This window comes from Phyllostomus hastatus, unplaced genomic scaffold (genome assembly GCF_019186645.2).
Source record: "Phyllostomus hastatus isolate PE091 unplaced genomic scaffold, TTU_PhHast_1.1 phas_contig_58, whole genome shotgun sequence".
Lineage (NCBI taxonomy): Eukaryota > Metazoa > Chordata > Mammalia > Chiroptera > Phyllostomidae > Phyllostomus > Phyllostomus hastatus.
Window position 1 is genome coordinate 32,326,264 of NW_025333916.1, and position 284,132 is coordinate 32,610,395.

The following is a 284,132-nucleotide window of genomic DNA, read 5'->3' on the forward strand; positions in this document are numbered from 1 at the left end:
GGAATTCTTTTGATGACAGACTGGGCCTCTGGGTGCCAGCCAGGTGGGACCCCAACACATGTTTGGCTGAGTCTGGCAGCCTTGCTACAGAAGGGCCCAGGGGTGCTATGGTGGGCTGGGATCTGTGATTTGGGGCAGGAGCAGGCACACAGATGTCTGCTGGTGGCAAATGTCCCCTGTGCCCTGGAGTCCCCAGGGAACAATCCAATCTTACACAACCCAAGAGGCTGGGGGGCTCAGGGGAGCCACTGTGAAGTCCACGGCGCAGCCTGACCAGGACTGTGCCTCCGCACATTCCTGGTGCCTGCGCTCAACGTGTTCCCGTGCACGTGCGCAGCCCTGGCCCTGACTGTGCCACATCCAGCCACAGAGGACTCTCACTGCACCGGCCCAGCCTGTGACGTTGGCTCTAACAATGCCCGATGTTCGCCCCGGTCCAGGAGCAGATGTGGCCCCCACACAAAAGCAAACTGTGGACATAAGAAAATGCACTCAGAAATGTCTAATCACTGTGCTGTACCTCTGAAACTAATAAAATATTTTATGTCAGCTGTAACTGAAAGATAAATTTCAGAAGAAAAGGAACTCAGGACAGGGGACAGGTGAATCAAACGGAGACATGATGGGACCTCTGTGATGGACACGGTGGGACCATCCATCACCCTATACACTGTGGGGACTACTGTGACAGACACTGGGGGACAATCTTTCTGGACTGTGGGGACCACCACCTGGAACATGGGGATGCCACTCTTGCAGCCCCTACCACCTTTGTAGGGGATGAAGCATTGTTTTTCCTCCTGGAGTTCAGCACCACTTCCTGTTCACGGTTCTGGCCGAGAGAGGGCGCAGATTCATCCAATCTTAACAACTCCTGTGCCCGACAGTTCATTCCAGTTATGTACTCACACCACTCTTGGGTAGCTGTTCTTGTTCCCCATTTAAAACCATTTCAGTTCAGTAATGTTCCACCATAATCTCACTTTATCCAGAAATCTTTTGGTACATCTGTGAAGCGATCAAATGCCACCACACTGTGTAAACATTTCAAACCTAGTAACATCCATTTTCACATCACCCTGGCAGGTGCTCACCCTGCTGGAGAGGTCACTGCTTCGATTCCCTGTCAGGGCACAGGCCTGGGTTGCAGGCCTGGTCCCCATTTGGTGGTGCTTGACAGGCAACCATGTATCTCTCACTCATTGATGTTTCTTTCCCTCTTTCTCTGTCCCTTCCCCCTCTCTAAAAAAGTAAATAAATAACATCTTTACAAAATAAAAGATGGTATCAAATTTACACTGAAGTCTGCTGATAGAAGGTAGCTGTGCCATGCAAACACAATGTGGCCTAATTCATTTTTTCTGTAGAAAACTTGTCTTACTCATCTTACAACCTAAATTGATTTACCTGAACATATTTATCTAGCTGTTGAAGGAGGTGAGGCTCAGAGCACGTTGGACACTAGAAAATATGGTGAAGATTAACGATTCTCCTGGAAAATCATTCACCTACTAAATGGCTGGGTGTATTCTCATTTTAAAGACAAAAACCAAGAGAAAAAGCATTAAGTAGTTTATCCAAGGACATGTGACAAATCAGTGGAGTAACAGGAACCAGAACGTGTACCAGATTTAATGGGAGAAGTCACGTGCTCAGATCAGTGGTGGCCATGGGGTGGAAAGACATTCTGAGCCCTTAAAGAGAGCTCGGGACCACCGTGAGCAGAGCCCCGGAGCTCGGAGCGAGCCGGGCAAAGGACCTGCCTCCATTTTAGGGAACTTACTAAAGCAGCTTTATCATCTCTGAAGTGGTTCTGAAGATTTAAACAGCATGTAAGCATAAGTGCGTAAGATTCAGTGGGCAGTAAGTACGCCCACTTACTCTAATGAGTAGCTCTAATGATTATACCCTACCATTAACTGAAGTTTTCTATAAGCTTAATGTTGTCAATAGTATGTCTTATTGCCACACAGACAAGCAAGCATGCGGGCAAGGAGACAGGACTTGCAACTAGATGGATCTCAGCCCTGCCACTGCCAAGGCCACTTACTCTCACACATTTGCACCTAAGTTAGCAGCAGCTCTGGAGCCAAACTGCCTGGGTCCGTGCTGGCTCCAACAGGACCACCAGGGTGACCCTGAGCAGGGAGTTTCTGCTGACCTCGCTGCCAGTCCCTTCACCTGTAAAATGATGGACAGAAGAGTTCACACAGCAGGCCTGAGACGGTGTCCTCTGAAAGGTCTGCCTAGGGAGCCGGCGCTTGGCTAGCATCTGGGATCCTGTGTTTCGGGAGGGTTCCCACCACCATTAACTAGTAAGAGTGGCTGACTGTTCCTAAACCATGTGCAGATAGTTTGGACTGAACACCTGCTTTCCTTCTGGGATTTTGGAATTTGCTGGGCTCGTGCCAGGCAGAGGGTGCCTACGTGACCAGCCCTCAGCAGAAACCCTGGATGCTACCTCTGTGGAGTGTCCCTGGTTGGCAACGTCTCACATGTTGTCACAGCTCGTTGCTGGGGACCACGTCCCCTGGGAGGGGCCGCGAGGGCTGCACCTGATCTCCTCACTCCACCCCGAGTGCCTTTCCTTTTGTGTCCTTTCCAGGTACTAAATCTTCACTAAGAGCACAGCTCTGTGCTGAGTCACCCAACCTCGGGTGGTCTCGGGGACCCTGGCCCCAGAGGATGGAAGCATTAACTTACAGCATAGGGCTGGGGTTGGGGTTGGGATTACTTGAGTGACATGCATAAAGTGACATGGGGTTGGGGTTGGGATTACTTGAGTGACATGCATAAAGCGTAGTAAAGGCTGATTCATATTAGCTTTATGAAAAACGGGGCCACGAGAGCCTTCCTACCTATTGATATGTGGCAAAATTTGAGGTAATCTATGTAAAAACATTTTGTAAGGTGTAAAAAATTATACACATAAGTGGCAGGTAGCTTTGAAATTGCAGGTTTCTTTTATTATATGTCATCAGTAATCAACAATATCTGTTTACTAAATACAGACACAAGCCAAAATCCAAACACTCACCAGGGAATCCAGTGGATACAGGAAACCCTTTTTCCCTTTGGTGGGAGAAATGTTTAAAACAATACAAAACCTCGATAGTATTACTACTTCCCAACTGTCATTTGTTAGGCAGTTCTATCCATCACCTGGCAGTAGGGAGTTCTATCCATTACATGATGACTCCCTAATGTGATTTTAGAAGAAAGAAAAATAATTTGTGGAAAAGACAGAAGTTATTTAGATAGTGATAACACCAGACAGGAAATTTCTTATAGTGAGGATCACTACTGTATTTCACTTTTTTAAAAAACAGTTTTACTCTAGAGCTAAGATATGAGGTTATACTCTCTGCTTAATAAAATGCTAACAGCTTAAAAAAAAACACTTCTGAGAAACAGCTTCCTTAGTAACTGCAGAGGACCAGGGAGGAAGCCCTATGTCTGCTGAGGGCTGCGGTCCCACTCAGGGGGTGGCAGGCTGGAGGGACACTCTGTGCATGTGGCCACGACACAGGTAACACAGGTAACAGGAAGAAGGGAGAAAGAAAACACTGGATAACCCAGAATGCCACAAAGACAGTCTGACCTTGAGTCCTTACAAGAAGTCTTATTTCATTCTTGTCTTACTCTTCTAATATGGCTTTCTCTACTTTCTTCAACTTTTTCATTTCCACAATTAGTTCCCAATATTTGAGATACAGCCACATGAGTCTCCCATTTTGGCGTTTGTTGGTGTTCCAGACCTCACCACAATAGGTATCATGCTTAAATATGTCGATCAAGCCAGCTGACATTTCTAGGTCTGCAGCAATGGGGTCGGTGGCTGCTCGGACCAGTAAGTTCTTCTCTATTTCCAGTCGCTTGCGGCGCGGGAGAACCAGGCTGCAGTAGATACTCTGTCTTTCTGAAAGAGCGCTTTCGAACTCTTTCAGCAGGAGCTGGGCCCTCCTCTGCCAGTCTTCCTCCTTTTCCAGGCAGCTCAGATACGCACTTCTCAAGGGCTGCAGCTGTCTCTTTTCCTGCATGACCTGAGCCCGTTCCTGTTCCAGAAGCTTCTTTTCTTCCATCAACTTGCGTCCCTGGGCGATCAGGGCTTCTCGATAACTAGTCGTTCTGTTTTGCTCCTTTTCAAGTTCCAAAGACAACTGAGCCACGGCACGCCGGTTTTCCGAGATCATGGCATGGTACTTGGCCTCCAGATCCCGCTGGAAAGCAGCCGTTCTCTGACGGTATGCTTCTCTCTCTTTTTCTATTTCCTTCTGGGCCTCTCTAGACCAAATCCAACCTGACATGAATAAATTGAGGGAGAAAAACACACATAATGAAAAGCTAGAGCTGAAGTTCTACAGTCTTAAAAAAATAAATACATAAAGCAGCTAAGACAGCAATTCAATACACTCTCAAGTCCTGAGAGGTACAAAAAAGATAACACTTTGTATGAAACTACATAATATACCAAGTTTTTAAATCAGATAAGGGCTCCCAAAGGACGAGTATGACAGGCTGCAGACAGAGTGCCCCATTCAGTCTTCTAATTTTCCACTGCTAAGAAAACCCCGCTGCTCTCTTTTGCTCTCAAACCTACCCTGGCCATAGCGCCCCACATATTGTTGGCAAGATTTCAAAATTAATATGGGTTACTTTTGAAAAAAATTAATATGGGTAGGCTTCAAATATTGTTGGCCAGGTTATAGTAAATGTCAAAATGTGTTCAGCTTTGCCTGGCCATCACCAGTGACCAGGTGAAGTCCCAGATGTTCGCCTGCTGAGACAGGGGTACCTGAAAGATGGAGTAAGAAGTTTGACGTCAAGAAGGGAAGGAATGCGGCAGGCGGAAAAATTGGAAAGAAATGAGCTGTGATCCATCCCTTCCGCCGAGAACATACTTCTAAGGAACCGCAGTTGTGTGGATGCAGGTAGACTTTTTACACCGGGACGAGTTACTCCAGCATTTTTACCTGCATGTTCCGAGTCAGTTCCGGCGCATCAGTCCTTTCAGCAGAACCTGCCTTAGGCACTTAACCTTTCATGGCTCAGGTGTGCCAAGCCAAAAAAAAAAAAAAAAAAAAAGGGCCCAAATGGAAGAACAGATCAAAGCTCCACAACAAATACAACTAAGCGACCAAGAGATAGCCAACCTATCAGATGCACAGTTCAAAGCACTGGTGATCAGGATGCTCACAGAACTGTTTGAATTTGGTTGCAAATTAGATGAAAAAATGAAGGCTACGATAAGAGAAATGAAGGAAAATGCATAGGGAACCAATAGTGATGGGAAGGAAACTGGAACTCAGATCAATGGTGTGGACCAGAAGGAAGAAAGGAACATCCAACCAGAAAAGAATGAAGAAACAAGAATTCAAAAAATTGAGGAGAGACTTAGGAACCTCCAGGACATCTTTAAACGTTTCAACATCCGAATCATAGGGGTACCAGAAGGAGAAGAGGAAGAGCAAGAAATGGAAAACTTATTTGAACAAATAATGAAGGAGAACTTTCACAATCTGGCAAAGGAGAGAGACTTCCAGGAAGTCCAGGAAGCTCAGAGAGTCCCAAAGAAGTTGAACCCAAGGAGGAACACACCAAGGCACATCATAATTACATTAGCCAAGATTAAAGATAAGGAGAGAATCCTAAAAGCAGCAAGAGAAAAGGAGACAGTTACCTACAAAGGAGTTCCCATCAGACTGTCAGCTGATTTCTCAAAAGAGACCTTACAGGCAAGAAGGGGCTGGAAAGAAGTATTCCAAGTCATGAAAGGCAAGAACCTATATCCACGATTACTCTATCTGGCAAAGCCTTCATTTAGAATGGAAGGGCAGATAAAGTGCTTCTCAGATAAGGTCAAATTAAAGGAATTCATCATCACCAAGCCCTTATTTTATGAAATGTTAAAGGGATTTATCTAAGAAAAAAAAAGATAAAAAATATGAACAGTAAAATGACAACAAACTCACAGTTATTAACTACCACACCTAAAACAAAAACTAAGCAAACAAGTAGAACAGGAACAGAAGCACAGAAATGGAGATCACATGGAGGGTCATCAACAGAGGAGTGGGAGGGGGAGAGAGGGGGAAAAGGTTCAGAGAATAAGTAGTATAAACGGTAGGTAGAAAATAGACGGGGAGATTAAGAATAGTATAGGAAACGTAGAAGCCAAAGAACATATATGTATGACCTATGGACAAGAACTAAAGCGGGGGTGGGGGATGTGGGTGGGAGGGGCTGTGCAGGGCAGAGGGGAATAAAGGGGGGTAAATGGGACAACTGTAATAGCATAATTAATAAGATATATCATTTAAAAAAAAGTTTGACATCAAGACACAGTGTCAATGAGCCAGAGGACGCGTGGGGAGCCTGGACTTCCCCCGCCACCCGGGAGTAAGGAAGCAGCACCACCCTTTTCCTATCAGAGCACTGCCCACGAAGCCAGTCACAGAAAAGGTCTGAATAAAAACCGCCTTTATAACAATAACACCCAAAATGCTCAGGTTTCCACTGAAAATTACTCTTCATACCAAGAATCAGGAAGACCTTATATTAACTAAAAAAAGGTAATCAGTAGGCGCCATTGCTTAGACAACAGAGGTCAGTGTTACCTGACAGTGTTTAAGGCGGCCATCATAATGAAAAGCAAAGAAATAGAAAGTTTCAGTGAAGAAACAGAAGACCAAAAAATGGATATCTTACAACTGAAAAATACACTAACTGAAATAAAAAATCAGGAAGCTGAAACGGGCGTGAAGAGAGAGTGCCCTGCTGAAGGGCTGAAATACCCGGTGTGTCCCTTATGGATAGAGATGTGGGAGTCCTTAGCAACCTGTCGGCAAACATAATTCCACAGTACGCCTGCAGAGAGAGCGATACAGCATGATCAAGTGGGCACTGTTACAAAACATGCCAGAGTGGTTCAACATTCAAAAATCAGTCAATGTAACCCAATATACCAACAGACTAAAGAACAATCAATCAACCAACCACATCAACTGATGCAGAAAACATTTCACAAAACCTAAGATTCATGATAAAAACATAGACAAACAGGAATCGAGGGAATTTCCTGGCCTTGACACATATGAAGAGCATCTGCGAAAAACCTATAGCTGCCATTGTACTTAATGGTGAAAAGGCTGCAAGCTTTTCCTGTAAGCTCAGGAACGATTCAACAGAGTCCTAAAAGTCTCAGCCAGTGAAGAAAGCAAGAAACGAAAACAAAAATCAAATAGATTGGAAATGAAGAAATAAAACCCAAATCTCAGATCTTATACAAAAATTAACTCAAAACGATCATCCCCTTTCTTTGTAAAACAGAAAACTAAAACTCTAGGAACTACGTCAGAGAATCATGAGGATCTAAGGCTGAGCAAAGAGTTCTCAGACTTGGCCTGAAAAGCATGAGCCATAAAAGGAAAAGTTGATTCAACTGGACTTCATCAAAACGGAAACGCTGGCTCTGTGAAATACTCCATGGAGAGAATGAAAAGACAAGCTGCAGACTGGGAGAAGACCTCTGCAAGCCAGAGGGCCAATAAAGTACTAGAATCTGGAATACGGTAAAAACTCAAAAGTCAGTGTTAAAAACTATCCAATTAGGAAATGGCTGAAAGACAGGAACAGACATTTCATGGAAGAGGATACAATAATGGCAAGTAAGTAGTGGAAATATACTCTACAGCACTAGCCATTAGGGAAATGCAAATTAAAATTCCCCGCGGGCTATCACTGCTAACCTACAAGAATGGGTGAAGCAGAAACAATAGTGACCACACCAAATGCTGGTGAGGAGGCCCAGAACCTGGATCACTCACACAGCGCTCCTGAGAACAAAATGGTACAGCCACTCTGGAAAACATGTTGGCGCTTTGTTAGAAAACTAAGCATCAAGCCCCACAGAGTATGACCAGACTTAGCTGTTTTTACATCACAGTGATCTGCACAGTGCCTGCTTCTCAGTCTAAATCCAGCCCTGAGGCATTGCCGTTGAGAAGTTTACCAGCCTGCCACCTTGCAAAGCACTACTTAACACTTGGAAGGACTATCTGTTGCCTGTGGCTAAGGTGGTGAACTTGGTGAGTGAATTGAAAGATTTACAATTACCATTACTAATGTAATAATTAGTTTTGACATTGGGAGAGGCCTTGGAGTGACTCATTTTCCGTTTGGTTTTGAGACTCATCTCCAGCTTTACAGAGACTTTCATAATAACCTTTACTTTTGAAGTTCTTGTCCTGGGACTTTGGAAATGATGCTTTCTATCCCTGAGAAGGGTTGAGGAATATTTTATGTTTTCTTCTTGGTGGACTTGCTTAGGTGATGTGATCAGAGAAGTCTTTTAACTGCATTCTTATAAGGATTCTCCCCGTAAAATGTGTAATTACATGGTTGAGAAATTATATTGCAAGATAGGGGTGTTAACTAGACCCCTAGCGTAGTCCAACTAAAGTGAAGGCAGATAAACAAGGTTGATAAACTCTGCTCTTGTCAGCCTCCACTTCCTCCCATAAACCCACCCCACTGAGAAATCCAGGCATATAAAAAGCAACCTATAGAAAGGGTCACTGTAAACAGAAGGCAGCTTTTGCTTTTCTTCCATTCTGTTATTCATTTTCTCATATTCTTAAGTGCCAACCCAGAACCGTGGGAAATGACAATATATAAAACCAACCCCTAAACATCAGAAACTTTATCATGTAGTGAGGGATATTAGCTAAGAGCTGGAATAATTACAATTGAACAGTGGCTGGTAATTTCCCCGAAGTGGTGCAAAGTTACTGCAAACCAGACAGAATTTTTAGGCTAAACAGGTTTCACGAATGAAGTCTTGCAAAGACTGATTTCTAAACATTAAACAGACATCCACAACACGTTTTCTTTAGGCCCTTTTTATTCTCCCCCCTCAGTCCTTGCAAGGGAACTGGAACCCGGGAACCCCCTGCAGAGTGGGGACGCCTTGAAAGGGAGATGAGAGTCATTAAAACCCACTCCACACAAAATGCTCCTAAATATCTTGTCTTATTTAACCCTCACAACACACCAAGGTGACTCTGATTTGCCACTCCCCATGGACAGGGAAACTGAGGCTCCGAGGGTAAAGTAATTTGCCCAAGACATACCATTTGGGATAAAACTCAGATGTACACTCGCATCTGTCAGGTCCCAAAGCCCAAGGTCTTTGGGCTCCACACTACCAGCCCAGAAAATGCCACTCTTAGGAAAACTGTGACTTACGAAAAGCAGCCAATCCCAGCATGGGAACCAACAGGGCATAATTCCATTTGCTTCCATCACCCCCATCGTCCCTGGAATTAGGCCGGATATTCCAATTTGGAGGGTCATTTAAGTTATTCATGAAGATATACCTTAAAGTAAATAATAAAACCATTAGCCATGCAAAAGGAATACAATACATCTATCACAATTTTATCATCTACGTGGCTCATAGGAATCCTTTTTCGCTTCCAAAAAAATTGTATTCAGACCACATGTGTGTTGCTCATCAATGAATCTTATGGGATCGAAAGAAGAAAATCACAAGATCTCAGATAAAAGCAGCTCACAGTATAGTGATGACAGACATCTCAATAACCGAAATAACAAGTAGGATGAGGAAAATTCTTTAGTATAAAAATGTTTAAAATTTTGGTGATACATTATGACATAGAAATAGGAAGGCGTCAAAACATTGGCTGCTTTAGGAAGGGTGAGAGGTATTGAGGGGCTGAGGCCCAGGGAGTGAAGGCTTCATCCCAGACTCTGGTCACGAACTCCAGCTTATAGATCTATCTTTCTGCCTGATGCTCCTAGTTTATCTCCATCACCAGCCTGCGGCCTCAAAAAGAGATTCAACTGATTTTTGAAAATCTTAATGGGTTTTTCGGTAAACACTTGCTTAACACCTAAAAACCTAAAATTCCAATTGGCAATAAAGATGTGCCAAAAAATATGGCTCAGGACTTCATGGTAAGGAGTTTGTGGTAACAATGGAATAAAAAAGTTATCTGAAAGTACTAAACTGCATGACTGGCAGAGGACATGTGGGAGGAGGCGTGGGGTTCACTCCCTCAGGGGCTGTGGCCTGAAGGAACATTGTAATTCTAATAAAAGCATTGTAGTCCTACAAAAAGACACAGGCTAGGCCTTATTTACTGGTAGCAAAAAATTGGCAACAGTCTAAATGTCAGTAAAATTTGAACGGTCCCTTACTCAAAATTGTCGCACACAATTGCACCCCCAAAAGATTTTAATCTGAAGTTATTTTAAAAGCGGGATTATGATCACATTACTTCTGACCATTGCTACTATTATTCCCACGCCACTTCTCCCACAAAAGATCTCAGACATCTCACAGCACAGAACGAAAACAGAAACACCATCTGGACCGCAGGTGACATCAGGCAAGTGGGTAAAGACCCCTAAGCACGGAACTGAACCGGACCTCGGCCAGGTCGTCAGTCCGCTCAACCGCGGGGGCTTCCACAGAAGGCATCCCGGCCCACCCCCGAACACAGTCAGGCCTCCAGCACACCGAGCTCGCCGACTCCGCGACCTACCCCCTTGATGGGAGCGCGGAACACTGGAACACAGAAGACAGCAGTCCGCGAGTCCTCTCCGCACAGGTGCGGTGCCTCCAAGCACCAGCCCCCTCCCCAAATCGCGGCGAGGTGCGCAGGCGCAGTTTCTCCTTAAGCTTTGAGGGCGCGGCGTGCTGCGCAGGCGCAGTGTCTTCTCTCCTGGACTCTGGGCGCGACGAGGTGCGCAGGCGCGGCCTGACCGAGGGGGCTGGTAGCAGTACACTGCAGAGGGTAGACATGTCGGGGGTTCGGGTTGTGTCGCAGCTGCTGCGCGCCAGGCGCTTGGCGCTGAACGGGGCGGTGAGTCGGCATCACGGGCGGGTCCGACCCGGGCTGGGCCGGGGTGGAGCGGGTGGGGGCCGAGGTGGGGGCAGAAGGTCCCCGCCAGACTTTTTCCGAAGCCTGTCGGGCCCCGTCCGGGTGAAGGTCACGATCCCACGAGTCTCCCCGGAACTCGCCTTCGTCCAGGTTGTGAGTGCACGGTCGGGCCGAGGTGACGGGCCTCTGCTCCTGGCACGTGAACATCAAGTGGAGGCGGGTAGCGGCCTGTAGGTGCCCGGGGCCTCGAAATCCGAAAACGTCAGAAGAATTGGGATGGAGGCAGAACCTTGACCGCGGAGGCCGGCAGGGTGGGCCACTCTCTCTACCGTCTGCGGGACCGTTCGGTCCGATCCCCGCAGCTCTGCGGTGGGGCGATGGGGCGATGGGGCGATGGGGCGGCCGGTGGCAGGGTGGGGTTCGAGCCTGTGGCCCCCGGCCCGGCTCTGTCCTTGCCGCCCAAGGCGGGGTGGGGAAACGCCTAACAGCCGCACCTCAGTTTGCCTCGCAACTGTTTGCAAACCCGGGCCCCTTTTCCAGAAAGCACAGATTGTGTGTCCACACTGAGGCCTAGCAAATAAGTTTAGGTCTTTTATTTTGGATTTTGCACTGTGTTCTTCGTGCACACTTTTAAAACTCAGGCGAAGATTTTCAGCGCAAAGACTGAAAACCCGCATTTGGGAGGAGACGCTGGGACATTTGTTTTCCTGCATTATCTGTGGAGGCCGAGGCAGGTGGAGGATTAGCTTTCCTGAGCCCTCCCTTCTGGGTTTGTCACATACACTCCCTACAAGTCCTTCTTCAGAATCGGTAATTTACGGTCTCTGTAAACACACTAAATTGTACAGGATTTAGTTATTTCGTTCTTTTAAATGAAGTCGTTCACCCACCTACTTAGTAATTTACAGCTTAAAAGTTCCAGTAGGAACCAAGGCATTCAACAGTATTGACACTGTACCTGCAGTTTTCTCCTTGAGAAGTATGCACTAAAAATTACGTTAAATGTGAGAGGGTTTAGTCAGCCGTCCCATCCCGCCAACAGTGGAAAGCATTTTAAATACTGTACCGGCTTTCCTGACCAGAGGGCCCCACCCCCGCCCCGCCACCTCCATTTTGGGCTCTAAGATGCAATTAGGTACGGAGTCCAAGTGAAGACTGGGGTTCCATGGGGTATTTTTAGTCCGTCAAACATGCACAAACCTCAAAGTGCTTCCTAGATGTTAAGTGAAGGGACAGATTGGTAACTGGTGGTGACTGGAAAAGGGCTGATAGGTCCGTCTTTCCTCAACGGGACTGGTGCCCAAACATTCCTTACACAACCTAAGACCCCCTCCACCCTTTGGGTGGGTGGGTGAAACTCCCTCACCCACCACACACCCTTTGTCAGTTTATGAAAAGCAAAGTTATCCTTTATCCAGGGAGAACTGGAATTCTGGCTTCTGGCTTGAGCTCCCAGCTGAAAGTGAGAGTAAGGTTCTGAGCACAAGAGGTCAGAGTGTGGAGACCTTTGCTACCAACATGGGTGGAAGTGATCTCTGTCGAATCAGCTATTAGCTGCCCGCTCTTTACCATCATTTTCTCCTTGGATCTTCTCCACTGTCCTGTGTTTAGGTCGTTGTTGTAAACATGGTGGCAAGATGGAGATAGTAAAATTGAACAAGGTGGGCCTGCAATAGATGGTCTTAGGTTTCTAAAATCTTTTTATCTTGATTCTGTCCTCAAGCGATATATTTATTGGCTGGCAGTTAAGATTGGCAAAAACAAAAGCATCAATTTGAAACAATAAAAAAAAGAGAAATTTATGGTGCTGAGAAAGTAGGTACTGAGGATAACTTGAATAAATGCCAGAGAGAATTTTTCTTTATCTCATTTTGTACAATTCTGTGGTGTTTCTAAGTCATTTTAATATTTATAACTGCTTTCAAGTTACAAAATTATCAAACCTGTTTTACCATTATTTTCTTTCCAATTGTCCTAATGCACTGACACAGTTTGCAACTGTTCCAAATAGTTTAATGGAAAGGAAAAAATAAAAGCAAGGATCTCAAATAGTTGTTGCTTGATTACTTCAGGTGGATTTATTATCATACTTGAAAGGCTTTTGCTTGGGGTGCTCTGTTCAGAAACCAGAAGTGGCTGTAGCAAGGTAGTTTTATTTACTTACAGCAAGTAAAAGAAAGGGGATTCAGGGTTAGTATCCAAAGCCCTGCCTCCCCAAAGGGAGGCTTAACCATTGCTTATACACACTATTTGATCAATTACATGTTGATTTCTTCAACATGTAATTTCTGCAACATGTAAATGCAGTTGCAGCATTTATCTGTTATCTGAGTTCTTTCCTCGCCCTATTTACTGCTGCATCTGCAAAATACTGTGCTATATTATACAACATTTAGCAAGAAGTAGCATCTAGAACTGCCCAGACCTTGAGACCTTGTCCAATCTAATTTCTTCGTATATATTGTTCTGAATGTTTTAATGGTGTGTCTAGAATTACGTTGTTTTGCTTCTTAGCATAAGTGCCAGTTGCATAGAGTTTTGTGTTGTGTGTGATGTTTTCCCTGGCTGACTTGAGTAACTGTGTTTCAGTTTTGATATATAACTTGGATATTCACCTAAATTTGGAGTTCCAGAGATTATTTTCCCCTCAGGGGTCCTTAGATAGTAGAGAAAATACAGGATCTGGAGCAGGCAGACCCAAATCCAGAGCTCAGGTACCCTGGGTAGACTCAGTTTCTCTGTGGAGTTAATGAGGATTCTGTGACGTAACGTGTGAAACCTTTGTGTGTGCTCATCTGAGCCAGGGCCCACAGCTTGCAGCCTGTATTATAATCTTGCCAGCTGTATTTCAAGCATCCTGTTTTAAAAATCTGTAAATTTTTAATGAAAATAATTACAGGTAGGTATAAAAAAAGAAAAAAGTCAATCAGTGCAGAAGGTCTTATAAATGAAAATAAGTAAGATCCCTTTTCCCCCCAGACCGGCCCCCCAACGAAGTCAGTTGTGAATTGTTTCTGGTATTGACCCCTGGTATTTACCTCCATGTCTCTAGCTGATATGCAGGTACATTTTTATCCATTTTAGACATGGAGTTTCGCTGGTAAGTAAGGATTTAGTTTACTTAAACCATTCTACTTCCTACATTCTCAGTCTTCCCGATACAGTTAAGCAACCACTTTCAGATCCTCTCTTGGCTAATACTATAGTCGTGTAGATTGTACTTAGGAATGAGTTTCTTGCTCGTGATTCATGGTGTGTTCTGTTAGGTGACGACTTCCCACTTTGCTAGATCGAGGATGTCAGCCTCTGTTCTTCCCCTTCACTCTCCCTTTTACCTCCTGATCCAGGCACCTGTGCTTTGATGCTATTAAAAGGAGTGAGTGTCTTTTAGTTAGTTGTACTTTAGGTAGATTTCCCGATTCTTCACGTTGCCCTTTTAGACAGTGTTTGATGGCTTCTCTTGAAAAAACATGAGATTAGTGAGGGACACAAAATTAGTTTTCTCTAAAGACAGAAACTGGGCTTTAGTTGGACTCTAAAAATTCGAAATTCGACAGTCATCCTCCCACCCCACTCCAGTCAGATTTAGTTACAAAGTTAGTGTCACTAAGGTGTGTGTCTGTTTACTCAGCGTGAATATCCAAACAGGAAATCACAGTTACCTAGGGAATCTCTCTGTTCTGTTTTAATTTGATATTGCAGAATGCACTGTTTTTATTGGTACTATAACCTATATTTATATTGAACTTTATAAAATTTTCAAGAATGGTTGTATTAAAATCCAGTAACTTCATTCTTCATTAAAATATGATTTTACCATTTAAAAAGTTAAATCGAAGCTGAGGAATATTTGTTCTTTTTAGTCCTTTTTAATTCATTTCCTGAAAGAAAACACTAAATTGCCTATGTTGATAAAAACAAGTGTGCTTAAAAATAAATTGGGCATTTTAAGAATATCATTCTTATCAGCCCAGCTCTTTAAAAATCCAAGTGACTACTTTGTAATTGGAGCTATTAAAGTAAACTCAAATATTTGTGCCAGTTATCATTCGGTCTCAGAATTAGAAGAAGCTTTAAAGGTAGGAGCCACCTCCGACTTTTCCTCACAGGAGGTCGAGTCACCGAGCCCTGGTCTCAGTCCTTTCATTTTGCGGGGACAGCCGTTTACAGCAGCTCAGTTAGAGTTCATACTGTGCTTTGCCAGGTTCTCTTCCCTATAATTCCCACTTGTTTATACCACAGGATATTTTTTTTAACCCACAGAATAAATAACATCTCTTCAAATTGCAGAATACCTGAAGGCATCTCTTACATCTCCCTTTGTCGTTGTTGAATGTACTTATTTCCTAAAGCTATTCTTTCTGTAATTTCTAAGACTCATTGGTTTATTTTATAGTCTACTAATATGCAGTCCTCAGAATGGAAAGACATATCCCCTAAGTTAATGGCCATTCTTAGTATATAAAGAATGTTGCCTCTCATGCTGGGCTGTGATTTCATTAGGACCAGTTTTCTCAGGTATGTGTTTATAGGGTGGGGCCATGAAGCTGAGACTTGGAGAACTGTGGAGGTTCTCTAGGGAAAGGCCAGGGACACGTGTCCGGGCAGAGGGGGTGGCTCTGTGGTGTAGACAGATGAGAGGCGGTATGGCTAATGCCTAGTGCAGACGTGGAGAGTGGTGAAGCGGGACTGTGAGCATCTCTGGGCTTGGAATCGTGATTCCTACAGTGAAGGGATGACGGCACTGGTGCCTAAGTGTCACAGCAAGCAGTAGAGCCTCTTCTAGAGCATTGATCTCCTGATACAAAGTCCCGTGCCTTTCCCAAGAACCACAAAGCCTCGCAGATGGGTGGAGCTCCAGTATGAAGAGGGTTATGATGGATTCAGTAAAAGTGTTTCCTGATTGAGTGCGGGCTTCGAACCAAAGCATCACAGTTTCGATTCCCAGTCATGGCACGTGCCTGGGTTGCAGGCCACGGCCCCCAGCAACTGCACATTGATGTTTTTCTCTCTCTCTCTCTCTTTCTCCCTCCCTCCCCTCTCTAAAAATAAATAAGAATAAAATCTTTTAAAAAAATATGTTATTGTACAAAATTTTAAAAAAAAGGTGTTTCCTTATTTGCAAAACTACTGCTTACCACTTAGACAACGTGGATGTCTTCCCATTGTCCACTTAAGTAACATAAATTAAGAAATTAATGTGAAAGTGTACCTGCCTGAGTTAGTAAGTATCCTGTTTGGAAACCAGCCTCACCTAGAAGGGCATTTCCTAGAGTGCCAAATCCCCTGTGGGCTTGCCTGGGTCCTTAGCACCTGCCCTACCCTTCCAAGTTCAGTGCAGACTCGTGGGTGAGGTTTCTAGGTGAGGGGGAGCCCCTGAGTACATTAGAAGGTTAACAGCTTAGTAGAGGAAATTTTCATTACAAGTTCCCAGTACCTTCAAGACACTTAATGCTCTTCATCTGTCTCCGCAGCGGCCGGCAGCAGTGCAGGCGGGACCCCGCGGTTTTCACTTCACTGTGGATGGGAATAAGAGGTCATCTGCTAAAGTTTCAGATGCAGTAAGTTCATGGTTTCTTGTTCCATTGTAAGTGATTTTCTTGGCTTAGAGAGGTAATGAGCTATACCAGTTTTTACTGTATTTGAGTAATATACAGCTCTTATTTAAAGGAAAAAATCTCATTCCAGTGTGTGCCCAGGTTATTTTTTTTTATTGTAGTTAATACTTAATGGAGTACAAATATAAACATAGATATTAGCACTTTTTCTTACAGTTGTCGTGTATCTATAAACCAGATTAAAATTTAAACAAGTAAAATAACAAAATCATCAAAGACAAATGATAGATGCACAGTGTGTACTGTGGTGGATGATAACACCCCGCCCCACACGGGACCATGTGGGCTCTGGTGTTCAGTGGGCTTGTTCACTCTCTGTTGAAGACTCTGAAATTTGCTTACAGGTTCTTTTCTCATAACTTCACAGTAGTTACTGAATACTAGTTGGCACCTTCTCAGTCAAAAATACGTGAGCCTGGAATAGAGTTGTGGTCCTTGGTCCTTCTGTCATCATGCACATGAACTGGAATACGCTTATCTGAAAGAAAACATTTAATTGTAACATGCTTGCTCATGGGAAGCGTGCAGATCACAGTGGAGAATTGTGATCTACACTAAATTCTAAGCTCAGATTCATACACACACCTATAAGTCTATATATAGGTACAAACAAAAAGAAGACAAAGAAGCATGATAATTTAAAAGGAAAGCCAACTTTAGAATTGGTGTTTTGATTGTGTTGGTGCTTTCCTTTGTGTCTATAGCTCCCTGCTTGGAGGTGTACCTTTATGTTTTCAGCATTCCAACTAATGTTGGTTTCCTAGCTCCACAGGGTCAGCTGGCTCTACGCGGTGTGGGTAGAGCTGGCTGGCCCCTTCACAGAGGGTGTGCCCGCCACATCTCAGGACTATAAGTTGGTGGTATTCAGCCTCACACAGGGCAGAGACCTTCTGGGTACTTGGCTTTTTTGTATTTCTTCTTTCATTCCCTTTAAGCCCTTTCACTGTAGCTACAGTCTCTGTGTTCAGCCTAGTTTAATGGGTGATTGACTGGTGAATTTTTCTTTTCCAGATTTCTACACAGTACCCAGTAGTGGATCATGAATTTGATGCAGTGGTGGTTGGCGCTGGAGGGGCAGGCTTGCGAGCTGCATTTGGCCTCTCTGAGGCAGGGTTTAACACGGCCTGTGTTACAAAGCTCTTCCCCACCAGGTCCCACACTGTGGCAGCCCAGGTAAGGAAAGGGGGCTCTCCCAGTGTTTTCGGCACCTGCGAGGCACAGTGCAGTGCAGCCTCTGCCTGAGCAGCCTCCTGCCACAGGCGGCCTTCCCGTCGAGTTCCTTGCACTCACTCGGCCCCACTCCCTTAGGGATCTCTGCCCACACTGCCCCCACTCCCACTGCCTGGGGCCACGTTGTCACTCTTTTTCTGCTCTAGTCACACTCAGGGCTTCTGTGACCATTTCACCTATCCCCCTTCCCCTCTTCTTGGTTTAATTTTCTTCACTGCACTTACCAGTCTGAAATGAGCTTGTCTGTGGGCCTGTTTTTGATCTGCTTTGAGTCTGGTGGTTACTGCTGCATCCCCATTAAATGTGGTGGCGATGAGCTTTGATGATGACATGAATGTGCAAGACAGAAAAACAGTGGCTCTGGATTTAGGGAAGAGGACAAGAGTAAGGTAAAAATTACTCACTCAGTGGTTTCATAATTTTGTTCTTTCATTCTGGCACTGTAGGTGTGTGCAGGTTGCATACAGGTAGTATTCCAAAATCATATTTGACTATCTTTTCTTTATAGAAACAACAGAGTGTGTGGTGCCTTTCCAGGGACCATAAAAGCCACTGTGCTCTGGAACAGTCTGCATTCAGTGTCCAGCAGTGTTCTTCAGGCTGCCCAGATACTTTGTTTTAAGCTATGTTTTGTGAGTTAAAGAATAAATACATACCTTCAGAGAATCCATTGTCTTAAAGGAAAAAGACAAACAAATAATTCTAAATAATATGAAATAAACGTGTTCGGGTACTGCAGTATTAATAAAATAAAAATAATAAGGAAAGGATAGCTTAACTTGCATGTTGGTTCTTGAGAAAAGACGTGGAGTTGGAAGGATGAGACAAGTGGGGGCCCGGGGGAGTCTGAAGAGTACTTCCAGGAATGCCTGGAGATGAGGCACCTGTGGCCCAGGTTCTTACAGACAGCAGCCACACAACAAATAGCATTCATGCATGCACCAGACCAAGTATTTCTGTGTTGTTTTATGCCAGACTTCTGTGGTCTCCTACTTCTCTGATACTTAACGTATTTTATCAGGGTTGTGCTGGGTTTGCAGTTGGAGGGGTTGGAGAAGGGAGGAAGAGAGTAACAAGGTTCCTCACTCTCTGCCAGTGACTCAGTTTGTCCTGACACATAACTTGGGAAACCGAGTCACAGCTACACTAAATGGGGAAGGAATTCCAACATGGGTGCGCTCAATTCAAAAGTTGCGATTGAATAACAATTGGAAAAGGGCGAGGTAAGTTAGGAAATGTGTTTTATGTAAAAAAGATTATCTAAAGAGCATGAAGAATCCAGTTTTAGGTTGGGAAGGAGACGGGCCACCTTCACATTTGTCTCTGAGCTGCATTTTCTGTGCCTCTGAGGGGGGGAGGCAGTGGGGAGATGGCGGGGACCATGCACAGCAGAAGGAAGTGGGGGTGCAGGGAGGTGACTCTGAGTTTGGGGGTTTATTACTTGGCAGTACTTCTCGTCTTCAACATACACCCACGAATGCCATCAAAAACGTTTTGTCGTAAAATCACCCAGATTTGTTGAGTACATTTTATGTGCTGGGTTTGGTGAGAAGTGTTGCACATGTAACCTCTCACTTCATTCTCCAGACAACTCTTCAAGGTGTTCAGCTTTATGTCCTGTTCACAGATACAGAGGCCGAGGGTTGCAGTAACTTGGCCCACGTCGTTAGCTTGGCAAGGGAAGGAGGCATGATTTAGAATCTGTCCTGAAATGCTACCTCACAAGTCCTTGACTTTCTCCAGTTCTGGTTCCTGGGGAGGGGCTGTGGGGCTCCTGTTTGTAGTTACTAAATTTGCTCTGTGTTTTTTTCCAGGGAGGAATCAATGCTGCTCTGGGGAACATGGAGGAGGACAACTGGAGGTGGCACTTCTATGACACTGTGAAGGGCTCTGACTGGCTGGGGGACCAGGATGCCATCCACTACATGACAGAGCAGGCCCCCGCCTCTGTGGTTGAGGTAACGTCCTCACAGTCTATTTTTAATGGTATTGATGCAAGTGTGGTTGACTGATGAGGGTGATGACAAGCCATGTAACAAGGGAAATCTTTTCTGCTATCAGCCATTCATTTAGTACGGAAATATTTCTCTTTCCTGACATGCCAACGGTTTTGTGGAATATGTTGGTGTTGGGTTTGTAGATTTAGGTTGAAGTTTCTCAGAGTAAATTAGCTGTGAGTGTCTTGATTCCTTTAAAGTACTAGGTGTGCCCTGGCTGGTGTGGCTCAGTGGATTGGGTGTGGGCCAGCAAATGGAAAGGTTGCTGGTTTGATTCCCAGTCAGGGCACATGCCGGGGTTGTGGGCCGGGTCCCCACTTGGCGGTGTGCAAGAGGCCAAGTTCCCGTTTGGGGGCTTGTAAGAGGCAATTGATTGATGTTTCTCTCCCTTTCTCCCTTCCTTTTCCCCTCCCTTCCCCTCTCTCTAAAAAATAAATACAATCTCAAAAAAAAAAGTACTAGGTGTTTGTTTTTATTTCACAGCTAGAGAATTACGGCATGCCATTTAGCAGAACCGAGGATGGGAAGATATATCAGCGGGCCTTTGGCGGACAAAGCCTCAAGTTTGGGAAAGGCGGGCAGGCCCATCGGTGCTGCTGCGTGGCTGACCGCACCGGCCACTCACTGCTACATACGTTGTATGGAAGGGTGAGGCTGCCCTGGGTGCCTGGGTGGTGGGACAAGCATGTCGCCATGAGCTGGAGGCAAGCCACCTGTGGATGTGTCAGAGTGTCAGCTTGAGGCGTAGTGCCTTAAAAAGCAACAGAACAACTTGGTAGGCCATGTGTAGTAATTGTGAATAAGAAATAATCTATTTTAGAAAACTAAATCGATAATCATTACATACCAGGTTTGAACTTTTGTAACCTCTCACACCAAAAGTATAGGAGCAGAGTGTGTATCTTAAGGCCCTTTCACCACCTCAGAGTTCATGAACTGATTTGTTTTAATACTTAACTGTCAAAATTGGACCAAGGCTTGGGGGCTACTCGTCACTGGATAATCAGGGCAAACTTGGACACAGCCAGAAAAGCAATATTCTGAGTATTATTGTTTCAGAATAATCAGTATTCTGAACTCTTGTTTACAAATGGTGCAGGTCATTGATATGCAAGTGTTAGGACACCAGTGACTTTTCTGGCCGAGGGTGTTGACAAATATGTGACAGGCCCTGCTCATCCCACAGAATTGTATGTCACGTGAGAAGCAGACTGTTGCATGGGAGACCCTTCTGTGAGCTGAGGGGACCATCAGATGCAGGGTGTGGGCCATTGTCCATTATTGAACATCCTGCTGCCAGAGAAATATGCTTATCTGGGTATCCAGTCCAGCAGCTTCCCACCATGTGTGACCATCACAAATGTGTCTGGTGTGCTGGGGCTGAGTGTTTTGTTTTATTTAAGTGGCTGCATGTGGTTATCAGCTCCTGTATGGTACAGCTCAGCCTAAGTCGAGACCTGTGGTTGGTGGGCCCCAGCTCCAGCATCAAGCCACTTGTGGCCCAAGAGAGCCTGGAAGACTTCTTAGGAAGTGTAGAAAGAAGGGATGTGTTAGCACATTCCCACTCGCTTCCTGGTGTCAGTCTCCTCCCGGCGAGCACTGACGTGTGGGCACCTCTTACGTTTTGTTCACAAGGTGAGAGGAGAGCCCTTTCATGTTGCTTCACGAAAGCAGCAGCGCTGCAGCGGTGTGATTCCGTGTCTGTGACTTGGTTCCAGCCTGGAACTCGCAGGGTCTGCCTGACGGTTTGTTACCCACCACATCAGGGTTTTAACCTGTTCACATGAACAGCATTGTCTTCAATGTTGGCTTAACACCCTACATGCAATCGAAAATGTGGGATCATTTAATTTTTTTAATGTTCTTTTTTTTTTTAGTCTCTGCGGTATGATACCAGCTATTTTGTAGAGTATTTTGCCTTGGATCTCCTGATGGAAAATGGGGAGTGTCGTGGTGTCATCGCACTGTGCATAGAAGACGGGTCCATACATCGCATAAGAGCAAAGAACACTGTGATTGCTACTGGGTAGGAATCTAATTTTTAATGTATTTCATTTCTCTGTGAAGCAGTTGAATTTCAGAGGTTTTTAATCTTGATAAAAGCAGAGGCATTTTGGACATGTGGTTCAGACACAGGCTGTCTCTTAGCCTGTGAGAGCCATCACTTTTGCCAGCCTCAGTTCCTCCTCTCTCAAGGGGGCGACAGTAGCACCCGCCTCTGAGGTGGGTAAGAAAGTGTCTCATCATCAGTGTGCAGTGGGGAGGACCCTTGAGGAAACTGAGGACTAGAGAGTCACAGAACACTGGGAATAACAACTCTATTGCTTTGATGGATACTGTTTTTGGTCAGATAAGTGCTCTTTGTTCACATGATGAAAATATGTAAATTCCATTTTATACCATCAGTCTGTTATTTTAATCCCTTAAAAAGGTGAATCCGTAAACATTTAAAACTTTCATTGTAAAAGTGATACATGCTTATCATAAGCGAAATCTCTCAGATATCACACAGGTAGTAGAGTACAAATGGGAGAACCTTCTCTGTCCTGGGCTCCCCTCCCACTTGTCCAGAGTAGTGTGTGTGCAGGGCAGCTCTGGCGGTGCCGCGTGGGCTGCTGTCCACTTGATGCCGTTAGGAGGTTCCGCCGGGGCGCCGTGTGGAACCACCCCCCTCTCTGAGCCGGCTTGTCTGTTTTCCAGAGGCTACGGGCGCACCTACTTCAGCTGCACGTCTGCCCACACCAGCACCGGCGATGGCACCGCCATGATCACCAGGGCCGGCCTCCCCTGCCAGGACTTGGAGTTCGTTCAGTTCCACCCCACAGGTAGAAAGGGGCTGCCGTTGTGGAACCAAAGCTCTGTGTCTTTTAAGCACTCAGTGCCTATGGAATGCTCCTCTGCAGTTCCTGTACAGACTTGCCTGTGTTCTCTTCTCTCAGGACCTAACTTGTTGTCACCTCCTTGTAGACTGTCCCTGCTTCACTCGGGGCGGTGGAGGTCCCAGCTTAGCTGAACCTTGCCCAGGCGTACTTAGTCGTAAAGCAGCGGTTGTTTCAGGGTCCTTTTCCCCGCTGGATTGTCAGCTCCGGAGGTGGGAGCAGGTCTCTCTCGTTTACTGCTGTGTTCTCAGCACCTGGCTCCTGGTTAGACCTCAGTCAGGTTTTACTGAGTGAATATCCTGAAAGCGAGGGAGAATACATGGGACCAGAAAAGTGGCACTGGTATATTTCAGTTTGTGGGGAGAACATCAGGCTGCCACAGTGACAGTGCCGTCAGGGTGTAGCTGTGACACACGCAGGACTCCCTGAGGTGCTGATGAGTGAGGGTGCCGGTCATGGTGGAGATGAGCTCCCCTTGGGTCATCGGGCATTACAAGTGTGGGATTCGGACCGTATGAGTGCGGTCTTGGCTAGGATGGCAGGTTTGAGAGATTCGCAGAGTAGTTATCCATAAGTGAATCTCAGAATCTGCCTCTTGGGAGATCAGTCTCATCCCAACCTTTCTTTCTAGGCGGATTTACTGGCCCATCAGCCCCGGAGACTCCACACACAGGAGCTGTGGCCACCGTGCTAAGAGCTAGACCTGTGTTTTCTCTTTGATCTTTGTCGGTGTGTTCTTTCTGACCCCTGGCAGGGATGGGAGATAAATAATATGTTGGGTGGTTTTATAATTACTGGTTTGAACCAGACTTTTGAATTCCCCTTATGATTTATTAAAGCTCCATTTCTCATGCATCCTATTCAGTGTGTGAGAAATAAACCACTGGAAAAAATGGTATTGAAAGTAGGAACACTGAAAAGCAAGTGAAATGTAAGAATTTGCATTCTTGTTTTAAAAGCAAGCTAACTCTTGTGGTGTGTGAATGAAAGTGTTAGCTGTCAAATTATGTTATATATCTGTCTTCTTGGTAAAACTGGAGCATGGCTTGGCATTCCTCATTTTCATTACATTGAGGACCAAGTTGAGGAGAAGGGAGCAGATCTCGTGTGTTTCCAGGAGTGAGTTTGGGCTCTGCCCTTCCCCGCTGTGGGATGTTGGGCAGCTACTGAGCTTTAATTGTCCTTTTCTGAAACTGGGGATAATATTGCTTGGAATCACTGTATATTAGAACCAAGTACAATGTTAAGTATTAACTATATATGATTACCGTTACTGGTATTTGGTTACTTTATATTATTTTTTATTTATTCATTTTATAGAGAGAGAGAAGGAAGAGAGAGAGAAACATTGATTTGTTTGTTCCACTGATTTGTGCATTCGTTGGTTGATTCTTGTATGTGCCCTGACCGAGGATTGAACCTGCAACCTTGGTGTATGGGGATGATGCTCTAACTGACTGAGCTACCTGGCCCAGGTGGTATTTGGTTACTTTAGATCAAACTTTCCAAGCTCTCTATATATCTCTCTCTCTGGTTTTTTTTTTTTTTTTGGTTTTTTTTTTGTTTTTTTACCTAAGTTAGTCACCACAATTTCTGGGTGCAAAAGGGTATTCAGAAATTAAAATAAAACCTGAGATATGCCCTGGCTGGCGTAGCTCCGTGGATTGAGCTCGGGCTGCGAACCAAAGTGTCGCAGGTTCGATTCCCAGTCAGGGCACATGCCTGGGTTGCAGGCTATGACTCCCAGCAATCACACACTGATGTTTCTCTCTCTCTCTTTCTCCCTCCATTCCCTCTCTGAAAATAAATAAATAAAATCTTTAAAAAAAAAACCCTGAGATATGTAACACATACTTAGTTGTTTTGAAAGGTTAAAATGCAGTGAAAAATCAGAGTACTCAGCAGGGCTGCATCGTTGTCTGCGGTAGCTGTCCTTCCTCCTCACTGCAGTCTTATCAGTGCCTTTGTTACAGAAACTTCCTACTTACTATTCTTTCACTTTCTTTCTGTCTTACTTACACTGTTGACTTTAATGTCCTTTCCATGCCCTTTACCATTTTCACCCCAAAAAATATTTGCACAGGTGTAGCATTGTCAGATTACACATATTTAATTAACTGGGTTCTTTGCAGGCATATACGGTGCCGGTTGTCTCATCACGGAAGGATGCCGTGGAGAAGGTGGAATTCTCATTAACAGTCAAGGCGAGAGGTTCATGGAGCGATATGCCCCAGTCGCAAAGGACCTGGCCTCCAGAGACGTCGTTTCTCGGTCCATGACTCTGGAAATCCGTGAAGGAAGGTCTGTGCGATTATCACCAAAGGTGTCTGAGTGCACGTGCATGCAGGCACAGCCTCCTTTCTCTTCGGTGGCTGTTGTTCACGTCTGTCTTTTAACATGGGCTGGTCTGGCTTCTGTGTGAGTTCAGCACCCACCCCCACTTCTGTGTAGGCAGGTGGGCCTTTGCCTATGCTACTTCTGGCTGTTGTCTGTTAGTTTAGGTCTCTCTAAAGAGTTACATTTTGAGAAGGTTAGCCAGTTTGATCTAAATCTTTCTCAAATCTTTGGAACGTATTTGTGTGAGTGTGTGGTAGAGACAGTGTTGGAGAGGTAAGATCGGAGACCCCCAGCTGGAAGGTAGTGTGTGAGCCTTTGCTGTTGTATTGTGTGTTAACCCCCGTTTTGGTACCTTCAGGGTGTGTGGGCTGTTTGTTCTTTGACAAGGCAGCTTTAGCCTCCTTACTATGCCTTACTGTGGTGGCATGTCAAATATCTGCCGGTATGCCTTTGGAGGTTTTACATTTTTATGTAAAAAAAATGAGAAGTCAAATGATTTTGGAGTATTTGGCATAAAAGGACTTTCTAATGCATTACTCCAGAAAAGTATAGTAAACTCTGAGGCCAGCGTGTCTGTCTGTGGTGGTCATGGCTGTGTCCAGCATCTGCAGTCCACCCTGGCACATAATCGGTGCTTAGAAAAGACAAGAAAACCGGGTTTTATTTAGTGTCAAAACTGGGGAGCCTCATGTGCTGTCATGATTTCATAGTGTCATGCTTTCTGTAACCGCTGTTCTTTGATTTATGTTGTACTGTCCTTTTTGACCAGAGGCTGTGGCCCGGAGAAAGATCACGTCTACCTGCAGTTGCACCACCTGCCCCCGGAGCAGCTGGCCATCCGCCTGCCTGGCATTTCGGAGACGGCCATGATCTTTGCGGGTGTGGACGTCACCAAGGAGCCGATCCCTGTCCTTCCCACTGTGCATTATAACATGGGCGGCATTCCCACCAACTACAAGGGGCAGGTGATTACACGGCAGGGAAGAGGATGGGGGTAGTGGGCCCACTTTGCAGTTGTCCCTTTAGGTCTTAGAGGAAAAGGCAGGTATCTTTCTCAAAAAAGTACTGTTCGGCTGAACTTTCTTGAAGTTGCTGTTAACTGGAGAGCAGAAGAAGCCCCTACTTATATTCCAGTTTTTACGTTCACTCCTTAGCAACAATTCTGAATATTTACCGGTCCCTCCTTAGTAAATAGTCATGAATATCATTTATACTTTTTTCCTTTATGATTTTAGGTTATTTTTTACAGTGTCCTTGTAAATTGTGTGTTCTTTACAATTAATATGTTTGGGTGTTTTGCAGTTCACAGAGAGCTTTGCAATCACTTTATTGTAGTTCCTTCTCAGGTGAGGTGATCAGAATTGTATTCTCACTTCGTAAATGAGTAATAAGTTGGAAGAATCGGAATTATAACTCAAGTCTTCCACCTCATAGTTGAGTGTTCCCATACCCTGCTGTGCTCCCTTCATCTGAATCCAGAATCAGAGGATGGGAGTAGAGGGGGTCAAGTCAGGTGATGGCTGAGGCTCCTGATGAGAATTAGTTGTGGGACTGAAATCACAGGTGCTGCCATTTGGGTCCTTTGACCTCAGCCCAGGGTCACTGAGTGTCCTGAGGCAGAGGGAGGAGGCTGGGCAGATAGGTCCAGAGGGTTCCCTGCAGACGAGAGAAGACCCTGTCCTTGCTCTGACCCACAGCATGGCTGCTGCCTGTGGGGAAGAGCCTGTGCGAACTGCACTCTTCCTCTTTACTCCCTTTCCTGCAGGTTCTGAGGCATGTGAACGGCCAGGACCAGGTCGTGCCCGGCCTGTACGCCTGTGGGGAGGCTGCCTGCGCTTCCGTGCATGGTGCCAACCGTCTTGGGGCAAACTCACTTTTGGACTTGGTCGTCTTTGGCCGGGCATGTGCCCTGAGTATCGCAGAGTCCTGTAGACCCGGTATGTTTTCTACAAGTAGCTGGCTGGAGTGTTTCAGGGGGCAAAAGGTTACAAAGTCAAGGTCTGTAATTGGAGATTTCCTTAATCATATAGTGGCAGTCTAGTTTTCCCCTGGAAGGGTGGAAACGAATTCAGAGGTTTACATGGTGGCACACTGGAGCCTGGACACAGGCTGCGGGGGGGTCTTAACAGTTAAAAGGGTGACATGTTTGATCAAAACTTTTTTTGCAGTTAATATGTTCTGTTTAGAAAAATCACTGTTAGGAAATTGTTATTTGGAGGGGAAGTTTATCACATATTACTTGCTTGATATACATTGCTTGCATTGAAATATTTTAAGTCATAGGTATAAGTGAATATATATTTTTTGGTACTTATAGAAAAGTGGTTTATAATTTAGGCCATTCTAAAAACAGAGTGTAACTAAAGGAGGAAGGGCTGATTGATTGCAGGTAAAGCAAAGGCTGGGGTCACGGCTCTCCCCGTTCGGTGATAGAATAGGTGTTAAGCAGTGATTTTCTTCTCGTGGTAATTTTAAATATTCACAGAGGAAAAAACACTGTGCTGAAAGTGCAAATCTACACATCGTACCACTGAGGCAGGTCAGGTAGTTGCTCTGACCTTCCACACCGTCCTCTCATCGGTTGCCTCGCCCCGTTGGTCCAGAACAGCAGTGTGAGGTGGAGACACTCTTCCGAGGCAAGGCTGGCAGGATCCCTGGGCCCCGACTCTGCATTACATTTCACCGGTGTTAACTGTTCAGTGTCAGTGTCACTGTTCTTGTCAAACAGAGATTTCTGTACAGATTTTAAATTGGTCAAAGTGATGCTATGAAAACAGTACAGTCTTGCTAACCACTAATTAAACATAACCCTTAGCATAGCAAGATGCTCTCCCCCCTTTTGTATCTGCAGGTATCAAGGTATACATAATAAAAAGGACAGTTACATGTTCAGAGTCACTTTGATGCTCTGTCCACAGCTCCAGGCTGAAACGCAGGGGCGGGACCTTGTCTTCAGTCCTTGTTGCAATGGCAGAAACTAAACCCGCCTTGTCCAACTCCAGATCTGGTGCTCATTTCACTGCCAGGGAGCCTGATACCAAATCTTCCAAAGCAAAGCAGAAAACTTTAGGTTCCCTTGCTTTGAAAATGAGAAAAAGGAACCTTCAGAAGTATACCTTATACTTCCATGTCTGAAGGGTCAGTGCATACTTAAAATGCTCTTAACTCAGCAATGAAAAGGAACAGACGACAAATACGTGCATCAACATGAATGAACCTCAGTGTGTTAGGCTCTGTGACCCAGGTTCAAAAGACTACATTTGACTGATTCTGTTTATATAACATTTTGAAAAAGGCAAAACCAGGGACTGAGATGGATCCGTGGTTGCCAGGGACTTTATCCTGCTTGAGGTGGGGCTTGTGCATCCCCCTATCCAAACTTGCAAAGCTCTGCACTAAAACTGGTATTGTGCCTTAATTATACTTTGAGTTTTGAAAGTTCAGAAAGAACAGGAGAAATGTTTGTACCACTGTTTCCCTCAAAATATGAATATTTTAAACATTAATGTGATTAAACCCTGTTCTGTGTCTTAATTATGGTAGTTATGGGAATCTGTGTGTGTATTAAAATGTGTAATGCTGTGTACCTGAAAAACAATCAATTTTACTAAATGATAATTTTTTTAAGATTTTATTTATTTACTTTTGGTGAGAGGCGGAGGCAGGGAGAAAGGGAGAGAAACAGCAATGTGTGAGAGATACATTGATCGGTTGTCTCTTACACGCCCCCAACTGGGGACCTGGCCCACAATGCAGGCATGTGCCCCGACCAGGAATTGAACCAGGGATCTTTTGGCTTGCAGGCCAGCACTCAATCCACTGAGCCACACCAGCCAAGGCTAAATGATAGTATCTTAAAACATTAAAAACAAAAGTAGATGGAACACCTGCCTGCCTAGAAGAGCTCAGAGACCACAGAGTGGCCAGTGTCCCTGCTTTATCTGTGGCCCTTTGTCTCCTGTGTTTCATATCTCCTACATGTATCACGTGCTGCATAAAATGCATTTAAAAAGATCCTTCCCCAAAAAGCCTTGTCCTCAAAATATTTATCTTTGTTGAAAGTCAAGAACAGCAAACCTTGAGGTGTAGTTAAGTGGGTATAAGGTTCAGGGTTAACAAGAGTTATAAACACAGCTAGCCAGGCCAGTGAGGGGGGAAGGAGGGGTTGGTTGATTTGCCGAGAATATGCCACTTTTTAAACCTAAAAAGTGGTTTCTTTAGTTCATTTAAAACTTACTTACTGGACACCTACTCTTTGCCAGAAATTTTGTCTTTATGTTTACTCTTTGACCCCAAGCCAACAGAAGGTTCCTCAGGTATAGGGTGGTCCAGATGGAGTTACAGGTGCGTTTTCAAACTCCCTAAAAGGTATAATACCTTTTGGTGTCATTCATTTCATCTGGGGTTTTTTTTGTTTTTGTTTTTGTTTTTGTTTTTGTTTTTGTTTTTTCAGTGTTTTTCAGAAGTTAAATTCTAGCTTTTCTTTTTTAGGAGATAAAGTTCCCCCTATTAAAGCAAATGCTGGAGAAGAATCTGTCACGAATCTTGACAAATTGAGATTTGCTGATGGAAGCATAAGAACATCAGAATTACGACTCAACATGCAGAAGGTAAGAACCTGGACACGCTCTGCAGTGAGCAGGCTGGTTGCATCAATAGCCCTGTTCTGGGGTTTGGTGTAAACAGCAGAAGAACATATTCCTTGCTGTATCAAATAGGAGTAAGAACGAAATTAAATAAGATAAAAGTGCATGTCTTTCTACATAGGAGGCTGGAGGTAGTGGCCAAGGGCAGGCAGTAGCAACTGCAGCAACAGAGACTCAGCCTTCTCTCGTGAGCTCGAGGATACTTGCCCGCGGGCTTCTTCCCTCACACCAGCTCTGCCCATCCTGTCTGTGTCACAGCCTAAAGGAGGAGGGGCAGTGGAAGGTCTGAGCTCAGTTCCTAGCTGGAAGCTTCCTTTTAGCAGTCTTCCTTTAAGCTCAGCACTTCCCTCTGTTGAGAAATTAATCCCATCATCACACCTAACTTCCTCTGGGAAATGCCTTTATACTGGGCCATTGATGCCTGTAAGCAAAGTCAGGAAGAGGGGAGCGTGGATCGTGCTTGGGAACTGTAATTTGTGCATCGATGGCTAGCAGAGTGTTTACTTTTTAGATCAGCATGTCTGGTGGAACAGTCTACGGGGGTGGAAACGTTCCATATCTTTGACCATATGTGACTGCGGAGCACGTGAAATGTAGCCAGTCTGACTAAGGAACTGAATTTTAAGTTTATTTAATTTCAATTTTAATGTAAATAGGTACATGCCGTTAGTGGCTACTGCGTTGGATAGTAGAGGTTTAGATCAATAAAAATAATACCTAAAATAGCTAGGAATCTATCAAACTGTTTTAATACAGGGATTCTTGGCCCGTGTATGAGATCTCTGTCCACCTGAAATTTGCAAGAATTTCTGTGTGGAGACATTTTCTGAAAAGAAGGCCCTTGCTTTAGTCACATTTTGAAAGAAATCTAGTGGCATATAACACAGTTAACACCAAAAAAAGAAGAAAGTAAGTTGCATACGGCCATGTAACTTCTGTCTGCAGGTGAGACTGGGCTTTAGGGAGGCTTCATGGCCTGGTAAGGAAAAAAAGTGTGAGGGAAAGAACAGAAGTATGCTTACAGAAAACCAGTTAAGTGATACTCTGTAGGACTTCTGTAGGGTACTGCTGGCAGGGCCAGCTAGGACTGATGTGACCGTTGTGTTATACAGGCAATGGGAGTGGCGAACCTGGTAGAGACTTTGACGTAGGAAGCACTAGAGGCATTCCCATCAAATACTGTGTGCCAAGGGCAATGTTCTAGATGCCAGAGTCGACACTGTGGAGTTTACATTTGAGAGGTGGATGGGTTTTTGTTTTGTTTTGTTTTTTCAGCTTATTCTAGCTGATACAGTAAGAAACAAAAAAGAAATTAGGTGTGTATTGAAAAGAATAGATAAAAGTTATCATTCCTTACAGATATGATTGCCTAAGAATTCCAAGCAATAAGCTGAAAAACTAATAAAAACAGTGCGGCAATGAAGTTAAGGTGTCTGGATAAAAGATTCATGTACAAAAATCAGTAGCTTTCCTTCTGCAGTAATCCATTCAGAAGTTAATATCTCATCCTCAGTGCAGCCAAAACATTTAAATGCCTCAAATAAACCTAACCTGTTCACCCTTTGTAAAAAGGGGGTGGAAAAACTATACTGCTGAAGAAGTGAAAAAATAACTACATTGTAAGACAGTTTTTTCATTTGCTCATCCTGAGATGAAAGACTGACATTAGAGAGGTGCATCGTTCTAAGGAAGTAGGTGATAAGCCTAAATAGAATTAAATTATAAAACTACATTAGTGCGATATTGGTAGAGGGAGAGACATCTAGTTAAGTAGAACAAAATCAAGTCCAGAAATTAGCCTCTCGGTTCATGCTGGGATTTAGCATATGATAAAGGAGTTTTTCAAGAGTGATGAAAAGCCATTTAGTAAATGATAGGAAACAAAGCAGATTCTACTTCTCCTCACGCTAAAATAACTTTCAAGTTTATTTCATATCACATTTCTTACGAGCATGAACAGTAAAACTCTGAAGGTATTTAATATATGAGAAGCTTCTACAGAATTACCAGCAGAGCAAGCAGGGAGGGTCCCCAGGCCTCTTCACAGCCTGCCACCTCAGTACCCATCACTTCATCTCAGCACTTCTGAGTTTGCATCGCCAAGGGGGCATCTGCTGGCTCTGGTGACATTTCACACCAGACCTTGTGAGGAGTGAGAAGGTGTCTTATAGCCCTCAAGGAGCTGCTGTCTCCTTGGGCACTTGAGGGTGGAGAGTTTATGCCCTTTCTGCCACCATGTATCAAAAGCTTTAATCAAAACTTTATCATGACATTTATTTATGATAAAAATTTAACAAAGTGGGCATAGAAGAACATATCTCAACAAAATGAAGGCCATAAATGACAAGGCCATGGCTTACATCATACTCAACAGTGAAAGGCTGGGGACTTTTCCTCTGACGTTAGGAACAGAGGAGCATGCTCACTCTTACCACTTGGATTCAGCACCTACTGGAAGTCCTATCAGAGCAGTCAGGCAAGAAAAAAGAACTAAAATGTATCCAAATTAGAAAAGAAGAAATAAAACTGTCACTGTTTGCAGATGACATGATACCATATGTAGAGAACTCTAAAGATTCCTCCTAAAAACTAGAACTAATAAGTCACTAAAGTTGCAGCATACACAATCAACATAGAAAAATCTGTAGCATTTCTATTTACTCGTAACGAACTCTCAGAAAGAAAAATTCAGAAAATGACCCCATTTACATTTTCATCAAAGTGAATAAAATACGTAGGAGTAAACGTAACCAAGGAGGTGATAAACCCCTATACTGAAAACTGTAACACGTGGATGAATAAAATTAGAGAAGACACAAATAAATGGAGAGAGGGTTTGTACTCATGGATAGTAAGAATTAATATTGTTAAAATGTCCGTACTACCCAAAGGAATCTGTAGCTTCAGTGCAATTCCATTCAAAATTCCAATGGCATTTTTCACATAAATCAAATAATCCTAAAATTTATATGGAACCCACAAACGACCCTGAATAGCCACAGTAATCTTGAAAAGGAAGAACAAACTGGAGATATCACACTATGATTTCAAATTATATTACAAAGCTATAGTAATCAAAGCATTAAGCATGGTGTTGGCATAAAAACAGATGTATAGAGTAGTGGGATAGAATAGATTAATAACCCATGCATATATGGTCAATGAATTTATGACAGAGGAGCCAAGCGTTCACAGTGGGCAAAGCACAGGTCCTTCAGTACATGGTGTTGGGAAAATTGGACAGCCACAGGCGAAAGAATGACACTGGATCACTGTCTCACACCACACACAAACATTGACTCAGAAATGAATTAAAGACTTGAATGTAAGACTTGAAACCGTAAAGCTCAAAGAAAACAGGGAGTGAGCTTCTTGACATCAATCTGAGCTATGATTTTTGGGATCTGACAGCAGAAGCAAATAAGCATAAACAAGTGGGACTACATCAAACTAAAAAGCTTCTGCACAGCAAAGGAAACCATCAACAAAATGAAAAGGTAACCTATAGAATGGAAGAAAGTAATTGCAAATCATATGTCTAATAAGGGACCAATATATGAATATATATAGAACTCACACAACTTAATAGCAAAAAAAAAATCTGATATAAAAATGGGCAGAAGATCCTAATAGACATTTTTTCAAAGAAGACATAGGAATGGTCAACAGGTACATGAAAGGATGCCTCACACTAGTAATCATCAGAGAGTCAAGGAAATGCAAGTCTAAACCACAATGCAGTGTTACCTCTCACCTGTCAGAGCGACTACCATCAAAAGATAAGAAATAATTGTTGGCAAGGATGTGGAGAAAAGGGCATCCTGACGCATGGTTGGTAGGAATATAAGTTGGTGCAGCTACTATAGAAAATAGTATGGAACTTTCTCAAAAAATTAAAATGGAGCTACTGTTGATTTAGCAATTCTACTTCTAGGTATTTATCCAAAGAAATAACACCGAGTTGAAGGGATACATGCCCCTTTGTTTTCATTGCAGCAGCATTTACAGTTTGCGAGGTCATGAAAATGTTGACAGATAAGTGGATAAAGATGAGGCACATATGTACAGCGGAATATTATTTAGCCATAAAAAAAGAAGAAAGTTCTGCCATGTACAACATGATGAACCTGGGAGGGTATTAGACTAGGTGAAATACGTCAGAGAAAGACAGTTACCATATACTCTTATATGTGGAACCTTAAAACACACAATAACGGAGTTCATAGGTACAGAGAACAGATTGGTGTTTGCCAGAGGTAGGGAGTGAGCAAAATGAGTGAAAGTGGTCACAGTGTACAAATTCCCAGTTAAAAATAACTAAGTCCTGGGGACATAATGTACATCATGGTGACTGTAGTTAATAATACTATATTGCATATTTGAAAGTTGCTGAAACTATCTCACAAATAAAAAAACAGTTTAAAATTCAGAGTAGTAAGCACGGTCTGGATTTCTTAGTTTTTCTGTTTAATTTACATAAATATTTTACAAAAAATGAAATGCACAAGAGGAAAATCAGAAGGTTCAGCAGTTTTTGGTATGGCTTCTTTGTGTGGATAAAAGTCTCCCAGTGACACTTTGTGTTACAGTCAATGCAGAATCATGCTGCAGTGTTCCGTGTGGGCAGCGTCTTACAGGAAGGCTGTGAGAAAATCAGCCAGCTCTATGGGGACCTGAAGCACGTGAAGACCTTTGACAGAGGTGAGCAGTCCCTAGGCCCCTGCACACGGTTGGGGTGCAGGGCGTCCTGTTCAGCGATGACTTAGCCCCATCCTGTCTGTCCCTCATGGGTGCCTTTTGTGTCCCCAGGAATGGTCTGGAACACTGACCTGGTAGAGACCTTGGAGCTGCAGAACCTGATGCTCTGCGCACTTCAGACCATTTATGGAGCAGAGGCCAGGAAGGAGTCCCGTGGTGCCCATGCCCGGGAAGACTACAAGGTGCGCTTTCGTGACACACTCGCGTGCACCCGGTGTCCTCCCCATGGGCTTCACTCGGTCCCTGACACACCTTGCAGCTTCTCCTCATTTTACTCCATTTTGATTAAAATGAGAAAAGTAAATTGAGAAACTTGCCTTTTCTTTCCTCCTGGTAACTTTTACACCTGTGTTCTCACTGTATTTGTACCACAGAACTTTTTTCTGGCTTTGGGTCAGCATCTCCTGCCGCCAACGCTGGCATCTCTAGGCAGAGCGCACTTTTCCTCACTAGGGTGAAGATTAGCCTGCAGCCTGTGTACTGTTGCCAGAAAATGCTACCTTAGGGATTGAAAATGATGAGTAAATCATCATTCTGGGCCTGTGATCATGGGTCCTCATCTTGGGGCCACTCATTTTTTAAAGAAGCTGATTTTTATATAGAGCACACTTGAGAGATTCTGCCAGAAAAGAGCACTCAGTTTATCAGAGCAAGAAGTCATGGACAGAGGAGCTTGGGGCAAATGCCACTTACGGATGAACAACATTGGCAAGCCCTGGGCCACTTCCCTCGGACAGGCAGAGTCCAGAACAATGGCGGGGTCCCTGATAGTCGTGCCAGTCTACCCGGCAGGGTGGGTGGGGAGTTGGCTAAGCAATAGTGTCTTGATTTACTGTGAAATTTTATTGACTCTCCACCCGTTGGGGCTGGACTAGATCCAGTGTTTACATGGGGTGATGGAAGAGATTGGTAAACACATTTGTTGTGTGTACAGAAGGACTAGAAGCTTCTCTCCGGGTTGGCAGCTCTTGTGGCTGCAATGGAGGCTTCTTTTCGTTCAGTCAAATAGCATGTAGAACCCACTCACCCTAGGAGAGCATGCCCCATCCTTACAGGCTTAGAGGAGACTGTGCTGTGGCTTGCTTGCCCCTAGCGAGGTAACAGGTCTCACCTGTACCCCCTTTCCCCCATGCACCCACTTGCCTCACTCCACAGAAATAGCAAGTAATTAGATCTTTTGGGGTTTTATTTGAAGAGGCTCTTGTATGGCTTATCTACCACCATGTGCAAGGTACCTTAATACCATCCAGTTTCTCTTGAAGAGATTTTGAAAATTTTAATTTACAGTCAACTCTCAGTTCCTGAACGTCTCCCATCTCAAAATAGTTTGGTTCTCAACCAAGTCATTCATGGAAAAAATGTCTCAGTTGTCAAATAAAACTTCGGTTCTCACCCCAACAACTCTTTCATGCTCATAACCTGTACGATCAGTCATGTGTCTTTTAGGTGACAAAGGAGAGAACATGCAAGTATGAGTGTGATTCAGTTTTTGAATAAATGGCTTCTTGAACAGCCTTCTGGAATCAATTAAGTTTGAGAACCAAGGTTCTACTGTAATTGCTAAGATTGAAGCATTTAAATAAAAAGGGCTGAAAGAAGTTGAAATCTCCCAGAGTACAGAGTAAAAAGATAAAGAGGAACTACTTGATAAACTTTTAAGTGCACAAAAGCACAGGAGGAACTCGGGACCCTCCCTGCCAGTGCAAACCCACTGCCTGGCTGTGTGGCTTGACCTCAAGGTCCTGACCTCATTAGCCCTTTGGCTGTGGTGGAAATGGGATGACTAACACTTAGGGATCTGGGATGGGCTAGTACAGAGTGAGGGGCTTACCAGTAACTATGGAGGCTGGTGGCTGGCATGTCATGGTTCTCCCTTCCCCTGCATCTGGTACTTAGTTGCACCCTGTTACATGCTATGTGTGCTTTTAGATGAGATGTACACAAGTGGTTTTTATTAGGAATAATAAAGGGGTAGATATGGGTTGGAAATGGGTTGGAAGGTCCTGGCTCTCTGAACAAAGTGTGCTTAGTGCAGTGGGACCTCTTTGTTGGGGGGATGTGGGGTTCATATCAGACCAGTCTCTCATGTATGATTTTAATGAGTTTGCCATGTTTTGTGGTTATATTGCTGTTAGAGTACTAAGGAATTTGGAATGTAATTATTAATGGTGTTTTCTGAAATAAACTTACTTTCTCGGCCTCAGGTGCGGGTTGATGAGTATGACTATTCCAAGCCCATCCAGGGGCAGCAGAAGAAGCCATTTGAGCAGCACTGGAGGAAGCACACCCTTTCCTATGTTGATATCCAGACTGGGAAGGTAGGTGGGGACTGTGGTTTGCTCATGTGTGCACAAAGACATGGCATTTGATGCACTGGGAGAAGCACCATGGATTTAAATCGACTGCTGATAAGTTTGAGACACCACTGAAAAAGACACTGTCAGCCAGGCTTCTGCCTGGAAACAGAATCCAGCTTGGGCGGGTGTACAGAAGGGCTGGCTTTCCACAGCTTTGGTGCTGAGCAGGGAGTAAGCACTCAAGGCCTGGTGGCGGGGCTAAAATGGTGATTCCTGACCCCATGGAGAGTGGGGGGTGGGGCAGGAAAATACTCCTTTACCCCTCCCCTCCCATTGGCTAGACCACCTGGAAGCAGTCTCGGGGAAGCCCAGAGGTGCTTGGAGCAAGCAGAGACAGGGTGGCGTGGGCAGGTCCTAGGAATGCCCCCTGAGATTGCAATGGAGGCTCCTGGTTTTACCCACTGGGCATTTTTGCCACATGCTAACATTTAGAAATAATTAAAATACAAAGCATTTACTCCTATGCATTTTTTAGCTTGTAAGGATAGTCTTGATTCTTTATCTGGGTATTTAGAACCAGCTGTATTCTGTGGTCATCACTTACTATAATTTAATCCAGTCAGTCAGTCATGGTCATACTTTTTCATGAAGGCTATTTTCTGGTTGTATAGGAAGATGTTGGACCTCCCTCTCTCAGTACAACCCTATTTTTAGTAATGTTTGGGGGTTTTGATGATTGTTAAAGAAATACATGCTCATGTTAGAAAGTACAGAAGGTACAAAAAGAATAAAGAAAATGAACAGTTATAAGTTCACCAATTAGAAATATCCTTTATTGTCATTTTGATATATTTCCTTTGTATATGTGTACATTCTTTTCCTTGTGTGTGTGTGTACAAATACTCAGTTACTAGTAGAAAAAAATGGAAGAAAACACAGTATAAAGCTATTTCAAGTATGACAGTACATACAGGGTTTTACCTACTTTTTAGACATTTTTGTGAAGCATCAAGAATTGTGTAGTCATTTTAGTTGCTGTGTTCTATTACACAGATTTACTGTAATTACGTGGCTAGTTCCCTGCTGTGCATTTAGATCATTTTTGAGTTTGTTGTTGAAAAATACACCCTGCATACCTTTGTTTTTCAGTGTCTGCATATTTGTCTATGAATCTATTTTTATAGTTAATTGTTCAAAAGAACATAAGACAGTTGTTGTTAGTACATCTTTGTGTCTCAACTTACCACTGACTCTTCTGTTTAAGGTCTCGCTGGAATACAGACCTGTGATCGACAGAACTTTAAATGAGTCTGACTGTGCCACAGTGCCCCCAGCCATTCGCTCCTACTGATGAGACTGGAGTTGACCTGCTTTTGTAATTATGTATAATAGCTCACGTGTTCAGAATGTAACTGTATGAAAAATCTCTGCTCTAGTGAATAAGGAGGGCCATCACAATAGAGGTCGTCTACCCAGTGGTCAGCAGCTTGCCAGTAATTAAAGCCAAAAGGGTTACGCTTGCCTTTATCCCTTGTCTCATTTTTGTGAAATAATGAAAGTTGGCAGGACTCCTAAATAAAACATGTTACAAACTGAGGTGGACGTAAATGGATTTCTTGCCTCCCCACTTCTTTCAGGTGTCACTGGTGATCACCAGTTCTTGTCTCAGTGTCAGCTTCTCTGGAATCCAACAAGGCAGTATGTTCATTCATATCAGATCCTATTTCTCAGTTTTAGAGATTGTCTTAAAATTCTTAAAGTTTGTAAATATGTTAAATATTTACATGATTTCAAAGTCTGTTGTATTCAGAGCTCACCTCCTTAATTGTCCCTGTGCCCTCTCTCTGCCCCCCAGATTATCACTTTATTTTTCTAGTGTTTTAAGAAGAAAAGAAAGCAAATAGATACTTGCATTATATAAACCATGTACCCTGGGGTTAGTTATTTCTCATCATCAATAGAGTTGCTCTCATTCCTTGGCACGGCTTCACAGCACTCCACTGCTGCATGGACCTTCTCCCCTAGTGTAGACATCTGTGTTGTTTCCAGGTTACAGATGCCACAATGAATAACTGTGTGTGAAATTTTCTTTGCCAGTTTCTTTGTGGTAGAGTCCTAGGTTTAGAATTGCTGGGTCACTTTTTGTCAGATGTTGCCAAATTGTCTTTCCCACCAGCAATGTGTGAGAGTCCTGCTTTGCAAGAAATGTGATAGCAAGCTTCTGGGTGTTAACACTCACATAATGAGAAATTTTATCTTAGTATAGCTTTTCTTCTATTTTTTTCATTGTCATTGTTACCACTTTTTTGAGGTATAATCGGCAGAAGATAAACATATTCACCAACCCCAAATACCTATCTCCCTGTCTCTCCCCACCAGTACACAGGGAACCACTGATCTGTTTCCCATTCTTATAGGTTAGTTTGCATTCTCTACATTTTTCAAGGTGCTCCCTTATTTTAAAGTTTTTTATTTATTGATTTTTAGGGAAAAAGAGAAACATAGATTTGTTCCATTTATTTAATGCATTCTGTTGGTTGCTTGTATATGCCCTGACCAGAGATCAAACCCTCAACCTTGGCATATTGAGACGACACTAACCAACTGAGCTACCCGGCCAGGGCTAGGCATTCTCTACATTTTATGTAAGTGGAAACATACAGCATGTGATATCTCCTTTGGTTTCTCTACTTGGTGTGGTAATTGAGATTCATCCATGCCTTTGAGCCAGTAGTACACAAGCAAGGAGACTGGTCTGTTTCATGGGTTGAGAGCTACATCCAGGGTGTCAAAACTCCTTGCCCTACTCCAAGCCATACTTCTACCACCAAAGAAAGCCCTCAGGCATAGTTGCAGGTTCTCAGGGCAAGGGGCAAGGAGCTGCACAGATGTGGTGAGTGCTCAGGGACAGCATCAAGTGTCTGCAACCCAACCACAAATCCAGCTGTGACAGTCACACAAAGAAGACTTATTTCAAGTGGCTCTGAGTCTACAGCTTGAGGAAACTAGAATCTAACAACAAATAGAGCCACTAAGAGGTCTTACATTTCAATCAGTAATCTCATTATTGGTAGTAGTGTTGATATTTATCTTTTGAAATTGGGTAGTATAAGTTAATAGGTAATTATGTTGCTTAAGATTGAAATGTTAAAACTTAAGATATTTTTTACAAAAGAGGAAACATTCAAAATCAGAAAGGTGAAGACCCTATAATATTGTATAAACTATTCTTTGTTCTTCTAAAATATTCACATTTCCTAGTGCTGGCCTAGTAGCAGTGGACACCCCGAACACCTGGATTGTGGCCTGTGCACCATATCCCACTGCAAGAGACCAGGCCTCCTCGGATTCCTGATTCCTGGGCTGGGGGAGGGAATGTGTAAGATGAACCTAAGTAGTTTTCTAATTGAGAGCCAGGAAACCGTCAGAGACCACTAGGACCATGTCAGAGGATGCATGAGAGTCAGCAAACAATAATGATCGCATCAGACTGAAACACTGAATGTAAAGTGTCTAATGTGTAATATTGAATGTCTAGCCCTGGCTGCGAGAGCTCATTTCAGTGGTTTAGAGTGTTGTCTTGATACACCAAGGTTGCAGGTTTGCTCTCTGGTCAGGGCACAGATAAGAAGCAACCAATGAATGCATGAATAAGTGGAACAACAAATTGATGGTGCTCTCTCTTTCTCCCTAAAATAAGTAAATAAATAAATTTGTAACTGAACATATATTTTAAAAAAAGAAAAACAGCCAAAACTAAACAAAAACATAACTGGTTACTCTTGGAAATAACTAGGGCACCAACTCCTGACACTGAAAATAGACATTTAAAGGAAAATAAACAATCATTCTTCCTTTTCTCTACAAATTGCAACTCAGGATAACCTAGTTGATTAGGGAAAGTTCTTTACAGAGGAATTCCTATAAATAAATAAGGAATAATAGGATTTGAAGACCACCATTTAGCAATCCCTCATACAGTGGTTCTGGAACTGGAGTGCCACAGTAATCTCATTGAGAGATTGTTAAGGAATTCATGTCCAAGGGCCACACTTTGAAAACCATCTGCATGGACTGATGTGATCCAACAAACACGGAGGAGGTAATTTTCACGAGAAAACAGGGAGAAAAACAACTGACTACTGCAGACAGCTTCATCCCAACCAGCAGATATAATGAGAAAGTATAAGGCAGAGTATTTTGTAAACTAAGTCAAAGTGTTAATACAGGATTTTGAGCAACATTCAGGTATTAGGACAATGAATTAAAAGCACGGGTACCCCTAAAGCACAATAAGATAGCAAAAGGGCCAATTAGGATTCAAAGAAATAACTGTCATGGTTTTCTTGTCTGTCTCCTTTTGAGCCAGAAACCTTCAGCCTATTTTCCTGAGTATTTGAAGACCAAGAAAACCACCAGCATGGGTAGCCTGAAAGTGTAAGTTTCTATGGGACTCCTCTAGTTGAGCCATGGGACAGAATATTTCAAACCGGAAATATTCTGGAAATATTCTGGACAGAATATTTCAAACCGGAAATATAAAATGTGTTCAGTTTTTAAATGAACCCACCTGTACTAGGGGAATTGACAAACTAGACAAGTAAAAAAATATGAGTCAAGGTATAAAGAAAATAGAATAATGTCCAAAGAGATTATGTGGATAATTTCTAATATGGATTAAAAGAACCAAAAGATAAGACATATAGTAAAACATTCAGACTTGTACCACCATAGCAATAACCATAACCACATGGTTATTCACATTTAAGTTCATCAAAATTAAATTTAAAATTCCATTCCCAAGCTACCTTGATCCATTTTCAAGTGCTTAGTAGCTGCACGTGGCAAGTAGCTACCACGTTGGAGAGCATACAGAAAACAATTATCTTTACAGAAAGTTCTGTTGGCCAGTGCTAATGTAGACACTTGCTAGTATCTAAGAAAACAGCATATACTTGACGAATTGACCATTACTCAGTAAGAAGCCTGACAAAAAGTGGTAGGGCATATATTTTCATACTGAATTCTGACAACAATATAGGGAAGGAAGGGGAAGGCTGGGTGTGGTGGGCTCTGTCCCCTAGAATTCTACACCAGAGTCTATAAAAGGGAAAGTGACCAAAAAAGGAAAATCACCCATTGTGCAAGAGTCATAGTGCAGCTGATGGATGAGAAGACATAGATAAGCTGTCAGGTAAGGTGCACACAAAATTCGTCTTCCATTTGTTTAACATATTTATAGAGAACTAATTGTACACCAAAGACAGGATAAACAAGAGAGTGGGTTGTGGAAAGTGTTAGGAATTCCAGCATCCAGATAGAACCAATGTTTTGAAAAATTCTCAGGATAATAAAAGAGCCATTTCCCAATTAGCTCAGAGAAATTAGACTAAAAGGAAAGACTGGCCTGAGACTTGATACATTGTGTGGTAACGTTAATGTACAGAAGAAAGCAGTGTTGTCTTTCAGTTTATTTCTTCCTCCATCCAGGAGCACCATCTAAATGGAAAGTTTAGAACAGACCTGGTTTGGAGGGAACTGAATCCCGAGATAGGCGAGGAGATAGTGGCAAGCACATCAATACTTTAAATGACTGAGTCAGCAGGATCAGAGGCAGGAGATGATCTGCCTCCTTCTCTTGGCAGAAGGTGGTCTCCATTGTTGCTGTGCATCTTTGTAATGCCGTGAGAGGACCCCAGGCAACGCCCCTCATCAATGGCAATGGCTTGAAGGCTTGGTTGGGCCCTAGCAGTGCAGCATGGGTGTGCCACCCACATGCAGTGCTCAGAGTGCTCTCAGAGGAAGCCTCACAGAGCCAGAGGATCCTTGGAGATGGGGGGTGCAGTGAAGGGAGGGACTGAGCCTGCCTGGTTTGTGAGTGCACCAGGCCAGTCTGGTGAATCCTTTCTAAATGCATTTGTACATGTATATGGATGTACATGGGGCAGGGGTGAATTTTCTACAAACCTTTATTTCCTACTAATTAATCTCCCATTTAAGAGTCAGCCTTGCCACTACTGAGGTAATGCAGAGAAAAACAGTAAATTGCCCGTTTGATCTTAGGCCAGCTGTGGTTTTCTTATCAGCAAAATGTGGACCTTGGAACAATACCTTACAAGCAGGTGCTGATACGAGGATTACACGAAGTAACACTTAAACACTAGGACAGATTCTAGCTCATCATAAGCATCCAGTGAGTGATTCTTACCTTGAATGACTCGTTCCCCACCCCAAGAACTAAACAGAAAATAGAATGGGGCCCTTTGGGGCCCCAGAGATGATGTTGGCTGGGCCAGTCCAGGGTGGAGAATTGGCCAAGGGTTCGTGGAAACCAGTGTCACTGTGGAGAGAGGGAAGCAGGGGCCCTCTGCAGCCGTCGAGGTGTTTCTTGCTGCACACTGTACTAGAAAACTTACAAATTGGGTTGGAAAATCGTAGTTACTAACTTTGTAGAGATCTAAAGAACAAAATAGGAGCCAGAGATGGGATATAAAGGCGGATTTCAAAAACTACAGATCAAAGAGCTGTGGAAAAATCTAGATAGGACTGTTAAGTGATGTGAATACTTTATGAGGAGAAAACTAGAAATCACTTAATTCACCGGGGCCTTAAGAAAAAAATCCGAATGGCTGAAAAGGCTTGAGGATGAGTACCGCAGGTGAATGCCATGGTCTTCGAATAATTTAACTTCTTTGTAGACCTTGTGGGAACTCTCCAGAATGCGGCCCGGTGTTAAGTGGGGCAGAGGGTAACAGTTGGGAGAATGATCGCTGGTCCTATCTGCAGCTGTGCCCAGAGCGCTGAATAATGGATTCGTGTCCACAGGGAGCAAAGTCTCAGGTGCCTCCAATAAAAGGCCATGTCCTTGGCTCCCGTTCCTCCCACATTCTGGTAAGAAATGCTTCCCAGCTCTGAGAATGAAACAAGTCAGCGATCATTGAAGCAGGAATTTAAAAACCTGCGAAGCTGGAAGTCTGCGAATGCCCAGGATAAAACTGCCTCCGGACCTGGGCGGGAGGGGCGAGCTGGAGGACAGGAGGGGGACCTGAGTGCCCTTAAGAAGAGACCTCGCTAAAAACGCTCACAGTCGCGCGACCGTCCAAATGAGGGCGGTGTCTCTCACTGGGAAACGGGGACAGCCTGGCCGGGCGCCTGAAGGATCCCAGGTCCGCAAGCACTGAGAGCCTCTGGTGAGGCCCGGGAAAGGCGCGCTGGTGACGCGACGTGAGGAAGCAGGCTGGGACAGGGGCTGGAAAAACCCCAGACACGTCAAGGGTGTGCCAAGCGCATTCTTCCCCCGGTCACATTGCCTATCACGACTCTCTCGATACTTGAATTAAACGTGCGGGGGTGGAACTCCTTCCGGCACTCGCAACTCTCACCCAAGCTCGGCCGAGCTGACGCGGGCGGTACCCGAAGCCGGAAGCGGCAGACAGCACGGAAGCGGGGACGCAAAGGGATTGGCCACGTCAGGCCCCGTGACCTTCTAGGAGACACATATTTCCGGTTGCTTCTGGAAGTGGACTGAGCTCCAGGCCACGCCCCCAGCAGAGGCGGAAGTGCAGTTACCTTAAGGCGTTTAGTGTCGCCACCGACTCCCCAGCCTAGTCTCACCCCTGGGCCCATGGCCGCCTACCCGTACCGCCCGGGCCCCGGGGCCGGCCCCGGCCCGGTCCCCGGCCCAGCCGTGGGCGCGGCGCTGCCGGACCAGAGCTTCCTGTGGAACGTCTTTCAGAGGTGAGGTTCAGGGTGCGAGCACTTACGGGAGTCCGCCGGCCTCTGTTCCTCCAACCCTCAATCCCTGGCCTTTCCCCAGCCTGCACTCCGTCCTCCCAGCAGCTTCTCCACAGCCTCCTGCTTAATTTTCCCCCTTCGCCTCTCCCCGGCCTCGCTCGCTCCCACCACCCTCCCACCCCGGCCTTTCCCTAGTCTTCACTCTGGCCTGTCCCCGGTCTCTCCCTTCTCCTACTCTTTCTCCGTCCTTCTGGCCTCCTTCTCCAACTTCCCCCCACAACCCAGCCATTCCGAGGCCTCCGCTCTGCTCACTCTCCTTCCTCCCCTCCTGTCCCTGGTCCTACCCCCTTTTATCTCCGGGTCTTCCCAAGCGCCGGACCTCTCTGGAGGTATGGAGCCTGCGGTAGACGCCTTGCCTCCACCCGTCTCCCTAACAGCCAAAAACCCTTGGTTGAGGGGCGGGCTCTTGCTGCTCCGGAAGATTCTCCTGGCAATGATAGTTTTAGATAAAGAGAAACAAGACTCTGCCCCAGCGCTATTAAAATGCTAGCAGCCAGGAAAGAAGCTGGGACGTGATCGCTGCCGGGACAGGTGATCTTTACCTGAGGCCCTTCTGTCGGTGGCTGTGGTTCCAGTGAATAAATGGCGGAAACTTGGGTGACGCATGGCCAAGGAATGACATGAATGAGAAAATCTTTTATTGTTTGTGACAAGAGAGAACCTGGTGCAGGTGGAACTCAGGTGAAGGGAGAAACGAAGGAAAAGGCCTGGGAACGAATTTGGACTTCGGCAGGTGGAGTGCTTAGGATGAGGGAGTAGCCCCAGGTGTTTCCCTTGTCCCCAGCAGAACAAAGCGAAAGCTCCATGGGAAGAAGCATGCCAGAATTAATGTTGCGTGGTCGGTGGGGTTAAATGTTTGTGCTTGCATAGTTTGCTTTTGGTGCACTTCTAATCACCAGGTGAACTGGTCTTGATTTTGTAGGGTTGATAAAGACAGGAGCGGCGTGATATCCGACAATGAGCTTCAGCAAGCACTGTCCAACGGTGAGTGGGACTTGGCCATCAGGACTTCTAAACTGCAAGCCCGACCCCCCTGTACATCTGATTATTGGCACGTGCTGGAGGCGGTTCCGACTTATTTTGCCAAGTGGCCCTGTGTGTGTTGTTAATAATGCTGCTCAGAGTGCCTTGCGGAACAACTGTGTGGATCAGTGTGGGGAACTGCTGTTTGAGTGGAGCAGATTGGAGGTGTAGGTTTTAGGGAGGAATAGAAGTTTAGATTTGTACAGCAGATATCCTTCTGGTATCTTGAAGATCATTGAATTTCTTAGGTAACTGATCTTTGTGACCCTCCTGGAGAGGGCCACCAAGGTCCCAGTGACCACCAAATTGGGGGGGCGGGTGGTCTTGTCAGTGGCAGAATTAGAAGCATTCAGCCAAGGAAGAGGGTTATAGTTCTTGTGAGCGGTGTGTTACCGGCTCTCCGTGGAGTTGAGTTTTTCCAGCGTCAATCCACGTGATTAATCTATGGAAGTACTGTTAGAGATCTTTTACTTTATTAAATGTCCTGACAGTGTTATCCTTTTTTTAATCCCTCAGAAGCACTGTCCTTTCTGATTCTTGCCTTCCCACTAGAAATACGCTAGAAAGGGGATTGATTTTAAGATGTTATAAAGATGTTGAAAGACTCATTTTTACTAGTTTTTATTAGTGGCAAGCAGTTTGATGCTGTAGAAAGACTGGACTAGGGAGTGGAACAGACCAAGGGCGCACACCCTGCCTCCCAGTGCGGAAGATGGTGCTAAAGAAGGCAGCGCCCCTCACTGTTAGCACAACCAGGAACTCAGTGTTAGTGTATTTTATTGCCTCATGATTTGGATGAAGCTGCAGATTTGTATTTACATTAGTGCATTTACGTGATAGAAGAAGGGTGGATACCACTGACTTTATTTCCAGTCTTTAACATGTGTAGGCCACAGATGTTGGTGTACAACTTCACGTATGTTTATATAGATTATTTTCAGAAAATTTAGAAATTCTATTACTTCCATCTTGACGATTGTGTGTTCTTGATTCTTCTCTGATCATTATTAACCCCTTTTTATTTTTGGTCTGTGTCCCCAGTGCTTGAGTTACATCAGGGCAAGTAGAAGACAGGGTTGCCAGAAAGATGAAGGATGTCCAGAGCACCTGGAATCCAGCAGGCTACAATCTGGCAAATCCTGGCTTAAAACTTTGTAAATGTTAACCAAAACAGGTGATTTCTGTGACCAAAATAGATGATTTCTTCACATCATATGTTAATTGGCGGATGTTAAAGATGTTGGCCAGGACGGTGAGAGTGCCCCTCGCTCACTGTCTTTTCTTAGAGCTCTTTTCCAGCGAGGGAGGACTGATTCGCAGTCCACTTGGACATCTTTCTGTCCGTTTGCTGTTCAGTTTGGAGAATGCTGCCCGGGTTTAGGGTTTGTGTGAAACCTGTTCAGTTGGGAGTGGTGGTCGCATACTCTGAATCTGTCCACCTTGGGTGGGCTCAGGGGGTCAGCCTCCCTAAATCAAACCCAGGTTCTACCAGTTCTAGGAATGTGACCTTGAGCAGGGGCTTGACCTTTCTGGGTCTGTGTCCCACAGTTACCGGGATGGTAAATTGAGGAAGTGCATGTAGAGTTCTGGTGAGGGATAAGGAATAGTGGTGTTACTGCCACTGTTACTGGTCAAAGGACCGCCTTGAGTCTTTGATGGATTTTCTTTCCCTCATGACAGTGGTGATGATAGTCACCATCTAGGGAGCACACACTACACGTGGGCAGCATGCTGGGCACTTCGCAAACCTTGTCCCACAGTCAGCATTGTTGTTGGAGCCCCGCAGGTGCGAGTGGGGGACCCTCTGTTCTGACCTAAGGGTTAGGCTCCTGTGTCTTCACTAGAGGTTACGCTTGTTGTTGGAGCATATGGCTCTTTGCTCTGTCAGAACATAGTCTTGAACTCCACTGCTACTAAATCTCAACCAGGAGCCTGCTTGACTGCGAATTTTCAACAGAATTGTCCAAAGGATGATCGTTCCCCCCTTCTAAGGTGCTTAGAAATCAATATCTGTATTAACCCAGTGTGTATCAGGACCCATCTCACAGTGGCCCCTCTAGAGTTGCTTTTCTTGAATTGCCCTGTGGGATTCCCTCAGCTTTTATTGGAACCATTAAACTAGCCCCATGAAGCAGTCATTTAACCTGACAAAGGTGGCCTTGTGGTCACTGTGCCCTCTGGGGCAGCCTAGAGAAATGGCCATGTCACTCCTCCCTGGGAACGTGGTGCTTCTTGTGTATTTATCAGCTGTGATGATTGAGCTGTCTTGTATTTTACAAACACAATCTTTTAGGCAATTAGGTTTTTCTCTTCAAATTACCTGCTAAAAATTTAGTTAAATTCGTGGTTCATTGGTAACAAGAATTTAGCGTTTAGGAGGTAAGCTTCATGGATGTAGCCTCAGACTCCTCACTTTCTTCCTACTTTTCTCCAACATAATTAAAATTTACTTTCATGACTGACTGACTGTCTTTGCAAACTGCTTTTTAAAAAAATATTGATTTTTTTAAAGAGAGAGACAGGAAGAGGGGTGGGGAGAGACAACCGTTGATTTGTTGTTCCGCTTATTTATGCATTCATTGGTTGCTTCTTGTACATGCCCTGACTTGGACCCACAACCATGGCGTATCCAGACAGCACTCTAACCAACTGAAATACCCAGACAGGGCTTCATAAACTTCTTTCTGCAGAAAGGCAGGTGATTAACGAGTACAGGTTTCTAGTCCTTTCACAACGTCGCAGAGTAGGTGACGGTATTACCACCACTGCACTTGCCCTTTGTCGCTCTCACATGATAAAGTCAGGATTCGAATCCGGAAGTGTGCTGCTGGTGCACCTCCACGTCGCTGCTCATGTTCTGCCTCAGGTTTGCTCCTCAGTCAGGCTCTCGCTGACCCTGGTGCTTTCCTATCTGTCTCTTCACTTGGTGGCCAGATGCTTCTGGTGCCCTGCCGTGTCCCCCCCCAGCCTCGGATCTCTGTTCCTTCTGTCCAGAGTGCCGCCTCTCCTGTTGGTAAGACGGACTCCTCCTACACCACCACCCCTTCAAGCCCCTTTCGTCTCACGTTGGTGTGTGCCGCCCCTCCCTTTGGACAGCATTTGTTTCTTTGATGTGCTCCTTTCTCTTCACCTTCTGTAACCATTGTTGTAGCTGTCTCCTCCTGAACAAGGGCCAAGCTGCTTACTGGATAGACAGTGTCGGCTCATCTTGCTCCTTGAATTCCTGTAGCTGATATGGTTGACATTGCCTTCAGTTCTGATTTTTCTCCCGGGAATAGGCTTCTGTTTTCACATTAGAACTAGGTTATTGGTCTGTTTTAGGAAATTATTTTTAGTAGTTTGTTGCTGGTGAGAAACTGGAGCTACAGAACAGCATGGTCTTTATCTTCAGTTAGACCTGTGGTTTGGAGTGCTCTCTGTTTGAAGTCGAGCTGAGACCATCTTGGAAAAGGGCTTTTGTAGGTCGCACACACAGAGTCCTTTGTAGGAAAACCTCCAGAAATGACTGCTCTCAGGACGTGTGTGGCCAGTGGGTCTGAAAAGAGAAGGGACTGTTCTTGTGCCTTCATTTTAAAATAACTTGTCACAAACTGTCTTGACTTTTAGGTACTTATTTTTTTTACTTTCACACTATTTTTTGGAATTAAGGGAAGTTGACTTTTGCTCAAGCCTCTTTTTTTGTGCTTTAAGGTTTGCCTTAACATAAGATATTGGTGTATTTTGAGGAGGCATTTTTAGCTATATCTTAAAAAGTAATAATTCATATATTCTTTTAAAGGCATTTTTCTCAAAATAGAGTTCCTCTGTTTTGGGGATCCTGTATTTGAAAGAATGATAGAAGTGAGACCATGCAAGCAGACAGTCCCTGCAGTTGCATCCCTGTCTGGCCCAGTGTTGTGGGTGATGGTCTTTGTTGCCCAGATGTAGCAGAGGCAGTGAGGTTCACCTGCAACCCCCTTCTGCCTGTGTGCAGGTGAGGGCTGACTCAGCAGGCTAGGTTACTCAGAGCCTACACATTTCCAGAAAGGGCCTGTTGGATGACTGGCTGCCTCTGGAATGTTCTGACTAATAAAGAGTGTTTCGCACACTGAGAGCCTTAAGCGCATTGTGCCCATTTGCCTGGCAAATGTTACAGAGTTTGGTGCTAGCGAGCACCTGTCTTCCCTCTGGGCATCGGGAGCTTCAGTGACTGATCCCCAAGAGAAGCCCTGGGCTCCCTGGCTCAGGGGAGCTTCTCTGGTTGACAGCAAACACTTCACATGTGTCATGAGCCTGTCGCTGGAGGATCAAGCTTGTCCTGGGTGACTACATATGGCACGCTCTGGAAGCTGTGGAAGCTGTGCCCGGTCTCCCCAGACTTGTCCCAGTGCCTTTCCCTCTGCTGGTTTTACTTTCTGTCCTTTTGCTGTACCACACTGACCGTGAGTGTTGTCCTAGCTGGTTACACAGCCTGTCACATCTGCTCTTCCCAGAAACTTGCCCACCAGAGTTTCAGATAGAAACAAGGAAAGTTGGGATTGGGTGACTTGACTTTGCTGATAGGTTACTGCACGAGCCTGGGCACGTCACAGCGTTCCTGGCCTCAGTATCTTTGGGTGTAAAAACATGACAGCTGAAGTTGAGATCCTGTTCCCCCTCCAGCCGAGCCCATCTCCACCAGGTGCCGCCCTGCCTGGTCCAGAACTGCAAGACAATGTCATATCTACCCGAATGGAGTTTACAGTGTTAGCTGTTAGGCACTTCATTGTTTTAATTTTCATCAATGTTACTACTGCAGTGGTTGGATCCAGCGTTTCATAGAACTCATTCCTAGAAGGGGCATTTATCAGATAAAGGGTATAGGCATTGTTGTGCTGTTGGTCAGTATTCAGTTAGCTTTTCAGAAAGGCCATATTTCCAGTCATGGCTGTTGGAGGCTCTAACTGAAGATGACTGGTGAAATGTGGGATTTTGCTGAATCTAAAGAGGCACCAAAGTCCTCGCATATCCATGTGTTGAATGGCGTCCAGGGCCTGCGGCACTTCCACCCCCTCCCCACAGGTTCCCCTGGCAGAAAAGCCAGAAAGGCTGGGTTCTGCGTCTGCTGCAGGAAAGCACGCAGAGATTGCCAGTGATGATGGGAAGTCTTCCCCCCAAAAAAGATTCTAAGTACTTAGGTATTTCAACTGTACGTATGCAAGGAGTTGTGAAGACTAAACCCGTCACCATCACTAAAGTCTTTGTCAACCAAAATTTAAATTTGTGGTTAATAGGACATAATTTCAAGAAAGAAAACTCTTTGGAGAGTAAAAAGATGATATATTGGGTTGGCCAAAAAGTTCGTTTGGTTTTTTTTCCCCCATTAGATGGCTCTTACAGCGCTTAGTTTTCTTTAATTTCATCTGAAACAATTTTGTTAGATTGTATTGTGACAGCTGTCACAACAGTGTGTATTCTGAAAACTTAGCAAAATTGGTGAATTTTTATGTAGCCATTTTAATATTGAAGATAGAAGAAAATAGCAACATTTTCAGGATATTATGCTTTATTATTTCAGGAAATGTAAAAACGCAACTGAAACAAAAAAAATTCGTGCAATGTGTGGAGAAAGTGCTGTGACTGATCAAATGTGTCTAAGTGGTTTGTGAAGTTTTGTGCTGGAGGTTTCTTGCTGGACAGTGCTCCATGGTCAGGTAGACCAGTTGAAGTTGATAGCAATCAAATTGAGACATTAATTGAGAACAATTAATTAGCTTTATACCATGCAGGAGGTAGCCAACATACTCAAAACATCCAAATCAATAAAGTGATTGGTGAAAATGAAAAAAATGGGTTTTTATTTTACAGAAAAAAAAAACAAGGACTTTTTTTGGCCAACCCAGTATTATCGCAGAGCAAACTGAGACGGGAGCAGATACAAATTCCTGAAATCAATTGTGTGCTTGGACTTGAAGTGGAAAAACGCTAAAGCCCCCTATGGTGACTGACCACCCTGCAGACTGCAGCTTGTCCCATAAGCGTGCCATTCCTGCAGTGTTGCTTCAGGTGTTAGCACTGTTTCCAAATTATGGGTGAAAAGTTGTGTACTCAATTTACAGGGGAAAGAGTAGTGTTTCCAGGTTTTTTGTTTTGGGATTTTTTGGAGGGGGGGGCTCTTTGAGATATAGTTGAGACAATACAGTGAACATATATTTCTACATAGAAGTCTGACAGGTAATCTTTTGCACCCCGGTTGGTTCTGGTGTTTCTGGACACGTCGGTTACTGGAAAGAGCAAATGGGAATGTTCGAAGTCACGGCTGGCCCAGGAAACCTGGGAGAGGCTCGCTGGGGGTGAAGGGCTTGTGGAAAAAAACACTTGTAGGATATGGCCTTTGCCTCCAGCAAGCGCTGTCGAACATGCCTTACTGGCATTACAGTGTGTGTTCTTACAGAAAACTGTTTTATAAACTGTTTAGGTTTTCAGGCTGACACTGGGGCGCATTTATTTATTTTTTAAATATTTTATTTACTTTTAGAGAGGGGACGGGAAGGAGAGAGAGAGGGAGAGAAACATCAATGTGTGGTTGCCTCTTACACCCCCTTCCCTGCACCTGGCCTGCAACCCAGGTGTGTGCCCTGACTGCAAATTGAACTGGTGACTCTTTTGTTCGTAGGCCAGCACTCAGTCTACTGAGCCACACCAGCCAGGGCCGGTGCATTTAATGCTTAATATAACCAAAATGTAAAGTGTGCACATTGCGGCATTTCGGCTTCACTGTGGGTTGTTAAGCCTTGATGTTAAGCCTGGGAACCAGGCCACAGGACTGAGAGTCAGTTAGTTGCCTGTTGGCTGTTACTGCCCCCCTGGTTTCTGTGGAGAGTCAGGTCCCATTTGGGTAACAGGAAGGACAAGTGGATGTCCGGGGCCTTCCCCCATGTTCCAGGTCCCTCCATCATTGACTCCGCCCAGACCCTTCAGTTCCCAGGCTCCTCCAGCACTGCTGGGTCCCCCAGGCCTGCCTCTCTGGTCTGCGCTATCTGTGCACTCCACACCTACCCGTCGGGGCCCTTGGTCCTCACCACAAGAGGGCCTGTGTGCCGCCTTACTTAATTAGTTCACTTGGACTGCTTTTAACACTTGTTCCACCAAGTCATTCGCTGACAGCCCAGGGTCGATATGCGCAGTCGGGGTGGACTGACCGCTCAAGCTCTGCCCCGTCAGCTCAGTTCGGCCCACACGCAATTCATCTCCTTGGTCACTTAGTCCGAATCAGGTGGCAGGAACACGAAGGAAGGAAGAGACTCCAGTGAGGGCCTGTGGTTCCTGGCTTCTGGTCAGTGGGGGGGTTATCTTCTGTGAACCTCAGTTCTATGCATGGAGCCACTAAGGAGGAGGAAAGGGCCAGCAGTGAGCCCTTGGTGAAGGGTCTATGCATGGGTGAAGCAGTGATACTCCTGTGTGTGGAATTTTCCTGTAACATAGTTTTGCTTTTATACTGGTTTCCAACAATACTGACTTTTCCTAATGCCTTTATATACACACTCCTGCCCAACTCCCCCCAAAGGTCTGTGAAGCCTGCACAAAGGTGCTGTCCAGCGGTGATATGTGGCAGGCTTGGGTGGGGACATGTGAGCCGTTGCTTTCTTGGGAGGACCAGCCTTTTTGGAGTAATGACCGTTGCAAGGTGTTCTGAAGGGGTTAGTCAGAAGGCACGAGCAGAGCAGATGGATTTAATGTAGCTACCTGGAGTGTGGGGCACTCAGGGAAAGCTCCCTGAGGAAGCATTTCACCTGAGGCCTAAAGCGGGAGTGGGAGTTGGGTGGAGGATGTGCACGTGTTTGGGGGGATACACGTGAGGGTTAGAAGCCTGGACAAGCCCTGAGTTGGGTGGGTGTGGACTTGGGAGGTGCTCCAGGGCCCAGTGTCCCTGAGTGTGAGGTGTGGCCCCAGCAGACTCTCCAGCACACCACAGCTCAAAGGGCAGGGGGTAGGTCCCCGTGTGCCACCCAGAACTGAAACAGTTGTATGCATAGAATGGAAAATGGGCTGTTTTTATAGAAACGAGGGGTAGGCAAAAATACTGTTTTTCCTCTACATTAAAGGCATTTTCTGCTCTCTCTTACTTGAGTTCCTCTTTGTTTCCAGGCACCTGGACTCCATTTAATCCTGTGACTGTCAGGTCAATCATATGTAAGTAAGGGTGCTGGCATCCTGCCTTACTCTCCCAGAGCTCTTGTTAGATGTGGGCCTTCGTCCTGCCCTTCTGTGCCCAGACGGATTCTTTCCTTTAGTCCTTGCCTGAGGATGGGTTTATTGATTGTAGAGAGGAAGGAAGGAAGAGAGTGAGAGAATCAGAGTAACACCTATTGGTTGCCTTCCATACACGCACTGACTGGGGATTGAACCCAAAAACTAGGTTTGTGTTCAGACCGGGGATCGAACCAGCAACCTTTTTGATAAACGGGATGATGCTCCAACCAACCGAGTCACCTGGCTAGGGCTGATTCTTTACTGTGAGTGTACATCTGATCTGCCCTTTCAGTTGCCCACCTGAAGGTTTCTTGTATACACTGGACTGCATGCTGCACGCACAGGCCTTACCCTGTGTGACCTCAGACTTGAGGAATCCCCTGGTTTTTATTACATGGAACTTCACTGAATGTAATGTGCTTCTGACCAGACCAGGAGCACTCATGCTCTACAGGCTTACATTAATCTCCTTAGCTGAAGAGACACCAAATGACTTATCATTTTCCTTATGGCATTGATTCAGACCCAGTTTTTATATACATGTATTTTAGCCATTTTGCAATTTTATGTAAATACAGGTTTAGGTTCTTTTGTATGTGGACCTGGAATTGGGCTGATTTTTTTTTTTTAATGAAAGGCAGGTCTTACTAAGGAAACATTAAAGCCAGTAGAGTCTCTCCTTGGCTGGTGTGGCTCAGTGGGTTGAGTGCCAGCCTGTGAACCAAAAGATTGCCAGTTCGATTCCCAGTGAGGGCACATGCCTAGATGTGGGCCAGGACCCTAGTTGGGGGCATTCAAGAGAGAACCCATCGATGTTTCTCTCAGACATCCATGTTTCTCTCCCTCTCTTTGACCCTCCCATCCCTGCTCTCTAAAAAACAAATAAAAACTTTTAAAAATAACAGTGAAGCCAGTACATTGCAGGGGTGCCCAATCTGTGACCTGTGGGCCGAATGCAGCCCAGAATGGCTATGATTGCGACCCAACACAAAATCGTAAATTTACTTAAACAGTATGAGATTTTCTGTTGATTACATGCTGCAATGTATTTAATGTGTGGCCCAAAACAACTTTTCTTCTTCCAGGGTGCCCCAGAGACACCAAAGGGTTGGACACCCCTGATGGAGTCTCTTTCTCATTGAAGTAGCCTCCTCTGGAGTGTGTCAGTCCTGGGGAGTGGAGGGGTCCCCGGGCTCTAGGCCCAGAACTAGGAGCTGGGAATAAGGGACACTTAGCTCTGGTGTCTTCCTGGCAACGCAAGACCGCCAGTGGTTGCGCTTCTGTAGAACCTGCTTCAGTGTGAAGTATTCTTTTTATTGTGACTCTAATAGTGTGTTTTGCTTGCACTTTCCTTTTCATGGGGATGGTATCTCTGCCCCTCCCCAGCAGAGGTAATCTTGCCCCTGACTCAGCCAATAAGCATGATTAGCAGCAACACTTGGGGATTCACTGGCTGAGCGCCATGCTGGGCTCAGAGGTACCCAGGTCTGCTGGATATGTGGGGAGGTGGCTGCTGGGGCTGTGTTTCTTGGTGAATAGCGTTGAGATTCCATTCACTGCCACCACTCACACTCCTTTTCCTCTTAGCAATGTTTGACCGCGAGAACAAGGCTGGCGTGAACTTCAATGAGTTCACAGGCGTCTGGAAGTACATCACAGACTGGCAAAACGTCTTCCGCACCTACGACAGGGACAATTCGGGGATGATTGACAAGAATGAGCTCAAGCAAGCCCTCTCAGGTTTTGGTAATTCATTTACCTTGATTGTGTAGCATGTTTCATTTTGGAACCTAGGTACCATTAAAGTGCTTTTTACTTTGTTTAACTTAACTGATTTTTTAACCCAGTCTATGTGAATTTTTTGTTTACATCGTAACAGATTTATATTTTGATGTTATTGGAGACACATGCAGTTTTGTTAATGCATTTTTTTCATCCAAAATGAGATAAGGGCTATGCAATCGTTTATCTTTTGTGAATTGGAATGACATCACAAGCACATTGAGAATGTGGCTTTGAAGCAATCTGCAGTGAATAAGTGGAAAAAAAACAGTGTAGGGCAGCTTATATTTCATGATACATCAAAATGCACGGGAAGATGACACAATACACATAAGAGATGATTCTCTAAGCTGCAGTGCACACTGTGGGCCTCGGGCAGGGCGTCAGAGTCAGTAAGAGCTCCCATTCTCAAGTGCATGTCAGCGTGTGTGCGTGCAGTGTGGTCAGGAGTGCACACATGGTACCTTTCCAGAGGGGCCAGCGGGCCTTCCGATACCAAGGAATGGGTCTGAGAGGAAGTTGTGATTTTTTTTTAAAAGAGGAAAAACCAAAATGTTGACGGACTTGTTCAAGGTTGAAGTTACACTGAGATTCTAATTTGGGTCAGTTTTATTCAGCCCTGTGTTCACTGGGCCCCCATGACAAAACCCCTTCTATGTTTTTCTTAAAAGGCTGCTTATAAATGCCTCTTAGAAAAAATAAGAAAAGTTAGATTATAATGTACTGTTTTCTGGGTATTTTAAGTTTTAATAGTATAAACTACGTTTCAGTTCTTGTGGTTGTTAATATGGTCTTGCCGTCTCCATTTTTCTCTGATCATGTGCTTTATGGCTGTCTTCTCTTTCCGTCAGTTTTTCTTTTCCTTGTCTTATGAACTCAGACATAGTATCTGTCAGGTGGAGGCCGTGGGATTGTACAGGAAGTCTGTGTGGTCAGTTTGTGCAGGACGTGGATCTCGGGTTCTCTGAGTTGGAACTCGGAACGCTACTGACCTTGTTCTTCCCTTAGGTAGGGGACCTGGTGGGGGTCCGAGGGGAGTCTGGGAGGGAAGGAGCCCGGGGCCTGGCCAGGATGGGAAGCACTTGGGAGGGAGGAGCCCAGATCCTGTGAATGATTTCCAGTCAAGTGACCTCAGGTGTCACGGGTCGCAGAACACAGCATTATCTAACCTCGAGAGGCCCAGGGCCCTCTTTTTTTACTTGGTGCTGTGAACACCGTGTCCTTGGAGCTCATGGTGGAAACGCCTGTGTGGAGCGTGATGACCTGGAACCCTTGGGCCTCCCAGTACCGGTCAGACCCAGCACTGCTGCAGCGATGGCGCAGCCGTGCAGGTCAGGCAGGGACGCTGCATGGTCAGGAGCTGGCAGGCCCCTCACACCTCAGTGCTGAGATGTTTCCTGTCGTGGCTTCCGACCTTTTTCTGGAAAAAGTAAATAATCTTTTGCAGTGTTTCTTCATTTATTCTAAAAAGTTTCTTCCTGTGATTGGTTCTTGATTTTCCAGGGCTTTTCTGAAGCCTTGTTTTCTGTGCAAGGAACATTGTCATCCTTTCCCTGTATTGATTATTTTGGAAGATTTTCATAGTATTAGGAAATGTGCCGCAAAAGCAAGACGTTCCGTTCAGTTTTGACCCCTAAGAACAGATATCTTGCCTCTGGTAAGCAAGGGCTAACTTCAGCCCAGCAGATGCATGAGGGGGTCTGGGGCATTGAGCCCTAAGGGGCCCTCTGACCTTTGTCAGCTCCGTGCTGTTGTCTCAGGCCAGCCCTGGCAGCGCTGTGTGACTGACTGGCACACGTGTTGGATTTGATAGTCCATTGGTTTTTAAACTTTTATTAATATGTGCTGTGTGCCACGCACAGAGACCTAGATGTGAGAAGGTGCATGAGGCACACCCTCACTGATGGCAGCCTGGTGGCCACAGGCCACAGCCCCTCAGGTGGAGTTGACTCAGGCAGTACAGGGCCTGGCGCAGCTCCACACCCAGCTCTCCTTTCTTCCACCTGGGCCCCGTCGGCTGCTGAGCCAGGGTGATGTTTATTATGAAAACTTGCTGAAATGTAATGAACCTCTATTTACTCATAACTCATTTTCAACTGTTTTTGCTGCATTCGCTTTGTCTCCTTTTTATTCAGAAGCAGAAAGGTGCTTATCTACAGGTTGGGGTATGACCCTGTGGCCAGCACGCCAGTTTTAAAGGGCAGCCAGTCCCAGCCAGGGCTCTAAACTGTGGGGGCCACAACAGAGGGCACCTCCTTTTATTATTGCTACTTGGATTTTTACTGAAAAGACCTGGTAGAGAAGTGGCTGCTCCCAGATTTTGGCCTCTCAGATAAATACTCTTCTTTCTATGGTTTTTCCACCATTTATTTTTCTGGTCTGATTTTCTTCGCTTTTGTTTTCCTGGCAATGGTATTGAGATCCAGGGTCACTGGAAGTTAGTGCCAGGGGCAATACAAGCTGCTTCCAGTTGTCTGTAGATTGTGGAGATACTGTGTCATCACTCCCTCGTCTGTCCTTTCCCATTCTGGGCAGGAGGCTATTGCACCCGTATGGGCATGGCCTCGTCCTGGTGTCCCAAGCCCAGCCCTCACCAGCCTGGGTCTCTGTCTTACCTGACCACAGGCACAGGTGCTGGTGTGAGGAGATGAGAATCATAGGGGCCAGGAGGAGTGACAACCATCCAGGACCTGCTGTCTCTTTCTAAGTCAGGCATCCTGTCTTCTACTGAGCTTGCAGGGAGGGGCACCTGAATTTAAGTCATAGAGACGTGCGAAGCACGCTGGCCACTCAAGAAGGTACCATCACGTTTGCATGTTTAAGTCTTTTTTAGTGAAGTGTTAAGTGTTCATACAGGTAATTAACTGTGACATTCACTCAGACAGTATGGTGTGCATTTCCTTGCAAAGACTGCAACAAGACTGAAAACCAGTAAAAATATTTTGGCACCTGGATCTTGTCTCCTGACTAAGTAAGGATACCTTGGTCACACAGGTAGTGGGATTCAGAGGGGAGGAAGGGGAAGGAAGCAGGTGTCTTCATTTAGTTGGCCCACAAGGTTGTCCCACACATGAGGGACTGCGTTCACACATCTTCAGACCCATCTTCCTGCTGGAGATCTTTTCAAGACACGCCTAGTAAATTGAAAATGGAATCAGTGACTCTTTGCCATAACATTTTTTGAACCTGTAGTGGTTCTGAACTTTGTGAGGCTCTCTTACTCCTTGCAATGTTTAATTTCCTAGTCAGTTCATTTCTGTGGGGGAGATATCTATCAATTAATCTGTTTCCTCCTTAGGTTTACATTTTGTTGAACCAGAAAATGTCAGTGATATTTTATCTTTCAAAACATTCTCTAGTAATGAGTAACCCAGGGCAGCTGAACCATTCAGAACTTTCACATCTAGATTAATAAATGTAATAAAATCTATCAATAAAGGAGTTTTTTAAATGAGCACCCCATTGCATTCAAGAAACTTGGCCTGGGTACCTTGCAGGGTGGTCTGTGGTGGGGCCACCCAGTGGACTGCGGGTACAGTGTGAGCTAGTGAGTTCACGGGGTCCTTCAGCTCATGGTGCGGTCCAGCCTCCGGTTTCTCCTCACCCTCCGGGAAGACACTCCGCCTGTCAGCAGTGGTCACTGCCGAGTGACTCACGTAGGTTAGAGTGCATTTGAATGAATGTGCACCATGTGTTCCCCCCAGCCCAGAGCATTTATTACCAGCTGTGGTAAGCGTCGTGGTCTGTTGGGAAGGAGGGCGCGTGTGGTGCTGAAGCAAACACCTGCCCTCCTGGCACTGTATTTACTCTGCTTCCTTTTCAAGGCTACCGGCTCTCTGACCAGTTTCACGACATCCTCATTCGAAAATTTGACAGACAAGGACGGGGACAGATCGCCTTTGATGACTTCATCCAGGGCTGCATTGTCTTGCAGGTAACTGGGCTCCCCAGAGGAAAAAGGAAATAGCAATCTGGACGCTGTGGTAAAGTGGGGTCAGGCATATGTAATACTAGTTCCTGAAGCTTCTGAAAGTTATTCTTTCCTCTGGAGAAGTAACTCTTCTTTCTGTTACTCAGAGGGGTAAACAGTAGTGCTTTCTCTCCCTGGAAATATTATAGAGTAGTCCATTTGGAAGGATGGTTTTCTTTCCCCATATCCAGCGGGTTGCTTACCTGTATACTCTACTATTTTCGTTGTGTTTTTATTCTGAGTAAATGGGCAGATTTTCCATGTGGTCTTCCTGCTGCCCTGCCTTCCTGTGTGAGGTGAGCTCCAAATCCCCATCCTGGGTCCGGAGCCCACAGGTCCTTGTGCGGGTGTTGGTGCCATTCCCGCCAGTATCTGGTGGAGCTCAGGTCCCGCTGAACCCTGTACGCCCTGTTCCCGCACAGGTTTCTGAGATGCCTGTCCTACGGCAAAAAAATTAGCAGTAGCAGAGACAACAGTAAAATGAACCCATGTGCCTGTCACTCAGACTCAACCATTTTTACTCGTGGTCAGTGAATTATAACAACTCTGTAACCTCCTCCCCCATTATTCTGAAGCAGATTCCACTTATGGAAGAGAATGTTTTTTCCATCAATATTTTAGCAGAGCCCATCTCTAGAAGATAAGTGCTAGCAACTTGAATCCAAGTAGAGGTTCCCTTTTGTCAGCTTTAAAACTCACTGAAGATGTGAACAGTATGAGGTTTCTAAATCTAATGTGGAATTTTTAAAAACTTTCTCAGATTTTTTTTTTTCTTGTTAAAATGATAGGTCATTAAAAGTGAAGTTTCTGATTTCCCTTCCAGTGAATCTGGTGGGTCATTGTCTCTCCAGATCCAGGCCTGTTAACTCTGAAGCTTCAGATATCTGAGATGCGAGACCTTGACCTCCTCTGTCTCTCAGGGTCTGGTGAGGTTGAGTTACAGGTTGGCAGTGCTTGAACACACCAGAAAAAGGTGCGGTGTAAAAATCTCATTAGGATCTGTGTCTGATTTGCTTAGGATTTTCATTTGAGATGATTCCATAAGTAAACATATGATTCTTATTTTTCTGCCTAAGCAAAGGTTACTGCATATATGCTCAGCAGCTGAGGTAATGTGATAAATCCCCTGAGAAGCTCCCCCTAGGCTGAGAACAGGCCAGCCACTGCCTCCAGGCAGGCCTCCAGAAGCTGTGCTTTGGGCCTGATTGCCATTTCCTAGTCCCACCCACATTTCGAGAATGACCCTAAATGCTGGACAGAGGTGGGGAATTGGAAAGAAGAGCTGTAGGCCACAAGTAAAAAGCCCTAAAAAATGTTTGTTTTCCTTCATCTCTTTTCCAAAAAGAAAAAAGCTTTTCAAAAATTGTTTCTGACAAAAAACAAAACAAAACAAAAACCATGAAAACTTGTAGAGCCCTGACCAGTGTGGCTTATTTGGTTGGGCATCGTCCTGCAGAGTGAAGAGTCGCCAGGTGATTCCCAGTCAGGGCACATGCCTTGGTTGCAAGTTCAGTCCCTGGTCAAGGTGTGTACAAGAGGCAGCTGATTGATGTTTCTCACATAGATGTTTTTCTCCCTCTCTCCCTCCCTTCCCCTCTAAAAATAAATAAAATCTTTTTTAAAACCTTGTAGAAATCTTGGAAAAATACAATTAAAACATAAAAAAGATTACCCATTGTTCTTCAAACCAGAGTTAAGTGCTGCTGGTGGTTTCTGTTGTTTTGCTCACATGCCGGAATGCTCCTCGCTGACACCCAGGGGATGGTCCCCTGTGTCAGGCCCTGTTTGTAGTAGCCAGTTCCTTGCCCCGGCTCTGAAGGGACAACAGGTAGAGCCCCGGGGAGACTAGGGCATGCACAGCCCACGTGGCCAGGCCCCAGCCTTTCTCCGGGCCCTGCTCTGGGCAGCTGGCTGGCCACCAAGGTCACGATGAACCCAGGCTTTGATTTCTTCTCGGCATTATGGTTCTTCAGGACTGATTGTGGTTGCTTGCTCTGTCGTCTGGGATGGGCCTTTCCTGACTGTTCCTGCTGTTGGGTACCATCTCCTTTCTGCTTTTGAATGGTCAGACTTGGGGTGGGAGATCGGCAGACAGGAGAACACGGCAGGCAGGATAGATCCTGAACTGTGGCGAGGAGACTCGCCCTTCCATGCTGTGTGCTGAGCATCACCTGCTGGGGGAGGCCTGGCTTGGGAAGTGGGCAGGAACCCCCACCGTGCTCGCACTGGTCTCTGTCACAGAGTGTGGAGACATGGATGCTTCCAAACTGGGCTTGCAAATGTCTTTCTGCCAAATTCATTTTGTTCCTTCTGTTTAATATCAAGATCTAAATGCCTGTGTTTTTTTTCCCCCCCAGAGGTTGACGGACATATTCAGACGCTATGATACAGATCAGGACGGCTGGATTCAGGTGTCATATGAACAGTACCTCTCCATGGTCTTCAGCATCGTATAACACTGGCCTTTTACAAATAGCAACGTGACTTGCGGGAAAAAAAGACTGAAAATGCCAAATCTCTTACATTTAACAAAACGGAGCATGGATGCAGTAGCTGCTGTTCTTCCTTTAGATTTTGTATAATTCATATTTGGGGACCCAACTGTACATATGTGGATAAGCTGATTAACATTTTTGCCGTTGTAACAATAGTCATGTTGTTATTCACACACAGGCATTTGATTTGGGACTGTTTGTGCCATGAGGTAAGATATAATAATGAATGGTTCAGGTACTCTGCATGTAAAACATTCATCATGTGCTTTGCTGTATAGCTCTGATTCTACAGTGGGAAAACTTTTATTAGCCAATAGGAATTTTAAAATTATACAGAACTTGCACAGAAGGCTTTTCATGTGCCTTACTTTTTAATAAAAGGGTTTATTGTATTTATTTGAATAAGCAGCATAAGCAATAAAGCAATGTGCCCCTTGTCCTGGTCCATCTCTGACGTGCTCGTGAGGGAAGCCTGGAGGGGTTTGGGACACCTCCAGCTGTCCACACAATTCGCTTATGGAAATGCCTCGATCCCATCGGTCCTGTTCCAGGGGTTTGTCTGAATTTCAGAGGACTACTTTGGACATACACATCCCAGTGTAGTGTAGAGGCAGGTTTTGGTCATTCACTCTGAACTCTGTCATGGTCTGCTGCCGAGTTTTCAAACAGGAAAGTAAAGTGGGTGAGTGGTCAGTCACACAGGGAATCACCTTGAGCTGTCTCTGCCCCTCCCGCTTTACCACTTGAACTGCTTCCCCAAACCAGAACTGGTGGAGGTGGGGGGCGGGTTCTGAGGATTTCCACTCTTGTGCATATTGGATGCCTCTTTGGATGTTGACACACTTATGACACAGCACCAGCACAGGACCCTGAGTTCCGCTTTAGTGAGGTCAGTCTCCTGACCCCAAACCCTAAAATTGCAACTATATCGCAGGTTCGATTCCCAGTCAGAGTACATGCCTGGGTTGCAGGCCATGACCCTCAGCAATCGCACATTGATGTTTTTCTATCTCCCTCCCTTCCCTCTCTAAAAATAAATAAAATCTTTAAAAAAAATTGCAACTACAAGCAGTCTTCTGACCCCCAGGCCCGAAGCTGCAGATGCCATGAGGCCTTCAGGCCCAAGAATCAGCTTCCTGAGTCCCAACATCCAGGTGCTCAGGTGACCTCCCAGGTCCTCTTGGACACATCGGACTCTGTCTTCCATCTACCGAGTCCCACACTCCCTGCACCGGGCCTCCCTATCCCCATTCCCGTGCCACACACCGTGGCTATTAGAGGTGCCTGTGGAGACACCACTCCATTTCTCCCTTGATCTTGGGCCTGTGAAGACCCCAAGCTTATGGTGAGGGCAGCAGGCATCACTACTCATTCAGCCTCATCGAGTTCTGTGCCCCATCCTGCAAATGCTGGCTTTCCCAGTCCACCTGCTGTACACTGGACCCTACCTACGCTGCACCTGAAGCCCCTTGGGCCTAGAATCAGGCTGGAGCCCTGGGAACCTGGTCCCAGCAATGGTGGTTCAAGGCCCTGGTGAGGCACCTTCCAGAAAGTACGCAGCATTTAATCTCCAGGGATCAGAGTGTCAGTGGGTGCTGAGAGGCCTGCTCTCTCACTGTGTCGGCCACAGTGAGATGTGATGTGTGAATGTGACCAGCTCTGCATTCCTGATTTAGGGAAGGTGAGACGCTTGGAAAGAAAAGGTCAGACTGTAGATGGGTTAAGGTCTCATCCTCATTAGCAGGGAGAGCTGTTCCTGTTGAAAATAGTATGGGCTTCTCATCAACTCACAGGTGTGTGGTACAGATATTTTTTAATATACAGATGTGTGCAGGTGGTGCAGATTCAAGTAAGCTACAGATGTGCTTGGGTATGTGGTGCACATTCAGATAAGGTACAGGTTTCTGGGATAGATATTCAGGTAAGGTATAGAGTTGCTCAGGTGTGTGGTAATACTATTAGGTAAGACGGATATGCTCAGGTGTGTGGTACTGAGGCACTCAGGTGTCTGGTACAGATGTTCAGGTGTGTGGCACAGATCCTCTCAGTGGGAGTCAGTGAGGAGTGGGGGATGCTAAATGTGGGGGCAGTTTGGCAGCCTCTGAGGGCTGTGTGGGGGGAGCCAACCCTGCTCACTGGAATGCCAGAGAGGCAGGTGAGCTTTGGGGGTTGAGGGGACTCTGCTGGAGGGCAGGGCTACCTGAAGGGTGGTGAGCAAGCCCTCCTGAGCCACCAGGCTGCCCTGGCAAGAGGGCAGGAAGGTAAAGGGCTCCAAATGCAGCCCACAAGTAGTGGCCACATGGGGGCAGTGCATCACACCTCAGAGGAACACTAGCCGCCTCATTCTGACCTGACAGCATGGAATTCGCAGAAGCTACCCAGAAACCAGGGACAGTGGGGCTCAAAGTGGTGGGGAGGCAGCAACGCCACTAGAAAGCTGTGGAAACACTGACTGGAAGCTTTTCATTTATCAAGTTGCTCAGCTCATGCTGCATCGGGTCTACTTGGAGCCGGGTGTTTGGAACCAGCAGAAGCACTGTGGGCAGCTGGCCTGGCCTGGCGAGGTCACTGGGATATTAAGCCAGGCAAGCTGCGAAGGCCACCACCGTACCCTGTCCCTGTCCCATTTCCCTTCCTTTGTTACTCCTCCCAGTCCTCCACTTCCCATCTTTCCTTCCCCATAACTCCTCCCCAGTCCCCCGTCCCTAGTCCTCTGTCCGTCCCCGATCCCCTGCTCCACATCCCTGGTCACTGCTCCCAGTCACATGCTATCATGGCTCCCTCTCTTGCCATTTGAACAGTGTATTGACCCAGCTCCCAATCTGACTTGTGGAGAAATGAAAAACCTCCTCAAGACCCCTGGAGTTCTTGTCCAGTTGTTCATGAAAAGGACCATAATCCCAGAACAGTCAGGACATCTGACCTTGGCCTCCTCTGCAGTCACCCCTGAAGTCACTGTTGCCAGCTGGAAGAGTCCAGCTGTTCCAGTCTAGATGTGTCTGGCCAAGGAGGAGAGCAGGCGGGGGTCGGGACAGAGAGGGGGTGTCACCACCAGGGGTCAGGCTGCCAGAGATGGGGACTGTTTCCCTTCACCTGAGGAGGGCAAGGGTTGCAGTTGAAGCAGAGGGCAGATCTTTCTGTTGTGTGGCTGAGTCAGTCCCCATGGAGTCCCCACCGGGCCCTCCTCTTGTCCCCTCTGACCAAGGTGCCCATGCAGATGGGCTGCTGGGCTGCACCGGGAGATGGGGACCTGAGAAGCTGGGCAGTGTGTGCCCACCTGGTACCCAGACCCTCACCCCACTCGACAGCGATGGGCCTGCTGCTTCTCTAGCGCTTAAATGCATTGTGGACTAATGCATGCACATGTAAGTGTGAATGTGCATGTGTGCTTAAGTGTACGAGTGCACGTGTATATGAATCTGTGTGCCTGAGTGTATGAGTGTGTGTGTGTGCTCATGAGTGTGAGTGTGTGCCTGTGATTATTTGACCAATGTCTGACCCCACAGATTAGATGCTCCAGGAAGTCAGCCCATGTCTGTCTCTAAAAGTGGAACATACACACCTTGGGGATGGGATTCTTACCTGTTGTGTGTGTGTGTCCGTGGTGAAATATATAGAACATAAAATTTACCATTTTAACTATTTTTAAGCATTCGTTGGCATTGAGCACGTTAATATCGCTGTGCAGCTGTCACCTCCATCATCTGCAGAACTTTTCCATCTTCCCAAAATGAAACCCTGTCCCCATAAAACACTAACTCCCCAGCCCTGCCCCCAGCCCTGGCACCTACCATCTGCTTTCTATCTCTTGGTATTTGATAACTCTAGGGACCTCATAGAAGTGATAGCACAGTATTTGTCCTTTTGTGATTGACTTATCTCACTCAGAATAATACCTTCAAGGTTAATCCATGTTGTGGTATGTGTCAGAATTTCCTTGCTTTTAAAGACTGAATAACATTCCATCATATATATACACCACATTTTGCTCACCCACTCATTTATCAGTAGACACGTGGTTTGTTTCCACCTTTTGGCCATTGTGAAGAGCTGCTATGAACATGAGTGTAGAAATATATCTTCAAGCCCCTGCTTTCAGTTCTTTCAGTTCTATACCCAGAAGTGGTAGATTATATGGTAATTCTATGTTTAATTTTTTGAGGGACGTCCATGCTGTTTCCTACAGCGACTGCACCATCTTACATTTCTACTAACAGTGCACGGGCTTCCAGCTTCTCCACCCCCCCCACACACACACAGAGCCATTCTAATGGGTGTGAAGCATTATCTGATTGTGGTTTGATTTGCATTCTAACAATCCGTGGAGCATCTTTCCATGTGCTTCTTGGCCATTTGTATGTACTCTTTGGAGAGATGTCTATTTAAGTCCTTTGTCCATTTTTTTAATTGATTGTCTTTTTGCCTTTGAGTTGTAGGAGCTCTATATATATTCTGGATGTTAATCTCTTATCAGGTGTATGATTTGCAATTATTTTCTCCTACGATAGGTTGTGTTTTTATTCTATCATTAGTGTCCCTTGTGCACAAAAGTTTTAAATTTTGATGTACTTTTTTTCCTTCTTTGCCTGTGTTTTGGGTGTCATTCTGTAGGATAGCGATGCCAAATCAATGTCATAAAGCTTTCCCACTACATTTTCTTCTAAGAGTTTTATCTTTTATGTTTAGATCTTTGATGCACTTTGAGTTCATATTTGCATTTGGTGTGAGGTAAGGGTGCAACTTCAGTCTCTGCTGGTGGAGAGCCTGTTGTCCCACCACCATTTCTTGGAAAAACTGTTCTTTTCCCATTGCATGCTCTGGCACCCTTGTCAGATGCCACTGACCACACGTGGGAGGGTTTATTTCTGGGCTCTCTATGCTGACCCATTGGTCTGTATTTACTTTTTTTCGTAGATAGGAAAGTAGAGACCCAGAGAGGACCTGTGATTTGGCTGAGGTTACATGGTCAGCAGTGCTTGGGCTGGGGTTTTGGCCCTGCCCTGTCCGCACTGGGAGGTGGGGAATGCAGAGGGTATATCTGATCGGCCAGCTCTTCCCACCAGATGGCACATAGGCCAACGGGGGTGTTTTAAATAGGTCGCACTAGCTGCCCACAATTCAGGAATATTTTAAGATGGCAAAGTTCCTCTTGACATTGCCTCAACAATGCAAAGAACCAGAGTGGGAAACAAGGCTTCAGCCTCTGATGACATCAGGAGACACTTGTCCCCAAATCCCAGGAAGGAAAGTTCAGGGGAGAAGGCACCAGTCCCTGCAGAACCTGGGAAGGCTCAGAAGGGTGGTGGCAGCCAAGGGTGGAGCAAGGAGGGGCTGAGGGAGTCCTGGGGTCTTCCTGCAGGACAAGCCCCCACCCCAGGTGGGAGGTCTGAGGAATCGCCATCCTGAGAACATGTACTGCGGTACTCACCATCCAGCAAGCCCGCTGCTCAGACAGCCTATGCAGGGCCATGCTGCCCTCCTGTATGAAGCCCAGCAGAGTTCACCAGATGTGTAAAAGGCACCTTAGGGACTGGAAGAAGTGTTTAGAGTCCTACAGTCTTCAGCCAGCATCTCAGATGACTGAAGACACTGCATCCATTGATAAATGAACCAATCCTATAAGAAATAATACAGAATGAGAATTAGCTGTGGCTGGTGTGGCTCACTGGACTGAGTGCTGGTCTGTGAACCAAAGGGTCGAGGGTTCAATTCCCAGTCCAGACACATGTCTGGGTTGTGGGCCAGGTCCTCAGTAGGGGGCATGTGAGAGGCAACCACACATTGATGTTTCTCTCCCTTTCTCCTTCCCTTCCCCTCTCTCTAAATTAAAAAACAATATCTAGTAGAAAAAAATGAAAGAACAGAGAAGAGTATAGGGAAGAAAATTTTAAAACAAAAGCGGGGAGGTCATTTTCCAGAGCAGGTGAGACTTGGTTTGGAAGGAAGGGTGCACTGGTGTCCAGCACTGTGCATGGACAAGGTTGCCTTGAGAACCCTAGGGGACAAGGAGACCCTAACCCTCCTGTGAGGGAGGCCTGGCACAGGCCCACGTGAGGCTCAGGGACAGGATGGCTGCCCCAGCAGCCGGTGTCAGGCCTGTGGAGGGGAAGTTTCCACCTTCAGTTCTGTCCTGGTCTAGCCGTCCCCCAGCTGTGCAGGTGGACGTCAAGAAGTTTTCTTCCTCCATTCCTTTAGCCCTTAGAGCAAAAGTGAGTAAACCAAGAGGAAGGCCTGGGGCTCCAGAAGTGACACCAACATGGGATAGACCAAGGGGAGCTGGGACCGTGGGCAGCAGCCTGGAGGGAGCTGTCCCTGTGTGTGTGGGATTGAGATGGCCTGACCCACGGACCCCTGCGGAAGGCTCCTGGACAGAATTTACAGAGCTGCCAGAGGGTGTGGAGGACAAGAGTGGGTTCAGAGAAAGCCAAGCCAATGACTTTTTGTTCAGTTGGGAGTGGGGCTTGTACAAGAAAGGAAATAAAACATAGTAAATATGTCAGGAAATTTAGTAAGTTGGCCCTCACTTCCTCGCCCTCCTCCCCACTTCTCTCCACACCTCTTTTCCTCCCCCTTCCTCTCCCTCCCACCTTTCCTTTCCCTCTCTCTCCCTCCTTCCTTCCCCTCTCTCTCCCACCTTTCCTTTCCCTCCCTCTCCCATAGCCTCTCCCCCCATGGGCTATAGAGTTGTAGCAGGGTACAAGGTGAATAAAAGTTTCTGCATTGACCCCCACCTTAAACCCAAATGTCAGGTGGTAAAGGGCATATGGGTGGCCTCTTCTACAATAAAAGGGCACCTCTAAACTGAAGGAGTAGGACAGGTCAGAATATGCCTGGAAGAGCATTCCAGTCACAGGGAACAGCACCTGCCAACCCTGAAGGGTTTTGACTATGCCCTCTTCCAAGTGTGGGTTCCCCATGCCCCACTTCCATGGAAGCAGGGTGTTATCCTGCACCCCAGTAGTGGCTCCCCTGGTAGGCACCCAGGGTGAGACCCTGATCATCTGCTTCAGGTGGAGAATCTGTCCTGGTTCCCTGTTAGCAGGGGGATCTGCAAAAGATGGTCACCTGGTGGTGGCCAGAGACACACCTTTGAGATGCATCAGCGATTGCATCTCTGGTGCGACTGGCAGAGATCAGGCTCCAATGGGCTTCAGAGCCACCGGAGGCTGGCCTGTTGGCACCAGGGTGGGAGCACTAGGAGGTGGAGGTGAGTGGCAGGGTCAGACCGGCCCACTCCCTGAGGGCATTTCACCTCCTCACCCTCCATACTCATTTGCCAGTTGGCCACAACCAATGTCTTTGGTGTTCGGGAACACCCCCTGAATTGTATTTCATTGACTCAAATGTCCCTGGGCCAGTGGAGCTCCTGGCCTCCTGAAATGGTCATCTACTGAGCAGTCCTGTTCCTTCCTTCACCTCTGTCTTATCTCCCTGGCAGGAGCACTGCTTCTGCTCCTTTTACTTCATCCTGCCTGGCCCCAATGCTTGGTCGGTTAGCCAATGATGGGTAAAATTCCCCAAGGGGGGAACGACCTAAGACAGGCACGATTACGTGGGAGGCCCCCAAGGAAGGACTTTGGGGGCCACAGCAAAAGGGGGTGATGGACCCTTGCCCCTCAGCTTTGACATAGCCTGAGTCCTCATTGTCTTCAAGAAAATCTAATCTCTTGGCTGCCTTACTTCCCTTGCTCCACCTAAGCCTGAAACAATGATGGAGGGTGTTGCAGCTCTGCTGGAAAGGGCGGGTCCCCAGGCCTAAGAAAGAATATGTGAAATCCTGTGAAACCTGCTTTGTTTAGAATGCTCTCAGTTGAATAATAAGGGTCCAAAGAAGAAGTAAGTTTGTTCCTTAAAGTTTTTTACAGCTCCTTGACCCTGATTCAAAATAGGCCCTCAGAGTTCCTTGTTATCTATTGTTCAATCCTTACTTCCCGGCAATGAGTAATGAGCTTTACCTGAATTCTCATGCAAACAAACCCAATAAAAAGCCTGCTCAGGCAGGAGAATGGGGCGCTCTCCCTTAGGGGCGCTCTCCCCTAGGGAGGGTGGCCATGGCACTAGAGAGAGTGGCCATTCCGTTCCTACTTCCCCACAGGACCTGGTTGTCTCTGTGTATGTTTTTCTCGTGTTTCGACGAGCCATCCGCAGCATTCCGCTGTCACTGCCGGCCGGTGGCTGAGACATCGGGGCCTCTGAGGATGGAGAGTCTGGGAAGGCACCTGGAGCTGCAGGTGCTGCGGGTCCATGCTTTGAGCGGTCACAGCTCATGTGGCTAGCTGTGACATCCCCGAGCTCTCACTTGGGAGGGCCCCACCTGAGCTGCAGACATTTAGGAGAGAGGGTGGCACCTCGGGGTTTCCTCTTTCCTCAGCACTCATTCCTGTTACTCTGGGAGGACAACTGACCGGGGAAAGAGAAACTCCTTCCCAGCTGGTGGCAGCTGGAGGACTCAGGCCCACAGAGCCGGTTTGCAGTGGGGGGTCCTGACTGTGGAGAGGGGGGGCATCTGCTGGGAGGTTCCGAGGAGAAGGCTGCTATTGGAGGTGTGTCTAGTTGCATGTGGACCCTCATGGTGGAGGGGGAGTAGGGGCAGGGTAGTGACAATGAAGAAGGTACAGGACACTCCCAGACATGCACTGTAGACTGCCGCATGCGCACAGCACCTGTGTGAATGGGAAGCTGCCAGAGGGAAGACGTGCCTGCTGGGCCCCTGGGAGCACCACCTCGGATGCAGCAGGGCAGCCACTTTGTTCTGGCAGGGTGTCCAGAGGCTCCCAGAAAGGGTGCTCCCCTGGAAACCCTGGGACTGCAAGGAAGACAGCCTTTCTGGGGAGGGTCATCTGTTTCTGCTCAGTCCCATTGACTGCCTGAGGCTCTGCTTTGAGAACCAACACAGTGGGTGGCTGAGGTGAGTGGCCTGTGTCCATCCAGGGCAGTACAAGGGAAGGAGGGGGAGGGGGATGCTGGTTTTCTTTGGCACCTTGGGCTGCCCAGCTTCACCTGTCTGGCTGCAGCCAGTTCCCTGATGGGATGGGACAGGTGGGTGTGACTGGTGTCTGGACAAAAAGTAGGGGGTTCTCTGAGATGTGGGGGTGCAGTATTCCCAAGCTGGAGAAGTGTCAGCTCTTACTACAAAGCTCCAGGTCCCCAGGGTGGGCAACCACGCGGGTGTTTCTGCCCATATTCCTAGATTCGAGGGTCCCCCCGTAGGCCTGGACTCCCCGTGGCTGACCTGTGTCACCACTGCCACTCCAAGAGGGGCCCCCAACATCACAAGTGTGCTCACTTATTTTCCTTAACAAAAGAAAAAACTACCAAAAACATACAAAAGCAACACATGGTTCTTGCAAAAACATTTAGGAATTATAGAAATTTAAAAAGCATAAAGAAGAAACTAAAGTTCACCTGTAACCTCAGAATTATCCAATCAACTTGTCTGTGTATAGTGCACTTGACAAAAATTGGATTAAGTCATAACTACTGATTTTTAACTGCTTAAAACTTGCAGCGCTATAGCCGCACATTGTTCCATGTCAAAAAATTAATACAAAACCGTTTACTCGGCCAACACTTTCAGCCCCTGCTCTGCAGCGGGCCCCACGCTCTCCCCCGGAGAGAGGCGAGCGGAACAGTCCTGGGGAGCCTGCCTGCTGGACACAAGAGGCAAAGAAACACGCGCTGTGATGTCAGGGGTGCACACTGTGAAAACCATCAGGGAGAGGAGGAGGGTAGTGGTGGGCTTCCATTTGGCGTCCCCTTTGAGGACACATGAGCAAGAGGCTGGCCCTGTGAATAGCTGGAGAAGAGCATTTTCCTGAGGGGACAGCAAGAGCAAAGGTCCTGAGGCACATTGCTCATTCAGAGGGCATCAGCCAAGCCAGAGGGGAAGGAGTTGGGGGCTTCTGGGGGGGGCAGCATTTTTCTCAGAGCCCAGGAAGGGGGCTGGAGTGATGTTTTGGCTGTGGGCAGGAAGGGCCCGGAAGCCCCTACAGGACAGGCTGCGGTGATTCGAGGTCGGTCTATTGGACTTGGATGAGGACAGCGGCGGGTGCTGAGGTGCCGTCTTCGCGAACCACCGAGGGACTGGGCCAGGGAGAGAACTGAGGCTGGGTGATCCCGTGGCGGCCCGGTGAGGACTGTGGCGCCAGAGTGGGTGGAGGTCTCTGGGGCCCCTCCGACTTTGGGCAGAGACCTCAGGATGTGAGGCCGGGCTCTGGGAGTGTTCGGGGAGCTCCAGGACAGGACGCGGGGTCCGCGCGGGGGTGGGGAGGTTGTGAAAGTCATGTCTTCACCAGGACAGAGGAGGGGAGGGGGCCTGAGGACTGCAGAGTGGAAGAGAGGAGGAGGAGGAGGGAGCATACGCGAGGGGTTGGCAGGTACCCACCGCTGGAGGCCTAGGAAGGAGAGGCGAGGGGTAGGAGCGTGCGCTTGGCCGCGCGGGTTTCCATTGCCCACAGCGTGCGGGTTAGCAGAGCAGGGCTTCTACGCCGTGCGCACCCACCTGGTGGGACCCGAAATACCCAGGATTGGGACATCATCTCACGAACGAAGCTGCAGTTACAGGGAAGTTCAGGGGCACGAGTATTATATGTAATACCGTTCTACTGTTTGCAATACCTTTTGATTCTCGCAACAATCCCTAGGAGCTGGCGGGGCCGTACACGTTACCGCCTGTTACCTATTTGGTTCGGGACCACCAGGGCCCGCGGCTGGGGACCCTGGGTCTTCACCTTTGCATCTCGCCCAAGTGTGTGTTCTAGCTACTCGGGCGCAGGTGGGAGGGGCGCGTGACTGAGGGCGAGGAACGGAGGATGCGAGGAGAGGACGGGGACCTCGAGAGGCGCAGGGCACCACCCACCCCGGAGCGGACAGTTCCCTGTGGAGGCCACGGGGACAGAGGAGTGCAGGGCGCGACCCCGCAGAGGAGCACACAGACCTGGAGGAGTAGGGGACGCATGGGGCGTAGGGCGCGACCCTGCAGAGGCGCACTCAGACCCAGACCCGAAGGATCAGAGGACCGGAGGGATGCGTGCGCGCGCGCCCCCTGCTGCCTCCCCGTCCGTCGGCTCCGGGGCGGGGCGGGGCGGGCTCGCGTGCCGGGGTGGGGCCGTCCGCCGCACCGCCGCCTGGTCCCCGAGATGCGAGAGCCCGCAGCCGCGCTGCCACAGCTCCTGGCCCTGGCGGGCTTTCCCCACGGGCGCGCCTGAGCCTCCGAGCCGAGCGGCCCCGGTAAGTGCCCTGGGCGGGCTCCGCGGTCCCTCTGCGCGAGGGAGACGCTCGTGGGGAGCCTTCTTCCTACAGGTCTTCCTACCCCATCCTCCGTTAGATTACCCTCCTCCCATCCCATCCCGTTGTCTCAAGGCCCTGGGGTCCAACGGGCAGCTTCTCACGTAAAAATAAAAACGGAACTTTTGAGGAAAGCCTGTCCGCTTCCACTGCTCATGGTCCACCTCCACGGCTCACGATCCCTCAATCCTCCATCCCATAGCCTCAGTCCTCGTTCTCCCCTTCTCCCCTTCCCCCCTTTCCCCCTTGCCCCTTCCCCCTATGCAGTGAGTCGAAGCTCATGCTTGTGATCCACCCGCACTGGGGGAGTTGGTCTAATTGCCCTCTGTCTCAGTCCAGTTTATTTCAGAAATATTTTGGGCAGATGCTGGCGGGAGGCCTTGAACCCACGTCCTGAGCTTTCACCAGGGCAGCTGGGGGTGGAAAAGGCCGGGCTGGGGGCTTCCAGAGCCGGAGTGGCACCGCTTGGCTCCTGGCACAGCTCAGCCCCTGCTTCCTGGCAGGGAGTACCAGGCCTAGTTCTCACACTTGGGAAAGGCGGAAGGGCCCATGTTCCAGGAATTCTCTGGGTTGCAGTTCCTCGCACCAAGAAAGTTTTTCCCCTTATTTTGAGTCTTGTTTCGAGTTGCTGAAAATCACAGATTGTGGATTCTTCCTGAGTGGCACAGGCCCTCAGGGACCTGCCCACCCTGACATTGTCCCAGTGACCCCCCATTAGGAGGGGCAGGTACTGGTCAGGGCCAGAGGTCAGAGGCTTTGGGCAGTTGAGCCCTCGGGACCCTCCTGCTTCCTAGTTGGTTCCAAGGGCTGGGGCTGGAGATACTGTATTTGCTGCCCCCCGGAAGCCATCAGGCAGGCCTCCAGTTGTTAGTGTCACATTTGGGGGCATGTGGTCAGGGAGATGGCTTTGGTGGGACCAGCCACAGGCTCTGGGTGTCTGTCCTCAGGCTCTGGGTGCTCTGGACCTCTCCATGATGGGCACTCCCCAGTGGGCTCTGAGAGAGGCAGGCCCTTAAACCTGCCTGGCTCCTGCCCCGTGTCCATCTGCCGCTAGGGCCTCAGGCCTGGGTGGGAGCCTGTCAGTCATGGGGGAGGGGGAGACCCGGTGGTGACGTGCGGGCTGTCCCCACAGGTGCCGCCCTGACTCGGGGGGCTCTGCCATCGCCTGCGGCCCTCCTGAGGTGGCTGCAGTCACTCTGTTTTGCGGAGGAGGAGTCTGAGGCACTGACCGGCAGAGTTTGGACACAGACCGTGCGCAGTTTCTGCCCAGGCTTGGTCCCGGAACCGTGTGTGCCCTGCGGAAAGAGGGCGGGGGGCACTGCTGGATGGGGAGGGTGTTTGTTTGTGTTCTGCTTACATGTGTTTTTTAAAGTGGAGTTATCCCTTTTACCTCTTACATGTGAGAAGTTCGGATTCTTCTGAGACGTAGTCAGCTCAGAGCTTGGTGGGGGCGGGAGGCCCACAAGTCACCTGGTCTGGCTCTACACCTGTTGCTGGTCGGTGTGGCACCCAGCCCCCGTGTGCCCCGACCCCAGTGCTGTCCATGGCTGCAGGAGGACCCTGGCCTTGGGCCGACTCAGGCCGCAAGGAGCCTGGTGGCCCCCTTAGGCAGAAAAGGAAGGTGGTTCTGGGCTGGGTCCTGCATCCCTGCTCAGAGGGGCATTTCTGGGGGGAGGTTGGTTTAGGCCAAGGAGGCTTCACGGTTTTGAGGAGAATGCACCAATATGTAGTAAAGTAGAGAAACTCCTGCAGAGTTTCCCACCCTGTATTTATGACGGAGAGGTTAGGAACTCTGCACAGATCACACCCCACGCTGTGTTACGCAGCGGGGACTGTGGCTAGGGAGGATGATGGGGGCGTCGATGGTGGCTTCCAAACCCCCAAGTGAAGAAGTACCTGGGGGTACTTTTCTGCTCTTGGTGCTCTTTGCCATACCTGCGTTCGTAGGGCCCTCGGAGCACTGAGCTGGGGACCCTGAGGGAGACTGCGGCTTTGTGCACGTGCGGGTGCTGTGCGGGGTTGGGAGGGGGGCCGCACAGGGGGAGCCTGGATCCTTTTCAGCTCCTGCTGTGGGGAGGAGGGTTTGGATGGAGAGTGAGGGGGGTGAGTGCCTGAGGAATGTTTGGGGCAGATGCTGGCGGGAAGCTTTGAACCCACGTCCTGAGCTTTCACCAGGGCATCTTGGGGGAGAACTGGTCCGCTCCTCATCTTCCCAGTTGTCTCCCCACCCAGCATTATCCCTGCCCCGAGGCTCAGGCTGATTTTGGAAGTAGTGGTGCCGGGGACAATGTCTCCTGGTGCTAGGATCTTTTGGGACTGGTTCAGGTCAGCTGTCTCTGTCACCTTTGACTTCGAAGGGTGGCTGGGTGGGTTACTGAGTGGTTGGCCTGTCTCGGGGTTCAGGGAAACCTTCCTGGCCTGATCTCCCCAAGGCTGGAAATGGGCCTGGGTGCGGCTCAGGACTCGCCTGATTGAACTGAGAGGCCTTGCAGCTCAGATGGGAGGGTCTTGCATATTGGCGTCCAGCCACCAAGGGCTGAACCTGGCTTCTTGGAGGAGTGTGGGCAAGATGGCCCTGGCACTGGGTGCGGCTGAGAAGGCTGGGCCTTCTGAAGAGTCCATCTACCTGTTTCCGCTCCAGCCTGTGGCCACCTGGACCCTGTCCCCACCCACCTGTCCCAACCCATGCTCAAAGCTCCCTGTCCCCTACAGCACCATCGCCCACCACTGAAACGGTGCTTTTCACTGCCAAGCCCCTGCTGCCCCGCCCCCCTCCGCCCCCTCCGCCCCCTCCGCTCCGCACAGAGCTCCCCGCAGGCGTTGCCTCGCTGCCGTGCCCTTTCTATCTCACCACCCTGCAAACTTTATTTATATTTGCATGTGCATTTGTGTTGTGCCTTTTAAAACATCTTCACCCAAGGATATATTCAATGATTTTTAGAGAGAAAGGAAGGGGGAGAAAGAGAGAGACATCAGTGTGAGAGAGAAACATCGATAGGTTCCTTCCCGTACATGCCCGGACTGGGGATCACACCTGAAAACCTAGGTGTGTGCCCTGACCGGGAATCGAACCCACAACTTTTTGGTGCACAGGATGACATTCCAACCGCTTAGGCCACCCGGCCAGGGTGTACATTTTTTATTGAAGTAAAATTCACATAACATAACATTAACCATTTAAAAGCGTATACAGTTCAGTGGCATTTATATTGTATGTTGCCAGAGTTGTGCGGCTACCACCTCTGTCTAATTCCAAAATATTTCCTTCGCCCCAGAGGGAAGCTCTGGACCCTTTAGCAGTCACTCCCCATGTTCCCTCCAGCCCCTGGCAACCATGAATCTACTTTCTGTGTCTATGGACTTGCCTGCTCTGGACATTTCATGCCGTGGAGTCCACGTGTGCCCTCTCATGGCTGCCTGCTTTCCTGTAGCGCCACGTGTTCCAGGTCCGTCCACATGGGAGTATCAGAACGTGGCTTCTGTGGCAGAGTAGGAGCCCCCTGTATGGAGAGAGTGTGTCTTGTTTATCCCTCCACCGGATGATGCACACTTGAGTTGCTTCCCCTGTCCAGCTCCTGTGAGGTGTGGCTGGGAGCATTTGTGTGCTGGGTTTTCCTCGAACGTGTTCTCAGTTCTCTTGGACATCCACCTAGGAGCGGGGCTGCTGGGTCCTAGGTGACTCGGTGTTCAGCTCTTTGAGGAGATACCACACTGCTTTGCACAGCAGCTCACAGAGCACAAGGGTCCTGATTTCTCTGCAGCCTCACCAAGGCCCGTTATTTTCTGTTTATTTTGTTACAGCCATCCCCGTGGGTGTGACGTGGTATCTCAGAGTGGTTTTGGTTTACATTTCTCCAGTGACTAATAGTCTTCAGCATCTTTTCATGTGTTTGTTGACTCTTTCTGTATTTTCTTTGGAAAAATATCTATTCAAGTTATTTGCCCATTTAAAAATTGGGTTGTTTGTCTTATTGTTGTTGAGTTGTGGGAGTTCTCTGTGTAGTATGAATACTAGATCCTTATCAGTTGCATGATTGGTAGATATTTTCTCCCATTCTGTGGGTTGTCTTTTCACTTGTTTTTGATAGTGGTCCTTAAAGCACAAGTTTTAATTTTGATGAGGTCTAACTTGTCTATTTTTTGTCTCACTTGTGCTTTTGGCAACATTTCTAAGAATCCATTGCCAAATTTTTACACTCTGGTCTTTTAACTAATGTTGGTTAAGTTTTTTCATATGGTGTGAGGTAGGGACCCAACTCCATTCTCTGGCCTATGGATGTCAGTTGTCCCAGCACCATCTGTCAGAGCCAGTCCTTTCCCCATCAGATGGCCTTGGCACTCTTGTTGAAAGTCAGTTGACCACAGTATGCCTATTCTTATGGTCCTTTTTCTCTTTTTAATGCTTTAAACATTATTAGGGATATTTTCAAATCTTTTATGGAAGAGGACAGTTTTATAATGAGCCTCTTTATCCATCCATCAGCCAGCACGGGTGGCCAGCTGTCCATATGCGCCGGCTGGTTCTGTTCAGACCCCACTCTGGCCCTGGTGGTGGAAGCCAATCCCTGACTTACCATTTCTTTTGGATGTGTTTTAGTATGCATCTCTAAAATAGATACACTTTAAAAAGTTAGCTTTTTATATTTTTAACATAGTGTTCTGTGCGCTGTGAGAGACTTAACTGTAACGAAGTATTAGCTACAACAGTGGAGTCACTGCACAGGTGAAAAGGCGACCTCGAAGGCTTCTCCGGGGCTGAGCAGGTGGAGCAGCACCCTCGGACGTGGAGAGCCTGCCCCAAACCTGGGTCAGCCTCCCTGGAGAAGGTGTTGTTAAGCAGCCGGGTTGGTGAAGTTCATGGAGTCCAGCCTCCAGCAGCGGTGAGCAGAAACAGAAACGTTGGAAGCCCTGAGGCCCCTCACTCCTACAGGTCCCTCCAGTGCCTTTATGGGCAGCGACACATTGTGTTAACTTCAAAGAAGAAACGCTGGAGGGGTTCAGCACATGAGTGCGGAGCAGGCAAGGAGGGCAAATGTGGAAGGGGGGGGGGGCAGTACCGTTCCATCGCCTCAGGACGAGTGTGGGAACCTTACCCTGCACACTTCCCACCTGGCCTCTGTGCTGTCCTGGCCACCCCCTTGACACCTATATGTTATAAACCCCACGATGCATGGGGTATTGTCATTGTTTTGGAACCTCCGATTATCTTTTGAAGACATTTAATAGCAAGAACAAATGCGCACTTTGTGTTCCATGTACCATCTGGTATCGGTTTCCTTTGGCCTGGAGACACCCTTTCAAAGTTCTTCCAGTGTGGGTCAGCAGGAAGTGAATTCTTTCAGCTTTTGTGTGTCTGAAAAAGTCCTTATTTCACCTTCATTTTTGAAAGGTATTTTCGCAGGGTGTGGAATCCTAGGTCTCAGTGTTTTCTTCTCTCTGGGCCTTCAGGCCAGTGCCCCCCTGTCTTCCTGCGCACGTGTTTCTGAGGGGGCATCTGCTGCCCTTCTCACCTTTGTTTCCCTGCCTGGTGACTGTTTCCTCTGGGGGCCATTACATTATTCTGTTTACCACTGGTTATGAGCATTTGATTATGATGTGCCCACTGGTTATGAGCATTTGATTATGATGTGCCCACTGGTTATGAGCATTTGATTATGATGTGCCCGGGTGTCATTTTTTTTTTTCCACTTTTTTTTTGTGCTTAGGGGTCATTGACCTTCTGGAATTTGTAGGTTTATAGTTTTCATTACATTAGGAAAAATTTCTGCTGTTATTTCTTAATTTTTTCCCTCATCGCCTCCTTTACCACCCTATTCTTCAGGGCCCCAGTTGCACCTCCTAAAATACCTGAGTATTTCATTTTTGGTTTGGTGCTATTGTCAATGGTACTGGTTTCTAAAAGTCTGTATTCAGATCGTTCATTGCTGGTCTACCGAAATACAGTGTGCTTTCCTGTGTTACTCTTCCCCCATGACCTTGCTGAGCTCAGGTATTGGTTACCCAAGATTTGTCTTAGTAAGGTGGTTGGAATGTGCAGGCGTGTGCCCGTGAACATGGAGTATGTTCCTTCCTTTCCCAGCTGCATGACACTTCTTCTTGTCACTTCCTCGCCCTGACCGGTGCACAGGAGAGAGGTTCGATGGCAGTGGGGTGGAGGGTGGCCTGGCCTTGTTCTGTCTCAGGGCAGGACCCGGTCTGGCCCTCGCTGAGGGGTGCGGTGTTGGCTGCAGGCTTTTGTGTAGATACCCTCCCTCGGGTGAATTGAGTTAATGACCCATTCTTAGTTCAATGAGAATTATTCATTATTATGAATGATTTGGATTTTCTTTCAAAAGCTTTTTTGCATATACTGAGATAATCATATGTATTTTTCTGTAGTTAATTGATGTAGTGAATTACACTGATGAATTTTTGGATGTGGAAGCACCCTTGAGTTCTTTGGCTAAATCTCACTTGTACTATCCTCTTTATATTCTGCTGGGTTCTATTTGCTAATATCTAATCGAGGATTGTGTTCCTATGTTTGTGAGGGATAATGGTCTGTAGTTTTTTCTTCTTAAAATTACTTGGCTTTTTGGTATCAGGATAGTGCTGGCCTTACAAATGAATTGGCATCTTTAAATTTTGTTTTCAATTTTCTGCCAGGGGTTGCAGAGAATTGGTATTTGTTTATTCCTTAACTGGGGAGAATTCACCAGTGAAATCATTGATGTTGTTGGTGGAACAGATAGAGGACTAAACGGGTTACCTATTTTTTCTCCAGTGAGTTTTGGTATTTTGTGTCTTTCAAGGAATCCATCCATTTTATCTAAACTGTTAAATTTGTGGGGATAGTACTTGTTTTTGTCAACTTGGGCTGCCATAACAAAATAGCACAGCCTGGGCAGCTTAAGCGATGGAAATTTAGTTTTGATAGTTCTGGAGGCTGGCAGTCCAAGATCAGGGTGCCCGCTGATCCGGTTTCCAGTGAGGGCGTCCTCTGGGCTTGCAGGTGGCTGCCTACACCTGGTGAGGAGAGAGCTCTTTTTCGTCTTACCAGGGCAACAGTTCTGTTGGGCCAGGGCTTCACCTCCGTGACCCTGTTTGACCCTAATTACCTCCTAAAAGGCACTGTCCCCAGTGCAGTCCAGTGGAGGATTAGGGCTTCAACACAGGGATTTTCAGAGGGCACAACCAAGCCTCTGGCCGCGTTCTCTTATTTCCCTTCTAGTGTACGTGGGGTCTGTAGTGATGCCCCTTGTGATATTGGTAATTCGTGTCTCTCTGTGTCTTGATCAGCCTGGCTAGAGGTTTATCAATTGTATTGATCTTTTCAAAGAACCAACTTTTGGCTTTTGTGATTTTTTCCTATTTTTCTGAGTAAGTGCCATTTATTTTTTCCTCTATTATTTTCATCTTTTTGCTTGATTTGGATTTCTTTTCTTCTAGTTATTCAAAGTAGAAACTCAGCTTACCTACTTGAGACCCTTTTTCTACTCTAAATGTTTAATGCAACCAGCTTGCACTGAAATGCTGCTCGGGATATGCTGTGTTTTCATTTTTCCTTCAGTCCAAAAGACGTTCACTTTTCTTTGGGACGTTCTCTGTGACCCGTGGACACTTAGAATGGGTTACTTTCCAAATATTTGGAAATTTTAAATTTATCTTTGTAGTTTTTAATACTGTAGTTGTCAGCAAACGTACTTTATATAATTTCTACTCTTTTACATTTGTTTTAACTTCCAGAATAGAGTCTGTCTTGGCGAACGTGCTGTGTATGAAGGACGTGTGCTCTACCTCTGCCGGGGGGAGTGTCCTGTCAGTCCCCACGGGTTCCTGGCTGCCGCTGCTTGGATGCTCTGTGTCCTTTGGCGTTTGCTTGCTTGTTCTACTGATCATCAACAGAGAAGTGTTGATGTCTCCGATGAATCACCTTTTGTTTTATCAGCTTTTACTTCAAGTATTTTGAAGCATACATGTTGTTACGTGCACGCACATTTAGGATTGCTATATCTTGGTGGAAAACTGAACCATGTATCGTTCTATGATAATCCTCCTTGTCACCAGTAATCCCATTTTTGAAATCTAGTTTGTCTGATACTCATCCAGCTACGGTAGCCTCTTTTGATTAGTGTTTGCATGGTGTGTCTTTCTCCATCCATTTACTTTACCTGCTTACATCTTTATAGTCGAAGTGTGTTTCTTGTATTTCAAGCGGGCCCATGACACATTTCCAATGTTCTCACGGCACTTTCTGCACAGGGCAGAAGCTGTGTGTTTGAGTCTGCTCACCTTCCAGGTTGCACACACGTGAGGCCAGGTGAGGGCTCCTGACCTCCTCCCCACGCCTGTTGGCCCAGAGCCTGGCGTTGAGTGGTCACTGCACACTCATCTGCAGGGTGTGAGAGGCCTCAGGCATCCTCACTGCACAGAAACCTGAAGTGATGGGCGAGCTGACCAGCCTGAGGACATAGGTGGCGGACTGCCCCTCAGGGGCCGCTGCTCAGATTCAAGCACTCGTGTCCGGCTGTGCTGGTGGAGGCTGGTGAGTTGGGTCAGCTGGGCTTGGTGCAGCTGTGAGTTAGTGGCCAGAGTGGAAGCCCCGCGCTGTGCACTTGAGTGAGAGATTTTACACAGAAAAGAGGAAGCCTATTGGCTCAGAAGTTCAGGGCCATGAGGGGGGATGGGAAGAGGAAGAAGACCCACCACAAAGGCCACTGAGACAGGACATGCAGTCCCAGGGCTGCACGGAGCCCTGCCACTGCGTCTCAGCTGTGTGTGTTCTGCTTGGGGCACCATGTGGAACGGCTTCTGCGTTGTGACGGCAGCCCCACTGTGTTTGTCTACTGCAAGCTTTTTGAGCCAGGCACAAGGGCACCAGGCTGTGCACTGTAGGGGTGTGGTGTCACCGGTCCTCAGGCCAGGCTGGGGGACCGTGATGCTGCCTGTTGAAGGGCGGATGCTGGCTGGGGGTGCACTGAGTGAGATGAGGCGTGAGGAGTGCCCGCTTGTGCTGGAGTGGGTCACCTTGCGTGAGTGGCGACAGAGGAGTGGGACCCCAGTGGTGGGGGCAGGACAGCGTGACACCTCAATCCAGGCACAGGGACCTCAGCTGACATTGCTGCTTTTGGTGGTTTGAGGAGTCACGCAGGCACTGGGGCCACTTTGACATGACTAACTTGATGCTCCTTTTTTTTAGGGCCAAAGACAATGATCCCGCCAGGGGAGTGCATGTATGCGGGGAGGAAAAGAAGGAAGCCCATCCAGAAACAGTAAAGTATCACCTTTTTTTGCTGATTGTGACTGATGAAGGGGGAAGTGTTGTGTTTTCACTGGCAAAAGTGATTTTTAGGAACGCAGCAAAGGAGGGAGAGGTTTTGGATGCGTCTCCCCAGGGGATGGAGGGCCTTGCAGGGCCTGGCTGGCGGTGTGCGCGCTGGCCCCTGTGGCGGGGGATCCTGCTGCCCTCCTTCAGTGGTGATGTGGGAGAACCTGCTCCGGCTGCTCTCCTGACTTTGATGGAAGGTGAGGTGAGGGCCCAGTGATGCTCATTTGGCCGGAAGCCCACACGAAGGGCTGTGACGTCACCCCTCTCTGTGGCGACAACCTGACCCCTCTCTGCCCATCCTTGGTGAGGGCATATCGAGCACTCCTTTGAGAGCTTCACCACGGATGAAAGGAGACCACGGGGGGCTCATTCTCCCCATCTGGGGATGCCCCGAGCTCCATGGCTCCAGCCCTCCATCACCTCTGGAACGCATTGTCATTGCTCACGGTCCCTCTACCTGCCCGTGGCCAGCCCAGTGGAGCTCCAGGCCACCAAGATATGAGGTCTATGGTAGCTGCAGGAATAACGGGGTTTGGGGGATGCCCTGAGGGGCAGTCAGCAGTGAGGCCGTCTCTGGCTCCTCCAACAGGGGTCCTGCAGGTGTCTCTCGTTGGCTGGGGCTCCGTGTATGTGTAATGCAGCTCTGTGTTTAGTAAAGCTGTGTGAGAGAGAGGTAGCTGTGTGCAAGTGTGTGATACAGCTATGTGTATAATACAGCTGTGTGTAATACTGCTGTGTGTGTGTGTGTAATACAGCTGTGTGTGTAATGCAGTTGTGTGCACATGTGTAATATAGCTGTGTGTAATGCATCTCTGAGAAACTGTGTGTGTGTCCACAACGCTGTGCGTGTGGGTGCGCACCTGTAGCATTGTCTGTGTGTAGGTCTGTGTTTCTGTGACCCAAGCCTGGCCTCTGGTGGCTGCCGGCTTCGGTGGGAGGTTCTCAGGAACGTGGCACCTCCAGCCCCAAGGATAGGCAACAAAGGCCCGTGAGGCTGGACTTTGGCAAGTGGATTTGTCACCCGAGTCTGTCACTTGGCTGTGGCCTCGAGGCACCACAGGCCTTAGGTGGGGTGGGTGCCGGGAGCACAGGCACAGCCCGGTCTGCAGGGGAGGCAGCCAAAGAGTGCAGCTGTGTGCACCTGGACGAGGGCAAGGCAGACTTGTGCCTCCCGCCCGCATCCACACAGCACAGCAGGCTATTAATTGCAAGAAGGTAAATCAAGGCCCAGACCCAACAAGCACACGCATGTCTAAAGTGGGATTGCTCAATCAACGATGTGGGCATCTGTGACGTTGGCAGGCCACCAAACTGCTCGGCATTGGAGATGTGCCTGTTGCCTGCCTGGGCACACGGCATAGTGCAGACCTTGGTGATCTGTTCGCTTTTGTCAGTAGGGAGGTTTTGGAGCCATTGTGTTTCCTTCTCTCTGAACTATCTGCGTTGGTAACTTTGCTCATTTTTCTATTAAATTTTTAATGCTTTTGTGCTTCTTGGTCCTTAGGAACGTGTACACTTAGGGAGACTAATTCTTGAGCGTGTTTCAAATACTTTTCTCCAGTTTTCTTTTCTTTTTAAATCCTCACCTGAGAACACTTTTTCATTGCTTTTAGAGAGAGGGGAAGTGGAGGGGGAGAGAGAGAGAGAGAGACACACATGAATGTGAGAAAGAAACATTGATTGGTTGCCTTCTTGTACGCATCCCAACAAGGGCACAAACCTGGTGTGTGCCCTGACTGCGAATCGAACCCCCAGCCTTTCAGCTGATGGGATAATGATCCACCCAACTGAGCCACACTGGACAGGGCTCCCCAGTTTTAATTTATTTATGGCATTCTTTGTCATGCAGAAAAATTTAATTTTTATGAAGTTGAATTTATTAGTCTTTTCCTTTGTGGCTAATTAATTTTATATCATGATTAGAAAGATATCTGCTTCACTTTTATAAGTGAATTTTGCAAATATTTCTTCTCAAATTTTATGGATTCCTTAAAAAAAATTAAATTTCGAGCCCCTGGAACTTTTCCTGGTATAAGGAATGAGGTCTGAATCCGTCTCATTCTTTTCCCTTATGGCCGCCGGTTGTTCGTAATACTTTCATTGAATTACCACTCTTTCCCTCACTGATTTAAGTGGCATCAGACATTTTATTTATTTTTCTTTCATTATTTTTCTTTTTATCTAACTTACTGGGGTGACACTGGTTAACAAGATTATGCAGGTTTCGGGTGCACTATTCCACAGCACATCATCCGCACCATCATCGTGTTCACCACCTCAAGTCAAGTCTCTCCATCACCGTTTATCCCCCGATAGCCTCCTCTACCTCTCCCCAACTCCCTTCCCCCCACCAGTAATCACCACACTTGTTCGTGTGCATAAGTTTCTTCTCCATTTTCCTTTATAGCTCAATCCCTCTACCAACCCACCCAGCCCCTCAACATCCGTACCCCGGTTGTCAGCCTGTTCTGAATCTATGAGTCTGTCTCTGTTTTGCTCGCTAGTTCATGCTGTTCATTACATTCCACATATGAGTGAAGTTATATGGTATTTGTCTTTCTCTGTCTGGGTTATCTCAATTAGCATAAGGCTCTTGAGGTCCATCCATGCCATCGCAAAGGGTAAGATTTCTTTTTTTATGGCTGATAAGTATTCTATTGTGTAAATGTACCAGAGCTTTTTTATCCACTCATCTACTGCTGGATAGTGGGGCTGCTTCCAAACCTTGTCTGTTGTAAATAGCGCTGCAGTGAACATGGGGGTGCATATATTCTTTCAATCAGTGTTTCAGATTCCTCCAGATGTACTCCCAGAAGTGGAATCACTGGGTCATGAGGTAGTTCCATTTTTAATTTTTTTTCTTTTTTCTGTAAGCCCATACTGCTTTCCACAGTGGCTGCACCAATGTGCATTCCCACCAACAGTGCACAAAGGTTCCCCTTTCTCTACATCCTCACGAGCACTTGTAGTTTGTTGATTTATTGATGATGGCCACTCTGACAGGTGTGAGATGGTATCTCACTGTAGTTTTAATTTGCATTTCTCTGATGGCTAGTGGCATTCACAGAGCATCTTTTCATATGTTGATTTGCCAACTCTATGTCCTCTTCAGAGAAGTGTTTATTGAGGTCCTTTGCCCATTTTTTAAATGGATTGTTTTTTGGGGGTGTTGAGTTGTATAACTTCTTTATAAATTTTGGATATTATCCCCTTATTAGATGTATCGTTGATGAATACATTCTCCCATTCAGTGGATTGTCTTTTCGTTTTGTTGATGATTTCCTTTACTGGGCAAAACTTTTTAGTTTGATGTAGTGATGTTTGTTTATTTTTTCTTTTGTTTCCCTTGCCCAAGGAAATACATCAGAAAAAAATAATGCTACAAAAATGTCTGAGATTTTACTGTGTGTGTTTTCTTCTAGGATTTTTATGGTTTCAAGTCTAATATTTAAGTCTTTAATCCATTTTGAGTTCATTCTTTTATTTTGTGTAAGAAAGTGGTCTAGTTTTTTTGCATGTACAGTCCAATATTTCCAACACCGTTTATTGAATAGACTGTCTTTACCCCATTGTATGTTCTTGCCTCCTTTGTCAAATATTAATTGATTGTAAAGGCATGAGTTTATTTCTGGGCTTTCTATTCTGTTCCACTGATCTGTGTGTCTGTTTTATGCCAGTACCATGCTGTTTTGATTATTGATGCCTTGTAGCATAGTTTGATATCAGTTAGTGTGATTCCTCCAACTTTGTTCTTCTTTCTCAAGATTGCTGTGGCTGTTCAGGATCTTTCGTGGTTTCATATGGGTTTTGGGAATATTTGTTTTAGTTCTGTGAAATGCACCATGGGTATTTTGATAGGAATTGCATTGAATCTATAGATTGCTAATGATATTAATTCTTCTTATCTATGAACATGGTATATGCTTCCACTTATTTATATCTCCTTCAGCTTCTTTCAGTTTCTAAACAGCATTTTAGACTCATGATTTGAGAAGCTTACGAGGAGCAGCTGGGTGTGCGCATGTGTGCAGAGCATCTCCACAGGAATGTGTTCTGGGAAACTGGGTGCCAGAGCACTTCTGTTCTTGATGTCTGAGTGCAGGACACCGGAGCCTGCAGCCCCTCCTTGGGAGTGAGCTACAGCCCTGCATCCCAGTGGTGGTCCCAGCCTCCTCATCGCGGCGGAGCACTGTGGGGCTGTGGTATGGCCCTGCCCTCTGGAGCAGGTGGTGGGCAGTGCATCCGTGCATGCCCACCTTTCCCCGGGAAGGTGAGGGTGATGAGAGCCATGGAGCAGGGGTGAGCAGAGAAGACACAATTTGGCTGGACTTAATGGGCTCCCGGTTCCTGGGCAGAACCTGAGCCTGAAAAGGTTCCTCGGGGCTGAATGCAGAGAGTGGATGCAGAGAGAGTGGACCTTGGTGCTGTTGGGTTCGTGGGCCTTCCGGATACAGCGTGACTGTGCTCTCCGGGTGGCACGTTGAGCTCCCTAGGGGTGAGTGAGCGTTGAGCATTCCCTTCTGTGGTCTTCATTTTCTGTCTTCATCGGGCTATAACTGAAGTAGCTGGGGCTGCACAGATTTAAAGTGCACAGTCCAGTCAGTTTTGACACATGTGCACACTCATGAAAGCATCCCTGAAACCAAGGTCACAGACAGGTCTGTCACGCCCTGCGTTTCCCTGTCATTCCTTCCTGTACCTAGTCCCCAGCAACCTGTGATGTGATCTGCCCTGCAGACTGGCTTGCATTTCCTGGAAGTTTCTATAAATGGAATCACATGCTACTGTGCTGGGCTCCTTTGACTGGGCAGAACGACTCTGAAAGGAGATCCCTGCACGGTTGGTGCATCGGAGCCCTGCCCAGACTGGAGGCTCCACACTCATTCATTCTCAGGCAGACAGAGACTTGGGCTGGCCCCAGTTGCAGGCCTTTGCGACCGGAGCTGCTGTGGACGTCAGGGTGCAGGCCTTTGTGTGGCTGCGTGTTTCCATTTCTCTTGAATAAATACCTGGGCGTGGAACTGCTGAGTCATGGAGCGGCTGTGCGTTCAACTTCTTAAGAAACCACCAGACTGTTTCCGAAGCGGTTGCACTGTTTACATCTCGGCAGCCGAGCTTGAGTGTCCCGGCTCCTCTGCACTCGGCCCAGGGCCTGGACACAGGTCCCCTTAGCATCGGCCCTGCTGGTCTGCGGTTCTCACCCTGCATTTCCCTGGTGACTGCTGGTGCTGAGGGCCTTTCAGGCGCTTGTTTGCCAACCACAGTTCTTCTCTGGTGAAGCGCCTGCCTAAATGATTTGCCTATCTTATCAGATTATTTGTCTTTTCACTGAGTGGTAACACTTGATTACATGTTCTGGATATAAGCTTTTGTGAATTTTTTTTTTCCTGTCTATGGCTTCCCTTTTGATCTTCGTAAGGGTGACTTTCAAAATACATTGTAAAATTTTCAATGAAGATCAATTTATCCACTTTTTAAAAAAGATTTTATTTATTTATTTTTAGAGAGGGAAGGGAGGGAGAGAGAGAGAGGGAAACATCAATGTGCGGTTGCTGGGGGCCGTGGCCTGCAACCCAGGCATGTGCTCTGACTGGGAATCAAACCTGCGACACTTTGGTTTGCAGCCCATGCTCAATCCACTGAGCTACGCCAGCCAGGGCTACACTTTTTTTCATTTACGATTGTGTGTGTGTGTTCTAAGAGTCTGGGACCACTGTAAGGTCACTAAGACTTCCTCACATCTTCTTGTAAAGTTACACTGTAGGACATAGCAGATTCAGGCCTATGACCTGTTTTGTGAATCTGTGGGTGTAGTGTGAGGTAAGGGTTGATGTTCACTTGTTTCCATGAACATCCAGTTGATCAGCACCATTTATTGAAAAGACTTTCCTTTCCCTATTGCATTGCTTTAATAGTATCTTTGTCAAATGAATTGACCAAAATATGTGTGTCTATTTCTAAGACTTTTATACCATCAATCTATATTTATATCTTGTCTCTAATACCAAATCATCTTGAATATTGTAGCTTTTGAGAAGGCTTAGAAGCAATAGGGTAAGTCCTCCAACTTGATTCCTCTTTCCTAATAGGCTGTTCTAGGTCCTTTGCATTTACACACAAATTTAGAATCAGCTTGTCAATTTCTGTAGAAAGGCCTGTGGGACTTTTACTTGCTGTTGCAGTGGATCCATGGATGATATTCCGGGAGTGTTGCTACTGTGACAATACTGAGTCTCCAGTCCATGAATGTGGTGTATCTTTTCAGTTATTTAGGTCTTTAAAATTTCTTCTCGGCAATATTTTATAGTTTCGATTTAGGTGTCTGGGATGTCTTTCGTTAGATTTATTGTAAGAATTTCATATTTTCGGTGTCACAAGGCTTCCTTTGGGACTCTCCTTCCATCTGAGCTGACCGTGGTCCCTCCTGCACGGTTCCTGTGCCCCTGGTCCCAGCCCCTGGTCCCTACACTTCCTGCTGAGTCTCTGCCCTGGGGGATGGCGCTTCCTCCACGTATCCCTTACCCCACCCCTTCTCACCCACCGGGCTGTGGGATGGGCGGTTCCGCTCCAGCCCCTGGGGCTGGGAGTAGAGTGGAGAAGCTGCATCCTGGGGCAGCCAGGTGGTCTGAGAAAGTTTGAAAGAGCAGAGTGGCGACTGCCAAGCTCTTCAGACACCCGTTTCTTCAGCAGGCAAGTGTCTGTCCCCCAGGTGTCCCATGGGGTGAGGGATGGGAGAGTAGTCACCCTCAGCTCATTCTCAGACACGTGCTCTCTGGGGAGGCAGGTCGGCAGGCGACTGCTCCCTCAGGTCTGCATAGAGGAGAGATGTGAGCCAGGGCCTCCTGCCCAGGTCCCAGTGTCGCTCCCCCTCTCTGACCCCACATGCGCCGTTGGTGCTGCCCTGCTTCTGTGGGGCTCTCTCACGGGCAGAGAGGGCCTCTTCCCTGGCCAGCAAGTGCCAGTCTACACTGGAGTCTGCTCAGTTTCTCTCCAAGTCTCTTGCCTGTTTATGTTTTGGCTAGTGGTGTGAGTAACTCTGGTGTAAGGGCCTCATTAAAACCAAAACAAACAAACAAACAAACAAAGAAACGAAAAACCCACAGAAAGCAAAAAGATAGCCAAGGATATAGGAGAAAATTTTTGAAAAGTATATATATATCAAGGGACTTGTATCTAGAATATATAAAGAAGTCCTACAACTCAACAATAAAAAGACAAACAACCCAACTAAAAATGGGAAAAGGGCCCTGGCTGGCATAGCTCAGTGGATTGAGCTCGGGCTGTGAACCAAAGCACCACAGGTTCGACTCCCAGTCAGGGCACATGCCTGGGTTGCAGACCATGGCCCCCAGCAACCACACATTGATGTTTCTCTCTCTCTCTCTTTCTCCCTCCCTTCCTTCTCTAAAAAATAAATAAATAAAATCTTTAAAAAAAAACGGGAAAAGGAATTGAATAGATATTTCTCCAAAGAAGATAGAAAAATGGCCAGAAACTACATGAAAAGGTGCTTAACATTATTGGTCTTCAAGGACATGCAAGTCAAAGCATGTCGAGATGCCGCTTTACACCAGGAAGCCTGTCTCTTAGAATAAAAAGGGAACTCATGAGTGAGGGCAGGATGTGCAGCAATTGAGTCCCTCCTGCTGGCAGTGAGAAGTGGTGCGGCCCTCCTGGGATCAGTTTGGCAGTTTTTCGAAAAGTTAAGCACAGAGTCACGCATCCACCCAGCTACTCCACAGTGGGGCTTATGTCCAGGGGAGCTGAGCCCACGTGTCCAAGCGAAAACTTAGACGCAGATGTCTCTGCAGCGTATTCTCCGTACCCACCAAGGGGAAGTGACTCAAAGGTGCCTGGCTGGCGGGGGGACAAGCAAAATGTGGTAAATCCATGTGGAGGAACATTATTCAGCCTTAAAAAGGAACAAAATTCTGATAAATGCCACACCACGGGTGACTCTTAAAAACCCGATGTTCAGTGAATGAAGCCAGACACGAAAAATCCCACATTGTATGGTTCCATTTATGCGAAACGTCCCAAACAGGCAAATCCTTGAGATGGAGAGCAGATGGCAGTTCCCTGGGCCGGGGGGGCAGACGGAGCGCAACTGGGTATGGGTTTTATTTGGGCCTGATGACACGGTTTGGACCCTGACAGAGGTAGTGGTTACACAACACTGCGGATGTCGGCAACGCCACCAAACTGCACCCTTTACATCGGTTGGTTTTCTGTTATGTGAAGGACCTCTCAACCAAAGACAGAAGTGACTGGGGGGCAGGGGCTGGAGGTGCTGCCGTGGTTCTTGTGGCCGAGGCCCTCAGACAGCACGGGGGCTGGGTCTGCAGACAGAGCAGGGAGCGCAGCCTGCTTACGGCCTGCTCTCAGTGTACTTACAAGGGAACACGCCATAGAAAACTGAGAACTTCCGGACAGAAGAGACCCAAGCGCCTGAAGGCAGCAGGAGCCCAGGGACGGTCGGCCCTGCAGCCAGCGCCCCCCTCCCAGCAGCTCCAGTGCTCGGGCCGCATTTAAGGGCAGAAGGTTTCCTGTGACGAGATCGAGGAGGGACACGTGGGAGAAGCTGTTCTGTGAGGCAGGAAATAGGGTCAGGTGAAGGGGACTGTCATCCTGGAGGGCATGAGGGTCAGATGAGAGAGGTGGGGGTCTGGGGTCAGGAAGGGTGGGCAGGGGACACTCCCTCTGAGGGGAGAGCAGGTCTGTTGTGGGCGAGGGGAAAAAGCAATCAGGGCCTCGCCCGCCTGCATGGCGGCACCGCCCTTGATGGCAGGCCTTGGAAGGGTGGGTGGGACAGCACCCATGGTGCCTGGGGTTCTTACTCACCTTCACCTCATTCCTTGCAACCCTGCTGTGTAGAGGGGAAACTGAGGCCCAGAGAGGCCACTCTCTTGCACCCAGACTGCAGGACTAGGAATCCAGGTTCTAAGAAGGCTGTGTGTTGAGACTCGGAGGAGTTACTGAAAGAGGCTGAACAGATGTGGTCTGGGGCCACCTGTCCTCTCACTTACGGGAGAGTTAGCACAGAGAGGTCAGGAACTGTGCTAGAGTCACACAGCTCGCACCGAGCCACATCCTCAGGCTACAGCTGTTCTTCATCTCTGGATTCATTCTCTCCCAGTAGTGAGAGGTAGTCACACTGAGGTGCAGGCTCAGGTTCTCCGCATGCACATGCGTTTTCAGGCATGGGCAAGTTCTGGTTCATCCCAGCACTTTTTTCCCAGCGGCGGTTCCATTTGGAAACGGACAGGTTTCCTCCTGTGTGGCCGATGGCCTCTCGTGGGGTCACCCGAGTCTGACTGTGGTCATTTCCTCACAGGAAGCCCGCTGTGGGGGCTGAGAAGTCGAACCCTTCCAAGCGGCACCGAGACCGCCTCAACGCCGAGCTGGACCACCTGGCCAGCCTGCTGCCGTTCCCACCAGATGTGGTCTCCAAGCTGGACAAACTCTCAGTCTTGCGTCTCAGCGTCAGTTACCTCAGGGTGAAGAGCTTCTTCCAAGGTAGGACTGTCACCTGTGTCCAGCTGTGCCCAGCTGGGTCTCACCTGGGTTCCGCCCTATTTGCTGGGATGGTCCAGTTTGTGCCCCTTGTCTGGGCAACCATGTAGAGGAGGGCTTGCTGAGTGTTGACGAACCAGAGTAGCTCTGGTGGGAGGGGCAGGGCCGGTTCTCCCCCTCTTGGCCTCACTCACTGCCTGGGCCCTGGGGCGTCCTCACAACCCCAGGGCTCCAGGGGACCAGGCAGGCCTGCTTTGTGTCCTGCTATGGACCAGCGTAAGGCTGGGTGGCCGGCCGCCATGTGATTGCTTTGGCTATCGTGGGTGTCCGGCGTGCTCACCCACATCTGATGCTCCAGGTCATGCTATTTTCCATGTGGCCTGGCTCAGCTTCCAAGAAAGAAATGTGGTTGCCACCGATTTTAAAACCTGTGACTGCCACTCCCAGTGAATTGAGTGTGAGCTTTTTACAAAATCATGACCCTATGATGTGTCTTTGGGAGCAGGTAAGGTAACTGTCTCAGGTGGGCATGTGTGGGCAACAGGGAGCGGTGGGGACGCAGCAAACTGTAGAGTTCCTGCTCTACCTACTGTCAGTGTTTGTGCCTCCTCTTGCTGCTGAGCAGAACGCCTTGGGCTGCAGTGAGGATGGACGGTGGGTGAGGGCTGAGGCCTGGACGATATGAACCAAGTCTGTCTACATCCCACACCAGTGGGAGCAGTTCGCATGGAGATGTGACTGGGGTGTGACTCAGCCTCTGCCCATTGCTAGCTTTCTCTGTTCCTCCGGGAGAGGGAGGGCGGCTTTCCTCCAGCAGAGGACTCAGCTCTGGCCGCCCTGCACTGCAGCTGGACACTGGTCCCTCCTCCATAGGGTCCCCTTGGCCTTCTTTCCTCTCATGGAGCAGGAACCCCACACACTCTGGCCACTGCCGGCCTCCAAGAGCCCCTGTTCTGTGTGTGAGGACTGTGCACAGGTGGTCTCGGTTCCCTCCCAGCCTTGCTCAAAGCCCAACTGCCTGTGTTCCCACTCTGCTCTGGGGCTGGCCCTGAGCCCCGCCGAGCTGTCCCACTGTGGAAAGGCCCTCTGCCCCCACGGGAGGCCGAGCACATAAGGCTGTGGCCTGGGAATGTGCTGAGTGGGGCTTGGTCCTGTACGCTGGCAGCTGGGGTGTCGGCCATGCCTGGGCTCCCCGGGGGTGTCCCAGCCCCTCATGCGTATCCGTGCCACCCGAAGCCACCTGCCTGTGTCCATGCCACACTCACGTACATGGGCACCTTAGGTGGGGATGGTGGGTGAGATTTTGCAGCCTGGACCTGGAGCTCACCCAGCACCCAGCCCAGGTCAGTCTCTCCAGAAAACCACACACTTTTCCTTTGCGTTAAAAGGATGCTGTCCAGGGTCTCTTACCCAGACCCTGGTGTATGGAGGGGCAGCTCACAAAACATTTCCTGAAAAGTAGGTTTGGAAAACAGCAGAGAACAGTGGTTACCACGGGGTGGGGGGACTCAGTGGGAATCACCAGGAGGGTCAGGTGTGCTGGAGGGCTTCCCGGAGGAGGTGAGGGGGCCAGGTGCCCTCTGCAGGCTGCACTGAGGTGTTCCTGCATCCTTCATGGGCCCTCTTCAGTGTTCCTGCCTTCCCACTGTAGTCTGGGCCCCTTCCCCAGGGCCAGAGGGATTTTCTGTTCCTACTTCAGCTGCACTGGGGTTTTACCAGGCCCTAGGGTAATGGGCTTGCTGCCCCTCTCCCCTGGCCTGCACCAGAACTCTCTCCCAGCCCCCTCTTCTCCCTGACCACCCCGAGGTCCCCATAGAAGCAGCTTCAGTGGTGCAGGTTCCACCTTGAACCTTTATAGCTGCCAGTGTTCTGGTTCTCTTCCTGGGTCTGGGCCCACATACAGAATCATGTCTGAGGTGTGTCTGAATTCTCCTTCCCAGTGTCCACAGTATCAGACTCGTGTCCTGTCTGTTCCCAGAAGTACCTTTATTTCCTTAGATTTCTGGTTATTGATTGCCTTGGGACCTCGGGTCTCTGCTGAGCCCATGAAAACTTGCAAACTTGCAGGTCACTTGGTGTTTTGTTGTGAGGAGACTGGCTTTGGGCTTCTGTATTCCAACTGGAAGCTGAAAATGACATCTCCTCAGGTGGTTTTAAGTCACACTCCTTTTAAAATTAAAAACTAACAGTCATTCGGCCAGCGGGGCCTCCGAGGGAGGTTGAGGGGCCACCAGGTCTTCCGAGGCTTCGAGGAGACCAGGGGTGTGGCCAGCTTTCTGACTTGGAGTGGGGGCCTGCACAGGCCCCTCACTGGCCCTCCTGCATCCCTTCAGGGATGAGGGTCTGTCGTGGGCATGTGTGACAGCCTACCACAGAGGCGCTGCTGGTCTCCACACACCTTAAATGCCCCTTGTGAAGGGTATTGGCTCTGGGGACGCTGGAGAGGGTGCCTGAATGGCGTGAACACTCAGCATCGCCCCGTGACCCTACAGTGGGGGCATCGCCGGCCCCGTTCCCAGAGCCTGGCCAGCCCCAGTGCCCTCGAATTGAACACACGAATGTTAGCATCTCTCAGTGGAGATGTTCCAGGGTTTGTTCTACTTTCCAGGGGTTCCAGTTTCATGCCAAAATGTATTAATTTTACAAATCAGAAAAACTCAAATGTGTAAAGCAGCCAAGAAAAATCCCAGCAGCACTGCTGCCATCTTGATGTGGGGACTCCAGGCTTCCTGTCCTGGAGACCCGGCTGTGCTGGGGTTGCTGGATAGATAAGTGTTGAAATCGTCACATAGTTCCTTGTGTAAAAGTGTCATAACCAAACATTACACAGTAATGTCTGCCGCTGAGGATGAGCAGATGTCGCTCCTGCACGTGCTGACTGCAAGACAGTCCCCAGGGGGTGGGGCAGGCATCCACCCAGCAGGGAAGGAAGCCTGCTGTGGGAACACTGGAGGAGCAGAAGGAATCTGTCTCATCAGGAAAAGCTACGTGACTGTGAGAACTGAGAATGCAGAAGTCACTGCGCCCCGACTGCCCAGCCAGAAGGGCTGTGTTCACAAAGCCGAGAGTTCCTGGGGGAGTGACCAAAGAAGCCCTTCCAGGGGCAGAGCTCATGCTATGGGCACATGGTCGTCCGTAATGACCCTCTGCCTGGCTCGATGCTGTGGGAGCCATGAGGCTGTGTCCCAGTGCCCAAGGCTCCCCTCACCAGGGACTCTGACCCCACGCCTGGTGTTGAGGTCAGTTTTCTGCGGTGACCTGGAGCGTTTTCAAGGTGTGCGGGATGCCTTTGCTTTTCCAGGAGGGCCATGATGTGATAAGGTGAGAAAGTCATACAAAACGACAGCGTGCCTTCACCTGGGGCACCAGACTTGCCTCTGTGAAGCACCTGTTTTATAGCTGGAGCTCCTGGGCTGTTCGGGCTGTTCAGGCCAGGTGTGGGGCCCCCTGATGGGGCTGTCAGTTCACCTTCCTCCTGCTGACACACCCACAAAGACCGGACCTCCTGGCCGGGAGATTGGGAGGGGGCCCGTCCCTTCCTCTCTGGACCAGTCCCGCTGTGCCCAGCCAGGCCAGGGTTGGCAGTCTTGGAAAGATTCTGCTGTTCGCGTGAGTTCACACATCTGTCCAGGTGTCCACTGGAATGCCTAGTTTTAACCGAAAGCACCTCAACGCCGACCCCACAGCCCACCCCCCGGGTGCGGGGCCCCCACTGCGTGAGCCCGTGAGGCTGACGTCATGCTGTGCTGAAGGCCGGCCAGGCTGCAAAGCTCAGAGACACCGTGGGAGCTTCGTGACTGTCACCACTGAGTGAAATAACAAACCTGTTTCTCCATCACCTTTCCTATCAAGGATTCTGCACGTGTGCATTTTAGAGGAAATTCTAAACACTTTCCTGAATTCATTTCCACTGTGCAGTTAGCAGAGTCAAGCTATAAAACTTGGATCTAATCTGTGCTTCCTGACTCAGAAGTGAACGAATTAATTTCATTACAGCTTCTATAAAAAGTCACCTTTGGGAAGGACGTGGGCTGGAAAGTTTCAGCCTCATAACAATGGCCTGAAAATTTCCAGTAATGTTTACTTTAGTGGTGACTTTCATGAATTTTTAGAAGGCAGTGGGATTATTTTATTTTATTTATTTGGTTTTGCATAGAGCAAAGGGCTGGGGCTTCTGAGTTATAAACCCTCTGCTGGTACCCGAGAGTGGAGTTTTCCGCTCATAAATCTGACCATTCGCACGAGGGATGTTGTGGGGGAAGGCGGGCAGAGGAGAAGCACAAAGGACCCCCGAGGTGGGGCTGGAGCGGAGCTGGGTTCCTTCCAGGACCTTCTACCCCAGCACGCGCAGGTCCAGGGAGCCCCTCACTTAAGCTGAATGGTCCGTCAGACCTGAGGGCCCACTCATGTCAGAGACTCACTGGGTGTAAGGGACAGTTCCCAGTGCGGAGGAGCAGCACGCACAGAGGACAGAGGACCGATGCCCATGCAGGCCTGGCACATGGACAGTGTCCCCCAGTGAGTCACATAGATGGGAGCGCCGATGGGGGGTAACAGATGTGTGCCCTTGACACCATGGAGAGAGGCGCCAGGGAGAGGGGACCAATCTCAGTAAACATGACTGAGACAGGAAGATCACAAAACCTGGAGATTCTTTACACGGTGCCCCCTACCCCATTCTTCACGTACCCTGTGGCTGAAACTGGGCCCCCTGTCTCTTTGAGTATTCGTGCTCAGCCTCTGGCACCCAGTTCCACACATTTCCGTCCTGGAGCTCTACATGGCTGGCCCTGGTTCCCAGGGCACCTGGGCTGAATGGTCACCCTCACCAGGGATGGGCAGGTGCAGAAGGCCTTCAATCACGAGCGTGTGTCCTGGGACCTCCACACAGGTGCCACGTTCATTGGGTGTCAGAAGTGAAGTGCTCTTTGAGACCATCAGTGATCTTATAACCCAGGACTGAAGAGGATACAATTATTAAGCTAAATTCTACTAGTTTGCGGCCTTCACTGAAGAGTCATCCTTCCCTTGTGAGCCCTGTTATGGACTGAATATTTATTTGTGTCCTCACGGATGGACGTACTGAAGCCCTGACCCCTTGGGTGGCTCTCTTTGGAGATGGGGTCTCCAAGGAGGTAGTTGGGGTTCAATGAAGTCACAAGGGTGAGGCCCCAGTCTGATAGCACTGGTGTCCTTACAAGAAGAGATGCCAGAACTCCCTCTGTTCCTGTCTCCCGTGGGGCTGAGGAGAGGCCATGTGAGGACACAGCGAGGAGGCAGTGTCTGCTGGTCAGGGGAAGAGCGGTCCCTGGAAACTGAGTCTGTGGGCACCCTGGTCTCGGATGTCCAGCCTCCAAAACATGTTCAAGCCGCCCGTGTGTGGCATCTTGTTACAGCAGCCAGAGCAGACTGAGACAGCCCCGTGGTGCTGCTGGGGGTGGGGAGAAGCCTCTTCTCTCTTGAACACTCGGTGAGCCCATGCCCACGGGACAGACGCGGGTTGTTCCTGACGGAGCTCCTCCGGAACACAGCTGACCCTGAGGCCTTTCCAGCAAAGACACACCGGCTTTGAACCCTTCAGGTCCGAGAGCCAGTCCTGCACAGAAGGCATGGTGACCGTTGTGTGGCCACCTGCCTTTGACCCCAGGGCCTGGGGAGGTCGCCACACAGTTGTGCAGAAAGGTCTCTCTTGATTATGTTACACATCGGTTTTATTTTTCCTACCATCTCTTAATCACTTCCAGAAGATAAACCTGACCAAGAGGAGGAGCTGGCCCCTGGCTCATTCCTTCGTTCTCCACCCCCAGGACACAGGAAGGAGCCAGAACACAGATCAACAGCTTTGACTTTCTTTCGCTGCCCCAGCAAACCCAGCAAAACTTCAGGGGCTGGCTCCCTCTCTGTGCCTGGAAGAACAGGGACGGTCCCAGAACTCCCCTGGTCCCTTCTGGTTAATTTGGGGTCTTCCAGTCACTGCCCCCCAAGCAGGCTGAGCAGCAGGAGGGGAGAGGGGAAAACTGGGATGGGTCCCATGCAACTGGCTCCTCGGTGACCTGGCACATGCTGCTTGGCCAGGGCCTGAGGGCTCTTGGGTGCTTCCATGGTTTCTTAAGAGACTATATGCCAGGGGTCTGTCTGCTGCGGCCAAGTCAGATGACCCATTCTCTTCGGCTGCCCCATTGCACTTCCTTCTTTAGCCTCTGGTGACAGATCGTGCCTCCAGCCTCTTCTCCAGCCTGCAGGCACTTCCTGGGAGGACTCGAGATATCCCAGGACAGTGTTTTGGGTGTGCGGCCCCACCTGCTCTTCAGGAAATGTGCACCTTGACCCACCCAGTTGGCGTGTGGTACTTCCCACACTCAGTCCTACTGCCTGCTAGGAGCTCCAGGCGCAGCCTCTGCCCCTTGGATTTCCCGAGTTAGAGAGACACCATAGTGCCCCACTGGCCTCAGGAGGCAGATGGCAGGTCCTCACAAGAGTCTTCATGAAGCCCCTCTCACTGGGCACAAGGTGAAGAGAGAAGTGCTCCACCCCTCTCCTGGTGACGGTGGGGGCATGGGACTCCCAGCACAGCCCCTACAAGGAAACCCTTCTCCCAGCCTGAATGTGTCTCATCCCCGATGCTGGCTTCGCAGCCCTGCCTCGGTCACCTGGAATCTCACTGTGGGACTTAGTGTAGTTGGCACCTGTTGCCTTCGGGCCTCAGCCAAAATTCAGACTAAAAAGGTTCCACATTAACAACCAGCTATAATGCAAGAAACCAGAGGAGCCGCCCTGGCATTCAGTGTCTGGTGGGGAAATGTGCTCCAAACACAGTCTCTCCTGGCAGCAAGCTGGACAAGTGACCAGTCCATCCTCCTGCTGACAGCAGCCAAAAATGCAAGATAAAAAGATCTGAAGCCTTTTTAAATATATTGACGAGCCAGCAGAAAACTAAGGAATACTCAGAGACCAAGTCTAAGTAAAGCCAAGAGCCCAAGGAGAACTCTATTAAGGGAAATTTTGAAGAAAGGGAATTCCAGGGCGTGGACCTGAGCTGCAAGGAGAAGGAAGACGGGAAGGCGGTGACTGTGGGTGCGTCAGACCCTGACTGTGTAGAGCAATGGCACTGCTGTGTGGTGGGAACAAAGGGAGATAAATTCCAGCCAAAAGAGCGTGTGCATTTGGAGGGGACTTGTGTTAAATAGTTCAGTGGTTCTTGTATTAATTTACCTTTGGAGGTTGATGAGCTAATTTACAGTAAAATTTCCAGGATAATCATCAAGATGAGAGAAAGCAGATTTAACTTTCAAACTAGTAGAGAAAAAAAGTGGAGTAAGAAAGGTAATCAACCAAAAGAAAAAGACAAGAAAGGAGAAAAAAAGAAAGATGAAAAGGGTAGAACAAATAGAAAGCACTAAATTCTAAACAAGTTAATACGTACAGGAAATGGAGATGGACAAAGCATGCCAGCTGGTGGCCCAGGGTTTTGAGAGGAGACAGCTGTTTGCAGAGGGCGCAGGGCCGGGCAGTGAGAGGGTGGAGAGATGCTACCTGGGAGAAATCTGATGAAACCATACTAATGTCATATAATCATTTTCTGGGTAACAAATGTTACTGGAAATCATAAGACAGTGTCCTCATCTAAAACATTAGAACATTCATTTCATCAAGCAGATACAATAATTTTAAATTTGTATGCTTCTAATAACATAACTTCAAAAACAAAACAAACACGGACTAACCTATAAGGAAAAATAATACATGAACTCATCATCAGAGAGAAAGATGTGAAGTAATTCTCTCAGTTTTTAATAGAGCAAATAAGTAAAAATCAGTAAAGATTACAGACTATTTGAACAATGCAAAAAGGCTTAATCTAATGGACATACATAAACCACTTTAGTCCAAAACTACAGAATTCACGTATTTTCAAGTCCACATAACACTTGCAAATAGATTGAAAACAGATTGGTCAATAAAGCAAGTCTCAATAAATTTTGAAAGATGAAATCATGGAGAATGCATGTTGAGGACTTAATGCAATTAAGCTAGAAATCAAAAATGAAAAGATGACATGAAAACCCTCATATTGGGAAATAAACACTCTTATAAATAACTCATAGTTCAAAGAAGAAAATGTGGTGGAATTTAGAATATACTTACAAATTAAAATGTGTGGGAGGCGCCCAACACAATACTTACAAATAAATAACCTTAAGTGTTTATATAAAAGAAGAAAGGCTGAAAATTAATGGTTTAAGCCAGGGGTATCCAACGTTTTGGTGTCTTTGGGCCACACTGGAAGAAGAAGAATTGTCTTGGGCCACATAGTAAATACACCATGACATGTAATCACACAAAAAAAATCTCATAATGTTTTAAGTAAATCCAAGATTTTGTGTTGGGCCACATTCATAGCCATCCTGGGCTACATGCAGCCTGCGGACTGTGGGTTGGACACTCCTAGCTAAGCATTCAGCTTAATGGTTTTGATAAAGAAAAGCAAAATAAACAAAAAGAGAGTCAAAGAAAGGAAAATATTGGTGAAATAGAAAAGAAACATACAATGGAGTTCCTTTAAAATCACAAAATTTGTGAAGATCTGGTGAGACTGATGACAGAGAAAAGAAAAACAGTGTCAGGAATGTCCAAGGGACACAGTGATAGATGATGTAGATGTTTCACAGGTAATTCAAGGCTACTGTGAGCGGCACATGTATGCCGCTACATTTGAAAACACATGTGAGTAATTTCCTAGAAATGCATCTTATTAAAATTGACTCAAGAGGAAATAGAAAACCTGAATAGTCATATAACAATTAAAGAAGCTGAATCAGTTACAAATCTTCCCCCAGACAAAATCTAGGGCCAGATAGGTTTAAAGCAATTTCTATCAAATACTGAAGGAAACATAATTTCACTTTCTACTGAATCCTGAGATGTTGAGTTGGAATTGGAGGTATTGGTGTGAAATCATGAATTTTGATATGTATAAATATAGACACAAATATATGAGGTCTGTCTGGGAAAAGTCCAGCCATTGTTAATATAACAAGAACAATTTGTGTGGCGTCGATGTAACCTTGCAGCCAAGGAGAGTGGACTGGAATGTGCATGGGTGAACAATGACCCCTTCAATGTACTAGTCAGTGGAGGTGATAGATGCTATTGAGTGAGTACGTGTACTGTGTGGCCATCGTATTAAAAGTGAGCTAGTATAGCAAAGAATCTGCATCAGATTTTGCGTTAAGCTTGAACATTCTTCTGTGGAAACTATTCAGATGATTCAGAAGGCTTTCAGAGATGATGTAATGAGTGTAGCACAAATAAACACTTCAAAGATAGTCAACAAGCTATTGAAAGTGACCCAGGTTCTGGAAGGCCTACACCAAGCAGAACGCCTGAGAACGTTGAACGTGTACAAACTGCAATCAACAAAGATCAGTGACTGACAGTGTGAGAACTAGAAGCTGATCTGGGGATTCCAAGAAGTACTGTATCTGAGATTTTGACACAGGATCTTGGCATGAAACATTTCGTGGCAAAATTTGTTCTGCAGCTTCTGCTACCAGAGCAGAAGGAACATCGTACTGCAGTTGCTAATGACTTGATTCAAACTGCTACCAAAGAATAAGATGTCCTCAAGGGGGTCATAGCAGGAGGTGAGCCGTGGGTCTACAGCTATGGCCTGGAAATGAAGGCCCAGTCATATCTTGTATCTTCTTCAATAAATCCCTCTATTTTTCACATTGCATGTCTGGATACTTGATGGACAGGCTGCATATATGCATAAATGTGTGTGTTCTAGCTCTGTCCACTGATGGCATCTGGGAGAGGGTTACACCAGAGTGTCAGTGAGCATAACTCACATTCAGATCTTGGTGTTCAGACACCATTAAAAGGAATGAGGGCTTTTTCTTTTCTTTTTTCTTTTCTTTTCTTTTTTTTTTTTAGCCTCCTTCCAGTGTCAGAGCAGGGACAGTACAAGAGAAGCTTAGATCCTTCGGGCCAGAAAACACAGCTGTGCTCAGCCAGGGAGGAGGATGTCATGGGACCCAGAGCCACCCGAAGGGGCTGCACTGGCCATGCCTGGGACAGTTTCAACATTAACATGAGTAAGGGCAGTGCTAGGTTATAACCCAGTGAAGAACATAAGATTTCATAAGCTCACACTGATGTGAATAAATGAATAATAAGGGAAAGCTCCTCCTTACAGTAAGCTGGCAACTAATAGACAGGAGACAGAATTCCAGACAGATGGCTGTAAGTAGAAGAGGTGAATTATAAACTCACTAGTTGGTAACCATTCAGACAAGGAACATCAAAGATGCTAAAATTACTGTATCGAACTGACGTGAGAAGTGGGCTTTTTGTAGTCTTGAATGATCTCCCAACAAAATACAAATGGATTACAAAGGGAAAAAACTTACGAGTGAAGAAACCCAGCAAACACTCTCCTAAGTAAACAAATTTGACCTCACCAATCATGGAATAAGCTGACATCATGCATGAGAAGAACACGTGGTCACTTCTGTCATATTCTGGCTGAAGATGAATAACTTTGGCCTAATCAAGAAGAAACACCAGACAAACCCAAGTGGAGGAGCAGCCTGCAAAACAACTTGCTATAATGATTAAAGTCAAGGTCATGAAAGTCAAGGATGGACCAGGAGCACTCTGGACGGAGGGGAACGGAGTGATGGGGCAGCAGGACCAGACCCCAGGCTACAAGGATGTTCGTGGGACAGCAGGCAGAACTGGAGTCGAGTCTCTGGGCAAAGGACATTTGGGGTGCTTTGCACTATTCTCATAACTTGCCTGTAAGTCCAACATTGTCTCTAAACACATGCAAACAGAGGAAGGAACAAAGAAAACTGTACAACCAAAAATTTGCTCTGAGCATATGAAAGGTGGGGCCCCTGGAGGGACCGTGGGGACAGCGAGCTCCTCGGGAGTGAGGGCAGGAGGATGTCGAGGGCGGGTGTGCGGGGCAGCTCTGGACAGAGCAGCTGTGTTTGGGGAGCATGGTGGGCTTGTCGGGGTTTGTGAGGCGAGTCACGTTTGGCCCTTTTAGGAGTGCTTGGCATTTTCCGGCACTTAGTCCTTTTGTCACGAGAAATGTGAGAAGAGCCTGCGCTTTCCTCGCAGCCACCATCGCCACCCACCATTTCACAAATGGGGTCCGAGCAGGGGTGGTGGGTCAGGCGGGAACAGGGGAGTGGGTGGCTGTGGCCATGAGGACTGGGGTGAAGCCCCAGCAGGACAGGGTGCCTTGGAGCAAAGATGGGCCCCCACCTCAGATGGGGGCGCTCTCCTGGCCAAGCAGCTACCTGTGGTTTCCATACGGCCCCGCCCCCGCCAGTCCCTCAGGGCCTCCAGGTCTTTCCATCAGTTAGGTCTGCATCTGTTGACGGTGAGTTACGTGTGACGGATAGGACCCGACCTGTGATTGATTTGTCAGGAAATCGAGGGTGATGATGGGTGACAGGCCCACTTCAAGTCAGAGTCATTTGCAAATCTGGGGAACTGGCGGCCGGGCCTCCAGTCTTTACTGTATAAACTTACTATGAATTTACTATAAGTTCGGGACTCGTGCAAGAATCAGAGGCTGCCTGACAGCTGAGCTGAGCACTCCTCTAAGGTCTGGGACGCCGGCCCGGCCAGTAGGTGCACCACTCTGGGACTGCTGTCAGCTGGGACCGCCCCTGAGAGCTCTCTGTGGGGCTGTCCCTCTGGGGAATGTCCTGCCTCGACTCCAGCCAGGGTTCTCTGACCGTCGCTGTGTGAGGTACTGGGTCCTGCACTGCGGCCCCTGCTCCTCGCCTTCACAGCTGCACACCACGCGATTACTGATTGAATAAATACTGGACTTTTTAAAAGCACCAGGGCACCCTTTTTTTGTTTTGTTTGGCAAAACTTTTCTTGAACCCTTGGCTTGACACTGGTGCACTTTTCATCCCATGTGTGGAAACTTAACAAAAGCACCCAAAGAATTGGCTTCTTTCAGGTGCCTTACACCATGAACAGAATATGGACCCACGATAAGTATACACTACATTCCTTTTATCTTTTTCTTTCCCAAGAGCTGTTCTCAGTGGCACTTTGCCCTGTGGCATGGGAATTACAGACAAGAAGGGTGCATTTTTGCTGCAGAACCTGTGACGAAGTTTCCACAGAGCCTTCTGTGGGCTCCAGGGAGGAGTGACCTCAGAAAGTGGCTAGAAATGTGTCCTCTTGACCAGAGAAAACCAGACTCGTCAGCTGCTGCCTCCCCATCTTCACTGGCTCAGAAGAAAATCATTTTTGGTGGTTCTTTGAGCCATGCTGTAGTGTGAAATGCCTAAAGCTTGCCTGGTGCATTTTAGAAAATATGGAAGTTCTTTCTATAGAAAATGAACAACTGGATGCATATACATTATGGAGCGTGCTCTCATTCTCTAAATATGTGAGACGCACATGTTTATTTACAGTCCTGATGAGTTTTCTTGTCTAAGGGAACTTAGGGCTTTGAACAGCAGTTTGAATCCCTTCTCCCCACAAGCTGTACTAGTAAGAAGGGTGGACAAGCATTTGGAAGAACATATCCCCACGCCAAGTCCCACATGCTGGGACCCGCTCTCCACACGTCTGTGTCATGCTCTGGTAAAGTGTGTCCCTCTGTGTGTGGAAAGCATCCTCACAAAGGAATCATTTTCTCCTGCTCATTGTTTTAACCCGAAACAGGATGTTCACACACTCAGAGTGTCCACACAGGCCCTGCTGGTGACTCCCACTCCTGCCGTCCCTCCCTGCCTGGTTTTTCACCCGTTGGGCCCACCTGGCTGCCTAGCATGTAGCCACCCTCCCAGAACAGCACTGCCTGGGGAGAGCAGGGCTGCTGGGCAGCGGGGGCAATGGGGACGTGGCCAGGAAGGGGGGGGCCTGTAGGCTTGCCCCTTCTCTTGCCCCCCTGCAGCTTCCCCAGGGGGGGTTCTCCTCCAGGCCAGGTTGCAAACTTGGGGCAGGTTGTAGAGCCTGCAGGTGAAATGCACTGTGGGCAATGCCCTTTGATCAAGGCAGGTGAGGTCCCCACAGATCCACAGAGGGAGCTCTTGGGTAAGAGGACTGAGAGCTGGGCAGAGACCCATCCTTGGCAGGACAGGGCTAGCATGCCCTCATGTCCTCACTCTGCCAGGAACAGAAAGATGCACCTGTGATGCCCAGGAGCTCCCGCATGCCTCCAACTGGCAGCCTGGACAGAACTCTGCTCCTTCTCACCTGGTGCCACGTGTGTTCTGGGAGGGCCAGGGCCTCTTTGGGACCCCCATTACCCCAGCCCCTCCCCAGACACTTGCTCTGGCTGGTGTGCTGGACTCGCCTGCCCTGCGGAGCTAAAGTGCACGTGTTTCTCGCCTGTTTATAGACGTGTGCACAGTCCTTCCAGGACCTCCAGGTGCCCTCTGTCTCCTTTCACACTGTTTGAGTGTAAGGTTGCCTTTGTATATTTCCTGTCACCCAGGGCGCTTCTGACTTATTTGTGGGGACTCCACCTCCCTGGGGTGGTTGGGCGAGAGGTGTGCTTGTCTGAGTCTGAGCACGGGAACCTTTGGGCTTTGGGAAGCAGAGTATTACCCAGTGCTTCTGCTCACCCTCCCTGTGCAGAGCCAGGCAGGTGTTGGGCACTAAGGACTGTTACCTGCCAGCTGCTTAGAATGATGCAAAGCATTAATTGTCTGCATCCCAGGTACAGGCAACACATCTGTGCAGAAGGTAACTGAGGCCAGGAGCTTCCTCTACGAATACAGCTTGTAGCCTTCAAGAAACACTAAGTGCTGACCAGGTGGTGCAGTTGGTGTGTAGACATAGTAGGGATGGGGAGCGGGGGTGGGGGGCAGGGAACAGCCCCTCTCTCTTCCCGCCCTCCCACAGGGTACCTGCCCTTTCTCCCTCCCCCGGAGCATGACTCTCTCCCTCTCCTGCAGTGCCCACTCTCTCCTCCATCTCCTGGAGCTCCTGCCCTCTGTCTCTGCCCTGGAGCACCCGCCCATCCTCCCTCCCTGCCAGGCCCTTGTCATTTACTCCCCTTGGTCCTGCCGCAGTGCACTGTGCGGGACTCACAAACATGCCTGTCGGGCACATGCACGAATCGAACAGGTGTTGTGAGAGGTGAGCTGGGGCTTTCCTGGTTGTTTGTCAACTCCTGGACTCACGTTGCCTCTGGGCCCTTGGAGAGGTGTCACCATAGTCACCAAGAGGGGAAGCGCACTCCCATTACACTGCCCCCGTCCCAGATCCCAGTTTCTTGGCTGTACAAAGGGGACGGGCCACCTGGAGTGCACCTGGCAAGTGACCCTTGTGAACAGGCTGCCAGGGACTCTGCCCCACTCAGCGTGTGGCCACGTGGTCACCATCTGTATACTTTGGTAACTACCCATCTTAGTCAAACCGGGCTGCTGTAACAAACTGCCATGGACGGGGCGGCTTATAAACAGACACTTCTGCCTCACTTTGTGGAGGCTGGACGTGTGAGCCCAGGGTGCCCACACGGCTGGGTTCTGGTGAGAACCTCTTCTGGCAGCAGATGCTGCCTTCTGTCTGTCCTCACAAGGCCATGGAGGTGGGGTAAGGGAACTAATCACACTCACGGGGCTCCATCCTCATGACTCAATCATCCCCCAAAGCCCCACTTCCACATACAACTTGGGGGGTAGGTTTCAACCCATGAATTGGGGGCATGTATTCAGTCAGTAGCATTGCCTCACTGTGGGTGGTGTTGAGTTAGCAGCAACAAGCTGTGGAAGCAGAACAGAAAGGTGTTTATGGGGTACCCGCTGCCCAGGCTGCATAAGGCATGTCAGGTGTGCAGCCTTGTTGGACCCCGTCTCACTGGGGACCCCAGGACCTGGCTCTAAACTGTGCACATCCCTCTGCTGAGTGCGACTCCCGGGGGGGCCAGGCTGGAAGTTAGCTTCCCATGAGAACGGGACAAAATGGGGGCTGAGGCCATGCCAGCTGCCCGTAGAGTGACCCGAGGCCGTGTGGAGGTGGGCTCCGAGCTGTGAGGGCCTGGGGCAGAGGCCGAGCCCTAGGGCCCCGCAAGCTGCTGGACCAGGGCTGGAGGAGGGAACACCCAGATGACACTCACTGTGGGTACTGCCCCAAGCATGGAGTTCAGGTCACAGGGCAGAGCCCTTAGGACTCGACTTGATGACGAAATAGTGCCAGGTTTAACTGGGCATGTGTTCCATTCAAGGCAGGGGCCGGCCTGTGGACACAGGCCCGTGCACTCAAGGAACTGCAGCTGGTCAGAATCGGGTTTCCAGTCCAGCCTCCTGTGGGAGTCCTGGCTCTCTGTCACCCTGAGTGACAGGTGTCCTGTACCCCAGCCCCTAGACGGCCCCATGAATTCCACATTCAGTGCACCCCACATCCTGGAATCATCCTTCCTGGACCCACCTGACCTAAACTTGCTCACCTGTTGTGGATTCACTTGTCCCAGACCCACCTGTCTTTCCACCAAGGAGTTGGCTTCACTGAACTGGGAGCAAAGTGGTTGCCACCTTCCGGGCATCACAGCACTGTCCAGAGGCAGAGATGGGGGAATCTCCTGGCTTCCACCAGGAGCACTTGGCACCTATCACTGGCCAGACTCAGGCACATGACCCCTAAACAGCTGCCGGTGGAGGACTGGGCCCCTGTGGCACAGCTCAGGGTTATACGTTGCCCTGAGTTTCCTCTGTGCAAAGGAGATGGAGGTCTCTTAGCAAGCAGGGTAGGGGGTGCGGGGTGAGGGCCGGCAGGGTGCAGTCAGCCTCAGTCTGAGCCTCAGAGGGAAGCCCCTACCCCATCTTGCATGGGCACATACCCTGTGTGTGACTACCTCTAAGGAGAATTGAGGGGGTCCTGGCTGGCTCCTGAGCTCCCCAGCACTCTTGATGTGTTCCTGGGACCCTCTCCTCACCAAGGTTGCGCCCCGTCACTCCAGCCCCGGCTGCCTTTTCCCCCATTATTGGCCCACGTGTGCATGGAGGGGGGAGGGGGCGCGCGAACTTGAAGGTGCCAGCGATGGGGGGAGGGGTGCTCGACTTCCCGGCCCGGTCTCGGCCTGCAGTGGGGGGGCGGCGCTGCTCCCCACAGCCTCCCTGGTGTGTCAGCACCTTCACTCACTGGTAACAGGGATGACCTGATCCTCAGCACTTGGGCTGCCCCCTCCCCCGCCCCCCCGCTGTGATCCTCCCCCATTGGAGTTTGCTGCTCTGCTTCAACATCCTGAGAGCCCCTGAACTGGGGACCTGGGAAGTGAGGGGGCAGGCCATGTTGGCTCAGGGATTTCTGGAAAGCGGGCCACCACCTCCCCTCCCCGCCCCTCCCCCGCTATGCCCCGTCCCACCCCTGTGAATCGCACTCGGTTTCTTTCTGTCTCGCCGCAGGCCTGGGGGTGGGGGTGGCGGTCCTGCTCGCACGCGAGGTCCTGGCCGGGGTCCAGGCGGCTGTCACTGCGCGCTGAGGCCCCATCGCGTGACAGGACCCGAGGAGGCCGCTGGGTGTGGCCCGGAATGTGGCTGCGGAGGAGGGAAGTGGGGGTGCCCGCGGCGCAGGGGGGGACCCCGCGATGCTGAGGGGGCGGTGTCCGGGTACAGAGATGTGGAGCGGGGAAGTGGGGGTGTGTGTGTCCGCAGCACAGCTGCGGCGGAGGGGAGGGGACATGCGGGAGGGGGACACGCGATGCTGGGGATGGTATCTGGGTGCAGAGATGTGGGGTGGGACGCGATGGGGGAAGGTGTACAGGTACAGAGAGGTACAGGGGATGGGGTAGAAGTTAGGAAGTGGGGGAGACACCCCACTTTTGGCACCACACGTGGGCTGCAGCCCCCGTGCACCTGGGAGTGAACTGTGCACACTGCAGTAGGGGTCGAGGTCGGGTCCGGCGAGGGGGTGGCAAGGGGTCGGCCTCCGCATCCGCAGTGACGTCACCACCCGGATTCCCACCCTCCTCGCAACTGTAGGAGTCAGCATCCCCCACCCACTGGGCCTGCAGGGCGAGAGAGAAGAAAGGCAGGGTCAGGCCAGCCCCAAACCTCCCCTTCCCCTCAGTTGAAGGGAAGTGTTGGGGAGGGCTGGGGCAGGGAGCTGACTTGAGCTGGGGTGAGGGTGGGGGTGGGGGTTGGGGCAGCCCTTGCAATGGATGTTGCTGAACGGGAGGTCTTGGTGGTTGGGTCTGTGGCAGGCGACCTGGATGTACTGATGTGGGGGTCCTGCCCTCACCACCCGCCCCCCACCAGGTCCATCCCCAAACCCTAACGTGGTGGGACTGTCTGGGCAGCTGGGAAGCAAGTCCTGGCACAGGGGCTGTCTGGAGGAGTGGGGGGAGGGGTGGCAAGGGTAGACCTCCTTGTCTCATCCCCAAACCAGCTTCTCCTTGATCATTCTCAGCATCTGAGAACACACTGACTAAACCCTCTGCCCGAAGCTCAGCTCACCTCAGCCTTCGGTAGTGTTCTGAGACCAGGAGGTCCCTCTGGGGGAAGGGCCTGACCCTGGACCTGTCTTCCTCCAGGAAGCAGAGCTGTAGCAGCTTTGTGTGTTCAAAGCTCTCAGACTTGGGAACTCCCGTGTGGAGTAAGCCCAGTGCAGTACTACGGGGGTATGAAAAATAATCGCCTTTCACGTCGCAGGGCTCCGAGTGTCTGCCTGGAAAACCGGCCGTTGTGGAGGGGCTCGATTGCTGTGAGGTTGCCATTTTGAGAGGGTGGCTGGCAGCACACAGAGCCTCCACCTGTTTGTCAGGGACCCCTGGGGACCATCCCCCCAGGTGCCACTGCTTTTGTCCCCAGGAATACACCTGTCTTTGGGAGGAAATGGGCTCCTTTCTTGTTCTGTTCAGCGCAGTGACTAGTGGTGTAGTGCGAGGTCGCTGTGGGAGAGGAGGGTGATGGCACAAAGGCTTCTGAGAGAGGGTGGGACAGAGAGACCAGCAGGGACCAAAGGCCACAGTGTGGCCAAGATGTGGCCACCATCCGTGGGGCTCTCCCAAGGGCCACCTCCTTGCGTTGAGTTCTCTGCCCAGAGGACACCCTACCGGCCAGCACCAGGGGGCTTAAATGAAGGGGCCCAGCGTGGGATGGGGGACTGCTGACCCAGGGGTGTGGCCTGGTGCATGTCCACTCTGTAGGGAGGAGGGTCAGGCACAGTGTCTCAAGCTGGAGCGCATGTTTGGGTCCTGCTGTGGCTCTGGGGGCCTGGAACCCCTGGAAGCAGATGCTGCCCACCTCTCACTGACAGGAGTGAGGGGCGTCTGTGGGGAGCTGCAAGCAGAGCCTTGCGGTTTCCCTCACAGTCAGTGGATGACAAGCATCGCAGACCAGCGCATCCTGGAGCAAAAGTTCAGCACAACCCACTGGTTTTGAAAGAGAAAATGCTGCAGATTTAAGTGCTTGTGTTTACATTTTATTCCCAGACCAGAGCAAGTGCTCAGCTCCACCTCCTGGACGAGCCCCTGGCCCTCAGTGCACTGTCATCACCTGTAGCCTCAGTTTGCAAACCTCAGTAATGAGAAGCTGTGAGGCGCTTCCCCACCCATCCTCCACAGAGACAAAGCCTGGGCTCCTGACTGGGTCCCTCTAGGTGCCATTGCCTTTGTCCCCGGGGGTCCTCCCATAAAACCTGGGGGCCACTGAGGATGTTGAGCATACAGTTGAGGGTCCCTAACCAGCTTCAGGGAGCTGGGAAATGGACAACATCTATCTGTCTGAGCTCCTCCCCACAAAGTGGAGATGAGTGTGGGCATGGGGTAGGCATAGGGAGCTGCCAGAGTCACAGGGAAGGGTGGCAATGCAAGACGGGGCACTTCTGGAACTGGAACAGTCAGTGCGATAATGGACAACTGTGGGGTGTGGCCTGCTCCACACCAGGGCCCCTGAAGCCAGTGAGGCTCTGAGGAATTTATATGAGGGGGCAGAGAGCAGTTTCTGGGGAGCGGAGTGGGGCAGGGTCCTCAGGGTCAGGCCCAGGTATGATGTCCTGATCTCCCAAATGGCTTCCCCAGGTCGGAGGTCCTGGGTCCACTTGCCCCGCCCCCTTCCCCGGGGAGGTTGAGCTGCCCCAGTGTGTCCTGGTGACCACAGGTCAGCATGGAACCTCAATGTTGTCAGAAGAGGGTGGCAGTGAAGAACGATGGGGTGAAGAATGGAGAAATGTAACTTCACAAAGACTTGCGACCAGGCCTGGGCCCGGGAAGGTGCTAACGTCCTCTGTTCCTCCTCTCTGACAGCCGTGCAGGAGAAGTGCCCACTGCGACCGGCAGTCAGTGCCCCCTCACCCGGAGCCAGCGGTCCTCACGGAGGCTCAGCCGTGCTGGAGGGAAGGTTGCTGCTGGAGGTGAGCCCTCTTGACCTTTGATCATGTGCAGGGTCATGGTGTGCAGGCCGCTCCCCCAGGACCCTGAGGTTGTCGCCATTTACAATTAACTTGAGTTAAGGCTCTGAGAAGTGTTTGTGGTTGGAGTCCCAGGACCTCTCGGGAGAAGCGTGAAATTGGGGTCTCAGGTGCTCAGGGTGAGGTGCTGAGCAGAGAGAAACAGCCACAACCACGCTTCAAATCTGAACACCGTATTCAGTCTGCATTCTCTGGTTTTACCTGTCTGTGGCCGAACCTAATAAACTTATTAAGCAGGGTATTTTTTCTTTCACATTAAGGACAGCAAATTGTGCATTAAGCTTCTTGGTGTCTGGCAGGCATGGCTGGCTGGTCCATTTATTGGCATTACACGGTGGATGTGAAGGGTCAGGTCGGCATTTTCGCCTGAGAGGACACCCCTGGCCCCGTTCCGTTATTCTGGGGTGCTTCCCTGACCCTGTCACATCAGCCTTTACATACAGGATGGGAGAGCTGTGGTCAGTTTCATAAGGAGATATAATGGTGAGGAGTTTTCTGGGTTCTATCAAGTCACTCTCTTGCAGAGTGAGGCTGTCACTGCCTCACCAGGGGACAAAGTCACTGAGCACCCCAGGCCCTGGTTTGTCCTTTCTCGGAGGGACTGGGAAGATGCAGCCATCTCTCTGTGCGTGGGGGGGTGTGGGGGACACAGAGAGAGAGGCCCATGGTAGGTAGCGCCATAACCAGCAGCCAGGGTGCCCCTGAAGCCCCAAGGTGCTTCCCTGGGAGAGGCTGGACCCACGTGTCCCCCAGAGGGTCCACCTTGGACCCCTATGTCCGGAGCAGAACTGGTTCTTACCACCTTCCCAACCCTGTTTGGTGGGTGGTTCTATCCCCCCAGGTGAAGCCTCCTCGTCTGTCTTCCCCACTTGGTCCATCTATTAGACTGATGGGTTGAAGGGCAGAAATGGTGGGCTGCGGGTGCCATTTCAGCTGGGTCAAGTCCCCATTCTCTGAACAGTAGCAGCAACTTTGCTCCAGATGGTTCTTCTGCACCCCAGCCTGCTCTGCAGCAACCAGAAGGACAGGCAAACCCTGAAAGGAAACCCCAGTCCTTCACCCCGCACCTGATGCCTAGCCATGCTACTGGAGCCTCTGTGGTCCCTGTGTCTCACTTTTACAGACCAGAGCAGGGCTGGGCTGTCTGAGGTGGAGACCCTAGGGGAGGCCCCGCCCCCAGGCCCACTCAGCCCCTCGCCCCTGCTCCTCAGACTCCAGCTCTTTAATGCAACTTCGCTCGGTGCTTTTCTGGGCCCTCTCGGCAGCGTCCCTGATCAGTCCCATAAGTTCTTAGCTGTTCGGCTGTTTAACCAGCGTGGGCTGCAGTGGGGGTGGCGTGTCCTCTGATTACTGCAGGCATTGAGATCAGTCACCCCATGTCCTTGCAGCCCCTTTGGGTGATTAAGGGGAACTCACCTGATTCCTTTTCTATCCCACTCAGCCAAGCCCTACAGAGATCGGCACCCTCTCCCCTCGTTCACTTTCCACTTTTTATTAGAAATTTCAAATGCTCTCTGATAGCTAGCAATATTGAGCATCTTTCATGTGTCTCTGGATCCTCTGTGTGTCCTCCTTGGAGAAGTGTCTGTTCAAGTCCTTTGCCCATTTTTTAATTGGGTTGTTTATCTTCTTAGAGTGGAGTCATGTAAGTTCTTTATATATTTTGGAGATTAAACCCTTGTTGGAGGTATAATTGACAAATATGTTTTCCCGTACAGTTGGTTCTCTTTTTATTTTAATACTGTTTTCTTTAGCCATGCAGAAGCTTTTTATTTTGATGAGATCCCATTTGTTTATCCTTTCCTTTACGTCACTTGCTCTAGGGGACATATCAGTGAAAATATTGCTGCATGAAATTTCTGAGATTTTCCTGCCTATGTTCTCCTCTAGGACTTTAATGGTGTCACGGCTTATATTTAAATCTTTCATCCACCTTGATTTTATTCTTGTGTGTGGTGTAAGTTGGTGCTCAAGTTTTACAATGAGATACCACTTCACACCAGTCAGAATGGCCATCATAAACAAAGCAACAAACAACAAGTGTTGGAGAGGTTGTGGAGAAAAAAGGGACCCTAGTGCACTGTTGGTGGGACTGCAGACTGGTACAACCACTATAGAAAATAGTATGGAATTTTCTAAAAAAACTAAAAATGGATCTGCCTTTTGACCCAGCAATTCTACTGTTAGGATTATATCCTAAGAACCCTGAAACACCAATCCAAAAGAACGTATGTACCCCAATGTTCACAGCAGCACAATTTACAATAGCCAAGAGCTGGAAGCAACCTAGGTGCCCATCAGTAAATGAATGGATCAAAAAACTGTGGTACATTTACACAATGGAATTCTATGCATTAGAAAGAAGGAAGGAGCTCCTACCCTTTGCAACAGCATGGATGCAACTGGAAAACATTATGCTAAGTGAAATAAGCCAGGCAGTGAAAGACAAATATCACATGATCTCACCTTTAACAGGAACCTAAACAACAAAACAAACAAACAAGCATAATATAACCAAAGACACTGAAATAGAGAATAGACTGACAGTGACCAGAGGGGAGAGGGGAGGGAATTTCAGGGGAAAAGGGGAAGGGTATACAGAAACAAGTATAAAGGACACATGGACAAAAACTAGAGGGAGGTGAAAATGGGAGGGAGGTGGGGAGGGCTGGAAGGGTGGGCTGGGATGGGAGTAAAAGACAGAAAACTGTACTTGAACAACAATTAAAATAAAATTAAAAAAAGAAATTTCAAATGCTCACAAAGAAGAGAGGGTGGAGTAGTGGTGGTCAGCTTTGGCTAAGTTGCTCTGCTGCGTTCCCCCCCACCCCGCCCCGTCCTCCTCATCTCTCCCCAGATCCCTGCCCTGCTTTATCTCCTCAGACTCTTCCCTGGCCAGAGATTTCTTGGTCTCTGGATTCCCCCTCCTTCGTGCTGCATCATCTCATTATGTGGACACTGTGTCCAGCCCTCCGTCTTCCCATCTGCCCAGCTGCGAGCTCCGCTATTTCTGAGTACCTGGGTGGGTAGCTAAGTACAGTGGGGCACAGTAAGGATGATGATGGACGGACAGACAGTCAACATCTAGAGTGATCTGAGGGAAGTGGGAGAGAGAGAGAGGTTTGCAGTATAGGAGCTGGGGGTGCTGGTGTCAGATGGAGCTTAGTGGCTCTGTGTTCTCACCTGCCAGCTATGTACCCCCCATGACCCAGCTCAGCTTCATGAGCCCCCAACCTCCCTGATCGACACAGGGACCCCACACTCCCCGTGGCCCACCAAGGTCTGTGCCCTGAAGAAGGATTTGGGTTTGCTCTTAGGAGGATCTATGAGCTTATGAATCATTTCCTTTTAAAAAATAAAATGTGTGAGAAAGTATTTACATCACTGCTGTCCGGTCTGCTGGGTTCGTGGGTGTTTGGGGGACTCCTGTCTTGGAACGAGCGCAGGTTTCATTTCAGTTTTGTCTGGAGCGGAGCGTGGGACCGGCAGCAGGGTGAGGGGTGGACGCGTCATGCATTCAGTGCAGGAAATGCTTCCACACTTCACTATTTGTCAGGTTTTTAGGAAGCAAATTCTTAAATATTATTTTTCCTTAAATTTTTGTTGTCAGTGTTAGCAAAATTGGAGCTGGAAATGTGGCAGTTTGAATTTTATTCTTGGCAAACCTAATGGGCGTTACTCTTTTATTATTCATGTTCAAAGTTAATATAATAAAATCTTAATCATGAAATCTTTTAAAAACTTTTGTTCTGAGGTGTGAATACAGGAGCTTATGCACAAAGCACCCAATCTCCTGGTTGGAGCTTAGGAGATAGTGTCACACATGTTCACAAGTGTCCTCGCCACTAGCCCTCTTCCTGCTCCTCTGCTGGGGTTGCCGAGAGCAACACCCCGGAGGCTATGCTGCACCCCGCCAACCCCGTGGTTCTGCTCTAGGGGCCTGAGTCTTCCCTGGGGCTTCCTGGTTCAGGCAGAAGCCCAGGCGCTGATAATCAGGCCTGATTCTTGGGTCCCCACAGCTCCTTCAGGGCAGCACCCAGCCCCATTTTCTGCCACCAACTTTCCTTTCATTACCATTTAGCCCGTTTACCCTCTTCTTCCTGCCCCCACCCCCTTTCCCTCCGGTAATCACTGTCCCGTTGTCTGTGTCTGTAAGTTTTTTGCTTTTGCGTAATACTTCCACCTGTTTCACTCAGCCCCCTCCCCCAGCCTTCCTCCTGTCTGACAGCTGTCAGTCTGTTCTCTGTATCTGTGAGTCTGTTTCTATTTTGTTTGTTTGTTCATTTTGTTTATTAGATCCCACATATAAGTGAAATCATATGATATTTATCTTTCTCCAACTGGCTTATTTCACTTAGCATGATATCCTCTAGGTCCATCCATGTTGTCATGAAAGCTAAGATTTCCTTTTTTATGGCCAAGTAGTGTAAATTCCATTGTGTAAATGTACTGGAGCTTTTTTATCCACTCATCTACTGATGGACACTTGGGCTGCTTCTAAACCTTGGCTATTGTAAATAGCACTGTAGTGAACATAGGGGTGCTTATATTCTTTCAAATCAGTGTTTCTGGTTGCTTCAGATATATTTCCAGGTCATAAGTCAGTTCCATTTTTAATGTTTGTTTGTTTTTTAGGTTAAGGCCATACGGCTTTCCACAGTGGCTGCACAAAAGTACATTCCCACCCACAGTGCATTAGGGTTCCCTTTTCTCCACATCCTCACCAGCACTTGTTTGTTGATTTGTTTCTGGTGGCCATTCTAACAGATGTGAGGTGGCATCTCATTGTGGTTTTAATTTGCATTTCTCTGATGATTAGTGACATTAAGCATCTTTGCATATGTGTGGAATCTTCAGGGTTTTCTATATATAGTATCATGTCACCTGCAAATAATGACAGTTTTACTTCTTCCTTTCCAATTTAGATGACTTTTATTTCTTCTTGTCTGATTGCTGTGGCTAGAACTTCCAGTACTATGTTGAATTAGAGTGTGGACATCCATACCTTGCTCCCGATCTTAAGGGAAACTCTTTTAGTTTTTGTCCATTGAGTATGATGTTGGCTGTGGATTTGTCATATATGGGCTTTTTCTGTGCCTATTGATATGATCATGTGAATTTTATCCTTCATTTGGTTTATGTGGTTATTGCATTTATTGATTTGTAGGTACTGTACCAAGCTTGCAACCATGGAATAAATCCCACTTGATCATGGTGTATGATTTTTTAATGTACTGGTGGATCCAAATTACTAATATTTGTTGAAGATTTTAGCATCTGAGTTTATCAGGGCTGTTGGCATGTACCAGCCCATCTCACAGTGGGGGGACATTTGGGTTGCTTCCAGGATTTGGTATTTCAGAATAAACTGCGATAAATATTCACACACAAGTTTTTCTCTGAACATAGGTTTTTTTGTTTTGTTTGTATAGCATGTATGTATGTAATTGCCAGGTCATAAAGTGAGTTTTTAACTTAATGAGGAATTGCCATACAGTTTTCCAAAGTGGCTGTGCCATGTTGCATCCCCACTGGCAGTGATGGGCGTTCTGGTTGCTCCAAGTTAGCGCTCTTGTCTGTTCTCAACACCGTCTTGCCAGGTGTTTACTGGAACCTCACTGAGGGTTTAATTTACGTTTCCTTTAGGATTAATGATACTAGGCTACTTATGAGGATTAGGATACTTGTCTGTTTGCCTTTCATACGACCTCTCTGTAGACTGTTTGCCTATTTTAAAATATCGGATTGTTTGCTTTCTTATTATTGAAGCTAAGAGATTTCTTTATATATTCTGGACACATATCCTTTGTCATGTGTATGATTTGGAAGTATTTTCTCCCAGGCTGTGGCTTGTATTTTCATTCTCTTGACAAGATCTTGCAGAGAGCAGAAGTATTTGATTTTGATGATGCACAATTTGTCAATTTATTTTTTAATAGAGGATGATTTTGGTGTCATATTTAAAAACTGTTTACCTAACCTAAGGTGACAAAGATTTAAACAAATATTTCCTTCCAGACTTTTATAGTTTTACATTTTATATTCAGGTCTCTGGTTCATTTTTAGTTAACTTTGGTAAAAGGTGTAAGGTAGTGGTCAAGATCTAGATCTATTTTTTTTTGCGTAGGAAGGTCCAGTCACCTCAGAATAACTTACTTGACAGGCTGTCTTCCCAAAGATGTGAATTGCCTTCACAGCTTCATAAAAATCATTTGGCCATATTTTTGTGAATCTCTTTGGTACTCTCTACTATTTTCCATCTATTGTGGGTTGGATCTTTCACAAGTAATTACTCTACTGTATTAATTACTATTGCTTTATAAGTCCTGAAGTTGGTGTGAATCTTTCTATTTTTTGTTCTCTTTCAAAATTGTTTTGGCTGTTGTGGTTTCTCTTTCTTTCCTTATAAATTTTAGAATTAGCTTGTTGATATCTACAAAAAATCTTGCTGCATTTATGACTGAGGCTGTGTTAAATCTGTAGGTAAGTTTGGGGAGAACCAATGCCCTGAAAGTGCTGACAGTGCATGGTACACCAACATCTCATTTAGAGATGTGCATCTCATTTAGAGATGTGCATCTCATTTAGATCTTCTGCTTATGTTATACTGTCTTTAGTGTTCTGAGTTTTTAGTATACAGACCCTGTGTACAGTGCTGGACTTATACATGTGTATTTTATATTTCAATTTTTATTATAAGTGGAACTACTATTTCATTCCAATTTTCACTACTCACATATAGAAAGACAATTTGTTTTTCTAGGTTGACTTTGTATCTATGAGCTTGCTGAATTTATTACTATTTCTTAAAGATTTTTTTTGCAAAGTCTGTGGGAATTTTTACATAGATCATCATGTTGTCTGAGAATAGAGACAGTTTTATATCTACTTTTTCAATTGGTTTGGTTTATTTTCTTGCCTTATTGCACTTCTAGGAATGCCAGTACAAGGTAGAGTAGCAGAAGAGAGAATACCTTTGCCTCGTTCCAGGTCTCAGGGAGAAGTTTTTAGTCTTTCAACCTTAAATGGACTAGCTGAGGTTTGTTTTTGTTGTTTTATTTTTTTGTACATGCCTTATATCAGATTAAGAAATTTCCCTCTAGCTCTTGTTTTCTGAGAGTTTCTATAATGGATGGGTGTTAACTTTTGTCATGTATTTTTCTGCATCTATTGAGATGACTATGGTATTTCTTCTGTTAATGTTGTAAATTCCACTGACTGATTTTCAAATGTTGAGCCCAGCTTGTATGCTCAGTTTAGATCTTAGTTATATACTGCTGGGTTAAATTTGCTAGTATTTTGTGGGAATACTTGTGTTTATATTCATAAGAAGCATTTTTTAGGTTTCTTTCTTGTAATGTCTTTGTCTGGTTTTGATATAATAATGCAGGCCTCATAAAATTAGTTGAGAGTATTCCCTTCACTTCTATTTTCTGGAAGAGATTGTGTAGAATTGGTATTATTCCTACTGAAATTTTTGGTAGAATTCACTAGTGAAAACAACTGGTCTGGGAATTTTCTTTGTTAGAACATTTGTAACTATGAGTTTAATTTCTTTAATAGATATGGGACTATTCAGGCAATGTGTTTTAGTGTGAATTTTAGTAGTTTGGATCTTTCAGAGAATTGATCTATTTCACCTACTTTATTGAATTTATGTATACAGAGTTGTTCACAGTTTTCCCATCCGTAGGTAAGTTTGATACCTTTTAATGTAGTTTCTGTAATGATGTCTTCTCTTTTATTCCATTGGTAATTTGTGTCTTCTTTCATTTTTTAATTGTCAGTTAGACTAGAGGTTTACCGGTTTTATTGATTTTTTCCAAAGACACAGTTATTGGTTTCATCGACAGTTGCTATGGACTGAGTATTTGTATCTCCCGCCTCAAATCCCCAGGATCATATGTGGAGCTCTAACCCCCAACGTGATGGTGTTTGGACATGGGGCCTTTGGAAGATGATTAGGTAATGAGGGTGGGGCACTCATGAATGGGATTAGTACTTTTATAAAAGAGACCCCAAAGAGGTCCTTCCACCTTCTGCCATGTGATATATGGCTATTAATGAACCAGGAAGTGGGCCCTCACTAGACATTGTCATGGGGTGAGTTATTCTATAAACGTCAATTACATCCAGTTGGCTCAAGTCTTTAATATCCTTGTAGGTTTTCTATCCAGCCTCAACCTTAAAGACAAGTGTTAATGTTTTCCAGTATGATTGTAAATTTTTAAATTTCTTCTTTCAGTTCTATCAGTTTTTGCTTTCTGTAGTTTGGAGTTGTTTCGCGGTGTGCATACTCATTTTGGATTGTTTTCTTCATGAATTGACCCTTCAGGTGTTATCATTACATAAAATGCCTCTCTTTTCTTGGTAATTTTTCTTGTTCTGAAGTCTACTTTGCCTGATACCAATATAACCACTCTGGCTGTCTTTTTATTAATGTTTGCCTGGCATATTTTACTCCATCTTTTAACTTTTTTTCCATTTATGTTATATTTAAAGTGTATTTCTTTTTACTTTTTAAAAATGCATCCCATTATCTCCCTGACTGGTGTGGCTCAGTTGGTTGGACATCATCCTGCAAAGTGAAAGGCCGCTGTTTGAGTCCCAATTAGGGCACATGCCTGGGCTGCAGGTTTGGTCCTGGTTGGGGTGCATGCAAGAGGCAGCCAATTGATGTTTCTGTCCTGCATTGATATTTCTCTTCCTCCCTTCCCCTCTCTCCAAAAATAAACAAAATCTTTTAAAAATTAGGAAAAGATAAATACATTTCATATGTATTTAGATGTTTAAGCTCTCACACTAGATTTTCACAAGTTGGTGAACTCTGACAGATTATTTCCCCCCCAGAACAATAACCACACATTCCCAGACAGTATAAATACGTGGTTGAACTCACGTTAATACACATCACCATTTTACCAATTACATAATAAAACAAATTATAAAGTGTCCAAATAGTAAGTTACACAGCTCAAAAAGACACATAAAATATTAAATGTCTGCTCAATTCATTAGCAGAAACCCGCTTTTATTTTTTTGCAAGAGAGGGTGAGAAGGGAAAAAATCATACTTCAAACAAAGTAAGTTAGTTAACGACCTCAGAAAGTATGAAAAATACAAGAATTTCAGAGTTTTTATGATTAAAACTTGTTTTAACTATAATAACAAAGTATTTTTACCTTTATTTACTCAATTAGAGAGCATATTCTGCATGTTCCACACAAGACAATGGCAACATTTTATGGAAAACAGTTAATAGCGCCTCCCGTTCTTTTCTCAGGGCTTCCATAGAAGCCGCACCCCAAGTGCCAAGATTAAAATTAACTAAGGCTTTTTGTCTAGAGACATTAAAGACATGTGTTTCTGCGCAATGCAGGTTTTCAGAAAGAAGGTTTTCCATGCAGCACATCATGGGATTTATAGAATGACAATAAATAATCACTAAGACTTGGAATAAAATTTTTTCAAAAAGTTGAGCAGCCCTGATGTGTACTTGTATGAATGTGGGAGAAGCAAACAGAAAGTGAGCAGGCAAATAACCGGTAGGTCCTTATTGTCTGTGTTTGAAACGAAGGAAGGGATAAATCACATACGGTCCAGAGGGTTTACAGTTGCTGGGCTTTTAGTTCGGTATGATACTAAATATACACGAGTACTGTGCTGGGTGTTTTCACACCTAATCTTTCTAAAACCTCTTATATGTTGATAAGATTCTGGCTTGGGAATAGATTTAAAGACATAACTCAATACTGCATGATTTCAGGAAAAGTCAATTGGCACAAATGATAAACACATTTTACATGCTGAACATTAAGAATCTTTTGCTAAGTGTCAAAGTAGATTGCTCTAACGCACACATAGAGGTTTGCCATTCTGTCTACCTTGTGGCCTCGTAAAACCGCTCTTTAAAATTCCTGTCGAGGCTTCATTAGACTTATTCACCACGCCCACACGTTTGACAAGTTAGGCCCTGTTTCAAATCCACGTCCAAGGCAATGACATCAGGCACCCATTTCATTGCATGCAACAGTTTTTCTATGGCCATTGGAATCTTGGACGCTCAGCTGCATGTTAGGACAATTGTTCTCCAAACACAGAAGTTGCTTGCTATTAAAAGCTCCACACTGTTTTTGTCTTATGAACTGTACCGCATCTTCGTATTTCATTCCACCTTTGATTGGTGCTAGGGCAGCAAGCACCAGAGCTCAAGGTCTGCAGCACAATGAACAGCAACACAACAACCAGGTTCCTCATGACATTTAATTTTTATGAGACTTAACCAGCCATCAACAGTCTGGTTGGATGGTGGTGCACCATCATCAAAAGGTCAATTGAGAACACAGCTGCCTTTTTTCCCCACTAGAGTAGTGTCATAAATTGTTTCACACACTCCTACTGTTGTGGTAACTCCACACTTCTTAAGTTCTTCTGTAAGTTTGCTTAAGGTCGCATTGGTTGGACTGTGTGTAATAAGAAATCTCATGTGTTCATATGTGACTTCCACAGGAGCTGGGTGGTTCATTTGAGCCATGTTAATTTAGTTAAAAAAACACTCAGTAGGGTTATGAAAGAACTTAAAAAGTGGATACAGAAATAATGCAAACAAACTGAGTCTATTTCAGTATACTCCACTTGAAATTCTCCGTGCTTTGAGTGTGGAGTTGGGAGCGATGGGAAGTGCAATGAGCCTCCTAACAGGAAGCAGCGATTCTTCAACCCAGCAGCAGTGAGGTAATCGAAAGGAAGTGCACTGAGGTTTACCCGTCCAGGTCAGAACTCCTGTAAAGTGCTCTGCAGATTTCAATTCACCGCTTCTGTGTCCAGGCTAACCACTCTTCTGGGGGCTTCTTGGTGGGGTAGGAATGAATTTCTACAGCTCACTTGTCTGCGCAGAGGTCATGCTGTGCCTGGCGGTAATCTCCACTGCCCTGCAGAAACTCCATAAATGTGTGACCAAGAAGGCCACAGGACTGGAGAATATGTTTACTCATTGAAGGGTGTGGCCTAATCACACCGCTGGTCCAGAGGTGGCAGCTATACGGAGGGTAGGGCCCTGCGGTGGTCGTGGCAGGATGGTGGCAGCTGTGCAGTTGGTGGCGGGTGCACCAGACGCTCTAAAATATAGTTCTTGTCGTCAGTGTGTAGTCGGGTCCCGGTTTTGCTTTCTTTTTAAATCCAGTTTGACAACCTCTTTCTTTTAATTAGTGTGTTATTGGATTTAAGTCTAACACTTAATAATTTTCCCATTTTTCTTCCTTTCTTTCATCTTTTATGCCTTCTTTTAATTATAAGGATATTTATTGGTACTCCATTTTAGTATGCCTATTGGATTTTAGGTATATATTTCATTTTTAATTTTTTAATTAGTTGCTCTAGGGAATATAATGTAAACCCAACTTTTTTCCACAGAGTTTATCAATGATTTAAGATTGTATTTACTTATTTTTAGAGAGGGGGGAAGGAAGGGAGAAAGAGAGGGAGAGAAACATTGATGTGTGAGAGATACATTCATCACTTGCCTCTTGCACACCCGCAACTGGGGACCTGGCCCACAACCCAGTCATGTGCCCTGACTGGGAATTGAACCTGTGACCTTTCAGTTCACAGACTGGCGCTCAGTCCATTGAGCCACACCAGCCAGGGCAGCAAACCCCACTTTTAATAGCCAGAATTAAAATTGTATTACTTCAAGTAAAACTCTTAAGCGTTAAATCATTAAATCCTTTTACCTCATTCTTTTATATTTCTGTATGTATTATATACACATATACTGAACCATCTAAACAATATAAATTTTGCTTTCAGTAGCATTACATATTTTAAACAACTTAACAGGTGAAAATAGTCTGTAATATTTTTCTCAGATACTTACCACTCCTAGTGCTGTCTGTTGGTCCCCGAGCTTCTGAGTTTCCATCTGGCGTCACTTCTCCTCATCCTGAAGAACCCCCTTGAGCATTTCTTAGAGTGTCGGTCTCCTGGAGATGAGTTATTCGAGTTGTCTTTCACCACGACATGTCTTTATTTGCCTCCAGTTTTGATTGATATTTTTGCTGGGGATGAAATTCTGGACAGACAGTTCTTTTTTTTGTTTTTAAATTCTCACTTGAGGCCTTTTTAAAATTACTTTGAGAGAGAGAGAGAGAAGAAGGAAGAGAGAAACATCAATGTGAGAGAGAAACATTGATTGAGGGCCATCTGTACATGCCCAGACTGGGGATCATAGGTGCCTTGACCAGGAATCAAACCCACAACTCTCCAGTTATGGGATGATCCTCCAACCAATAGAGCCACACCAGCCAGCGTGACACACTTTTCTTTTAGCCCTTGAAAGATGTTATCTACTCTCTTCTCCCCTCCTTGTTTTCTGATGAGAAATGCAGTCATTCAAATTATTGTTCCTTGGTATATATTGTGCCATTTTTCTTTGGCTACAATCAGGACAGTTCCCTTATCATTGGTTTTAATTTTTATGCTTAACTGTGATGAACCTAGTTTTGGTTTAATTAGATTGTCCTGCTTAGTGTTCACTGAGCTTCTTGAAACTGTAAATTTATGTCTTTTGCCAAGTTTTGGAAGTTTTCAGCCATAGTCTTCAAATGTACTTTTACTGTACCAATCTCTTTCTCTCCTATTTCAGAAAGTCCATTGACACAAATGTTAAATCCTCGAGGCTCTGTTTGTTTTTTCCCAATATTTTCTCCCTGAGGTTGGATAATTTCCACTGAGCTATCTTTAACTCTACTGACTCTTTTCTCTGTTGCCTCCTTTCCACTATGGAGCCCACCCAGTGAAATTTTTGGTTCATATATTATATTTCTCAGTTCTAAAATTTCTTTTTTAAATACATTGTATTGATTATGCTACTACAGTTGCTCCCATATCCCCCCCCTTTACTACCCTCTGCCCTGCACCCCCTCTCCCACCTGCATCCCCCTCTTTGGTCATATCCATGGGTCGTACATGTAAGTTCTTTGGCTTTGCCATTTCCCATACTATTCTTAACCTCCCCCTGTCTATTTTGTGCCTACCATTTATGCTTCTTATTCCCTGTACCTTTCCCCCCATTCTCCCCTCCTCCCCCTCCCCACTGATAACCCTCCATGTGATCTCCATTTCTGTGGTTCTGTTCCTGTTCTAGTTGTTTGCTTAGTTCATTTTTGTTTTTTTAGGTTTGGTTGTTGATAGTTGTGAGTTTGTTGTCATTCTACTATACATATTTTTATCTTCTTTTTCTTAGATAAGTCCCTTTAACATTTCATGTAATAATTGGCTGGGTGATGATCAACTCCTTTAACTTGACCTTATCTGGGAAGCACTTTATCTGCCCTTCCATCCTAAATGATAGCTTTGCTGGATAGAGTAATCTTAGATATAGATCCTTGCCTTTCATGACTTGGAATACTTCTTTCCAGCCCCTTCTTGCCTGCCAGGGTTCTTTTGAGAAATCAGCTGTAGTCTTACAGGAACTCCTTTGTAGGAAATTGTCTCCTTTTCTTTTGCTGCTTTTAAGATTCTTTCCTTCTCTTTAATCTTGGGTAATGTAATTATGATGTGTCTTGGTGTGTGCTTCCTTGGGTCCAACTTCATTGGGACTCTCTGTGCTTCCTGGACTTTCTTGAAGTCTACTTCCTTTGCCAGATTGGGGAAGTTCTCCTTCATTATGTTTTCAAATAAGTTTTCAATTTCTTGCTCTTCCTCTTCTTCTGGCACCCCTATGATTTGGATGTTGGAACATTTAAAGTTGTCTCCAAGGTTCCTAAGTCTCTCTTCATTTTTTTGAATTCTTGTTTCTTCATTCTGTTCTCGTTGAATGTTTATTTCTTCCTTCTGGTCCAAGTCCTTGATTTGAGCCCTGGTTTTCTTTGTTTCACTGTTGGTTCTCTGTACATTTTCCTTTATTTCACATTTCATAGCCTTCACTTTTTCCTCTATTTTGCAAACATACTCCACCATTTCTGTGAGCATCCTGATTACCAGGGTTTTCAACTCTGCATCTGATAGGTTGGCTATCTCTTCATTGCCTAGTTCTACTTTTGGAGCTTTGATCTATTCTTTCATCTGGGCCATATTTCTTTATCTCGGCACTCCTGTTAAGTTGTAAGGGGTGAAGCCTTAGGTATCCACCAGGGTAGGGCAACCCACTTCACTGCATTGTGGTGCTATATGTGGAGAAGGGGTCTGAGAGGGAACAATTTTACTTGCTTGGCTCTGCTGGCTTTCAGTCACTTCCCCCACTACCCAAAAGCAAATTGGGCCCTCCCTGTGCTGATTCCCTGGTGGGTGGCTTTGTGTACATTCTAGAACCCTGTGGGTCTCTCCAATGAACTCTCCTGTGAGGCTGGGAGTTTCCCTTGCTGCCCCAAGCCCCACAGGTTTTTATCACCAAAGATTTTGAGGCTTTATTTCCCTGTGCTTCATGGAACCCTGGGTTGCATGGTCTGTCTCACTCCCCAGTTGTTCTTTCTGGTTTATCTGGACACAAATGTGGGACTGCCTGGTCCTCCAGCTGCTGCCTTACTGTGAGTCCTCTCCATTCCAGCTGCCTGTCTCCACCCCTCCTACCAGTCTGGATGAATGTTTTTTCTTTAACTCCTTGGTTGTCAGACTTCCATACAGTTCAATTTTCTGGCAGTTCTGGTTATTTTTTGTTTTTAAATTTGTTGTTGTTCTTGTTTTGGTTGTGCAAAGAGGTAGAGTGTATCTACGTATGCCTCCATCTTGGCCAGAAGTCCTCTCAGTTCTAACATTTCTGTTGGTTCTTTTTTTATAGTGTCAGCTTCTCTTCTGAGACTCTTTATCTTTTTTTCTTATTTTCATTTCAGAAGTGCTTACTTTTATCTCATTAGTTGTTTTAAAATTTTAAACTGATAATTCCACCATTTGTGACATATCAGAGGTGGCACCTGTTCACTGTCTTAGTTGGTTGAAGCGTTGTCTCATGCACCACATGGCTGCGGATTCGATTCCCCAGTCAGGGCACATACCTAGGCAGTGGGTTGTGTCCTCTCACATCGATGTGTCTCTCTCTCTCTTTTTCTGGAATTGGTGAATATATCCTTGGGTGAGGGAAGGAAGGGAGGAAGGAAGAAGAGGGAGGGCAGGAGGGGGGAGAGAGAGAGATAGAAGGAAAGGAAGAAAAGAAAGAAAAGTAGGGGAGAAAAGCAGAGGAAAGTCAGGCAGACTGCCAGATCCCACACGACCTGAGTAATCAGAGACCCAGAAAGATCAGAGGGAAGGAAATGGGGGAAGCTGCCCAGAAGGTTTCCCAGAACCCAAGACTGAGTTTCCGGCCCAGAAGGTCCCACTGGGTGACCGGCACAATGGATGAAAGGATTAGAGGGTTCACCTTTGTGAAATTCCACTCCCAGGGACAATGAGAAAACCCTCTGTCCTCCCAGAGAGAAGGAGCCGGTTTCACGACGTGTCCACGGCCCACAGAGGCTGGACTGCCAGGAGGACATACCTGCAAAGCGCTGAAGGAAGGTGGCTTCCCACCTGGGACTCACATGTACCTGCTCTATCATTGGAAAGGAGGTGGCGTGAGGACGGCTTTAGACATTCTGGGCCTCAGAAATTTCACTTCCTCTGCATGGTTTCCCAGAAAGAGGATCTCTCCACCAGAACCAGGGTGATGGAGAGGGGACGGAGGCCAGCTTCCAGGAGATGGGGGAGCAGGAAGCCGACAGATAGAAGGCTTTACTCCATGCAGGGGAGTTAGGGGGTAAGTCAGGGACAGTGTAAATACACCAGCAAGCCCATTTGTTAACCCCAGGCCCCCAAGTTGTTGAGGGACAATGAAGTGTTCAAAGTGCATCCGCCTGGCTCAGCTGAGAGGAGCCTGTAATAACACAAACACTGTGCATTGATTTCAGCAAAATTATGACACAGCTAAATTAGGGCGGTGGAGCGGAAGCTAGCGTGTGAGCGTGTGTTTTGGGCAGGTACACGTGGCAGCAAGCCAACAGGGACGTCTGAACCCAAGGAAGTGGAGAGAGAGCCGTTATGTAAGTGAGCCACTCAGTGAACTGAGCACAGTCCCACCAGCACCTCCACTGCAGGGAGAGCTGGTAGGGGCAGCTCTGAGGAGCAGGAGGCTGGGGGTGGGGGGCGGGTGCCAGCCACGGGCTGCTAATTTCGTTACAAGCTTGGGGTAGCCCATGCCTCTTAAGTCTGGCACAGGTGACTTTAACCCTTTTGTCCCAGCTAATTACATTTTATCAGGTACAAAATCGTCCCCAGCTTCCTCTGGGTTCCTTGCCACGTGATACATCTTTTGCGTTCTTTCATTTTCAGCTTTTCTTCTCTGTTTAAGTCTGCCTCTTGCAGACATACATGAAGGACCCTTCCCCTAAACTTTCTTCTGGTGATTATGTTAACCTATTTGTACTTCTTGTAATCAGTTTCATTGGGGCTAATTTCTGTCATTGTATTTTCTATTTTCCATTTACTATACTTTCATTTGTGTCTCTTTTTCTCCCCAGCTCTCCAGTTACAGACTGAGCTTTCATAAGCTTTTGCTCTTATGGGGTTGCCTTTAGCATAAACCTTTTTCATGCTGGTATGATCTTACTTATTATTGTAGATGCATCAGTGTTGCCATTTCCCCAACAAGACTTGCACGTGGCATGCGCTCGGGTCCTCTGGTCCCCACACCCCTCCCACGCACACACTTGTACAGAAGTTGAATCCCGGATGGCAAAGATTCTAGTCTCTGTTCTTAACTTGTTAAAAGACTCCCCTTTAACGTTTACTGGGATTTGGCCACCGTCCTTGCTCTGTCTTGTAGCCCAGATGTGTTTCTCTTCGAGTGCTTCCCTGAAAGTGCTTTCCTTGTGGGTCTGGGTGTGAAATTGCCCTTGGTCCCCTGCTTGCTGGGATGTTGTTGTGCCTTCACATCTGGATAGTAACGGGGCTGAATATACAATTTTAGCTTCAAAGTTTTTATCCTTCAATCTTCATACATTGTTCGCAGCATCCTTGCGGCTGCTGGTGTGGAGAAGTCTTGGGGTTCCCGTCGTTTCCGGCATTCTCTTGCAGCTTTGGGATTCTTTCTTTGGCTTTGATGTTCTTAAATGTCACTGAGTTGTTTGCCTGGGTCACCTGTGTGGTGCTCTGTGCTCTGTCCATCTGAGCTCTTCTGTCTTCAGTCTGGACACCTTATTTCCATCGTTCATCCAACTTCGTCCCCTCCACGTCACTGCTTCACCTCCCGGAGCTGCGGTTGCACAGGTGCTAGCCCTTCTGTGTCGTCCTCCCCTTCGGCTTCCCTTATGTGCCGTTTTCTCCTGCCTGCCTTAGTGGGCGGTGGACCTGTCACTACAAACCCCCCAATGGTTTTCTCCCTTTGTGCAGTGTTCATTCCTAGTATTTCCCGTTGATTTGTTTGTACTGTTTCTTGTTCTTGTTTTATTTTGCTGATAGCTTTCCTAATCCCCTTATATACATGTATTTAAAATCACGCTTGGCTCAGCTCTTAGGTGTCTGCTTTGTGCTGCCCATGGGCTTGGCGTGCACCAGGCTCCTGTGCGCCCCGTGCCTGCCGGTGTCTGACCCCAGCTCCTCCCATGAGCTGTGTGCTGGCTGAGGGTCGAAGGCTGGAGAAAGGGGAGGGGAAGGCCTGGGTGGGAGTTTGCGTCCCCTTTAGAAAGGAGTACAGTGGGACGGCCCCAGCCTGGGGTTTGTACCAGAAGAGAAGGAGGGGTGGGTGCCTGGAGGGCGGCTCAGCTGCTCCCACTCCAGCCAGCCCTGCCCCTCTTGTCGGGCCCCTGTTGTCCCACCAGGCAGAGACTGTCCCCAGGCCACCTGGAGGGGTAGCAGCAGGACATAAAACGGATTTCTTCCACCTGTTCTCCGCTTCCCCAAAGCCCCTGCAGGCTGCAAGCTCCAGTCTCCTCCTCACCCCAGCCCAGGCAGCCTTGGGCTAATGGGAGGAGCCCAGGGGCCCACCTGCCCATCTTTGTGGCCCCACTACCTCAGCCAATTGCATTGTTCAAGAACTGCTCTCAAGTGCTGTAGCTGCTTCATGGCAGAGAGTCAAGCCAGAGTGTACTGTTTGTGGGATCTATAAACAGCCAGTTGTTCCGCTCCCCCAGCAGGAACGCCGCTCGCACGCACACTGGCCGCAGAGAGGCCCAGTGAGTGATCTGGCTCCAGGAGGCTGAGCCAGCCTGCCCGACACCCCCGAGTCAGTGCCCGCTCACTCACTGGGCTCGCGTGACTAGCAAGCAGGCTTTGGCCTCGTGTTGTTGCTTGGTGACCTTGGCAACAGCTCTCAGGGGAGTGCTCTGCTCCCCGCTGCCCTTTACTCTGGGAGGAGCAACGAGGGGCTGTGAGAATTGTTCCTTTTCCCTCTTTTTTTCCCCTGCCGTGACCTTGACAAAACCATCTCTGAAGTACTTGCTGGCTTTTTCTTTGCCACAGAACTGGAAGAGATCGGGGGGTATTCAAAGGGTTGACCAAAGGAAGCCCTTGCTTTCACAGAGGTCCCTTTTTCCTGGAGAAGGGCTGCCGGTGGCAACAGTGTCTGTGGCCGAGCCGGGTGGGAGGCACTGGCACCTCGGACCCTCGCCCTGAAGTGGCAGGTGCACGTTTCGTGACTTTCAGTAATTGAATGTAGATGTGATTATTTTCCCCTTAAAAAAATGCAGTCTTCAGCTTGGGGCCAAATCCTGTTTTCCACTTGGAAAAGTGATCTCATTTTCCATGTACCATGTTTAAAAAAAACGCACACACAAAACTCTTGCAGGATTAAAAAGAGAGGGGGAGAGAAAACAAACAAACGCTCGCGATGCATATTTGAAGGATGGTCCCACATGTGTAAAAGTATTTGGCGCGAAGACTCTGGACCAGAAAGCCAGTCCGATATTGAATCCATATGACTCGGCACACAGCACTTTATGGTCTTTCTTCTTTTTTTAAATTTCTGCTTTGTGAGTTAAAATTAAGGTTGTTTTGGTTGTGACTAATCTCATAAAATCTTTTTTAAGAAGGCATTTTATATGCTCAAGCCTTGAGCATTTCTTTGGTCTTTGAACTATTATTAGTAGGACATCAGTATGCGGCAACCTTGGCATTGGGAGAAGCTGTGGGGGAGCTGGTGCCCTGCCCAGGCGCCTGCCACCTCCTCCCAGAGTTGCTGGGCACGGAGGATGGGGCTGCCCTGGCCCTGCAGGTGGCTGTGCCCCTTCGGCGTGCCCAGGGGTTGGACCTGGGGTCCCTCAAGGTCACTACTGCCCAGCACTCATGGGTGATTGGACCCTGACCGCTATCCTTTTAGCATATGTTCCCTGGACCACATGGCCTACAGGTTACATCAGGTTTTCACTTTTTGGTGATTTGCTGTGATGGCAAACAGTTGCTCTAATAGTCTATTCGAATTGATACTTCTTCTTCTAAGAACCCCTGGGTGGACTCCAGCATCGCCCCACCGTATGGCTGCCCAGATTCTGGGGACAAGGCTGCGGGGGCCTGATGGAGTGGGTGTTGGACAGGCAGCCTGCAGGGTCCCCCATCCCAGCGTGCTGTTGCGGGCTCCTGATAAGCCGGGAGCCGCTGTGGGGATAGCACTCCAGCCACTGAGCACCTGTGGGAGCCAGGCATTGGGCTCTCCTGATCTGAGTGTGCCCCCGTCACCACCTGGGAAGTGAGTGGTACCAGCCCTGTCCTCCCTGCCCAGGCCCTGAAACCCACATCCTCCATCAGCACCGGCCCTGGAGCCTCAGCTGGGCCCAGGTCCCGAGGAGCGTGGAGCAGGAGCGCTTTGTGCACGCATTCCGATCAAGTCCAGCCGAGCAGGAGCTCCAGGGCTTCCGAGAAGCAGCACGTTGAGGCCATGACAGGATGGATTCGAGGTGCAGGCTGAGTGCCATCTGTCCTTTTCAAAAGACGTCCAGCTCTGCAGGTTGACCGTGTGTTTAAACCTCATTACGGGCCTCTCTTATTCCAGGCAGGGCGTCAGGGAAGAGCAAAGTGTTGTCAAAATGGATTTCAGGCTTATCTCAGATACCTTCCTTCTTGACGATGTGCTCCCTGTCTTACTGGTCCCGACATGGTCACCCCAGCATCACATACAGTAGCCAGGAGTGGAAGCAACCTCGGTGTCCATGGATGGATGAATGGAGAAGCGCAATGTGGCCCAGCCGCACACTGGAAGGGCACTGTGTCCTGAAGGAGAAAGGACATTCTGACACACGCTGCAGTGTGGACGAGCCTTGAGCGCGTGGTGCTGAGTGAGATCGACTGGTTCGAGAAGAACACATCCTGTGCGATTCCACTAATTTGAGGTCCCCGGATCCATCACACTCACAGAGACAGAAAGCAGCAGGGAAGGCACAGGGCTGGGGAAGGGGGTGGGGGGTTAGCGTGTGATGGGCGCGCAGCCTCAATCTGGGGACGTGGGAAAGTTCTGGAGAGGACAGTGGATGTGGCCGCACGGCCATGTGAAGGTGCCTAATGCCAGCAAACTGTGCACTCAGAAATGGTTAAAATGCTGGGTTTTATCTTATGCATATTTTACCACAATTTTTTAAAAATTGAGTTAAAAATTGTCATTAAAAATGTACTGCCTTGGCTGGGCCAGCAGTCTGAGGGACACAGAAATGTGGACCCCGGTGGGTCACAGACTAGTCGCAGGTGTTGACAGTAAAGGTGCTTTAGGAAAACCTCCGAGCTGGTGAGAGAGGATGAGACAGTCTTAGATGTTTAGGTAAAATGTCTCTGAGGTGGCCCAGGACTCGGTGTGGGGCATGGACATCCAAAGTCACTGACTGCCAGGCAGGGGAGACCAGCCTGCAAGAACAGGACTCACCTGCTTGGGGAAACACCCGTGCGATGCGGCTTCCACAGCCCCCGCACACCCCGGGTTGGGTCCTGGCGTCCGACCACTGGGCTGGGGAAGAGCTGTGTCCTGTCTGTACTCACCAGACTAGACAATTGGGTCTTTTGTTAGATGATGAAAACAAGTAAATCTTTTGCCCTGGCCTGTGTGGCTCGGTTGGGGGGAACGTGTCCTGTACACTGAAAGGCTGTGGGTTCGATTCCTGGTCAGAGCACATACCTAAGTTGCAGGTTTGATCCCCAGTCAGAGCACGAATGGGAGGCTACTGATCAAAGTTTCTCCCCCTCTTCCCCACTCTTTCTCTCTTTCTCACACATTCTCTTTTTTCCCCCTCTCCCTGCCTTCCTCTCTCTTTAGAAGCAATGAAAAAAAAATGCTCTCTGATGAGGACTAAAAAATAAACAAACCAATCAGATCTCAGATGTTTCACAGATTTCCCCCCCCAAGAAATACTGTGTGTCTCAGAACAGAGGCACTGGGGAGACTCTGGCACATTGAGCCTCAGGACAGACCCAGTAGGACGAGGTTCGGGCAGACACTACCTGTCCCTCTCGGAGATGTCAGGACAGTGGGACCAGGCACGTCTCCATGGAGCCGCACAGAAATTGAAGTGACAAATGACACAGTCTGTTTAGTTCCTGGAGATGTTGTGGTGGACACTGACATTGCACGGGTCAGTTTCCTGTTCTTTAGAAGTACATCGGACTCCAGGGGTCGATGGCTGATAATGGGCTTTGTGGTGATATGTGGCCATTGTCTCAGGCTGCAAGTGGCTGCTGCAGCTGCGGTGCCGGTGCCGTGTGAGCTGGGATTTCTTGCTCCAAAAACTCAGCACAAAGTCTAAATCACATTGTGAAGTCACTGCCCTGGTGTTTGCACCTCTGTGTCGGGACAATTATCTGGAACTTTGAAACAAGCCAACGGCTCCGGTGGCACATCCTTTCCATTCAGGGATCATCCAGGGATTGAGTTTTGCCTCTCCCGGCAACCGTGACCGGACTGCTTCCCTCTCGAGTAAAACTTTGACACGAGCTCATTTTATGTTTTCATGAGCATCACGTCTTATCTTTTCGGAATCGTCTCTTAATGGTCGGAAGTACTGGAATGAGACAGCAGTCAGGGTTCACGTTCCCAGCCACATAACCAACTGTCCCAGGTACATTTGTGCAAAAGACTCTCCTTTCCCCATTGGATTGACCCAGCACCTCTGCGGAAGATGGCTTGTCTGTCCTTACACCAAGTGGCCTTAATCACCGCTCCTTTAGAGTCAGCTCGGGAGGCAACCAGCAAAGCCCTACAGTGCTGTCCCAACTCCACGGAGTCTTTCAGTCAGGAACCTGCACATCCATGCACTTGGGCTCCTCTCTGCACTGTCATCGCTTTCAGCACGTAGGTCTTGCACATGTTTTATTAGATTTGTTACTAGGTTTAAAAATTGTTTTCATCTGCGCTTGGAGTTTTCTCTGTGAAATAGTTGTGATTACAAATTTAATTTGTTTGATAGATACTGGGCTATTTAGATATTCTAGTTCTTATATCACTTTTCTGAGTGTTTTTCAAGGAATCTATCCATTTCACTCAACTTGTTTAGTTTATTGAATATCAATCTTAATATTTCTTACTATCCTTTTAATGTCTACAGGATCTGTAATGATACAGTCTTTAAAATTCCTGGCATCAGTAATTTGTATTTTTCTTGATCAAGCTTTAAAGAACCGAATTTCGACTTTATTGATGACCTTCATTATGTGACTGCTTTAGACAGCTGTCCTCCACTTTTGCTCTTATTCTCACTTTTCCTTCCTTCCGCTTACCATGGATTTCATTGGCTTCTCTCCCTGGTTTCTTGAGGGGGAGTCTACACTTTACCTTTTGAAACGTTGGTGTTGGGCTCACTGGGACTTCGTGCTGCCTGTTCTGCACCAGTGTCCGTGTCCTTGTCATGCTGAGGGGCGCGGGTTGTGCAGTTTTGCTCATTCTTGTTGCTCTCCATCACTTTTTAGAAGCGTGGGGGTTGGATCTAGGTGACTGCCATTTATCCTAGAGTATCTTCAGGATCAGTAACTTAAAAGTTCTTTGAAGTTGATATTTGTAAACCCTAATGGAAAAATTAGCACATGACCTGCATGGACAGTTTGCCGGAGAAGAAATACGAGTTACTGACGACTGTATGAAATGTTGTCAATCTCACTGATAATGACAGAGATGAAAAGCACAATAGTGGTAAAGTACTTTAGTGCTTATCAAATTGGCAAAGGTTTAAAAAAAGAAAAGAAGAAAGTATCCAGATGGTCAAGAATTAAATGAGTATTATGATACACCGCAGATGGCTACAGACTTCATGGAAATTCAAGTCTCTAAATGTCTGCATTTTAAAGATATAGATGGAAATATTTATGAACTCCGCTGTCCAGATGTGTCAGCCTCCCTCACCTCCGGCTTCTGCACCGGCAGAGTGGAGTCCACCTGTTCCCGTCTCACGGGGGTGACGTGAAATTGAGTGAGATGTGTCATGTGTGATGCCTCCCACTCATAAGGACCTACCCGGCATGTACTGCCCTTACTTTGTCATGGTGACGGGCATGATGATGGAGAAGACAGACAGACAGACAGGCAGGCAGGCAGCAGATAGACAGATGGCAGAATGCTCGTCGGTCCTGCCGTTAGGCGTGGTGGTCTCCCATGCATCTTCAGTGGTGACGGTTTGGGGAAGCCACTGTAGGATGGACAGCCCAGAGGGCTTGCTTGACAAGTGAAGGGAGACTTTAAGTCGAGTACAGCAGCCACAGGCCCTACTTTTCCCTGCACACACAAAGTCCACAGTAATTATGGATATAACAGATTTAACCATCACAGTAGCATTGTGAATGACATGCACTAACAAATTTAAAATCAAGATGAATAGATTCATTGTTATAAAATATCTTAAGATGCCAGAATTTATATAAGAAAAAAAATTTAACCACAATATGCTAACAACCATTAAATAAATGACATAGTACAGAAATCTACCCATTTTTTAAAAAGATTCTTATTTATTTTATTTTTAGAGAGGGAAGGGAGGGAAATAGAGAGAGAGAGAGAAACATCAGTGTGTGGTTGCTGGGGGTCATAGCCTGCAACCCAGGCATGTACCCTGACTGGGAATCGAACCTGCGACACTTTGGATCACAGAAATCTACCCATTTTTACCTCCCATCTCCCTGGAATGTGCCCAGACTGAATGATCTAAGAGATGGGGGGAACCAAATTCTCAAGAAACCCCTGAAGCTTGTCTTAAATAAGTGGGTCCAGAAAAATGAAAGAAGGGGGAAGGGGCCTTACTCACATTTGATAATTACATATCCTTGACACATAAATGAGAAAAGCATAAAGTCTGGTTTTTCATTAAATGTTGCATATATTTATGAATAACTCCCAAATGAAATGAATCAATTCATAGCATATAAAGTTATGATCAGATGAGTTTACCCTATGTGTGCCAGAATGATTCTGTTTTTTAAAATCCTTATCCATTGATGTTTATTGATTTGAGAGAGAGATAGAGGGAGAGAGAACTATCAATGTGAGAGAGAAACATACATACCCTGACCGGGGATTGAACCTGCAACTTCTGGTGTATGGGACAATACTCCAACCAACTGAGCCATCCTGCTAGGGCAGAATGATTCTTCATCAGCAAATCTATCCCTGTAATTGACCACATTAATAGATCAACAAAAATTCATTTGTGATTATTTCCATCAATATAGAAATAACATTTGATGGAGTTCAATGCTTTTCCTGATTAAAAATTGTTTAAAAAAACGACTACACAGCAATGAAGAAGATGGGGAAGTCACACAGGTGAAATGAAAGAAAACCCCTGTTTTGTTTCAGGTACTGATGGCATGCCATCTTTTCATGATGAAGTTTTCATTTTATAAAACAACTTTCATAACCATCACAAAAACAAGAGCTCAAGTCTTGAGCCTTACAAACCGTGACCAAGTTCCCATGTCACCTGCTGACTTGGGACCTGTTGCAAGACGGTCATGAATAAAGAGCAGCCACTTCTGGGGATTGTGAATACAGACTACAAAACAGGGAGAGAGGTGGAAGTCTCAAGCAGAAATGACGCTTGCACTTTTTTCTTTTGAGTGATTACATGCATGTATCTTGGAGCCAACTCAACTTTTGTTTCTTCCAGTCCCTGGACGGCTTTGCTCTGGTCGTGAGCGCAGAAGGAGTGATATTTTATGCCTCGGCCACAATCGCAGACTACCTGGGCTTCCACCAGGTAAGCACAGCTCTTGCGCCTGCCGCATGACAGCTTCTGTTCCCTGTGAATGCTCATTGTCTTCGAAGTTTAAACATCTCCAAAATCAAGCTTTCCTTATCACAGAGGTTTTATCAGGTACGGATTTCCACAGCCCACCTTTGTCTGGGGCTCAGTCATGGCCACAGGCATGACAGTGTCCAGGGCGTCCCAAGTCGGAGGGGCAACAGTGACCGTGCTGACTGTGGCATGGTTCCCATGCCTGTCACTCTCTGGCGAGTCCTCACCAGCAGCACCGATGCCTTAAACGTCAGGACAGAGTGTGTTCTGGAAATGCCCTCACTGAGGCACTGATAATCCATATGGAATGTTCCCACAGACCAGCCAGGGGTTGGTTCCAGGCATCGGGGCCAAGAGCTGCTGCTGAGGCCATCAAATGCTGGGACCTGGAGGGCGACTTCTCCGAGAAAAGGAGCAATGAGAAGTCCCATTCCCGCCCAGGAAGGGAAAAGGAAACTTCCCCGCATGGCCTTTGGGAAGGGAAAGAAGTCTCTTGTGAGAAATCCAAACCCCCCAAATGACTTACACTCCCACGGAGTGCAGACTCCTGGGACTTGGGGGAGGAGTCCACAGCATGAAATCACAACCCCCTGGGAAGCCCCGACCTGTAAGGGGCCGGCATGCTCCCTGAGGACTCATGATAACAGTGGATCAGAGCAAGAGCAAAACAGAACTTTGAAAACGAAGACTACGGTGTGTCAGTCAGTCAGTCAGGGTCCTGTCCGGGGTGGAAACTGTGCAGTGATTGGAACAGTTAATGTAAAGAATTGCTGTACATTTATGTAAAGATTTGTTAAGTGGTAATACAGGTTAGCAATAAGGGAGAACAGACATGGGCACACACAGTGGGTGGAGGACGGCAGTGCCCCCAGCACCGAGGCTGGGTGTCCAGGCGAGCAAATTTTAGAGACCTCTCCTCACTGTCGTGTGAGGTGAGGCCTTGGCCCCTGGGTAGAGAAATCCCCCCAGGTGCTCCCGGCCAGGGCTGGCCAGGAGGAAACTGTCCACAGGGTTGCTGGCGGGACTCGAGGAGACTGCCTTTGGTGGCTGCTCCTCGGGAGGCCGCTGGGAGCTCCTGATACTTGAGGGGATGGACCTCCCCCTGCAGAGCCGGAAGCACCATTTCTGGCCAAGGGGAGACATTGGTAGGACCTAGGATCAGAGCAGAGCCGTGAAAGGGGGGTTTGGAGCCAAGAGGCAAGTGGTGAAGTTAGCAGCAAAAATCTCACTGGACGGGCAGAGCACCCAGGAGGTGCCTGGAAAAGAGAGGGATGGTGGAGCCGGGATTTGAGAACGTGGGTCTTTGGCACATCAGGAGAGTTAAAGATACATTCAAGTCTGCCTGAGGCCCCTGAGGCTGAGGAAGTGTTCAGTCCGATTTCTGCAGAAACTGTCATTTTGAATGCTTGCAGAACTGAAGTGGCTGCCACCCCACCATGATGCTGAGGAGCAGTCTCTCTTACACCTTCCTCTCAGTTTGCTTTCCTACAACCTGGACCCAAGGACCGGATGACCACCATGCCCTGTCCTGACGAGGCTTCCTTCTCACAGTCCCCAGGGTAGTCCTTCAGCAGTCCATGTGTCCACAGTAGGACTCCCCATCCCCTCGGCTTCTCATGTAGCCAATCGCATGGCCTGGGTGGGACCTGGCAGCACGTGGAGGTGTGGCCCCTGAGGGACCCCATGGGACGGCCACTATGTCCCATGAGTGAGTGAGTGAAGTGCGGTGGGTGAGACCTCCATGAGGCGTTCCCAGGCTGCATGTCAGAGCCTGGGCTCTGTCGTCTTGGCTGTTAGGTGGCTGCTCTGAGCCTTGTTTTGTTCCTGCACATGAAGGGGTAGCAGTGGTGTCCACAGCCAAGGTAGCTCCTGGGACCACACAGGTCCCCATACATACAGAGCACTGGGAAGGGCATTGGTGTCTGTGATACTTGTGAGAGGTGTCCCCACCACCAGCCCTGCTGCCAGAGGTGTTTCACCTCTTGTCACATATACCCCACCTGAAGTATGTGTGACAAGAGCTCTGTCACCACGTCCATCTCCTGGAGACCCCTGGCTCAGGGAGGTGGGTAGTGATGAGTAATGAGTCTCTCATCCCTAGGATGATACAAACACCAGGCATGGCCAGCTGAGCCCTGATGCCTTCCCTCTCCACAGTCCCATCCTCTATGCCACAGTGGCTCTGGGGCGCCTCATTTACACAGTGTTGACTCCACCCCTAAGGGACCAGTAGATTGATGGGCATGGCCGGGGGCAGTGGCTCCCTCATCGAGGGGTCCACTGACGCTGAGCAGAGCTCACAGGGCCACTGGTGGACCCTGTGAGGATGTGGACATGGCTCGATTCCAGCCCCAGGTGGCGAAGCTTTCAACTGACTCTCCACCATTGCTTGCACAGGGCCTGCATCCAGAGAAACGTGCTTTGGTCTGCCTTGCTGTGCTATCACCAGAGTCGCCCTGTGAATTCTTTAGCCGTAACTGCAGGATCTCAGCATAGGCTTCAGCTGGGCGGTCCAGGCAGGGGTCCTGTGGGGCAGGCAGCCTTGATTCCAGGTCTGAACGTGTCTTGAAGCTTGATTATTTCCCGCCAAAGTTAGAAATAAAAAAAAAAAGTTTTGCCTTTTATTATATTGTTTCTAAATGCCATTAAATTAACTCTTAATTTATGCAAAATATTTCATAAAATATTAGAACAGCTTTCTGCTACTGTGAGCTTCTTATACAAAATGCTTTCCAAAGTCAGGAGCCAGATTCTTCCTGTCACCACCGTTGTTCGTGTTCAAGTCCAGCACGTTTGGTGATGAATACATGGGTTAAGACATATATTGCCATTGCCATCGACACTTATTGATTGAAGAAGTCGTCTGTTGTCTTAAAGGCCAGTAGCTGGGGCAGGCTGTCCCCCCGTGAGCCGGGTGCCGGCTGGAACTCGTTGATCGGAGCATATGTGTGGGTCACAGATGCACACCCACTTTGCACCAAGAAGTGAAGGTGATGACCGCTAGGATGAGGACTTTGTTAAAGAAACGCTTTTAGTCTGAACTCCGTAAATTATGGGTTAGAGCTAAACTGGTGACTGCTTTTACTTGATCAAAGTTGTGTTTTTGTCCATTTGGATAATTGTTACATTATTCTCTCCTCTCCTCACATTTTCCCACCATTCATGTTTCTTGACTTGGCTTCGTCAGCCTCAAAATCTAGGAAGTTGAAGAAGACACAGGGCGATCAGACACGCCACACTGCTTATGACGGCACAGACCCTGTCTCCTCACACTGAAAAACAGTCCCATGTAATGTCTCCAAATGTGCCTTAGCCAGAAATTCCTTTTCCAGCTTTATCATGCCCTTCTCTGAGTTAGTCTGTCCCGTTTTGATGGAGCCACCGATCCATAGCTTGCATGTGAATTCCGCACATCCCTCTCGTGACAGCGATGAACGAACGGGGCACCCAGGGGGACCTGTGGGCGGCTCACCGCCTTCTGGGGTCTATAAAGTGCTGGGGTCACAGACTAAAACTCGTGAGAGAACGAGATGAACCGCAGCGAGAGCCATGACCACCCAGTGCTCAGAGGTCAGCATAAGCTTTTTCTTAATCAAAACCATAGAGGGAAAAATGCCGTCCCTCTGCAACTGGATGGAAAAACACCAAATTCTCGGTAATGATGCAACCATGCAAAAAACATAAAACATTCTTTAAAGAAATTAAAGAAGACCCAGATAAGTTAAGGGATACGTCAAATTCATGAATTGGAGGACCCAGTATTATTATAAAGATGTCAGATCAAGTTACAGAATTAAGGACATTACCACCAAAAAATCAGCAGCTTCCCTGGAAATTGACAAGCTAATTGGAAGTGTGGAGCGATCTGAGCGGAGGGAGGGGGTGGGGGCGACTCTGGGGGACGTATGATCCTGGACACAAGGCTTCCTGCAAAGCCCAGCAGTTAAGACAGTGTGGCCTCAGCACAAGGACAAATAGACCCACGGGAGAACGGGAAGTCAGAGAAGATGTGTGTGCGTGGATGGGGTGTACGGTAAAGGCAGCACTGCCCACAGTGGGGACATGGTGGTCTTGCCGATAAATACAGCTGGGTGAACTGGATCCACTGCCAGAAAAACGAATCTTGGCTCCTGCCTCACACCATACCCAGTAAATACCAGGTAGGTGGTAGACGTTTCTAGAAGAAAACTAAGGGCAGAGTTAGGATATCTGTAAGGAAAGACTTCTTAGGACAAAACCCCATCTCTGAGAAAAGATTGCTGAATTAAACTGAGTTGGATCCACGGGGAGAGCAGGAAGGCAGGCCAGGGAGTGGAAACGTTTGCCATGGAGCACACCCAACAGAGCCCTCGTGTCCAGAACAGACACAGAACACTGACAACTCCGCACGCTATTCCATGGAAAACGGAGAAAAAGACACAAATGGGCAACATGCACGCACACACATGACACATGCACACACACATCTGAAGACCAATAAATACACGAGATGCTCAAGTTCCTTAGAGTTTACGACGTGCAAATTAAAACCACACGAAGAAACCCTGACACATTCGCCACAGTGGCTCGAGAAAGAAAGGCTGAAGGGCCGGCTGTTGGCCAGAACGTAAAACAACTGAACTTTCACACTCGCCACAACGGGAGTGTGTGTGTATACACTCACTTTGGGAAGCCGTTTGGCATTAGATACTGACGCTGAACCTCGGCCACCGAGACCACGTAATTCCACTCCTGGGTGTGCCCTCGCAGACCCGGCAGTGTCAAGTGTACGGCCCGGACGGGAAACGGGAAATGGCCCAGATGTCCGTCAGCAGGGAGGGGATTGGCCAGAGGTGGGGTGTCCATGCAGTGACACCCGTACAACACTGGGAATGGAAACTGCCCCGCACACCACATGGGGCAATGGACGGGCACCAGAGAGCACGGCAGCCATCGGCACCGTGACTGCCTGGGGAGGAGGGGGAGAGAGGAGGGGAGGGGCCTCTGAGGCACTGTTGGTATCCTGTTTCCCGACTGGGGGGCGGTCACACCGGGAACTCATCAAGCTGTATATTTATGATTCGGGCACTTTTCAGCCTATATGTTATGCTTGAATTATGAAAGTTTTTTAGGAAAACATCCCTGAGGGAAGTGTACTTGTGATCACAGAGCTTCCAGGTAAGGTGAGAGCCATCAGGTGAGCCGGAAGCCACCAGGTGAGACAGGAACCTTCAGGTGCGCTGGGAGCTACCAGATGAGGTGGAGCCAGCAGGTCTGGAGCTGGGGGGAAAGCCTGTGCATCCCCTTCCACCAGGAGGTGGTCTCTGCCAGTTGGGTTCATGTTCATGTCCAGAACCCCTGACCCCGGACAATACAGACCAAGGACAATACCATCCTGACCTCTGTGTCCACTTCTTTCTGTATAATATAGTCTCTTTGGACTGTGGGGTGCGCAGAGGGTTGGAGTCCAGCCTTTGAATTATGATCACGTTTCTGTTCTGCCTTCCTGAGGTGGTATCTGGTTTGACATTCGGGGCATCCCAGCCAGCCTTAGCCAGAGTTGCAGTTGAGAGAAGGTAGCAGGAGATGTGTTCAGGCCCTCGTCATTTATGTCTGTGCTCTGAGAATGTTTTCACTGACAATAGCAACAGCCTTTGTGGCCTGTGGTTGTGGCCCTTGTGCCCCAGACAGTGACTTCCCAGTGTGGACCGGGTGCCCTCGAGGGCCAGCCTCTGTGTGCAGGGCCCAAGCAGAGGGGAGGACCGAGGAAGAGAAAGGAGGCTGTGGACCGGTGGGTCCCTGTGGAATGCTGGAAGGGGCTGAACGTGGCCTGGAGGTGCCAAGAAAAGGAAGTCACTGGCTGGGAAGCACTGGTGGCTCCTCCCTCACCTCCCAGGGGTGATTTCTTGACAAACTTTCGTGATTTGTATATAACATACAGTCTTTGAAGTGCCCTAATAATACAGCTTGATGAGTTCCCCCAAGTCACCGAGGGTCAGAATCAGTTTAGAGAAGTGGGCATCTTGGCCCCAGAAGACATTTGGTCTCTGGGCCTCCTGCTCTGCCCCTGAAGCTGTCACATGGCAGGTGGGTGGGGGCCTGGAGGGCTCTGCATTGCGGGTCATATGACCCACCCTCCCAGGGAGGGAATGGCCCCCAGGCCAAGCTCTGGTCTTTCCTGTGGACTTTCTCTTCACGGACTTGATTTGCTCTTGACAGACGGATGAGGCGTTTGTGCAGGTGGTGATCACCAGGCACCATGTGGAAACTCCTGCAGGGTAAGGCTGAAATAACTGTTGCAATGTTTCAGACGGATGTGATGCACCAAAACATTTACGACTACATCCACGTGGACGACCGTCAGGACTTCTGCCGGCAGCTGCACTGGGCCATGGACCCTCCGCAGGTGGTGTGTGGGCAGCCCCTGCACTCGGAGACAGGTGGGTCTCAGTGAGACTGGGAGCCCTTCAACATGGACGCTGCCCAAGAAACTGCCCACCTAGCTTCCATCTCTGCTCCTGCACATTGAATGTGGTGCCTCCTACTTCAGCACCGGTCTTGCCTCCTCCATTTAGTCCCACAGGGCTCGTGGGCTCCTGAGCGTGATGGCATCTCTGGCCACTTCTCTGTGCTCTGCCTGGGCCTGAGAACCCCTCACCAAAAAGCCGCAGTAAGCTTGTCTTCTCCCCGGGACACAGCCCTCCAGGAAATTCCTTTGGCCCATGTTAGATTTACCTTAAAAAAAAAAAAAAGATCATTGTCTGTTCACAGACGGTGCCCCTTGCAGGCAGAACCGCTTGAGAAGCCCCACCAGACCAAGGCCCCTGTCCACTCAGGATGCGCTTGGCAGGCGTCCAGCTGCCGCAGAGCAGACTGGCGCTTGGAGGACAGCGCACTCGGGTGCCAGGAGACAGGCTGCCATCCACCGGGGGCCCAGCAGGGGAGAGCGAGTCCCGGTCCTTTCACACATCTCCCCAGAAGTTGTAAATGATTCAAGAGAAGTTTCCAACACAACCTCACACAACAGCATAATTACCGCATAAAGCGGAGTAAGGGAAGCAAACCCGGGTGCTGATGTGCCATCCTGTTTTGTAAAGCTCCAAACAGACAGAGAAAAAACAGCCAATGGTGTCACGTGCGTGGTTGTACTGAAGTGACGTTTTTAAGGGCAAAGGACCGAGAGCACTTTGTCAGAGCAGCTGTCTCTACGTGGTCATGGGGGTGGGCGGGAGCATGGGGGACATGTGAGCTGTGCCCTCCAGGGTGCGTGTCTCGGGCGACTGCTGACTGTTACTTGCATGCCCTGGCTCATCAGTGTGTTTTTTGGTTTCTCTCGGTCACTGCCTTCCTGGCTCTCACCACTGCCTGCGCCCACCCGGGCAGGAGAGGATGCTGTCCTGGGGAGGCTGCTCAGGGCCCAGGAGGGGGCCACGGGCCCCTCTGAGTACTCGGCCTTCCTGACTCGCTGCTTCATCTGCCGCGTGCGCTGCCTGCTGGACAGCACCTCGGGCTTCCTGGTGAGTGAGCGTGATGTCCGGGTGCGTTGCTTCCGGGTGCAGAAGGGACAGAGGGGGAGCGAGGGGCTGGGGGCTAGACCGCACATGGTTCTCAGCGGGACCGAGTGACAATGGGTGGCTGAGTGCGAGTGAACATGTGACACCTGCTACAGATCGATGGCACGACACAGCTGGAATGTTAAAAACCTGCAGTAGGTTTTACAATGCACTGGATTTGTATTTGTGTTTAATTGTACTGTTATGTCAAGTCCATTTTCAAAAATTTTCTCAGTGCACACCACAAGAACCCGAGGTGACGTTCCTGCCAGGCTTTTAGGTGTAACCTTTTCTGTCGCAAATAGAGCACTTGGGTTCCCGCTTCTCACGGGTGACCACTTTCTCTTCCTCACTGAAGGGGCCAGGGGAAGGGAAGAGGCAGCCTCGTGGGGGCACAACAGAGCAGAGCCCCCAGCCCATGCCAGGCCTCTGCCGCCACCCTTCCCCCGCTGGGTCCCCACACTCTCCTCTGGGTCACAGCCTCCCAAGGTCCCCGTGCCCCCACCCTTGGGTAGCAATTCAACACTGAGACCCTCTGACCCCAGGGTCCTTCACCATCGGTGCTGTAGGGCAGGCCTCTTGGGCTCAGCTTCCAGCCCCCGCTGCCCGACCACTGCACACACCTCCCTAGACCCACCTGGACTGTGTACCCCCCAGGGACTCATCTGCCCACCCCAGACTTGGGGCCTCTATCCTGGGGTCTATGTCCCCACCTGGACTATGGGCTCCTGGAGGGCCCATGTCCCCACCTGGGCTGTGGCCCTGGGAGGGATGAACCCTGTTGTTTGGTGTTTGGTGTCTGACAAAGCCCCTGAGTGTTGGGCCGGGGTGGGCTGGTGACTTCTAGCAGGTACCCAGTGTGCATGCGTGTAAGGAGGGAAGGCAGGCTGCCTGTGGATCATCCTCTAAGTGGCTCTGGAAGAGGGAGCAGTCCTTGCAGACCCGTCCTCAGGCGCCACCTACTGGCTAATCACATCGGTGCCTGTCTCACTGTTCCTGTTTTGTGCCCCCTTTTTCATCTCAGGGCCCTTTGAGCACCCCCAACCCCCAGGCCCAGACCTTGGGGAAATGCACACCCAAACCATCCCACACTGGACCTGCCCATCAGTCCTGGGCTGAGGGGGCAAACCCCCTGAGGACTCGAGGCCCTCGGCATCAGTGGCCTGGGCCGCCCAACGCCGGTCCCCTCCAGGCTGGGCTCAGTGCAGAGGAGCCTCGCCCGCTCCAGAGGCTGCAGTTTCATTAACCTTTTCCTATTGGTTGGTTGCTGTTTTTGCGTTAAAAGTTTTTTTTTTCTTAAGAAAAACATTATTTGTACGTAATACAAATTCAGTCACTTCAGAACAGTAGAGAATGAAAAAACTTTACTCCTTTGCATCTATCTACCCAGGCCCCTTCTCCAGACGTCACTGCTCCAACTACACCCCTTCCTGAGGTGTCGCCCCGGCGTCTTGCTCCCCTTCTCACCCCCATACCCCTTCTTCTCTGCTCCACCCTGACCAGTGAGGAAGCTGAACCGCTGCCATGTCTGGGAGATGGTCCCCAGGTGTCTGGGCCTCCCCTCCAGTCCCTGTGTCCGGTGATCTCCTGAGACCAGTGTGTGCTTCTTCCTGAGCCTCGCCTGGCTGACCCCTCTCCAAACGGGGGTTCCCACCAGAGATGCTGTGCTTCTGGCCCCACATCACCTTCCTCAGGCTTTGTATCTGCCCAGAGTGACTGCAGCTTAGCGAGGCATGCCTGGCTGCCTATGGGCAATCTTATTGTTTATGGCAATAGTTTGGCTTCAGCCACCGGGTAGTGAATTGACAGCTTCGTGGCCCCTGCATTTTATTCTGATTCAAGGGGACCGTGAAGAAGGTGGCTGGTGGGTGACAGTGGGAATGTCTCTTGAACCAGCTCTGAAGACCCCTGCCCAGCCCTTCAGGAGCATCTGGAAGGCCCGCTTGCTTCTGCAGGCCCCCCAGCCTCCACCAGGTCCCTTTGTTCATAAAAAAACCAAAAAACAGAACTGTTCATTTGCACCACAATCCCGACATACACACAATCTCCCATCTTTTATTTAGGCAACTGGTTGTCCATAAAGTCTTTTATTTTGGTATTTTATTCTAAATTTTGTCAGAAACCAAGGTGGTCTTACTGTTGCTACATACAGATATTGTACATTTTACTATACCGTCACGCAGAGATTGAAATATAGGTTTAAAATGAAACTGTAAAAGCACTGAGGAAACAAGCAAAATAAGTTAGTTTGAGAATAAGCGTCTGGTCGTATTTTACCCTTAAGTCCGTTGCTGTGCAATGGAAAGTGCTCTGGCGCTTACAGCGAGAACAAGCGTGCAGACAGCACTGCGCGTGCACGACCTCAGGCTCTTCCCATCTCTGCCCTTGACGGTGCGGACCGCCGAATCACAGACTGGGCGAGGTGGTGTTGCAAGCTCCTTGTTAAAGTTTCAGGGGTCCAGTTGACATTAGGTTGGTAGCTCGTCATCAACCATGGTAGAAAAATTTATATAAAAAAATTGGCAGACAATGCAAATCAGATCTTTTTCTATGGAGAGCCTGATGTTAAACATATCCCAGCATACCACTGCCTTGAATCCTCCATATCAGGTTTGTGACTGGCATATACTAGGTGCTTTGTAGGTGTTTGTGCATTCAGTAACTTCATAGACAAATGGAGAAATGGACAGATGGAGGTGTAGGTGGGTGAAAGGATAAATGGATGAAGGGAAGGAAGGGAAGGGAAGGGAAGGGAAGGGAAGGGAAGGGAAGGGAGGGAGCCATATTATAGGGTGGTTCTTATATCAAGGGCAGAAGGCACTTGGTAACTAACTCAATTATAGATCAGCTTTTCTATGATATAGGGATCTTTATTTTAATTTATCACAAAATGTTCAGTTACACGTTGGCTTTTAAACTTACACTATGTACTGTAGATAAACAAAGTCAGGCTGTCCCTGAATGTGGTCATCACAAGTGAAGGAGTGATCATTTGGAAATGGAGGGTAAAGCTGGAACAGTTCTCAGAGACGGTCCACTGCGGCGAACCGTACTGGGGTCAGTGTCGGCCCAAGCTGATGCACGTTCACGCTCGCACGTGACCCACGAGCACACACCTGTCCGCTGAAGGCTGATACAGAGACTGCAGAGGAACTTCGGATCATTCCGAAGGCCTTGGGATAGACAGTGCCTGTGCCAAGGAGGCCAAGCACGGAGAAATGTCAGTTCGAGTCTCCTCGGTGACTTAGGACAAGCTTCTTGTCTGTGTGTCTTTCCCAGAGCATAGCATTTCCACGTCTTTTGACCATGTTGCTAATTGCTCTGTGAACATGTTTCTGTCTTTAAAAACCAGACAATGCAGTTTCAAGGAAAACTAAAATTCCTGTTTGGACAGAAGAGGAAGGCACCGTCAGGCACCGTCCTGTCCCCTCGGCTCTCACTGTTCTGCGTTGTGGTACCCGTCCTCCTGCCTGCTGTGGCGGAGATGAAAATGAAGGGCGCATTCTTGAGGGCGAAGCACAGGACAGACATCCCAGCCACAGTGGACACAAAGTAAGTAAGAAACCCTCAGCAGCTGCGCTGTGAGAAACCCACAGCTAAGCTGTGGCTGGTGCTTAGAGCCAAGTGCCTGACACGGAGCACTTTCTGCTACTCTTTCTTTATTTCCACCAACAATAAAATGAGAAACTTCGTGTCCTTTAAGCTAGCACATTATGTAAGCAGCCATTAGCAAAAACGAAATGCCACCCTGGCCAGCGTGGTTCAGTTGGTTGGAGTGTCATCTCATAACCGAAAGGTTGCAGGTTCCACCCCCAGTCCAGGCATGTATGGGAGGCAACCAATAGATGCTTCTCTCTTGCATCAATGTTTTTCTCTCTCTAGAAGCAATTAAAAAATGTCCTCGGCTGAGGATTAAAAAAAAAGATGCCTTTGTGAACGGTGGCAGCCAACCTGCCTACACCTCTTCCTCCCTAAATCCTCCAGCTACAGCCCAGACCCAGGAGGCTTCTCTCTCAAGCCTGCAGTGGGGGCCACTGACTTCATGGCACAAGTCCCACCTTGCTGCTGCCGGTCTCACACGTGTGCGCCAGAGGTGGCTTCTAGGGGTACAGGCACCTGTGAGCCTGGGGCCACCCTCTGGGTCCCTGGCAGGTGCCAGCATGCTAAGACAGCAGCTTTGTGGAGCAGTTTTAAATGAAATATACATGCCTCTTTAATTTTAAAAATACAAAATGTCATGAAATATAAAGGAGGAGAAACGCAATACCCAAGGAAACCAACTGTAAACCTAAGTGGTAAAGCAAGATGGATGAGGAAGGTGTGCCAAAGTGCAGAGGTTATTTATTGCCCAGAGGCCAACTCACGTGTGCAGAGCCCGCTGCAAAGCTCTCATCCACCTGGTGGGGGCTGAGCCTGTCCACACCTGCTTCCTTACCACCCGGACTAACACGCCCCTCTTTATTTTCATTTAGTCTCTTCGAGTTTTTTGTGTTTTTAAGCTGCTGGGGTTTGATAATTGTAATTGAAACTCAGGCAATGAGTCTTCTCTCTTCTAAACCTGTTTTTCCAGCCCTACAAACAAGAGAGAGGAAAATTCTGCCTTTCCTATCGCCTGGCAGAGGTCGGTGTGCAAGGTGGGCTCCTGCCGCCCCCTGGTGACCATGCAGGGAAGCACAGGCTCGCTGCACTGCTGCTGCCGCTAGCATGTGGAGGTGGCAGGTGTGGTGTGGCCCTAAGGGATACGAAGGTGGCACACATGATGACAGCTGGGTCAACTCTAGACATCATACTGTACAGAATATCATTAAAACTCAGAAGAGGGAAGACAGAGGCCCTAGGAGAATGTTGATTCCACTCAACATTTTAAGAGAGGAGCAGACAACTTCCTCAGCTTCCTGGTTTGGGAATTCCCTGATGCTCTGGATGGATTTCCTAAGCCTGGGTTCAGTTCACACCTCATGTTCGCTTCCCTCTGAGAAACCACAGAAGGTGCAAACCCAGAGAATCAGAGGCCCCGAGGGCTGCTCCGGATGTGTGTCGTTGTCCCTGCAGACAGCTGATCAAGTCCTCCACAACTTTCCGGATGGCTTTGTGACACTCCTTCACGCCCAGTTGTCCATGGATCCTGTATGTGCCACTCCACCTGCTGGCTAACACTTATTTGGGCCCCAAAATCAATATTCAGGGGCTTTTGCAGTCGTTCGTGCTCATGCAGAGTGGCAGATACTTGAGTTGCCCAATGAACGTATTCTAGCTGAGAGAGACGCTTCACCCTTTCTCTGCTCTTTCCTTTCTCTCATCTGCTCTGTCTCTGTCCTCCTGTCTCTGTTCTACAGAAACGGCCAGGGGATGGCGAGGCGGGGAGGGGTGGGGCAGGGCAGGGCAGGCAGCTGTGGCTCTGGGGCCAGTAGGGTGGACTGGACTTGAGTCCCGCCCCTGCCCCTGCTAGAGGAGTGGCCCCAAGCAAGTCACTGAACACTTCCAAGCCTATCTTTTCTCTTGAAAAATATTTTTAGAAAAGAATCTAGCAGGAGGGGTTGCCCCAGACTTAGGATCCCACATAAGCTCTGTGACGGTGTGCGTGTGTGTGTGTGCATGTACATGCCCAGGAGTGATGGCTCAGTGTTCACTAATGTAGTGTTCACAGTGTCATGTGGAACATAACTAGTATAAATAACAAGAATCGACTACGCTTTCATTCTGGCCACCCAGAATAAAACAAAAGCACTGAAAATTCATTCTGTGTGCAAGCTGACTTTCTGAAGCAAGTCCTCTAGCCCTTTATTGGCCTAAAAAGTGACATGAATTGGAATTTTCGGCAAATCTCTAGCTGAGAAAAGGCTTTACAATCTACACAAAGTTAAAAAGTGTGAGTTACTGGTGTGTCTCCCCCTCCAAGCTGTGACAGTAATGCCTGTCTTATTGTTAACTGCTACTGTCAACACATGTGATCTGCATGTCATTTTTTTTATTTCTGTTCTTCACAGAGCAAAAGCCACCAGGAGTCTGTGCGTGTCAGAATTGCATGGGAAACCCAATTACATAGCAGGTACTTTTAAAAGTTCACTATGTCATCCTTTTTAAGTGGGTAAAATGTGTCTGTGTCTCTTGGGCCGCCCCCCTCCCCGCCTCTGGAAACTATAGTGTATTCCGTGGAAATGCCGTTCAGAGCGAGCGAGCAAGGCTGGGATGAAGGCGGGCTCCCGTGGGCTCTGGCCCGTGCCTTTCTGAGGAACTCCATGAATCCTGTCCATGGAGAACAAAGCTCGTCAGGTCCAGGCACCTTCAGTCCACAAGATGACGGCTTTTCCCTTCTCTGAATCCTGACAGGAAGAAACAACGGAGAAAATGGCATTTCGGTGTTCAGGGCACAGATGGATGCCTGCCGCTGGGCCCGGGTTCCAGCCAGGGCCACGTGTCTGTGCCTCCGAGGTGGCCCTGACCTCGTCCTTTACCCCGAGGGGGCTACAGGGTAAGTGGTGCCCCTGCCCAAGGCCATACATAGCCAAGTCACAGGTGGGTTTTAAGAAAAAAAGAACGACTGGTGGCCTTGACCATGATGGCTAAACCTTGCTCTTAGTGGAACATGCAGATGCATACGAAACATGCCCAAACATGCTTCTTGCCCTAGAAGTTATTATTCTGTGTGTGGGGACTGGCTGGACACAGGGGAGGGGACTTCTGTGAAGGCTGCCAGGACCTGGTCTCTCCCTCTGCCTATAGCCTGGACCCTGGATGGGTGACTGCCCCATCCCCCACCCTCACCTTTGCTTGGAAACCCTCTGCACTCCCCCCTTCAGCCCTCACCCCTTCCCTGACCAGTGGGTCTTCTCTTGGAAGACTGGCCTGGCTATGTGGTTACAGGGCTCCACCTCTTGCTCCCGGTCACCATCTCCCCTATCACCACAGGTGATAAGAGTGTCACCATCTCCCCTGTCACCACAGGTGATGCCACACCATGTAGTGACTGCAGCAGCAACATGGGCAGTGACAGGGCCTGCACACAGAAACCACCCAGAAACCCCTCTCTCAGTGTTAGTAGCTACTGGTGTGGCTGACCAGTCCTTCACATGTGGTGTGTGCCTTACAGAGGTGCTGCTGTCTGCACCCCTACCCCATCCCGAGTCCTCAGAGTCCCGCTGGGCACCCAGGAGGTGGTGGAGGGTCTAGCAAAAGAAGAGAGGGTGCTGACGCTGGTATCACAGGGCTGCAGGCAGGTTAAAAGCAGCAGTGGAGTGTGGGCACATGGCAGCCCTCACAGATTCGGTCAGTGTCACCCAACTTAGCACCCTCCCTTATCTCGCCACCCTTGCTCTGTCTGACTGGCCATCTCCTCTCTGCAGGGACTGGGGAGGAGAGGAGCACAGGCGGGTGCCAGGCAGCTCCTCTGGGACGAGGAGGAGAAGGCGGGAAATACATGCCTATGACTGCTGCTTCGAGATGCCAGGACCCATGAGGCAGCTGAACTGGGCGACAGGGAAACATGGTCAGGATGGCACCAAGCTGAAGCTGGAGCCCAGCAGGAGTGACCCATTCTCTGTGCATGCCACGCCCCGGGGCTCCTGCCTGCCCTACCCCGGCACCCCAGGCACTGTCCCTGCCTTCAGGAACTCACCTGGCTTGCAGCAGCCCCCCAGTGCGTACGCCAGCCAGCCGAGCAGAGCCTTGAGCGATGGTGATCAGGGCCAAGTACACCCCCCCACCAGCTGTCCTTTCCCCCAGGGAAGCCTGGAAAACCAGCTCCCTCAGCCTGGAGTACAGTGCCTCGCAGCAGGGGGCTACTCCACCGAGGACATCAAGTTGCCAGGTGTGCCCATGCCCCTGGAGGCCCCGTGCAACCCCATGTTGTCACTCAACGTGCCCATCAAGATGGAGAGTGACTCTGGGTCTGAGGACGCAGCAGATGGCTACTCTGTGCCCCCAGGCCAGGTGTGGCTGGGAACCAGTGATATGGCCAAGAGACAGCTGGTCACTTTCCCTACCAGGATGCACTTAAAAACAGAGCCAGACTCCAAGCACCACCTGTACCCCCCACACCTGGGGCATGGCATGCTGGGGGCTCCCCCAAGGCCTGGCAGGGAGCTGGCCCCATTCCATCCTGCACACTTCGTCTGCCTGGAGCATGGCCATGGCCCTCCCGAGCCGGAGCCTCCCCCCTGCCTCTGTGTGCGGAGCCACCGACCCCCCACCCTGGGCTGTGACTGCAGAGCTCCCGGGACCACACCCATGATCAAGCTTGAGCCCTTGGACTCCCCACCGTGGGCCGCTCACAGCCAGGGTGGGGTGCCCAGAATGCTCCCCAGAAGTGCCTTGGCGACACTGGTGCCTCCCAAAGCCTCTGAATGCTCTTTTCTGCCATAGATCTGGGTGGTTGTTAAAGTGGCATCTGTCCATGCTCCGATTCACCTGTCAGCTGGGATGGGTGGCAGATGCAGGTCGGAGCCTCTCTTCAGTGACTCTCTGCAGAGTTGCGCCGGTTCAGTCCCCTGTTATATGTTACACGCAAGAGCACATTCTGTGTTTTGTAAAATATCACCAAAGTTCTTAAGTGCAAAGTGGCCTTAAATTGGTTCCAGTGTGACAGTATTTCTCTCTGAGGGATTAAATTTTTTTAGGAAGCGACCACTGTGGGGCATGCAGGCCTGAGGGTGTGCACTCCATCACGGCCTTGAGAGGTGGCAGCAGGCTCTGGCCTGACTGTCAGTCATGTCCACAGTGCATGCAGGCTGTTGAGGTGAAGTTCCTGCGGCCCCACACCTGCCTCGCAGCTCCTGGCTTGAATTCAGAGAGCCACCCCACCCTGGGGATTCCACTGCCAGCAGTAACTCAGGGCTGTAACTCTCTGAGCTGCAGGTGGCCGGTCACCCCTTCATGGAAAGAATCTGTGAAGTTCCAGGCAGAAGGCACGGTGGGCACCAGGTCCTGCAGCACGTGCTCTGTGACTCTCGGCGGAGGTTGAGGCCATACCGGAGTGGAGATTCGCAAGGCAATGTCCAGTTTCTTCTGGAAGTCTCTCTGAGGTTTGGAATGGGCCTCTGAAGACGGTTTATGCTTATCTGTATCTTGGTGCAGCGTGTCACATAGAGTTCCCAGAGTCTGGGTTTGGAGGTAGAGGTTGCAAATGTAGGGAAAAGAAACAGGAGGTCTCGTTGTGCTGCTGTCTTGCTGACTGTCCACAGTTTTTCAAATGAGGACTCCTATCACCATCCCAGGAAGAATTGTTAGAGAAAAGGCAGGCAGGTAACTTTTTTCGTTGAAAATGTAATACATCCTGATTGTAGAGAATTTGGATACAAAGCATAAATCAGAAAGCAAAGATGACCCCCAGTCTCCCCAGAGATGGCTTGTGACTGATGGCAAAGTTCCAGGGGGGACTCTAGGGCACCCCATCAGGGTGTGAAAACCAGCGACAGGCAGGAGGAGAGGTCACAGCAGGTAGGCTCTGGGGGGAAAGGACATCTGTCCTTAAGGTCGCCTCCCATTGGGCATCTAGGGAGGTGGCAGGAACCCCTAAGTGAGGAATTGCTGTTCCACCATCTGGAAATTGTGCTCTTCTGTGTGTGGTTTTTCCTCTCTGTCATCTGTGGCTTTGGGGTATCAGTGTTCAGTTCCTGGGTTAATGCTGAAACTGGTTGGTAAGAGCCACCCTGAGGACTAGCCACGCAGAGGACCTGCTACCTGTGAGGATCAGCCACCTGTGAGGACCAGCTGCTCTGAGGACCACCTACTTCCCCTCTCACCCCATGCTGGCCCAGCATCTCCTGTCTGCCCAGTTCTCACGCCCCGCACAGCACACCTCTGCTCTCTGGGTATCTACAGATTTTATTTCAAAGACAAGAGGTAGAGTTTTGGAATCTTCTGCCTCTTCCCTGCTCAAACTGAGTGCCCACTCCTCATCACCAGAAGCCCCTGCACATCTCTCGGGAGTAGCCGTCCGCTCTCTGTGCTCCCACCTGGGAGAGCTCTCCCTCAGCTCCTCTTCTCACTTCATTCAACTAAGAGGATGCAGGCCACTGCCCTTCCCCACCTTCGGATGCTGCAGACAGCAGTACTGCACATGCGTAATGTGTAACTATGAAAATAGGGGACTAAAAAGATGGAATTCAGAGATGCTGTTGCGTGTTTGCACACTGTAGCCAGATCGCAGCGTAACTGCAGGAGAGCTGCAGGCTTGAACGTCCCGGGAGGAGAAGCCTTCCCAAACATACTCCATGGCCCCTGCCGATGGGGCGAGGCACCGGCGGTGCCCTGCCCCACCCATGTCAGTGCCCGTGCTGCCCCACCCCCTCCCTCACGTTCTGGTGAACTTGTTGGTCTGCATTCTCGCTGGCCCACATGCACCAGACCGGTCATTGTTGGGTGGACAGGGCATGCTTGTTGCTGAAGAATTCAGCATCTGGACTTCAACGCCATAGATTTTCTGTCCTCGAGGCTGTCCCGTGCTTGGGCCCAGATTCCTTCCTCTGCCGGGTCAGCAGCAACAAAACTTCCCTGAGTCAGCACGTCTGTTATTTTACCTGCTTGTCTGTCCTCAAAACTGTGTGGGGATGGTGACGACAGGAGGCAGAAGGTGCAGCAGTGGCATTCCTGCTCTGAGCTGTCCACAGCAGTGCCGATGGCCTGCCGTGTTCTTCTGTTGTCTGTGGCTTGTGCCTGCATCGCTGGAACAGATTACAACCAAATAGAAGGTGGGGTTGGGATGGAAGGGAGGCGATACACACAGATTATATTTTATATTTTGGCAGTTTCTACTGGGAGAAAAAGTTTCCGGGATCTAGGCTGATGTTTGTGAATTTTACAAATGATTGACTTAAAAAAAATAATGTAACTTTTTGTAGTTTCCTTGGTGCCTTTGGAAGGAGCTTTCAAATGTATTTCTGATAACGTGGACTCATTACATTTGCAATATTGATGTAGAATAAATCATGGTAATAAGGGTTTATCGTAAATGGAAACATCTACTTGATTTTTTCAAATGAAGTCACTTTATTTCCTTTAAAAATTAGTGTTGGTTAGCTCACACACTGAGACAGTTCCTTACTGTCGCAGGCACCAGGCAGTGGTAAAGGTAAAACTCAACATGGTGCGGCCCCATCACAGGGGGAGAGGGACTTGTTTGGTCAAAGAGCTCCTCCAAAACAACATGTTTCAGGTGTCCTGGACAGAGCATGGACCTGCCCCTGCCTGCATCAGATCACGCCCTGGCCAGGCCTCCTTTGGGGTCCTGAGACTCCTGTGTCCTTCACAGGGGAGAGCAGGCTGGCCACCCCCCATCTGCTGGGCCAAACCCAGCTGCCCCCTCCGTAGTGGCCGCCCATCCTCCCCCTGTGCCACCTCCCCATCTTGCCCATGTTCTTCAGACTCATCTGTGTTGAGACCTGAGATGGAGGTCACTCACTCACACTCTGTCCCGTGACTACTCTGCTCCCGTGGGGACAGATGGGCAGGGGGGTCAATTCCAGACCCCCAAATGCACTCTTTAAGACTGAAGACACCCCAATAGAGCTGCCCATGACCCTCCAAAGGGGTCCTGCCATGTGCATGCCTCAGTCCCCTTGTGGCAGCACCACCGCAGGTGGGGGTTCAACAACAGACACTCACATCCTAGGGGCTGGACCCTGAGATCAGGATGCCAGACAGTGGGGGAGGGCCAGCTAGCTCTTCACTGTGTCCTCATTGGTGGGAGGGGCCTGCTCTGTGGCGTGTTTTCTGAAGGACACTTTGGGCCTAGTACCGCTCCAAAGGTTCACCTCCGGACACCATCACCTTTGGGGGTGGGTTTCAGCATACAAAGTTTGTGGGACATGAACCATAGCTGTGCCCCACCAGCAGCCCTGGGGCTCGTGTTCCCGCCAACACTGGGTATTGTCAGACACTTTGGTTTTGTCCTTTGGAGGGTGAATGGTAGGTAGTTGTTTTATGTGTATTTCCTTCCTTTCATCATTCAACAGTAGTTGTTAAGTTCCTGGTGAACACCAGGCCCCGTGACAGGGCTGGGGACACACCAGAGATGGAAGGATGCAGGCATTTGTGCCGTGTTGAAGCTGACACCCATGTGTGTGCACACGTGTGCATGAGGGAAGGGAGGGAGAAGTGACCACAGAACCACTAAGGTCTGTAATACATCAGAAGGGGTTGGGTGCCACACAGGTGGATTAGCTGGGGTGGGGCAGGGGGCAGCCCAGGTGGCAGCTGTGTGGGCAAGGCTGTGCTGGGAGGCTGCATTTGAGCCAAGACCCAAAGTTGACTTGCAGGTGCAGGTACACAAACAGCTCAGGCGGGTGGGGCTGGAGGGGCCGTGGGGTGGCGTGGAAGGGAAGGAGAGGGTGGGACAAGGCCCTGTAGAGCCTGCAGGTCACAGGTAGGTCTGAGTGAGAGGGATTGGCAGGGCTTTGAGTGGGAATGACCCTGGCCTGTGGTTTGAAGGCTGTGAGGGCTGCAGGGTGAGAGGGGCCCTCTGGCCTCCCTGAGGTCACTGACCAGGCCTGGGGCAGCACAGACCTGGTCTCTTCCCTGCTCTCCTGCACACTCGCCATCACTGGGTGAACTGTGCTTGTCTTTGCTCAGGATAGCAGTGCCCCTCAGTTACAGATTGATGTCTGCAGCTTGTTTTTTCAGTGAAGGATTTTTTGAATCATAAAAGTTTAAGATTTTAGCATAGCAAACTGTTTCTTTATGGCTTAGACATTCAGCATCTTAATGACTCTGACAGTGCCTCTGACATAAAGCCCATTTTGTCTGACACCAGCTTTGTTGGCCCCACTGGCCATGTGCAAACTCCTCCCATGCTTAGCCATCCTGTGAGTGTTTTAGGTTTTTCTCATTAACAGCTATTCTGCTGTTTTAAAATCCATTTACTTGTGTTCTGATCTTTGATATAGTTGAACATAGTTCTACTTACTTTGTGTTCCGAGTTACACATGATCCTTTGGCATTTCCTCTTTCCTACTGTCCATGCGGGTTTGCTAGGTTTCCTCTGTTCCTTTCCCCATTTGTTTGGAAATCACCACTGTGTTTCTGTCTCTTCAGTGGTTATCATGGATGTGCCTATTTAACAAGGTCTCAGTTGGAGCTGACCAAGATCTCTATTCCCTCAGAACTGACAAGGGTCTTAGGACATTTCAGAACAGGCCACCTCACTTCTTACTCGTGCCAACATTGGAGGGGCTTCTCTAGAAATGTTCCTAGTTTGCTTCTGCCAATGGATGTTTGAGTGAGAGCTTCTAGCCTGAGGAGGGTGTAAACCTAAGTGAAGTGCAGGCCCCTCACTTTGAGTTCCTGGGTGCCTTCCTTAATCTCAGGATCCCAGTAACGGATAGAAACTAGTTTTCAGGGCTGTTGTTTGTTTCCCCTGGTCCACGCTTACACTGGTGCACCCTTTGAGCGTCCTGGCCCTATGGAGGAGGGTCAGAGTCCACTCGCTGGAGCCGTGCCTCACCTTGGGCATTAGGACTATCTCCCCCACTCCCACTCCAGGGGAAGTTTTCACTCACCTCACTCTCCCCTCTTTGCTTTACCACCCCGGTCATTTCCTGTGCTTGCTTGTGAATTCTCCTGTGCATTTAAATAGGTGATTGCTATTTTTATTCAGTGTTTTATAGGAGGGGTTTCAATTATTTGGTTTGCAAAAAAAAGTGAAAAAAGATTTTTAATCAATATTTTGTTCTTCTAGTTTTTAAGGATGAAAAAATACTTTAACAAAGTATTCCTGGCAATGGTGGGAGGCTCACACACCATCTTTCTGCCCCACCCCCGTGCACCCAGGTGTGTGCATGTTTGTGGGATCATGTACGCATGCGTGTGTTCACATGTGTGTGTGCAGGCGCCCATCCCCTCTGCTGCTGCCCCACCTGCCTCCCCTCCAGATCTGCTCACTCCCTGCCTGTTCAGGACTCTGCTCTGTTAGTATCATCTCGCCTGACTTCCAGGAGGTGCCCATCGGTAGTCTAGTAGTTGGTAACAGTGAAAGGTTCCCTTTTCAGTTCGAGTTAAGGCAAAGTGCTTCTCACTACAACAGACAAGCCTGAAGCCTTACTAGTACATGTTTCTCCTTCAAGGAGTAACACATGGACCCTACTCCCTGGGCTTCCTTTCCAGTTCACGCCCTGCGACTCTATCACCCAGCCAACGAGGCAACTTCGTTCTCCAAGACCCATGGGCTCGGCCCATGGCCTCGCGTTCTGGCATTCCCTGACCGCCCGACTTAGGTGGGCTGCTCCTTTCTGATCTGTTTGTACTCCCTGATGGGCTTAGTTCGCATCAGATTCCAGGGTGCAACGATGACATCTCATGAGGAAACTGCCAAGTGACACGGAGGGTTCGGGTGTCACACGTGACGCTCATTTACTAAACAGCCGCCACACGCCAATCGTTGGTCTGGGGACAGGGCCCTGCCACACTGTGCCGGGAGGACAGGTGTAGCCAATGAACAGGGAGCATCAGAGGTGGGCACCGTGGTGGAGACACACACAAAATTGCTACGGAGGACGTGCGGGACAACAGCGCGGGTCAGGGTGAGTCCTGACGACCGGGTCCGAGGGAGGGAGGCGGCCTGTGCATTGATAGAAGAGGGCCGAAGGGCCCCACCCACCAGAAATCAACCCACGGGAGAGGTAGGTAAGGTGGATCCTGGAAGCCTCTGCGGGTGGGTGCTGCCGGTGGACGGAGGCGCCACCAGCCCCGCCCTTCCGGTCGTGCAGCCGGAAGTGGAAGTAGTCGCGGAACGCTCAATTCCGGTCGGGCGGCGGGCAGCATCCGTTTTGACGGTGAGGGGGCTGCGGACAGGGGACGGGGGTGGACGCGGACGCGGGATTCCGGGCGGTGGTCGCCGACCTCCACCGCTGTCCCTCCCCGGGCTCGGGCGGGCTGGGCGCGGCCCCGGAGGCGGGTGGCGCAGCCGTGGTAGCAGCCACCGCGGTCCCGTCACCCCAGAAGTGTTCGGGCCGCAGTCAGTCGTCGTCTCCTCCGACGGAGCGGGCGCGGTGTCGCCCCTCGACTGGGGGTTCCGTCATGAGATGACTGTCCGGTTCTGAGGGCGCTTGGCTGCCCCCTAGAACGTCATTCGGAGCTGAGGCCGCACATATCCCCGAGGCGCGGACTGAAGCTTTGCGCACCTGTGACCACTGGAGACCCCTCCTTGTGCGACACTCCGCCGCACAGTGAAAATCGTACAGGTGTTAATGTCGCTGGCAATATTGGAAGCATGTCAAAGTGAAACAAGGAAACAACGCAAATACAGGGTTATGTATGCAGGTGGATGTCAACTTTGGAATGCAAAGGAAAAATGGGAGCCCTGGCAGAAGTGCCTGCCCCTCGATGGCGGACTTAAGGCGGGGTTGCCTGTTCAGATTTTCTGTATTGGTGTCCATACCTTCATAATCAGAAAAGAAAGACAGTGGTTGTGATATAGTTCCACTTGAAAGAGAAAAGGCATATTATGTACAAGCAGAGGACTTATTTAACACTTAGGAAATCCTCTGTGGGTTTCAGTGTTTTTCTGTAAGAACGTGGGAATGGGGAATGGAAATTTTAGGGAGAGGGTGGGTCTTTTTTCATATCTTTGAGAAGTTGTGTACAGAAAACATGCATGAAATTGGAGGCTCGATGGTTGAAGTCCAGGGGAATGGATTCCTGTTTGATCCTCTCATTTGCCAGACGCCAGCTCTCCCTTTTGACTCCATGACCAGGATGTTGGTGGAGCTGGGGTTGAAGGCAGGTTTGCTTGGTTCGGCAGCACCTCTTTCTTTACGCTGTACCCCAGCCTTCTGTCTTCTCACCTTCGTTTACTTGGCCGTGTTAAGTAGTATGAAACAAATCTGGGTGCTACAGACAGTTGTGATTCTTGAGGGGTATCGTAGATTGTGTGCTGAGACTTCTGCTGGGGTGGTGAGGTGTACTGTCCCTGTGCCTCTGTGTCCCCACTGAGCACTTCTGGTACAGCTGTCCCACCAGCATGGCCAAGGGGTGGTGTGACAGCTCCGGAAATGAGAACTTGGCCCCGTCTGGGCAAGAGAAATGCCGTGGAGACTGACCCACTCAGAGACATCCTCCATATGCTCAAATCTTATACCTGTGAATGCCACTGTAGAACTTTCTCCATACTTGAGTTCTTAAGTTTTGTATTTATTATTAAGGGGTTGGTGGTCGTAGTCCAGCGTTCTTTCAGGTTTACTGGATTAATCAAATGCTCTCTTTGTAAGTTCACTATAAACAACTGACTGTTGGTGGGGTGAGTTGTGTACCTGATGTTACTACCTTGCTAACATACTTCTGCCTCTGCACACAGAATATGTAACTCTAGTATGACAGGGTCCGAGATTCCATCTGCCTTTTAACCATGAAGGAGACTGACCGGGAGGCTGTTGCAACAGCGGTCCAAAGGGTTGCTGGGATGCTTCAGCGCCCGGACCAGCTGGACAAAGTGGAGCAGTATCGCAGAAGAGAGGCCCGGAAAAAGGCCTCCGTGGAGGCCAGATTAAAGGTACGAGGCCAGAGAGGCCACAGGCACCTGCTGAATCCCCAGGCGGGACATAGTCACTTATTTTGAGTTTTAGGCTCTTAGCTTCATTATTGTCGTTTTCCTAAATTAGACTTAGTGATGATCCTGGGAAGCAGCAGAGCAGAGCAGAGCATTCCCTCTACTTAGCACATGCCTTCCAACAGTCTATTACCCGTCTATAGATTTATAAATAAGATTGTGGGAATATTGCAAACATGAAAACACACAATCTTTTCTGGAATTTCTACTTAACTTTTTCAAAGCTTTTCTACATTGTGCGCGCTGAGAATATTTTGTGTAGATCACTTCAGCACATGCTGTAACAGGCCGACTGTGGGCCAGGTATTCTGCTGGCCCTGGGGAAGGAGGGAGGGAGACAGTTAGACACAGGTATTAAGAGTGTGTTCGAGTGGGGCAAGAAAGAAAATCATTCTTTTCAAGATATTTTATGATTTGGGTTGGCTTTCAACCTAACTCATATGAAAAGGGGAAGTTTCATTAAAATATGCACATGCAGTATCGTTACAAAAATGTTAAAAACCCTGGGCTGCTGTGGTGACAGGCAGCAGGATGGCCGCAGGGTATCCAACTTTTTGGCGTCTCTGGAGCACACTGGAAGAAGAAGAAGAAGAAGAGTTGTCTTGGGCCACACATTAAATACACAAACACTAATGAAAACTGATGAGCGAAAAAAAAGATTTTAAGTAAATTTACAATTTTGTGTTGGACCGCATTCATAGCCATCCTGGGCTGCATGTGGCCCATGGGCCACAAGTTGGACACCCCTGGTTGAGGATTTGTCTTTGAGGAAAGTTAATTCTCACACTGATATGGCAGTGAGGTCAGCTCTCCACTAGAAAACACTAGAATCCAGGTAGGTAAGGGCAGCCTTGGTGAGACAGAATGAGGCCATTCATTTGTACAAAGGAGGCACCCCAAAACCGTGGATGGGTTGGAAACAGCAGTTCCATATTAATTTTAAAGTGTGGACTTGCTGCATTTTTAGTCAGAATTTTAATCTGTTCTAGAAACGTGTGGGATTAACTAAGGGTTATCAATAGTGACTTAGAAACCTTGTGTAGTCTTTTGTTAATTATTTCTAAATGCAACTTAAAACTCTTGGATTAAAGGTGTTCCTGGCCTCTTTTGTGCTACCTAGTCTTTCCCCTCCCTTCCACCTGTGTCCTCTGTCCTGCCCCTTCCCTTCTGAGTGTACAGTTAACTGGGTGGCATGCCAGGGGCCCTGTTGAATGAGTCCGGACCGTACATGCACCAGCTCTGCACAGTGGGGCTGGCTCCTCTTGAGTGGAGTCTGGTTCAGGCTGAATGGCAGGAGACCCCTCATTTCTAAAGCTGATGAGCAAGTCCTGACAGTCTTCTGCACTGAGATAAGGCCCGTTAGGAAACTGAGAGGCACCTGGGAAATCACGGCGGGGCGGGGGGTCTTTCTAAAGATACTGTTTAAGGGGTGGCCACGAGACCTGAGGCGCACCCACAGTGGCATCCATTGCCTTCAGGTGGAGGGGCTGGATGAGAAGTGTGAGGTTTTCTCAAAAAGCTTTAAAAGGTATTGTTTTTTTCCAAGGCAGCAATGAAAAAAAGTTTTCTTGGGAATCAATTAGGTACTTTGTTGAGTTTTACTCTCTTTGCTCTGGGTATTGACTCTTCCCTGCTGCTGAAATGGCATTTCTCTTGGGAAGCTTTGTTCATGGCTGCCCAGCACTGCTCACTGCCCACTGTTGCCCCGCAGGCAGCTATCCAGTCACAGTTAGACGGGGTGCGCACAGGCCTGAGCCAGCTCCACAACGCACTGAACGACGTGAAGGACATTCAGCGGTCCTTGGGTGATGTCAGCAAGGACTGGAGACAGAGCATCAACACCATCGAGAGCCTGAAGGACGTGAAGGATGCCGTGGTGCGGCACAGCCAGCTTGCTGCTGCCGTGGAGAACCTCAAGAACATCTTCTCAGGTAGCTGGGCCCACAGCAGGGCAGGTGGGCGCTGCGGGCATCACAGGGCAGAGTGCCGCTGGTGCTCATGCCCATGGCTCTTGCCTGGTTTTCCTTGCTCTGTGGGTGATGGAGAGCTGGTCCAGCTTCTGTGCAGTGTGTCTTGTAGACCTGTTTCAGAGTGCGCAGTAGGTGTGATTCCTACTTGCACAGTTGGGTTCTTATTTTGAACATGGATAGAAATGATCAACTGAGCAAGTAAAGACCAGTAGCTCTGTGCTGGTCAGGACAGAGGAGTGAGTAATTGACCCACTGCCGTGTGAGCTGCATTCACTCGGCAGTGGGGTGGCCGTTGTTAGATCCATAGACCAGCTGGGGCTCTGCCAGGTACAGAAGGATAGAGATGCACCACCCTGGTGACAGGAACTTGTGGTCTGTGACAGAAACGGCCCTGTGAACAGGACAGACTGAGTAATCATCAGAGGGCGAGGTGATTAAGGGGAGCGGCAGTTCCCAGGAGGAGGAAGAGTATGCACAGCCCCGGCACCCAGAGGGCAGGTGTGCAGCACACTCGGGAGTCTCAGTCTTCTTTGGAACCAGACCTGGTGGAGGCTCTGGGGCTGGTGGGGATAGTCTGGGGGCAGGAAGCTGTGGGAAGGACCTTGTCAGAGTAATCTCCCAGCACCTCCATAATGGTAGGAAAAGCGTTCCAGGGCCCATTCAGGGAAGTGTCAGCTGCCACCTAGGTGGGCTCCCTCTTGTGTTCAGCACAGCTGATGCTCACATGATGCTGTGATGGAAGCTGCTTGTGTGCTGCCCCTCAGCCCGGAGCCGGTCCCTCCCCTTGTCCCCTTGCCTCCATCAGGTTCACCAGCACCCCAGCAAGAACCCCGGGGATGATCTAATCACTTCTCTGCCTTTATCTCCTGTCAGGTCTCAGTGAGTTCTTTCTGTCTTTCCCCAAACTCTGCCTGACCCCTGAGTGTCACCCAGCACAGTTCTTCCTACCAGCCTGCTGCTGTGAATCCGTAGCACAGGAGGCCTTTTTCTTGCCACCTCGTACCTTGGTGATCTGGGTCCTGTTCTCACACCTGTGTCTGATGGCAGCATGTTGAGTGCCTGGCCCCCTTGCTCCGTGCCTGTTCATCTTCCTGGGCCTGTGCTCTGAGTTGCTTCTCATGTCCCCCATTAATGGCACAGCAGCACTCCCGACTCCATGGTGGGTGCCTAGGGAGCAGCTCCCCTTGCTGACTGCTGACTGCCTGGAGCTGGAACAAAGTCCTCACGCCAGGATATCCTTCATCCAGCCAGCGCCTTCCTAGTTAATTTCCTCCTCTCTCACTTGCCTATTGACTGGCAGCCTTTTCTTCCGCCTTGGAAAGCTAATGCCGAATGACCAGAACGTTTCTTTACTGGAAGACATTTACCCACAGAAGTTGAAAATAATTGTATTCCCTTGGTGAACAAATGTTCCTGTGTCATATGTTTTTTTTTTGTTAGGAGTCAGTTTTTCCTGGGAGGACACTGTGCTTGTTTGGCGCCCTCCAGACTTTTCCCATCGCCTGTAATTCAGTAGTGCTATGCACGCAGTGTTCCCCCCACTTTTTGAAAATGAAAGTACATACAATACAAAATGCACTGTCATCACCACTTTAAGTGTACAGTTTTGTTGTTTTAAGTACTTCCATATTGTGCTACTCTCATCACCATCCATCTTCAGAACTCGTCATCTTACAAACCGAACCTCTTCACGCAGTGCAATATGTCAGTTGCAATATCTCAAAACTGGAGGAAAAAACCCTGAAACTACACACATTAAGTGATAGTGCCCCACTGCCCCTCCCGTCAGCCTGTTACTGGTCAGAGGTCTAGTTAGATTTTCTTTCTTCTTGGTTTGGTCTCAGTAGGCCTCAGTATCTTCCTAGTAGTTTGCCATTTCCTCTAGGCTATCCAGTGTGTTGGCCTACAGTTGTTCATGGCATTCTCTTTCTTTCTGTAGAATTGGTAGTAATGTTCCCCTTTCATTTCTCATTTTAGAATGTGAGTCTTTTCTCTTTTTCTTAGCCCATCTAGCTAAAGATTTGTCAATTGTGATCTTTACAAAGAACCACATTTTGGTTTTGTTGATACTCTATTACTCTTTTGTTCTCTACTTTTTATTTCTGCTATAATCATAATGATTTTCTTTCTTCAGGGTAATTTTAGGTTTAGCTTATTATTTTTGTAGTTCCTTAAGTTGTAAAGTTAGGTTGTTGATTTGAAATCTTTTTCTAGGTGTTTATAGCTGTACACTTCTCCTTTAGCCCTGCTTTCTTTGCAGCCTGTAAGTTTTGATATGTGTTGTTATTTTCATTTGTCCATAAGTATTTTCTCATTTCCCTTGTGATATTTCCCTTGACCCATTAAGAATATGTTGTTTAATTTCCTTAAATTTGTGAATTTTCATCTGTTACAGGTTGCTAATTTTATCCATTGTCACAAAAGATACTTTGTTTGATTCCTATCTTTTAAACTCTATTGAGATTTAATTTGTGGTCTAACCTATGGTCTGTCCTGGGTCTCATGTGCACTTAATAAAAATGTATGTGCAATTGTGTACTGTTCTGTATATGTCTGTTAAGTCTAGTGGTTTATTGTGTTGCTTAAATCCTCTGTTTTCTTCTGTCTGATTTTTCTAGCCATTGTTGTGAGTGGTGTATTGAAGTCTTCAAGTATTATTATAGAGTTGTGTTTCTCCATTCAGTTCTGTCAGATTTTTCTTCATGTGTGAGTATTTTCATGGTCTCTCGTTAGGTGCATACATGTTTAAGATTATTGTATACCCTTGCTGGATTGAACCTTTTATTAATATACGCTATTTTTTTTGTCTCTTGTAGTTTTTTAAAATTTCAATATTTTGTCTGGTATTCGTATAGGTGCCCCTGCTCTAGTTTGGGTACTCTTTGCATGGAATATCCTTCTATCCTTTCATTTTCAATCTGTTTATGGTTTTAGATATCAAGTGAGTTTCTAGTAGACAGCATAAAGTTGGATGGTGTGATTCTTACCCAACTTTTTATTCCAAAAGATTATTTAATGCATTTGCCTTTCAAATTACTGATAAGGAGGGAAAATTCTGTCATTTTCCCATTTGTTTTCTATATGCCTTAGAGCTTTTTTATCCTTTATGTTCTGCATTATTGTCTACTTATGTGTTTAATGGATGTTTTTGTGCTGAAACATTTTAATTCTCTTCTGTTTTCCTTTTGTGTATATTCTATAGCTGTTTTCTTTGTTGTTCCCATGGGATTACATTTAACATCCTAAAGTTATAATACTTTAAATTTATGCAAGCTTGATTTTAGTGATATAAAAACTCTACCTCTGCAACTCTGTCCTCACCTCCTCTCAGTTATTGATGTCACAGAATTACATATTTATACATTATGTGTCCAAAAATAGACTGATAGTTTTTTTAATGCATTAGTTTCTCAAATTATGTATAAAGCAAAATGTAGAATTATAAACCAAAGTTACAGCAATCCGAGCTTTGGACTAATATTTTTATTTTCTCTAAATGTATTAGTCTCTTAAATTATGTAGAGTAAAAAGTAAAGTCACAAACCAAATTTACAAAAATAGTGACTTTTCCAATTACCCATCTGTTGTCTTTCCTGAGATAGTCGTTTCTCCACACAGCTTCAAGTTAGTGTCTGGTGTCCTTTCACTTCACCTTGTAGGACTCCCTGGAGCGTTTCTGGGGGGCAGATCCGGTGGTCATGCGCTCCCTCGGCTTTTGTTTGTCTAGGTATGTCTCAATTTCTCCTTCACTTCTGAAGTATAGTCTTGCCAGATACAAGATTCTTGGATGACAATTTTTTTTAACCCTGAATATACCAGCCCACTGTCCTTTGTCTCCAGAGTTTCTGATGAGAAATCTGCTAACGATCTTATTGATAATCTCTTGTATGTAATGAGTTGCTTCCCTCCTGCTGCTTTCAAGATTCCCTCATTGTCTCTGGCTTTCTGCAGTTTGGAGGTCTTAGTGTGGGTCTCTGAGTTTTTTTTACTTGCAGTTTTTTGAACTTTTGGATGTTTATATTGATGTATTTCATCAAATTTAGTAAAATTTTTACTGTTATTCAAATATTCTCTCTTCCCCTTACCTCCCTTCTCTTCATCTAGGATCTCCACGGTGTACACGTGTCTGCCTGACGGTGCCCCAGAGGTCCCTTTAGCTGTGTTCACTCTTCTTTCGTCATTTTTCTTTCTGTTTCTCATACTATATAATTTCTGTTGTACCATTTTCAAGTTTACCTATTCCCTCTTGTGTCTGCTCAAATCTGTCTTTGAATCCCTAAAGTAAAATTTTCATTTCAGTTATTATTTTTAGCTGCTAAATTTGGGGGCAGGGGTTCTTTTAATTTTTTATGTCCTGATATATGTTTCCATTTTGTTCATTTGTCATGTTCTTAATGTTCTCCATGTCTTCCTTTAGTTCTTTGAGCATCATATTTAAAGCTTGTTTTAAAGCTTTTGTTTAATAAATATCCCATCTAGTCTTTCTCAAGGACAGTTTCTGTTGGTTTATTTTTTATTTTGAACCTTCATACTTCCCTGTAGTCCTGCTAGTGTTCCAGCCGAGGCAGGTTCACATGGGATATGGGCAGACAGAAGAAAATAGGAGGAGCCTTCAGCATGTCTGACACGCCTCTATTCTGGGCGGGACAATCTGAATGTGCCACAAGCCACAAGTAGCACCGCAGAGAGTCCCTGCTCCCTTGTATACTGTGTGAACACAAAGCCGGCAGGTGTCAATAGCTGACCTTCTGGTTATATGATAGAGCTTAAATCTGCTCACGCGGGCCCTGCTCCAGGGTATACAAACACTGCTGAGTCACAGTTGCATGGACATCCGGGCCACAGAGCCTGACTGACTCCATTATCCCTACACCTGTATCATTGTATGCCTTGTGGTTCTTTCGGTTGAACATGAGATGTTTGAATTTAATAATTAGGTAACTCAAAATCAGATTCTCCTCCTCCCCAAGAATGCTGATTTTTGTTTATTGTTTTTGATTTTTTTTTTATTGTTATAGGCTATCTGTGCTGAGGATCAGCCTGAGATGTAAACTTAAGGTCTTCTCGAGTCTTTTCTGAGCTTGCACCTTTCCCTGGGCCTATGTAGTCACTTTCTAAATTTCCCTTTATATGAGGTTGCCTTTGAATGCTCTAATCTTTAAACATCTGGCTTCCAAAAGGGAAAAAGAGAAAAATGAAAGAGGTAAAAGGTACTGGTCCTGTAAGTGCTCTGGATGTCACTTCACCTAGTTAGGGAGGGGCTTGCAACAATGGCACCCACCTTCGTGTCTGCACCTCTGTGATCAGAAGCACAGCAATCAGCAAGTGGAGTGCAGGTCCCCAGTATTTGGAGGTTAGGGCCCTTTTTGCATACTCTGGCTCCTGCAAGTTGTATGTAAGCTGCTGTAGAGACATGTGGCAGGCGTGGTGGCTGCTGGGGGACAGTGGCTGCTGTTGTGCTGAGAGCTTAAATTGAACAAAATTAACTGTAATTTCCTGTCTGAGCCTTCCCTTGGAAGTTGCAAGACTCTAGAGTTCAGTAGACTCTATAGTTCTACAGTAGTTACATCAGGCAGATTCTGTCAGTACAATTACCCAGATGGGGGAGACAGACTCTTGGTACTTCCTCCTCTGCCACCTTCCCAGAATCCTGTACAGCTGTATGTGGTTTTTCACAGTGCCATCTTGTGCCTTTTTCCCCAGTGCCCGAGATCGTGAGGGAAACCCAGGACCTCATAGAGCAAGGGGCGCTCCTGCAGGCCCACCGGAAGCTAATGGACTTGGAGTGCTCCCGGGACGGCCTGATGTACGAGCAGTACCGCATAGACAGCGGGAACACTCGGGACATGACCCTCATCCACAGCTACTTTGGGAGCACACAGGGGCTCTCTGACGAGCTGGCCAAGCAGCTGTGGATGGTGCTGCAGAGGTCGCTGGTCACCGTCCGTCGTGACCCCACCTTGCTGGTGTCTGTTGTCAGGATCATCGAAAGGGAAGAAAAGATTGACAGGCGCATACTTGATCGAAAAAAGCAAACTGGCTTTGTTCCTCCGGGGAGACCCAAGAACTGGAAGGAGAAGATGTTTGCTATCTTGGACAGAACTGTAACTACCAGAATCGAGGGCACGCAGGCAGACACCAGGGAGTCCGACAAGATGTGGCTCGTTCGCCACTTAGAAATTATAAGGAAGTATGTCCTAGATGACCTCACTGTTGCCAAAAACTTGATGGTTCAGTGTTTTCCTCCCCATTATGAGATTTTCAGGAATCTCCTGAGCATGTACCACCAGGCCCTGACCACACGGATGCAGGAGCTGGCCTCGGAAGACCTAGAAGCAAATGAAATTGTGAGCCTGTTGACTTGGGTCTTAAACACCTACACAAGGTAACACTAACTTTGCCCCTTGTGTCTTTTTTATGTAGAAACTATAACAAAAACACACCAACCTTCTCTAGACAGCCACTGTTGGTTTGCTCCAGTCAGGTACTCAGCACCGCAGGCATTATTTTCTGGTTGATAAAAGTCATCTTTCTGTGGGGGCTTGTCCTTGAGGTCAGGGCCCTGGGGGCTTGTCCTTGAGGTCAGGGCCCAGCCTCTGGTCATGTGAATGCCCTTATGTTTGGGTGGTACCTCTGCCCTTGACATCCAGTCCACATTGAGCAGTTCAGGTTGGATATCCTGTGGTACTAAGGGTCACTATACACTAACCCACTTTCTCCTTGAGGTGACACCGAGCAGGTGGTTTCAGTGGACAGGTGAGGACACATGGGCCCAGGAGGTCCTTCAGAGTCATTGTGGTTGGTGAGGAGATGCCCTCACTCCTTTCCCAGATTTGGTTTCTTTTTTCTCACCAGTATGGTGGTAAATTCAGTTGTCCTTTTTGCATTTCAGCCTTGGGGCTATGTCACTTCACGAAAGGGTGAAAGGGTACAAGACGGAACAGTGGTTGGGTATTGTGAAGTTGTTTAAGATCATCTGGCTGAGAGGAAAACACAATGTTTTATGAATAAAAAACAGTATTAGGTACTATATTGGAATTTTTTTTTTAAGTCTTATCATTAGTGTGTAGAAATTAATTAAACCTCTTGTTCTAGCAGTAAGGTTTTGGGATGTTTTGTTTTTGGCAACAGCTTATAGTAGATACTGTGTACACTTTCAGTGCAGAAAAATATAAAGAGAGAGGAAATATCTCACCTTTTTAATGATGATCCTTGTGGCTGCAGCTTTGGTCACCTCCTGTGTGCCGCTGTCACACAGCCTGGGAGCCCACGGCTGCCGTGGTTGCCCCCTCTGGCAGTCATCTCCGTGCAGCCTTGATCTGTATGTGTTCCCCCTGAGGAAGGCACTGGATGATTATCTTCCTTCTGTATGTGAGGGAATGAGGCACAGGGAATAATGTGCCCATCCACACAGCCAGCGAGTCAAGTGTAGAACAGGGTTCAAATCTGGACCCTGGGCCCTCCCTCGCCTGTGCTCCAGCCATCTGACATGGGGGGGTGGGTGTGTGGCATGCTGAGTTTTGTGTGTTGATTTTGTTTTTCACTCAGTACGTGGTAAGCACTTTTCTGACTTGGGCAGTTTCCTGTTGTCTTCCCATTCCATCATATTGGACTTTATCATGGGAAGAATTGAACTGCTTTTGTACTGCAAACATTTTCATGATGAATTAAGGTTCTTGGTGGGGGGGTAATAATTTGGGTTAAGTGAATCATCTTTTGACATTGGCATAATTTTATGAAGTGTCATTTTATTCAGGAAGACCTTGGATTTCTTATAGAGAGTGGACTAGTGTCATTTAAATATACATTTAGGGCTCTGGTCAATGTAGCTCAATTGGTTGGAGCATCATCCTATAAAGCAAAAGGTCACAGGTTCAATTCCTGGTCAGAGCACATACCCCAGGTTGTGGTTCAATCCCCAGTCAGGGTGCAAATGAGAAAGCAACCAATTGATGTTTCTCTCTCACATTGATGTGTCTCTTCTCACTATCTCTCTCACTCTCTCAAAAAAAAAAAAGAAAAAAAATGTCCTCAGATGATGATAAAAATAAACACACACACACATTTAGGGAATGTAGCGTAAGGTATGTGAATTTTCTGAGCAGTTGAACCTTGGACCTTTAAGAACCCAACCACATACACAGGTATTAACCGTTTTTTAAGAAAACTTTTTTCTGAAAGTTAGTCTATATCCCTGCCTTCTGAAGCATGGTAGACTGGATACAGTGACATTTTCCTTGCTGACTTGAGTTGCATATGGATGTCACGCGTTCTCTGCACTAGAGATTACTCTCCTGTTACATAAAACATACCTGTTTAGCACCTCCAATTTGCCCCGGTCTTCATGGGAGGCACTGCGGTACTACAGACGATCTCTCCGCACTGGGCCTGTTTCTCAAGGGGGCCTCCAGGACCTTGTGACACAGGCACCCAGGCTCCTTGGCCAGTGCCCGAGGCCCCGCCTCTCCTCCGGAAAAGAAGTAGCAACCCTTAGAATTTTCTATCTGTTTCTTGGCTTTTAATCTTTCTCGTTCCTGGGTTTCTTATAGCACAGAGATGATGGGAAACGTGGAGTTGGCCCCAGAAGTGGATGTTAGCAGCCTGGAGCCTTTGCTTTCTCCAAACGTGGTCTCTGAGCTGCTGGACACGTACATGTCAACTCTTACTGTGAGTAGAGCTGCGTGTGGCCCCAAACAGTCTGTGTCTAGTGCCCCGACGCTGCTTCGGTCTCTGCATGTCGACCTGGAACCAATGCCAGTGTGCAAAAGAAGGGAGTGAGACCCTGCCTGGACATTGGCTCCTAAGGATGCTCAGGCTCTCTTTTTGGGAAATTAGGTCTTGAAACATACACTTGCCAGTTAGATGAGGGGAGTGGCCCAATCTCTGGATCTGGATGTGGAGATTGTGTGGGGCACACGTTCCACAGGTATGGAAACTGGCCCTGGTTGGAGGAGTGAGCCTGTCCTGACCCCAGCAGGCTGACAAGACCTCGGGATGTCCTGCTGACGTGTGGGGGTGCCTGCCAGCCACTTAGCATTGAGCCTGGGGATGAGAGGGTGGCAGTTAGGGCACCAAATGCTGCCCAGCGATCCCCAGGCAGTCTCAGAGTAAGATGAAGGCAGGGTCTGCTTCCAGCCTGCTCACCGCACAGCGTTCTGATATGCAGAGGCCCACGCCGTGGAAGCTGGGTGGTGGCTCTGTGCACATGAGGTGAAGGTGCTGGTGTCCGGTCTTCCACGGACAGGTCTGTCTTGGTCTTCTGTGTACTTCTGACAAACCTGACCAAAAGCATGGAGGCTGGTGGGGGCACTGCTGCTGTGGAGTTGGCTGTCTGGGTGGCTTTTGTGGCATCCCTTGTTTGGGAACAGGAATTCTGAGCGTGCTGTGTTTGGTTTCTGCGGCTGCACCAGTGTATCCTTGGCTTAGAGGTCATATTCTTTTCTCCCTCCCTCTGCTGCCAAACTTCCTTAGTCAAACATCATTGCCTGGCTGCGCAAAGCTCTAGAAACAGATAAGAAAGACTGGATAAAAGAGACTGAGCCTGAAGCTGACCAAGACGGGTACTACCAGACGACATTACCGGCCATTGTCTTCCAGGTACCACCTGTGGATTCTGAGTTTCACTTCTGGGTAGTTAACAGGGTCTGTGGGTTTTACAAACGAACGCCAAGTGCCTCATTTTGTAGTGAAGATAGAAAGAATCCTGCCTAGTGCCTCGGGTCCTCTCTCTGAAGCTGAAGAAACTGAGCGTTGTACCTGCCAAGGAGATCTGTCTAGGGTCACTTTAGTTTTCCTAATCCTTTTGCACTTGAACCAGAACTGAATTCTTTGTTATTTGAGTGTAACACTTGGATTTGAGTTTGCTTGTTTGAAGTATCCTGATATTGTAAATGACTTTATAAATGCCATAGAATTGAGTCTAACCTGATGGAGTTGGGGAAGAGTCCCTTAGATTTTAACAATAATCATGCATTCTTACAGATAACATACTTTTGAATGCCTGGCCACCTGCTAGTGTACCCAGTGCCCTTCTCCTTTTCTCTGGCCTGTGCAGTTTTTTTCAGTTGAGTGGATGACAGTAGAAGGCCTGAGCCCTGTTGGAATATTCATATGACACTCTGACTGCTGTCGGTTCTGGGGCTCTAGCCTGCAGAAATGGGTACTGGTGGTGGTTTTCTCCAGGCAACACTTAGCCACAGATTGGTCCTCACCCTTTCTTTATTTTAATTCTTTATTTATTCTCACATCATAACAGCCCATTTGCAACAAGGACCTGGGGTGAGCTTTGCCTGCTGGCTCTTCTGTCTTTTCAAGTTCACTTTTCCTTAGCTCCAATATATGTCCTAATTCTTCTTAAGAAATCCACATCACTAGTCACTGGGCAGCACCCATGTCACCTCATGGGCCCCCATCTCCTTGCCAGCTTCCCCTTCAAGGAGACCTGCCTGTTTATAGGCAATTAGGAAATGATTCGCTTGCTTTTTTTACCCGGTGAGAAAGTCATTTGTTTAACTTTATTTTTTGCATGGTTTCATTTTTTTCTCTGAATTTGGACTATCCTAACTCACAGTTAGCAGATGGGGTTTTATATAATAGGAAACCTGTGCTCTTGTGAGTTTGTGTTAGAATTCATCCATTCTCCAATTTTTAGATGTTTGAACAGAATCTTCAAGTTGCTGCTCAGATAAGTGAAGATTTGAAAACAAAGGTACTAGGTTTGTGTCTTCAGCAAATGAATTCTTTCTTAAGTAGGTATGTATTTTTGCCATTGTATTAATGTAGAAAATACATGTTTTTAAAAATCAGAGGCAAAACTGTGTTGGTCCTGTTATGCCTTATATTAAAAAAGAGTTTAAGCCTGGGCTGACTGTAGTTGCCTTATTTTATCGTTTAGAAAGGCAGCCTTTCCTTGTTACCTTCTGTTGGGTATGTGTCCCCAGACCCCTGAGACCCCAGGTCTGATCCGTGCCACCCCCAGCAGTGTTGTCAGCATGCCGCAGGGTTGGAGGTGGAGCTTCTCCCGAGACGCTTGTCCTTCCTGTAGTCTGAATTTCTGCGGCGGGGTGGACAGCTCCGGGAGCGGTGGCTCCTACTGCTGGGAGGCATCCCCAGCTGAGCCAGCCCTAGATGGGGGGCTCAGAGGGACTGTACCCCCAGGATACCCCCTCCCTTGGAATTGTTCATGAAGAAGATTTTTAAACCTGTGCAAAAGTAGAAAGAATGACATAAAAAACTGTTTACCCATCATCCAGGTTCAAGAGCTGTCCCTTTAAAGCCACCCCTTGCCTCATGCGGCCACCCTCCCCCTCCCTTCTCCCCTGTGCTCTCTTTCTCTGCTGAAGTAACTTTAAAGAAAATCCCAGACATTGAGGCATTTCCCCTGCATTTTCTGCCCTAACTACATGGCTATCAGCCCACATAAAACTGCACAATCACTCCACGGGACCATCTGACACCAAGTTTGTATTTGGGCTTTCCCAGTGGTCGCATACATATCTGTATAATTACATATTCTACAGCACATGTGGTTTTTCCAGTCCTCATGTCCGTGACGCAGGAGAACAGTCCCTTCCCTTCTATAAGCCACTGGCACAGTGCACATTGTCCTGTAGAGTGACCAGCATCTTCCAGCACAGGACTGCCATCTGCTCACAACCACAAGTTGTCTCTAGCAGCTTAGGAATTCCCCGTACTATCATGCTGTAAGAGCCCTGTGCAGGTGGGATGTGTGTTCCACACGGCAGCACATCAGGAGACGCGTGTCTTCCCATCCTGCTTTGGTGGCTCGGCGCCAACAGGGAGGCCCCTCAGAGTTCCCGTCGGCCATCCATCTGGGGGACACGGCCGGAATTAGTCATTTCATTAGAGGAGTGAGGTTGGATTCTTCTGTAAAGAGGAAGCTTTTCTCATTTCCTCAGCCATTTGATTACCTGAACCACACTTTGGACAGAAAGGTAGAATACTGAATATTTCCCTTTAGTTGCCAATTTTCATTTTTTTTTAAGATCTATAGCGTGTTGTACTGTTCTACTCCTGTACATGTTTGAGGATCTCCATAATTAGTTAAAAAATAAAACGTGTAGCCCTCTCAGTTGTTTGTTTTCGTGACATCTAAAGAGTCTCATTTATTTTTTATTTGATTTCTTCAGGGAGAGTTTCAGAAGGGGACATTTTATCTAATACTTGATAGTGTTCCCGTTTTATAAATTTCTAGGCAAATTATGTCAGAAAAAAATAATACTTTCCAAATGACTCAATCAAATATTCCAGAATATTTTTATAATCAGAACCCTATTTCAAAGAGTTGACATGAAATTAATTTTTAATAATTCATTTAAAATGACCAATTTCTCTGTTCTTTTATTAGTACAGAGCAACCAAATTTTCTTTTTTTGTGTTAAAGACTCGTCTGGTCAATCGTTAGTGATGTAAGCCTCATATTATGAGTGAAGTCAGTGTGGCATGTGAAACACCTGCAGGTTTTCCTCTGATAGTATTTGCTGTGGGTTGTACGTCCTCAGATACAAAGACGAAGCTCAGCTGTATAAGGAGGAGCACTTGAGGAACCGGCAGCACCCTCACTGCTACGTCCAGTACGTGATTGCCATCATCAACAACTGCCAGACCTTCAAGTAAGTGACTGTTGGGTCAAAGACAGGCCTGTGAGGACACTCAGCCGCCTCACCGAGCTGCAACTCTTCCTTTGCAGAGAATCCATAGTCAGTTTAAAGAAGAAGTACTTAAAAAACGAAGTGGAAGAAGGCATGTCTCTGAGCCAGCCGAGCATGGACGGGATTCTAGATGCCATCGCGAAAGAGGGCTGCAGCAGCCTGCTGGAGGAGGTCTTCTTGGACCTGGAGGTGGGGCTCTCTGGCCGTGCGCCCGAGCTGAGTGCGCCTGCCTTCATCCTCAGTCGCAGTAAAAGTGCTGTGGCTTTTCTGTGACGTGGTATGCCCTGGGTGGTGTAGGTCTGAGTTTTGGTCCTGCTGCACAACTGAATAGAGACTCCCGGTAAACATCAGTGGATTATAACCTAGAACCATGTCACAGGAAGACTGCTATATTCCTTAGCAGAATCTTGATGGCAAAGAAATACAGATATAAAAAATATTATTTGTTACTTACCAAGATGGCATGGATTGCAAACGTGTTGTCGAGGGCATGAGCAAAGGGACAGTCTTGTGTTCTGTGCAGAATGTGAATTGTGCAGTTTTTGGAGGACAGTTTTGAAACAGGTAATTGAGGGTTTAGTTTGCGTGCTTTTTGAACAATTCCACTTATAAGAGTTTTACCTGCAGAAGAGTACAAAGTCACTACAGCATTTTTTTAAATTGCAAAATGTGAAAAATTTTAAATGTCCATCAGAATAGGGTGGGTAAATTACAGAATATTTGTATGATAAATTCAGGGTGGGGCAAAAAGTATTATTTTTATATAAAATGACAGTAATTAATAATACAAGAATAAAATTCCACACACAACTGTACACCTACTTTTGCCCAACTCTATATATAGTCAGTCCTTAAAGGTGAAATGTGTGCACACAGATACCTGCATACATCACAGGTGCGTGTGGTCTGAGTCCCGTGTGGTTAAAGTACACACTTGCAGGTTACACACCAGTAGTGCTTGTGATTACCAGGTACTGTCGCTCACAGCAGCACATCAGGCAGACATGCAGCACACCCCTCCCGATGCCAGGATCTCAGTGTCATAGTGATGTTTTCTGTGGTCTGCTTTTTAGCCACATCTCAGTGACCTAATGACAAAAAAGTGGCTGTTGGGATCAAATGCTGTAGACATCATCTGTGTCACCGTGGAAGACTATTTCAATGATTTTGCCAAAATTAAAAAGCCATATAAAAAGGTAAGAGTGTGGGGCACAGTCACTGGCATGCTGGAGCCCACGTGGCATCTTGTGTAGCGTTCAGTGTCAAATTAGTTCTGTGAGTGGAAGTTCGGAGTTGGTTTTATTAACCCAAGGCAGGAGACGTCGGTGTCTAAAGATGAGTTGGAGGTGGAGGTGATGGCGCCTCTTAGTGAAGACTGAGACCATCTTCTGGCTTCATTGCTCCTGACACCCCACTAAAGCCACACTGACACACAGCCACAGACCTGATCCCCCGTGGGTGGTGGGGCAGTGGCCATGGCTCTGATGAGACGGCAGGGAGAAAGGGCAGTCCTCAGTCCAGGTACCCATCAAGACACATTGGCTACTGGACTTCCTCCAGTCTGCAGAGGTCCCGTGATAACAGGGAGTTCCTGTGTTAATTACTGTTTAGTCTCCTCCAAGTCTTAACCGCACAATGCCACCATGTCCTCATCCAGGGCTAGGGCCTATTTTCATGTGCACCCAGCCTTGTGTAGTTTTCGCTATTGTTGTTATTAAAAGTTTAATCTGGCCGTGACTGGCGTGGCTGAGTACATTGGGCTTCACCCTGTGGAGCAAAAGGTCGCTGATTCAATTCCTGGTCAGGGCACGTGCCTGGGTTGCGGGCCAGGTCCTGAGTTGGGGGCATGCGAGAGGCAACTGATCAATGTTTCTCTCACACATCTGTGTTTCTCTCCATCTTTCTCCCTCCCTTCCCCTCTCTGACAATAAATAAATAAATAAATTTTAAAAGTTTCATTTGTAAAATCAGGGTTTCTAGCTTTTCTTTTTTTTACAGAAATGAAGTGGTTTTGATATGTTGACCTCATATCCAGACACTTTGTAAAACTAACTAGTGTTCCTAGGATGTGTCTCCACATCTTTCCAGTTCTCTAGGCAGACAGGTGTTTTATCCATGAACGCTGACATTGCATGTGTTCATTTCTGGTCCTTACAGCTTTTATGTCTTCTCCATGCCTTGCTGTGCTGGACACCCAGCCCAGTGGGCATCTGTGTCTAATTCCAAATCTTAAAAGAAATTCTTCTAACTGCCATTAAAAATAATACTTGCAGGGAGACCCAGGTGCTTTAAGTCCACCTGACCGATGGGTCCCTTCACAGCTGTCAGGAGGCTCTGGTGCTTAGAGGTCTGGTGGGATCAGCCAGCTCTGGTCATTTTCAAATTTCTTGTTGCTTACACAGGTTTTAGTTCCAGTTTTTATTTCTTTAAACATTTTGTATGTTTATTTAACTGTCGATGTCTGGGGTCTGTGTGTGGAGTCCCCAGGCCGGGAGCTTGTCCCTGCAGACTCCCGGTCCTGGTGGCTTGTCTCCCAGTGTGGTGATGCTCATGCCTCACGTGAGGGCGTCTGCTGTCCCAAGAGCCTGGGCTGTGGACCGGAGCACAGTCCTTTGACCCTGCTCTTGGCCACAACCCCAGGCAGGTGCTGGGTGCTATCTTGCTTGTCTTGTTTGGGGTCCTTGGGTTCCCCTTCCCTTTGGCACAGGGAGCAGAGCACCCAGCTTTCCCAGGTAGGCACAGCTCTGTTTGGTCTGGAGCTGTGATGCCACTCGTCACGTCAGTGCAGTTTTATTTGCACCATTGTGGGATGACTACCTGGTGCCCACGTGCCACTGGGGGTGGATCTCAGTGGGAGCTGGGGTCTGCGTTGTGTCCACATGTGTTGTGGGGAGAACCATGGCCTTCTCTGACATGTCCTCAGATGGATGGACTCGGGGTTCCTCCTTCCTCTAAAGCTCTGTCACCATTTTCCTGGTTGTTAAACAGGCTTCTGTGGATGAGGCACGATGTGTGTGCTTCCTGCACGTCTGTCCTTTGGAGCCTGTCCACTTGTGAGGGTTGGAGCTGGGGCCTGGCCCAGGGTCCCCAGTTTCCCTGCTGACCCCAAACTCCACCCTGCGATGAAGTGCTCTGAGATACGTGCAAGATGAGACAGCTAGAGGAGTTGGCTGGGGTTACCCAGAGGGGTGGGCATGAGGCCCCGTGAGTGGTCTGGGTCTGGGAAAAGCACGTGCTATGCTGGCACGCCTGGCAGGAAACCGCCCTGCAGCGATGTATGCTGCTAAAAGGACGTGTCGTGTGAGGCTGCAGGCAGGCCGTATGTGGGGACCTTTATTCTGTTTGTCCTCTGGAGGCACAGTCAGCATCTGAGGCGCAGCGTCAGCTCCATTGGCACCCATCTGCACGGCTCTTGCTTGTGCTGGGCCCTGCCTGTGCAATTCCTTTTCATCGTTGGATTTCAGAGTGAATGCTGGTATGATTTTCTAAAGTAAAAATTATAATTAAAAGTCAGATGTGCTTATTTACTTACTCTGAAGCCCTGCCATCTGTACTGATGGGAAATGGGAAGGAATGCATTCTGTTCACACGTTGACCTAGATTTAAATGGAAGTCCATGTGTCCGAGGAGCTGACATGTCTCTGCTCCCCAGCGGATGACGGCCGAAGCACACCGACGCGTGGTGGTGGAGTACCTGCGGGCTGTCATGCAGAAGCGCATTTCCTTCCGCAGCCCTGAGGAGCGCAAGGAGGGGGCCGAAAGGATGGTCCGGGAGGCTGAGCAGCTGCGGTTCCTGTTCCGCAAGCTGGCGTCTGTGAGTGCCACCGCCTCATGCCCTTTCAGAGTTGCTGCCACTAAAAAGTATCACTGTGGGTGCTCTTCCAGTTTCCACCCATAGGACTTTCAGGCCAGTTCATCAGTCATGTCAGGAACCAAGTGACTAATTCTTGTTTCCTGTGTTAGCAGGAGAATCTGTATAGAGATCTGTCTGACCCGTGTTTGGGGCACATGTGCTCAGGGCAATAGCTTCGAGACTTCTGGTGTCAGCACGTAACCAGACTTCAGCTCTGAGACACAATACTCATCCGTCCCTTCCCTCATGCGGGGCTGAGCTGACCTCGTGACCCACCCAGCCCCCAGCCCCGTCTCTGTGCTTAGTGCCCCCATGGGGACGACCCCCTGTGGGAACCTCCTTGATGTTTACGTGAAAGGAGGGAATGGGCTGGCCAGCCAGGCATCCTCAGCCAGAGGGAGGGTTTGAGAGGCTCCAGCCTGTGTCTGGCCCGAGGTGTCATGGTGCTGCGTGCTGCTTATGACCTCTACACTCACTTCTAGGGCTTCGGCGAAGAAGTGGATGGGTACTGTGATACGATCGACGCCATTGCAGAAGTGATTAAGCTGACAGACCCGTCCCTGCTCTACCTGGAAGTTTCGACTCTGGTCAGCAAATACCCAGACATCAGGTAATGGCCTCCTGTCTCAACTAGAACTCGGGGAGCAGAGCAGCAGGATCATTCCAAGGGTCCTGGGTTTTAGGTGTGTCCCTGAGGGGTGATAGTGTGGCAGCTCTGGGCTCCTTCACAGGTGAGCTGTGCAGACTACAGTTGTAGGCAGAGTGGGCTTCTGAGAATGACAGCGGACGTGCCTGCATTTCATGTGCCCTCTGCCAGCCCTGTTCATGTTCCTCCCAAGTGTCAGAGTGGGTGGGGCCGGACTGGGACTCGATGTGGGTGGGAAAGTGGCTGAGCAGAGTGGTTTTAGGAAGCTTACCTTGTGCTTGTGGTGGACTCAGAAAAGGGAGCCTGCATTCTGTGCTTGGCCAGGACACCTTCCAGCCCTTGTGGGGAAAGGGGCCTGCCCACGGGGCTGGCTGCAGGCTCCTGCAGCCTTTGCACACCCACCCAGGTGGCCTCCCAGCATCTTCTCCTCCTGCGGTTGCTCTGGGTTGGCTCCGAGCGGGAAGAACCGATGGTCCTGTGCTCTCCAGGGTCCTCCTGTTCTAGTTAGTTAGTCTATTAAACAAAGATTTAAAAAGGCAACCTTTAAAAAACTTTGCAGTTATAGACTGGAAGACCATGTTATGATATGAAAATTTGGGCTTCTCTCCCTCTGATGGGACGGGAGACATGCCTTTCACTTGTAGCTGGTGACCCTGTTCTGGGGACCCTCAGTGTCAGCTGAGCCGCAGCGGGGGGTGGGGGTGGGGAGCTCGAGTAAGGCTCCAGGTGAGCAGCTCAGTGCATCCTCCCATGCACCCCTCCCATTATCCCTGCTTTCCCAGAGACGACCACATCGGTGCTCTGCTGGCCATGCGAGGGGATGCCAGCCGGGACATGAAGCAGACCATCATCGAGACATTGGAGCAGGGCCCCACGCAGGCAAATCCGAACTACGTGCCCATCTTCAAAGAAATCATAGTTCCCAGTCTGAATGTGGCCAAGCTGCTCAAGTAGCCTCTCAGTTTCCAGCCTGAAGCTGGTCCCGCACTCATCACCCCGAGAGTGACAGCCAGGGATGCATGATGCCGAGCACAAGGCTTCCTGAGAGACAGGCGCTCTGGTGGTGGGTTCTGGCCCTCTCGTCATGGACAGGCTTTGTGAGCAGGGTCCTGGCTGGCTGTTCCTGTTTGTCTCTCAGCCTCCCTCTCTTCTGCAGTGTCAGCACTTTGGATGCCTCTGTTCAATAAAAGTAACCGCTGCGGGGAACTTAGAGTTGCCTGGCTTTGGGGTTTTCTTACTAGCCATGGCCGCAAAGGGCCCAGATGCTACATCTGAAGGCCATCTCCACCCTCACCCACCTGAGTGGGGCGGGGGGAGTCCCACTGGCATCCCTTTGGCCCACTGCTCATCACCTGAATAGGCAGTAGCCCTGGGTGTGTCTGATTTGTGGGCCCTGCTTGTTCCTGACACAGTCTCTGAGACCCTCTTTCTGTCATTCAGCTGTCTGCCCCTGGCTGCCTTCAGCCATAGCTTCATTCTACACAGTGATCTTTGTACCAAGCCCAGGAAAGTTCCACCCAGGACAAACAGTGAGCCCCTGCAAGTGCCTCCCCAGCCTCGCACTGCCCTCCCGGTGAGCAGGCTTTCGTAGGTGGCAGTGCTCTGGTCTAGCTTCGCTGCTGACTGAAATAGGAAACGGAGGTGTTTGCTCCTGTTTCCCTGTCACAGGTCCCTCCACCCTTGATTCGGGGTCCCAGGGACTGGCCAGTTCAGGCAGGAGGGTCGTGGCTGGGGGAGACGCCTGTGCTGCAACTTCCCGCCGGACGGCATGTGCGCGTGGGGTCGGGCTGCTCTAAGCCTCCGAGGTGCCCGTGGACAGGCTTGTTTCTTCTGAGACCTGTCCCTGACAGCACCGTTGGTGTGGTGCGCTCGTCTTCACGAGACCTGAGAAATTCGCAAATAGGACTTTCTGGGAAGAGTCAAAACTGAAGTGGAAGTAAGTAACTAAAAATTCAGTTCTTATGAGTAGTAACTGGCTTGGAATAGGTGTATTCTTCCTAAAGACATCTAGCTGATGTGCAGTTTCTTGATACACGTGTTAATCTGGTTCCCTACTTACGAGATGCCTTAAACAGCATCTAGCAATGCTCAGTAAATACTTTCGATTGTTAATAATCATTAGTTATTGCCCCTTATAATAATAAAAATGCATTTATTTTCACTCCAAGTTACTTCTGGAATAGATGTCCAGTGTGACCACTTAGAGAATAATAGACCCAGGTGGCACGGGTTCTGGCTGGTGTCCTGCTCTGGTCATACGATGGTCTCTTGGCTGTGTCCACTTCAGGGATACAGCAGTCACAGCTAAGCATCAGCTGCCCGAGCTGGGTGCCAGCATCAGCACGGTCCGACAGTGGCACACACATTGGGGCAGGATGTGGGCCAGGATGTGCTGGGAGGCATGGGCGGTTGGTCCACAGTGGAGGTCATGTCTCGGCGAGTGGGCAGTGGGTGGGTATGCACGCCCACACCCAGGGTAGGGTTAGGTACAGGCTACCTGGCAAGAGGCCAGCAGCACCCAGGTAAAGTGCCCTGGTTTTAACAGGACAGGCAGCCTGTACCAGGGGCCAGCTGCATCCCATCTCATTGGGCCCACTGTCTACTCACTGAGTGTCGGGGTCATTCTCTGTAAAAACACGTGTTGTTCAGGAAAAAGAACAAACATCTTTAGGAAATTTCCTTGACTCATTCAGTTTCTGTGAGGGTTTCTATCCAGAGGAAACTGATCGTTCCTGGTGGGCAACACCAAGCTGCTCTGCCTCACCCTCCTGTGTAGTGCATGCCTTAGCCAGGATGGTACCGAACAGCAGGTGCCACCTGGGCACAGACATGGGACACAGAGCAAGGAGAGGCCAGAACATGGCTCCTTCTGGTAACCAGCCTTGGAGAGGGGAGGTGGGGGCCCTGAACTGACTTAGTGTCCTTAAGAGGTGGCACCAGGTGAAGACAGGGTTGGGGTGATGCTTCTATAAGCCTAGGAATGGCAGCGAGTGCGGAGCTGGGAGGACCCTACGGGGCGCAGAGGGAGTGGACCCCTGTCCACACCCCGATTTCTGACTCCTGGCCGTGAAGGTGTATTGTCTTTAAGCCACCAGTTCATGGTGATTCCTATGACAGCCCCAGGAAGCTCCTTTCTATCAACTGAAATGGGTTGGACTCCTCATGAATGGTATCTATGGACTTGACATTGATGCACTATTTTCTTTTTATAAAAGACATCTAAATTTTAACTATTAAAGGTGTGTCTCTGTGACACCAAGACCTCAAGGATGACCTGCTGGAGATGATTGCCTAGGCTTCCCTGTGTGGCTCCACCTGGGGCGTCTGGGTCCCATCCTGGAGGATGGGACACACCTGGGAGGTGGGTCCATTGGGACATTTAGAGGCAGGCACATGGCTCCATCTCTTGGGCCCACCCCCATTTGTGCCTCCCCAACTAGTCTTATCTTAACCCTGCAGAGGCCCTCCTTGTGCACTGGGCTGTGGACACCGTTGTGCCGTGCCGCCCTTGTTTCGGCCCCAGGCTCACCCGCCTTGATGTTTCAGCTGCTTCACCCCCACCCCCACCCCCGCCCTTAGACTGGGTGAATGCTGCTCCCATCCTTGGGCCTGGCCCCTGTGTGCAATGACAAGTCTAAGCAAGTAGTGGCAGTGTCCACCTGTCTCTGCTGGGGAGGAACCAGTTCCGAGGACCCAGCCTGTGCTCACAGCTGTGTCCAGCCACCTCATACCATCCAGAAGGACCCCCCTTGCACATGTGTACACAGTTGTGTACACACACATGTCCATGTTAATTCCAGAGCCAGAGTAATGTCTGCCTTCAGGAGACTGCTCCTTACATTCTCCTTGGTGTGATTTCTCGCTGATAAAAGTTTGCACCCAGACATGCCTTGAAATGTTTTTAATAGATTTGATCAGGCAGTTGTGGCAGGGTCTACGATGGGCCCCCTGCCTGGACACTGCCAACAGCACATTGGGGGGCCCTTTAAGGCACATGGATTGTGATTAGGGTTACACAAAGTCCGGCTAAGATCATTTTCACCAAATTCACAATTTCACCACTCATTATAATATACTTCAATTCCAATTTCAATGAAATTCTTGCTTTAAAAATCTCCTTTCACAATAGATCAATAGTACACAGTACATGAGCACTGTGACAAAATTATTTTTAAGAAGTGAGAAACAGTGACTCCTAAATTTGTGTGCTTTATCATCTACCACAAAGTAGGCCAAAGTTCAGTATTAAATAAATAGGAATTCTTTCCTAATAAAAAATTTTACAACAGTTTTCCTAAGGAAATACATTCATAAGACATTGTTTACATTCTGTTTTACAGTGACAAGAACAGCTAGGATTCTCATTTATGAAATGTATCCACAGTACCAGGGTTTATAACACTGTGTCACAGGTGGAGTTGTCTCTCGATCACTGAAATGTGGGGCTTGGGGTTCTGTGAGGTCTCGTGTCTGGAACTTCAGTTCCATTATGGCTGTGCTTAGACTGTGCAGTTCAACAAACAGATCTGCCCATCCATCACAGAAACACAGGGCCGAAGGGTTTGTCCAGATGTTTGCCAAGTGGATTCACCACTGGGAAGTTGAGTGTCGAGTGGGGTAGTAGGGCATCCAGCAGCTGCCCCTGAGCTGCTTTACCGGACTCAGCCTCTGGCACTGCATCCGGAAATTGGGTCTGGGTCCAGTGGTCCAGGGGAGTTGTTAAGGCGGCTGGAGGTGCCAGACTGACTGGGCTGTGGACCCCGGACGACCACCTGCTCCTGGACCCAGCCTGCTCTGGAGGAACCACTCCTGCGGGGAGTGGACAGAGCATTACCTTCCTAGTTGCTGTTGGTGGCTGTGGCTCAGTGACGGCTGGCCTGAGGTCACTACCGGACAGGTTCTGTTGTGCAGATTGTGGCTGCATCTTGTGCTGACAGAGTTGATTAAAATGATTGCAAAGTGTGGGGAGCAACTACTGAAAACCAGCTCTCCTTTACTTGTGATGGCTGAGCTAATTATTCAAATAATGAGCAGCTCTGCTCCCCTCGGGATAAAGAGCCTTCGCTATGTTGGTGAACAAACACCACACTGAATGTTCCTTTTGTTGTCACTTGTTTTTCTCAACAGCAAAGCCACGAACAGCAAACTGCAGAGACTTTTCCATCAGGGACTCAATGTGCACCATGAAAACACTATAAACTGCTAGTAATCCTCACCCGTGGAGGCTGTGACAACTTGAGCCCAGCATGAAGTCTCCTTTCCTGAGCAGAGCAGAGCCTGGCTTCTTTAGAAAAGCCTCTAGGAGTGTCCTGAAGTCCACTGTCCCTTTACTCCTTCACTACCTCGACTTCACACAAAACCTTCCCTCTGAGGAATGGGTGGGCAGATGAAGGCCGACTCGGCAACTGCTAAGTTAGCAGGTCCCTCGCTAACTGCTCCCCGCAGGATAGCCAGACAAGGGTCTTGGTGGGGATGGGGGAGCTCTAAGGCCACATCTCTGAGGCCCTGAAGGAGGTAACAGGCCGTCTGTGCTACAGCGTCCTCAGTACAGGGCCAGGGGTCTTACCAGAGTCTGAGCCTCCCCCCAAGACCCCTTAGTTCTCCTTAAAAAAGCAGCTCCCAAGGGCAGAACTTCCACAGCTTCCCTCTGCTGTGGTCGGGAGGGCCCAGGTCCACTTAAGGACTGATTGTATTTCTAAACGAGTTGTTTGCTAAATGAAGGCCCCACTTAGCTTAGCTGGAGCTGTGGGGGGACGCCCATGCAGCCAGTGCAAGCTCTAACCCAGCCTGGGCTATCTGCCAGTGGCAGGTGGAGCAGCTCAGGCCAGAGAGCAGGTGTTTTGAGTATGGAGCAGCACCTGGTACCCAGAGGCTGCGGCACTGAGACCAGACCAGACAAGTGCTGGGCTTTAAAAGTCTCAACACAAAAAGGATGAGCGAACAGATGTTTCTGCAATTGTACTTAGTCCATGAGGTGGCAGGTGGTTCACAGAATTGGTTAGTGGACATGGTATCACCCAGGCGTTGGATGACCACAGCCCCAACCCCTAGGCCTATGAATTGCTCCTGGAGCCAGGGCTTCTGACCTCCTGGGGCCCTGAGAGAGGCCAGCCTGGGCCTGAAATTAGGTTGGTACCGTGTGGGAAAAAATCATTTTTCTTGAGTCTCAGTTTCCCTGACAGTGCTGATGAGAGAGAGAAGGAACATTAAAAGTGACAAGAACTCAAACACGGAGCATGGCCTCTGGAGTCCCAGGGCCCTTCCAGTCCCTGAGTCAGGGGTGACAGCGGGAAGAGTACTAAGTGCCAACTCAGTTCAAAACCAGGACAGGTGCACAGAAGGACCCAGGAGGCAGTCTCCTTACAAGGGCACCTGTTCAGATCTCCCAGAAGCTGGAGGCTTGGCCACTGTCCACTTCTCATTCCACAGGGGCTCCCCTGCACTCTGCAGGTGGCGCCACGCAATTTCGAGGTTTGGGCCTTGCAGACATTTGGTCCTCCTGCTGCTGATCCCACACCCAGACTCTGGATGAGGGGGGAGTGGCGCCCAAGGCTGCCCCAGGCCTCGGCGGGAAGACCCCGGGTCAAGGCCAAGGAGGGGACACCTGGGAGGTCGCATCGGTCACAGGGGCGTCTCCTCTTGCTCTAGTGCATGCGGCGGCGCGTGGAACGACGGTTGCAGCGACGCGAGCTTGAGCAGTGCTGGGCGGCGGCGAGCGCGGGGCCGCTGGAACGAGCGTCGGCTGTGCACACGGCGCGCCGCCGCCGAGCGCGCGTGCGCGCCCGGCAGTCCCCGGCGCTCCAATCCCGCCCCCTGCGTAGGCCCCGCCTCCGGCGCAGGCCCCGCCTCTGACATAGGGCCCGCCCCCAGTTCGAGGTCTGGCGGTGCAGCGGGCCCCGGGTTCTGGGCAGTGGGCTGGGCCGGGGATGCAATTGCCGGGGCCGGGTTGGGCAGGGGTGGGGCGAACAGGCGTGGAGGCTTCTCAGCAGCAGGCACTACCTCGCGCGGGGACGTGCGTCCGGTCAGCGGAGCATCAGAGCCCGTGTCACCTGCAGGAGAAACCAGCGTGATCCCGGGCTCCTGAGGGCAAGGAGAACCCCTACAGACCCAGCCTGGGGCCCACCCCCACCACCTGCCTTGTTCTGGGACACTTGCAGGCCACACCCTGGCTGTGTGACCACCAAAGTCCCCAGTGACAGGGTCAGGTAAGACCTTGACTCCACAGACCTTCCACATGTGCCCCCTTCTGCCCACCACCGTACAGAGCCCAGCACTGAGATCCAGGATGTTCAAGAAGACCGCAGGAGGGAGGAAGCCAGGAGGAGACAGGGGCATAGAAGCACCGCGGAGTCCTGCCCACAAACTCTCTGCCAAGTGGGACTGTGCAAGACGCTTCACTGTGCACCACCACTTCTAGTCCCAGAAACGTCCGGAGAAAGGCCAGCTCGCGTACCAAGAAACCACTTCGCCACCCTGGACCAAGTCCTCCCAGGTGGACTGATAACCACCCCTCTCCAAGTGTGCACAGGAGAGAAAAACAGGTGAAACCCCCATAAGCGAGTCTGCCCCACCTGTGCTGGGGGAAGTCTTGTTTTCCATTTCCTCCCGTGTTCCCACAAACACTCAAGGTAAACGTGCCAAGCCCAAAACCCTGCCCAAGGGATCTCCCTTCCCTGCAGAAGGCTAAGTGGGGACAGCACCTTCTGGGACCCAGCAATATCACCACTGCAGCACCTACTGAAAGGCAGCCTGGTCCTTTACCCTCCACCCTCACCCACCACCCTCTTCGTGCCTTCTCCCTTCCAGTCCTGATCGAGGAGGGCACGCCCACCAGCACGCCCTTTCAGGGGGCGCTCCTCTCTGGATGAGGGTGAAAAGAAACAGCTGCTTCTCTCCTGGACTCACTTCTGTCATGTATTCTTTCTCTGGGGGCCCCAGGCCTTGGGGGAGATAAATAGATGTTCCCTGTCCACATAGCACCCCAGCCCAGCCCATGCCCAGTCATCTCTGAGCTCATAACTGAGATTCATGGGCTTGCTGCATGGGTTAAAAACTTAAGAGTAGTTAGTGATCAAACTGACAATCTAAGAGTAAATTCTAACCAGTAAGCTAAAACAGTCAAGTCCCCAAACAGCTCAATCCTGACATCCCAGCTGAAGAAGCAGAGGCTCGGATAGTCTCCTAAGAAAGGTTCAACAGAACAAGAGGCTTGTGGGAACAGGCTTAGCAAGAGGAAGAGCAGCTGGTGGAGAAAGTCTGCAGAGGTTCAGGTCCAGGGCCAAGAGAGAGGCAGATGCCTGGGGAGAGGAGCTGAGGAGAGAGCAGGTGTTAGGGACTCGGGAGGGGTGAGGAGCCAGTTACATGTGCGTGGACTCAGGCAGAGTGGTGTGGGGCTGCTCCTTGGGGCCCTCGGCCATCAGGAAGGAGTCCACAGACTTGCTGCTGAGGCGGAAGGGAGCCAGGCGGTGGAAGTTGCCCGGAGATTGGGGGATCTGCACACGGGCCCTCTGGGAGGGCACCACTGTCTCCCCGGGAGACTGCCAGGGTGGCACCCTGGACAGGATGCTCGGGTCCTCATCCGGGGAGAACACAGGGTTGTCAATTCCTAGGAGAAAGGGCAGTGGCTGATCAGCTTCCCAGGTATACCCAGAATGGCAAGATGGAGGGTGGTACCCAGGGTTCAGATACCAGTGCTTCCTGCGGCCATCACCTGGAGGTCACCTAGAAGGTCAGGGACATGTCTCTGTGGGGCTTCAGGCCCTCCACCCCATGCTCTCCTTCCCCACACCACAGGCAGGACAGGTGACAGCTCCCTTCTCTCAGAGCAGAGACCTCCCCGGTCCCACTGGCCCTGTCCAACGACTGCATTTGCTTCTGAGGCAGCAGAAGGCCACCCTCTCCCCTCACCTGAGGGGGAGTCTGTTGCTGTGTCTCTTGTGACATTCGCCAGGAACTCGATCCCCCCGCTCATCTCTTCAGCATCGTAGTTGGGGGTCTCCTCCGGGTCTGAAAGTTCCAAATCTGGTGACAGAGGAAGGACAGCACAGGGGAAATGGGCTGGGCACACAGAAGGGCCTGGCCCAGTGCTCCTAGCACGCCCTGGGGGCTGCCGTCACCGCCACGCCGACAGGCAGGGCAGCAGCCTGCAGTGCAGCGTCCTGGGTGCTGGGCGAAGAGTCTCCCTCTGAGGACGGCCCTCTGCACCCTGCCTCGCCTTCTGCCCGTGCCCCTGACTTCCTGCTGACAAGCGTTTCTCCTGTGGCCCCAGTTGGTACCTTTTTCCTTAATGGTGAAATTGTGTATGGGGCTCTCCATTGGCAGTTTGCCATTGGGAATGCTGCTGTTTCTCTGAAAAACAGGGAAAAAAACAGTTACAGGTAAAAATAAGGCAGCCACAGAGTCCCTACTGGCAGATGGTCCTTGGGAGACCCCACTGGTCCGCAGCCCAGATCCCCTCCCTGTGCAGGCCTGTCCCTGAAGGGGGCGCCTTGGATCACTGACCAGCATGGTCCCCTGGTGACCTTAACCCTCCACACCTGCTTTCACGCTGTATCCCCCACCCCCAAACCCCGGTCTCCCTTGCCCTACGGCCCCTCGCTCAGCACCCTCACCCGCTTCTGGGCACGCTCTCGCTTGTACAGTTTGGACGCCTTCTTGTTCTGGTTGATGCCCAGCTTGGTCGACTTGAAGGACTCCAGGCGCTTCCTCATGGTCCTGTGGAAGATCTCCTTGTCCTGCTTCTCGTCTTCCTCTGGAGTTAGCTCATGTCGACTATAGAGATGTTTGTACTGAGGGAAGGGGAGAGGGAACAGGGACGGGCACAGCTGGTGGTGACCTGCAGGGCTGGAGGCACCCCAACATCACCGCCCCCATGCAGCCCCGGGGCAGGCTCCCTGCGACGCTGGCCAGACAGACGCACAGGACTCTGGAGCCCCAGGACCAGCAGCAGGTAGGCTGAGCCCGGACCCTCCGGCCTGAGGGGCGTCTTCCCTGAAGGCAAGGATTCCCCCCTGCATTCCAGGGAGAGGAAAGGGGGGCCTGTGCCCCCACCCAAGGCTCTCTCTCTGGTAGGGATCCCGAGGGTCCTGGGGAGGCGCCCCCACTGCCTGGGGAGCTCACCTCCTGCCGGGGCTTGTATAGGTACTGCTGCAGCGTGTGGTGAGTGACCATGTCCTCCGTGTCGCGGATGCTCCTCCGCCTCTGCTCCAGGGACTGCATGTCCAGGCACACAGCACTAACGTTCTCCCTCCTACATGGGACCACGTGGAGTGGTGTCCGAGAGCTCTGTCACTCTCTCCCCCTGCTCTCCTGTCCCTGTGCCCTCTGGCCTGGGCACCAGCCACTGTCTAGAAGGCTGGTCCTGGGAGTCCTCTTCCTGGGGGTTTTGGTCTGACCAACGCCCACAAAGCCTCCCGTTGAAGGCTGGCCTTACCTGTGTGCATTTCCCACAGCCACGCTAAAGCCCCAGCTGTGGGCCCGAACGCCCACTGCCTCTCCCCAGCATCCGGACACTGGCTGATAAGGCCAAGGACAGCCTTCTGCTGCCTGCAAGCCTTAGCCAAGCAGCTGGCCCAGACAAGGCAGGAGGCTCTGGCCCCAAACCTGCTGCCTGGCTTTCCTGACTACCCCCTGCCTCCACCCTGCCAACGTTAACCCACTGACTGGATAATAGCGGTGAATTTGTGCAGGGGGACACCTGGCACCTACCTGTTTCCATGCCCCTCCGCACACTCTGTGCCCCCCCCCCATGGTGTTCAAGCTGGGGGCCTCCACTTGCCTCTTTTACACCCCTCGGTTGCCCCAAGGTGCCCAATGGCTGGTGTCTGTCCCTGGTGTGGCTGTGATCAGGAGGGCCTGGGAGGTGCCAGGCAGGGAATACCAGCCCCCCAACAGCAGCCTCCAGGGGCATGGTGCCCTGGTGAGGGGCGGCCTCTCCCAGGGAGAAGCCTGGGTGAACTCAGGCACGTACAGCAGGTAGGAGACGGAGGCCTCCACGGTGGACGGGCGCGGCGTGCTGAAGTCCACGTTGACCACGTTGTCAGTGCTAGGGGAGCGGATGAAGGCCAGGGACCCACGGCGCTCTCCCTGTGAGGGGACAGCCTGTGTAAGCGAGGACAGGGAGCACCGGGGCCGGGCCGGGCACTGGGACAGAGCCCAGAGAAGCACGAAGCTCTGGAGCCACGTCACACTGTTCCTGGATCCAGGACACCTCTCCGCCAGGAGAGCCGAGATTTCAGAGGCCACGGCCAAGGCCCTGCTTGGGCTATGAAGCAGTGAGTTAGCATTTGTGATGGAAGAGGAAAGTGACACTGCAAAGGTGTGTGGAGGACACAGCACCTCACTGGGCACCGTGTGGGGCGGGGGGGTGTCGGTAAAGCCTGACGGGGTTAGGAAGGTGACCCCTGCCTCCACTGGGGGTCCATGGAGGGAGCCTTCTGGAATTGTACCTTCAGATTGAGACCTCACAGAGCAGAGCCCAACAGGAACAAAGGTCACAGCCTGGTTCCTATTGGTGGGGGCTGGGCCATGAGCTGGGGGCACCCCTGAGGGGAGGGGCTTGCAGCTGGGGAGGATGGCTGGGTGGGACCGACCTGCTGGGAGCAGACGGCAAGGTGCACGGGCCACACCCTGGTGTCGTCTGAACAGGCCTCACCAGGGGAGGAGCCCACGGGCACAGTCCTGGGTTGAGACACTGCATGTGGGGAGCACAGGTAGAGGTGAGGCTGGGGACCTTGCCAGGAGCCTGTGTCACCCACATGGCAGCCGGGAGTCTGGAGCCTGTGGGTTGGGGTTTCCGTGGAACAGGGTTGGCGTGGCCCTGGCTCAGTGGATGGTTGAGGGGCCCTGTCCTCATCTCCCCGTGTACCCCAGCTCCTCCGCCAGGAGCACAGGTCCCTCTGAGCAACCTGGGTATCAGCGTGTCTGGCGCGTGTGGGGTAGAGGAGCCCTGCGGAGGCAGCAGTCACTTTCCCTCTGAACAGACGCTCCCAGCCCCCTCACTGCACCTCTGTGTTGAGGCCAGAGGGTTTGCTGAGAATCGCAGCTCCTCAGGCTCTGCGCAGACCTCAGCTGGCACGAGCAAGGACAGAAGGAAGGCATGACATCTGCAGGTTCCGGGGGCTCAGAGGGAAGGCTGGGATTGCCTAGTTAGAGCCCCTCAGAGGAGGCCTGGTCAGGGGTGGAAAGTGAGTCTGCTGCTGTGAGTATTGGGTGTCACTGAGGGCAGCAGTGCCCAGCAGGGCCATGTGGGACGGCCTGGAAGTCACCGTTACAGGTCATGCACTGGGGGCAGGAAAGAAGCAAGCTCAGGACCTGCCTAGACCCAGGCCTGTGCAAGGCACCAGGGACTTGGGGCATGCTTGGGACTTGGGGCATGTGTGGAGACGTGCATATGGCAGGGGTGGTCTGGTGATCAGTGTGATGGCCATGTGGTGATCACATGCGTGCACTGAACAGCTCGAAAGCACTGCCAGGAGGTGTGTGGCTGCTGGGGAAGAGGCCAGCTGTGCTGCATGTCCCATGAGGGCTGGAGTTAGACCTGAGACCCACCATGGCCCGACTGTGACCCAACTGCGCGTGGCTGGAAGCTGCTGCTTAGGAGGCAGTGTCAGAAACAGAGAGATCCTGGGTGTCACCATGAAGCCCACACAGCAGGCCTGTCCCTTATCCACCCACATGCTCCCTGAGCCCTGCTCGTCGACGCTGCACCCTGGATGCATAGGGGTGGAGAGCTCCCGTAGAGGCCTGGGGTTGGACTCATTTCCTCGGAGAAGGCCGGGGTCTCTGAACGCAGGTGAGTCCTGCTCCCCGGGAGGGATGAGGGCATGCTGAGGAGGCCACTTCAGAACCACAGCCTGCCTCCGGGTGTGTTCCATGCTCACCCCATGGGACTCGAGAAGACATCCTTGCTGTCTCCCCCTGTGTGTGCATGGGTGAGCACACATGTGTACATGTGTGACATGTGTGCGTGTGCGCACATGTGTGTGCATGAGCGTGTGTGCATGTGTGTTGGGAGCCATGATGGCCCCATAACCCCCTACCTAGCCTCAGAGGTCAGATCCACCAGCACCATAGTGTCCTGCAGAGTCATGGGGGAGGGTTCTATGCCTCAGCCTCCGGTGAGAGGGAGCTGTGACATGACCCTTTCTTTCCTGGGGTATTGGAGGACTCATGGGCTTCATGTAGACTAGCAGGTGGGCCATCAAGAATAGCATGGTGCCCTGGCTAGTGTAGCTCAGTGGACTGAGCACAGGCTGCAAACCAAAGGGTTGCCAGCTCAATTCCCAGTCTAGGGCACATGCCTGGGTTTCGGGCCAGGTCCCCAGTGGGGGCGTGTGAGAGGCAACCACACATTGACGTTTCTCTCCCTTTCTCCCTCCCTCCTCTCTCTCTAAAAGTAAAGAAAAGAAAAGAACAGCATGGTGCTGCCTGCAGCTGCCTCCCCACCCACCCCGTGGCCTTAGGTGAAGAGGAACCCAGGGGCTGGCCACACCCCATGTCTGGGTCCTGGGTCAGGCCCCACCTCCAACACGGAACATGTGCAGTGTCTCGTACCTCGGCCACGTAGCTGATGGCGTCCTTCAAGTTAAGCTCATGGAAAACATTTAGAATTCGATCTCGTGACTTTTGGGCCGACCTCCTCATAAGGATTTTGCTGAGGAATCTCCTGTCAAAATTGGACCACCTGGGGGACAGAACCAGACAAGGTCAGCAGCTGGAGGGCTGTGAGCGAGGCCCTGGGACGACAGGGCAGGGCACCCCCACCCACGACCCAGACTCGCCAAGCACAGTCTCCCGGAGCTGGGTGGACACAGAAGGCCCCCTTTTCTCTCACTGGTTTTTATGTACTATTTATAACCACCACAGAGGCCAGTGTTAAAAGAAAAGCAATAAACCACAATCATGCCTGTTTCACAACCCTGTATTTTGTTCCTACCTTCCTATCTGATGACAATGGTTATAAGAATGTACATAAAATTGTGCGTTCTGTTTTCTCATTTAATTTGACATTGCAGACAGTTTTCAGAATGACTATGTCACCCCCCAGAAAGGTGGGCTGAGGACAGGGTGGGGCTGAGGATAGCGTGGGGCGCGCCACACCTGCAGGAGGCACGGGTCAGAGGAGGAGACTGCCCCGCCCCGCTCAGCTCTCACACTCAGACAGAATCAAGCTGCCCAGAAGTAGTTTTTTAAACCCAACATGATCAGAACAGGGACCAGTTGTTTGGGTCAGAAGGGGAAGGGGCTAGACCAGGCTGGAAGGGGAACTTCCAGAAGAGGCTCAGTGCCCGGGGGGAGGGGAACACCAGGCAGGAGGGGCTCCAAACACCTGGGAGGAGGGGTTGCGGGGGAGGAGGGGGACCTGGACATTTCGGCTCCTTTGAGTGCAGTGTTCTTCGTAATTAGAGTTTTGTGGGGTCAGAGGGGCAGCGTTCTCTTTATCCGGAAGGTCTACAGTCAGTCATTGGATAGAGGAGGAGGCAGAGAAACGAACAACTGAGGCAAAAGTACCGCCCAAGGTTCCCTTCTCATCCAGTCAGGGGCCACACCGGCCACTTACTTGTCTCTGAGATAATTGTGTCCGATTTGCCCTGATATGTCCTCGATGGCCGAGAGGATGTGGTCAAAAGCCTTTCCAGAACAGACAGAAGGGTCAGTGTCACTTGCTGGCTCTCCCTATGCTCCTCCCCAGGTCCTGCCTTCCCCCCAGCCTCTCCCCTCCCCTCCCACCTCCCTCCCTCCCCCACCCCCCTACCCGGCCATGCAGCTTCTCGTTGAGTTTGGGCTCGCGGTGCTCACTCCTCTTCACCTTCAGCCACTGCACCAGGGGCTTGATGGTCAGGCCCTGGGAGACGGAGGGGGGCATGCTGACCTTAACAGCCGGGGCAGGCCCCGAGGCACCTCACTCCGGCCCACCGGGCCCCTGGTGTGCCATTCCACACCCGACCCGCCCACACCCACAGGGGGTGGAGCGGGCCACCCTTATCCAGGGACCCGGCAGGTTTGTGGGCTACCCTGCAGAGAGGATCCCCCACAACAGCCCTGCGGGTCCCCTGGCACCTCTTGAAGGCCCGAATCAGCTCCTCAGATGAGCCTGAAGCAAGGCCAATCGGGGTGATAAAATATGAACTGGGGCTCTCTCAACCAGTGACAGCTCAGGAAGGATATTTTTAAGCTGAATTGTGCTGCGTCCCCTGTGGGGCCACATGAAAACCTACAAAACAGCTCCTAGTTACTAAAATTATAGAATCTAATTAGGGTCTGGAGCTCGGAAAGGCTCTCTGGAGAGCACGGCGGCGACGGTGTGGCCTGCCCGCTGTGGCCAGCGGACTCGGGCCACGGAGGGCTGTCAGGAGGACAGAGAGGCCTGGCCAGTCCAGTGCAGAGAGGCTACCTGGAAGATGACAGTGAAGTAGATGACGATGATGGTGGTGCTGACAAACAGTTTCTTCTCCTTGACCTTGTCCTCATCCAGAAGGACCACCAGGGCAAAGGCCACAGCCCCGCGCAGGCCGCCATAGGACATGACCACCTGGTCTATGATCTCCAGCTGCACCATGCGGTACCGGTTCAGGATCCAGGTCTGCAGGACAACACCTGTGGGGCCAGGCCCGCGCTCAGCTGCCACAGAGGGCCCTGCGCCTGCTGCTACCCTCCCTGGCAGCCGCTGCCCTTGAAAGGTGGCACTTAGGAATTCCCTCTAAGGATGGAAGGCAGTGACAAGTGACAGCAGCCTCTAGCATAGGGGATGGTGACAAATCCACGTTATGGCCCTGTTCACCTCTGTCCCTTGTTCCACTTTGGAACTGTGCCTCTCTCTGCGGACACTCTGAACACTCCAAGTCCGAGGTGTCAGCTGCTGGGCAGCTCTGCTGGGCTCAGGTCTCTGTGGGGCTCAGGCTGTGCTGGCCGAGGCCTTGCCTCCTGATGCCTCGGGCAGCTCTGGGACCAAAGGCCAGCACCTGGCCCTACCCCACCATGGCATCTGCTCCCTGGAGCCCTTAGTCCCCAGGACCGGGGGAGGTGTGGGTGTGATCACTGGAAGCCTCTTGCCCCCTGGGGCCCCCACACAGGTCCCTGAGACAGCACACGCCAGGGATGGTGACAGGTTCTGAGGGGCGGCAATGGGCTCTGGCCTCACACATGCCATGGTCCATTTCCTCAGTGACTGCACTGTCCCTGAGTCATTCTGTCACATCCCGAATGAGTCCATGGGGAACCAGCCGGGCTCCCCTGGGTTTGGGAACCTGCTATGCTGACCTGCAGCTGTCCTACCTTAAATCACTGTGGTGAGGCCACGAGAAGGCCTGGGCCTTCACTGAGGACTATTGACTGTCCGTCTGAAGCTCCCCAGGGGCTCCTGAACCTCCCCTCCGCTGGGCTGGGGGCAAATGCCAAATCCCTGGTCCCCACAGACTCCCCACACCCAGTCCCTATGTCAACCTGCCACTGTCCCCCCACTGTCCTCCTGCCATCTCCCCATCATCCTCCGTAGCCTCCCATCCCCCATCACCCCAGCCTCATCATCCCCCCTTGTGCTCTATCCCCACTGCCCCCCACCATCTCCCAAGGTTCCCCATTTCCCCCATCCCCACACGGTCCATGTCACCCCCCACTGCCCACCCCGGTGCCCTCACCAATGGCCCGGTACACGGAGATGAAGACCAGTGTCAGCAGCACGAAGGCCGTGTTCCACCGCCAGATCCGGGGGTCCACCGCCGAGATGCCCAGGAACATGAAGATGATGGTCTCGGCCCCGCTCGCCAGCATCTTCATGGTGTAGCGCACGGTGGTGGAGGACTGCTCCGAGATGTTGGCCTTCACGTACTTCTGACAGCAGATGCCGCAGAAGGTGATGCTGGGTGAGGGGTGACAACATGCCATGGGGCACTCCCACTGGACCCTGTGGGGCCACTCCCAAGGCCCAGCACCTCTGTCCCCCGGAGACATCTCGGGGCCTCTATGTTCTGGACAAATGTCCACTCACTGGACAGCCCTTCTCTCCATGAGCTCAGGGTTCCTACTTGGGGTTCAGCGACCTGAGCTGGGACCAGGCCAACATCACTGCTATCTGATAATGAGCCTCTGGGACCTGAACCCTGAGCCACAGAGCAGGCTGCCTGTTTCTGCCCCAGCCAGGCGGGCTGGCTCGAAGCGGGAGCACAGCGCAGGCCGGGACGGGAGGGAGGCGGGGTGTGGTGGGCCAGGAACACAAGCCCCTCCCCTCTGGCCCAGAGTGGGCCTGCAGCGGGCACGGTTGCAGCAGAACACCAACTCCCTGTTTAAAAAGCTCAACAGATCAAATTCTTCGCCCCCACAGTGACGTTCCACCCAGCTTGGGAAGCGGGCCAGGCAGACGGTGGGCTGGAGAAGGGACTGTGACAGGCTGTGCCACCTCCAGGGCTGGGGAAGCACAGGCGCCACCCCTGCCTCCCCCTCATCTGGGTGGGTCCCGCTCCCCTGTTTCAACAGCCCTTGCTCGCCACAGCCCACCCTGCTCAGCAGGGCCGCCAGGGTGTGCTCCGGGCTCGGGGGCCTGCGGGAGCCAGGGAGGACTTACGCCAGGATGGCCGACAGGGACAGCATCTCGGAGGTGAGGTAGGACAGGTAGGAGATGACGAACACAAAGCCGGGCTCGATGATGCGCACGTGCTTGGTGAAGCGGGTCACGAGCGAGAGCAGGAAGGCGAACAAGACCCCCACCAGCGTGCCCCCCAGGCTCACCACGAAGAAGGACACTGCAAGGGGCAAGGACGCAACGCTGGGCTTCCTGAATGGCCCTTTGTGGCCTCAGCATGGCCTGACCCATGTGGCGTGGGCCAGGCTGGTCAGGCTGGCCTTCCTTTCAGGCCATTCCTCATGGCAGTTGCCTGGTAACCCCCCCAACAGAGGCGCCAACAGCTCAGCAAATAAGAGGCCCATTCTCTGGAAGAGAGGCCTGGACTCTTGCAGCCCCCCTGTGGAAAGCTGGGGAGGGGGCGGACCTGTGGCCCACAGGAGGCCCGGCTCCCCATCCACATCAGAGAGAGCATTGTGACCAGTGGCCCTCTGGTGTGGGTTCGCAGTGGGGACCCAGCCCCGCGCCCACAGGCACAGCCAGGCTGCCATTATCCCTGCCCAGAGAAACATTTAGGACTCACAGGGCACCAGGACCCACATCCCCCAACCTGGTATCCCTGTGGGTCTAACGGGGCAATGACCCCCAGGCTTCCCAGGGAGGCTGGAGCCCAGTGAAACCGTGTCTATGAAACACACTGGGGCCAGAAAGGACTGTCAGACTGTGGTGGGTCCCAGCGGCAGACCTTGGGCCAAAGCCGGGCCCAGCCCAGCTCTGTAGTCCACAGACACACTGCCAAGAAGTGGCCTGCATTCTCTTGACACACGGACCCCCCAACCACACACCTATGCCTTTCAAGCAATCCACGCCAGTCACCTTGTCACCACCCAGGTTCACGAAAGATTCAAACACGTTGTACAGGACCTGGGAGACAGAGAGGCAAACCAGACATGGGGTCAGCCATCTGTCAGCACTGCCCCTCTCCCCGTCTCAGGCCCCAAGCCTCGCGGGACTTGGCGCTACAGAGGAGCTTGTGGCAGCCATCTATCTTGTAACCTGAAGACTGCTGGCAGGAAAATTATCACAGGGCAGTAATGGTCAACAGGAAGAAGGCCAAAGATGAGCCAGTAGGTGGGGTCTGGGAGGCAGAACACTCTGAAAGGAACTAGAACCTTCAGGAGCAAACATGGCCCTTTCCTACTCTGGGCAAAACAGGGGTGGTCACAAAGCTAACCCACTGCGTGCAATTCTCAATTTCATTTTCCAAGACAAACTCAGTTTCATCTTTAGTGGCTTCACTGTTATGCTGCCCCCCGATGTGGGATCACACCCCCTGGCATCTCTGCATGTTGATGTTTAAACCTTATCCCACCAAGACGTTGAGATGAAACACCCAGAAACCTTATCCTCAGCCTCAGTTGTAGAGACAGCTGTGTTTTCTGAGCCTGGGTGCTCCTAAACGATGCGCCGGGCTCCACCCCAAGGAAGTGGAGGTGCCGCCCTGGGTGGGCTGCAGGCCCCTCGGGAGGAAACTTATCTCTGTGCCCCCAAGTCTGTGCTCCCCAGGACTCCCAAGGGGTGGGTGAATAAAGTTGTATTTGCAAAAGGAGAAACACAGGTGCTGTGCACATGGATGGAGCGCATGCACGCGAAGGTCAGTGGGAACCAGACCATTGCTTGCCCAGCTTCTTCGTGAAAACCCGTGTGGGAGGGAAGACGGGGCCTTGTGCAGGAGATAAGTGGAGAACACCCTGGCTCCGCTGGGGTTCGTGCTCCTACAGAGACACAAAAGCCTCAGGGCAGGAGCCCCAGCCTTGAAGGGGCATGCACTGCATTTCTGATCAAGTCTCCAATTACTTCCAAGCCCCTGGAGACTATCTCATCCACCACAGAAGGAAACTGGTGCAATCTTCCCTTAGGGTCCTTCAATCTCCTGAACCCTGAAGTGACGCTGGGGACAAGAATTTCTTAGAGAAGCCACACACACTTTCAGAGCAAGAGGGAACTCCATTTCCCACATGTCTGCAAAGCCTGTGGGCCGAGGTGGTGCACGGCGGGGCACGGGGCACACAGCCTGGCCTAGAGTCGGCTCAGAGACACGGTCACTCCCAGGGAGCTCATGGCCCAGTTTGGGACTGGGTTTTGAGAACTTCATGATGGCCACAGTGCTGAGACAATTCCTCACGTTTCAAGAATATTCTATTCACGTCCCATAGTGTTAGCTTGGCCTCCAGCCCCTGCCTACCCAGAGGCCCTGCCAAGCTCCCAGTGCCACCTCCTTGAGGGAAAAACTATGTTCCTGGACACGCCATGGGTGCTGGCTGATCCCCCTCCCCAACCCCAGTGAGACTGTATCTGTTTACTTACTAATGCCATTTGGAAAATCAGGAAGAAGGGCACCCACTGTAGGCCCAAGGTTAAAGACCCTCTGCTCTGGGGACAGAGAGCATGGGATTGCAACAGTGAAATCGTCACCCACAAAGGAATGAAGTGTGTGTGGGGTGGGGGTGGGGGTGGGCGCTAAGAACTGTGAAAGAACAAATGAAGAAACGGGATTAAAACAGCCCGTCATTCCGAGTTAGGAGCGAGTGGAGGAAAAGGCCCCCATAAAAGGGGCTGGCCTGGGGAAGGCTGTTGGGGCCAACGAGCAGACCCGGGCTCTGCGGGAGACCTCGGCAAGGCTCTCCCTGTGCTGAACGCACTGAAGGACAGAGGCGATGCCCAGGGATTGGGGGAGGGGGTCCGCATTTTCCAGCACAGTGAATATGGTTCCCCCCACCCACAGGTTTGAATGCTCTGTGGCAAGTCCAGGACTCTCCTTCCCCGGCTCTCTCACCACGGTGACAGCGTCATTCAGCAGTGACTCCCCAAAGACAATGATGAACAGGACCTCGTTGACATGAACCTCCTCAAACACCGCCAGGACGGCCACCGGGTCCACGGCAGCGATCAGGCTGCCGAACAGGAGGAAATCCAACAGCCCGATCTCCAGGTGTCCTGCGAGACAAGCGGGGCGTCAGGGAGAGCCTTAGAGGGCTGAGTGGGTGAGGGCCCCTGCGGCGTCCCCTGGCCACCAGGACCTGGGAGAGAAGAGGAGCTATGAGGAGCAAAGGCGGGAGCATATCCTTGGCCTTTCTGGGGCTGCCTCGGGCTGCTGGCCTGGCGACTGCTGGACAGGGGACCCCCAGGTTGGGGACTCTGGCTCTCAGGGCTCAGGCTGGCTGGTGTGGGAACCCAAGTCAGACTACTGGCCTTCCTCAGGGGCTTCCATAGACCTTCAAGAAAGGTGGGGCACCCCAGCCCATCCCCAGGAGACTGACCACCTGGTTCTCTTCTTCGTGTCCCCTTAGGCCTGGAGGACCCTTCCTGGCCAGCTCACCAGGAAGCCCACTGCAGGCAGATGAGGGCATCAGGTCGTGCCTGGCCAGGAGACGTGCAGTCAGACCCCAGCCCTGGGGAGTTTGCAGCCTAGGTCAACACGAGTACAGATGCAGGGTCACAGGTGCTGGGAAGGCGTCAGGGGACTTGACTGGGCGAGAGAAGGCCTCCCAGAGAAATGATGTCTCAGCCATGACTGGCACCGGGTCTGGCCTAAGGGGAGGTGAGGGGGTGGGGCAGGCCTCACAGGACCCTGGGTACCATGACTGCCCTTGGGAAACCCCAAGGACCCCTAACGTGAGTGGCTGCAAGGGAATGGGGGAGAGAGGAGGGAGATGGATGACACATTTGGGGGTGCTGGGAGGGGAGAAGCAGGGGCTGGGGTGAGGGAGGAAGCTCTGGAAGGAACGGGTTCATATGGAGCCCAGCCCCCTGCTTCCTTCTGCTGCACGGCTCCTGCCCAGGGGGTTCCTGGGCACCTTTGGGTGGGGAGGTGGTGCTGAAGTGCACTTTCACCCTTTGCAGTCCTCCCAGAGTTATCTCAGGTCCCGATCACCAACCGTCACGTGCTGACCCCGTTTCCCAGTGACGGGCCCGCAACCTCAGGGAGGTGCATGTGGGTACCTGTCCATCTCAGCCCAGGTGTCAGGCCTGCCCTCAGCCGGGCTTGGTTGGAGGAGGACCTTGGCTGTGGGCCTCCTTGCTGCCCCATTGGCATTGAGTCCCCTCCCCAGTCCGAGTGGACCGCAGGGGCCCAAGAGCCAGCCAGGCCTTGAGAGCAGGAAGAGACCCATTGACAGGGCAGGGAAGACGGAGGGAGGGTGGGCAGGCCTGAGTGCACACAGGCTGGATGCTGCCCCGAGTTCCGGGACAGGGGCATCTGCGGGAGCCCCGCTCTTCCTCAGGGCCCAGCCATGCCCCCAGGGTTCCCTCAGAGAAGGTGGTCTCTGCAGACGGGGTTTGCCCACAGAAGAAGTCTCCTGTGAGCTCCTAAAGCCCCACTCCTGGCATCAGTGTCACAGTGTCCCGAGGAAGTGACAGGTGTTAAAAGAACCAGCTTCCAGTGAGTTTTAAAGGACCCGTCTGGAATGGGGACCACAGGTTTTGCTTTTCCACCCCAGACACTGTTGGTGGGCAAATGTGAGAACTCAGTCCTGCCTGGGTTCAAACACCAGGGGCTTCCTGACACACATTCTCTGTCCAGGCCCATCAGTCCTTAAAAGCTTCCCTGAATATCAGCCTCAAGTTGTGGAGGACACTGGCCAAGCCAGCGGTGCATTCTAGAAGCCAGCCTTCCAAGCAGGACGCACGCTGGGGCTAGAAGCACTGACCCTGCTAGGACCGCTGTGGACGAGACTGGGGGCTTGTCGCCACCAAGCTGCACATTCTAGTCCCTTTCTCTACCTCGGGCCAGAAGACCCGTGGCTTTGCCTACCTGCAGGGGCCTCTCCAACTGCTGGGAGCTTCTGTAGGTCCTGCCCCTGAGCTGACTCACGTGGACAGTGACCCAGGATGTCCAGGCCAACCCTTCCCCAGAGGGGTGCACTGGGCCTCAAGCCACTGGTCTGCACAGATGGATCCCTGCCCCACTAGCCCCACTGGCTCCCAGCTCTGTTTACCCGGGAACAGAACAGACATGTTGGCTCCTGGGCACCACTCTGCTACCTGACCTGGCCTGGGGCTCAGTTGAACCACCTGTGTCCAGGGGTGCCAGTCACAGGCATCCCTGCTCTAAACCCTGAGACTTCCCCCTGGGCCCAGCAGCCAGAGATGGCCATGTCATCTTAGGTATGTCCTGACTACCTAAAGGCATCGCCAATAAATGTAAACTAATCACACCGCGTGGTCCTGCAGCTTCTAGGCGAGTGTAACACCATGTCACCTTTGATAGGTCTCTCTGGGCTGAGCCTGGTGGGTGGTGCCAACAGTGGGGGGCTTGAGGGAAGATGTGTGCTCCCCGTGGGGTAAGGACAAAGTCCCAAGGTGACACATGTGCTGGGCGAGGTGACTGTTCTCATCAGGGGACCTTTGGTCCCTCTTTCTCAATGCATCTCCTCTGTCACTAGGATTTAAAGGTCTTAAGCCACATGGGAGGCAGGTACAAGGCTCTTCCTTCTATCAGATGGGAAATCGCTAATCTGGGCTCATCCCCGTGAAACTGGTTCCGGTGGAGGAAGTGTGTGAGGTGGGGTCGAGCGCTGAAGCAGGCACATGGGTGGTGGATGCTGACACCCACTGTCTCACTGCCCCGATTACCCCAGTGCCAACAGCAAACCTGCAGACTTGTGATGCAGCAGGGGCAGCCGTGGCAACCCAGACAGGCCAGCACCGAGGGCTGCACCGAGGGCTGCACCGAGGGCTGCACCACGCCGGCACGTCGGTGCAGGGCCTCAGGTGAACCCCTGGCCTCGCCTGCTCCAGTTTCCCAGGTAGATAATGACCAACCTGTAGGTGGGTGGGGTGAACCTTGCAGTCCGCCAAGGCTGAGTTAAGTAACCAAACTGAAGAAAAACATGGCAAGGGAGTAGCTTTGTGTGCCTGTGAAAAGGTGTGGCCTTTTCTCCGTGGTTTATGCAGAAAGGACACCCAAACGTTCTCATTAGGTGCATGTTTACCTGGGCTGTGGGGCTTGGATGCAGGCCTCTGCCAGAGGGGCCTCCTCCTTTGTCCCTGGGGGCTTGGTGATGGGGAGAGTGGGGCTGGACCCCGTCTCTCTGCCAAGCGGCAGGGACAGCAGCTAGGCCGTTCCCACCTGCTCAGCCCACTGGCCTCCCTGGTCCAACCAGACTTCATTTCCAGGCAGAATGCATGCCTTGGCCTGGGGACAGCTATTCGTGGACTGAAGCTTACTTTAAACAAACCAAGAGGGTTTAGTGGGCCCATCAGTGACCTTTCTCACTGACCAGAAACACCACTTCTAAGGCCTGTGTTCTGCACCCTGAGCTTTCTTAAACAGGGATGCCCAGAGGCTGCCCAGCAGAGCCCACCCTATGGTGTCCACCCTGCAAAGCCCACCCCAATGGTGCCCACCCTGCAGAGTCCGCCTGGTGGATGGGGGGCCTGCTCACCCATCAGGCCACTCAGGAAGACGCCATAGAGAGAAAGGCCAGTGGTGGCCGCATTCCACACGGTGCCGATGACAGCGTATAGCAGGATGGTGCCCAGGTTGCTGAAGAAGAGCCGGTTGGGCATGAAGTAGCCAGCGTCCAGCACGATGGGCGGCAGCAGGTAGAAGAAGAAGACGGTGGGCGTGAGTGTGAAGGATGCGATGTGGTCGGCCGCCCAGACGATGCCGCCTAGCACGAGGCCCAGCACGATGAGCAGTGCACTCTCAGGGACCACGCTGGTGACCTTGTGGGACAGGTGGAAGCCTGCGGGGGAGGGGAGTGTCAGGGGGCCAGGACCCTTGGGGGAAGGGAGTAGGGTTGTGGGGGGGTGGGGCCCGACAGGGAAGGGGAGGATGAGTGAGGGGCTGGGACCCCATGGGGCAAGGACAAGAGGGAGGGGTTGGGGGGCAGGGACCCCAGGGGAGGGGCCATCCCGACATCACAGGACAGACATGGGCTCGAGAAGCAAGGCCCCTCAGCCTGTCCTTGGACGCTTCCCTCTGCCCCATTCACGTGGCAGCCCCCCCCACCCCCCTCCCTCAGGGCCTAGCCAGGCCACGCCCTCTTCAGGTCCGTTCCCTGGGCGGGAAACAGCCTCTCCCAGGAGCAGAGCCTTCTAACATCAGGGTCTCCAGGGCTCCCTAAAGGAACGAGCTTCACTGTCCACATTCAGCTTTTAGGGGACCGTGGCCCCCAGAGGCCTTCCCTCCCACAGCCGGCCCATCGGCCCCCTCGACCCCCCGGGCCGTCAGCCCTGCCAGGATCTCAGGAGGCTCAGGCCAATGGAGCCCATTTCTCCTTTGTTCTGTTGTAAGACTCATAAAAATAGTGACAGTGTGTACATTAGGCTTTCAAAATAGTTGGAGTGCTGACAGAAGCAGTCGGCTCCTTCTGCTTAAGCAATATTTGGCATAATTATCTTTTTCATCCACTGAAGTTCTCTGCTTAGCAAGAGGCCTTCTTTGAAATTCTGAGCTGAGCCGTCTCCTGAACTGCCAGGACCCAGTCCCAGTGGGGAGGACAGGGATTCAGGGCACAGGGCGCTGTCCCGCCAGGGTCCTGCCCTGGGCAGGTCCCGCCCCGTCTCAGGAGGAATTCTTGGGCGAGGCCGGAGGCGGCAGCAGCTCAGAGGCTGGGTCCTGCCCGTTCTGATCCAGCCCCACCTATCAGGTTGCCTCACTCCCTGGCCTGTTTCATGACTTGTAATCATGGGTCATAGTGGGGGCTCCCCGAGGCAGGAGGTCTCCTGGCCTGATTGCTGTTTCTTCCACATGGACAGCCCTCTCCAGTCCAGCCAAGAAGGCACATGACAGACCCAGTACAGGGCCTTCCAGGTACCATGGCCTCTGGCCTGTGACCTATGACTTCCAAGAGCCACCCGCCGCAACCCTGCCCTGCCACATGCTGGGTAAGAATCAGAATGGGTTAGTGCTTCTGGGGCCTGTGGACCCGCTGAGGGTCCCAGCCCCATGCCCACAGGCCTGCGGGCCCTCCGGAGCCCCAGCCCAGCTGCACATCTCATCCTGACCATGCCCTGCTCTCCCCCCAATATGAAATGCACATACATCAGGCGGAAGCAGCACCCCTTTGCCCCACCCCAGGGGAGCCTCCCAGGAAGCCCGCAGAGGGTGTTTCCACCCTTATGGGGAAACTTGAAAGCTGAGGAGACTGGTGCCTGGATGTTGCCACATGCTTGAGGACAGATGACAAGTGGAACCAAGGGTGACCACCTGGAATGAGGGATGTTGTTTCTGAACAAGGAGGGCCAGTTTCCTTGGGATCCTCAGGCCCTGCCTGGCTTCTCAGCAGGAAAACATCCTGGCCTCACCGGGGTTTACAGGCTCACGCCCCCTGGAGGGTGTTCTCCCCAAGCTTGGGAGGGGCCGTGATGTGGGTGAGAAAGGGCAGGGGGGCAGCACAGCTTACCCAGTGCCCAGTTCTTTTCCCACACGACAGCGTCCAAGAGCCCTCATCCTCAGCAGCAATGGGCCTCCCAGAGCCCCACAGAGACCTAGCCTGTGGCGAGAGCACACGGAGACTCTTTCTGCCACAGCATGCTCCAACTGCCCTGGGCTCTGGGATGTTGGGGGTTGCCTTCTGCTTTGGGAAGAGACTTGGGAGGCCCTGCTCTTCCTGTGGCTTGTGGCCCTCAAAGCCAAGTGCACAGGGCAGTACAAGAACCCCCTGCAGGTTCCAGAGCCCCACTCCAGACACCAGACTCAAAAGTCCTGGGCCGTTCCAGCAGCCTGCATTCTAACTGGTCTGAAGGCCCCTCCCTGGTGGACTCTGGAAAGGACTGGAGAGCATGTCCCTCCAGCTGGACCCTCCCTAATTATTTAATGATGTGCAGAGAGAATCAAGCTGATAGTCTTCTCTTCTTTCCTAATGGCTTTGGTGTCCAGGAGCTGCGTTTAGAAGGCCAGTGGTCTCTGGCCTTGCTTCTCTGTCGTTGGCTGGGCCACTGGTGATGGAACGCCTTTCTCTGGGGTTGGGGGTGCCATTGTCTCTTGCCTCCATGAATTCTTAGGAGTTCCAAGCCAGCTGTTTTGGGGGCCACCCAGCTAGAGCCTCTAGTTTCACTCTCCATTCATCTACACAAGTCACTGTTTTCTACAAAATGCGTGTTTTCTATTCTCCTTCATGTCTTGGCCAGGCTCCAGCAGAGACTGTATTTGTGGCAACCTCCTCACTTGTTCCTCTTGCCTTTTACTGGGTAAAGTAGCATTGGCTTTAGGTCCTTGTTTTTCATCACGTTGAATATTTTATGGCAAGTCCCTTCTGGCCTGAAATGTTTCTGCTGAAAAATCAGATGACAGTCTAATGGGAGCTTCCTTATAGGTAACTAGCTGCTTTTCTCTCATGGCTTTTAAGATTCTCTCTTTGTCTTTAACCTTTGCCATTTTAATTGGGATGTGTCTTGGTGTGGGCCTCTTTGTATCCCTCTTGTTTGGGACTCTCTGTGCTTCCTGGACTTGTGTGTCTTTTTCCTTCACCAGGTTAAGGAAGTCTTTAGTCATTATTTCTTCAAATAGGTCTCAATCCCTTGCTCACTCTCTTCTCCTGGTATCCACGCTTCATGCTATCCCAAAGATTTCTTAAACTCTCCTCATTTTTTAAAAGTCTTTTTTCTTTTTGCTGCTCTCCTTGGGTGTTTTTTTCTACCTTGTCTTCCAAATCACTGTTTTGATCCTCTGCTTCATCTCACCTACTGTTGTTCCTTCCCGTGTATCATTTACTTCAGATATTGCCCTCTTTATTTCTGACTGGTGCTTTTTAATGGTTTCTAGATCTTTTATCATGCTGTTGAACATCCTTATAATCATTACTCTAATAAACTCTATATCTGATCAATTGCTTGCCCCCATTCCATCTAGTTCTGGACAATTCTCTTGTTCTTTCATTTGGGGCCTGTTTCTTTGTCTTCCCACTCTTTCTGCCTCTTTGGGTTTGTTTCTATGTGTTAGGTAGATCCACAAACACTGTCTTAATATACCGATGTGGTTTCTTCTGTCTGTCCTTGGTTATAAGGCTTCTCTCCAGCTAGTGCTCAGTTGGTTACTCAGGATGATTTTTCTATAATTCAGCTGTAATTCCAGTTTGGGTCTGGGAGGAGGCTGGTATAGCTTCCACCTACTTTTCCACCATCTTAGATCCCCTCCCTCTTGCTCTTTAAGGGCCACACGACAGGCACCTGTCCAGCAAAGCTCCAGAGCAGCCAGGAGGTGCCCACAGGTCTGCAGGCCTCTTGGAATATCGAACCCAGTGACTGAAATACAGCACCACAGGTTACAGGGCCTAAGGCCAGACTTAAGGGGCACCCAGTGACCTCTGAACTCTAGTAGGCCCCTTGCTAAGGCAGCAGTGAGGGATCCCTGGAGCTGGCTCAGGTTGTATGGTGAGGACTCCATGTTTCGTCACAACTCTCCCAAAATTAGAGATTCACCATGGATCATGAGCATTATGAATTTCCCCTTGACAACTGCAGGGCCAGCAGGCGGGAAGGTGCCGCGGGACCAGGCTCATCCTGAAACACAACAGCAACAAACTTTGCACTTTATGAACTGGAAGTCCTGGCTGACACCATCAGCTAATCCTTCGCTGCATTCCTGTATGGCAGCTGGTTACTACAAAATCTTATTAATTTGGGAAATAACAGAGGAGAGGCCAACTTCAGACCAGATGCTCTTACTCAGAAGGAAGCCCTGGAAAGCCACAGAAAAAAAGTGATTTGCACTTTTTTCTCAGTGAGAACATATGTCCACATGCAGGCGCTTGTTTCTGAACTTCTGCCGCGAGTGACGGGCACACTCCGTGAATCCTGGGGATGGGCGCATTTTGAGGGCTCAGCTGTGTCCTCCTGTGTGGAAGTGCTGGTCACATCTGCCCACGAGGGGCAGTGGGCGGTTCTGTCCTCATCCCAGGCAGATGAGAAAAGGCACGCCCTAGCAGACTTAGTCTAACTTCTCTTCACATTTGGGAGACATTGTTTCCTTTTCCGTGACCTGTTTCTTCACGGCATTTGTTTGCAGCTTCACAGGTTCTCAAGCCCCTTCTTACTGACACGTTGCTCTTCTCGTACTAGTCCGGGGACCTTCTCGTTGTCACAGGTATGGCCATTTATTCCTTTACTTTGTTTGTGTTGTTTTGTTTTGTTTTGTTTGTGCAGACATCTTCTCTTTGGGTAAATTTATTCATCTTTTGTTTTACGGCTTCTGAATGTTGGGTTATGCTTCAAAAAGCCATTCCTACTACTCTGATTTCTATTAAACTTTCAACATTCAATTTAGCTTTTCTTGAATTTAACAAAGAATATAATTTAAAATAGTCATGAAACTGAAGGATCTGCTGAACCCCAGAGAGAGCCTTCCCTTGAGCCCGGGTGTCTGTGGACAGCTCACTGCCCCTGTGGCTGGGGCTCCCACCCGCCCCACGTCTGCAGGGGCTGTGCCATGGTGTTCTCCCCGGGCATAGACTCACAGCTCACCATGGCCCTTCAACCACGCTTCCCTGTCCTATGTCCCAGAATGCCTGGGTTTCACCTTCTCCCGTCTGCAGACATTTGCCTGCAGATTCCTGTGCTGTGAGGTCATGTCCTGGGGTTGCAGAGCTGCCCAGAGCCTCCCGAAGATGCTGTCCATCATCTTTGGGCTCTGAGCGGTGCGAGGAGGAAAGGCAGACCAGCTGCTCCTATTTACTTATTTCACCTGTGCCAGTCAGCTGTTGGCTTGCTTTTTTCCATCTGATTGCAGGAAGAAATTTTTTAATCCTTGAGAACAACCTTGTAGCAAGGACACCTCTCAATGCCGATTTTTATTCTTTCCTCTAATGCTGGGAAAGTCTTTTCTGCTGCAATCCTGTCCTGTCTTCACTGCAGTGGTCAGCCTCTGGTGACTGGTTTGTGTTTCAGACTTGGGGACAAGGGGAGGGCAGCAGTCTGAGATTGTCTGGGTTCTCCATTTTCACCCAGAACCCCGGCTCTGGTCCATGGGTTTCTTCCGGAGCACGTCTTGCCAGCCTGGCGCAGGCCAAGCCGGCTCCCCTCCTCTCCCACGGCCACCTCGGACGGACGGCAGGCTGCATTGTAATAAGCTAATTATACTGAAAAGTCAACTGGTTTAAAGTGGCAATTTGCTAGTGGTTTGGCAATTAAGCACATAATGGGCACTTTAGGAGCCAGGCAACTCTGGCTCCAAGTGCCCTGCAGCATCATTCCTGCTGCTGAGGGTGAGGGTCTCTGGCCAGAACTGGGCCTGGCCTCCACAGCGTGGGCCTTGGACACAAGAAGGACTCGGCCCTTCGTCTGGACCCCAGTCACTGCAGGCCACACACTTCCTGACATGGCCTGCACATTACTGGGACGGGGTAATAATACTCACGTCTCAGGGTTATTGTGAAATTTACCGAGGTAACGGGGTGGAGGTGACCGCTAGCACCACACACATGGGCCTTTCTTTCCTGCCTGTGCCCTCTGTCCGCAGCCCGCAGCTCCTTGCGAGCAAAGGTGGGGAGGACACCCACCCAGTACTTGGGTAGCTGCCTTCAATCTAACGGCTGGGGCACTGCCACCGCCTAGGGCTGCTTGGTCTTCTGGGGATGCACCCAAGGAGGGTGCCAGGGTGGTGGGAGCAGCACACAGAGTGGTCAGATGAGGGGCTCCAGTCCCTCGCCCTGCTCCTCACCACTGTGCTCATCACCAGAAGACCCAGCACCTCAGTCCATGCTGTACGGACCATGTGCTCAGGGGGGCTTGGCCACCCGGACACCAGTGTCAGTGGGAAGATCCTGAGTTCCCTCCCAGCCTACGTAGTCTTTACTTCCAAAGAGACAAGGGACCACCAGGCATGTGTGAGCAGTAACCTGGTCACCTTTTCCTCTGGACCCATAGCCCCAGGGCCCACAGTTGGCCCGTCCAAGGCCTGAGCCACAGAGAAAGGTCCGGTATCCTATGACCATGTGCTACAAGGGTGGCCTTGATGGGGAAGCAAGCATGTGGTGCAACCTTGTGCATGAAAAACCTGCATTTGCTGGGGAGAAGCCAGGCCCTTGCAGCTGGAAGGGCAGAGGAGCTGTGCTCTGTGCGCCAGCGTGCAAAAGGCAGAGAGCCATCCAGCTGTGCATCAGCCCCACGTGCGGAACCGGCAGCTGCAGCCACAGCCAGAACCAAGACAAAGCTTTGCAGGGAGACACTGGCTCCCTGCACACTCAAACACTTCCTCGGTAGCAAGCCACCGGAACAAACTCCGACGCAGCAAACACTGACACACAGTCCCAGGGCTGACGGCACAGAGCAATCATGACAGCGGGGGGCGGCTGGGAGTCTCTGCACAGGACAAAATCGAAGTGTGTCACAGATGCAAGGCCACCTAAAAGCAGAGTAAGGCCCGCCAGGTCCGGAGCTCCCCTGCTGTCCACTGTTCTTCCGATGATGAACTGCAGCGAAGTGACTTCCAAGCCCACAGGTAACTGCCCAGGCCAGAGAGTTATAGCTAATTAAGTGCAAACAGCTTGGCCACAAGGTGGTAACAACAGGGGATACACACTTTTAGTTCTAATTACAACCTCTGACCAGTGTTAAAGGTCAGAAGGAGATGACCAGTCAGCCATTTCTGGAGCAGGCCCCGGACAAAGCGGGCACTGAGGTCTCAGGAAGGTCAGTGCCGGTGTGTGTCACTCCCCTCGATACACAGCAGGGCTCTGGACCTGGGGTCAGGCCCTGCGTCGTTGCTGCCTCCAAGGATCTCTCCACAAGATTCAGCTGAGTCCACGCAAATGCAACAGCACAGTAAATCCCTTGGTTTTACTTTAACATGTGCGAGCCTGGTAAATTAACCCTGCAGAGGAAGTAACCAGAGCAACCAGGAATGCCTTTCCAGAGGAGGGACGGGGTGCACTTGGGACCCACGTCACTTGCTAGGAGGAGCAGGGCAGGGCAGGACCTGAAGTATCACACACTCAGGTATACAGACACACACGTGCACATGCTGATACACACAGAAACAGACACACACACAGACACACATGCACACGAGCACCCAGCACTAACTCTCTGGCGTTCTCTACAGACAAGGCACAGGGTCCCCCCAGCACTCCTCCAGGATAGGGGCTGGCTTCCTGTACCCACTGCCACCAGCCCACTCCTCTCTGACCTCCACGCCCCAGCTGTGCTCGCTCGGCACCCTGGGGGAAATTAAAGTGAATGTGTCAGCCCAGTCCAGGGCAGGAGGCAATGATATTTATAGAGTCCGCAAATATTATCTAACTAACCCCACACCTCCTGCCTGAGAGGATGTTCCAGATGGGCGCTCTGAGGTCACCGTCAGACGAAGCAGACGAGAGTGCTGTGCAGGGAGTCCCGGACCCAGCAGGGGCGCACTGTCGGAGATGGCTGCTTCCTGCACCACGTGCATAGGGCTCAGAGGACCAACCCTTCTGCTCACAAACCACAACATGTTTTAAATACCACATGGTTACAAAACTCAAGCAGACTTTGTCAACTTTTAAATTAAAAAATGAAAATTGTTAGTGGCTTCCTATGGGAGCAGCAGTTCTTTGAATTCTAAGCCATGGTGAGCAACACATACAAGGACAGAAGGAGAGCGGGGCCTCTCTGGGGCGGCTCTGGCCTTTGGTCTACGTTGTGGCCCCCATGACAGACAGGGGAGCCTGTCACCCTTTGGTCACAAACACTGATGAGCTCAGGAAGTCCTTTGGTCCTATGTCCAAGATGGTGTGAGTCCTGAAACACTGAGGTCCCTCCCATGACTGTTCTCTTTGGAGAATACAGTTGAACACAGGCGTTCCTGCTCCAAATTATTTCACTATCCTCATCGCTTATGTTTGTCTGTCACACCATCTCCCATAAATGTTTTTGTAGAAGGTGTTGCTCAAATAGGGTTGGGTGCAGCTTTCAAGAGAGCCCCCACTGTTTCCCTGTGACCCATTCACTGACAGGTGTGTCCTCTGGGGTCAGATTAGAAAGCCAGCAAGAAAAGCTCAGTGGACTGCTTCCCCGGTGCCCGGTAGGGAGCTAGAGGCTGGTGGCTGGTTGGGTGCCCAGTGTGGCTCCTGGGGCCTGGGGCTCAGGGCAGGTTCTCAGGAAAAGCAGTAAGACAAAAGGACGGGGTTTTAGATTCATCTTTGAGCCCTAGAGAGAGACCCAGAGGAGCACTTCCCTTTAAAGTAACCCTCGTCCTGTGTTCAGAGGCATCCACCCCAAGGCTGGCCCTCGTAGGACAGGTAGTAACCACCCAGCAGGTGTTATTGATATATTATGTGGTTCAACACATGAATAATAATGAATAGTAAGTGCTGTAAGGTGAAGCCTGTTAGCGAATCGCGTGTGGCCTTGGTGTGACCCACAGGAGCCAGGCCACCAGCTCCGTCTGCAGCAGCGGAGCCTCCACACTGCAGCATCCTTCTCCCCAAGTGCCTTGGCCTCCTTGGTCCTTCCTCCACATCAGTCTGCTCCCGAAGTGTTCCACGTACAAAGGATTATACATTTTAACATACAGATTCGGGAGAGGACCTGCAACAATCACAGGTAGCTCCTGCTTTTGGAAAGTCCACATTATGCCACTTTGCTTTTATGAAAGACCTACATTAGTACCTGTGTTTGCTAACTGGAATAAATTCAAAGAGGATTTTTGTTTTTATGAAAAGAGGCAAAAAGCATAGAAAGCATCCAGCGTTTGTTTTGCAGCAGCCGTTACAGAGACAGCAGCACCCTGAGCAGGGGGAGCGGCAACGCCCTCACTGCACAGTAGTGTTATTTTAGGCCGTATGCGTTATGTGGTATGATCTGGTGGGTTATGTTTTCAGTCTGGGAACATTCAAATGGTGATTGCTTCTCCCCTTTATGTCATTTTGGCTTAAGAAAGCTTTCATAGGAACGTTCTATTTTTGAATTAGGGGGGAAACCTGTATATCTTTGTGGCTAGAAATTGGTGGAGTAGCTCCTATTGTACCAACTCTCCCTCTCTCCCTCAAGTAACAAGCATGAACTCTGTCTCTCTCTGTCTGTCTCTCACACATGTCTATATAGAATTGATTATAAAATATATACAATCTTAAGTATATATTTATATATTTCATATATTATATTATATATGAAATATATCTATATAGATAGATGGATAGATAGACAGACACTGAAGAGAGACCAAAAGAAAAAGAAAGCAGAAACTGGAGGAGGCTCTAAACTTTTAGGAAGGAACAAGCACTAGTAATTCCCCTTTTTGTTTTTTTTAAAGGCATTTTCCAGAGAACAAATCCCAGCTAGGGCCATGCAGAATACCTAAAAATCAGAAAGAAGCCTGTGGTCCTCCTGGCCTGAAAAATCAAAGGACAAAGACCAGTAAAAGCACAGCAGCTGAGAAGTGAAGGGGGCAAATCCCAGAAAGGGAAGAGCCAGAGAGGCCGAGCCCCAGAGTGTGTGTGTGATTTCCTTCCAGGTCTCTGGTTGCTCTGTCTTTGCATGACACGCGAGAGAGGTGAGCCCAAGCGCCAGCAGAAGCCAAAAGAAATGAGCAGAGATTTCAGCTGCTGTCACCACAGCGGGGGCATTTTTGGAGTTTTAGTCCAGTCCTGGTAAAACGATAATGCAGCAACAACAATGAAGCAACAACTACCCCAAAAGTCAGTGTTCTTCAGAAGAACCTAATAGAATACATGGTGTCTGCAAGATGTCAGTAACAACGTCCTGGATACAATCCAAAATCACTAGATGGCGATTTTCAACCTTTTCCATCTTGTGGCACACATAACTATTAAAATTTTGTGGCACACCAAAAAATATATTTTTTGCCAATCTGACAAAAAACTAGGTATGATTTTGATCCATTCACACCAGATGGCTTTTGTTGTGTTGGCTGTTGTCATTTCTTAATTTGACAATCTGAGGGAAAAGAGGTCAGTGCCCCTGACTAAATAGTCAGGTACTGCATGTTTTGAAAATTCTTGCAGCACACCAGCATGCCGTGGCACACTCGTTGAAAATCACAGCGCCAAACGTATGAAGAACGAGTATAGTGGAACCCATAAACCAATGGAGACCTCAAGGTGACATAGATGTTAGAATTAGCAGACAAGAATTTAAAAACACCTATTAAAACTATACTTAAGGATATTAAGGAAAATATAATAAATCAACAAATAGTAAATCTTAGCAGTGGAATAGAGCAGGGATGGGCAAATTTTTTCTATAAGGACTTGATAGTGGTGTTCAAGATGGTGGTAGCATAAGAGGACACTGAATTCACCACCTCCCTTAAGCACACTGAAATATGCACGTTTATGGAGGGGAATTCCTTTTGAGAGACAACTGAGGGATTAATGAACACTTCTGAACAACAACCAAGAGAAAAAGGCCAAATAGAGAAGACTTGAAAACTGTAGGAACTTTCTGGGAGCCCTGGGAATTCTCCAGGGTTGGAGGCGCCAGTGAGCACCATGCTTGTGTCCCTCTCCACTTTGACAGGGTGAGTGAGAGCTCCACTTGGGTGCTTTGGCCTACCTAGAAGATCACTGCAGCATATTCCCAACCACACTGCTCAGAGCACATTTCTGCTCTGATTAAAGGGAGCAAGCAAGATCAACAAATGTCACCACATGCACCTAGCCTCCCTGCCCAGAGCTGCTCCAGCCCAACAGGCCAGTGCCCTAGGCTCTTAGGCACCTGTCAGGCCCCAGTCAGCCTGCCAAAACCACCCAGCACACACAGCCTCCACAGAGGTCACTTTTACACAAGGCCACTTTTTAAGACTTGGAGAGTGCTATTTTGTCTAATTCATATAATCAAATGTAGAAAACCAAACAAAATGAAAAGACAGAAAAATATAGGAGCAAGAAAAATCCCCAGAAAAAAAAAATCCTACACAGAGATAAGTAATATGCCTAATAAAGAATTTAAAGAAAAGGTCATAAAGATGTTCATGAAAACTGAGAGTGGAATATAGGAGCTTAGGGAACACTTCAACAAAGAGTTAGTAAGTATGATAAAGAACCAAGCAGGGCTGAAGAATACAATAACTGAAATGGAAAATACTCTAACAGAAGAACAGATCAGCAACCTAGAAAACAGACTAGTGGAAATCAACCAATCAGGACAGCAACAAGAAAAGAGGATTTAAAAAAAAATGAGGATAGTTTAAGGGACCTCTGGGATAGCATCAAGTGCACAAATATTCACATTATAGGGATCCTAGAAGGAGAAGGGGAAAAAAAGGAACAGAAACTTTATTTGAAGAAATAAATGGCTGAAAACTTTCTTAACCTGGGGAAAGAAACAGAAATCCAGGTCCAAGAAACACAGTGAGTTCCAGACAAGATGAACCCAAAGAGGCCCATGCTATGATGTAATGAAATTAAAATAGCAAAAGTTAAAGAGATGATTTTGAAGGCAGCAAGAGAAAAACAACTAGTTTTACACAAAGGAAACCACAAAAAGCCTCTAGCTGATTTTTCAGAAGCAACAGTTACAGGCCAGAAGAGAGTGGTACGAAAGGAAACTACAACCTAGAATAATTTACTCAGCAAGGATATCATTCAGAATTGAAGGAGAGATAAAGAGTTTCCTGGGCAAACAGAAACTAAAGGAGTTCCTTACCATTGAACCAGCTTTACAAGAAATGATAAAGAGAATTCTTTAAGCAGAAAAGGAAAGGCCATATTCAGAAATAAGAAAATATGAGAAAGAAAAATTCTCACAGGTAAAATCAAATATTTAATAAACAGTGAGTAAGACTTTAAAAATCCACTATGAAGGTCAAAAGACAAAAGTACCAAAATCAACTCAAATTACAATAAGTAGTTAGAAAATTCACTAAACAAAGAAGTTCTAAAATATGATGCAAAAAACATAAAGCATAGATGGGGGAGTAAAAATATAGTACTTTTGCTACCACATGCACCTGGCATCCTTGACAGAATATATTAAAACTTAAATGCCTATCAACTTAAAATATACTGCTACATATACAGAATGATATATATATATATATATATATATATATATATATATATATATATATACCTCATGGTAACCACAAAAATAACCTATGAAAGATGCAAAGAATAAAGAGAAAGAAACTCAAACAAAACAGCAAACCATGAGGGAAGAGATGAAGAAAAGATCAGATAAGAACTATTCAATACAAAAATAACCCAAAGCAATTTTAAAATGGCAATAAATACATACTTAATCAATACTTTAAATGCAGATGAATTAAATGCTCCAATAAAAAGACATAGACTGACTGCATAGATTAAAAAACATGACCCACCTCTATGATGCCTACAAGATACTCACTTCAAATTGAAGGACACATGTAGACTGAAAGTGAAGGGATGGAAAAAGATAGCCCATACAAAAAGAAGGGAAAATAAAGTTGGGTTAGCAATACTCATATCAGACAAAAATAGTCTTTAAAACAAACAGTATAAAAAAGATACAAAGAAGGATATTACCTAATTATAAAGGGGTCAGTCCAGGTAGAGGATATAATAATCATAAATATCTATGCACCTGGCATAGAAGCACCTAAACACCTAAAGCAAATATTAATAATAGTCATAAGGGAGAAATTCACAAAAACATAGTAATAGTAGGGGTTAAAAACCAACTCACATCAATGGACAGATCATCCAAACAGAAAATTAGCAAGAAAATAATGGTCTTAACTGTCACATTAGACTAGATCAACTTAATAGACATTTAGACATTTCATTCAAACAAACCAGAATGCACATTTTTTTAAGTGCACATGGAACATTCTCCAGGATAAATCATGTATTAGGCCACAGCAAGTTTCAGTAAATTCAAGAAGTCTGAAGTCATAGCAAGCATCTTTGCTGACCACAGTGGCATGAAGCTAGAAATCAACTGTAGGAAGAAAACTGGGGAAAAAAAACAAAACCAAATACACAGAGGCCAAACGACAAGCAACTGACAATCAATGGCTCAATGCGGAAAGCAAAAGGGAAATCAAAACTACCTTGAGACAAATGAAAATGAAAATACAACTTTCCAAATTTTATGGGATGCAGTAAAAGCAGTTCTAAGGAGAAAGTGAATGCTGTACAAGCCTATCTCAAGAAGCAGGACAAACTCCAATTTAAAACTGTAACTTTACACCTAAAAGGAACTAAAACAAAGCAGAACAAACAAAACCCACAATAAATGAAGGGAGGAAATAAGATCAAAGCAGAAATAAACACAATAGAAATTTAAGAAAATAGAAAAGATCAATGAAACCAAGAACAGTTCTTTGAAAAGATAAACAAAATTGACAAACCTATAGCTAGAATCATTAAGAATAAAAGAGAAAGCGCCCACATAAATAAAATCATAAGTGAAAGGTCAGTTACAACGGACACCACAGAAACACAAAACATCATTAAAGAATACTACAATTATATGCCAATAAATGTGACAATCTAGAAGAAATGGAAAATTTCTAGAAGCACATACATAACCTTCCAAGACTAAACCAGAAAGAAATAAAAATCTAAGCAGACTGATTACCAGCAATGAAATTGAAGCAGTAATCAAAAAACTCCCAACAAATAAAAGTCCAGGACCAGACAGCTTCACAGATGAATTCTACCAAAAATTTAAATAATAGTACCTATCCTTCTTAAACTATTTCAAAAAATCAAAAGAAATGCTTCCAAACTCATTCTCTGAAGCCAGAATTGCCCTGACACCAAAACCAGGTAAAGACATTACAAAAAGAGAAAATTACAGGCCGGTATCCTTAATGAGCACAGAGACAGAAATCCTCAACAAAATATTAAAAACTGATTCAACAACACATTACAAGGATCATACACCATGACAAAATGGAATTGTATCCCAGGGATGTAAGGATGCTTCAACACTGGTGAATTGGCCAATGTGATACATTTCATTAACAAAGTGAAAGATAAAAACCACATTTTCATCTCAATAAATGTAGACATTTGACAGAATTTCAATTATGATAAAAACCCTCAACAAAGTGAGTACAGAAGAAACATTTTTCAACCTAGAAAAGACCATGTATGACAAATCCACAGCTAATATCATACTCAATGGTGAAAAGCTGAAAGCTTTTCCTCTTAGATCAGGAACAAGACAAGGATGCCCATTCTCACCACTTCTAATTAACACAGTACTGGAATTCCTAGACAGAGCAATCAAATAAGAAAAGGAACTAAAAGACAGCTAACTTGGAAAGAAAAAAGTAAAACTCTCATTATTTGTAAATGACATGATATATATAGAAAACCCTAAGGATGCCACCCAAATAAACTATTAGCACTAATAAATGAATTAAGTAAAGTTGTAGGACATAAAATCATTATACAGAAATTTGCTTGTTGCATTTCTATGTATCATAGTAAATAATCAAAAGGAGAAATTAAGAAAATAATCTCATTTACAATTGCATCAAACAGCATAGATACTGAGGAATAAATTTAACCAAAGAGGTGAGAGACCTATATTTTGAAAACCATAAGACATTGAAAAAAATTGGAAGAGTATACGAATAAATGGAAGACTATGCCTTGCTCATTGATGAAAAGGATTAATATTGTTAAAATGTCCTGACTGCCTACAATAACATACAGATCCAATGCAACCTCTATTAAAATACCAATGGCATTCTCTCAGAACTAGAACAAGTAACCTTAAAAATTATGTTAAATCACAAAAGACCCCACATAGCCAAAGAAAACTGAAAAAGAACAAAGCAGGAGGTATCAAGCGCCTGGATTTCAAACTATATTACAAATCTACAATAATTAAAGCAGTGTGGTACTGGCATAAAAACATATATACAGATCAATGGAATAGAAATGACAGCCCAGAAATAAATTCTCACTTATATGGTTAATTAATCTATGACAAAGTAGGCAAAGAAATACAATGGAGTAAACACAGTCTCTTCAATAAGTGGTGTTGGGAAAAGTGGACAGATACATGCAAAAAAAAAAAAGAAATTGAATCATGTTTTTACACCATATATAAAAAATAAACTCAAAATGGATTAAAGATTTAAATGTAAGACCTTAAAATTCATAGAACCATAAAACTCCTGGAAGAAAACATAGGCAATAAACTCTTGGACATCTCTCATAGCAATATTGTTTTGGATATATCTCCTCAAGCAAGGGAAACAAAAGAAAAAAATTTTAAAAATGAGACTTCATGAAACTAAAGATTTCTGCACAGTGAAAAAAACCATCAACAAAGTGAAAACACAACCTACCAAATGTGAGAAGATGTTTACTAATGATACATCCAATAAAGGGTTACTATCCAAAATATGAGGAACTCATACAACTTAACATAAAAAAAAAGCCCAATTTAAAAATGGCCAGAGAACCTGAATAGACACTTCTCCAAAGAAGACATACAGATGGCCAATAGACATATGAAAAGATGCTCAATGTCACTAATCATCAGAGAAATGCAAATTAAAACCACGATGAACCTTATATCAGTCAAAATGGCTATCATCAATAAATCAACAAACAAGTGTTGGCGAGGATGTAGAGAAAAGGGAACCCTTGTGCACTGTTGGTGGGAATGCAGATTGGTGCAGCCACTGTGGAAAACAGTATGGAGATCCCTTAAAAAATTTTTAAAAACCTGCCATATGATCCAGTGATTCCACTTCTAAGTATTTATCTGAAGAAAACAAAACCACTAATTGGAGAAAATATATGCACCCCTGCTGGTAATAGCCAAGATAACAGAAGCAACCCAGATGGCCATCAATAGATAAATGGATAAAGAAGATGTGCTACGTACATGCAGTGGACTACTCTTCAACTATACAAAGAGTGCAATCTTGCCATTTGCAATAACCTGGATGGACCTAGATGGTATTGTGCTGAATGGAATAATCATTCAGAGAAAGACAAATGCCATATGGTTTCACTATATGTAGATCTGAAAAAAAAAACAAATGAATAAACAAAACAAAACAAAACAGAAACAGACCCATTGGTAGAGAAAACAAGCTGAGAGTTACTGAAGAGGGAGGAGAGGGGAATAGGTGAAATAAAAGGCAAAAAAAAAAAAAACCCTCTACCAGATGGTAAATCATTTAGGCTGGTGGGTTATACACTCTGTTTTGCAACTACTTAGCTCTGTTATTTAGCACAAAAACAGCTATAATGTGTTCCAGTTATATGTTACAGTTACGTGTTCCAACATAACCGTATTTACAAAAACAGGGGGCCAACTCATGGGTTGTAGTCAACTGACCCCAAAAACAGAAGATATCTAAAATAACCAAATGGAAGTTCTGGAATTGAAGAATTCAGTATCTGAATGAAAAAAAATCCAATGGATAGGTTTATTTCACAGAGGACAGAGGTGACAGGAGAGATGGTGGACTTGAAGATCAATCAATAGAAATTATCCAATCTGAAGAACAAGGAGAAGGATTACAAAATGAAGCACCTCAGTGGCCTTGGGGACAATGGCAAAATGTCCATCTATGGGTAACTGGAGTCCCAAAGCAGAGGAGAGAAAGAATGGGGTAGAAAAAAGATCCAAGGAAATAATGGCCGAATGCCCCCAATTTAGTGAAATATACAGATTTACAGATTAGAGAAATTCTTCATATTGGATAGTTTCTACTGATCTATCTTCAGATGAAGCTGGAACAGGTGTGAGGTATGCTGAGGGTCCAGGGCAGGTAAATTTGGGTGGAAAAGAAGGAGGGGCCTGAACATGGCACCTGGAGTTGGGGATGAGCTGGGGGGAGATGGGGGCCCCGCTAGCACCCATTAGTGGGTGGACAGCAGAGTCCACCCACTAATCAAACAGAAGACTGAATGACACGTGGGGCGTGACTTTGGTAGGTAGCCAGTGACCAGGTCACTGAGAGCTTATTAAACGAAGGACACATTGTACCCCAGTGTGACAGGCACACCAGCAAAAACAGGGAAGACAGTTAAGAAGTGAGGGTGTCACATCAGAGTCATGCACAGGTGGGCCAGCACCACAGAAGCTCCCCAGATGGAGAAGATGCACAAGGTGGAGGAAGGGCCACGGGAGGGCACATGCGGCGTCCCCCGTCCCCAGGATGAGAAAGCTGAAGGCCAGCTGGCTGGGCAACTCAGAGGGGTGTTCTTCTTCAATGCTTCAAGTTTCAAGAACATAAAAGGTTCCTTACAGCCCGGGAAGCCATTGTGAGAGGAGAAAAATCTCACCCTCAGTTGGTGTTGTGGTTGGTGGGAGGTCTGGAGATTGACTGTGACCATGAAATTCATTGCGAAGTCCACTGAAGCAAAGATGCGGATGCTTCACTTTGGGGTGGGGCTGGGAGGATGAGAGGGACCCCGAAAAGGCTAGAAGAATTTGGCAAACAGATACTCTGAAGGCAAGTGAGTTTGGATCTCAGGAACGTTTACAGCTTCATGTAAAAAGTCCCAGCAAGGCCACTTCCTTTGAGGACATCTTCCTGCAGACCCAACGTGTGGGTGACGTCCCACATTATCATAAACAGGGCTGTGTTTGTTCACGTGGCCACCATGTCCCCACAGTCGCCACTATCAGGGTGTTCCGAGTACTGTCCCCCGAAACCAGGACTTTGTCACAGGCCACAGAGCAGCAGGAAGAAATGGAACTATTGATTTTTGATACTGATGCAGCACAGCCAGAGGACAAAGGGCTCCCCAGCATGAGAGGGCCACGAGACACTGCCAGCCCAGAGGGCCTGCGCAGGCACCGAGTTTCTAGAAAGCTCAACAAAAACAAGTACAAGCAAAAGCTCTTGGAGGCAAGTGCACAGCCCAGACACCCTTACTGGGACAGCTTTCGTGTTCCCATATCCCACTTGTTTGCCACAAATGCAGGAGAGCGGGGGCCCAAGGGCAGACCATGATGAATAGCAGGGGCAGACCCACCTCCAGCTGCAGGGGCCCTCATGGAGCTGTACCTATGGCAGGGGCGGGGGCGCATGGGTCAGAGTCACATTCCTGCACATTGGACATCTTTCTGTGGGAGGGGCCTGTCTCGCCACTTACTACAAGTTATTAGTATCTCATCTCTTTTAGACGTGGTTTCCTTATTGTCAAATGACAGTCTACTAAAGCTTTCTGGGCTGTTGTAAAGAGGAAATCAGATTCCTGCAAGGAATGCACATTGCGTGCTTCTTCCCTAAGCCTGAAGAAAGTCAAAAGGAAAAGTCATTTATTTTTAGTTTCAGTTTTTGGTGGGGGCATCAGGAAGAAGGGATCTCCCCCCCCCCCGCCATGTGGCCCCACCATAGCATGCACACATCCACCATGCCACGCACACATCCGCCACGGCGTGCACACACCTTCACCACAGCCAGCACAGGAGTCCTTCCTGGGCCCAGCCACGAGTCATCCATTGGCTCTCATGGCAGGAGGGTAGGCTTGAGGCCAGGCTGCTCAAGGAGCACAGACCCTCCCCTGCTGCCCTTGATGGAGGCACAGGGTGCTACCCCGAGGGGCACACTACAAAGCAGGAACTTCTTCCTGGGCATAGTGTCTTGTTTTAATTCCCACAGTCAGGCACTGAGGCCAGTCAGCATAGATTTGAGCTGAAAACTGCCCAACAGGGCACCTCAGACTCTTGCAGGTGGCTGGGCTGCTGTGATGGACCCATTCAGCTCAAGGGCTGCCTGGCCACAGCACCTGCCCCCTGATGGTGGCCACCGCGGACACGGGCCAGGGGCCAGGCCTTCCCCAAGGGCAGAGCTTGCGGGCTGCCAGCATCCTTCCAGCTCCTCTCCTGGGAGCCAGCACAACTGTGCCACATTGGTCTACCTGAGAAATTCTACTCAGTTCTGTATTAGCCATGGGCCACCAGAGCCACTCAGGACTACAGATGATACACCACACACTTAATGAGACGCCAGCACTGGCTCAGGGAGGCACACCACTCATTGGCAGTGGATTTACATTCAGCTTATTACCACCCAAAGAAATTTTTAGACCGCGAGCAAACCAAACATATAAATGGAAAGCCCGCTGGAGGTGCACCCACATGGGCAGGTCAGTGGGGTTCTCGAGGGAGTGTGAGTACAGGGACAAATCCCCTGGCTCTGCTCCTGCTGCACCAGTTGAAAGGCACCAAGGAGGGATGGGAGGAGGGGCCTGGAGCACTTGGCTAGGGGTCGGGGACTCCCTGACTCTGAGCTGCCGGTCCGGGGGTTAGAGTGGCTTCTCTGGTCTGAAGAGCCCATCCTGTCCCTGGGGGCTGGCCCCATGTGTCCATCCTGCACTTGCCAGTGTGTCCAGCGAGGGACATGAGGGTGCTGCTCCAGATGCACTTCTATCAGGTCCCAAGTCCCCAAAATGCACATTCTACTCAGTTACCGAGTTACTGCTGTCACTGCCACAGGGTTGACATCTGCCTGTAGGGAGTCTGGGCTCTGAGTTGGCCTTTGGGAAGTAGCAGGAGACTGAGGCCCCTCTGGTGCACTGGTGTTGAGTATGCCTGTTCCCAGGCCTGCTCTGGGGCCCTGCCCTGCAGGTGCCTCATGGTATCTCAAGCTGAAAAAGCCTCTATGACCCCACAACACAGTTTCAGTGCCAGGCCTCCAACCAGTGCAGCCAAGGGGTGGCTTTAGCCTCTTCCTGCACCCCCAGGTTCTTCCCTAGACCATTCCCCTGGGGTCCCAGCTCTTCCCAATGGCATGGGTCCAGGGAGCCTCCTTGGTGACCCTGTGTCCAGGGTTCAACAGCCACCCTGTCAACACTCCATCAGATGTGTGTGGGGGTGGCAATAACTCGATAGTTAAGTAGATATCCCCTCCATGCTTGCTATGGTCTGTCCTGGTCCGAATTCCACCCACTCCTTACTGATCCCTTGTAGGGAGTGCCACAGAGGTCATTGACAGGCCTGACACCCCTAGGGAGTGACAGAGCTGGGACTGAAACCCAAGCCCAGCATCCTTGGCCACGTGGGAAAAAAGCTGAAACTCCCAACCCCACGGGAACCAGCGCACACATGTATATGTGCACACACACACACACACACACACATAACTGCACATGGGCGTGCACATGGAAATTCAGACGTGGGCCTCCTCGGTGGCTCTGCCCCACTCATGTCCACATCTGGCTGGCAAATGAAGGGGGGAAGGGTGACCTGTGCTGACTGCCCAGCACCTGGAGCCAAGTTCTAAGGGAAAGCATGACGGAGAGGCTGCAGCACTGCGCTATTGCACCCCAAACTAGGGCTAGCCAAACCCAGGAAGAAACAAAGTCCCATGAGCTGGTGGTTTTCACCCTTCGTGTTGTTCCCAAATGTGTTAGAAACAGGCATTTCCAGCTTTCCTATCCTGCCTTTGCAAGAAACCTTTTTCCAGCTGAGAACTCAAACCTGGTTGGACTTTGGCATGACAGCTCCGCAGGTGGTGAATTCATGGAAGGAAAGAAACAGAGTCCGACCTTCCCCCAGTAGCTCTGTTCCTTCCCCCTGAGCAAGGTTTGGCCCTGAAAGGAACTGGCCTACCTCTGCCCCCAGAGGCTGGAGGTTGGGGCGAGGGTGGTTCACGGGACACCTTCCCCGAGCTGACACTGGTCTGTCTGCAGGGGCCATATCTGTGTCTGAAGCGAGCAAAGGGTTCTATGAAGGGGGGAGGGGAGATGCCTGGGAGACAGCTTGGCCCAACCCCACCCCGTCTCTCACCCCGTCTCCATCTTCAGGACCTAACTACCCACCGCTGCAGCCCCAATAGCCCTAAGCAGCCCTGGCACCCCTCCCACTGGGCCCCCGCCCCGAGCTGATGCTTCTGCCAGACCATTCTCCCCTCAGCCTCTCACTCAGCCCAGCCCTCTGTCTTCCTCTGAGGCCCGTCTCAACTGGCCCCCCAAAGGAGAACCTGCACCTGGCCACCACCTGACCCCTCCGCCTGGACTCTGAGCCCTCAGCTGGTAAACCATGGGGCTCTTACCCCTTTCTAGAACTGAATGACTCTTGAGTTATAGATGAGAACTTGAGACACAGCCAGCTCCCAGGAAGGACCCTGGGCCCAGCTCAGACACCTTGCATGGCCTGAAGAACAGCCACATTAGCCCTCACTCTGCTCAGGTGCTGCCCAGGGTTTCGAGGGCAGCTCTGGTGCTGTCAGTGGTCATCGTGTGTAGACACCACCCCCGCTCATGGTTCAGGTCCGACAGAGCCGGGCACCATACGCCCTCCCTACTTCCCAGGCCTGGGCCCTCCTGGGATGCTGAAGGCACAGAGTCCAAAGTGACAGCCTGGCAGGCCCTGTAGCTCTCAGAGGCCTCGCTTCACCAGGGCTGTCAGCAGCTCCAGGGGGAGGAGCCCGCACCCCTGCTCAGACCCTGGTGCACATATGCACTGGTTTTCTGATTTCTGCATTCTGAACATGTTACTGGGAAGACTCTTATAAAATTAGAGCAGTTTTTGCCACATTACAAATTGCCCTGGGGCAGCTCAGCTTATGGTGTGACAGGTCTGAGTGGCCTTCATGCCCCCCTGGCATCATGTTCCTCCCCGTGGGGTCCAGTCTACCTCAGTTCAGAAGCCCTCATGGCCCCACTTCCCCGGCCCCTCTGACCTCACCTCCCAGTCCTCCCTGCTGGCTCCCCCGGCTGACCTCCAGACGCACCCACACACGCCCATTGCAGCACTTTGCACTGGCTGTTCCACCCCTGATAATGCTTTTCCCCTTCACCCCCGGGCTCACTACCCCATCATGTGTTCACTACTGCACTTAATGCCATTATTCTGTGACGTGACCGTGTCTGTCTATCCCCGCACAGGAATGCTACCCTCTGAGGCTTGGGTCTGTTTTGTTGGAAGCTGCCTCCCCCTGGCCCACAGCAGTGCCAGCCAGAAGACATTTGTTAAATGAAAATCACACTGGTCAGAGCTCACCCTAGCGCCCAGAACTGTGGCTGCGAGATCAACATTCTGGATTGTACTGATAAATCAATCCGTTCAAGCCCTGGAGAGTCATCACTGCACTGAGGCCATTGACCTGCCTGGGACCCAGGCTCCGTCCCAGCGGGGTGCATGAGCCAGGAACTGGGCAGGCATCCGTGTCTCTGGAAGCCAGCATGTCAGCACCCAGCAGATTCATTCTGTCTTGTTTTACAGGGTTGGATGGGGAGAGGACAGGGCCGCAGGTTTCAGCTTGCAGTGGAGGGCACTCTAGACTTGCATGGAGGAGCGTGCCATCTCCTGGGGACCCGGCCCACCCAGGCGAGCTCTGTGTGGGGTGACCATGTTCCCCACCCCAAACCCCAACATGCCCACAGTACTCTGAGCTAATGCTGGCGCTGTGTGTCGACGGTCTGCCCGCCTGGAGGGTGTCGTCATAGGGCGTGCCGCTCAGCTCACCTGAGGCTGTGCCGCAGTCTGAGGGAAAAAATTCAGCTGAGGAACTTAGAAAGCTGCTTCCCAGGCCCAGCATCTGGACTGTTTGTAGGAAGCTCACACACAGGGGAGAAGTTGACGGTCATCAATGTGTTCATTCATTCATTCATTCATTCATCCACCCATCACCCTTGCAGGAGCATTGCTGGGGGCAAGTAGGGCTCTGGGCTTTATGGACACAGCAGGAACAGAAAGACACAGTCTTCCCTGCCTTTTCAGCACTGACTTGGTAGTGGAGACATCCTCGGGAGCTGGGGGTTGGGGGACTGGATGGTTCTGAGCTCAGAAGAGGTGTGGCAAGAGAGGTCCCGGGTAGGTGGGGCTCAGCGCCCTGGTCTGGGCGAGCTGCCCGACGGGGGTGGGGGTGTGTATGTGTGTAGGGGTGTGGAGTCTGGGCTTCAGGTGAAGCCAAGAGAAACCACTGCATAGCAGGGCCACAGAATGGCTGGGGAGCTGCCAGGCACTCACCTACCCCCAGCCCACGTGCCCCTGAGCGCACCACCCTCCCAGTTTGATGGGTTCTGCAGGCAGGGCTGGGTGGGGTGCATGCATCTGGACTCACCAGGATTGCTCTCTCCCCAGCCCTGAGCAGAGATGGGGGGGAAATGGAAGACAAAGGTATGAAGAGATAGAGAGGGGCTGCAAATAAGTGAATGAGGTCAGGAGGAAGGGCTGGAGGTCAGAGGGTGGGGGAAGGATGTGAACAAGGCACAGATGCAGATGGGGTAAGAGACCTGCCTCCGCTGAGCAAACCTCAGACAGTTCAGACCCTCGTGCTAGGAAAGTCCCCGGCCTCCGAGAAGCTTTTGCAAAGAACGGGGACCCCACTGTGCCCAGCATGGCTCAGGCAGGACACCACCCCCTCCGGGCTCTAGTGCTGAGGGGTGGAGGAGTGGGCTCTGCTTAGACCCCCTTGCCCAACACCTGGCACCCCAAAACCTGGCACCCCAAGACATGGTTCCTAAGACTTGGTGCCATCTCCTGAGGACCCGGCCCACCCAGGCGAGCTCTGTGTCCTTCAGACCCTAACACCTAGTACCTGAGATCCAAGGCTTGGTGTCGGAGACCCAACACCAGAGAGCTTCCAGCTGCCACTCGCAGAGCCGTGGGCAGCGTACTCCTGGGAGCAGGCCTATTCCAGCACCCCAGCGGGGACAGAACCAGAGAGGCCCCTTCTCTGAGAGAAACTCAGAGCACCTGCCAGGAGAGGGCAGGTGGAGAAGCTGAGAAGAGCTGGCCCTGACCTTGGCTGGCCCTGACCTTGGCTGGCCTCCTTGGTCAAACATGGAGCACCTACCCCCCTTCGGGTGCACAGCTTCCGGTAAAACTTGTGGCTGAAAGGGGGTGAGGAGACACCAGGGAGAGGATGTATGGATGGGAACCCCAACTTTAAACACTCCCTGGCTCCTGGAGAGCACATGGCAGGGGGCCCCATACTTGTGGCAGGGAAAACCCACCTGTGTCCTACTGGGACAGAGTGGAACCTTTCTGGAGGTGGGGGTGGGAGTGGAGCTGACGTGCCTGTGAATAAATAAAATGTGAGGCTGATGAAGGGCTAGATTAGAGAATGCAGAGATAAGTTTCAGCAAACTCCTGCACTCACAGAGCCTGTGCGTGCTCAGGCTGACCCAGGGCCAGACTCCAGAGAGGGACTTGGAGTCCTGGGAACAGGTGGTGATTCTCTCCTGGACTCTTACGGGAAGCTGGCTCAGGTGGCAGGCTCCCTGGGGAGTCCCCTCTATGGAGGAGGCAGGACTGGGTGCTATTGCACTTCCCGACCTTTGCCCCATTCCTCAGAAAAGTCCAGTGGAATATCTTAGCTCCAAATGCCCCTGGATTGTTTTACAGCTGGGGGCTAATTCTCCCGTGGGCAGTTCCTGAAGAAAAAAAAAAAAGAGACTTTACACCCTCAGCATAGAACCCTCCCTCCCAGAAACTCTTGGGAAAGTCCTTGGTTCCAGGCCTTGGATGATGGGTCCTCACTCCAGGCCACAGACTCCTGTCCTGCTGGGACTGGGGTCTGGGAGGGCCCACTGGCTGAGTCTACTCTTGGGAGGGTAGGGTCCCCTGGGAACTCTTGCTGGTCACTTTGCCCTTCTGAGCCATCCTTGTCCTTCAGACCCTCTCGTGTGTTCCCTCCACGGGAGCAAGGGAAATTCAGCAGGTGCAGGAAGAGCATGGTGGAGGGTGCTGGGAGCCCACGGGGAAGAGCAGGACAGGAGGCAGGGGCTCCTGGTCTAAAACCAGAGCATGTGAAAGTAACCCCAGGCAGTAACAAACTCCGGGGCTTCCCCTACAGCCCGGGAATATGGTTCAGGGCAGATGCCCAGTGACTGACAGCTGGACCTCTGAGAAATCCATCATTAGGCAGGGGGGTCTAGACAGAAGTCAAACAGCCAGGGCAGGCCGAGCACTGAGGGCACTATTAGTGAAAGAAAGCCTGGCCTGATCCAAGGTCCAAAGTGACCCTGACAGGGGCGGTGGCAGACCTGGGACTCCCCAAGGAAGCATGTGTCCAGGGCTCCAGGCTGATCTAGAGGACACCCCCCACCCTGACCAGGGGCAGATGCGATCCCACTGCACAAGGACCTTCCACCTCGTTCTTCACCTGGCCCTGAGCTCTGGACAGGTCCCTGGCTTGAGCGTCCTCCTTCCCCCCGAATTTCCTAAAGATGCGCTCACAGGCCTGGATGCACACCTGTGGGGAGCTGGCAGACATGGGTCTCGGGCATCTGCGGGCACAGCCGTCACACCGGTTCCTCACCTTGCCAAGTGGCAGGACCTAGTCCCAGGCCCCCGAGACAGTGCTGTGACCCTACTCTCCACTGCTCTGTCCCCAGCTACTAAGTAGAGAAGTTGCCTTAAAACATGTACACGAGATATGGCCCGTGTCTCAGTGTCCCTAGCACCTTATTTCCCCCACAAGGTTACAAAGGGCTGGAAGAGATCTGACCTCTGCCACACAAGGTATGTATGCCCCCCTGAGAACTTAGAACCATGTGTGAGATGCTCAAGAAATGTTTGGGAATCACTATCAATCCAACTCTTCTGTTCTGTAACTTGAGACTCAAATAGTCTGGATGATCCCTGACCATTTTAAACGATGAAAGGGGCCAAGGAGCTTAACAAGTGTGAACCCTGGACTGTGGGGCAGGAGGAAGCGTACTGTGATCCAAACACGTCCCTCATCTGTGCACAGGCTGGACCCTCGGCCACTCGGCCTCCGAGCCCAGTGAGGTGACGGGATGGGCATGAGTGCTCTTGGGGGTTGAGTATAGGCCCCGGGGCTGGCTTCACAGGGCGGGAGTTGTCTGAGGGGGCCTGGTTCATGAACAAGGACCTACATATAAGTCCAGAGTTCTCAGAGGCCAGGGGGAACTGCATGCAGAGGGCTGAGCAGGGGGTGGGGGTGGGGGTGGGCTGGGGCTTTGGGGAGCTGCTGGCTTAGTCCAGCAGAAGCCAGGTCGGAGCTCTGCTTTTCACTGCAGAGAGCACAGTGGATTCTGAGGGGTGGCTCACGGGCCTCGGAGGGTGCGGAGCACAGTGAGATCCGGACTGGAGTGAGTCTGGACCACCGGGAGGAGGCGACTGGCTCGAGGCGATTCCAGGTCTGTGGGGCTAAATGTGAGGGGTGGGTCCAGTTTGTTTGCTAAGCTTTGGCTTGGAGACTGGGAGCCTGGGGAGTGGGGGGCGGGGTCCATCTGAAGTGTGGGGAGATGTCTGTGCAGAGATGCCTGATGACCAGCCACACTGGCAGGGAACCTCAGGCACCTGGTACCTGGAGGTGCTGGGTGTGGGGTGGTGCATGGAGGGTGGACTCAGGGGAGGCCTCAGGCCCAGGCCCAGGCTCAGGAGCAGGGCCCCAAAGTGGATGAGGAAGGAGCAGCCTCAAACGATGGGGGCAGGACAAGGCAGTAAGGGGTGGGGGGACTTCCAGAGGGCTGGGAAAAGAGGTGGGATCACATGAGGCTCACGCTCTGCTGTGAAGACAAGACTTGGGCAGGGTCAGTGCAGGGGATTCCAGGGGACAGGATTATGGGGGAGCACAAGGAGGGACAGGGAGCGAGCAAGGCTGGGAGAGGGGTGGGCATGGGTAGAGTCCCAGCTTACTTTTTAAGATGGGGAGGCTAAGTGACCCTGCAGCACTGCCCATTCATGGGCGAGGCCCCCGTGCCATCATCCCCGGAGCCTCCAAATACAGGAGAACTCTGTGGGTTGGGATGCAGCAAGGTCTGGCCCAGGGCCAAAGGGCACTCCAGGAGACCTTGGTCAGCCCCCTGGGTCTTCATTGTCCCGAGAGCCCCCACCCCCAGCTTCCTAGGATTACAACATATGGGGTGTGGTGCTGTGAAGGTGAGCCTTTTTAAATGGTGAGAGCTGGCAGGAAAGCGCATTCTGCCCTGCCCATGAGACAGAGCTGGAGCTGCCGGAGCAGGTGACCGCCACCCTGGAGAAGGCCCTCTTTGGACAGTCCGAGTCCTCAGAGAGCTGCAGGACGTGGCTCTTCCTGGGTGAGTAACAAAATCTGGGCCAGGCAAACACTTGGGTCAGCGCTAACCTCCCTGTGCCCCCACCCCCACTCAAGGCTGACTGGCTGGTGCCCGGATGGCTGTCACCAAACTTTCACCTGCCAGCCTCCATACCTGTGCAGACACCAGAAAGTGCACGTTTGATTACACAACAGAGATGCTGCACCTCCCAGAGTGTCTTGGGCCCACCCTGCGCGTGTCATCATCCTTATGGTAGTCACACAAAGGAGGGAAGCAGGCAGAGGCACAGACCCCCCTCACCCCGCCACTCCGCCCCAGAAAGAGGTCAGTTCTTGGGTGAGCAGTGTGAGCAGCAAGGCAAGGTACGCCCAGAGCCCCAGGCTGAGGCTGGACCTGCCCAGTAAATGTCACATTGGACTCGGCCAGTGTCAGTGGTCTCCCTGTGACAGAGGCATCTGGCAGACACACAGCACAGGAGACCCCAGCTGGGTGCTCACATTTTATTCCTGAGGTCACAGCCCCCACCGGAAAGCCCTCTGGGGGGCAAAGTAAGAAGGGCGACCAGGCAGGCAGGGCCAAGGGTCTACACACAAGCCAGGAAGAAAGAGGGAGGAGGCAGAGGGATCCAGCCAGCTTCCAAGAAAGAGAAGGCAGGAGTGAGAGGGGCTTCTGGGAGGCCACTGGCATAACCCGAAGTGAGGGGGAACCAAGCAGCAACCAGCCTCTGCGAGGCACTCCTGAACCGCGGGTCCGAAGTCCTCTAAGGTCTTGCCCCAGATCTGTCCTTCCTGTCCTGTGGAGGACCAGGATGTCAGTGTCCCCTCTAAACCCCAGAAGGGGCCCTCTTCTCTCTGCCTTGCCCCTCCCCATTCCAAAACCATTGGTGATCCATCCTTACCACCTACCGTTCCTTGAGGGGGCGCAGTCCTCAGACCTCCTTCTCAATGGGCCCTCCCTCTCAGCGGGCCCTCCCTCAGGCTGCCCCTGGTAAGTTACAAACGCCCTCACATCTCCACCCTCTCAGCCAAGACCCTCCCAGGTGTTGACCAACACTCAGAAATTTAGCCCTCCTAAGCTCTTACGGAAGCTGACCTTCCCATCACCTTGCCGGGAGTTACAGCAATCCCCACTTTACTAGCTCACTGGAGCAAGTTAAAAGAAGAGAAATCTTAACAGTCGGGAGTTTAAAAGAGAAACACTCTCTGTGGAAAAATCGCTCCTATAAATAGGATTTTACTGGGTTTAATTTTGAGTGGCACCGTTTTCCCTTCTGCCCTGGAACAAAGTATCACTTCAGTGCTTGACAGCCAGGACAGTCCCTCTCTCCGGGTATTAAAAAGCCCCACGAGCCCGACAAACTGAAAACCCGGCCCAGGAGCCCCGGGGAGGAGCGGCGCACTGTCCCCAGGCCTGGATGTGCCGACTGGAGCTTGAACGCGGGGCCGCGGAGGCCGGAGCACGCAGGCTTCCCAGACTGCACCAGCCCAGCAAGACCCGGCGACTCTCCGGGACCCGCACTGCCGCTCCGGACCCGGTCGGGCTCGCGGCCCCTGAGCCTCGCCCTGCCTGACCCAGGGTCTGACTCCCCCGGGCTGGGCGCGGTGCTCTTGGACCCGACCGCCGGACAACTGACGTTAGACGCGCCCCTTCCACAAGGAGGACCGAGGACCCAGCACGGACCCGGCACGGACTGGCACAGACCCGAAGGAAGACGGGGGCCTAGCTCTGTTCCCTGGAGCGCAGGCGGGGTCGGTGGAGGGAAAGTCTCGGAGAAGCCAGAACCCCGCGACTCTCCCAACTCTAGGTTGCTTACCGATCTTGGCCACGCTGGCCACGAGGATCCAAAGCGCGATGATGTACGGGTCCCGGACATGGTGCCATTTGAAGGTGACCACATGGAAGCCCTGGCTTTTGTCGTGTTCGACAACAGGGTCCTCCTCGACGCCCTGCGCCTGTGGCAGCTCACCCAGCGCCAGCAGCAGCGCCAGCAGAAGTTTCCAACCGGGGCCAAGGGCCCCGCGCCACGACATTGTCGCCGCGGTTCAGTGCCCTGTCCGGACGCTCATGTCGTGTGAGTCTGGCTGCGCTCTGCTGGACGAGCTGCGCGCGGCCGCTGGATGAGACAGCCGGCGGGACTTGCGAGGGGTGGCGCGGAGCCTAGAGCACTCCGGGTGCGGGCTGTTGTCCTGGTCCCCGCCCGCCGGGGTGGCCTTTAATCCCGCGGCCCCCTCCCGCTCTGGGGCGGGGCGTTCCCGCCCCCGCTGCGCACGTGCAAACGCAGACACAGCCCCGGGTTCTCGGCACGCCCACCCCGGGCCAAACCGGCCCCTTGACCTCACCTTCCCACCCCCACGAACGGGTCCCCTTTGTCCCCCTCCCTCACTAGCCTGTACACTTGGCGCTCCGAGTGCTACCCACTCCCGCCCTCTCCTGGAGCCCGAGGCTGCAGGGTGCAGACGGGGAGGTCCGTTCGGTGGCAGGGCGATGGGGGACCGCCTCCCTTGGGGACGAGAGCAGAGCTGGGGGCTGGGGGTCCCTGTGGGGGCGGCTGCAAAGTGGCGAGTGCTCTGGGCCTCTAGCACTCCTCGGTGGCATTCGTTCAGCTCCCGAGTTGCCTGTGAGCACACTGGCCACAAGCAACTCCTCCACATATGCAGGACCTGAGGCTGTTAGACCTCGCTAGAGGCCCGAGGGCCCGGCCACCAGCCTCGTGCTGTCTTCTGTGTGAACCTGTATTTCATAACAGGATCCAACAACTTGTCAGAAAACCAGGGCCTCCTCCTCCCCAACCTCGGGTAGTGCAGAATCCAAGTTGCTGCCCTTCCCCAAACATGTTCCCTGTTCCTGGGTGATGGATATCTTCCCCACGCCCACCACCCCCACCTCAGAACCCAGCAGCCCTGTTCAGACCTCTAGCATCGGACCAGAAATGCTGTTTTTCACCTTAGGGTGGGCTTCGGATTGACTTGGGATGAGCGGCTCTGCTGCCCCTGCTGTCTGCAGTGTCTGCAGATGGCTTCCCCGGGCACCTCAGATTCCAAGATTCCAAGGCACCTCACGTTTCCTCCCCAAACCCACCCTGCAACCTCCGCAGGGGCAGCCCTGCCTTCTGTCCCCCACCCCAAACCTGGGATGCATACCTGACTTCTTCGGCTCACGCTGTTTCCATCTCAGAAAACCTGTCTGTTCTCATTGCGAAATACAAACGGAACCAACCACTGCTCGGCACCTCTGGCTACCACTGGCTGCTGCAAAGGCAGATGCCTGGCCCAGCCCTCGCATTGGACCCTCCAACTCAGAGGAACTCTCAAGACTCAGGCCCCTCCCTGACTTCTCCCAAGCCTCCCCCTGACAAATGCTCCCCCTTTATTGGCTCCTCTGCTCCCAGGCCCCCTTGGTTCTGGAGCGTCTTGCTCCAATGTCACCTCTTTGTTTCATCCCTTGATCTCTCAGCTCCCCCAGCCCCCTCCCCAGCTTGTGTTCCCCCACGCCTCTGGGCTTTCAACATGCTGTTGGCTCCACTTGCCTGTTGACTGCCTGCCTCTCCATGGGAACACCTGTTCCCTGAAAGAAGGGCTTCACAGAGCTCTCCAGGCTCGCAGCTGCATCCCTAGTGCGTGAAACAGTGCCTGGCACACAGGAGCATTCAGGAGACATTGGTTAAATGAATGCACAATTGATGGACAGGTGGGTGAGAGGTCAGGTGGACACATCTGAGTATATGTTGGTGTCTTAGGAGGAGGTGAGGGCAGTGCTGGGCTGCATGACTTTATTCCGTGAGCTGTCTTCCTGGTTTTGAAGCCAGCAAAGTCAGCGTACGTGCTGCCTGTCACTGCCAGAACCAGTAAGTAGAGACACAGATCAGATCTGTAGGGGCACTTTATTCAGATGCTGGTGATCTCAGATGACAGCAGTTGTTTTTTTTTAAGATTTTAGTTATTTATTTTTAGAGAGGGAAGAGAGGAAGAAAGAGAGAAATAGAGAAATATCAGTGTGCGGTTGCTGGGGGTCATGGCCTGCAACCGAGGCATGTACCCTGACTGGGAATCGAACCTGCGACACTTTGGTTCGCAGCCCGCGCTCAATCCACTGAGCTACGCCAGCCAGGGCAAGGACAGCAGTTTTTAAAAACCATCTTAACACCTCATCTCAAGCCCACCTTTTATAGGGAGAAGGAAAGTGTAGGTAAGGGGTTTGGGAAAAGGATGATCAGATCGGAGTTGCAATTTTCCTAGTATTCTTTATCTGCCGATCAAAAATTCTTCATCTGAGTCATGGAGGGTCCCTTCCTGGAACATAAGGGCTCGGATACCATCCCCAGGCTTGCAGACCCGCTGAGGCCCCAAAGGTGAATTGCTTATGAACCTCCTGGATTCAGTAGTTCCTGCATTCCAGTTCCTGGAATAACAGCTTTCCACATGCATTAATCACTTAAGCCTATCAGCAATAACTGAAGATAAAATCTTTAACTCCGGAGTTCTCCTATCAGTTTCTTATCATGAAAGGTGGCCATCAGTCAGGTAATGGAGAGAAAGTTCAAATCGTGCTCGCTTGGCTGGGTGGCTGGATGCTAAATGGTGAGAGAAACCGGTGACCATTGGGAGGATGCTGCAGAGGGTGTCAGTATTTACTGGGGATCCTGAGGCACTTGTTAGCTGTAAGGGCCTCTGTGGTAGCCCAGGGATGATGGGGGAGAAAGGCCAGGCGCAAGGGTTTTTGTGAGCATGGGGTAGGAGCTGGACTGGGCTGAGCACAGGGTCTAGTCCACAGCATGCCGCAATGGGAGTATGTGACTGGCAGCTGCTAGGGTGGCCCTGCTTGGCAGGCCATGGTGGGTGGTGTGTGGTTGTGATACAGGTAGCCTGACTGGACCACTGGGAGCAGGCAGAGGGTGGGGAACAGGAGGAACCACTGGAGGAAACTGTGGAACCGCCTGAGGCAATGGTGGGCAGAGTTATCCCGTAACTGAGCTCCTGCCTTCCAAACGCCCTACCTCTGGTAGGAATGTCCTGCTCCTGGCAGCAGGTCCATGGCCCCTGGTGTAGATGGCAGCAGGCAGAAGTATTGCACCAAGTACACACAAAGCTAAGAAGACAATTGGATAGTGGGGAAAGCCCTCCTACCTGCTCCCAGTAACTGATTGGGTCTGGGACCAGGGTAAGGCAGGCATATGCACCATAGAGATCAGAATGGTGGTAGGGGAGGTGCTGGATTGAAGGAGTATGTCATTCGAGCCTGGGTCAAAGAGTGGATTGGTCAGGGGGTGGACCCCCCGGAGTGCACAGAGGTTTGGGAAGTTAATTGGGATTTTTTTTGTTCCACACCCAAAACTAATATAAACCCAAGGGAAGGCAGGGATGCACAATCTTACCAATCTGGCAAACACACTGGCTGGTGTGTTCACAGGACCTTCTGGCCCCGGAAGTGCATGGTCAATGCTGGTACCAACCCCACACACAGGTTCCAGGATGGAGTCTGTGGCCTGACAGTGGCTGAGAGAGAAACTGAGCTACCTGGATGACCACTCAGTGGCTGCCTGCAGTTCCCAAAGGACAATGCTTTAAATAAGAGAAGGAACTCTGGACACTGCCTTTGGTTTTGGTCTTGGTCTGGCTGAGGATGGCTGGGCTTTCCTCCAGGTTTCCCCAAAAAGGTGGGCTTTGAGAAAAAAGCCTGCCATTCTCCCAGATTGTGCAGCATTTGAATAAAAACCTATCTCCTTTCTCACCATCCTCTGCCTCTAGAATTTGCCTATTGATGGCAGCAGGCAGCCGAACACCCTCTCTGGTTCGGTAACCATTGCTCCCAGCTCAAGCTTGTTCGTGCCGTACCTGCTTCTGTCCCCAGCTCCATTCTCAGCCTCTTGTCCTAAAGGTGGAGCCAGCTGGACATGATTACCTGCCGCCCAGACACCCTCCTTATTCCTTTCTCAGGGGCATCCTCTTTGATGACAGTGCCCTTGCATTCCACAGGAATGCCAAATGCCCACCAGAACAGCATGTACTCTGATGCCTAGTGACCCTCTGGTCACGCTACCCTTGGAGCTTTTTACCAAAGCCTGTCCAAGGAGCTCACAGCATTTCTCTTGGGAGACCCAGGAGGTAGATCAAAGGGCAGAGGACTGGTGGATTCAGAGTGAGGCTGATGCCAGTCCTCAGCCATCAGACAGCGTGGGTGGCCACAGGCAACCCAAGGACAAGGGAAAGTTGAAGGGAAGCAGGCCCCTACAATGGTATGGTGGGAGCATGGGGTGAGTACTCAAGGCAGGCAAACTCCAGTGAAAAGCAGGTTGTTTGCAAGATCTGTGGGCACATGTAGGATGAATGCATTTGTGCTCTAGGTTGCTGGAAGGCTCCAGGGCAGGAGGCACTGCTCAACCCCTTGCCTGGAAATGGTGCAGTGGTGAAGACACCAGCCTCCCTTACAAGCAGAAGTAAGTTTACATGGGTGGGGAATATGTGCACTGCCCCGTTCTTCCTAATACACCACCCACCCACTGACCCACTTGTCCATGGTGCCCTCAGTGAGGAGTGGGGCCAAGGGATGTCCCCAAGGCCTCTATCCCTCTAACTGGGCTGTGGTTTTAAGCAGGTCTGCAGCTTTCCACCCCCTATGGTTACCATTATGAACAGCACCCCTGGAGTTGTGCAATGTACATTTCAAATGTCCCAGCAGCCAAATGTAGCCAGAGGCTTGGGCCTGCATGTGTCAGGAGGTGTCCTCAGGGCCCCACAGGTGTGTGATGATCTGATAACCACCTCACTCACCCCCGAGGGCAGCGCTGCAGAGTTTCCCGGCCCCACCCTCCCCGGAGGTGAGGATGACTGGTGGGTTTGCGTGCACGCCCTTTGTCTTAGCTCTGGATCAACGTTTGGACCAGGTTCTGGTTCTGGTAAGAGCCTCTCCTTGCCTTGGTGACAGCCAGTGTCCTGTGGCCTTTCCTCAGGGTGCAGGCATGAGGGGAGACAGAGGGACAGAGATCTCTCTCTCTCTCTTCTTCATGAAAGGCACCAACCCTATTGTATTAAAGACCCACCCTTATGAATTTGTTTAACTGTAATTACCTCCCAAAGTCCTCATTGCAGGACAGAGCCACAGTGGGTGCTCAAGAGTCAATATATGAATTGGGGGACACACAGAAATTAAGTCCATAGCACATGGGAAGATGCCGTGATCACATGACCGGCTCAAAAAATGTCAAAATAAAGCAAATAACCAGTCCAAAAGAAACTGCAATCTACCATAAGTATCTGAACTTCAAAATTTAAAAAATGAAAGTGAAAAACATCACAGTAATTTCTGCTTATGAATTTCCTTCACACAGCTCATGAAAAAAAATCCCATGAATAAAGAGACAAAAGGTTTCAAATCTATATATGCTTTTGCTGACAATATACAGATGTGAAAGTTAAGTTTTAATGTAACTTTAAGACATTTAAGGCCACACACACAGGCATTCACCACCCACCCCCAAAGTGTATCTTTAAACCTGAAGCACTCACACACTAGCCCCTAGAGAGGAGGGACCCCAGTGTCATTACAGTCCCAGCCAGTGATCGGGCTGCGTGCCTGCTGCCCAGGTCCTACCTAGACACCAGACCCCTCCGGGCGCCGACCACTGTCGCCGTGTTTGTCCTTCTTTATTCTACTGCTGTGACACAGCTGCATTTTTCAAAAGAGATTGTGAGCAGGGCTCTTCCGTGGTCAGCCCGTGGTGGCCCTGGGGCCTCAGGTGAGCCTGGAGCCTCTCCAGCCCGCAGCCAGCGACCAGTGTGCAGGTGAGAGGGTTCAGGGCAGTGGGGTCTCAGGACAAGCAGCAGCTCCAATCTTGCCACTTTAGCTACAGTGTCCCCAGGCCCTGGGGTCACCAGGCTGTATCCACAGGCTGAGATTGTAGTCACACTTCATACCTTCCCACTGCATTGCTGGGCAGGTAGCTTGGCAGAAGGTGGGTGCAGCAGTCTGGGTGGGGTTTTGGGGTTTTTGTCCCAAGGATCTTGGGTCTGCCGTGATCTCCATGCTCCTGGCTTGGCACCCTTTCCACTCCTGGGGACATGGGGGACCCTCCTAGACAGGGACTCTGTGAGAGCCCCTCCCCCAACCATTTTGATCACTCCTGCTCCTGTCTTCTGTCCTTTGTGCTCTGCCACACACTCTGGTGGGACCCCCACTCCCCAGGCCTTGCCCTCTCCTCTGAAGGGTCTTGACTCTACCCCCTCCTTTCTGGAGGCCAGACCCCCATCCTGGGAGGAAACCCCTACCATGGGCCATGCCCCCTGACATCCGCTTGCTGGGACCCCTTCCCAGAGAGCTGCCCTGAGACCCACCTGCACAATGTACCCTGCCCCCACCCCAGCCATGGTCAGCAAGGACCTTGAACCCAGCTCCTCACTGAGGCCCCATGAAAGCCCAGGGCACAGTGACCAACCATGTCTCCCCACCCCTCTGGCAGCCCAGAAACCAGCCCAGTAACCAGCCCAGTAACCAGCCCAGTCACCAAAAACCGGAAGCATCCTAAACGCAATGGACCCACTGAGTCCTGCAAAATGCAGAGAAGGTACCAGGCGGAGGAGCTGGGCTTCACATTAGAAGAGCTGTGCAGCGAGTCCTCACCTCCACAGATTAAAGGAGAGAGCTCAACGATCTGTCAACAGAGGCAGAAAGGGCCTTTGGGAAAACTATAAACCCACTCATGACAAAATAGGCAAGAAGGAAAACTCTTAGCAAACTTAGGACAGAAGCAAGTTTTCTTAACCTGACAAATAGGACCCAGGAGCCCCGCAGTGAGCACAGCACTGAGGAAACTAGGCCCCGCCTCCTGGCGGTACGGAGCCAGTCCAGACGCCTCCCTCACTGCTGTTCTCTATGCACTTGAGCAGATGAAAGAGAAGCTGTGAGAACAGGAACAGAAGAAACAAAGTTGTTCTTAACACGTGAGAGGTAGCCAGTAAGGAACGCCCAAAAGGACTCACAAAATTGTTAGAGTTAAGGAGAGTGAGATCAGCAAGGTTGCTGGCTACAAAAGCAATCGTCCATTTCTTTACACCACAGCAGCTGTTTTAGGAAATGAAAGTTAATTTGAAAATACTGTTTACACAGCATCAGAAACTATGAAACACCTAAGGGGGAAAAAATCTGACAAAAGGTATGCAAAATGCTTATAGGAGGGTTCTCTCCAATCTGCCTGCTGGCTCTGCAGTTTTCTTGGTGGAAAGGTTTTAAACTATGGATTTAATTTATTTAGTAAATATAAGACTATTCAGACGTTCTGTTTCTTTATGTGTTCCTTCTGGTAAATTGTATTTTCAAGAAATGTGCTCATTTCATCAAAAACTTTATGTTTGTTGGGATAGAGTTCATAATGTTCTTTCATTGTATTTTTACGTCTATAAAACTGCTGTGACAGTTCCCTTTCTATTCCTCGTGCTGGTAATCTTCGTGTTCTCTCTTTTTAATGGTCGATATTGCTAGAGGTTGACCGCCTTTATTAATCTCTGCACAGAGTCAGATTCTGGTCTGGTTGATGTTCTCTGCCGTGTTCCTGCCTTCTCTGTCACAGACTTTCACACACGTCTTCCCTTGTACTTTCTTTGCTTTTATTTTCGGGTTCTTTTTCTAGCTTCTTGAGCTGGAAGCTTAGGGCATTGATTTTCAGTGTTTCTCATTTTTTAGTATACGACTTTTTCAGAAAGCTGTGAAGTTCCCTCTGGTAACTACTTTTGTGCACCTCAGTGGTTATAATATGTTGTATTTTCCTTATTCAGTTCAAAATATTATCTGATTTCTTTTGTGGTTTCTTCCTTGACATAGGTTACTTAGAGTGTGTTGTTCAGGTGGCATTTAATTTCCAAACATTTGGAGAGGTTATCTCTCTGTCACTGAGATATAATTCCACCATGGCAGGGAACATGCCTGTGAGATTTCAGTCCTTTCACCTTTGTTAGAACTTGCTTTGTGATTGGGAGTCTGGGCCCCGTCGGTAAGTACTCCATGTGTTTCTGATAAGAGTGTGTATTCTGTACTTGTTGGATGGAGGGTGCTATGTTTGTCCCTTTGGTCAAATTGGTCAATTAAGTGGTTCAAATTCTCTGTTTTCTTACTAATTTCAGTAACTGAGAGACACACGTTAAAAGAGTCACTTAACGATGGTGGCTTTGCCTGTCATTTTAGTTCTATCAGCTTCTGCTTTCTACAATTTAAGCTAAGGAGGAGAAAGAGTTGCTATGTTTTCAGATTGAATTGGCTCCTTATCATCATGGAATGTTCTTCAATTTCTCTCCTAATATTTCTTGCCTAAGATCTGTGATATTCACACAGCCGCACCGCTTTCTTCTGGTTCATGAGTGTGCGGTGTGTCATCCCCACTCTTTCACTCGCAGCCTCCCCGTGTTCCTATACTGAAAGCACATTTTTCATTTTCTCATCAAGTCTGACAAGATTTATCTTCATGCATCTATTCTTAACTAATAACAATGCACAAATGGCCAACCTGTATATTTAAGATCTGGATGTTGCAGTTAACCTCTTGCTCCTTACGTGAGTGACAGACATGTGTCTTTCTTAGCACTTACACTTCTCCGCCAGAGACACAGCTTCATTTGTTCCACCAGTCATTCTGACTCAGCTCCATCTGGTCCATCACTCACTCGGACTCAGCTCCTATTGGTCCATCACTTACTGAGACTTAGCTCCTATTGGTCCATCACTCACTCAGACTCAGCTCAAAGAAAAGTGAATTTGCTCTGCATGTCTGTACTTGAATGTTTCCTTCTTCCTTTGGGCCTTGTTGATTCCCCAAGCTCCTTTTTTATATTCATTTCCCTGCAGTTAGCTTGGCTTGGACTGCTATGTTCTGTGCTTGACACAGACATCCCTCAGTCAATGCCTGGGAAGTGGACCCTGCCAGGTAAAAGTCAGAGGACAACACAAAGAGTTGTGAGCCCAGAGACACAGGGGAGGAGAGATCCAGGAGGCTACGCCACATCTGGGATCTCCCTACCTCTGAGATCCAGGCCTGCCCACTGCTTTGCCAGCTGCATTCCCAGTCGCTGCTCATGCAGAATTCAGCTTTTGTTGGTGTCTCTGAGGCTTCCCACACTTGAGTGGTCATCCAGGTCTCCTCCTCAACTTCTTCCCAGGCCTAGAGGCCCCCCAGGGGCTCAAGAGTATGTCCTACTCTTGAGTATGTTTATTGGGCTGAGCTTTTCGATCTGCCTCACCTGTGGATCTGCCTGTTTTCCAGGACACTTGCTTTTGGCTCCTTCCCTGGTCCTGCAAGGCCCCCCTCTGGGAGGGCTTATTCACCCACAGAGACAACATAGAAGCCCTCTCAGCTGACTCTAGGCTTTGTGCCAGCTAAGGACCCTGGAGCCCACTCAGGTACTGGGATCCCTAGAATCACCTGGGGTCTTGTGAAGCAGCTGGGAGCAGATTCTGAGGAGGGGTAGCCCAGTGCTGACCCCACCTGCCACCATGAGCAGTCATCCTCTCTTTGATCCCACCCCCCTTGGGAGTCTGGACCACGAGACTGTGCTTCCCAGGAGTAAATTATCATTCAGGATGCTGACCTGCCCACTCGGAGTGGGCACGCGGTGGGCCTGCTCGCGATGACACTCACTTCTGCTCCCTGCTGCCGGAATTCCTGCCTGTCTCCATGGAGGCAGGACCTTGGCCCTGCTCACGGAGCCCTGGTCATCACTGCATCTGCCTTGTGCTCTGGCTCTGTGAACACTGGTGAAGCAGAAGAAATTGATTAATCAGGTGATTGTTCCCTTGATCCTAACTCACCCTCCAGATGGAGAACCTTCCTGTCCCTCCAAGAGAGCTCTGATGCTCCCCATTCCTCTACTTTCCATCTTTTTCTTTTGAGCCAAAAGTGTCTGCATGCCACTAGAACCTGATATGGGAGACAGAAGCCCTGGAGAGCCTGGGGCAAGACTCCCGCCTGCCTCGGGGGAGATCCTGTTTGTGTTGAAGAGCCTCAGTTTTCCCCAAGTGGCCCTCCGCTGTGGTGCGTGAATGTGAACGAGACTCCAAGCTGGACCGGAGGCCTCATCTGCAACCCATGCTGTGCACCATGGTAAGTCCTCGTCTTGAAACTGAGAATGACCCCAGGCAGGAGTGCCAGCCTGTCCCCTGTTCCCTGGGCCTTCCAGATGGGGTAAGACACACAGCTAACATGTCACTGTGAGAAGAAGTTTGCAGAGCCTTTGCAGGGGCTGCTGGAGGTGGGCCTGGTCCCCTTGGGCCTGAAAACTGCTGTGGGCCCTGCCTGGCCTGGAGCCCCACCTCACCTGTCAATCAATAGTATCAGGCCAGGCACAGAGCAAGCACTCTCTAAAATATCAGTGACAATAGCTCGACAGGGAGAGTGGGGCAGCCAGGCTTTGTCTACGGCCGTAAAGTGTGTGCCAGAGGATTTAGGGGCCTTTGAAGGGATGCCATCCTAAGGACACACTGTTCCTGGAGGACCGATGGCCTCCGTTCACAGAGGTGGATGAAGCTTTGTTAACACATTCACTCCTGATCGCATTTCTTCTGAAAAGGATGCAGAGAAATTTCCCCAAGGAATGGCAGTTTTGTTGATGGGAATAACTTGAGAACTCCTATGAATGTGCTATGAAGATTGGTTATTCATATTTTTGTGCACTTGTCCTTTTATTTATGTTTTTGAGTGCAAGCAAAGGCCCAATTCTGCTTGGCAGCCTCCAGACTTCCAGAGAATCGGAGGCCTAGAAGTGAGTGCTGAGTTCACTCAACCCCAAAGGTGCTGAGGACATTGGGAGGTGGGAGGGGGCTTGTGGCACAGAGATGGAGGGGCCATGGTGTTACACTTGTTCCTGCAGTGGTGGAGGGTGGGTAGTCACAGCCTGTTCCTCCCGACCCCCACCTCGGGCTGCTGGAGAACCTGGGAGGGGTGGGCTACTTGGTCAGAGAGGCAGGCTGGCAGGGAGCAGGCTGCCAGGTGCCTCCATCATGGCTCAAGTTAGGTGTGTATAGCTCCCTCTTCCCCTGAGCCTGAGACCAGGGGACCAAGGGTCCTGGTCAGTGACCCTGGGCCCTGTAATCAGGACAGCTCTGTCCTGACCTCTCTCTCAAAGGCTCTGACCTCCTGAAGTGTGGCCTATACCCAAAGACAGTGCTAGAAGTGGACACAGAAGCGTGGGAGCCGGGCTCCCCAAGATGCTAAGCATGTGGTCGCTCCAGTGGGACTAGCTGGGCTCACCTGACAGTGGAAAGTTTTCAGAGAGAGGAATGTCTGCAGCTTGCGTGGTGGGGATGGGAATTCCTAGGCAGGGGTGAGCAGAACACTCATTTGCACAAATTAGCCTTTCAGATGGGAATGTTGCTCATGCAAGACCTGACCAGCACAGAATGGCTTCTCGGGGGGGACTCTGCGTCCCGGGCACAGAGTCAAGGTCCCTGCACGAGGCTGGCTTTCCCCTGCCCCCAACAGCCTCTTCCTTCCAAGCTGCTGGACAAAGCTGACCGCCTTCATCAGGGGGACCACAGGGGGGACAAAAGGCCTCTGGTCACCTGCTCACACTGCCTTTGAGGATGGTCAGGGTGGCCTGACTGTGCCTGCCTTCACACTCCGGCCTGGCTCCCCTGCTGGTGCTTTTGGAGCAGAGGGGCTCACTCGAATGCTAGCGAGCACTCTGGGGAATGCACTGTGCCTGCACTGTCCCCTGAGGCCCTTGCACAATCCTTTGCAGTCCTATAGGTGGGGGCTGGCCCAGCAGGACACTCATGGGTGTCCAGGCAGGAGGCAGACCCCCTCCCAGGCACATCACTGCCCCCTGACCCCTGTAGTTCCTTTCACTGCCATTCCCTGGGACCTCCCAGGGTCTGGGCAGGCCTGAGATGGCCGGAGGAGGTAGGCCTCTGTCTGGAGCTGCCCCAGGGCTGGGGGGTGGGGCAGGGGTGGGGGATCCCTTCTGGCCTGGTCCCCGTAACCCAATCTTGTTGAAGTGTGAATCATACCCATCCAGGGGGCCACCTGGTGTTGACTCAGACTTGCCCGAGCACACCTGTTTGTTCAGACTTCCACGAGAAACACCACAGAAACTGGAATGGGGGCTCTCAGAGTGTTCCTGAGTCGGTGCCCAGACTACCTAGCCTTGGCCCTGCAGGGACCCTGACCTCTGGGGTGTGAGGAGGCCAAGCATGGGCCTCAGCCAGGCCCTGAGGGCAGCTCGTGGATCTATCCTTGTCCTCAGAGTGCAGCTCCCGCTGGACTGTCCTGAACTGGGGCGGTAGGCAGGAGGACGCGGCTGCACAGACCACGTGATCAGGGGACCCGGTGGGTGCTGTGTGCACAGACACTCCCCATCTGCCTCCTCGGATAGGCATGGGTCCCCTCCCTGCTCCACTCTTTTGGGGCCCTGAACCCCCACAAAGCCTCGCACATGAATTCTGCACCTCGATCCTCATAGCACCCTGGCCCGGGCCTCTTCAGGATGCCTCTCCCGGCAGAGGCACCTGGAGCCCTTGCCGACCCCACAGCCAGGGGACACCAGGACTGGGCTTCAGGGCCACCGTGACCTAGATCAGCTTTTGTCTCCAAGGGCAGTATAAGTCTGAGCCTCTACCCTTTTGCCGCAGGTGCCATCACAGGCCTGTGGCAGGTGGTCTACAGCATCTGCTCCCCCTGGTGCCTTTTGCCTGTGCTCCGTTATCTGTGGTGGCGCTGAGGTCTGCAGGGTGCTCACTGCATACCAAGCTCACCAGACACAGGGGCTTCATGGGGGGTCATGGAACTTGATTGGGTCCTCAATCTTTCTGTGCCTCAGTTTCCCCTCCTGTAAAATGAGTGTGAAAGTGGGATAGAGGGAGGGAAAAACTAGGGACTGCACCTTCCTTTTAATAGGTGGGGAAACTGAGGCACGGAGAGGTGGCAGATGTTGCCCCAGGACATGTGACTGATGGTGGCCGGTCCACAAAAGCCTAACCCAGAAGCCCTTCACTGCTCTTCCTTGCCCTACCCTGTGTGTGGTGAACAGTGCTGTCCCCAGGTTCTATGGGGACCCTGTGTGTGGTAGCTGACACCATCTGGCTTGGGACTCTCCCATGCCAAGCTCCGTCCGGTTCAAGGAGGGGAGGGAGAGGGACGCCCGAGAGGCTGTCCTGAAGGACCACTCGGCCTCCTCTCTGCAGTGGGAGGCATTGGAGCGCGGCTCTCCTGGCCCCCACCCTGTTCAGGCACCTCCGACTGAGCCCAGGAGGCCCTTTCCGAGTCCAGCTGCGACCCTCTCTGGCCTCCATCCCCACCCCTGCCTGAGAAGACTTTTTCCACACTGGATTTATCCTTGAAGCTCCATCCATACTCACCCCTGCTGGGTCTTGTAGGACAGAACCTGCAGGCTGGCCCCGAGCACCCACCCTGGGCCCGGCAGCAAGAACACCCGTGGGTACAAGCTGGGCTGAGGTCAATTGAGCCATAAAGGAGATGTGATTGTGTTGGACATAAACCAGGACTTCTCTGCAGAAATCACCAGGTTTATTGAGTGTAATTCTGAGGAAAACTTAGAAGGTCAGCAGGGTCTGAGTCACTGTTTAGTGGCCCAGGAGAGGCTGTGCACGGTGAGAGAAGGTGCAAGAGCCACTCCCCCACCTCTCGCTCTCCCAGGATGGAAGTCATGTAAATTCAAGCGTTTCCTCCCCAGTCCCAATATCCTTCCCTGACCGACGTCAGCCAAGCCCCAGGGTAGACGCTGGTGTCCTGAGGCCAAGATGCCCGAAGCGCCGAGCTGCCAGGAAGCGGTAGCTGCAAGTTTAGATTTCAGGAATAATATTTTCAAATATCAATCTCGCCTGCATCTGCCGTCTCAGCTTGTGAAAACAAGGGTGTTTTCCTTGGATATGCATGGGGTCCTCCTGCAGAACAGCCACTGTCATCACCGCCCCCCCACCCCCCGTCGGTCCCCGCTGGCTCACCCCTGCTGGCTCACCTACCCAGGGCCACAGGTGTCACCAACCTAATAAATGAGTGGTGGCTTGCTCAGTGTTTCCCTCAGATAAAAATGCCTGTGTGTTTTATTTCAGTAATTCTGCCTTTCTGCCATCTTATTGAAGGCACAATGTTCTGCTCGTGAGCAGTACCTGCTCACCTGGGCAGGCTGTCGCCATAGGAATTCATTAGTCTGGCTGAATTTTGTGTGAGGGTTGGGGCCAAGGTCTCCTTTCCTTAGCATAGCCTTCGTCATTTATGAAGACGTACCATGAAGGAATACGCTCTACTCCCACAGGCGTGCGCCCATGGGGTGGCAGAGACCCAGTGGCCACTATTTGCAGGCAGCACTGGCTGCCATGGGGTTCCCCACTTAGTATGGGAACCATCCTTTGTGTTTGTCTGCAAATGAATATGTTCATTGTTCTGCCTCTGAACTTCCCTATTTAGAGATCGGGTATTGGCTGCACGGAAAAACAACAACAGCTCAGCTGCTTACCCTGCACACGTCCCACCCCAAGTTTCATTCGATACCCCTGGGAACCCCACGCAGCAGGTCCAACTGACACTCTGCCCACGCCTCTGGATCCCATTGTAAAGCAAGGAAATGGAAAACCTCAGTGATTTGCTGAAGATCACAGGGTCGTGGAACTATGTCCCCACGCCTCAATTGTTCTGGCCAATGACATTCTCCCTGAGAAGCAGCACGTATGGTAGGTGGCCCCACACCAGCCCAAGGGCCTAGGGGAACCCTGCCCCCACCACTGGTCAGCTGTGTTGCCTTTGGGGAGTTACTTAACCTCTCTGTGCCTGACTACCTAATCTGTCAGATGCGGTGATGGCAACAGCACCCAGCTCACCAGTGCCAGGGGAGGGTCCAGTGTCTGGGGTCAATGAATGCGGGTGTGGGCTTTTGGCCATCCCGTGCAGGAGAAGGGGGCTCTCTGCGTATAACTGAAGGCCACCTGTGATCGTCCCAGTGAAGCCACTGCCCAGGCACGGGGCCAGCACAAAGATTAGCCAGAACGAATATACCCCCATCGGGGGCCGGTGGATGGGTGGTTTATTTTAAGAATGCTGGTGCCAACTGTAGACTATTTTATTAATTCGCCCAGACGGTCCTGGCAACAGGTGCTCCCTAGCAGGTGTCATGCTGGTGTCCCGTCCCAGGCACGGTGCACTTGCCAGCCTCGGTGTGGAGCTTCCCTGTCTTTCCTCATGGCACCGTTGCTGGAGCTGCATCCGGGTTTCTCTCCAAAGCCCAGAGTCCCCAATAAGAGAAACAAGGCATCTAGAGGGAAGGCCTGGGTGATGAGGGGGGCAGGTGACTTGGAACAGTGGCCAGGAGGTCAGGGAGGGAGAAAACCTGATGAGTCGTCGACCAACAGCTAAAGCCCATCACACGGCAGGTTTTGAGAGACACACAGAGCACGGCCACTGGGACCACACTTGGCCACCCCCAACCCCCGTGTCTACGGATGCAGTCCCTTCAAGATGCCCAGACTCCTACAGGCACAAGAGCAGTTGGCTCATTGGGGGAAATGTCTCTCCTGACTCAGTTCCAGCATCAGGCTGGCCAAATGATCACTTAAATATTTGCTGACATCATTGCTGACTTTCTATCAATGCCTCACATGCTCCGGAGGCATGGTCTGATGTCTCAGCGTGAGTGACAGCCGTGGTTTTGGTCCGCTAGAGAAAGCACATGCACTGAAAGGTTTTTCCTGAGGGTTTGTCCAGAGGTTTCCAGAGCCCCCCTCAGCCCGCAGGCCTGGCAGAGGCAGGGAGGCCAGTGCAGAGCAGAGTCAGGTGTGGATATGGTCCCCCCGCCCAGCTCCAAACGTGTCTCCTGAGCTCGCACTGCCTGGTGCCCGCGGTGCAGCAGACAGCAGGGACTGACTCCCGATCACATTTGTATGGAAAGCTCTCCTTGGAACCAGGACCAGAGGTTTGAAACCAAGCTGTGTGTGTGCGCACATGCATGTGCCTCGAGACCAAGACAAGGATCTCTGAGTGTCTACATTTGAGCAGCGGCCTTGGTGGGGAACGCCCAGGGGACTAGTCTTATGGACTGTTCTCTGACACACATGAGTTCCCACTTTTCCTTCTGGATTAGCTCATCTGAGCGGGGGCTGCACCCTGAGGATCGTGTGGGGGCTCCGCTTGCCTCCCCAGGGAGGAGGATGGAGGTGTGGCCTTGGCACAGCAGAGGACTCCTACCTTTGGCACAGTCACTCACTATGGGGCAGGGGTGGCCAGATGCAGAGGGCAGGTCTGGGAGAGGGGCCCCTGATGTGTCCCTTTCCTTGAGATGCATTCCTCTGCTCCCTTGGAAGGCCAACGCCCACCTGCTGTGGCCCTCTCCACCCTGGCAGAAAAATCTGGGGAACAGCAGGCATCAGCACTTAGTCACCATCCCTACTGCTCGCTGGCAGCTGGCCCATAATTGGTCAGTGCGCTGGCGTCCCCCAGACACCGGATGGGCTTGGAGGTGATCCCAGTTTATGACATGCCATATTTTTGCCCTAAACCCCAAATGCCTGCACTCTGCCCTGCCTCCCACTCTAACCTGCTCACAGGAAGGGGACTGACTGTCCGGGAATACGTGACTCTACCAAGCACTGGCTCCCTGACCTTGCTCTCCCAGGACTGCTGTCTGTGTGCCAAGAGGGAAAGCACGTGGAGACAGGACAGCCTGCGCACCTGTGGGTGACCTGTGCGGACAAGCCCCTCAGCAGAGCTGCTGCCTATGGTGAACGTTAACGCAAAATAACAGTAAAATATCCCCTGAAACTTTCAGTGAAGACGTGTGCTGAGGCACTGTTCCAAAGCCCCCGCAGGGCGGGTGCTGACGCCATTGGGGCACCAGGGCCTGGACGATGCTGGGGGCTCCCTGTGGCAGGGTCCCGAGTGGGCGGCGAAGGAGCGGTGTCTGTGCCCTTCTCTGGCACGTCCACCCCCATCCCATGACCTTGGTGCTGGTCACAATGAGAGAAAGCTCTTATCGGTGCTTTCCCTCTTCCTTCTCATTAAATCCTTATCAAACAATAGTGCTGGCACTGGTGAGATACCCGGGTGTGTGTGTGTGTGTGTGTGTGTGTGTCTGCAGAATTATATATTAACTCGTGCTAATTAATGTTTACGCAGCCATTTAGGGTAGACGGTGCCTTGGACCACCGTCCCATGACCCAGCATCAGCTTCTGCAGGGGTGGCCAGCTGACACTCCAGTCTTAGGCCTCAGGGCTGGGCAGCCGCATGCCCCACCCCCAGGCCGGCCAGGCCCTACCCCACTGTGCTCCCTGTCTGCACTTGGGGGAGCTGTCGTAAACTTCTCCTGGGCCTCCCCTCTGAGGGCAACAAGAGCAATTGAAGGGATTGTGCCCCTCTGAGCCTGTCCACGGTCTCAATCTCGAACAACCATCTCCCCTCTTGTGAGAGCAGAAGAAGCCCCCTGCCCACCTCTGAGGCCCAGCCCAGGCCTGGGCTCTGTGTCCTTTCCCTGTGCCCTGAGTCTTCTCTCCTGCGTCTCCGGTGCAAGCCCTTCCCCACCCCTTCTCAGCCACTATACCTTCTCTCCTTGACCCACTGCCCCCCGACTCACCTCGTCCCCAGCCCCCCTCAGATGGCTTTGAAGCCAGTCCAGACATACTCGTATTTCACCCACAGTAATAAAAATGACAATAATGGTGATAATAATAACAACAATAGTGTCTGTAACCACATGGGGGGTGTGGTGAGGAGGGAGCCCAGCCCTCGGACAGCAGAGCAAAAACTCTTCGAGCTTCTGTTCTTGGGAAGGACTGACCCTCAGGCTCTGCAGAGCTGCACCCAGCTGCTTTGGGGAGGCTCTGGTCAGAGGAGCATTCAGTCCTGAGCTGCGTAGGGGTCAGGGGCACTGTGTGCAGGGAATGTCCCCCCTCAGAGAGCAGGCAAGTGGGGTGGGGGGGCTTCAAAGTGATATCCACACAGGGCCTAGTGGACAGCTGAGGAACGAGGGACATTTCCAAGAAGGAAAGGCAGTTGAAGGTGCCCAGTGGTGACCTGGAACCCGGCCTGCCTCCCATGTCAGCAGAAGCCCATGTGTGGTGGGGTATGGATGGGCTGGTGGATGGGACCAGATGGAGGGACAACCAGGTGGGAGTAAGGATCACTCAGGGTGAATGGGGTTGGGGGTGCTGAGGGTCCACAGATGCCCTCAAACTGTCCCAGGAGCTGGCTTGCATGCCTGGCCCAATGTTTGACTCCAGCAGGACACTAACCGTCTTTTGGCCCTTTGTCCCCTCATCCTTCTGTCCCATTTCTCCAGGTCTGAGCTCCCTGCCCCTCTGTTCCCTGGAGCTTAAGGTGGGAGCATCCCCAAATCCCCAAGTCACATTCAAGTCTTCAGCCTGAAGCACCAGGGCCCCAGAATGAGAGGAGGGTATGGCTGTGCCCAAGAGTTGGCCTTCTTGGTGGACCCTGACCCTTGTTCCCAGACAGCCACCCCACCCAGATCAGGCCCTAAGCCCGGTGGCCTCGGGCTCCAGCCCCACAAGCCTCCTCCTGCAGTGGCAGACTTGTCCAGTGAGCCCACTTGGGAAATGAGTCCTGGGGCAGGGAGATCCAACAGTCATTCTGGCTTCAAAGAAAGAAGTGTGTTCACTCCTAGAGAAATCTTCGCTAATCACTGATTTGGTCCAGAGAATATTCAGATGGATTCAGCCTTCTGAGATCACACTCTGAGGGGGCGGCAGCTTGTGCAGCCTGGGGCTGGGGGCGGTGGCTGGAGGCATCAACACCACCCAGGGTGCAATCCTTAGTTTGGGACAAACTGGTCTAAGGTTTGTATGGAAGCAGAGGCCCAGCCAACCAACACAGTATTAAAAGAGGAGGACAACGTTGGAGGCTGACACCACCCACCTTCAAGACTTGCTATAAAGCTGCAATAATCAGCATAGTGTGGTGTTGATGGAGTAACAGACAAGTAGATCAATGAAGCAAGAATAGAGCCCAGAAACAGACCTCCTTGACTACTCACTGATCTTTGACCAGTGAGCAAAAGCAACAACAGAGCAAATATAATCTCTTCACCTAATGGTGCTGAAACAACTGGATGTCTACATATAGGGAAATGAGTCCAGACACAGACCGTCCACCCTTTACAAACTTAACTCACACTGGGGGATCACAGACCTAACTGTAAAACACAAGATGATAAAGCTCCTACAAGATAGCACAGGAGAAGACCTAGATGTCCTTGGGTTTGAAGATGACTTTTTAGATACGACACCAAAGATGTAGTCACAAAAGATATACAGATGGCAAATAAACATATGAAAAAGGTGCTCCACGTCAAATGTCATCAAGGAAAAAGAAGTTAAAACCACAACAAGATACCACTATGCACCTACGGGAATGGACAAAATCCAGAGCACAACACCAGATGCTGGTGAGGATGCGGAACATCAGGGACTCTCGTTCACTACTGGTGGGGTGTGGCGTGGTGCAGCTACGTAGGAAGAGAGTTTGGCGATTTCTTACAAAACTAAATGTACCACTGCCATGTGTGATCCAGCAGTTGTGCTCCTTGGAATTTACCCAAATGCCTGAAAATGTACATCCGCACGAAAACCTGCACGCTAATGTTTATGGCAGCTCTGTTCGTAATTGCTGAGACCTGGAAGCAAACAGGATAACCTTCAGTAGGTGAATGGACAAACTGTGGTCCATCCAGACAGTAGAATATTACCCAGCTAAAATACATGAGCTGTGAAGCCATGAAAAGACACAGAGGAACTTAAATGCACATTACTAAGTGAAAGAGGCCAATCTGAAAAGGCGACACACTGCATGATTCCAATTCCATGACATTCTGGAAAAGACAAAACTATGGAGAGAGTAAGAGATCGTGGTTATCAGGGCTTGAGGCTAGGAGGAATTAATAACAGATCACAGAGGGTTTTTAGGGCAGTGAAACTCTGTATGCACTTATGATGGATATGTGTCATTACACATTTGTGCAAACCCACAGAATGCACAACACCAAAAGCGACCTTAATGTGAACTATGAACTCCAGGTGATGATGTGTCGCTGTGGGTGCAGCAGTTATCACAAATGTGTTATCAAATAGCAGTTGTTGGTCATGAGGGAAGCTGTGTGGATCTGGCTGCAGGGTGGGGGTTGGGGCGTGGGCAGAGGATGTAAGGGAAATCCCTGTTCCTTCCTTTCAACTTTGCTGTGAACCTAAAACTGCTTTAGAAAAATAGTCTTAAGAAAAGTGGAAAAGACTATAAAAGTGTCTAGAAGGGACAATGGAGTTTAGTTAATCCCCAAGGAGAAGCGGGACTTGGTGATGGGCGTTGGGCGGCCACCTGAGAGCATGGCCGTGGGGGGAAGGCATGCAGGGCATGGCACTCGGCTGCCTTGCTTGCCGGCCACCTCCCTGGCTGACCCGGGCCCTCAGCTCCCGCAGCAGACCAAGAGACCCTTTTACTTTTTTATATTTTTATTTTTAAAAATTTTTATTCATTGATTTTAGAGAGAGAGGGAGAGAGAAACATCAGTTTGTTGTTCCACTTACGTATACATTCCTTGATCGATTCCTCTATGTGCGGTGACTGGTATTGAACCCGCAACCTTGGTGTATCAGAATGACGCTCTAACCAACTGAGCTACCCAGCCAGGGTCCAAGAGATCCTTTTAAAAGGGGGGGAGGTGTCAGCCCCCTGTTGATGTCTCCCCCACCTGGCCCCTTCATCTGCATTCCCCCCACTTCCTACCTCTGTGGGACCTGCCCTCTGTCCAAAGCCTGTGCTCACCCCTTACTCCCTCAGTCCTGACCTGTGCCAGGGGCTCAGTGGCCTCCCAGCCTCCAGCCTTGGAGACAGCGCCCTCTCCTCCACTGGGCCGCCGTCCCCACTACGGGGCACAGCACATGTTCTCCCTTCCGTCGGTGCAGATTCTGTCCCTACTGACAGAGCTCTGTGGGACCCGGTTTCTCTGGGATAGGTAGGAACGAACAGACTCCACTCCAGACGAGAGTCCCCTCGTGCCTCGGCCACACTAGGAAGGCACAATGCCCTCCCCTCCTGCATGGCCGAGGGTGGCTGCACGCCACTAGTCAAGTGCACAGTGTTGAAAACAGGCCTTGCTTTGTTTCTTTTGTCTTAAAGTTGTTGAGGGAACATCCTCTGGGCTGCTTCACTGTTGATCGGTAAGACACCCAGGGCCAACTGCTCAGATAGCCCAGGGCAGATGACACCTTCTCTGTTTCTGCAAAGGCGGTCTCCGTGGGGCGCTGGACAGCAGAGGGGAGGCAGGGGCCTCAGGACCCGAAGAGCAGCTTGAGTGAGTTTCTCAGCTGGACACACACCGGCTCTGGGTCCTGGTGGGAGACTTGGCTCTGGGCTCGTGTCCTTCTCTGTGGGTATTCCTCAGGGCCTTGTCACCTTCAGACATTGGAGTAAGTGTGGCTAGAGGTTGGCATGGGCCAAGGACCTCCCTAGGGCCATGCTGTGGGCCCTGAGCAGGAAAAACAAGTCTTGTGGGGCCCCTGGGCTGAGTAGGGAGGGTGGGATGGGGGGTCTGGGATGGCGGCTGACAAAGTCCACTCCCAAGAATGCTGCCCACCTGAATATGAGTCACAGTCAGCTCAGAGGAGAACCAGAGTCTCTTTCTGCACATTCAGTCGTAAACCTTGTGTGATTTATGACACCCTAGTCAGCAAAAGAGAAAAGATAACTGCCAGGGTACTTAGTGAAGCTGGACACTGTCCTGTCATTTGAGTAGAAAGGAGAAGCAGCGGTGACAGGAACTGGTCAAAGAACAGGATTGTCTCACTGCGATGGCTTCTGATGGGCAGGGCTCCTGTCGCAGACACCGAGGATCTCAAAATCGTTTTATGATCAAACTGTCTTTAGCCAACCTTGCTCTTTGGAAGGCAAAGAGTCAGTTCAGGGAATTAAACATGCTGGGCAAGTGCAAGCTCAAAGACTCTGGCCCTTGAGCAGTGGAGCAAGCCAGGTCCCTGTGCCTTCAAGTTCCTCACCTTGTTCCATTTTCACGTGCTGTGTAACTGTGGGGGGAGGGTGAAGAGGGTGCGTGGTACCTGCCACTGTAACAATCAGATACTGGGGGCTGTCAGCCTGGCAGACCCACCCCCTGGAGAGTGAGCAAATATGGCTGTGTGTAGCGTCCACCTGCCTGGGGACAGGAGACATTGGGGTAACCTTGGCTTGCTTCTACATCATTGCAGGTGAAGAGCCATTGTGGGCCTCTGGGAAAAATCAGGCTGTTCCCCAGCAAGACACAAGACGGCCCAGGCCACGCACATCCCACCACTTCCTGTTCTCTGGGCTCATCCAGACTGTCACATGAGTCTGGTGAAAACAAAACCCAAATGGTGAATGAGGCCACCCTTGACTACCCAGAGAAGTCACCCCTCACTGAGGGGCCTGCTGGTGGTGGGCAGGGCTGCATGGGAACCTCAGTGCCCTTTGCGGCCTGGTCGGGTCACCGTGGCCTCCTGCTGTCTGCTTCCAGGGCAGAGTGTTGGCATGTATCCTGGAGGTTCTCTGGTGCTAAACTCCCCAAACCCATCAGAGGGGCATGCCCAGGGCTTCTTTCTAAGAGGGGCCCCTGTCCTCCAGAGGCCCCCAAAGCCATCTGTGCTTAACCGCCAGCTGTGTACCCCTTAGTCAGTCATGACCGAGGAGGCATCACTCCACCCTGAGTGTGAGCAGGTGACCTGCTAAGGACTCACAACACACAGATTCTTCCACTCATACCTGGCCATTAAGAAACTTCTCCCTGCTTGGCATGGCTAAATCGGTGTTTGGCTGGACACATGAGTGGACAGAGCCTGGAGGTCAGACGTCACCAATGACTCTGCCTGCTGTGGACAATCTCAGGGTGGTGTGCGACCTCTGGGCCCATTGATGACGGCCATCAGCCAAGGTAACTTCATCTTCCCTGCTGACTAGAACTGTCCCTTGGGGTGTGGCGGTCAGAATGGTCCAGGACATACCAGATGTGGCACCAGGCACTGAATGACTTCCAGGGGCCCCCCAGACCTGAGTGTGTGCAGTGGAGCCAAGCCCAAGAGAATAAGGCTGGGTTCTGAGGAGGCGGCATTGAGGGTTGGGCCCCAGCACTTCCTCCCTCCCTGCCTGAGTGGGGACAATGGTCCTGGGAGATAGCAGAAATCCAATTAGTGCAATTTGTGCCAACCACGCCCAAGGACAGCTGATGTTAAGGGAATAAATCTCATTTTGGTGCATCAGCAGAAAGCTGAAGAATATTCTATTGAGATCCTCCCCTATCCACGCAGTGTTCACATGTGCGTGGTTGCAGGCCCAGCCTTTAAAACATTCAAGAAGAGGATCCAGTGTTCATTCTCTCTCCCAGGAGCACATCTGTGCCTTTTCCTTCCCTTCTTCTTCCCCCTTCTTTCCCCATAGCCATTCGTCTAACTCTAAGGGTCCCCGTGAGACTTGCAACCAGAAGAACAATGGGCAGCAGCAGGTCGTCCCAGGCTAGCCCCCTGAACCTGTCTCCAAGGCCTACTTTTCTCTGACTTCTCAGTGAGTCGTAGCAGCCCTGACTAGGCACTCCTGTTGCTTCTTCCATCCCAAGCCTTCCTTTGTTTCACTGTCCCCAGCTTAATAAATGTACTTTCAAAATCACCTGGACTTGAGTTATCACATCTTTCCTGCACTAAGTCAATAAGCCACACACTACAGCCCAGCCTGAGGTAGGCCCGCTCTGAGTGGGTCCCTTTCTGGTAACAAGCCCTGGGCCCCGAGAGGTCCAAGTCAAGGGTGTTTCTGCACCCCCACTGTGTGCTCCTCCAGTTCTCAGCAAGAGCAGCTTTGGGAAGCTTCTGGGAAGGAGGGAGAGGAAAGTCACTTTGTCTGTTCTGGCCAAGGCCTGGAGTAGTTGCCAGAGACTTATCAGGGGGAAAGTCCGCCTGTGCATGCCCATCATTCTGTGGCCCCAGCACTGACATTGGGAGCCTTGGTCCGTGCCAGGGGCTCTGTTCACGTGTGCGTGGTTGCAGGGCCAGGTGATGGGCTGGCCTGCCCAGCTGCAACCTCAGTGCCGGCCCCAACCCTGGGGCCCGGCTTGGACTCTCCTGGTCTTCCATGTCTTCTGCCCTTTGCCTCACTAGAGGTTGAGCACAGATGTCCTTATACCCTGAAAGTCCTTTCTGTGAGGGGAGACACACATACTCGGTGCCAATATCATTTTTAGAATAGGGGTAAGCGAACCCAGAAGGCAGCCCCTCCTACCAGTAAAGTTCACAGGGTTACAGCTTGGACTTTGCGCCATCAGATGACTCCTGCTGCTCAGACCTGCCATGCCGACTTCCTGCTTCCTGATAGTGAGGCAGGAGCCCTGTCCCTGTCGCTCAGCGCTGGCCCCGGAGGCTCCCGATGGTCAGGAATATGGTGTCTGCCTGCCACTGCCTCCTGCCTGTTGTTGGGGTTTAAAACTCATGGGTCCATCCTGAAGGGATGAGGGGCCCCCTGAGGGTGCACTTGGAGCACCCAGGCAATAGGGAAGAACAAGCATGGGGCCCAGAGGTGGAGGGATGCTCTGGTGGGGGGGGACCTCCAAGAAGCCAGAAAGGTCTCAGCAGACATGGAGGAGCGAGCAGCCTGGGAAGGAGCAAGGTCAGCCATGACCCACTGCTGCCCATGATGCCCCGCCACCCCCAGACCCTGGACCCACCAAGCTGGGGCAGGGAAGCTGTACCCTCAAATGGAGTTTTGAGGATTTCACAGACCAGACATTAGAATCACTGAAACAACAGAAGCAGGAGCCCCTCTGTGTCATTTGCACTGCTCAGTGGCCTCAGTGTCCCCGACCTCAGCCACAATACCACGAAGTGCTGGCTGGACAATACTGTCCAGCAGCTGACACAGCCCTAGGGACCTGGAGGGAGCCAGACTCTGGGTGTATCAAGGAGCCCAGGATCAAGGCTGCTCAAACCCAACATAAGGGAGGGGGCAAGTCTGGGGTTCAGCCGCTGGGCATCTGCAACCCAGAGGTTAAGTTCAGCCCATACAGTCTGAACTCAGACACCCTGGCTGTAAGGCGGTCAGGAGCTTGCTGAAGAAGCCTGTCTGGGAATGGGTCTGACAAGGCAGGCAGTGTTCCAAGGCCCGCATTGGCAGGCTGGCCTGCCCTGGGGTCCCAGCTGGGTGCAGCTTTGGGGTGGGGTAGGGATGCACACCATGTAAGAAACGTGCAGTGCAGTGGGGCCAGTAGCGTTGCCTCCACCACACACAGGGACCTGGCCCAGAGCAGCCCGGCCCACCAATGGTTAGGCCAGGATGGTGCTCCTGCTGCTGGCCTGTCGGCAAGTCCAGTCTAGCATTTGTGTTGCTGCTGGGCCGGGTGAATCCAAACTCACCTGAGGCTCAGGCACCAGGTGGAGAAACCTCGCTCTGCCCACACCTGCAGGAGAAACCAAGTGTCCCTTAGCTTTCGTAGTATTAGGCCTCCTACCCAGACCTGAACCACAGGGACCTCCCAACCAAATAACCTGTAGGCACCAAGGTTTGTTAGTGGTAAGTGTGTAATAAATAATTTTCCATTTATTCCAGTGAATAAATGTCCATCTTATGATCATTTTAATACTGCCACACGATTATCTGGTCTTCGGATTGGGTGCAGTTGATACGAGACACCCTGTTACAATCAGGACTCTGACAGTTCTGGTAAGTTCAGATCTGATGGCAGTGAAGCACTAAACAGACCCCTAAAATCACTGAGGCCACACTGAACAGCTTTGGAGGCCACGGGACCCGTCGCTCGGTTTATAGGGGTCCATCTGTTATCTGTGTCAGGAAGACAACTTCCCACCGACAGCACTCTGTGCAAAACCCCATGCACTCTGCACCCTGGAGGAAGGGAGACCCTGAGAGGGGGCTGGCCAAAGGTCGGGGAGGGCCAGGCTCCTGCTTTTGAGGTGGATAAACTAGGTTCCCCCTCTCAAAGTGCACCAGAGACATTTCAGCTCAGTGCAGCATCTGCTAGGGATGTAGAAGCACCTGTGGGCCTCAAAGGGCCCCGGGGTGGGGGCACCCTGGAGCAGGTGACCCCATGGTAAGACCTGAGGGGCTTGCAGGCAAGGACAAAAAAGAAGGTTGTCCTGGCAATCTCTCTGTCTCTCTTTTTTCAAATCCTTACTCAAGGACACATTTATTGCTTTTAGCAAGAGAGGAAGGGGTGCGTGTGGAAGCAGGGGAGGGAAAGAGAGAGAGAGTGAAAGACCTGGAACAGAACCCACAATGTTTTGGTGTATGGGATAATGCTCCAACCAAGTGAGCCACCTGGACAGGGCGGCCATCTCTTGACTGTAGCCAGTTCATTCACTTCCACACCCTTGGACTGGTAGACGGCATGACTGTGGTCCCAGCCTTGTGTTCCCAAATGCCTAAAGGGAAAATCACACCATCTCAGTGGAAGAATCCTTTTTCCTCAGGCCTGTGGTGCCATGGTGTGCAGCCCCGGCCTTCTGTGAGCTCGGGGCTACCTCCAGGCTGTTACTCCCCATCCCTCACTCTGTTTTTACATCAGTCTGGTACCCATCACTCTCCTGAAACTCTGCTGGCTAAAATGGTCAAGTCTGTGAGCCCAACATGTGAAAATGCATGCATAAACAGTGCTACAGTCTTGCTGCATTTACTGACTTGTCCAGCTGTCATATCAAATCTGGAAGTGCAGGTGGCCCTTGGCTTTTCCTGCTCCAGTAGCTTCTGAGAGATGCCTGCTGGGCATGGTCTACGCCCACACATGGAAGATCAAGTGCATGGAGGTGCAGTTTAGCGCTAGAGAGTAGGATCTGAGATGCATTTTATTTTCTTAACTTTTGCTTTTCTATAGCTTCCTTTTTTTTTTTTACAGTGAACACACACAACTTACACACAAATGAAGAGTTACTGTCAACAGTGGGTTGACTTCCCTGTCCAGGTGGAAATGAAGATGGAGTAACTGGACCCAGCCATGCTGCCTTACTGAGACGAATGAAAACAGGAATGGTAAATGAAACAAAGGTTTTGGAGACACTGGACAACAGGCCACCTAGACAGTGATCCCTGGGAGGCGGGAAGCAGATCGACAATGCAGCCTGGAATTTGTAAGGTGTGCTGAACACGCACCTGTTGTGAAGGTCTTAGCTGGCCTGCCACCCCTGGGAGGGAGAGTGGGATAACTAAGGTGTGCATCATAAACCCTAAAGTGACTGTGAAAACACAACAGCCAATAACAGCCAAAACCCAGCGAAGGAGATTAAATGGAATCTTTGAAATGTATTCAGTCTGAATGCCCCTCCCCTCCCCCACCACCCTACCTCCTGCACCTCTCTGGTGGGGTGCTCTCTGCTTGGCTGACTGGACTCTGATCTCTCACCTTAATTCTGATTAAGGAAAAATAAGAAACCTGTGAGAAAAAGCAAACCAAGCACATACATGCCCAAGACAAATGGAAGTGACCAGGGCATGGAAGTCGTTTCTGTGCTGTGAACTGGAAGGCAGAAGAGAAGGAAGAGCCAAGGCAGGGCCTCTGCACCCACGCCCTGGCGAAGAAGGGACAGCCTGCCACCTGCTGGTGAATCCATGTCTACCCAAGTCACAGCTGTGGTCAAGACCCACCTGGGGAAACAGTGGGTTTCGGGACACTATGCAGTGTTTGTGGCCTGGCTGAGATGCCAGTCCACACGTAAGGGTGTTCCAGCCACACTCCACAGAGGTTCCAGAGAAAAGGGACCGAGCTTGATGTCTCTCTGGGCAGCCTCACCTCTGCCCAGACCACCCAGTCTCTACAGACCACCCATGATGTACAGACCACCACCCCCTCCTGCACTGCCTGGACCGCCCACTTCGCCCTGACGACCCACACTGCTCAGGGTCTCAGTGTATCTCAGAAAACAAATGATAGCTGACACTGTGGGGAGGTTATTGCCAGCCCGGCAGGCTCTAAGCACATTGTATTAGCTCATCTTCATCACACTCAGTGAGGTGGGTGCTATTTAATAGGCAAGGAAACACAGCTCTGTGCCGCCCCATCTGGCTGAGCAGTCCTCTCAAAGGGATGGATGTTAAGTTATCCTGGGAGGATCTTCTCTGTCTCTGATAATGATTAAGGAGAGATAAGACCCCAGGCTCCTGGTGGGGAGACACCCCCTAGTGTGGGACAGAGTGGGGCTGGAGGTTATCTTAAGCAACCAGAGGACCCTATCTCAAGATGAGATTATTGTCTTCCACACTTTTGAGATTATCATTAGCTTATAAACAAATGACTAAATTCAACAAATTTGCTGAAACAAGAACTAAATAAGCATGTGGCCCTGGGGATAGGTTTAACAGTAAATTACTTTCAGATTTTCAAAACTACTCATCAAGAAAACACACCTTTAAAAAAAAAGGTATTGTCTAGGAGAAGGTATTTGCCATTCATGAAATGGATAAAAGATTAGTATCTAGAAAAACAGAATTCTTGTAAATCAATATGAGAAAGACAAGTAATCCAAATTTTTTGTCTGAAGAATCCAATTTCATTATTTGCCTCTTCCTGAGCCCATGTGACACCATCTTAATGGATGATTTTGTAAGAAATCATGCTGGCTGGTATGGCAAGTCTCCCTGACCTTCAGCCTATGGAAGCCAGGAGAAAATCGAATGACATTTTAAAAGTAGAGAAAGAAAAGAAACCCTGTAACCTACAGTCCTGTACTCCAGAAAATCTCCTTCAAAACAAATGAAGTGAAAGCAGAGTTTTGCCACACACGCAACACAGAGGGTTCCTTGGGCGGAGGGAATGGCCCCAGGTGGAGGAGACAATGGGCCGACCCCCAGAACCCCAGAACGAGGGATACAGGGGGCAGGATGACGAGTTAAGGGAGTTATGAGGAAGCAGCCACGCCAGCCTGGGCAGGTGTGATGGACCTGAGCTCTCTGACCACTGATCGGGGCTGGGGGTGGGGTGGGGATAAGGACTGGGCTGGGATCGCCCCAGACACCACGCGTGTAGAGTTTACTTTAGCTTGAGCACCCAGGAGCCATATTAATAGGTTGTTGGGATAGCTTCATCCAGGGCTTCTTAACATTGTGGACGTTTCTCCCACAACTTTTTTTTACTGTGGTAAACTATGTAACACATAAAATTTACTATCTTAGGCATTTTTAAATGTATAGCTCAGCGGCATTAAGCACATTCACCACCATCGCTGGTCTCCAGGGCCCCTTTCTCCTGTGGAGACCAAACCTCCCAGCCTCATTAAACACTAACCCGCCACCCCTCCCCCAGTCCCTGGCCACCACTGTCTGCTTTCTGTCTCTGAGTATTTGACTGCTCCAAGTTCTTCATGTAAGTGATATCGCATGGTGTTGGTCTTTTGTCACTGGTTTGTTTCATTTAGCATAAAGTCCTCTAGATTTCACCCATGTTGTAGCATGTGTCAGGATTTCCCTCCTTTTTTAGACCAAATAACATTCCATCGTATGTATACAGAACATTTTGCTCATCTATTCATCCGTCGATAGACACTTGGGTTACTTCCACCTGTTGGTCATCGAGAACAACGCTGCCATAAACAGGGGTGCATAAATATCTCTTTGAGACCCCTCTTTCAATTTTTTTGAGTATACACCCAGAAATGAAATTGCTAGATCATATGCTAATTTTTAAAAAAATATTTTGAGAAGACACCATTCTATTTTCCACAATAGTGGCACCATTTGACATTGCTGCCCACAGTGCAAAAAAGGTCCAGTTTTTCCACATCCTTGATAATACTTGCTGTTTTGTGTTGTGTTTTGTCTTACAGAAGCCTTGCTAATGGCTGTAAGGTGGTATCTCATTTCAGTTTTGATTGGCATTTCCCTGGTGACTAGAGATTTTGAGAATCGTTTCATGCCCTTACTGACCATGGTCAAGGACTTCCATTGCAAATTTGTGTATTTTCTTTGGAGAAAGATCTAGTCAAGCCTTTTACTCATTTTGAATTGGGATGTTTTATTGTTGTTGTTGAGTTTTAGGAGGTCTCTCTACATTAAATATATCCAACCCTTCTGACACCCTCACCTTGGACTCCCAGCCTCCAGAACTGTGAGAAAATAAGATTCTGCTGTTTAAGCCGCCAGCCTGTGGTATTTGTTATGGCAGCTGCAGCAGACTGAGACCATAGGGGACTGCACTCTCCTGGGTGTCCAGACTAATAAAACCACAGCAGTTCAGAGAGCCGGGCTCCGGCATGAAGTTGAATAGAAGGGAACAAAGAACCCAGGTAGAGTATGTATGGACACTTGACTTGTGACAAAGTGCACTGCAGGCCAAAGGAGAAAGGACGGTCCTTGTAAGTAAAAGGTGTTGGGACAAGTGATGGTGTATATGGAAGATGAAAAAACAACTAGGAGAGATTTGGAAAGATTTCTTACATAGGAGATGAAATACATTAACCATAAAATATAGATACATTTGATTACATTACAATTAAGAGCTACTCATTCAAAAGACATAATTTTGAGAGGAAAAGGTAAGCCAGAATTGGAGAAGATATGTGACTGTATGTGAGTGACAAAGGATTAGTGTCTGGGTTATGTAAAAAGCTACCAAAAATTAAAACAGGGAAGTGAACAATAGACTCAACAGAGGAAATCCAAGTTCATCGACTATGAGGACAATGCAGACAACACCAGAACGAGAACCACGAGAATGTCTGAAATTCGAAGGTCTGCAAATACCAGCTGTGGGGACAGGAAGCATGGGAGTCTCCTCCAGTGCTGGTGGGAATTGGAGAGACTACTCCAGGTTAGGTATTACCTACCAAAGTTCATGAGCCCATGGATGCATGTTTTCCCAGCAAAACTCTTGCACATTACAGCAGGGACTAGTGCAGAGAGACCTAAGGTAACATTGCTGGACACGGCCCACTGCAGAGAAGTGGCGTCCACTGTGGGGATGTGGTAGGCGCCCACCTGACCCACCTGCCTGCCAATAGCTGCAGCCGCAGCTGTGGCCGTGGCTGCGACAGCACACAACTGGTGGAAGGGAGCCTCCCCTTGGGAGGCCTAGGAAGTGACATCCCTGAAGCCCTGTCTGTCCATTGTTAGAGGAACCTCTACATAGTTCACACAACTGCTGGAGAGACACTTTGGGGTCTCTGAAAAGCTGCAGCAGCAGCACAGATGAAGGTTCGTTCATCCAGAGTCCCTCCAGATATTGTCTGAATACCTCACGGCAGCAGCTCTGGTCTTGACGTTTAAAGCACTTATAGGCATGCCCAAGAACTATCCAGTCACTCCAAATCAGCACCCCTAGATCCTCTACCCCCAGTACAGTGTCAGGAGAAGGGCTGCCTGGGGCTGTTTGCACCCACCCTTCCTCTGGGTGCAGAGAACACTGCCTTCCTTTCCCCCACACTCAGAGCCCTTCATCACCTCTGCCCTGAACCCTCCAGGACTAGCCCCACCATATCTGTTACCTCCACCTCTGCCCACTATAAGGAGCCAGCCTCCTGGCCCACCCTCATTTCACAAACTGCATACCCACCTGGCTCTATGGACCCCACCCCACCTCTCCTGACTCCTGAAATCCTTCCACTGCTTCCAGACCATTCTCCCTTTCTCCTCTTCATCGAAAACCCCAGGTCGTTGTCTAGCAGCCTTTGCCAGGTCATTTCCCCTCATTTCTCCAGGATTTTGGCTTCTGGCTCAATGTTACTCTTTGCACATCACCCCTGTCCAAATTCCGTCACTGTTGAAATGCACACAGACTCCTTGCTGAGCCACTTCCTGAGCCCCTCCCTTCCAGGGGTCTGTCTTCTCCCCACCCAGGCCCCTCAGTCCCACAGTCACACCCTAGACCTTGTCCTGCCAATCTCTGTATCCCTCCAACCCAACATCTAGCCTCCTATTCCCTGACCACCCAGCCACAGAAACTTCCAGGCCACTGATCCTTATACTTCCCTGTCCTCTTAGTGCCCTGCCCCCACGGGCCCACCTTGTAGTACAGTCATACCCTCATATTTCCCTGGATTCCTTCCATTTCCACTTCATCATTATAGTACCCCCTTGGCAAAGACTCCTGTGTTTAAACCAATCCTGCGCCCTCCTGCCGTCTGCTTCCTTCTTCCTCCAGCCCACCACCTCTTGCAGGTGCAGGTGCAGGTACAGGTGCAGGTGCAGCCCAGCCCAGCCCAGCCCAACTCAGGCCCCAGGCCAGCACCCTGCACTCTCTGCAAGATGATCCCTTTGGCCTACAGACTAGCTGTGAATCCCTCTCATCTTAAAGACAAACTCCCTCCACCAGACACCCCCCCCCAGAACTCACACTAGGTACCCTTCCCTTGTCCACCTCCAAGGCATAGCCTGGCTGTCTCCAAGGCTTTCCTCCAGCACAAGAAAAGAAAGGGCTGTCAGGACCCTGGATGGCCTTGTGTGGCCCAGTCACTGTGCAATTTTACCAAGAGGCTATATCATGCTTTATAAAGAATAAACGCAAATTAAGACTCAAAAATTTGTGAAAATTGTAGATGATATTCATCTTTTTACATTCAATAGAAAAAAGCTGAACAAATGTACCAAGAGTTGCAAGGGGTCAGTTGACTCCTCTGCAAGGGAGCATGGCCTTCTCTGCTCACGGTTGTGCATGGACATGTGGCAGCCAGGCAGGCGGCCTTCTTCCCATTGCTGCTGTCAAAGACTCCCTCGGACAGTGGCACTGGCCAGGACTGTGCCTGTGTGCACTTGGATGGGCCATTCCACCTCAGACGGGGTCTCAAAATCTCCACGCCTCAGCCTCCTCCTCACCACACTAGGTAGGTACTGGGTAGAGAGAGCCCGAGAGGGTGTCACAGCCTCAGAGTGCAGGAGGGGGACAGTGAGCAACCAGTGCTTTTCATCTGCTCACTGGGGCCCAGGAGGCCGGTTCTGTCTCAGAAGAACAGTGCTTACTTTCAGAGTATTTGCAAGGAACGAAGAGTCATGCAACAAAACCAGAAAGGCCCTGCAGACCAAACAGCACACAGATGCTTCTAGAGGTTTGTTTTGTGAACACAGTGCAAACACTCAAACCAACATGGTGAGCTTACCTATGAGGGACAAAAGGGTCATGAGAGTCCACAAGGCAATGAGGAAGGGGGCCCACACAAAGAGCCACTGCAGACTGGCCACCGGGACCCCACTGCTGTTTTCAGGGGCAGTGGGTGCTGGCCCTGGGCCTTAGCCAACAAGTGCATGCAGGTAGACATTGGCCATCAGCCAGACCAGCCATACAAAGGTGCACAGACCAGACCCCCATGCCTGCATCCTGGTCATGGGGTGCCCCATGTCCCCAAACAGTCCCCAACCAGTCCCCAAATATTCACCGTGGTTTTCACATCTGGTGGTGACCTGGTCAGTGCAGGGAACTGCCCAGCTGGTCTCTGGTGGCACCCTGACTCAACTTCTCTCTAGCCACTTTGTCCTAAAGCTGAGTTGGTTCTGCCCTCCACCTCCCTACCACCTTCCCTTCGCTGACCATAGCCCAGCCTTGTCCTGGGCAGCCCCCTGAGCCCAGGTCATCTCCAGATAAGCTCTTAGTTCCTTCCTTGCCAATTACTTCTGGCCAGCAGGGCTTCCTTGGGGCTGGCTCGCTCCCCGCAGGAGTTCAAAGCCTTTGCCGGGATGGGGCCTTTTCCTGTGCTGGGAAGATAAAGGGCTGCCTGTCCCCATGAGATTAGGTTCTGCCTGTCACATAAAATAAAAGCAGATGAAGAAACAGGATTTAATGGGTTCTTTATCAGGTGTTTCAGTCTTTGTTTGGATAATGCTGTGTGATGGGGAAACCACAGGAAGGGATCACACCTGATAAAATTACCTGCAAATGCAACACCAGCAGTGTAATTCCCATATGTGGTCTGCTGCAAGGTGTGTGTGTCACAAAGCCCCCTCCCACCTTCTCTGGGGATCCTTGGCGTCCGAGTGACTCCAGGGTGTTTGCCTTTGCCAGGCCTCTCCCTCTAAGTCAGGGTCAGGTTTGTTGGGCCCTCAGCTCAGCTGGCTCCCACTTACCTGAGCCCAGGTGGCCTTGCCCACTGCAGTGAAAAGCCCCTGACCAGAGGTCTGGAGGTGGGATGGGGCACCCTGCCTGGTCAAGCCTGAGCACACTGGGCAGATAGGGGTGAGGACAGTGGCCTGGTCTGGCAAGTGGTATTGAAACCCAAGCAGGGTGAGGGGGCATCCACCCAGGTGGCCTGGCGTGGGCTGTCAGACCCAAGCAAGATGAAAAGAGTGCCATGGGGGTGAAGGGGGGTGAGGATATCAAGAGACTGGTTATCTAGAAGGGAGTGGGTCAAATAGAAACTATACTGAGGACAACAGAAGCTGAGTTTCCTACTTACAGAAGAGGGAGTGATACATTGTTTTAAAGAGAGAAAATGATTATGAAGTCTGACTTGGACTAGAATTGATGGTATCTGTGTGAACTCATCATTTTTAAAATGCATAGGTGGCTACAAACATGAATGCAGATGCAGATAATCCTGTGTGTGTACACGTGTGCTCCTTACCTGTGGCCGGTGAGGGGGCCAGGGCACAGCAGCACCCCAGGAACGACGAGCACACTCAGCACCCAGACCTTGGTTTCTACATTGAAAAAGGTAACTTTACAGTAAAGATGCCTGAAAACATTACTTCCATTAAGGTCCAAGTGAAAATATTGAACCAATGAGAACTGGGCACCAAGTGGTAGTATTCCACGGGAAAAACACCACATCGCTTTTCTGTTGTTTCTTCAGCAGAGTCATAACCTGCATCTAGTCATGAGGAAACGTCTGATAGACCCAAACTGAAGAACCTTCTAGAAAATGAATAAACTGTAACTGTCAAAGAAGACTGAACAAAGAGACATGACAACTAAAAGCAAGACCTGATTCCGAGTTGGATTCTCACTAAAGGAGCCATGAATCGAGTTAATATGCTGGCTTATCTGTTGATACTTGGAGGATGAGACATCTTTTTGGCAATTTACTCTCAAATGGTCAGGAAAACAGTTATTTGTATTGTTCATTCACCATTCCTGTCAAAATAAAAAATTTAAAAATATATTACTTTTCAAACTTCTACAAATAAGTATGTTTATGTAAAAATGCACATTTTACTTCAGTTACAGTGCAGAGAGTTACAGGAGATTAGTTTTACCTAATAAGCCGAACAAGCTGACTAAGCTATACACCCATAGTTTTAGAAACCTGTCAAAGAGCCCCTGGAAGAGAGGAGCCCCTTGTAGGAGAGAAGGAACTGATCTCTCCCAGGGGAGAGCAGGGAGTAGAGGAGGAGTCCAGCTAGGTCACAGGCAGGGAACTTGCAGTACCCACACATGAGTGGGAATGACAGAAAAATAGTCTAACAATCAAAAACTCTTGTAAGTGAAACCCAGACCCAGGAAAAGAGGGGGTACTTGAAAAGATAAAGGCCAAGAATTTCTCAAAATTGAGAAATGGTATCAAGCACACACTCATGAATCCCAGTGAAACACAAGCAGAATATGTTCATAAAGACTCACGCACCTAGAACCTAACAACCAACTCCTGCAAACCAAAGTCAAGAGAAAACCTTAAAAGCAATCAGAGAAAAAGGGCACATTACCATTGGATTAACAATTAGAATGTTAGCTGTCAGTGCAACAGGAACCACGAAAGACATTACCCACTGAGCTGACTCTATTATTGATTTCTAACTTCATTATGTTGTGGTTAGAGAAGATACTTTGTATGACTTCTATCTTTTAAAATCTATTAAGACTTAATTTGTGGCTTAACCTGTGGAATATCCTGGAAAACATCCCATATGCACTTGAGAAGAATGTGTATGCTGTTTTTGGGTAGAGTGTTCTCTATATATGTCTGTTAGATATAATTGCCTTATGGCATTGTTTAAATCCTCTATTTCCTTACTTATGTTCTATCTCGTTGTTCTAGGCATTGTTGTGAGTGGTGTATTGAAGTCTTCAAATATATATTTTTTAAAGGTTTTATTTATTTATTTTTAGAGAGGGAAAGGAGGGAGGGAGAGAGAGAGAGAGAGAGAGAGAGAGAGAGAGACATCAATGTGCAGTTGCCGGGGGTCATGGCCTGCAACCCAGGCATGTACCCTGACTGGGAATCGAACCTCCGACACTTTGGTTCACAGCCCGCACTCAATCCGCTGAGCTATGCCAGCCAGGGCCCCGAAGTCTTCAAATATTATTGTAGAACTATTTTTCCATTTCTGCTTTGTCAATGTTAATGATGTCATTAGGTATATAAATATTTATAATTGTTATATTTTCTTGATGTATTGAGGCTTCTATGAATATATAGTTTCTTTATCTTTTGCACACTTTTTGATTTTAAGTCTGCTTTGTCTGATATTAGTATAGTCATTCCTGCTTTATTTGGGTTGCTATTTACACAGAATATCTTCCCCCCACCTTTTTAAAGATTTTATTTATTTATTTTTAGAGAGGGGAAGGGAGGGAGAAAGAGAGAAAGAGAAACATCAATGTGTGGTTGCCTCTCACATGGCCCCCACTGGGGACATGGCCCGCAACCCAGGCATATACCCTGACTGGGAGTCGAACCTGCAATGCTTTGGTTTGCAGCCCGCACTCAATCCACTGAGCTATGCCAGCCACGGCTTTTTTCCCTCTTTTAACTTTCAAGCTAATTTGTGTATTTTGATCTACAGTGATCAAAATCTGTGTATTTTTATCTACTTTTTTAGACAGCCTATAGTTAGTTGGATCGTGAGTTTTTATCCATTCTCCCAAACTCTGTCTTTTGATTAGAGAATTTAATCTAGTTACATTTAAATAAATTTTGTTATTTGATTTCTATATACCTTATAGCTTTTTGTCTCTTGTTTCCTGCATTACCATCTTCTTTTGTGCTCAGATGATTTTTCTGAGAGCTTGTTTGGAGGTTCTAGCCGGGGAGCGCAGCTACTCATACACCCTTGACTGAGGACCGGTCCTCTCCACTAGTTGGGAAGGTCATCCTCTTTGACCAAGCACTCAGCTTCAGGAGGGACACACATGGATTAGTGAGGGAGGAAGGGGACACCACCTAGCCAGCCAGATCAGCCGAATCAACCCTGACGATGGATGGAGTGACAGATGTCACAGCCAGATTGCCCTCACATCCATTTAGTTGATTTTTTTGTAGTGTAACATTTAAATTCCTTTTCTCATTTCCTTTTGTGTATATTCTATAGCTATGAAGTGAGGGAAAGGTGCTGGCCTTTTAAATCCCCTGGCAGTCCCTTCAGCAGGAGGGGGAGGCCCTGGCAACAATGGCTACTGCTCTGAATCTGCACACACATCTGTGATCAGAAGACACAATTAGCAATCTGAACCACAGATACCCAATATTTGGGGAATCTGTGAGAACAGGGTCATCTTTGCCCACCTTGGCTTCTACAAGCTGTGTGCAAGCTGCTTCAGAAACACGTGGCAGGCATGACTGGGAGATGGGTAACTGGTATTGTGCCAAGAGCTGAAATTGACCAAGGAAGTTGTAAGCTTTCAGGAGGCTCCAGACTTGCAAAATAACTGTAGCAGACAGATTCTTCCACTGCAATTGTTTTTAGGTGAGGGGACAGATTCCTGGTACTTACTTCTCTGCCATCTTCCCAGAATCCTCTCTCAACCACTTCTAAGAGAAAAGTTTCCTCTTTCAATAACATTTTCTTTATTCTAAAGGGTTGTAATACTTCCCAGCCTTAAACTGCCTTTATTTCCTCCTTCAAGATGAGTGGTTTTTCTAATTCAGTTGGAAAACAGTAGACAGAAATATCAGGTCAGTTGTATTAGATCTGGTGTTGTGGGTCTTATGAACAGGCAGGGCTTGTTCCTAACTGACCCAATTCCTTTGCACATAGCATTGGAAAGGGGAGACCAAACCCTACAGTCTGCCTGGTTTGCATGGCCTGGAGTTGGAGGAATCTGCTAACTCAGCCTCATGAGTCCAGAAAGGCACCTCTCTCTTGGCCCTAATGTTCCTCCATTGCACCCTTCGCACATACTTCAGAGGCAAGCAAAAAGAAACAAGTTCTCAAGTGTCCCAAATGAAGAAAGAGAGCTAGGGCTAGATGCCACGAGGTCCCTAAAGGAAGATGCTAAGAGCAGCCAGAACACCTCTTCCTTCTGGCACAGCTGTCTGGTTTTTACCCCAAAGCTTGGCTCTAGGCTGTGGGAACACTCCTCTGTACCTTCTCACCACCTCCTTCCTGGCAGGCAACCACACTCAGGACCCAAACTGTTCAGTCCATTAAAAATCTTACCTTTGGCAGAAGACAAGAGGATGAGCAGGAACTTGTAAACATTGCTCAGCATTGTCTTAGGGAGTGAAGGGACAATGAGCCTCTGTTGGCCTTTCATGCGGTGTCCAGCCACGTCTGTCTCATTCCGCTGAAAGGACTCCAAAATAGATCTAATGCAAGCTGAGATGTCATGCCTCATTGTGTCATGTCCTAAAACACTGCAATCTGTTTCCTTTGATTTCTTTTTCGAATAGTGGCTTACAAAGTATTAGCTTTCTTGACTGATAATATATGTGAGTAACTCTTTCCAGGAAATGTGATATGGATGTATCTTGGACACGTAAGTATCAGTGAAGGGCAGACTGAGGTAAAGCAAGTACTGAGGGTCCGGAAGGAAAATGAGGCTGAGAGGTTGTGTGGATGCGTGTAAGGTGGTCCGATGTACCCACCAAGGGATGGCAACCAGAGACTACAGCAGACTTCTCACCCACAGCAATACGTATCAGGAAGTAATGGGACCATGGCTTCATTGTGCGAAGGGCAAGTAACAGTCACCACTAATGCACTAGATAAACTGTCATCACTCTAGAATGAGGATAAAACAAAAGCACTCTGGGACATTCCAAGACTAAAAAGAGTGTGTAACTCACAGACTCTCCCTGAAATAACCACTAAGTATATTCTTTGTCTAAAAGGAAGGAGAGAGATGAAAGAAATAAACTGGTAAATCCTATTAGTAAATATAAATAAATATCAATTTATTTTTATTTTTTCATTTTTATAAATCTTTTTTTGTTAGTCACATTTTGTCTATGGCCAATAACATATTTGTTCTTTTTTAGAAATTATTTTATTGTTGTTCTGCATTTTCTTTCCACCACTACCCCCACCCCAGTCAAACACACCTTCCTCCCTTGCTTCCATCCTGGCCCCCTTGGTTTTGCCCATGTGTCCTTTATACTTGTTCTGTAAACCCTTCCTCCATTATCCCATCCCACCTCCCCTCTGGTTACTTTCAGATTGTTGTTGATTTCAATGTCTCTGGTTATATTTTGCTTGCTTTTTTCTCTTGTTGATTAGGTTCCAGTTAAAGGTGAGATCATATGGTATTTGTCCCTCAGCACCTGGCTTATTTCACTTAGCATAATGCTCTCCAGTTCTATCCATGCTGTTGCAAAGAGTAGGAGCTCCTTATTTCTCTCTGCTGCATAGTATTCCATTATGTACTCCCCAAAGCAATGTATAGATTCAATGCGAGCCCTATTAAAGTACCAATGACATATTTCACAGATATAGAACAAACATTTCGGAAATTTATATGGAACCATAAATGACCCCAAATAGCTGCAGCACTTTTGGGAAAGAAGAACAAAGTAGGAGGGATCACAATACCTGATATCAAACTGTATTACAAGGCTGTTATAATAAAAAAAAACCTGGTACTGGTATAGGAACAGACACATAGACCAATGGAACAGAACAGAGAGCCCACAAATAAACCCAAGTCTCTATGGTCAATTAATATTTGACAAAGGGGAAAAAAGCATAAAATGGAGTAAAAATAGCCTCTTCAAAAAAATGGTATTGGGAGATCTGGACAGCTACCTGCAAAAAAATGAAACTCGGTCACCAACTTACACTATACACAAAAATAAATTCAAGGTGGATAAAAGACTTAAATGTAAGTCGTGACACCATAAAAATCTTAGAGGAAAACATTGGCAGGAAAATCTCAGATATTCCATGCAGCAACATTTTCACTGATATGTCCCCTAAAGCAAAGTACATAAAGAAAAGAATAAATGAATGGGACCTCATCAAATTAAAAAGCTTCTGCATGGCTAAAGAAAACAGCATTAAAATGAAAAGAGAACCAACATATGGGAAAACATATTTGCCAATGATACCTCAGACACAGGTTTGATCTCCAAAATTATATAAAGAACTCACACAACTCCACTCCAGGAAGACAAAAAAAAAAAAAACATTAAAAAATGAGCAAAAGACCTGAACAGACACTTCTCCAAGGAGGACCTATAGAGGGCCCAGAGACATATGAAAAGATGCTCAGCATGACTAGCCATCAAAGAGATGCAAATTAAAACCACAATGAGATACCACTTCACACTGGTCAGAATGGCCATCCTAAACAAATCAACAAACAAGTGTTGGAGAGGATGGGGAGAAAAGGGAACCCTAGTGCACTGTTGGTGGGAATGCAGGTTGGTGCAGCCACTGTGGAAAACAGTATGGAATTTCCTCAGAAAACTAAAAATGGAACTGCCTTTTGACTCAGCAATTCTGCTGCTGGGATTATATCCTAAGAGCCACCAATCCAACACCAATCCAAAAGAACCTGTGCACCCCAATGTTCATAGCAGTACAATTTATAATAGCCAAGTGCTGGAAGCAAACTAAGTGCCCATCAGTAAATTAGTAGACCAAAAAACAAATATCAGTTATTTTAAAATAAAGTAAAAATTGGGGGGCATATAAAATTATATTGAGAGTTTTGCTTTGTAAATGGCAGAGTAGCTTATATCAGAGTAACTCTCCCATAGATGATAATTATACTCTCTGGGGAGATAATATAAAATACTGTTGCAGATATTGGAAAGCAACAAAAAGGCAGAAACTGGAATACAGGCAGCCCTTGAAGGAATGGAACTGCAACAAGGGAGATTCATGTGTACAACTTTTTGCAGGAGGGCATAGCTGGCCAATGTGGTGTGGGGCTCCTATAAGCAGGCGGAAAGCTACAGCCTCACTGGCTTAAAGACACAGATGCTGGAAAATGAAGGATAAAAATCTCCAAAAGGGAGGAGTTACAGACAGTGAGGCCATCAAATCTGTGTAGAAATCCCCTCCAAATCCTTGGCTGACTCCTGACTGCATGCATGGGAATGGTGCCAAGGATCCCAGTGAAGAAAAGCAGTAGACTGGGACAGAGAAAGCTGAGCAGAGGTGGCAGCTGCTGTCCCCTGTAAGGAAAAGAGCTGGTGCTTGGTTCAACCAGGTAAACGACCCACTAGAACAAGTCTGAACACTCTTTAGAGGAAGATAACATAATCCAGAATCTCTACAGCATACTGACAACAATGACTGTTACACAATAGTTTACAATAAAAAGTTGCTAGCCATGCAAAGGAACAGGAAAATTGAACAGAGGCACAACAAAAATCAGTCAACAGAAACAAACCTCAGATCATGAGAGAGAGTGAAACTAGAAGACAACAACTTTAATACATTCAGGAGATTCAAGAAAAATATACTCACAAGGAATAAACAGAGACTCTTAGCAGATAAACAAAAATTATTTTTTAAAAAGAATCAAGTAGAAATTTTGTAACTTAAACATACTATATGGTTCATATGCTGGGTCATAATATAAGTCTTAAGTATTTCCAATAAGTAAAATCATAGGGAATATATTCTCTGATTACAGTGGACTTAAATTAGAAATCAAAAACCAATTATACACAAATATTTGCAAATTAAATAACACATTTTAAATTAATCCATGGGTTCAAAATTCACAAAGGAAATTAGAAATATTTTAAACTGAGAAATATGTAACATACCAAATATATGACATGAGCTTAAAGGGAAACTTGCAGCTTTAAATGTTTATTTAAAAATCATTTCTCAAAGAAATGATCTGAGATTTCACCAGAAGAAGTTTAAGAAAGATCAGCAAATTAAATCTAAAATAAGTAGAAGGGAGAAGATGACAAATATGAGAAAAAATGAATTATAAAACAGAGAAGTCAGTAAAGACAAGAGTTATTTTTGAAAAAATTAATAAAACTGCTAAAATCCTAGCAAGACTGATCAAAGGAAAAGATAATCATGAATTACCACTATCAGGAATATAAGAGGATGCCAATACAAATTCTATAGATTTTAAGAGGATAATATTGGAACATTATGAACAATTTTACACTGATAAATTATACAATCTATGTAATAAACAAATTCTTTTTGAAATTCGAGTTACCAAAATTGACATAAGGTGAAATGGAAAATTTGAACAGCCCTTGGCTGCCCCCCTAGGTGAAAACTTTAATGGACTGAACACTATTATTGACATAATTATGTTTATTAAAGAAATTGAATTTGTTATCAAAACCTTTCCACAAAGAAAATTCCTGAGCTAGATACCTTGAAAAATAAATTATATGAAATAATTAATGAAAACATAAAGCCAAAATTTTATAAACTATTCCCAAAACTAGGGGGAAGAGAACCTTTTCTGACTTCTTACATGAGGCTAGCTTAACTTTGATGTGAAAACTTGGCAAAGATGTTCTAAGATATGAAAAGAGATGCAAAAAATGTAAACAAAACACTAGTAAAATGAACCCAGAAGTGTATAAAAAGAATATTTTCCCCAGGAATGCAAGAGTTGGTTGGTACTTAAAAATCAAATCAATGGAATTTACCACATTGACAAAAATAAAGGAGAAATCCATGTGAACATCACACTAGGAGAAGAAAGAAACTTTACCAATATTCAAAGTCCATAAAAGATAAAATCTCAGCAATCGGAGACAGCATATAAAACCCACAGCTAACATTTTCCTTAATGGTAAAATGCTAAATGCTTCTCTAAGATCAGGAAGAAGGGAAGGAAGGCAGGCCTTTATTTTCATGGAGGTCAGTGCAACAAAGCAAGAAAGAAATCAATTTTAGGTAAACACGGCTCGCTTTCTTGCACAACCACATCAAAATTCCAACTAAAAAATATAAAACAACCATCACTCAGAACTGTCAGAAATCAAGTTGAATGGAAGTCTGAGAACTATGGAATTAAGGAAACCACATCCATTCACACTGGTAGGAGGGGCAGATGCAGAATGGGCTGGTCTCACACCCACATGTGGTAGATAAAAATTTGGGACAGCTATGTTGGGATTGAGGAGTCCCAGCTCTATACCAGGCCCCCCAGGCCAGGCTTCTGGTGGCAGGAAGATAAGTCCCCATAATTCCTGGCTGCAAAAACCGGTGGGAATTATCTCAGTAGAAGAAAATTCTGGAGTCCTAAGACATTTTCCTTAAAGAACCCACACACAGACTTACTCAGGCTCGCTCCCTTTGAGCTCCAGCACTGGGGTAGCAGTTTGAAAGGTACCAGTGGCATACAGGGAGGAACTGAACTGTCTGGCATCAAGGTGGGAGCTAGGGGACAGCTTTCTCCCAGACACAAGGGCAGGCAGAGGCCATTATGTCTTCTCTGAGCCTTCTACAACACAGCCACAGAGCCAGCAGGTGGGTGCTATATTTGAGACACCATCAACCTGGCCAACACTGTTTGCTCTGACCTGGAGGTCCCCTGAGACTTAGTCCCATCCAACTTATGGACTCACCCAAGCTGTTAACTGTGACTTTTCCATATGAATGACTGGTCTTGGCTCACGCTTCACAACTTCCTAAATCCTGTTAAACAAGCAACAGCTGGCTGGGCTCAGCAAGGTCCCTCCCTAGTACTGCTTGCTAATTGGCCCAGCACTAGCAACAGCCAGCTTAGATTCACAGCTTGGCTTCACCTGGGAATCTCTAAGCCCAGCACAAGTAGCAGCCATCTCAGATTGCCTTACAGCTCATGCAGGATGGCCCTGGGCAGTATAAGCTGGGGGATGACTTTGGCCTGTACCACCTGGGAAAACCTAGAACCTGCCCCAGAATCTGAGTGAACAGCTACAGACTATGTCATAGCACCACCACCCTGCCCCTGCACAGTTGATCCTCCATGGAGGGCAGAGGTTGGTGGTCAGCAGTCACACCAGTCCTACCTGCTGACTGGCCTGGGTAAATCCCTCCCATTGACCTGCCAAGAGCAATCAAGGCTCAACTACAAGAAGAGGGTGTACTTAGTCCACACAAAAGGTGCACCTCAAGTACCCAGCTTGGGTGATAAGGGAGGCTCTGCCACTGGACCCTACAGGATACCTACTACATTAGGCCACACTACCAAGACACAGAGTCATACCAGCTCTACCTAATACATAGAAACAAACACAGGGAAGCTGCCAAAATGAGGAGACAAACATGGCCCAAATGAAAGAACAGAACAAAATTCCAGATAAAGAGCTAAACAAAATGGAGACAAACAATCTATCAGATACAGAGTTCAAAACACTCTTTGTAAGGATGCTCAAGAAATTTAGTGAGGACCTTAACAGCATAAAAAAAATCTAGTTAGAAATGGACAATACACTTATTGAAATAAAGAACAATTTACAGGGAAACAACAATGCAGGGGATGAAGTCAAGAATCAAATCAACATAAGGAAGAAATAAGCATTCAATTGGAACAGCAAGAAGAAAAAAGAATTAAAAAAAAAAAAACAAGGATAGGCTAAGGTGCCTCTGAGATATTTTCAACTGTACCAACAACCACATCGTAGGAGTACCAGAAGGAGAAGAGGAAGAACGACAAATTGGAAATCTATTTGAAAAAATAATGTAAGAAAACTTTCCAAATTTGGTGAAGAAAATAGACATACAAGTCCAGAAAGCACAGTCTCAAACAAGATGGATGCAAAGAGGTCCACTCCAAGATACATCATAATTAAAATGCCAAAGATTAAAGATAAAGATAAAATCTTAAGAGCAGCAGGAGAATAGCAGTAATTACCTTCAGGGGAGTTCCCATAAGACTTTCAGCTGATTTCTCAAAGGAAACTTTGCAGGCTAGGAGGGATTGGCAAGAAATATTCAAAGTCATGAAAAGCAGGGACATATAGCCAAGATTGTTCTACCCAGCAAAGCTATGATTTAGAATTGAAGGGCAGATAAACAGCTTCCCAGATAAGAAAAAACTAAAGGAGTTCATCATCACCAAACCATTATTATATAAAATGTTAAAGAAACTTATTTAAGAAAAAGAAGATCATAACAAAGAATAATAAAATGGCAATAAATACATATCTATAAACAATTGAATCTAAAAAAACAAACAAAGCAAACAAGAACAGAAACAGAATCACGGACATGGAGACTATTTTGATGGTTGCCAGATAAGAGGTGGGTATGGCGGAATGGGTGAAGAGGTGAAGGGATTAAGAAGCACAAACAGGTAGTTACAGAATAGTCATGGGGATGTAAAGTACAGCATAGGGAATAGAGTAGTCAAAGAACTGATATGCAAGACCCATGGACATGAACAATGGTGGGGGCATTGCTGAGGGAGTGAGGGATGCTGGGTGGAGGGGGGCACAGGGGGAAAAATTGGGACAATTGTAATAGCATAAGCAATAAAATATAATTTGAAAATTTTTAATTAAAAAAAGCAAGAAAGAAATAGAAGGAGTAAATATTGGTCAGGAAGAAGTAAAACTGTATCTCTATTCACTGACAATGCAACAATTAACAGGGACAGTTTTAAGGAATCTTCAAAACACCTACTAGAATTCATAGGAGTTTAGCTGTGTCTCAATACAAGATCAAACACCACCATCACTCATATGTCTATATACTAGCAGCAAATAATTTGAAAATAAAACTTATAACTTATTCAGTTTACAATAGCATCAAAACTATAAAATCCTTAGGACTAAATTTAGCAAAAGATATACAAGATATATAAAACATGGCTGAAGGGACACAGAACCTTAAAAAGTGGAGAAATACCCTTCTGGGATGGCAACAGTCATTACTGCTAAGATGCCGATTCTACCCAAGTTCAACTATACATGCATTCCCAACTATAATCCCAGCAAGTCTGGCACTAATTGAGTACATTCAGCCCAGTGACCCCAATTTCTTCACTGTGTTTAGATGAGCCCTGTCCTGCCTGTCACTCCATGCTGACTGGAAAGCGTCTACCTGCAGGCACGACCCACTTCTCCACTTAGAGATGTCCTCCACCTAGAGATGTCTTCATGTTTGGCACTGTGCCTGGCACCCAGTAGGTGCTCAACATGTGGCAGCTATTGGTTGCGTCTCACGGTCGCCCTTGCTTCTCTTTGCAAGATGAGGATCTTTGCCCAAGCCTTGGACCCACTAAGCAGCAGCCAGGGATTCTGCTGGCAGGCATGAAAGTGAGCACAGAGTTAGTTGAGCCCGTGAGCAAATATCACATCCTTTTGTTGTAAGCCTTAAATCGGTGGGCAGTTTCCTCCTCTGATAAGCTCTGCCTTGTTTTGAATTTCATTCAGTCTTGTTACGTGTGTTTTAAAGATTTCTTTACATTTGTTCTGCCCTATTAGGGCATACACGTGATGCGAAACACAAGGTGTTCCCTTCTTTGCTCCCAATTCTTTAATTTCTGCTGACACTTGATATTTTCAATTCCTGAGCCTTCACACGGGTATTATGCTCTCGTTTGCTACAGAATTAAAAGCAGGAAGAAAATAAACAAAGGGGTGCCTTCCGCAGGTAGGCTTCGGCGATCCTCGCCCTCGGTGTTTCTGCTGGGGACGCCACCTGGTGCCCAGGCCACCGGAGCAAGCGTGGAAGCTGTACAGCCTCCAGGCATTTCAAAACCGTGTGAAGGAGCTGGGTGGGTAGGTGAATGGGTAGGAATTACCGAAAATCACATATGTACACCATTTATAATTGTAATTTTTATTTACATGTTACTTGTATGTTTGCAAGATGTCAAAATAGAAACAGTCTTTTCCTTCCTGCTAAATCATTGAGGTGGTGAACACATTCAAATCCCAAATGGGTGCACAGACGCAGGGCATTCTATAGCTGACCAGGGCTCCCCACTGCAGCTGCTGAGGGCTTCTGGCCATAATAAAAACTAAGAACTGCCTGTGACCTGGGGGATATGTTCGCTCCAGAAAACAGCTAAACTTTCGAGAGCCACTTGCTTTACCACAGGGTTCTTATCTAGTAATAGCATTTGGATGAAGTACATGGCATTGGGCATTTTATGTTTTACATTGGGTATTTTATATTTTCAGAGCACAGTTGCTTACACACACTTGCACACACATGCACAGCTATGTGTATAGACACTCTTGTCCTGCTTGCTACTCTGTTCCCATCTGGGATTCACTTGCTCTGACTCTTTGTACTTTTCATTCCTTAACTTGCCTCGTGGAGATCACCTGCTGGTTTATGGGAGCTGTGTGTCTGGTGACCATCAGCTGCTTCTGAGGGCGTCACGATCAGTCAATTGCACAGTGAACAGGTGGAAAAGGGAAAGTGTAACTGTCAAGGGGACCATGGGCATGCCCTGCTCTGGTTTTCCCCCTTGAAGTGGATGTTGTCCCACAGGTGGGAACAAGAAGTGGCTGAAAAGAAAAACAGGGGACACTCACAAACTGCTGCCACCCTCCCATGGGGCTGTGTTAATCTCTGTGTGATCCCAATTTTAGTACATGTGCTTAATTATCATTCTTGAAGAGAAGATATAAACTGAAGAAAATGTAAGGAAACTCACATAGTAGGGAACACATTGCTTGCTCTGTGCCAGGCCATGTTTCAAGTGCTGGACGTGTGTTCACTCGCTCACTCCCTGCAAAGCTCTGTGAAGCGCAGTTGCCACACAAGACACACTGCCGAAAGGCAGACAGCTGGATGTGTGACACACAGCTGGGGGCCACACTGGGCTATGACTGGGTGCCATCATCCCGCTGAAACCGACCAGGAGGGTCCACACCTTCTCCCAAAGACTTGGACCCTGCAACTTGCCATGGATGGTGCCGGAAGTTCAAGCCACCCCAGGAACCCAGTGGGCCTCGATGCCCTCTGATTTGTTTTAAATAAACATTTTAGGGACTTCTGGCCAAGATGGAGGTGTAGGTAGACACACTTTGTCTTTTCACACAACCAAAGAAGGACAACAACAATTTAAAAACAAAAAACAACCAGAACTGACAGAAAATAGAACTGTATGGAAGTCCAACAACCAAGGAGTTAAAGAAGACACACTCATCCAGACCAGTAGGAGGTATGGAGTCAGGCAGCCGGAGTGGAGAGGACTTGCAGCAAAGCGGTGGATGGGACCCAGCGAGGCCTTGGATTGTAGAACGGGGCACGGTGCACAAGGTGGCTGGGAGACCCAGCAGTCCCACATTTGTGAGCAGATTAACCAGGGGAAACTGGGGAGTGGGACAGACCACACAACCCAGGGTCCCAGCACAGGGAAATAAAGCCTCAAAACACTGATTGGAAACACCTGTGGAGGTTGAGGTGCTGGGAGAAACTCACGAAGTCTCACAGGAGAGTTCGCTGGAAAGATCCACAGGGTCCTAGAAGGTACACAAACCTACCCACACAAGAACCAGCACCAGAAGGGCCCAATTTGCTTGTGGGAAGCAGGGGAAGTGACTGAAATCTGGCAGAGAGTGGAGCAAGTATCATTGTTCCCTCCTGGACCCCTCCCCCACATACAGCATCACAACAGAGCAATGTGAGTTGCCCCGCCCTGGTGAACACCTAAAGCTCCACCCCTCATACATAACAGGTGCATCAAGACAAAAATAAATAAATAAATTAATTAATTAATTAAAAAGAACAGATCAAAGCTCCAGAAAAAATATGACTAGGTGACAAAGAGATAGCCAACCTATCAGATGCACAGTTCAAAACACTGGTAATCAGGATGCTCACAGATTTGGTTGAATTTGGTCACAAATTAGATGAAAAAATGAAGGCTATGCTAAGTGAAATAAAGGAAGATGTACAGGAAACCAATAATGATGGGAAGGAAACTGCGACTCAAATCAATGGTGTGGACCAGAAGGAAGAAAGAAACATTCAACCAGAAAAGATTGAAGAAACAAGAATTCCAAAAAATGAGGAGAGGCTTAGGAACCTCCAGGACACCTTTAAACGTTCCAACATCCTAATTATAGGGGTACCAGAAGGAGAAGAGGAAGAGCAACAAGTGGAGAAGTTATTTGAACAAATAGTAAAGTAGAACTTCCCCAATCTGGCAAAGAAAATAGAATTCCAGGAAGTCCAGGAAGCTCAGAGAGTCCCAAAGAAGTTGGACCCAAGGAGGAACACACCAAGGCACATCATAATTACATTACCTAAGATAAAAATTAAGGAGAGAATCCTAGAATCAGTGAGAGAAAAGGAGACAGTTACCTACAAAGGAGTTCCCATCAGACTGTCAGCTGACTTCTCAAAAGAGACCTTACAGGCAAGAAGGGACTGGAAAGAAGTATTCCAAGTCATGAAAGGCAAGGACCTACATCCAAGATTGCTCTATCTATCAAAGCTTTCATTTAGAATGGAAGCAGGGGTAAAGTGCTTCTAAGATAAGGTCAAGGAGTTCATCATCACCAAGCCCCTATTATATGAAATGTTAAAGGGACTTATCTAAGAAAAAGAAGATAAAAAATATGAACAGTAAAATGACAGCACACTCAAAATTATTAACAACTACATCTAAAACAAAAAGCAAAACAAACTAAGCAAACAACTAGAACAGGAACAGAACCACAGAAATGGAGATCACATGGAGGGTTATGAACAGAGGAGTGGGAGGGGGAGAGAGGGGGGAAAAGTACAGAGAATAAGTAGCATAGATGGTAGGTAGAAAATGGACAGGGGGAAAGCAAGAATAATATGGGAAATGGAGAAGCCAAAGAATGTATATGTATGACACATGGACATGAACTAAAGGGGGGGAATGTGGGTAGGGGGGTGTGCAGGGTAGAGAGGAGTGAAGGGGGTAAATGGGACAACTGTAATTGCATAATCAATAAAATATATTTAAAAATAAATAAACATTTTAAATAAACATTTATTGGATGGCTGGTGTGTTTATGATGTTGTGTTATAGCCAGAAATCATATATCTGGCAAGACCTCAACCATCACACTGTTTAATTTTTACACTTTGCTTCAGAAAGAGCCTGCCTTCCAGAGAGGGGCAGAAAGCTCCCCAGATATAAAGATACAATTAGTTGGTGATAGAAGTGTTCAAAATTTGTCTCTATTATTCCCATTTCCATTTCACTTTGCCCAGTTTCTAGAAAAAAAGCACAACCCTTACCTTTAAGAAGAATCTGAAAAATTTCTTGGGAAAATAAATGCTTTTTAAATGAATGAATGAAGAATCATGTGTTGTGCGTGGGTCGCCGGCCAGCAGTGACCACGAAATGCTGTGGATGGCTTGACGATAAACACGCGAGAAAAAACACATGCACAGAGACAAACTAGTTTCTGTGGGGAAGTAGGGACGAAATGGCCACGCCCCCAGTGGGGAGCGCGCCGATTTACAGTCCATACCTGCTTTTATTGGGCTCATTCTGCATAATAATTCAGGTAAAGTACAGTACTCATTAGGGGGAAGTAAGGAATCATAGAAAACAAAGAACTCTGCCGGTCTATTGAGTTGGGGGTCAAAGAACTGTAAGACTGAGGAACAAACTAACTTCCTCCTAAGACCCTTCTCATTCAACTGAGAGCATTCTAAACAAAGAAGGTTTCACAGTAATTTACATGTTCTTTCTTAGGCCTGATCACCCCGGGGAATCCGCACTTCTCAGTACAGAGCTGCACCACCCTGTCATTGTTTCAGGCTTAGGTGGAGCAAGGGAACTAAGGCAACTGGGAGACAAGGAGGTTTTTTCCCAGACGCTGAGAACTCAGGCTATGTCAAAGCCGAGGAGCAAGGGTCTATCACCCCCTTTTGCTGCAGCCCCCCAAGTCCTTTTTGGGGGGGCCTCCCAAAGTGATCGTGCCTGTCTTAGGTCATTCCCCCCGTGGGGAATCTTACCCATCTTTG

General features: G+C 49.3%; 6 protein-coding genes and 1 pseudogene across 12 annotated transcripts; 4 read left to right on the forward strand and 3 right to left on the reverse strand.

Moving 5' to 3' along the window:
* Nucleotides 1-2,940: 2,940 nt before the first annotated feature.
* On the reverse strand, nucleotides 2,941-10,716 carry CCDC127 (coiled-coil domain containing 127). The gene is made up of 3 exons (XM_045847864.1): nucleotides 10,569-10,716; nucleotides 9,247-9,377; nucleotides 2,941-4,300 (listed from the first exon to the last, which is right to left on the reverse strand). The coding sequence occupies exons 2-3, from the start codon at nucleotides 9,365-9,367 to the stop codon at nucleotides 3,639-3,641; spliced, it is 783 nt and encodes a 260-aa protein (XP_045703820.1). The 5' UTR covers nucleotides 9,368-9,377; nucleotides 10,569-10,716; the 3' UTR covers nucleotides 2,941-3,638.
* An 18-nt stretch (nucleotides 10,717-10,734) lies between these two features.
* Nucleotides 10,735-38,265, forward strand: SDHA (succinate dehydrogenase complex flavoprotein subunit A). Its single transcript, XM_045847863.1, has 15 exons — nucleotides 10,735-10,889; nucleotides 16,382-16,468; nucleotides 17,537-17,698; nucleotides 19,570-19,713; nucleotides 20,236-20,400; nucleotides 21,630-21,778; nucleotides 22,453-22,577; nucleotides 24,764-24,932; nucleotides 25,738-25,933; nucleotides 26,734-26,905; nucleotides 29,460-29,578; nucleotides 34,204-34,315; nucleotides 34,424-34,554; nucleotides 36,577-36,690; nucleotides 37,934-38,265. The coding sequence occupies exons 1-15, from the start codon at nucleotides 10,827-10,829 to the stop codon at nucleotides 38,018-38,020; spliced, it is 1,995 nt and encodes a 664-aa protein (XP_045703819.1). The 5' UTR covers nucleotides 10,735-10,826; the 3' UTR covers nucleotides 38,021-38,265.
* A 5,929-nt stretch (nucleotides 38,266-44,194) lies between these two features.
* On the forward strand, nucleotides 44,195-62,381 carry PDCD6 (programmed cell death 6). 2 transcript variants are annotated; one of them, XM_045848380.1, is made up of 6 exons: nucleotides 44,195-44,406; nucleotides 45,386-45,447; nucleotides 53,593-53,637; nucleotides 55,285-55,443; nucleotides 59,304-59,413; nucleotides 61,807-62,381. In XM_045848380.1, exons 1-6 carry the CDS (start codon nucleotides 44,294-44,296, stop codon nucleotides 61,903-61,905), a joined length of 588 nt encoding a protein of 195 aa, XP_045704336.1. In that variant the 5' UTR covers nucleotides 44,195-44,293; the 3' UTR covers nucleotides 61,906-62,381. The 2 variants fall into 2 exon arrangements, with proteins under 2 accessions (XP_045704336.1, XP_045704338.1); XM_045848382.1 differs by having other exon boundaries at nucleotides 55,285-55,437.
* A 10,668-nt stretch (nucleotides 62,382-73,049) lies between these two features.
* Nucleotides 73,050-155,018, forward strand: AHRR (aryl-hydrocarbon receptor repressor). Of its 2 annotated transcripts, none has more exons than XM_045848035.1 (11): nucleotides 73,050-73,173; nucleotides 82,409-82,481; nucleotides 91,872-92,053; nucleotides 111,282-111,388; nucleotides 136,477-136,566; nucleotides 142,895-143,024; nucleotides 143,968-144,101; nucleotides 147,490-147,689; nucleotides 150,125-150,186; nucleotides 150,468-150,609; nucleotides 151,481-155,018. In XM_045848035.1, exons 2-11 carry the CDS (start codon nucleotides 82,420-82,422, stop codon nucleotides 152,496-152,498), a joined length of 2,127 nt encoding a protein of 708 aa, XP_045703991.1. In that variant the 5' UTR covers nucleotides 73,050-73,173; nucleotides 82,409-82,419; the 3' UTR covers nucleotides 152,499-155,018. The 2 variants fall into 2 exon arrangements, with proteins under 2 accessions (XP_045703991.1, XP_045703992.1); XM_045848036.1 differs by lacking the exon at nucleotides 73,050-73,173 and adding an exon at nucleotides 81,626-81,754.
* LOC123824711 lies at nucleotides 121,463-121,979 on the reverse strand (annotated as a pseudogene).
* Nucleotides 155,019-158,844: 3,826 nt separating the features above from the next.
* EXOC3 (exocyst complex component 3) lies at nucleotides 158,845-181,024 on the forward strand. Of its 4 annotated transcripts, none has more exons than XM_045848057.1 (13): nucleotides 158,845-158,902; nucleotides 160,423-160,617; nucleotides 162,386-162,605; nucleotides 168,348-169,029; nucleotides 171,194-171,311; nucleotides 172,116-172,241; nucleotides 173,296-173,396; nucleotides 175,166-175,276; nucleotides 175,354-175,504; nucleotides 176,389-176,511; nucleotides 178,968-179,129; nucleotides 179,651-179,778; nucleotides 180,597-181,024. In XM_045848057.1, the coding sequence occupies exons 2-13, from the start codon at nucleotides 160,474-160,476 to the stop codon at nucleotides 180,766-180,768; spliced, it is 2,238 nt and encodes a 745-aa protein (XP_045704013.1). In that variant the 5' UTR covers nucleotides 158,845-158,902; nucleotides 160,423-160,473; the 3' UTR covers nucleotides 180,769-181,024. The 4 variants fall into 4 exon arrangements, with proteins under 4 accessions (XP_045704013.1, XP_045704012.1, XP_045704015.1 ...); XM_045848056.1 differs by lacking the exon at nucleotides 158,845-158,902 and adding an exon at nucleotides 158,911-159,389; XM_045848059.1 differs by lacking the exon at nucleotides 158,845-158,902 and adding an exon at nucleotides 158,911-159,310.
* A 2,676-nt stretch (nucleotides 181,025-183,700) lies between these two features.
* Nucleotides 183,701-233,448, reverse strand: SLC9A3 (solute carrier family 9 member A3). Of its 2 annotated transcripts, XM_045848033.1 has the most exons (17): nucleotides 233,036-233,444; nucleotides 203,818-204,120; nucleotides 200,208-200,368; nucleotides 198,217-198,295; nucleotides 197,375-197,552; nucleotides 196,452-196,672; nucleotides 195,209-195,411; nucleotides 194,570-194,659; nucleotides 194,375-194,445; nucleotides 193,369-193,498; nucleotides 190,784-190,899; nucleotides 189,934-190,063; nucleotides 189,426-189,602; nucleotides 189,090-189,162; nucleotides 188,722-188,835; nucleotides 188,176-188,419; nucleotides 183,701-186,863 (listed from the first exon to the last, which is right to left on the reverse strand). In XM_045848033.1, the coding sequence occupies exons 1-17, from the start codon at nucleotides 233,250-233,252 to the stop codon at nucleotides 186,860-186,862; spliced, it is 2,511 nt and encodes an 836-aa protein (XP_045703989.1). In that variant the 5' UTR covers nucleotides 233,253-233,444; the 3' UTR covers nucleotides 183,701-186,859. The 2 variants fall into 2 exon arrangements, with proteins under 2 accessions (XP_045703989.1, XP_045703990.1); XM_045848034.1 differs by lacking the exon at nucleotides 183,701-186,863 and having other exon boundaries at nucleotides 188,172-188,419; nucleotides 233,036-233,448.
* Nucleotides 233,449-284,132: the final 50,684 nt, after the last annotated feature.

Coding starts and splice junctions, on each gene's coding strand:
- CCDC127 (XM_045847864.1), bottom strand. CDS start 9,367: ATGAATAACTTAAATGACCCTCCAAATTGGAATATCCGGCCTAATTCC. Junction 4,301..9,246: donor GCTGGGATTGGCTGCTTTTC/GTAAGTCACAGT, acceptor TATTCATGTCAG/GTTGGATTTGGTCTAGAGAG.
- SDHA (XM_045847863.1), top strand. CDS start 10,827: ATGTCGGGGGTTCGGGTTGTGTCGCAGCTGCTGCGCGCCAGGCGCTTG. Junction 19,714..20,235: donor CCCCCGCCTCTGTGGTTGAG/GTAACGTCCTCA, acceptor TTTATTTCACAG/CTAGAGAATTACGGCATGCC. Junction 20,401..21,629: donor TACATACGTTGTATGGAAGG/GTGAGGCTGCCC, acceptor TTTTTTTTTTAG/TCTCTGCGGTATGATACCAG.
- PDCD6 (XM_045848380.1), top strand. CDS start 44,294: ATGGCCGCCTACCCGTACCGCCCGGGCCCCGGGGCCGGCCCCGGCCCG. Junction 45,448..53,592: donor TCAGCAAGCACTGTCCAACG/GTGAGTGGGACT, acceptor CTTTGTTTCCAG/GCACCTGGACTCCATTTAAT. Junction 53,638..55,284: donor GACTGTCAGGTCAATCATAT/GTAAGTAAGGGT, acceptor TTTTCCTCTTAG/CAATGTTTGACCGCGAGAAC.
- AHRR (XM_045848035.1), top strand. CDS start 82,420: ATGATCCCGCCAGGGGAGTGCATGTATGCGGGGAGGAAAAGAAGGAAG. Junction 82,482..91,871: donor AGGAAGCCCATCCAGAAACA/GTAAAGTATCAC, acceptor ATTTCCTCACAG/GAAGCCCGCTGTGGGGGCTG. Junction 92,054..111,281: donor GGTGAAGAGCTTCTTCCAAG/GTAGGACTGTCA, acceptor CCTCTCTGACAG/CCGTGCAGGAGAAGTGCCCA.
- EXOC3 (XM_045848057.1), top strand. CDS start 160,474: ATGAAGGAGACTGACCGGGAGGCTGTTGCAACAGCGGTCCAAAGGGTT. Junction 160,618..162,385: donor CCGTGGAGGCCAGATTAAAG/GTACGAGGCCAG, acceptor GTTGCCCCGCAG/GCAGCTATCCAGTCACAGTT. Junction 175,277..175,353: donor AACAACTGCCAGACCTTCAA/GTAAGTGACTGT, acceptor CTTCCTTTGCAG/AGAATCCATAGTCAGTTTAA.
- SLC9A3 (XM_045848033.1), bottom strand. CDS start 233,252: ATGTCGTGGCGCGGGGCCCTTGGCCCCGGTTGGAAACTTCTGCTGGCG. Junction 200,369..203,817: donor CTTCCTGAGTGGCCTGATGG/GTGAGCAGGCCC, acceptor CTTGTCTCGCAG/GACACCTGGAGATCGGGCTG. Junction 193,499..194,374: donor CACAATTATCTCAGAGACAA/GTAAGTGGCCGG, acceptor TCTGTCCCCCAG/GTGGTCCAATTTTGACAGGA.